At 46.5% G+C, this 223,968-nt stretch overlaps 3 protein-coding genes, 1 long non-coding RNA gene and 1 pseudogene across 14 annotated transcripts; 3 read left to right on the forward strand and 2 right to left on the reverse strand.

The window, feature by feature from the left end:
• Window positions 1–709: 709 nt before the first annotated feature.
• Window positions 710–127,851, forward strand: Eri3 (ERI1 exoribonuclease family member 3). Its single transcript, NM_001427171.1, has 9 exons — window positions 710–1,067; window positions 3,125–3,200; window positions 15,317–15,594; window positions 32,451–32,567; window positions 38,813–38,872; window positions 42,313–42,404; window positions 65,543–65,615; window positions 104,976–105,075; window positions 127,290–127,851. Exons 1-9 carry the CDS (start codon window positions 933–935, stop codon window positions 127,370–127,372), a joined length of 1,014 nt encoding a protein of 337 aa, NP_001414100.1. The 5' UTR covers window positions 710–932; the 3' UTR covers window positions 127,373–127,851.
• A 378-nt stretch (window positions 127,852–128,229) lies between these two features.
• On the reverse strand, window positions 128,230–136,248 carry Dmap1 (DNA methyltransferase 1-associated protein 1). Of its 2 annotated transcripts, none has more exons than XM_039109606.2 (11): window positions 136,175–136,248; window positions 135,827–135,987; window positions 135,267–135,358; window positions 134,835–135,030; window positions 130,127–130,285; window positions 129,866–130,033; window positions 129,484–129,669; window positions 129,300–129,371; window positions 128,973–129,045; window positions 128,567–128,862; window positions 128,230–128,342 (listed from the first exon to the last, which is right to left on the reverse strand). In XM_039109606.2, exons 2-11 carry the CDS (start codon window positions 135,929–135,931, stop codon window positions 128,283–128,285), a joined length of 1,407 nt encoding a protein of 468 aa, XP_038965534.1. In that variant the 5' UTR covers window positions 135,932–135,987; window positions 136,175–136,248; the 3' UTR covers window positions 128,230–128,282. The 2 variants fall into 2 exon arrangements, with proteins under 2 accessions (XP_038965534.1, NP_001015006.1); NM_001015006.1 differs by having other exon boundaries at window positions 128,234–128,342; window positions 135,827–135,976; window positions 136,175–136,238.
• A 44,230-nt stretch (window positions 136,249–180,478) lies between these two features.
• On the forward strand, window positions 180,479–183,624 carry LOC134486977 (iron-sulfur cluster assembly 1 homolog, mitochondrial-like; annotated as a pseudogene).
• Window positions 183,625–183,757: 133 nt separating this feature from the next.
• LOC134486976 (uncharacterized) lies at window positions 183,758–216,401 on the reverse strand. Of its 9 annotated transcripts, XR_010066598.1 has the most exons (5): window positions 216,225–216,391; window positions 214,031–214,418; window positions 210,795–210,908; window positions 206,679–206,909; window positions 204,408–204,981 (listed from the first exon to the last, which is right to left on the reverse strand). XR_010066598.1 is itself a non-coding variant. In XM_063288601.1 (3 exons), exon 3 carries the CDS (start codon window positions 212,544–212,546, stop codon window positions 211,311–211,313), a length of 1,236 nt encoding a protein of 411 aa, XP_063144671.1. In that variant the 5' UTR covers window positions 212,547–214,418; window positions 214,504–214,552; window positions 216,225–216,401; the 3' UTR covers window positions 210,915–211,310. The 9 variants fall into 9 exon arrangements, 4 of the variants coding, with proteins under 4 accessions (XP_063144671.1, XP_063144673.1, XP_063144670.1 ...); XR_010066600.1 differs by lacking the exons at window positions 204,408–204,981; window positions 206,679–206,909 and adding an exon at window positions 183,758–184,428 and having other exon boundaries at window positions 216,225–216,386; XR_010066602.1 differs by lacking the exons at window positions 204,408–204,981; window positions 206,679–206,909 and adding an exon at window positions 186,534–186,789 and having other exon boundaries at window positions 216,225–216,386.
• Window positions 184,612–195,366, forward strand: LOC102553953 (uncharacterized). 2 transcript variants are annotated; one of them, XR_010066603.1, is made up of 5 exons: window positions 185,235–185,257; window positions 185,963–186,334; window positions 186,695–186,798; window positions 188,049–188,217; window positions 195,192–195,366. It is a non-coding gene; the product is annotated as an uncharacterized LOC102553953 (long non-coding RNA). The 2 variants fall into 2 exon arrangements; XR_005504951.2 differs by having other exon boundaries at window positions 184,612–186,334.
• Window positions 216,402–223,968: the final 7,567 nt, after the last annotated feature.

Here is a 223,968-nt window from a genome sequence, read left to right on the forward strand (position 1 = left end):
TTCCATTTCGTAATGAATTCCCAGAGAAGCACAGCTAAGATGGAGACACTCACCCATCGTTTTAGGTGAAGTTCTTCTCAGCTGCCTGGAGAGACTGTGACCAGAAACCTTGTTAACCCTGACAGTTCCTCTGAGGGCCTCAACAAGCCAAAAGCTTCTTCCTTAGAGAGGCCCTTCAGAAATATAAGCATTTTCTTTTTAGTCGAATTCGCCTTCCTTCTTTCCAGATTTCCCTCAGGCCCGCATCAGAAAGTAGATAACGATTACTTGTTGACAATGAATCACAGAAAGTGTCGCCTAAAGAGAATGTCTCCTAAGCCCATACTCACCGAGTGCCTACAGTGAAGGTGGTGAAAACAAGTAGAGCATCTGGGTCATTCTGGGCCATTCTAGTTTTCGGATTATTTTATTATTATCATTTATTTATTTTTAAGAAAAATCCCTTTCACTGTTTAGAAGTGACCCTCCCCTTCTCTTTTGAATACGTGGCTCCTCCAAACTACAAGTCCCACAAGGCCCAGAGCCAACGGTCACCATCTTGACACACCTTAACGCGCATGTCGGCGGGAGAGAGAGCATTTGGAGACGAGTAGCCCCGCCTTATTCCAGCTCATTGGCCAAAGGCGCTAGCGGCGGGCTCAGCGGTTGGCTACTACGCCCGCCCGTCCACCGCGTCGGTCGGGGTCAGAGTGCGCGGAGGTGAGTCGGTGTGTTGTGGACTCGTGGTGCTGGCTGCCGCTGTCGAGGCTGCCTGGAACGGGCTGTGGGGAGCGGGCGGAGCTGGCCCTGCTTCTGCCTGGCCAGCGCCGCAGGCGGCGCGGGCCGTGTCCGCTGCCGTCAACTTCCCGGAGCGCCTGCTGAGGCCGAGGGAGACGCCGGGGCCTGCACCTGGAGAGAGCCTGCCGTGCTGGCCCGGAGGAGGGGGCGTTGCCATGGCGACAGCCTCTCCGGCAGCTGACGGGGGGCGGGGGCGGCCTTGGGAAGGAGGGCTGGTCTCCTGGCCCCCTGCCCCTCCCCTTACGCTCCCCTGGACCTGGATGGGCCCGAGCTGGGGGCAACACCCTGGGGTGGGTGAGATCGAGAGGGCCCCCAGCTTGGGCCTTGGTTGATGCATGCGGGGTGTGGGTCGTGGCGTGCACACTTAAGCAGCCTGGATATTGGCCTGATGCTCACCCTGGATGCACGTTATAACTCTTGGCGAAGGGGTAGCTAGGGAGGGCGGTAGGAGAGCTTGGCTTTGCAAGAGAGATTGGGTGAGTTGATGAAAAGGCCTGGCTTGAGATTACTGGAGAAGAGAGGTTTGACCAGATAAAGTAAAAGCAGATTAAGGAATTGTCTATAGATTACCCCCTCTGCATCTTGGCACAGGCACACATTAGCATTTTACTTTTAAGTCACAAGCTATGGGTAATAATGGTGGACAGAGGGGAGAAAGAGCCTTAACCCAGGTAGCTTTTTGTATGCCTTTATTGCAAATGGCCCAGCAACAGGTGTTTTCTTAAAACAAAGAAAGCATGACTGGGGTTGAGTTCTTGTGAAATGTCAGGTGCTCCATGTTGACCTGGAAGATGCTGGGTATGGGGCCCCTCATCTGGAGATACAGAGTTTGTCCCTCAGGCTGGATTTTACAATGACTGGGCCAACAATTGTCTCTGACCATTTCTGTGGTATGCATTTGCTAGTGCATTTCATCAGTTTCCCAGCATAAGGGCAGCAAAACATGAATTCCATTGGCCAAAGACCTATCTGTTTAACTATAGTAGGTTGAGATTGGCCGAATGGCTTTTGACTGTAGAGTTGGTGCCAGAAAACTGGCTTCATCAAATTCAGCTTTATTCTGACTTTATCATACACAGTATACCTTGTTTTAGTGGGCTCGGTCTTGGACCTTAAGTATATTATACTTGAATCCCCCACCATTTAAAAGCCAATTTATAAACAGTGACTTGGAGTGTGACACCACTAATGTGTGCCTGTGATCTTGGTTAGAAACCCACTTGGCTGCCTGTCGGCGGGTGCTGAGTGGGGGAAGGGAGCTGCCGGGAAGTGATTGATAAGGTTTCCTTTATGGATTCCGTGGTGCTTCACTGGAGCTCAGAGCACTTTGGCAACTTAAGCACTCCAAATTAAAAGCTCATTAACAATTCCTGCCCAAAGATCCTGTAAATAATCAGCTAGTTAGGTCCCAGAGCTTGCTAAGAGCTCCCTTCAACTTGAGATTTCCAAGTAAAAGTGTTTTTATTCCTTCAACTTGAAATTTCCAAGTAAAAGTGTTTTTATTCCATTTCATTTTGAAGTTTACTCCCTGATGGGATAAACTGGGGAGTGCCCTGTTCTCGGGGGATCAGGATAGAATAAAGTTTTAAGTGTGGAATGGTAGACAGGATTATATTGGTTCCAATCGTAGATGTTTGTGCAGAAGGCTTCACTAGCTTACAAGGTCATGTCTGTGAGTTCTCATCCCTTAGAACATCTGAATTAGGTGATACATATGATAGATATTGCTTGATTCCTTTTAAAATGTTTTATTTTTAGATGGCCTTGCTGTGTAACCCTGGCTGGCCTCTCCCACACGTGCTGCCTGTGATTGGCTTCCGTGATGTCTTGATTTGGGGTTTGATTAGCTTGATTTTCCTTTTAGAATTTGAGGTAAACTTGGAAGTGTTTTGAAAGTGTTTCCTGGTGTGCGTTTCCACTCTAGTCACTGCCTATGGGTGTGTGGCAATGAACCCTTCTCTTTAGTCCTGGCTCGGCCCCAGTTCCTGAGTTCTGAATATTGCAAGCCTTGTGTGCTTTTCTGATAGGATTCTGAAATTATCCAGTGACCCTCATGACCATCATTCTTAGTTGAGGCTCACATATTATGAGTATTTGGTATTTCTAGAAGATAAACTTCCTTAAGGAGAACACTGTACTAGAGAACACGAAGTCCATAATTCATATGAAAGCACACACACACGTAATATTAGTTAATAGCATCTGAAAGGTCTGTGGGGCCATTGTCTTTCCACAGAAATAGCTAAATTCCGAAGTTTGAGTTTATGAGTTGAAGAGTGACCTCTGATGAGTATGTAAACCTTTGAATTGAAATATACCTGTTGCAGAGATGTGTATTTGTCCACAGCATTGGGGCTTTCCAGCTCTCACAGACCCATCAGCATCTCCAGCTGCCAGTCTTGGCATCTTCGAAGTAAGGAGAGGTGAGAACCCTGTTGCATGATCAGTGTCTGACAGATTGGGTTTGGTGGGCATGGGATGGGGGCTGGTGCAGAGTGTATTTTCTTGTAGCTTCTGGTATGGTAGGTAGCATATGCTCAAACTTAGTGAAACAAGTTGACCAAAATCTTTAGAGAAAGAGTTGGAGAAGATGAGTGTTCTAGACTCTTTTTTTTTTCCCCTCCTTAGTACTGGGGAATGAACCCAGGACCTTGCAACACATTAGGCAAGCATGCCAGCACTGAACAATATTCTTAAGTCTTTTCTTTTTCTTTTTTCCCCTCACTTATGTTTGATCTTAATTAAATTGACCAGACTGGCCTCAGACTGGCAGCCCTCCTGCGTCAGGCTCTACCTAGTGACTGGGATGATAAGCATGGACTACCATGCTCAGCCATGATTTTTTTAATGGACACCTGATGAGTGAGTACCTTGCCTTTAGGGTTATTGAGTAGGGCTGGGAGAGCCCTATATTCTGAGAAATACTCATCTTAATTCAACAGGAAGACCACCTCTCATGTCACTCTTGTGATATATTTGACCAAAACCTTTCAGATTTGGGTTTGAGTTATGTCATCGTTGAGTGACTGATTGGTCCCCACCTACCTCCACCTAGACTGACTAAAAAGGCGGGCCTTTGATGGTTGATATCCAGGGACTTGGAAGTTGTTTGTTCACTGACTGAGGCCTTGACACTGCTGGTTGCTAGGATTAAGGTGGGAAAGCAGACTGCCTGTGATAGCCACAGCTTTCTGATCCAGGGGTGAAACCCTCAGCCGTGCAGCAGTGATGGTGCACCTACGAGTGCTGCAGCAAGGGACCGAGTCCTCTGAGACTGCACTGTTCTTACTGTGAACTTTCCGACTCTGAGGTGGCTTCTCAGGAATCCACCCCTTACCTAGAAGTAAATACACGGGAGGGATGAAGTGTCAGCTTTGGTAAGTGTGAGGCAGGTCAGTGTGATTAAAAGGCAGGGGGCAATGAAGCAGGAGCAGTGCGCAGAGGTTAGGGCCTTAGAAAGTCCAGTCAGCCGGTGGAGTGAGAATGGGTAGGCGGAGGGGTGAAAGACTACAGGTTAGCAAGCTTTTCTAGGACAGGCTAAACACTTCACTCAAACAAAGGTTTGTGACTTACATCTGTACAGCTTGTAATGAGCATTTCAGCAGCTTTGGATCTGTGAAGGTGAACATGATTGTATTCTAGTAAAAAAATGTATTTATAAAAGAAAGTGGCATCTGAATTTGGTTCATGGACCATGGTTTGTCTATCTGGATCAGAACAGTAGGAAACCGTTAAAAGATTGTAAGCAGCTCAGGGTGGTGGCATCCTTCGGTAAGTGGGAGGCTAAAGCAGGAAAGTGGCTAATTCAAGGCCAGCCGGTGCTACATAACAAAGTGGAGATAAAAGGGGAAAATAAAAGATTATAATTATGAGGTTTGTGTTGTAGAAAGCTTGTTGTGATAGTGTGAAGAGTGGATTGGAAGGCAAAAAGATAAAGGGAGAGAGTGGGCATACAGTGGACTATGCTCTGTTGAAGGAGGGATGGACTGAATGCAGCCCTTGAAGGGATCTTCGTTTTAAGGCTCCTAGCTTATTAGCTAGGAACTGGCTGTGTATACAGCAACTGGCCCATGTTCCTAGGCTGTCAAGGTGTGGTCCTCATTCTATTTGTCCTACTTAGTTTCTTCTTTCCTTGACTGTAGCGTACTGATAACCCATGCCTGATTTTGTAAAAGTCTGCCTGATCAGTGTGATGGTGTGTCTCAAGCAGAGGGCCCAATAAAGTTTTGGTTGAGTGTGAAAAGTTTAAAGCTGAGAATCCCACTCTGTCCTTTCTTTCTTTCTTTCTCTTCTTATAAACCGTAATGTATTTGCAGTGATGGAGGGAAGCCTACAGATTTCTAATGACCTCAAACAAGTGACTTACCTCTCTGGGCTTCAGTTTGCTGTCTAAAATGGAGATAGTGGATTTAAAAGCATTGAAGCCTTTTAAAGCTTCAACAGTGATAAAACTCTTAGCAGTGTATTGATACTGTCTTATTGTTGAGGTGCTGGTGGTGGTTCTTTGTTTTAAGTTTTAGACAGGCTGTCACTGTGGCTGGTCTGAAACACTATGTAGACCAGGTCAGCCTGGAGCTCAGAGATCTGCCTTTGCCTTCCAAGTGTTAGGATTAAAAGCAGGTGCTACCTCTACGTTTCTGAACAAGAGCAGGAAGTAGTTGGGTGATATGTTTTTTGTCTTCATAAACTCTGAGCCCAAGTTTTCATTGTGTCCATATGGTGAAAGCTTAGTTGGCCTACAGGACACAGTTACAACTTAAGCAAGACACATTAAAAAAATTTTTTTTTTAGGATTTTATTTTATACATGAGTGCCCTATTTGCATGTACACCTGCAGGCCAGAAGAGGGCATCAGATCCCATTACAGATGGTTCTGAGCCACCATGTGGTTGCTGGGAATTGAACTCAGGACTCTGGAAGAGCAGACATTGCTCTGAACCACTGAGCCATCTCTCCAGCCCCAAGACACATTTTTTATTGTGGAAAATGTGCACATAGTAGGAATTTCGTAGGCCCCACACCATCAGAAATATGAGCAGAGTAAGCAGCTTCCCAGTACAGATGCACCCTTTCTGCTAGCCTGACTCCTGGGCTCATTTATTAGTGTTGTCACGTTACTGCCCTACATTCATGGAAAGCTCCCTACTCTTCCTCCCACGATGGGAAGTGGGACATGTGCTCCACTCTGTCTTCCTTGCTACCAAGTGAGGAAACTGGGGCCAAAGACGGTTAAGTTGGGTTGCCCAGGGTCACAGTGTCAGTAAGGCACTGTTGAAGCTAGCGCAGACTTACCTCCAGATGGGCTTGTGCAGTTGACTGTTGTGATTCTCTTCCCTTGAGTGAGAGGTGCGTGCCCCATCCATGTCTGCTTGGCTGAATCCTGCTTTGTCTCTTTGGTTCTGTTGGGTTTTATTAGATGATTTTGAGGACCAGACCTTTTGGGAAGCAGATTCCCTTTGGGTTGTTGTTTTTAGCATCTTCCTCCTTTGGGGGACATTCCTTGGGGAAGCTTGGGTTAGGAGGGATTGCTTTGATATGTTTAAAATTGTGCCTTGTGCCCCACAGCTACAGGTAAAATCAAAAGGCGGATAATTTATGGGAGTGTCAAAGCTGGCCGCTGGCACCTCAGGAGGCCATTAGTATGCCTGTTCAGACCCTCTGTGTCCTTGCGATTGATTCCTTTCTGCATGAGCCTGATTTGGGAAGCTGTAGATCTGTGTGCAGTGATTGGGTGTGACAGTCCAAACACTGGCCCCTAAATTAATCCTTTAATAGTATTCCCGCACCAAAGCAATATTCATTCTTCCTCTCCCTCCCCCTCCCCCACCCCCCTTTTTATATATTTCCCTCCCTCCTTCCTCCCCCCTTTTCTCCTCTCCCCCTCCTTCCCCTCCCCCTCCCCTGCCCCCACTTCTGAGAAGGGCAGAAAAGGAAAGAAGGGATGAGGGAAGCTAGCTAGCTGTTTGGTGTGCTTTGGTTTCTCTGTTCTAGCATATTCTACTTGTAGAGTAGTTGGCATCATGGCTTTGTGCATATTAATTTGTTTAGCAAGTCTTTACTTTCTTAATTGTGCCTGGCTCTGTGCTGGGAGTAAAGAAGTGAATAAAATATAGTTGTTGCTTTTAAGAAACCAACTGTGTTTCTCAGATTTCCAAAACTCATGTGCCATTTAGACTAAAACTCTAGGCTCCTCTTTCAAGCTGTGTGAAATTTTAAAATGCAAAAAAAGCACTTGACGAGAAAATAGTTAGAAAGTCTGCTTTTTATGCATGCATGGATGCCTCCTTTTGGTGCACAGGTGTGCCTCTGTGGCTGCTCTCCATCTTTCCCCATAAGTCTGAAAATTGTTAGTAGCAAAAGAGACAGTTAATGTGTCACCAACTAGTGAGAAGATGAGTCATGAAATTGAATAAACTGTGCTACTGGATCACATGGACGCCATTAACTTTATCATGAAGAATCAGAGATCTACGAGAAGGTGGGGTTTAGCTGGGCTTTAAAGAAAGTGCTAATTTGCTGGTGAAAAATTGCAGTTCTTTTCCAATATAGAGGGAGCAGCATTTGCCAAGGCAAGAGCAAGAGCTGTCTGTTTCTCCACCTCTTCAGAGCGTCTCACTCTGTAAGGGGAAGAGTCACGCTTCTGCCAGTGTACATGGGAAGAGGCTTTGAGGTCTGTGCACCACACTGCAGTGATTCTAACCCATGGTGCTTTGTGCTCAAGGTCAAGTAGAAAAAGCTCTCTCTCTCTCTCTCTCTCTCTCTCTCTCTCTCTCTCCCTCTCTCTCTCTCTCTCTCTCTCCATATATATGAATAAAATTATACCTGGATGGTTTAGATTTTATTATTGCTTAAGGTTATTTTTGCTTAAAAATCATACCTCAAAAGAAGAATTGAAGTCAATATGAATTAGTCTTGTAAAATAGTGAAATCAATCCAGTAGAGAAGTAAGACCTATTGGACACAGAAGAGGAAAGTAGAGTCCACAAAAAAATTGAATGCCTCAGTTTCTCATGTGTGAGACGGGAATATGGTTACTGTTTTGCTTGATTGTTAGAGGATTAGACGAGGTAAAAGATGTAACTTATCAGCATAGAGCCTGGTCTGTAATAGGTTTTCGGAAAGGCATTTTCCTTTCCTCTTTGTCATGTGTTGACAATAGTGACTCTCTTTGATTGAGCATATGCTAGTATGCAGAACACTGTATACAGTGGGTGGTTGACTTGAATGAGAAAAGATACAGGTAATATTCATAAGAATGTGTAGTAGAGTTAGGGCTCAAATACAGGTTTGTCCAGCGCCAGCATTTTAGTAACTATGCTGTCCTGATCCTGCTTCAACACTAGCTTACTATCTAGAATGGAAGGATTTGGATACCGCTGTTGCGTATATGCATCTACAAAGGGGGCAGGGGAAGCCTTATTTCCTCATCTCTAGCTTTGTTGATTAGGAAGGAAGGTTTGTCGTGAAGAGCTATCTGGGCTACGGGACTTTGGCTTCCAGAAGGAGTTTGTGAGTGGGAATGGCTGGTAGTTTAGCAAACAGCAGGCAGATCCTCAAGAATTGCTTTTTTGGTCGCCTTGAGCTACTGATGTGGACTGATTGATGTATCAGAATTTGTGTTCCTGACAGCTTTTGGTGACTTTAGCACTGCTGGCGGTTTGAGAGGTCTTTCTGATGTCAGAGAGCTCTGCCCGGAAGCAGTAGGCCAGGGCAGAGATACAGTACAGAGAAGAGAGTATTTTATTGAAACAAGGACCCTATTAGAGTTCCTGCTGCTTCCTTCCCACTCTGGACCAATCAAAAGCTGTTGAAGTTGCCAGGAATTTTTGGCTTCTTTTTTCTTTTTTCTATTTTTTGGAGCTGGGGACCGAACCCAAATTTTTGGCTTCTATATAAACATGTATCCTTTAGCAAGCCAGCCAGAGCACTTGGGTTCTTGTCTCTTGTGGTAGTGGAGAAAAGCTTGGAGATGAGTGTGAAGCCTGCTTCTTGCATTGGAGTGAGCAGTGCTGTTGGAGTTGGAGACTTGGGTTCTGTTATTTCTCTTCCTCTCTCCTCTTCCCTCCCTTTCTCCATTCTTTTTTTTTTTTTTTTTTGTCTGGGACAGGGTCTCACCATGTGGCTAACCTCCAGCTCACAGAGATCTGTCTGCCTCTCCCTCCTGCCGGCTGAGATGAAGGTTATGTACCATCATGCCTGGCTATTTTATCTTTCTTGTCTACTGAGTGTAGGTAGTCTTTCCTCTTCCTGGGCTTCTCCCTGGCTGGCTGGCCTGTGTCTGCCTATTAAGGTTTTCTTCCTTTTTGACTGTGATTTTCATACAAGTACTGCGACAGTAAAGACTATTCATTTGATTGAATAGTATGACTTTTGAAGGCATGCAGTTTATTTACATGTTTCCCAGGCTAATTTTAGCTGCCTAAGTCAAAACCTGGGACCAAATAGGTTCCAGACAGGTGTCTTTGTTGTTTCTCTGACTCAGGTATTTGAGTATAATTGCTAAGATCATTTAGGACAAGGGTCTTTTCCCAGGATGGGGAAGCTAAAGCATGGTGGTCCAGGGTCTTGAGTCAGTTGGAATTTCTTTGGGATGTAGTTCTGTCTCTCAGTGTGGTGCTAGCGATGTGCTGTGGGTCTAGAGATGGCGTTGATCTATGTGCTCCCAGAGATTTCAAGTGTATGTGGCTGGGGAAGTGGGATGGTAGGAGACCACATGTTTTCTGATGGCTTCTCAGCTTGTCCTATCTCTGAAGCTCCCAAGCCAGTATGTGGATATTGAAGGATGACCTCCTTCCTCCCTCCCTCCTTTCGCTTTCCAGTAATGGAGGCTATAAAATGTCTATTTACCCAAGACACCAGAACGACTCCTCTGTGGTTCCACTAATCTGGTGATTTGGTGCTTCTTTGGTCTCTCAGGTAAATACAGATTGAGTCTTTTTATAAAGGCATATTATTTCCCTCATTAAATGTGTGTCTTGGCACATGTGTTATTTACCTGATAGACAGTAATGGCTGCAGAGGAACCATTGGTGTCTGTTGTGTAAATACTCTGCACAGAGACCATCCTCCAGGGGCTGTGCCGCAGGCCTGTTTCTCCAAATCGGGCTGGCCTCAGGGCAGTCCCTGCTTACCCCTCCTGTCCCCATTGGGGAGCTAGCCCTTCATTTTGAGATGAAAGTCATCCATTTTTTCTTTTGCTATAGCCTGCTTACTACTTTTAAATTTACCATACAGAAAAGATGCTTGAGGCTAAATGTGAATAAATCTTGGTCTCTAATTAAAAATACAGAGAATCATAAATTCTTTTGAGTTCTTCCCCTTGACCAGATACCAAAATCCTAGTTGATGTTGGAGCTATAGACTTAAATTCTGCACACTTGTAATTAAAGTATAAAGACATCAATGAAAAGAAATCCTCAAGTTGCTAGCAGACCCAAGAACAGGCTGGATGCAGTTGCAGGAGCTAAGGGGATGTTTCTGAGAGTCTGAGGGGGCAGTGGGGCTGTGTAAGGCCAGAATGAGAGTTAAAGGGCCCTGAGCGATGGCTTTTCCAGTTGGGACTCCAGCATTGTGGCTGAGATGTGATGCTGTGAGAGCAGTCCCTCCCTCCCTCCCTCCCTTCCTTCCTTCCTTCCTTCCTTCCTTCCTTCCTTCCTTCCTTCCTTCCTTCTTTCCTTCCTTCCAGAATATGTCTCATATTCAGTTTTTAAAGCTACATTGCACATGGATTTTATTTAATTTACTGTGCTAGGGATTGAACCCAGGGCCTTCTGCATGGTAGGCAAGTACCCTACCACAGAGCTATACTCTTAGCCTGGCACAGGCTTTTTAAAAGTATTTTAAAAAACAAAAAGTTGGAAACAACCCAAATTTACATAAAAATTGGAAGTGCAATACAATGCTTTCTTTTCTGAACCATTTGAAGATTAAATTCCTGAACTAATGTCTCATTATTAAGGATACTTGATGTATATTTTCTATAAACAGGACTTTTCTTACCTAACTACAATATAACTATCAAAATCAGACAGTTAGCATGGATATATTAACCTCTCTCTAGTTCACAGATCCCATTCAAGTTTTGCTAATTGTCCCAGGAATGTTCTTTGTAGCAAAAGGGGGTTGGTGATAATTGTGGGTTGTATTTAGTTATCAAATCTGTAGTCTCTTTTAGACTTTTCCTGGTAAATTTCCCTTGACATTCATGACTTGGATACTTTTGAAGACTATGGACTGGTTTTTGTGTGGAATGTTCCTCTGTTAGGTTTGTCTAGTACTTCCTTACAGGTGGGCTCATATTATGCCTCTTCAGCAGGAATATAAAAAATGATTCTTTGTTCTCATTGTATCCTGTCAAGTGGCATGAATCTTGATTTTCCCATTATTGATCCTTTTTTGGGATGGGGGACAAGGGTCTTACCGTGTAGCCCTTGTTGACCTGGAGCTCACTGTATAGACCAGGCTGGCCTCGTGTTCCTGTCTCTGCCTCCCGAGTGCTGGTATTACAGGTGTGTGCCGCCACATCTAGCAGGAATGCTTATTTTTGACCAGCTGTGTAAGATGATGTTGGCTCATCTTTTCCATTTTAAAATTACTTCCTGTAGTAACTAATAAGGGATCTATGGAGAAATACATTGAAATCATTTTTATATCCCTCTGTAGATTTTAGTTGTATATTGAATCTTTATGGACTTGTGGTCTCCAAGCTTAGACATTGCACTGTCATTTACCACCATCTTCTTTTGGCCAGCAGGAGTCCCTCAAGGTGGCTTTCGAGTCCCTTTGATTTGTTTCTACTATTCTTTGAGAATTCCTTCCTTTCTTGTAGGATATCTTAGGCTCATCTTGTACTTTTCTTAGCATTTCTCCAAGGAGAATGGTTCTTCTAGTGGACAGTGGTATTTGGAAGGCACTGGTGTGTGAGGTGTGCTCATTGCTGAGCTCATCCTTAGCTCGTTCTCTCTCTCTCTCTGTCTCTCTCTCTCTCTCTTCCCCCTCCCCCTCCCCCTCCCTCCCTACCTCCCCCTCTGTGTAATCATACTTCTATGTACAGCTACATTGTATATCCCTATCCACCATGTCTATACCAGAAATCATGATTCTTACTGTCCAGTCTAAAACAACACCAAAGATTTTCTTTTCTTTTTTGTGGAAACCCTGGTTTCTGTTACCTTTTTGTCTGCTTATCCTTTTTGTATGTAGCTGCAGTTGTTACTGGCCCTTTACCCCTCTCTAAGGAGAGCCCTTGTTGTCTTGCCCATGAATCTTATTCAGTTCCTTTGACATGTGCTGCTCTAGGCTCAGACATAGTCTACACAGTGCACCTGCCACCTCTGCATGGATGCCCTTCTCACCTGCCTGCGTTCTTACCCTTCATCTCAGACCCTTCTGCTTCTCCCAACTCCAAATGGTGCAGATATTTGTTTTTCTTTCCTCTAGCTAAGGTTTTAGACTTGAGGTTTTACAAAAAGATGAGAAAGCATTACCTACCGTCCTTTGACTTAATCTGACTTTGGTTGTTAGAGCAGTATGGAACCCAGTTAGTATTGATATGTGGAGGCCTGAAATCCTAATGTCTGTTCATATATATGTGTGTGTGTGTGTATGTGTGTTTTGCTTGCCTGCATGTATGTCTGTGCACCATGTGCATGCAGTGTCTGCAGAGGCCAGATGACATCCAGTCTCCTGGGATTGGAGCTACAGATGGTTGTGAGCTACTATGTGGATGCTGGGAATCAAACTCAGGTGCTCTGGAAGAGCAGCCTGTACTCGGATGCTGAACCATCTCTCCAGGCCCTAATGTCTATTCTTAAGACTTCTTCCAAGCGGTTCTTCTGATGTGTATGAAGTCAGGTGGGAAAACCAAGCCTGTAAGCAAGGAGGCCCTCTAGCTATCAGTGTGTTGTTCAAGGAAGGACGTAATAGGATATGTCTGTTTTGCCCTTTGGGAGGTCTAGAGAATTATAGGAATGTAGAAGACAACTCTAAGCCTTGTTCACTGAAGGAAGAGCCAGTTTCACAGTTGTGATGATAAGCTAGTGACTCTCTGAGTCATTATGCACTAGACACTCACTGCCCTTGATATTTTTACCTCTGCTCTCATTCCATTCTCACTTTAGAAGTAGATAGTATTATTACTGCCATTATATAGGCAGGTAATTGAAAAATAGAGCATGCCCATGGTGCCATGGTGCCATGGTGCCATGGCCAAGTGCTGAAGTCAGAACACAAACAGGAAGTCCTTGTTAGTCAAGACAGTTGCTTGTTGTATATGGCAGGCAGACTCTAGTTGAGTTATATATACTATAGACACATTAAGAGTTTCAAAAGTCTTTCTACCTGGCTCAACTGGCTAGAGGAGGTCTAAGGTCCAGAAGAACTTTGCTTCTAAACGAGAATGGATAACAGAGCCACTGAAGTTTTCCTGTACTATTGATAAGTGAGTGATAGAATGGGTTTATTTTGGGATTCTGGTTTTCAAAGGGACATTGTTCCTTTTGCTTTTGCAAATGATTACATAGTGAACTCAAGATTGCCTTTTTGTTGTCTTGGACTTTTGAGGTTTGGGGTAGGCTGTAAAGCAATGGTGAAAACAAGTGCTGTGCTTGTGTAGGAGCCATGAAAGAATCCTTTTCAGTCTTCAGGTAATTCTAAGACATTTCATGTTTCAATACAGAATACACAGGAGTCACACTAGTGTGTATCCTAAGGTACTCAGGCAAGTGGTCGTGGTTTTCAGTGAGTCAGGAGAGAGCTGGGAAGAGAAGTCATCCTTGGCATTATACTCTTTTGTTCAGATGACAGTAACCTCATTGTACCGGAGTGTGCGTCACAGGGTGCTGTCCTCCTATCCTACATGGGGAGACAGTGTCTACTAGTATAGCTAGTCAGAGGCAAGCCTTTGGCTGTGTTGGAATGTGGCATTAGGAAGCATAGACTGATGGCAGTTTGTGTATGGAATGATGAGATTTCTTGTTTGAGAACTAAAGTTGAGGAAAACTTCATATTGAGTTTAATGCGGGGAAGGATATGTTTCTTTTTTTTTTTTTTTGCCTTTGTAAAACTTTATTACTGGTTCATTTTTTTTTAATCTATGAAAGAGCCTTGCATTCACATATGAACAAGACAGAAATTGATACAACGGTATTCAACAAACAAAACTACCCAAATTTGAAGAAATAAAAATCACGTTTTTTTTTTTTTTTTTCCCCAGAGCTGGGGACGGAACCCAGGGCCTTGCGCTTCCTAGGCAAGCGCTCTACCACTGAGCTAAATCCCCAACCCCTAAATCACGTATTTTTAAGATCTCTAAAATTATTTCTATTTGTTTTGCTATCTTTTGGCAATGGGAGACAAATATATTGTTACAATGCTGACTAAAACGATTCAAAATCATTAAAAATAAGATGCTGCATGTTACATTAGTCTGGGAATGAATACTCCAAAAGACAATGGTGTCCTACACAGCTGACTCTATGACTTGAAGATATGTTTTAAACATGACGTAAATTTCTAGATGTAAGCCATCTAGAAATGTTCAAACACAGAAGTGTACTGTTGAAGGATATGTTTCTACATCGCTGCCTTGTTACCCTCTCTCACAGATCTGGTTATTTGTCAGTAAAACATAGGCTTTGAGTTTTCTATTTAGTTAGCCTTCAGCGGAGGCCAGATATGTGCGAATTTAAAGAGAGAATGTAAAGGAAAAATAATTCAGGGCTTTTTTTAAAAATTTTTTTTGTACATGTTCCCTCAGAAAACTTTACTAGACTTTTAGGAATACTCCCATTACTGCCACATCTGGGTTTTCTCTTTCCCCTTCCTATTTAAAAGGCCTTATAGTTATCCAGTGCCTCTAGGAGAGAGTGAGGCCCAAGGCTGCAAATGAGGATGCCTGAGGCTGTTGCCAGCTGTGCTCTGTCGTTCCCCTAGGGTGCTACTTACCAGTGTGGATTGGAAATCATCAGAACGCCATCAGCAGAGTCCCCTGGCGTTGATTTTGCTGGCTTTCATACTGTCTTGCTGGGAGAAGTTAGAGGGCATGTGGAGATACCAAGTCACAGGCAGATTAGCCAGGGGCAGATGATGTATCAGAGCTGAGGAGAGTGTTCAGGGACGTGAGTCTGCTTCTAGGACTGATAGTGCAGTTGGTCACCTCAAACTGCTTTGGAATCCTTTGGGTTAAAGTTAACTGTTGCCACCTGAGAAGTGACTGAGGAAGTCCTCCCGGCTCTCTTTTGAACTAGTGCTCCATTTACAAAGGAAGCTAATTTTGTGTGTCGCTTTAGAAAGATCTGGGAAACAGTTGTAGTAATAACACTGCAGGTGCTAGTATCAGGGCCTTAAACTTCGGTAACAAAAACCATGATTTAGAGAAAGGCCTGGAAACGGTGGGGAGTGGCTCAGGTTGCTCGGAGAGTGCTGAGGACTGGATGGAACAGGACAACAGTGGGAGGGAAGTAACCCAGGCTCTCTATTTTTGTTTTTTGTTTTTTGTTTTTGTTTTGTTTTCTTTTTCTTTTAACTTTCCTTCCCTAAGTTTTAGATGCCTCTGGATGTTCAATGCTAGCACCTTTACAGACTGGAGCAGCTCGATTTTCTTCATATTTACTTTCAAGAGCAAGAAAAGTGCTGGGCTCCCACTTATTTTCTCCCTGTGGTGTTCCGGAGTTCTGTTCCATATCCACCAGAAAGCTGGCGGCCCACGGCTTTGGCGCGTCAATGGCGGCAATGGTGCCCTTCCCTCCCCAGAGGTATCACTACTTTTTAGTGCTGGACTTTGAGGCCACATGCGACAAGCCACAGATTCATCCTCAGGTAACTGTTGTATCATTGCTTCAGAAAAGGTTGGGTGGGCAAGAGGGAGGGAGAAGACTCTTGCTTCTTGGGACCCAGAGTTTTCTCATATCTTCTGGCTTTTAGTAGATTGGTTATAGGTGTGCTAGGGCAAGGCAGAACTATGTAGTCTAGTCTCTGTGGAAAACTGGATACGTTGTTTCTCCCTAGCCTCAGCTTTTGGGAATTCGAATGCTGCACTCCAGCCTTCCTCTTTCCTTTGGATTCTGTTTTCTTTTCTCTTGCCATTGCTGTGTGTCTTTCTAAGGAGTATGGTGGTAGTCAGCTCCTGCCTGACCTTACCTCCTGGTGTTAACACTTTTACCTTGACTCATAGATAACCCTATCTCATTGATAGGATGTAGTAGTAGAGACAGTGTGATGAAGGTCACAGGCTAGGTTAGAAGAAACAATAGTTGGCTCGATCCTTGGATCATTTGCTCTGGCAGAGCCAGCTAACACACTACGAGGATACTCAAACAGTACTGCGGAGAGACTCATGTATAGAAACTGAGGCTGTAATACCATCAGCCAACACACTACTTTACCAGTCATGTTAGTGGTTGTGGTATTGAATTTGACAGCCTCAGCCAGGCCTTCTGATGACCATAGCCCTATTGGATATCTGACTTCAATCCCAGGAGAGACCCTCAGCCAGCCAAGCACCCACCACATTCCTGACTCACAGGAACTGTGACAGGACAATTGGTTCTTAATGCTTTAAGCCACACATTGGGGATTTTTTTGTTTTTCCTTTATAAAGTATCTCACAGTATTGATTAGAATGTCCTTAAATTCACTCTGTAGCCCAGGCTGGGTTTGAACTTGCCATCCTACCAAGTGGTAGGATTATAGGTGTGTGCTCCTATACTTGGTTTAGTGGAATATGTTATGTAGCATTAGAGGATCTGCACAGGTGCCATTGCTAGTCTGTTAGAAAGGAAAATGTTACAAAGCCCTTCCTTGTATACGGAGACCTTTTATCTTTTAAGGTACCATCTTTAGGGAGCCTGGATTAGTAGCAGAGAGGTGCCTGTGCTGGGTATGTGAGGGGATGGTTGAATGCCAGTGTGGTAGTTCACTGAAGTGTGGAGACCCGGGCGTGCATGGCTCTAGGATGGCAACAGCAGTGCTTAGGTTCTAGTGTGCACTGTTGGAATATGCAGATCCATTGCTTTGGTGAGAGTAGCTTTCATTAGGAGGCCCGAGGGGGAGACCTCACAATAGGGACTTGGGAGGCAGGGACTGCTGGGGACCACAAAAAGATGAAGTCTTCATTTCTTATGGTTGGTTAGCGTTTTCTCTTGGGGCATGTCTGTAGAATGTTTTGCCTGTCCCGATGCAATACCCTCTTTCCTCCCCCTTCCCTCTTTCCTGTTTGTTGTTAAACTAGAGGTTTGCCTCTGGGGCTTTGAAATCAGGCCTCCTAGACAAGAATGGTGGCTGCTCTAAGGGAAGGAACTTTAGGCGAGTTAGATGGGAGGGAGTGCTGCTTAGGAGCTCTCCAAGCTATGTTTCACTTTCTGTCTCCTGCTCTTGCCCGTGCGAGGAGCTGAGTGTTGGATGGGAATCCTGGTTGTGAGGTCTGTTAAGTTGCCAATCCAGGATCCAGATTCTAATGTTCCACATTATTTCCCTTGTAGATTAAGTCTCAGTCCTGAGTAGGCCCTGTGGGGCATGACTGTAAATCCAACACACCTCTGCTGCGTGTGCTTCATCTTGATCCTCTCTGGATCTCCGTAACTGCCTGCTTGGCACTTCCTCATGGCATTTGCTGCTTCCTGGAACAAGCTTTTGTGTATGTGCTTCTCAGCTTTCCACTTGGATTGTAAGGTGGACAGTTATGGAGCTCTGTTTGCCTGGCCTGTGGAAGGTCTCGCCAGTGTTCTTGAAGGTGGAACCTGATTTATATCTCTGCTTGGTCACTGTCATCTTTTGTCTTTCTTTCAAGGGCATGTCTGTCTGTGTCCATTGTCACACTGAAGATATTATGCAGTAGGGATTTAAATCATCTATGTTACTGACTTGCTTCCCAGACTTAGGCACCAAGGTTTTCATGACCCACACTGGGTAAGGAGCTTGGTGCTCATTTACGAGGGCCTGCATCTAAGTAAAGACTGTTGCGGAATCAGTGAACCCTGATGATGTTGTTCCAAGGGCACTTAAAGTGCATCATTAGCTAAGCACTAGCTTTTGCTTTAGAGAACTTGGAGAGAGGCATTTGCTGTCTTGCTTATCTTGAAGAGGGGAATACAAATGAATGATCTCGGAAATTATAGACCTGTTAGTTTACTGTGATACCAGAGAAGATAGCTGACCTGATCGTCAGATAATCAATCAGCAAACAGCTAGAAGAATGTGGGGTACTGAGTAATAACTTACATGGGTTCCTGAAGAAGAGCAAATCCTGTCAGATCAATCTAACTTGTTGGTGTGACAAAGTGATGGATTCGAGAGGGTCCAGGGAAAGTGATACATGTAACGCAGCCCAACTTCATTAAGCCTTGCAGGGAAGGCAGCCCCACTCCATCTGGGGGACGGAGAATCTTAAAGGTCTCTAGGTCATGATTCTGATAGAATTCAGAGGAAGCTTGGAAGATGGATGGGAGAAGTTTTCAGTCCCAGATATGATAGTACTTGTAGAGAGGTGGCTGTAGGGAGCCACCTGCTGCCTAGGTGAATGGTCAGCAAGGGAAGGGAGGAAACTGGAAAAGCTCCTAGTAGAGACACAGAAATGACTATAGGCAAAAAAACCAAGCCTAACAAGAGAGCAAGTAAGTGGAAGATAGTTTAGGCCACTATTTCTTGTTTATAGTAAATGTGATAATACCTTGCTGTGTATTTTAACAACGGCCACAAAAACTCCACCCAGATTTAAATGGAAGGAGGAAAGATTGAGATTGTGGTAGGAAGAAACTTTCAAAAGAAACAGTAAAATCAATCACTAGACTATAATGCGCCTTCTTTCAGAGTGTGAGATAGCCGTTCTGTTATACACTTTTTTATGGGAAAATCTGCATGTGTTCCAGGGATAGAACTAGAACTCTCCTGATTGCCTTTTTTGCTTTCAATACTCCAAGATCTCTGCATAGCTCACTTCTGGATCTTTTAGACCCTAAAATTTAGAGCATGACATACTTTCCAGGTATGTGATGCAGAAACAAGTTTTGGCCTAGGAGAGACCTGTTGTTAGAGGCTTGGCGTAGAGTCCATTTCTCTTACCTGTTTCTCATTTTCAAACTTCTTTGAGTCAGCTTATTGGGACTATCTTAAAGGAATACCTCCATGAGAAACTGATAGTTGTGTACTCTCTAGTGCTTGGGTGCGTAATAACATTGGCTATAAATACAGTAAAACATCTGGTATTTTCAATTTGTCATCTTTTTTCACTGACTATTTTTGTACTTTGTTCAAGTAAGTGAAACTGGACTTTCTTCATCCACTCCATTGGGGGGATTGGCTTGCTAGTAATAGGTTTTTCATGTTGTGATTTTTGTGCTTATTTTATGTTTATGTGTTTCTATTTAGATTAATGTGATAAGTGTTATTTAATATGAGACTTTTTCATTGGAAAACATTTTTTCTCTCAAATGTTAATTTAGATGATTTAAAGTATTAGAGACTCTAAATTTCAGAAATGTGGTTTTTTCTTGTCTTAGGAATTGCTTTTCGATACAGAAGTGAATTTCTATCCGATTTAGGGAACAGTGGCTCCTTTGTCCTCTCTAGCAGGAGTTTGCTTTGCTCATTTGGTGTGGATGTGCATGATGTGATGGTTGCTGTGACCCTGGGGCCCCCGAGAGCAGCCTGAAAGCTTTGGTGGCTCTTTAATTGTGCATCTTTAACCTCGGGGCAAGTTCTCTCACCACCTCAGTGTTCAGAGGAGACCAAAGCAAATGTAAGTGAGGAAAATGAGGTATAGGCCACAGCTTGTAGGGAAGATGAAGTAACCTCAGCTGTCTGCGTGGCTTGGGAAGGAGGGGTAGCACAGCTCTCTGTTTGTGGGGAGTTAAGTCCTGGCTGCTGCCGGGCCTGCATCAGTCCCTTGGTCTTCTGGGCAGTCTTTCTCTTTGCTTCAAAGTAGCCCTGTCTCCTGTTCCCCTTCTCATCTATATTTAAGCGCCCATAATGTTAGAACCACAACCTTCGGGGTTGAGGTTTCTAGTGTTGTTCTTTGCCTGCTGCCCCCACCCTCACCTCCCTTTAGAAACCTTGGAGAAATATTATCTGCATTTGAGTTAGAATTATGACCAAATGAGTTTTTCTTGTATAGATAATTGTGCAGATCTTGGGTTTATTTTGGAGGGCAGGATAGGGGACAGGGTTGGTGATGGCTGAGGACTAGAACTAATATAGAAGAAAGACACTTAAAGTATTTCAGTAGAACCTCGAACTGGCACCATTACAGGTCTTTCGTGAAGGAGACATTGTAGAAAAGTTTACAGCAAATTGGTTAAGATCACTACAAGTCAAACTGTATTGATTCTCTTTCTCCTCCCTCGAGGCTGAAAGATAGCCCCCTCCCTCCAGGAATTGCTCTTTGCTCCATAATTGCCTTCTTGTTTTCTGTTTTTGGTTCATGCAGTCTCTAAGTGGTCAAAAAGAAAGTACCCGATAGAAAAAAAATACCCTTTCCCCTCCTTTCCTGTGTTTGCAGCCTCTCCATGTGGAAGGGACCAGGCCCACTTTCTAGCAGGGCTCAGTTGTTAGAATTTTGTTCCCTGTCTTCAGCTTCAGTCAGCCTGCATTTTTTTTTTTTTTTTTTTTTTTTTTTTTTTGTACAAACAGGCAAGAGATGCTGATGCTATTCTAAACTGGGAAATGAAATGCAAAACCGACGTTAATGTAACATTATGGCTGAGATTAAATGCACCAAAATCAGGAAATTCAAAGTTATGTTTCCCCCAGCAACTATAACTCAGCCTCATCTGGCGTGTGTAGTATTTTGTGTTAGTGTGGATGGTGTTATATGTTAAGACATTAAAGTTAACACCATAAGCAGAGCACAAAATGCTTGAGGGGGCTGAGTTATGATGACTCTGTGAGCTGTAAGTGTTCTTGCACAGGCTCCTGACTCCTCGAATAATTTTTTTCCCTGCCCATCAGAACAATTATTGCCTTTCTTTTCAGTTATATTTCTGCTTTAGCACATCTTTTCTAGGGTCACTATAAATGAATTCCACTATTACTAGCCAGTAATTGTAGGGAGAATGAGGTGGCCCACTAGACCCTTTTGTCCTTTTGTCACTGCTTCCATAAAAGTGGTGCCTCCTGCCCCCCAATCAGCCTGTTGTTTCCTTGTGGTCCCTATAGGGATGGACCCCATCCTGACTCCCTGTGGCTCCTCACTAGGTCTCCCTGAATAGGAACAAGCTTCACTGTGTCTTGGTTATGTTGTAATTCCTGTGAAAGCCAAGGGATCCCTTTTTATTTAGAACAGACATAGCGATGTAGAAGTAAAATATACATTTCAGGAGTGAAGCACTGATGCATGGTGGTGCTGCCTTGTGTGTTTGGCATTAGCAGAGACAAGATCGACATGGGTTTATTTGCTCTATTCAGATTGCTTCTCTACTTTCCCCAGGGTTTATACCTTTAAGCTGCTATGATGTATAGTTTGGCTGTGGAGTTGCCTTGGGGTGGAGCCAGGAACTTCCCTTGGGGAGCATTGGGTCATTGGTAACGAAATCACCACATAATTTAGTGCAAATCAGGAAGCATCTCCCCTAGCCTCTTATTATCCCGGTGGTCTCTCCAGGGCGCAGGCAGCTGTTGGGCTGCAGATTTGTTAGGAACTGGGCTAAGTTTGTTGGTAGGGAAGAGCTCCAAAGAACAGGAACATTGATATGTGGCAAATGACATCAGGGACTGCTAAGTAACAGTGACACTGAGCTGCCTTTTAGGTTTTTGTTGGCTGTGACTAAACCAATTCAGTCAGCAAAGGAATGGGGAGGAGCTCATTTTAACCACCTTGGAGGTAATGAGAAAGCCTCTTTTGCTCTTTGGATAGCAAAGCTAAGTAGGAACTAGTTCCTGCTCTCCAGGGGCTGAGTCAGGGAGAGTTGGAGCATGTGTAACCAACCACCAACAGACAGTGCACTGCCATTACAGGAAAGCATGGTGTAGCGCCCACAATGGGTGGGAGCCCTCTACAAACTCAGTTTGCAGGCGGGGAGACAGGCTTCATATTGTGAGAAATTTAGGAGATCCCAAGGGCCATGTAGGCCTGAGGCCCCACAACTGTTAGAGCAGGGATTAACACCCCCCCCAAAAAAAAACAAACCCCAAACCACAGGGTTTTAGCAGAAGAAAATATGTTGAATTGGCTTAGTTCTTGGAGCAGGGAAATTTTAGGCTAATTCGTCAAAATGTTGAAAATGAGTAAACAGGTGATAGGTGAGTTTGAGGTCATTGTGAGGTTCACCATTGAGTTGGTTGGATGGTTTGTATTAGTTACATGTTCTTTCTCACATTCAAGTTAGAAGCTCCTATTGGGATGCTTGTAAGTGAGAGGACTAAGTCTGGAAGAGCTTTATTGAATCAATAAAGTCTGGACATAAAGGGTGAGGATCAAAGTGAAAAAAATTAGAGCTTTTGTTGGATGTGACAAAATCAACTAAGTCAGCAAAGGAATGGTGCTGCTGGGGGTGGAGGAGCTCAAGAACTGAGGCTCTGAGGAATTCTTAGGGAAGCCATACTGGATGTCAGCTGTCATTGAAGGTAGCAGTTGGGTAGAATGCTAGATCTCAAGAGAAAGGTAATTTCTGGAGAATGATAGGACATCTTCTACAGAAAGTACTGGGAATTTGCAGTTGGATCTGCTAGGGCACACCTTAAACAGACCTGGGAGGTTTAGACCCCTCAAATAGGGAGTGTAAAAGAAGGGTTAATGAAGAGGAGCTGAGGTAACTGGAAGCCAAGGAGAAGGGTATAGTGGGGAGTGTCAGCCAGGGGTGTTGGACTCCTCCTATTGATTACATTTCTCCTACAGACTTGTCTCAGTTGTTTGACAAGAGAAAACTGATATTAGGAGATGCTTTCTCTGCTGTCTCTTGTTGGGAAAAAAGGATTCTGCATCATTTTGATTAAGATGCTATTGGGATGATTATTTTTTATCCTCTTAATCCTTGGTGTTCCCGATGCTAAAAAGCCCCCACAGCGTTACATTTATGTGATGAGTTCTGAGCTCTAGCTGTAAAAATTGAGCCATAGCCTAAAAACCCATGATGTGAGTGTTCCTAGATTGACAGTAGTGCTTCCCTTCCCCCAAGGCTGGTAGCCTACAGAAAATGGCAAGCAGGCAATGAGAGAATCAGAAGGAGTCTCTGCATGAGACTTCATTTCAGGAATCCTTGGCAGTGCAGTAGAGGTACCTTGGAATCGTCTGCTGCTTGGGTCCTGGTCCCAGATGATACGGTTCGTCAATGGAGGTATGCCGATTTTTGGTTAGTAGAACAGTGCTATTATATGGGTGGCTCTGCTTTTCTTCTGGAGGCTGTGCTCAGTGTTTAGTTCTGGGGAGCCATTCTAGTCAAGAGCTCATCCAAGGGCTAAATTGTGGCAGGAACTCTTATTTGGAAATCCCCATATTGCTACAGGTAAAGAGTTCATAGTAAAAGCTGGGCACAGTGTCACTTACCTCTAATCCTAGCACTCAGAAGACAGAGGCAGGCAGAGCTCTGTGAGTTTGAGGCCAGCCTGGTCTGCTTAGTGATCCAGGACAATTAGAGCCATGTAGAGCTTATCTCAGGAAAAAAAAAATCAAATCAAAACAAAAAAAGTTCATAGTGCAGTGTGCGTGGGGGAGGGTAAAAGCAATGTTCGTAAGCCAGAAATGGAATTTTTGTGTGTTGTTGAGTGAAAGGAGAAAACAGAAGGAGCTACAGTCCCTGGGAACGAAAGATAGATGTTCCAAGGATCTAAAAGTGGACATGGAAAAACCTGTAAAACACAGTACTTAAGAGATGTTAGTAGGCTGGGTTATGGTGGCTATGGGGGAAGTGGAGGAGGTTGTGCTGGGTAAGAAGTTTGGAGAGTGCTCGTCATGGGAGGCGTGGTGCTAAGTGATTTGGTAAGGAAGGGAATATACAACCTATAGGTGTCATAATGGGTACTCTGAGTTAAAGAGCCACATGAAAGGCATACAGGGACAAGAACTACAGGTAAGCGCCTTTAAGGTAAGGTAGGTGGCTGTCCCTTTGAGATATGTTTGAGGTACTGCTTGGCATTGACCTAGAAGAGGTAGCTACTAATGACAACTGGTAGAAAGTTGAGAATCCTGCTCTCCCAGATTGTTATAGAGCTTAAGGCTCTGACCTGATCTCATCCCTCCTTAGTTCAGGACCAAGTCTCGTTTGTTACCATGTTAACTTCCCCCATGCATCTCCGAGCACCAGCAGCATCGAAAAGCCAACTGGTCAGATGAACGGGATTGATAGGGCAGAGCAGGGAAGGGTCTCTCAAGATCACACATGCCATTTGGGCAAGGCATTTTTTTGGGAAAGTCGCCTGACACTCGTGACCTAAGAACTATCAGTGTCTACACCATCTGCCAGCTTGTTAGAAATGGAGTGTCAGGCCACACAGAGCTAAATAGATTTGAAGTTTGATAAGACCTTCAGTTTTGACAAGACCAGTTTGAAGTTCAGTTTGAGGAGTACTTCCAGAGGTTTGCAAACTGCAGTGAACATCAGAATCAGCTAGACGACTGCTTAAAGCCAGGATCACTGGCCCCAGCACCAGGGCTTTGGGCTCACAAAATCTGTGGTAAAAGCTAGAAATTTGCTTTGTTTCTCTAAATCAGCAGTTCTCAACCTGTGGGTCATGATCCCTTTGGGAGTCGAAAGACTGTTTCACAGGGGTCACCTAAGACTGTCGGAGAACACAGGTATTTATATTATGATTCATAACAGTATCAAACTTACCATTATGGAGCAACACAAATAATTTTATCGTTGGAGGTCACCACAACATGTGGAACTATATTAAAGGGTCACAGTATTAGGAAGGTTGAGAACCACTGATCTAAATTGTTTTGTTTCTCTTGAAGAAATAACAGGAACCTAACCCCCCCCCCCCCCCGCCCCTTGGAATTCTAACAAAGCAAGATGGAGAAAAGCATCTGTTGTTGGGAAGAACACCAGCTCTTTACAAGGCACAGTTATGTGCTTTTGGTGATTTTGTTTGTTTTTAGTGCTGGGGTTTGAATGCACAGTCTCAGTTGCATTGCTGGCCCAGGAGTTTACATGTTAAACAGATTCTCATTGGGATGCTGCCTATGGTACTAGCTTTTTCATTCATAAGATAGGGAGTGGTTCTTGCCATTTTAGGGAGCTGTAACACCTTAGCTATCCAGGGAGAAAAGGACTGATGGGTCTAGTTGTCCAAGCTTTCGAGTCTATCCTGCTAGCATAGCTGCCATGCTGTCACGTGTGGACAAAGAGCAGGGAACCCATGAGCTACTCCTTAGGAATGAAGCTTCTAGCCTTACACAGGTGGTATCTGGGGCTGTGATGGGATTTCTCTGAACAGTCTCCTGAGACCTAGCCCAGCCAGCTTCTCTGGCCTCCTACCCAATTACCTGAGTGGGCCAGCATCTGCATCATTTCTTCACTCTGCTATCCTTCATCCCTTTAACCAGGCTAGTGTGTCTTCAGGGCAGTCTATAATTGATTGGAAAAAATGAGTCTTTGTGTAACCAAACTCTGATATATCTTATAATTCTGAGTAAGTTACATGACTTTTCTGCAGTTTATCACAAGAATGACTGGACAGGATTTGCCTGCACGTGTCCAAGCCCCAAAGTGAGGACTCTGGACCTCCACAGTAGAGAGCTGAGGTAGAGGCTATTCTGTGCAGGACAGGATAGCATAGTGGCTGAGAGCATAGGCGTCAGAACTGGGCTGTTTAGAACTGAGTTTTGTCTCTACCAAGTATGAATAGTGTGATGCTGGCTAAAGTGGCTTACATCCCTGTACTTCAGTCACTTTATTGGCAAAGGGCAGTTAGTAATAGTTCTGACTTTATAGGTGGATATAGTGAACTAAAAATACATGTCTGTGCTTCAGGCAGTGCCTAGCATGTAGCTGTACATGTCAGCAGTTAGTAGAATTATTACCGCTGACCCATGGTTGTATAGGAGGCTGTAGAGCAGCTGACTGGGAGGCCAGCCTTATTTCTTTGGCTTTGTGCAGACTCTTAGGTACATGCACGGTGCTACTTAGATTTGTTAGCCCCACCCTGCCCCTGGCTGTGCTGGAATGGTAAGTCAGATTTCTACCCTGCTTTACTACCACGACAAACTTAGAACTGACTTCAAGGAACTCCCCCTTCGCATAACCCGAGACTTGTTTTTATTAATTACGTGATTGTAATACAAACTTATGTATGTATGTATATAACCACAGTGATTGCGTTGTTTGCTGCCCTAAAAGTTAGCTTCGCAGAGCTCTGACAGTTGACGTTACTCAGAACATGTAAAAATATTCAAATTGAGTCATGTGTACTGTAGAGAGAAGGTGTGTATATGCCAGGGTGAGGATACAGGTTTAACACTTGATCTCCTTCACGTACTGATATATAGGCTCATTTTTGGTTTGTTTGGGGTTTTTTTTGTTTGTTTTTTGTTTTGTTTTTATTTCAGATTTTAGTAAAGGTAAATTATAATTCAGACTGTACTCCCACTCCTTAAAGAATAGCACTTTCTACTTTCAGCCTTGTTTTTACATTTTAATGGCTTTGTGGGGGTCTGTGGAGATGGGTGGAGGGGAACATATAGGTGAAAAATCAGCCTTTTGAAGCTCAGGGGTTTCTCCCCCCAATGCTTGTCCCGAAACTTTGAGCATCAGCTCTCATCTGTCAAAGTGTAAATCAGCAATTAAAACCCAAACAGCCAAATGCCAAAGATGACCCGAAGCACAAAGCAACTGACAAACAAGTCCGGACAAATCGACGGGTAATTTATAAGCTTTGCCCTAAAATCTAATTATTTGGCAATTCGAATTTGCAGCCAGCCAGGGCTCGGCAATAAATTTAACCCGCCATAAATTATTTAGGAGCAGGCTGTGGTGTAAATCAAAAGCACGAGTGTTTGTTTAAGAAATAAGCTCCTTGTGCATAAATGCCCCCCACCCCAGGAAACTGTTAGGCAAATCATGCCCAGTGCGTCCTCGCTCCTCCCAGGGAGCAGGAGCCTCCCCCGCTCACCCCCAGAAGGTTATTACCTCCATATCAGACTATGTCCAGATCTAATAGGCACTGGATAAGCCCTGTATGTTTACTGTTTGTGGTTAGGTTGCCTCTGGATTTTTAGCAATTTCTTTAGTACAGGGGTAGAAGGAAGGGATAGATGACTTACTACTATGTCTAAATTGAGGACATGTCTGTTCGCTCTTCTTAGATTCATTTGGGCAAGGTATGAACATGCTCTTCTCAGTCCCGTATTTCAGGTAGGATCACAGAAACATCAGCTCAGGTTGAGAAGAATTTGTACTTTGGGAAAATAGGATAGACTACTATTGTAGTAACCCTTGCTGCCAATCCCAGTGGTCACCTGAGTCCTTTCTGCTGACTTGACTTTTGTTGTCCTACTGTCTTCAAACATAACCTAATCTCTACAGATAATTTAGTTGAAGGAAGTTTTCATACTCTAAAAACAAAGCCAACAGATTTATTTCCTATAATCTTCAAATTGGGCATGAACTTTCTCTTGAAGGGCCATTGCAGTCTTGTCTTGTTTATTAAGGGAACCACGGGGGCTCTTAGTCAATCAGTTTTAAACCAAATGGTCTTAAAACCTGTGTTCTAGCTCACTTATGTGGGAAAAAGCAAATGGATATTTGCTTGGCGCTTCCTTGCTGGCATTTTACTGAGTGAGACAGTGCATAAAGAATGGATGAATCCAGGGTTGGGGATTTAGCTCAGTGATAGAGCGCTTGCCTAGGAAGCGCAAGGCCCCGGGTTCGGTCCCCAGCTCCGAAAAAAAGAACCAAAACACTGCTGTGGAGTGCTCCGGATCTGGCCTTGAACCTGCGCCACCGTTTACCATGTCATCTTAGGCAGATCACCTCCTGGATCCTGTGGAAAATCCCAGAAAGCAAAGTGTTTTCTGGTTTACAGATAACTAGTTCTGTCTCCTATTTGTCAGTTCCTCCGTGTTTGAATACAACAAAAGTTGAGAAAGGGAGGCCGAAGAGGCAGCTGCCAGAGATGCAGACTGAAGGCTCAGGTTTCTCTCTTCTTGAACTCAGCCTGGTGGCACCTGTCTGGCTACAGCATGGAGGAGACTCTTCAGGAACATCCCTGTAGGACTTCTGCCTAGGCCATCGACACACGCTGCCATGGGGTTGTTGAAGAGTGTGCTGAGTTCCCTACAGAACGGCCAGTCCTACCTGTCTCTTCCCCTCCCCTCCCTTTTCGGAGTCCCAGCTCCATCCTTTCCTAGCAGTATAGTTGATAAGGGACCAAAACATCTTTGAGCCTTAATTTATTGTGAAATATCACAGTAATGATTTCCACCTAATAAGTTGTTTGGCGGGGTAAGATAATTTCTGTTAGCACTTAGAATGTCTACCACAGAGGAGACAAGAAGCAGAGGGAACGGAATGATTCTGCTCTCCACCTGGCAGAGCATCTCCTTTTGTTCCTTTTCCCCAGACTCTTGAACGTGCCTCACTCCTGTGCCTGTGCTTAGCCTGTCTGCTAAATAGTAGGTGCTTAAGAGTATTGGTTTATGGGGCTGGGGATTTAGCTCAGTGGTAGAGCGCTTACCTAGGAAGCTCAAGGCCCTGGGTTCGGTCCCCAGCTCCGAAAAAAAAGAACCAAAAAAAAAAAAAAGAGTATTGGTTTATGATCTGATGCTGACACATGACCCGTCTCCCACGGTTAGTGAGCCTAAAATAAGAGAATGGGAAAGAACAAAAGGCTAACACTCAGTATGTCCCTCCACTGTCCCATCGTGTGCTCATATCTACTTACTAATTCAAGCACTTCTCCAAGGCACGCACAAGATACTCATCTCTTAAACTCCACTCTGTCTAGCATAGTAGCCCTTAGTAGTTAATTGAATGTGAATGGCATAGGATGATAAAGGAATTATGGAGCTATTCCTAGAAGCTGGAAAGAGGCCTTATAAGTACAGTCTGGGTCTTCCTTCCTCTGGAGCAGAAGCACACAACTGTCCCTGAGAGGAAAATCAAAAAACCCTCCTCTTTCTGGAGGAATTATAAAATTGGGAAAGGGAAAAGGAAGAGGGGCAAGGATAATGCTGTCATTTCTGAGAGCAACTAGAGCTAAAAGCTAGCACTTAGACACATCTTCATAGAGTTTTGGTTGGAATTGATACCATCTACCTATAGCAGTGTGTGTGTGTGTGTGTGTGTGTGTGTGTGTGTATGTTGTCTTTGACCATTATCAGTAAAAATGTTTGGCGTGGCTCAGGCACGCCTGGTGCATGGGTATGCCAGCTTGATGCAGAGGACTCTTCTCCATGACTGTGCTGTTGAGCCAGTATGTGGGGCTTGCTGGACAGTATGAGAAGGAAAGAAGTTATCGGTAAGGTCTTTCTGCTCTGACCCCTCAGAGGATCTTCTTTTTAAATTTTTATTTGTAATTATGTGTGAGTGTGTGTGAGTATATGCATATAAGTACAAGTGCACTTATAGGCTGGAGGTTTCAGATCCCCTGAGCTTACAGTGGCGGTGAGCCACCTGATGTGAGTACTGAGAACTGAACTCAGGTTTTCAGCAAGAGCAGTACATGTTCTTAACAGCTGAGTCATCTCTCCAGCTCCATTTAAAATTATTGTTTTGTTTTGTTTTGTTTCGTTTTGAAGAATCTTTAAAGAGTCTTCTGTCACAAGTTCCTCTTTGATCTCAGTGGTTCAAAGGAATAGATCCTGTATAGTCATGTTGTTACAGGTCTTAATGCTTCTGAGGAAAGACTCCAGAATAGTGGCCATGTTGGGTATGTGGCTCTTGTGAGTCCCTCTTGATTTTTGAGGGACTAGGCCCTGTTGACAGGCCGATCTCATGTGTTCTGAGCCTTGGGTTTAGGCATTTTGGGGGTTGCTTTCTTTATTTTTCTTCTTTTCCCCCATAGGAGCTGAGACAGGTCTTAGTAAGGTGTCACTGAATCTGGTTACTAGCTCTGTGTCCCTGTGAGTGAAGAAACCATTAGCAGGAGAGTCTGAATGCTGAGTTTCCGTGGGAGACCCAACCTGAGGCTTTAAAGCCTGCTGAGAAAGCTGATACAGTTATGGTCAGAGCAAGAGCTGAAGCACGTTCTGTTTTATAATACTAATGAAATTCCAGATTTGTAATAGCATTTCACATATCTAGAACAAACCGTGTGCTTGTATAAAAGTAAAAAGAGATCAACTTTAAGCCATACATTCTTGGTAATAGAGGTTTCCCCCCCCTATTTATGTTTGATAGATATTTTTGTTTCCAGAGGAATGTCAACTCCTAATTTCATAATGTATCACAGGCTTAAGAAAATTGAATTTAATAAAAGCCAAAGATGAATGGCATCCTTAAAGGTCCCAACACTTGTCTTTATTAGCAGGACAAACTGCAGGTCTCCAAACACTGTTTTTTTCCAAATGAAAGTTTAAATGAAAAGTACAGTTGTGTCACAGGTTAAATCTCATTTCGGGCCTAGCTAACATTGTTAGTGAGAAGCTGCTGTATTTGTTTCCTTGGACACCAGGGCAGCCAAACTCACCAGGCTGTGGAGCACTTTCCTAGGGGTGTGGGGGGAGTGTTTCTCCTATTTAGACAGGGAGGAAGGATTTACTACAGATTCAGGGGTTATAGTTGGCGTCTGACTCAAGCCACAGCCCTTGGGAATTGTGGATATGTGAATTTTTAGGAACAGTGTGTATGGATATGTGCGAATGCTCAAATTAGTTTTACATAGCAAAACTTCCCTCGGCTTGGCCTGCTTTATAGTACCTTATGGGAACAAAGGCTTACCTGTTAGAGAATGAGTCCTTCACTCCATGGGGAGAAGAGGTGTCTTTCAGCTGGCCTAAGGAGCAGTTCGGGCCTTCTTGCCCTTACCTTGCAGCCATTTTGCCCTTCCTGTGTCTGGTAATAAGTTCTCTCCAGCTTCTTCATCTCTGAGGACCAGGTAAGCTCCCATCAGCTAATGAGTCTGGTCGAATGACCCTTTCACAGGAGTCACATATCAGTATCTTCCTTCTCAGATATTTACATTAATATCCATACAGTAGCAAAATTACAGTTACTAAGTAGCAACAAAGATAATTTTATGGTTGGGGTCACCACACCATGAGGAACTGTATTAAAGGGTCACAGCATTAGGAAGGTTGAGAGGCACTGCTCTAGAGGGACCAGGCAGCCAGAGCTTTACATTTCTCTGAGACGAAGTCTAACCGCATTGATTTGTTCTTCGCCCTTACTGTTGTGCTTTGGACTGAGATAAATACTTGAAACAGTAAGTCCATAATGTCAGTGGGTGTATTTCACAAGGATGGCAGTTGTCTTCCTTGGGATGTAAGGCAGTTGACCACTTTCTGTTTTCCTGCACTGATTCCCTGAGTGTGGTTAGGAGTAGTCAGCAGTGCTGGTTTCTATATTGCTCTTCCAGGCTGTCTCTGCTTTGGCTTTGATGATTCTAGGAGACTCTTCTCTAGAATTCTGGGGTTCTGGGGTAGGCACGCTTCTGGAGCTGATGGTTGGGGCCCTGTGTGGGCAGAACTCCCTTTTGTCTCTGCAGTGCAGGCCTTTTTCACATGCTAATTTTACTTGGAAGATTTTGCTTTTATTTATTTTTTTATTATTTCCTATTTGTCTCTTCCAGATGTTTTCAGGGCAGTTTTTTTGTGTGTGGGTGTTGTAAACTAATTCCATTCATGTTTTAAAAATTTATGAAAGCGCTAATAAAAATGTCAAAGTGGTAAAAATGTTAGCTTTTCCTCTGCTTTGATTAAATTTTGCAAACTGTTTTTGAATATTAAAAAGCAATATATTTTTTTATTCTCTCCCCTTGGTTTCCCTCTTCTCTCTGGTGCGTGTGCTCTCTCCTGCCCTCTCCCCCCTCTGGTGCATCCCTCCCTTTCCAGGAACGATGTATGAGGCGTGCTGCACAGCCAGCATTCTGCAAGCCTGTTTGCACACCAGGACCTTGGTGCTGTGCATCTCTATTAAATAACGGAGACAAATTAATCTTAGAGACACCAAACAAATTGTCACTCCTCCTCCTTCTCTTCCATTACCTTCCAGCAGACTGGGAAGGGCTTGCTAAGCGGTTGGGCGGGTAGGGGCAGGCAAAGGGGAGTGTGCAGTGCTTGAAGGGAAAGGTGGGAGGCACTGGCCTCTATTAACTTGTGTTCCATGTTCTTCTCTCTGATATCCCCCTTGGCTTTATTTTGGGAGTTTATTTCTTGGTTACTTTTTTTTCCCTTGAATCCTCCCCTTTCCCCCCAATCCCACTCCACCACTGGCAGTGTTTAAGCATCATACAAGGAAGTCCGCATGCTGAGTGATGTCCGCTTGCTTACCTGGAGAGTCAAACATTTCAGGACAGCAGCCTAGGCAAGAGATGGAAGGCCTTTCTTTGTCTTAGAGGATCACCAAATGGGCCTCTGTGAGGGAAACAGACAGAGTGTACCACTGTCTTCCTTCCCTAAAATAATGGGAAGGCTTTACCAGTGTGAGCAATGGGATTATAAATGTTGACATCACTTCTTCTAGCCTTGGGTTTGAGCTGGCAAAAGGAATGAGCCACAAACACTCATTCTTCCTTGCCTTTGCATAATTATTTGAAATGGTTGATCAAAATAATTTACCTTCTCTTGTGTCTCTTTTGCGTTCTAGGAAATCATTGAGTTCCCCATCCTGAAGTTAAATGGCCGGACCATGGAAATTGAGTCTACCTTTCACATGTATGTCCAGCCTGTAGTCCACCCACAGCTTACCCCCTTCTGTACAGAGGTAAGGGCTGCTGGGAGAGGAGCTCTGGGATTGCTGGTTCATGCAGGCCCTTTAGGGAAAGCTAGGCCCAATCAGTGGTTAGGGCCCAGCATGGCTTTTCACTTGACTTTAGTCTGTGATGCTTGAGTACCTGTCCCCAGGGCCAGCAGTGGCACAGCTGGCCCCAGATTCCCCAGCATCCCCCTTTCTTCTTGTTCTCAGAATGCCTGGCAACCGGGCACTTGGAGTCGATCTGGAGTAGTATGCGGCTTCTGGGACTCGGGCTCTTTGTACTTCCATTTTCAACAGGGCCTGTTTTGCAGCACTGAGGACTTCAGCAGCCTGGAAGGAATTGTCATGGTCAGGTTTTCTTAGCTTCCTGAGATGTTAATGTTGCTCCGTCCTGCAAAGTAAAGCATGCTTTCCCCATCAAGGACAGAGAAGATAGGCTGGCCAAGGCTGAGTGTCCTTATCTGGGCTTGTACTGTACTTGGCTACCTTGTCTGCAGATTAGCACTGACCCCGTTTTACAGAGCTGGGATTTTGATAATTGCTGGAGGTTTAGAAGAGCTATTGTCAGGATGGAGGGAGTGCAGCTCCTGAGAGGGCTAACTCTCAGAATGTTGCAGAGACACCATCTATGGCTGTTCTCCTATAATGTGCCCTGCCAGGCATTCTGTGGTAGAATCACCAGTCAGGCATGCATGGCAGCAGAGGTGACAGGAAACATTAATTTGGAGCTGAGATATATTGAGCCTTTGTGCCTTCATATAAAGACCTCCTTTCTACACATAAGTGAAATAGGGGAAGGAAATACTTGAGGAAGCCTGGGCAGCTTTGTTGTGGAGAGACCGGAGAAGGGCCTGCAGGTTGCATGGGTGTTTGAATGGGTCCTGAGGCTGACTAACCCAGATATGAGGTCTCCAGAGCTGCTCCTGAATTCAGAGCCAGTGTTTGCCATCTGATCCAGGTGGGCCATTTATGGCAAGTACCCATCTGCCCAGATGTCCATTCTCCTCAGCCTTTCACTCCAGCTCATGATGTTGAAGCTTTCCGTCATGTCCTCCTTTCCCCTGGAAAGTGGCTTTCCCACCAGGGTGAGTGACTAATTTGCCCTTTGCACTCTTTTGGAAAGTCACTGGTGGATGGTTACACTAGCCACCACCTAAGATCCCCATCAGCCTGGAAGCCGCACCATGTCCTCGTCCCATCTAGGTACTATCCAGACCACCCTGGTTAGCTTAGCTTTGGGGAACAGATGATCTGGGGACATTTAGACTGGTGTGGCAGGTGCTGCTGGGGCTGGCCTTAGGCAAGAGTAGATGCTCTGGAATGGGACACATCCTCCAGAGTGGGGATGGGAGTGCCCAGAAAGCATCCTTTTCTTCTTGACAGTTGTACCCAAGAACATCCATAACTGGAGGCAGTGGGGGTGGGGTCCTATGGTGGGATCCTGGCTGCACAACTGTTCTGAAGGCAAAGATCTGATTGTGAGGCATTGGGTTGAGATCTCAGTGGTCTCCAAACCCCTGGCTCCTCCTCTGTCCCCACCCACTGCAGTGTGCTCTGTGCTTTCTTGTGCTCCAGGCCTGCTTAGGTTTACAGCCCTTCTTGGTGCACAGCCTAGATCATGTTTACCTCAACTCACATTGATCCAATAGCTTGTATTTTGATTATTTATCTGTTTTGCTATTCTATAATGAGTTCTTGGAATGCTGAAGTAGACCTGATCTGTTTTTGCCTCTATTCCTATGAGGGTCTCATTCCATGTGCACTCCATAAACAGGAACTATTGCCAAGGAGGTAAGCTACTAGACTGCTGACTTGGCCTTTTGTTTTTTAAACAAAACAAAACAAAACAAAACAAAAGACAAACAAAAAAGTCTCTGTGTTTGGGAGGGAATGCACACATGCTTCGATGGGTGTTAGACAGAGGGCAGCTTGTGGGACTCGGTTCTCCTTTTGCTGTACCTTTTATGGTTTGAGCTCAGGTTCTCAGGCTTGATGGTAAGTGCCCTTGTTGGATGAGCCATCTTGGTAGTCTCTGACTTGTTTTGAGTGAGATAAGTCTCTTTGGAAAACCCTATGTTACCCAAGTGTTGCCCTGACTCCATACCAGCTATAAGTAGGTCTTGAAAAGAAGTATGGATACAGGGGGAGGCCTCACCTGCCCTGGTAGTAGCCAGTTTTAGGATAGCAGTGGGGTTAACCTACCCAGAGATTTATTGTTAATCCCTCATCAATAAATGTGTGAGCAGTAGTCTTATACCTCTAGCTTTGACCCAGATGGCTTCTCTAGCAGAGTCTGTTTCTGAAGTGCACAGAGAGTCTTAAGAACCCTAGTATGGTCAGGAGTAGTGCATGTACCTATGACCTCAACACTCTTTAGTCAGAAACAGGAGGACAGGGGGTTCAGTGCCAGCCTGGACTACGTGAGGCTGTCTCAGACAAGCAAATGGCTCAGCATGATGACCCAAGAGGCTGAGACAGGAGGCTGGGAGTTGGAGGCCATCCTAGATTAACCTTGTGAGTTGAAGGCCGTAATACCAAGGCCTAGGGCTATGTAATAACTCTGTTTCAAAAAGATATAAATTTAAAAAAACCAAAAAACTACCCAAACAAAACCTCTAATGTATAGATGTGCACATATATGTGAGCATCTTTGTATAGCGCTGGACCACAGAGAGGCAACTTTGGCCTGAACAGGTCTGTAGTCCCACACAAATGCTCATGCTGCTTTGTGAGAAGGGTCTTAGCCTCCTGAGGCATCACCTCAGTTCACTGACATTCACTCTGAGCAAAGTTCTAGTAGAGCTGTGCATGGGAGTCCCTCTCCTGTGACTTCTGGAGTCTGTCCAATCCTGTGAGCTTGTGCTTCAGCAGCTAGCTGCCGCTGTCCTTGGCCATGTCCAGTCTTTGTTGTTGCTGTAAAAGAAGAAAAAAAACACAGAGAAATACCCATTTTGCTAAATGCCAGTAAAGGGCTTTGTCTTGCACCTGTACTTATAAAGGGTGAGATTTATTGGCCTCTTTGTGTGAGGAGAAAGAGTGGGCCTGATTATCAGATTGCACACCAGAGACAAGTGCTTATGTAATCAACAAACTGTCTTGGTGTCAGAATACGATTGTGTTGGAGATAAACTGTGAAAGGAGATCGCCTGGCCGCTGACATGCTGTTGGCACTGAGTTTCCTGGCTGTTCTCTGGAGTTGCTACTGTTTCCAATGAAGCCAGCTCATCCCTGGACAAAGCCGTCATATAGGTAGGGGGCATTGGGAACTATCAGTCAGGTCAAAAGTCCCTTCCTGTGGTTTCTGATCTGGAGAAGTGGGAGTTAATCTATAATTCCCCAGTGAAAGGAATCAGAGAACACACATTAATTCTTTCTCCCACCTCTCCTATGTTAAGTGGTTAAGGCCTCTGAGCCCTGTTTAGCCTCTGAGCCCTGGTTCTCAGCTTAACTAATACTTGGCTTTGCTCTAGTACCTTTCATTGTCAGGCTATGAAAGCCTTTTGCAAACATATATTAGTCTTAAGTGGGATGGACTTAAAACTATACCATGAAGGATTTAAGTTAGGCCTAAGGTAGAACTTCCCAGTTAGTTTTATATAGTAGTCTCTCTTCCTCACCCTTTATAGCTTGACTATGTATCAAGTATAGGGACTAACTTTCTCAGTTTTAGCCCCCTTCAGCCAGTGCACAGTGGCAGAGCTGACTCATTCTTTGGGTTTTAAGTCTATTCCCTCCAAGAACTCCCTCAGTCCCTTAAGGGCTAGAAGGCTTCCTAGAGAAGGCCATGTCTAGTTGGATTTCTGTTTAAGCCTTTGTCTCTGAGGCTGGCTTCAGTCTTCCAGGAACTTAGTGGTGAGCCATCCTGGTTGGCCACTCTGGCAATGCTTGCCCTCTAGGAAGCCTGGAGAGCACAGCTGACCTCCGTGCCAGGTCTGTGATGCCCGGCTGCTGAGCTGGAGCCCCAGTCTTAGTCCTAGTGTGGGGAGAGGTGGGTCTGACCTGCAGTGGGGAGTACTACAGCCTTCCAGCAGGATATTTGGGGTGGCCCAGGTTTTCTTTTAGGTGATGTGATTTTTAAAAATTAATTATTTTTTGTGCTGAAGTTTGAACCGAGGGCTTTCAGTGTGCTAAGCAAGTGCTGTGCTACTAAACTATAGGTATAATGTGTTTCTTACCTACTTCTGATTTCCTCAGGGCCTAGGGGTGCATGGGTGCTGACTTGAGTCCTGGTAAGAGGAAGGAAAGTTCTTGCTCTGTGCCTTTGTCTACACATGTAAGACTTTCCAAAGATCTTTGGTGTTAGGCTTTATTGAATTACCCCAGAAGGGAGCCAGAGAAGTAGACTTAGGCCTTGCCCTAGGACTCATGTTAGATGCAGACTGATGCTTGGACCTTGGAGTTTCCCAAGAAGTGGGAGTGGCTCTGGGCCTTTCCTGCCACAGTCCTGACCCTTACCATCTCTCTATCCTGGAAGACTTTAGCAGAAGGAATGGGCCTGGAGTGAACAGCTGTAGTCTGGCTGTCAGTCAGACTTATAGAAGGTGGACCTGGAGTTGAGAGCGAGAGTCTACTTCTTGCTGTTGGTCCCTATGCGCCTGACAGAAAATCCAAGGTGCCTGCCTGCCTGCCTGCCTGCTTTGGGTGCGACTCTGGGTGCTGGCCAGGCTGGGCGTAGAGCACTGTGGTGAGGAGGGATTCCCCGAGGAGGCTTTAATGTGCTTATGCAGGCTCCTGCTTCTCTGGCACATGTAGGTACTAGGAGAATGAACAAGAGGAGTGCTCTGTTGTCAAATTAAAACCTCCCTCCCTTCCCTCTACACTGCATGTAGCAGGAGACCAGTCTTTTCTTCTCTTTGACTCAGGCCCTCCCTCTACTGGGCAGTTCTTTGGTCTCCCAAGCAAGGAAAGGGTGTGGAGGTGCCAGCCGGGTGGGCATGCTGTGGGTTAAAACCTTGCGAAAGAACAGTGTAGTTAATCTTTCTAATTTATTTTCCTTTTAGACCATGGGAAGTCTGTAGGCAGCAGCTGTTACCCAATTAAAATACAGATTAATATAAAAACAGTTTCTGGAATATAAAATAGAGTGGCTGTGTCCTTACACTTCTTTAAAATACCACCTAATAATGACTTGATGAACTACAGAAACCCACCTAGAGGAACTCAGCATTCTTAAAATGAAAATATCTTCCCTAAAAGGTGTGTATTACCATTCCATGTAAGTCACTATGAGAAAATAACCTTCCATTTTAGAGCTGGCACTTTCTGTGAGTTAGGTATTTGCTATTCATTAAATGTAATTATAGTTTAATTGGAGTTTTAAACCCCTTCCCCCACTTCAACAAAAGAAGTTGTTTCCAAGCCAGCTGACACACTCTTTGTGAGAATAGTAGGGCGCGACAGCACTGTGTCGTCTACTGGTGTCCGAGGTGTGATGGCATTGTGATACCGAGCTGGTGTTCAGAATAGGGCCTCAGGATTCAGAGAAGGCAGGAGCTCTGTGCCTACTCTGTGCTTGAGGGATACAGTTACTTCAGAAATAACAAAGCAAAACAACAAGCTTGCTTAAAACTAGGCCTGACCTGGGCAGAACCTATGTCTGTGAGCCAGTCTCTAGGCCAAGAGCCTATACATTAGGCCTCTCCTCCCCATTGCTTACAGGTGGCCTCCTAGCTTGGCTGGGCAGTGTAGAGGACTGAGGTGTCCAGATTTCTGAGTCTTGTCCTGTGTTACCCAATTAATATAAAAACAGTTTCTGGAATATAAAATAAGTGGTCCTTACACTTTCTTAAAAGTGTAAATGGGGAAGTCCTGAATGGACAGAGGCTCGGAGAAAGGGAAGGACTCAGAACCAAGTATGCCTAGCTAGAGCATGAACTCACCAGGCTCCACGGGAGTTTCTGTGATGCCGGAGTCTAATGCACTTAAGACTAATTTGTGGGATCTCATTGACCCTGTTGAGTACAAAAGACATGTAAAATTAAAAGAAAAAATCCCCCAAATAAAAGTGTAAACATGCACAGAGCCTGTCTTGTTGTTAGCATGTGTGTGGGCCTATTTCAGACTAGGTTGCTGCTGGAGACCTTTTCACAGCATCCTAGGACACAACTCCCAAGCTCCTGGGCTGCCTCTGAGCTTGAAGTATTGAGGCCCCCAGCCCTCACATTGGAGGAGGAATTGAGGGGACAGAATGGACCTTCCTTCCCTTGCGCCTTGGTTTTCTACCCAAAGGCTGTTTTTTTTTTCTTTCTTTACAGCTCACTGGGATCATTCAAGCCATGGTGGATGGCCAGCCAAGCCTGCAGCAAGTGCTGGAGGTAGGTTGAATGACCTTTAATTCCTGACCTCTGACCTCTTCCTGCTGCCTTTCTTTCCCTCCCCTCCTGAGAATGTTGCCGTATAATTTGACTATGATTATGGCTTGATTAGAATAACATTTGCTGTCACATCAGTGACATGCCGTTGAGAGTATTGAACCATTGATCTGTCATCTCCAGCTGTTCCCATCAGGGTTACTGACAAGATGTCCAAGTGCTGCCAGGAGTCAGGCAGAGCCCCTTCACCCCTCCTCACCTGGCCTGTGGCCTTGTGTTGGCCGCAGCCAAGGCCTGTGCTGGGTGGCTGGGGCAGAGGAGCTGCCTTTGCAGCCTTACGGGATTAGCTCCGGGACTGGAGGTGTTTTTGTTTAGCTTTGGCGTTGGCTTCCTGTGGCATGTGAGCACTTCATTAACTCACCCACAACTCCCCATCGATGGCTTTTGTTTGCTGTCGGCTCCTCCAGGAGCTGCAGTCGCCGCCTGCCCCACTGCTGCTTGCCTCTGGATGTGATGTGCCTGTCGGGTGCAGAGGCTGCACTGGGTAATGATTCCTAATCAGAATAATTACAACAATTGCCTATGTGAGGGAAATCAAATTAAAGACTTTAGAACTCTTGGCAGAGATCACACTTCTTGGATATTCTCCTCAGGGAACTGGGAAAGGTTAAGGCGCTGCTTCCTGTGCTCCAGCTACAGGGAATAAGGAAGAGGCTCTGCTTGGTCTCAGCCAACCCCCCCCCCCAACCCCCCTCCAGCCTCAGGGTTTTCTAAGAAAGGTTCTTTGACAGCACTTCTCTATGGAGGGGGGTAGATAAGAACAAGCCTGTGGATTTCATTAGGTGCTTTATTTATTTTTAAGCCTCATAAATCCAAAACTTGGACCGTATCAGTGTTCATGAGGAATATCAAGAGCACAATTGCATACCAGGTGGACAGTGAAGACGTGGAGGTGTGGCATCAAAAGGGAGACACCACCACTTAGCTAAGAATCCTGTCCCCGGGAGAGAGTCATGGCCTGAACATCCTGGACCCACCTACATGGAGAAGGTCTGAGAGACAGGCTTAGCTACCTTGGTGACAGTGGGTACTCTTGGTCTCTGGAGTGTAGAGGTCTAGGTATGTCAGCTCAGTTTTGGACATGGTGAGGAAACTTGATGGCAGAAGGTAAGGTAAGGTAGCTTCTATTTGCTTCCCTGACCTTCTGCCCTTTTGAGAGGTAGTCCATTGCTAGGACTGAGGGATTCTTTCAATATGGTTGCTCCTTGCCAGCAGCAGCCCCAAGCAGCGTTGCTCTAAAGGAGGACAGAGGACTGCCAGCATTCCCTGGGAGTGTCTGTTACTAGGTCCCGGCAGCTCCAAACCCGGTCATTAAAGTAATGGTCTGAGTTGGGGTAGAAGTGGTGTTCACAAGACACCTTTCTGACAAGCCCAGGCCAGCCCTGGAGTGGGGCGCTTAGAGTGTTCTCAACGTAGTCCACTTCTGGTATATTGTAGATGAGGAGGAAGATTTCTAGCATCAATCTGAGTAGAGTTTATGGAGGACAAGCACACCACACCCATCCTGATAGTTCTGAGTCAGATACAGGACTAAAATCTTGTCCTACCAAGGCAGCTAGCAAGATGCTTGCCTGATTTATGTATTCCGAGTAGAGTGCAGGCTGGTCTCAGTATACTGTTAGTGATGGGCGGGCTGCTGACAGAGCGGAGTTGTCTTGTGGTTCCTCTTGCCTTTTTCATTTAGGTAGCACAGGGGAGGTCAGGCCTGTGTGTCTGAGCAGGCACACAGTGGAAGATGCTCACTAAGTCTCTGCCACATGGCGAAGTGTTAAGTGCCTCTTGGGGCAAGCCAGGGCTATGCTGGCTGAGCCATTCTGACAGTTCTGTTCTGTTCTGCTCTCTTTTCCCACTGTGAGTTGGGGCGTTGGGCTGTTACCATGTGGGACACTTACTTGAATATATAGAGCCAGCGAGGTTTTGTGGACTTAGGAAGCTCTGGGTTGATCTTATCTTTCCTCTTCAATGAAGTCGTGATAGTGTGTGACTGCACATGTGTGCACATGTGCATAAAGGATTAAGCTAGAGAGCTGAGGGAGGCAGATCATTCAGCCGCAGAATACCCAACCTCCTTGCTTAGGAGGGTCCTTGTCTGGGGATGATGGGAGCTAGCTATCCCTGCTAGACGGACATTCTTCCTTAGGGCCCACACATGCTCTCCATTACCACTGATCGCACGCCCCTCCCTCTGCAGTCTGGTCCAACTGGACCTCCATTGCAGTTTTCTGCCATGTAGGCTTTGCTCTCACTCTTCACCACCCCTCTCTCCTCTCAGCTCCTGTCTATTTTCGGGGAGGCATTTGGTATATTATCACATTTAATTCTCATAACAACTCAGTAAGGATTGCCAACCTACTCGGTTGTATAGACGAAAGAAACTAAGGTTCATTGGTGTTCAGTGACTTTTAAATGACTTCCAGTCAACAACGTAGCCAGGATAAGGAAGAGCTAAGGATTGGAACCAGATGTATCTTACTTTTAATTCTGTGTTTCTAACTACTGTATGATAGAGACTTAAAAAATAATCCTCCTGTGCAAGTGGAAGCCATGGTGTGATTGGCTGTACTCCTTCCCTGTGCCTGGGATCTTCTGAAAAATAGGCAGTGCTTCATGAATTCTTTATGATAATTCTCTTGTTATATATCAGTGTCTGTGTTTGTACTCCACTGTAAGTGCAAACAGTAAAACCCAGCTGGAGGCATGAAGAGAAGGACTTAGGTGTGCTTAGGAATGGGTTCTTTGCCTGTGTAGCACTTGGGCTCAGTCCTCAGATTGCTCTGCTGAATTTGAATCCTTGAGCTGGTTTGTTAAGCTTTGAGCACCTAGATCAGGCAGTGTTGCCTCACTGCTAGGAGGGTCTCTAGCCCATCAGTGGGGCCTCCTTTGAAGAGGAAGTGGGTTTCATCTTACTTGATGAAGGACTAGGTTCATAAACAGTTATTAAGCACTTCCTGTAACCGTGAAGTGTGAACAAGGCTGCAGGTGAGCTCCTGCTCTCGGCTTCCTTCTGCCCTGTTCTTAGGGCCCAGGACCACCTGATCTGCAGTGGAGTATGCCTTTGTGTGACAGCCAAGGAAAGAGACAGTTAAGTCACAGAAAGGTGTTTGGACTGCCAGTTGGGATCATGGTCAGGCTGTCACACAGAGACAGGTAGAGGAGCTTCCTCTTCCACACACACAGACTGTGGTATCTCCCCTGAGAGATCATCCCTGAAGAACTCTGTAGTCCCCAGCCAAGGCTGAGCGTACAGAGGGAAGCAGAGCAAGCCTGGGCAAGATTACCATTCCTCATGCTCCGGTTACAAGCTGCTTAGCTGTGTGTCACTGTTGCGCTGTTCTTGGACTCAGGGAAAAGGACGGTCTCATTTGTTCTTGTGTACTTTCCAGAGGGTCGATGAGTGGATGGCGAAGGAAGGCCTCTTAGATCCCAACGTCAAGTCAATCTTTGTCACCTGTGGAGACTGGGACTTGAAAGTCATGTGAGTATGCCCAGGGCTTCTTTGCTTCAGGGCTTGGCATCTAAGGAACCAGGCATTACCTTTTAGGGCTTAAGCATTCAAGATGGTGGGGCAGCAGGGGTCCTTGGGTCTTTGAGGCCACCAGAGGTAGAAGAAAGCTGGGAGCTGTGGCTTCTAGGCATCTCTGGGACAGGGCAGACACAAGTTAGGGGCCCTGCGAGGACTGCTGTTGTTAACCCTGCCTGCCTTTGACAAGTCTTACTACTCACAGCAGTTCTTCCAATTGCTGGCCTGTGTGTTATTGACCCAGGAGGAAGCCATTAAAAGAGAGTCTTGAAGAAAAAACCTTTTAAACAGTACATAGTATATATTCAAAGTTCTCTTAAGAATTTCACTTATCCTGTGAAGTAGGTATTATTCTTATTTCTATTTTATAACTAATGAAATTAAAGCACAGAGAAGTACATTTCCCAAGGCCACACAGCCAGGATGCAGACTCAGCAGTTGGCCTCAGGGTCCTTTCTCTTAGCTGTTACTTTGTTGCCTTGTTATCTGGCCTGTAAGACCCTGGTTATCAGCTGAGAGCCTGGTGTCTGCTGAGAGGCTGCTTCTGGGAAGTTGCCCAAGTCACCCTCCTCTCTTGCCCTTTGTTCCCACTGCTTCTTCTCCTTTGTCTGGTTGTGGAAGGCAGAACAGGTTCCTTTGCTGGGTTGACACTTGTGCTTCTTGTCTGTCCTCATGGATACCTGACTTCAGACAGCCCCTGGGGACTAAAGGAGGTGGGGGCGCTGTTTGCTGAGGAGTGATGGAATCAATACCACTGTGTTCTTTGTAACTAAAGCAGCAGCAAGCTCGCTCTCTCTCTCTCTCTCTCTCTCTCTCTCTCTCTCTCTCTCTCTCTCTCTCTCTCTGTCTCTCTCTGTCTCTGTGTGTGTGTGTGTGTGTGTGTGTGTGTGTGTGTGTGTGCGCGCACGCACACACACAGAAGATGAGTCTTGGTGACTGTTGCTTTCAAATCAGGTTTTATCTTTTCAATTGGGTTCCTTGTCCCTTGTATGTTTTTTAGACTCTGGTCATTGAGGTGAGCTTAGACCTCCATTTGGGTGTCGGGCCTGCTGTTGGACTTCAGCTCTTTGGGGAGTCAGGAAGAATGATGTACAGAGCACATGGGCACACAACACTCGCATGCCCTGTATGCTGTGCACACAGACTAGCTGCAGACCGATAGGCTTGTTCCAGAGGGTCTCCGCTCCCACCTGATAGGGCAGCTCTATGGGTTGGGTCTGGAATCTGGAAGTAGATGAGAATTAGAAACATCAATGGCGAAGACGAGAGGGCAAGAGTATTCCTTTCTTTGAGACAAGACTTTGTATATTACTAACCCAGGTTGGCCTTGAACTCATTGTGTATGATGACTACTGATCCTCCTGCCTCTACTTTTCAGCTGCTGGGATTATAGGTGTGTTCCACCACACCTGGTATATGTGGTGCTGGCGATTGAACCCAGGGCTTTGTGCATGCTAGGCAAGCACCTTACCCACTGAGCTACATCTCTAGTCTAGGAAGGCTGTTCTCATTGTGTTTCTTAAGTAGCTTTGAAGCCTAGAGAGTCTTATGTGGGGTCTGTGTAGCCTAGGAGAAGCTGTTCCCAAATGGAAGATGCTTTGACCTGGTCCAGAGCCCAGCTCCTCCAAGTAGCCTCTCCCAGATTCCTGCCCTTCCAGTGTGTTCCTCACTGGTGTCTTCGTCCTCCTTCTGCTGGTGCTTCGGAGCCTTCTGCTCTCACTTGTGAACTGTGTGTACATGCATGCATTAGAGAACTTGATGTGCATGGGACCAGACACTGTGCTGCTGGGCCTCCTTTACCTAGAGCTGTCCCATGAGATGGAGGGGCAGTTTTAAGGGGCACTGTACTTGTTGGTCAAGCCTCTTCTGGTCTGTGCTGCACTGCCATTCTGTGACTTCATGAGAAACAGTGCCTAGATTGGGTTGCAGAATTCAAGTGTGTACTACCACTGTCTCTGGTAGGAGGCGATGTCTACCTTTTATAAACAGCAAACAAAACAAAGTAGACTACTCTGGGGCTCACAGAGATAAAGATTCCACTAAAGAGAAAGGAATGCTAACACTTCACAGTTTGTGATGATTTGAGTTTGGTGAGGAAGTCGGGGCTCTGGAGAAAGGTCTACCAGAGGCAGCTGCTTCTAGGTAACAGGGTAGGGGAGGAGGGCCTTTGACTGACTGCCTTTAAGAAGCAGGACTGCACATAACTGCTGGGAAAGCTCTTAATTAAATGTGTAACAAAATAAAAGCAGCCAGAGAGAAGGTAAGTAGCGCGGCGTGACCGTGCACTGCTTATTGCTGTTCTGGAACCTTGGTAGCGGCTGTCAGTGGCTCTCAGCTGAGCCACCCTGTACTGTGCGCCTGGCAGAAGCTGTGCTGTGGCTGACAAGGGTGTGTTAAACTGACACTCATAACTTGTTAGTGTATGGCTGGCTTTGTATTCTGACATGCATTTCCAGAGTTAACTAAGTCTAAAGAATTCAGCAAATGCTCTCATTTCGCACGCCCGTTTCGGGAGCCCCGCTCCGTCTCCTTGCTGTTATTCCTCCAGCCCCCAAGCTGTTCACATCACGGTTGTTAGAAAAGGTCTGATTAGTGCAGCACTGAGAAATGGGAACTGAAGTGGCAGGAGAAACCCCACCGCAGCAAAGAAACCTGCTCTTGTCGTGACAAAATCATTTTGTGTCCATCTTTCTTCTGAAGTGGATGAGTTGATACTCCAGGTTTGTAGGGCTTGAGGCTGAAGTCTCGGGTACTATTAATGTTAGTTTTTAGTTTAGTGGACATGGATTTAATTTCTTCCTCCTGCTCCTCCCCCCTCCTTCTCCTTCCCCTTTCCTCCTCCTTTCCCCTCCTCTTCCCTCCCTCTTTCCCTCCTTCCCTCTTTCTTCTCCTTCCCCCTCTCTTCCTCCTTCTCTTCCTCCTCCTCTTCCCCTCCTCCTCTTCCTTCTCCTCTTCCTCTCCTCCTCCTCCCCACTCCTCCTCTTCTCCTCCTCTTCCCCCTCCTCCTCCTGTCATTATTGTTGTTGTTGTTTTGAGACACAGTTTTTTTGTGCACCTCTGACTGTCCTGGAACTCACTCTGTAGACCAGACTGGCCTCAAACTCAGAGATCCGTTTGCCTCTGCTTCTGCCTCCCGAATTCTAGAATTAAAGGTGTGCGCCACTGCCACCACTGCCACCACTGCCACCACTAGGTTTTAGTATTCTTCTACACTTTTTATAGTAAAGATAACTAATAGGGTTTAGTTTATTTAGCTCCCTGTTTCTCCCTGACTGTCCTTTTCTCATCTTACCTGCTTTTCCTTGACACTCCTCAAGGGGATTCTTGTTCCTCTGCTTGGCCAGTTGGGGAGTGTGCATCCTTGGGGTGGAGGGCAGGTAGCCATGTAGATAAGGAGGAGTGAGACCCGTACAGTGGCCATTGGAAGAACTTGAGTTCTAGCCTGCAGTCTGTAGCTCTAGGCTTACCCACTGAACAGTGTGTGTGTGAGAAGTACACAAGATGCTTCTCAGGGGGGCTTTTGCTCTAAGAAGATGGACAGAGGACAGAGCAAGACTTGGGGGCCAAGGCTGACCGGAGGGAGGCACAGGCCCTCTCTGCAATTTGCAAAGAGGCCCTTTTTGTAAAATTGAGTACTATTCTGAGTAAAAGAGAGACTGAGGCCTGCTCAGAGTTGGCTAAGGGGATCCTTATACTACAGGTAAGGGCAAGTTCTTTAGTTGGCTACATGACTTCTGAAGTGTGCGTGCTATACCTTGTGCTTGCATTCTGTAGGGGTGATCCTAGAGCACTGGAGGTTTGAGAAAGTCTGGAGATTGGACTGGGCTTTGCTCACTGTACTCTTGCCCCCTGCTGCTGGTATATGGAGTGTGCACTGGGCTGTAGTCAGACTGAAGAGGAAGACGGCCGGTACCTGACATGAAGTGATACAATGAGAGACCTTGTGAGAGCTCTGAGCTAGAGGGTGTTGGCTGTGGGTCTTGCTGGGTCTTCTAGGCTCATTCAGTAAAGCCAATCAAGTCAGCCTGAAGTAGTCTTTAACCTGTATCTTCTGATTCTTCGACTCCTCCCCATTAGTCACTTTGCAGTTCATTCTTTCCTTAGTTTTTCCTAAGTCTTGGTGATTTTTGTTTTTGAGACAGGGATGTGTATGTGTATGTGTATGTGTATGTGTATATGTATGTGTATGTGTATGTGTATGTGTATGTGTATGTGTATGTGTATATATCTGGGTGTCCTAGAACTTGCTATGTAGACTAGGCTGGTCTTGAACTCACAGAGATCTCTCTGCTTCCGGAGTGCTGGGATTAGAAGAATGCTCCACAGTGCTGGTGTTTCTAAAATACTGGTGTTGCTTCTATCCCTGTCCTATCTTTCATTTTCCTTCAGTCTAGTCTTTTTTTTTCCCAAGAGAAATTTCAACTAACGTGACCCTGCCAGAGACAATAGATCTTCTCCATCACCTGTCGAAAGCCAAGCTTTGTACTCAGGTGCCTCCTATACCTCCACTGCCCTTGCCGTCCTCTCCACACACCCTCCTGTGATGCCTGGTGCCATCACTCAGCTACCTTGCCAGAAACCTGAGAACCACTCTTCGTTTAGCCACAGCCAGTTAATTTCCAAGTCCTTTTGACCACTCTAACCAGAGGTTTCTCCAGGTGATCTGTTCTCTTAGGCTCTGACTCCAGTCAAGTCACACCTCTGCCTCATCTTGTCAAGGTACCCTCATTTTCAAGGTCAAGTCTATACTGTTGGGACCATGGAGACTCTTGCTTACTTCCCTCAGTGCTGTGCACCACCACCCCCCCCACCCCCCACCCCCGCCTTCATGTTCCTGGGGCCTGTTTTCTTATTCCTTCATGGATTTTATTGCAGCTTGTCTGCAGACAGTGCTTGATGTGTAGTAGTTGTGTAGTAAATATTTAGAATTTGGGGATGGTTGCAGTGCTGGGGACCATCCTAAGACCTCACGTTTGCTAAGTACACTGTTGGTCACTGAAGTATGCCAACAAGCCACATAGGCCAGTAGTTTGTTAAGCAAAGGACAGCTGAGTAGCCCTGGAGGACTCCAGCTCTGGAAGAGGGTGGAGTGTCGAGTCTGTCTGGGTCTGGGACATGGAGCTTGTTCCTGTGCCCATGAGAAGTACTGTATCTGAGTGTGTGTGCCTCTGGGGCTGGAGGCTGGGCCTCCTGAAAGGCTTAGAAGCAGAGAACAAGCACAGCCATTGCTTACGGAGCACTTACCAGCAGTCTTCTGTGCTGCTTACACAGTCGAGTCTTACCACAGTCCGATCAGTTAGGTTATTTTTAAAACGAGTGTGTCTGTGCTCTGCCATGGAACCAGAAAGTCAGAGGAGGACATTGGGAACGGAACTCAGTAAGACCTCAGAGCCCGAGCCTTTACTTGCTCAGTCACCTCACTGTCCGGAAATAGTTTTAATAATACTTTTTCAAAAGTTTTCAAAGTAAGTTGAGAAACTAAGGCTCAAAAGAGATAAGGAACCTGTCCAGGACACACAACCTTTTCGTTTGCAGAGCTCTAGAACCATACGTTGGACCATGGCTGGTGACCATCTGTTTCAGTCCTTGTTTTCATGATTCACACTGTGTGATCTGGTAGTCACACCCATCTTCCTTGTCTGTTGTTTGCTCCGAGGGTCAGAGCCTGAGCTGTTATCTCATCTGGTGTCGGAGCTCTAGACTTTCACGTTCATTTTGGAATGAAGGCATGGTTGTCCAAGATGTGGAGGGGATGATTTAGCACTGTCAGAGAGCTTTCTTGCAAGGCCACAAGTAAATGAATCCTCTAATCTGTGCTTTGTTTTGTTGTGTTGCTTTAGTTTAAGATAGAGTCTCAGTGTTGTAGCCCAAGCTGGTCTTGAGCTCACTGTCCTGACAGCCTCTGAAGTGCTGGAATTCCAGGTTGTGTGCCTCCCCACCTGGCTCCTTGGGTCAGTTATAAGGAACTTACAGCCAGTACCATTTTGGACATCTGAGCCTCATGTTTATGTTTGGAAGCACAAAGGGCATCTCATCATGCCCCTGAGCTTATGAGCCTTACCCCTTGCCCAAGAGAGTGCCAGTTAATCTCCGGCTCTGAGCTGCATCACCTTTGATTAGCAGCCTGCTGGGGGAACAGGCTGGAGTAAGAACTCCCTGCCAGTCCTGACTTGTCTCATTCCCTGTTACTTTTATCTGTCACTGCAAGCACTTGGGTTCCCCTCCTGAACTAATTAAGTTTGCATGTATTTAGACACATTGCCAAATAGTGCTTAGCAAAGCGGAACTGTTACATCTCTTTCTGAGTAGGGAAGCAAGGGTATATGAACATTCCCCTCGTGGACCAGAGAGAAGCATGTCTCTCTCTACCTGAGTGTGTATGCAGATGATGGACACCTGCCCTAGCTCTCCTAGGGTTCCAGCAAAACAGCCTTTGGATTAGCTCCCAGGTTCATGTGAAGGCCCTCCTTCCAGCACAGTTGGTGAATTGACATTCTAAGGGCTTATAGTGGAAAGAACATGAGCTTTGAAGTGTGCTCTTTCTCTGTACAAGCAGAACTGAAAGTCGAGTTTACTGGGATCTTTGTGAGCAGTGGACAGTCTCAGTTGTGCAGTCTTGGTCACCTCAATTCTAGGTCCTACCAGGTAAAGGCAAGCAGAGCACAGTCTGGCCTTCTCATTAAGAGTATAACAATTCTGTAAACAGGAACAGCTCAAAGCCAAAGTGTTTCCCCGACTCAGTCTTCCGTGACCCTATAAAATGGTACCTTCCTGGGAAAGGTGGAAGGAAGCAGAGTAAAGTTGCTGGGCCAGTAGCTGACTCAGCAGGCAAAGATAGATGCTAAGAACAGAGTTGTCCGGAATCTTTCCACACTGGAAGTGGAGCTCAGCCCAGTAGATCACCATAGTAAAGTGACAGCTGTCTGCACACTTTTGTGGCAAATTCATGCCTGCCTTTTTCTAGTGCCAGCTAGTCTGATGTCTGCGATGCGCTGTGGTACAATATCCTGGGTCCTCTCTCCACACAGTTAAGAGGCAAGCCATGTTACAGACTCTTTCTGAAGTAAGGGATCTGCGTATTCCTTACTACAAAAGTCAGGAGAGTCAACTGAACGTGGAAGGGTAGAGCCTCCATCCTATACATAGGGTCCTAGTGCTTCCCAGTCATGACAGAGCTCTTGCTGGGAAAGATTGTCCCCGTCAGCACAGGCTCTCAAGCACATGAGATGTGTGGGGGTAGGGGAGAGGATGTCCCAGAGGTTGTAGAGGAATTCTGGACCCTCAAGTTAGAGTCTAAGCTCAGAGAGAGTCAGAGAGAATGGCAGCCAGACCTCCTGCCCTCCCTTCAGTTTCCCTAGAGCACTCTCGTCATCAGAGGTACATTGGGTTAGCCCCAAGAAGGCAGCTTGAGTTGATGGGGTCATGTTTCAGCTGCAGCTAATCCAAGTCACTCGATATAAATCTCCCTGCTGCCTCTTCCTCCCTCCCATCGCCAACCACAGACAGGGAAATGAATCCTGGCCCTCACCCTGAATACATCATGGCAGGCTTGCCTCTAATGAGAGAGGGCCATTCATTGTGGGGTGAAGCTCCCTGCAGAGCCTGGGATGCCATTAATTAAAGAAGAGCCACCTGAAGCCAGTCGTGCGGTGCAGCCTGCCACGCTCAGATGGAGTGGTGGTGGGGTAGCCGCGTTAGCCTGACAGCTTCTTGGGCTTGAGGGTTCTTGGGCTTGGAGGAGTGAGAGGTGCTTCCCCACCCCACTCCTGTGAGCACAGACACCCTGGAGCTGGCCTACTCAGAAACATCTGAAGGCTCCTCCTGTGGGTCTTGGGCCTAGACCCAGCATTAAAGGGATTATCTTATTTCCGAACTGCAGCTGGAGCTCCTGGTTCCCAGCCTTTGCTCCTTTTGCACTCTTCATGAAGTCCTAGATCTGCAGGTTAACAGGCTCTTACCAGGCCACCTTCGCCTGGAACCTTTCACTGGGACAGTAGTCTGCCTTGGCAGGACTTTACGGGTGGAGGGGCCCTGGAAGAGAAACTCTGTTGTCTGTCAGCCTTTCCTGCTCCTTTCTGAGTACTTCTGGCTTGGGTAACAGTGACATTCCATTGACAGCCTCACTGTCTCACCTCTGGGAAGGTGTGGAGGGTGTAACTCACTGTCATGATTTCAGAACCCCTGACTGAAGTTTTAAACGGAGTAAAGAGAAAGATGTTGGAAGTAGTAGTAGCCTCACTGACCTGATGCAGAATTGGTGATTGAATGGTTCTTTACTTTTTAAATGTGGTCTAGAAGCAAGTGTTGCTGTCTAGATTCTAGCCCTAGGACTTAATATATAGAGCTGTCTAGGGCCATCTGTGAGCATCTTTAGCACTTCCTCTTTGGTGGTGGCAGGCCTGGACCCGCTGAGATCTTCCTTTTAGCAGCCCAGAGTTGGGATAACCCAGTCAGTTTCTGTGCCTGGATTGTCAGGAAGGCAAGTCGGATCCCATGTCTGTGGCTCTAGAGCAGATTTATTCTCATGGTGGAGCCTAACAGATAGGGTGCTTTAGAGAGCCTAAGAACCATCTGGAGCATGGTCGGGCTGTTTAGTCTGTCTGTCCTCTTTGAGCTCACCTGACATGGATTGCAAAACCCTCCCACCCTCCACCCCGCCCCCCTAGCTACTGCCCCTAGGCTGAGACCCTAGGGGTCTGCTTTGTGTGCAACATTTTAATCTTCTTGAATCTTAGTCTGTTCTAAGGTCTGTATGTTCTCTGTCAGAGTGAAGGCTGGGGGAGCTGTTGCTTGAGTAAAGGGGACTACCAGTGTTCTTGGAAGACATTAATTCTTCCTTTTGTGTACGGTATTTTAAAGACTTGCTGTCACTTTTGTGACTCTTGAATACCAATTCTTGGGTTTGTTTTTGATCTCAAACAAACAAACAAACAAACAGACAAACTTGATAGGATCCCACAGACCTTGTAGTTCAGGCCTAAAGTCCCAACTCCTTAGGAGATTAAGGTCAGAAATTTGCAAGGTCAAAGCTTACCTGGATGGGCTACAGAGCAGTTTAAAGACCAACCCAGGCAACCTCATGTCAAAACTTCATGTCATGTGAAGCCTCATGTCAAAGAGTAAAAAGAGGACTGGTTATGTAGTTCACTGATAGATTGCTTGCTTGGCATGCCTGAAAACCTAGGTTCATCCCTGGTTATCCCCTCACCCCCAAATCAAAGCATCTAGGTATAATAAAGCATGTAAATATAAACATATGCCATCTTAACATGATATGCTTGTATACATGTATGTCTACACCTGTGTCACCATCATCCCCTCAAGAGTTCCGTGTCTCAGAAGGTCCCTCTGTGCCCCTCCCCAGTTAGTAATACCTACCCTTACAATTAATCATTGTTTTGACTTACATAGGGTATTATTCTTGACCCTCATAGAAATTTAAGTCATACAAAATGTATTCCTCTGGCTTGTTTGTTTGTTTTTTGTTTTTCTGAGACCAGGTTTCTCTGTGTAGCCCTGATTGTCTTGGAACTTGCTCTGTAGACTGGGCCGTCCTTGAACTCTGAGATTCACCTGCCTCTGCTTCTAATTACTAACTAGGGAGGGGCACTACTGCCTGGCCAAGCCAAAATGTACTCTTGTATGTTTGGTTTACTTTGCACAGTACAATAGCAGCTAATCCATGTAGTTGTATAGATGAGTTTGGCTTTTGTGTTGTTTTTAGTATTTCACTGTTTTGCTCTAGTCCACTGTTACTTGCCCTTTGTTGTAGCATCTGCCTCCCTTAGGTATTTAGCATAAATTTGCTGAATGAGTATATGAGTATTTATTTTGTTATATAAATACCCCTATGCCTAATGACTTCTTTCAACTCCTGTCATTCTTCAAAACCCATTTCTAGTAAGTCAGCCTTGCAGCCTTACGTCTCTATTCTGGAATCCACACTGGTCTCCCTTCTTTCTGAGGTACAGGTAGGGAGACAACTGACCCTGAGCCCGTGGAAGTAGCCTTTGAGGCATTCTGGCTCATTTATTTCTTCTTTCAGTAGATGAGTTAAGTACCCACTGTTTTCAGAATTGAGAACATAGTAGTAAACAGAAAACCAAGACCTTCTCAAACAGCCTGCCTTGATCCAGTTTGTATTCTGCAGTATGTAACTGACCTGCTGTCTGCCATTTAAACTCCCATGCCAAAAAAAATCTTGGTCCTGTCCTGTTTCTTCTGTCTGGTGAAGTTCTGCAGGAGCTGGGTGACAGTGGCTTTGACAGGGCTTCTCTTGGTCTTAGAGCTCTGTGCCTTTTCTGTTCATGATGCCACCTCTGCTACTACTATGTGGCATTGAGCTTCTCAGTAGTGGTGTTTCTCTTCCGCCGTCCTGAAGCCTGATTCCCTCTGTGAGAGGAGGGAAGTAATCTTCAACTTTCTGTGCTTGCAAAGGTGAGTGACCTCTGTTTTGTCAATGCTTGCCAGTCTGCTCCTCTAATTCCCCGTGGTAATGGGGACATCATTTTGTACTAAGCAAACCACCAGTTCTCCCTGGAAGATGCTGAGCAGATCCAGGCCCTAGGAAAGAAAGACAGATCAGCTTCCCGTCACTCCTCTCAGGCTCTGGCTTGTGGGGACTAGAAGGGCGTGGCCCCTGAGTGGCTTTGCTCTTGAACCGCAGTCGCTGGATTTGTAAAAGGGAGATCCTCAGTAATCCTGTCCTTCCCTACCCTACCCTACCCAACCCTACCCTACCCTACCCGTGCTGAAAGGGGGCTGTATCCGTTGGTCTAAATGAGGTTTCTTTTGTCAGGCTTCTAACAGCACCTGCAAAGGGCAGACTCCGCTGTGAGGCAGGGAGAGTCAAGGAGCACGGAGTTTGGGGGTTGAAGGCCAGGGAGCTTTGGGTTTCATTTGGCATGGTGGCCTGTGCCTGAATGATTTGTGGACTGTGGGGCTTAGCTTTGTAGAGGTTTGGGAAGAGCGGCTGTGAGTGGGTAGGATAAATTCTCAGTGTCCCTGGCTAAAGGGTGACACAGCTCAGACTTCATAGTTCTGTAAGGCTGATTCTTCCAAAGCCTGCGAGAATGCTGGTTTGGGGAAGAAAGCTAGCCAGCCCCGAGAATCCCAGGAGTCTGACAGGCCTTTTTCTCTGCAAGTCTTTCTTGCAGGCAGCCCGAGGCAGCCTGTCTCTTTGTTAACAGAGTGACAGCAATGTGACACCATGGAAATAATTACTAACAAATCACGGTGCTGACTGCAAACAGCTCTCTGTCTTCAGAGGCATGTCAGGGTGCATTAGAGCAGGACTGTAGGAGCGGCAAAGACGGCCGAGCCGCAGTCTGTACTCAGGCTCCCCTGGCCTCCCCCACCCTGGCCTCTGCTTTCTGTATCTTACTTACTGCCATGTTGTTGGCCTTTGCCTGTCAGGTCAGCTGAGGGCCAGCTGGGTCTGCAGGTGGCTTGTGGCTGGTCTGCATTCCTTTGGGCAGATGGCCAGAGCTCTGTCTTTGCCAGGGGCACCTGGGTAATGTGGAGAGGTGAAAGGGTGCCCCGTTTCTCTGACTCACTCTGCTACTCCAGACCTGCTTCTCCTGCCATGCTTTAGGGCTTACGGGTGGTAGTACCTGCTCCAGCAGGACCCAGAGGGTGAGGGAAGCCTTGTGTCTGTGTTAGCTCAGCTCCCTCCCCCCACCAGCTCTGGTTTCTTCTTCAATTGCCATAGTCAATTTTTGGTAAGTCGACTTTGTCCATTCCCTCTTGGTTAGCAGAGTGATTGCTCTGACTGTCAGGGCTGTAAATAATGTTCCTGTTGTGTGTGGCTGGAGCAGCACATGGGGTGGGAAAGGAGGGGATGGAGGAGCTGAGACGACGACTTGGCTCCGTTGCTCGCCCCCTCCCCTCTCATACAATATTTATCCAGGGATGGGAGTCAGATGCAGCGACCTCAGGGGTCACCCAGTTAAATAGCTTCTGAACCTCCCTGCATTCTAATTGCTGCAGTTGTCCTTTGCTCTGGAGACTTCTCCTCCCCATTGTCTGCTGAGGTACACACTAATGGCTGTCCTTCCTGGCCCTGCTGGGAGGCATGGGAGGGGGCAGTGCTCATTGCTACCTTCCTTTCCCTAGAGATAAAGGAATCCAGGGCCTGTTAACAAGTGGCTTTAGCCAGAAGGACACCGTGCCTGGCTTCCCTCTCTACCCCTTGCAAACCTGGCTGGAGGAGTTTGAGGCAGTGTGCTTGGCACCAAGAACCTTCACCCATTTTCAGTCTCTGTAGTCAGAACTGCTGACTCTGACTGTAACCAGACTCATGATGCTACCTGGACCTGGACTGGGGGTAGACCCTTGATAGGAATATTATTCTGTGTCCTCAACATTGCCACATACAAGAATTGGAAACGTCTAGGGAGTGGCATTTCCTGTAGTAATATGCTACATTTGGCTCAAAGATTGGTCAGAGCAGTTTGTTTGGTTCTTTGGGTGTCAGTGTTAGATGATGGTTCATAGTAGCAGGTGTTCCCCTGCTAAGGGTGGCATGCGTCAGCCATATTCACCAGGACTTCGCAGTAAATGTCAGTTCCACTGTAGTGCTTCTTCCCAAAGTGTTGCTGTTGGACGCTGCCATGGAAGGTGTTAAGTGAAGACAGAGGCAGTCTGCAGTGGCCTGAAACCAGCCACTGGGACCCACTCTGGGCCAAGTAAGAAGTGTACTGGGGACTGTGGGAGCACCAAGTGACCAGAGCTAGTGACAGGGCAAGGTAGACCGAAAATACAGTAAACAAAAGACACCAAACAAAGGGAGAAGCACTGTATGGGGGGCATAATAATTGGCTGTAATCTTTAGTGGCAAACTCTTTTAAAATAACAGAGTATTACACAGAGCTGTACTGGCTACAGCTGGGGCATAGCCCAATTCTTTCCTAGTGCAGGAAATAGCCTGATCTCTTTCCTGAAACCCCTAGGTCTTAGACTTCCTAGAACACACTTTTTGAGACTCCCTAAGCTGCTTCTAGTGCTATTGTGCCAGGAGCAGGACTCTGTATAGCCTGAGTGCTTGCACATCTTGAAATAATCAGGAGAGCTGAATCAGGGCAGAAAGGACCAACCAGAAGTTAAAGGCAACAGCTATGTCCTTGTGCACTTATATGGGAGCAGAGGCAGGCCTACATCCCAGATCTTGAGTACCAAGAGGTGCCTCTCTGCAGAGCCTCCAGGGGGCATTGTAGGCCATACAAACATGGTTCAGGCATAAGGTCAATATGGCCACAGGCCAGGGGGAAACTATGCTCGGATCTGTTAGGCATCTTGGAGACAGCTTAAGCCGCTAGCTTCAGGTTTCCCTATCCAAAAATAAAATAGGCCAATTGCCAAGGCACTGGCCAGAGTACCCTAGAAGCTTCCTCTGTGGTGCTCAGCCTCCTTCCTTTACCCTCCTCCCTGATAGTCTGTGTGTTAAGGAGCTCTGTCCAGGACTTGGTAGCAGCCCCAGTGCTTCCCACACAAGTGAGCACTGTGCCATGGGATGGGCACTGGAGAGGTGCTTATCCTAACAGGTACTGGGAGGTATAAGGGATAGCATTTTCAGGACATTCATAGCACCAGAGAGGTGCATGCTACACTTCCCCACAGGGTGTAGGTAATGTTCATGTGCATCTGTGAGTTCCTATGGGGGAGGAATTGCAGGAGAGATAGTCAGTAGGTAGGCTGTAAAAGCTAGGGCCTGCCTGAAAGAGCTGGAAGGATGGCTTAACAGTTGAGAACACTGCTGCTCTTCCAGTAGATTTGGCTTTGATTCCCGGTACACACACGATGGCTCACAGTCTTCTGTAACTCCAGTCCTAGGGTATCTGACATACATGCAACATACATGCAAGCAAAACACTCATACCCATAATAATATAAGTTATTGGGGCTGGAAAGATGTCTCATTGGTTAAGAACAATGGCTGTTTTTCTAGAGAACCCGGATTCAGTTCCTAGCACCCACATGGAGGCTTACAGCCCTCTGTAACTCCAGTCCCAGGGCATCTGATACTTCCTTCTGGCCTTCTCAGGCACTGCATGCATGTGGTGTGGGGTGTGTGTGTGTGTGTGCACACGCGCGCGTGCGTGTGCACACTCGCGTGCATGTGCAGACCAAACACTCATACATATAAAATAATAAATTCATTTTTTAAAAAAGCGGCAAATGGACCTGGATTCAGGTTGTGGATCTGTTGCTGAGGATCTTGGAAAAGTCTGAAAAGAACTCACAACCTCTTTGGGACTCGGTAAACGTCATCTGTGTCCCCTGACATCTGTGGGAAGTAATTTTTTTTAGAACAGAAATGGGAAATACTCTACATATGGTTTCTTTAGAGTCATTAAGCAATGGTTTCGCCCTAGGGATTTGAGGTTGGTCTTCCTTGGGAAAACTAGTACCATAGGCTAAGGGGCATCCCAGTGTGCCCGCCTGCACTCCGGTTCAGTTTGGGAACTCTCCTAGCAGCATGCTGGGAACAGTTCCAGCTGTGCTGCCAGACCCAGACGCAGGTGACGGCCTTTCGTCTGTACTGTAGGGAAACCAAGAGGAAATTAAATGTCATCTGCCCCCTGCACAGCAGGTCGCTGCCAGATCAGACACTGTTGATCTGATTGTGCAAAGGGCACCCAAGGGAAGTCTTCCGCTGCATCCATGCCCTCTGAGTTGTGGCGACTCCCAGGTGATGGCCTGGCTCAGTCCCACAGCTTTCTCTTCCTGGCTGGGTTCACCCTGGACTAGAGCCCAGCCTAATACTGTATGGCAGCTGTGGACTGTGCCATGCCAGAGAAGCATGTATACCAGTGGGAAGGAGTGAGAAGGGCAGGGTCTGGCAGGAGAGGATACACAGGAAGCGGCAAATCGACCTGGATTCAGGTTGTGGATCTGTTGCTGAGGATCTTGGAAAAGTCTGAAAAGAACTCACAACCTCTTTGGGACTCGGTAAACGTCATCTGTGTTCCCTGACATCTGTGGGAAGTAATTTTTTTAGAACAGATGTAGGGCCCTCCTCACCCCTTCTTCCCCAGTCTGTAACGTGGTCATTAGGGCCTCCCTGTGGAGGTAGCTACAGCTGCTGTGAAGTAGAGCATCAGTAAGTTGTCCAGGAAGACTCAGCAGGCTGCCTTTTGCTGCCTGGGCCCTACCTTTCCTTGTCCTCCCAACTGAGTAGCCCAAGGCCTCTGAGATAAGTCTGGGTGATGGTGGTAAAGCAAGGTGTGAGACCTGCTAGAGGTCACCCATCTAGTGGGAGCTTAGCTGGCTCTCTCCAGCCTCAAACCTGCATGTCCCTTCCTGTTTTAGAGGACATTAGGATTTGCCCCCCCCCACTCCCCTCCCCTTTTTAAGTTCTAGGTGGGCCATAGTTCTTTCAGTTCCTTAATAACATATTTTACCAAGGCTTTGGGAAAAGATGTTTCAGTACTGACATAGTTCTCCCAGGAAAACTCCCCACCCTCACGTCACCCCTACACCCCAGCTGCAGCATGGCTGCTGGTGGTGAAATTCATTAGTGCTCACTGACAGCAGTGGCGACAGAGGCACTCACTGTCTGCTTCCCGCTCCCTCACCCTCTCATGCTGCTGCTTCTCGCACACTGATATTTAAATCTGATGGGCTGCTTATAGACTTCGTGTACCATGACAAGTTTGGGGAGGGGGTTGGAGAGGAGGAGACAGACAAGGAGCCAGCTGTCATGCTGGTATTTCAAACAGTACTCTCTCCTGACCCTTTGCAGGCTCTGGCAAGTGTATCATCTTTCTGAAGCCTGTGGTTGGAATTGTAACCTGCAGATATCCCACAGGATGGGGCAAATGTGGGGGCAAACTGGGCTGATAAGCCAGCAGTTCATTCTTCCAGGGCTGTGGGCAGTCAGAGAGCAGTGGAGGGACAGTGCACGTGCTTGTTGAACAGGGAACTGAAGTTGAGTCTCTGTAAATGCCACAGGATGTTGCCCTCGGTTCCCAGGAAGCTCTTGTTCAGCAGCTGCTTTTACCTCTTAAGTCTCTGCTGTGTTATCTTCCAGGTAAACCTGGGGGCCTCTGGATATAGGAACCGGATTTGAGTAGCTTCTAACTTGAGCATGTTTGGGGTTTCCACAGTGCTCATAAAACTGTGCGGTGGGGGTTGGGGATTTAGCTCAGTGGTAGAGCGCTTGCCTAGCAAGCGCAAGGCCCTGGGTTCGGTCCCCAGCTCCGGAAAAAAAAGAAAGAAAGAAAAAAAAAAAAACCAAAAAACAAAACAAAACAAAACAAAACTGTGCGGTGGTCAACTTTGTGTTCCTACTTTGTGTCTAGAGGGGGCAGGGGGCTCTTGGCTTTTGCACCTGGTGCTTTGTCTTTAAACTTGAAAGAGGAGTCCCTAGATTCCTCCTTTAGCTGTAACTCCTCCCCTCAATCCATTTTTGAAGCAACTGAGTGATTCTAGGATTGATGTCTCCCTTTGCCATTTACCCGTAGCTCACTTTTCTAGTGTTTTTCCTTACCTGGCCTCATCTGGCCTGGTGATGGAGGTGATGTTGCTTGCTCAAGGGCAACGTCCACTCACTAAGTTGTACATTAGTGCAGTAGAGCCACAAAGCAGGACTGGGGTGAGGAATGGGGTGTGGTGCACTGCCTACCCATTGAGGGCCTTTGCAGCACCAGGTCCCACCATGCTGGAGGTCACTGAACAGGCCAGGCTCCTCTCTTGTTTCCTCATCAAGTCTTGTCATTGTCAAAAGTGCAGCTACTGAAGACACGATGGACTGGTCTGTCAGAGGGTGACTCATAAAATTCACTAACCCTTCCAATGGAGGGTAGACCAAGAGAACTTTTTGGTGGTGGTAGGAGGTCTATAGACATAAGTTTATTCTTTTGTTGTTGAGTTTGTTTGTTTTTCAAGACAGGATAGCTCTGTGTAGCCCCCTGGCTATCCTGCAACTCCCTCTGACTTGAACTCAGAGATCCACCTGCCTCTGCCTTGTGAACACTGAGAGTAAAGATGTGCGCCACCATTCTGGGCTCATGTGTGTGTTTGTGAGCTGTCAAGGTCCACTTTTTTTTTTTTTTTGGTTCTTTTTTTCGGAGCTGGGGACCGAACCCAGGGCCTTGCGCTTCCTAGGTAAGCGCTCTACCACTGAGCTAAATCCCCAGCCCCAAGGTCCACTTTTGAGTTATCAGCACTGTAATCCTGCAGATCCCGCTCTTTCCCACATCTAGCACTCTCTGCAGCCTGTCTTTTGTAGGCTTCTAGCCCTCATTTTCTGGCTAGGGTGACTTTTGTTTGTTCCTTGTTGCTGATTCCTAGTCCTGAGTGCTAGGCCTGTTGGGGCAGGCTCGTGTTGTCTCTGACATGGCAAATCACAAGGAAGAAGGAAGATAACTAGCTTTGATAAGTATTTAGAGGTTTGAGCTTTAATTTTTTATCCATCAGCAGTGGCCAAATGAGTGAATTCAATTATGAATCTGCTTTTTCTTCCACCCTCCTTTCTATGATGTGGTGGTTCAGAGTTGAGACAAGGAACCTGTTGAAAGGAGAAACCCCTATTTCCTAGCTTGACCCCCTTACTAATTCGGGTTAAATTGCTGTGCTATTGCAGTGGTGACACATTGTGTCTGCCTCTGTTTGTATAAGAGGATGTAGTGGGGGAGGAAGGACCAATTTGTGCAGAGATAAAAGGTGTCACAGGCAGATAACTAACGCTCCAGCCTCGTGCCTGCTCTCATTGTTGCTCAATTTGCTCCGTGTATAAGCCCAGCCTTCCCCTCTTTCTTCCTTCCCTCCCCTTGGTCATATTTTACCTCTATGCCACAGTGTAATGATGCCCTGCATAGTGGGGGAGGAGATGGGCACCTCTGGCTGACAGCCCTTCCTGATAACCAAATTCCAGCCCATCCATCACTAGCCACTCTCCTCAACTCGAGGAAAAGTGATCGTGAAAGGCGGGCTGGGCTGTTCATCACCCGAGCTCTGTTTGTCTCCTCTGGGTGTGGAATGGAAGCAGGAGAGACAAAGAGCCATGTCCCCAGCTCAGTGATGCCTGGGTTGGTGTGACTGGCATATGCTGGGTGCAGACTTATGCCACATAGACTGTGGCACTCTGACTAGGTGATACGCCAGACCTGGCTCCAGGGGTGTGGTGTCCTTCTTGAGGCTCAGCCTCTTCGATAATAGAATTGTGGCAGTTCTGAACCAGAGGACAGCTGGTGACAACGCTCTGAGATTGTTTGAGACTGTTTGTGTGGGCAAATGAGGAAGCTGCATGGGAACGAGCTGTGTGTACCTCAGAGGTGTTCCTTTGCAGGGTCTGCTCTGGCTTCTCCTAACCCACTCTTTTCGATAGCTGGGCCTTTGTGCCTTCATGGTCCACTGATGACTTGAGGCATTCCTTGCCTATATGTCCCAGGAACACAATGGTTTCTACACATGAGCAATGCTGTGTACACATTTCAGTGCTGTTGGCCACCGGGACTCACTGTCCAAGGCGCTCTGAGATCCAGGTGCCAGGCAGACAGGACGTAGATGATGACTTCAGACTGCTGGTCCCCTCCTCTTTAAGTCACACTCCCTAGGTGGGTTAATTGGTTAAAATTTGAAGAGAGAAAAGCATTTAAGGAATAATGTCCAACCTTTCTCAGCACAGGTGTCTGCTCTCTTGCTGGACCTGCCTTTTGGGCTTTGTCTGTCAAACCTCTACGGTCTCCTTGACTCAAACCTAGCAGTGGTCCTCCATGCTCTGTTCACCTACCTTCAAAGTTGAGTTCCTTCTTACAGTGGTTCCACCTTGGCCATACCCATTAGCAAGGGGTGGGTGTGGGAGCTCCCTTAATGAGGGAGCTGCTTTGACTGGCGCCAAGCTAGCCACACCTGTTTGCTATCAAGGCTGTCTGGGCCAAACCAGAGCATTTCAGTTGCAGGTGGTAGGCCTGAATGAGGGCTGGGGTGGGGAAAGTGGGGCTCTCTTTGCTTTGTTGTCTGTTTGTGGGGAGAGACATTTTCTAACAGCCCTATCCTCCCATATTGTTCTCTTCTTTCCAAGTAGAATTTCTCCTTTTGTTATTTAAAAGACCAGCGGGAGGAAACTTAAGAAGTACCTCACCTTCTCTAACTTCTGCCAATTAGAAGCAAGGATCCTGGGAAGCATCTGATGATAGGTTTGAGATTCCATTCTGGTGACTTGAAGGGTCAGTTTGATAAGAGCAAAACCACGGTAGATGCCAAAGTAGGGCACCTTCTGACTCTAGGCTCATAGCATCTGAAGAGTGATCATGGACTCTGCTTTAGAGTCCATAGGCAGGACTGCCATGCATGTGTGGGGGTGAGGGGTGTCCTTAAAAGGGGCCCCTTGTATTCATGAAATTGAAGGAAGTTTTGATTTGGTGGGGGAAAAAAATCCCATTCCTTTTTATGGCCTGGACATAATTGGGTTTTTTCTATTGGCCATCAGTGATGTCATTCCGACCCCTCATAAAGAAGGGGAAATCACACCTGTGGACTCGGTGCATAAAATTTCATTGGGCAACAGTAATAAGCATGACCAGATGATGTTGGGGCAGTTGGGGAGCTTTGTGCCCAGTGAATCCAGCTGCATGGAGACCTGGGCACCATAAACTTGCCTGCACGTTTATGCCCGCAGGCTAGTTCAGGGCCCACTGCCAGTGGCTCTTTTCCTTGGGATCAGTATCTGGTAGGAACTCAGCATTTTTACCCTTTGTGCCAGGAACCTTTGCCCTTTTCTTTGCCAAGTAGTGGAACCATGTATCTACTGGTACCTGCTGACTTTAGCCCTAGATGCCTAAGAATATTGAGTAAAACAAAACAAAACAAAACAAAACAAAACAAAACAAAAAAACCAGAACCTTGAGCAGTAAACTCCATCCTACCTCCCTCTACCAGCTTCCAAGCTTTGCCTTCTCCGGGATGAGTCAAGGTCTGTGGATGAGTATGTGCAATTGACACTTGCCGTTCAGAAGTCCCAGAGTCCATTTCTGGTTCTGTTCTTGGCTTGTTGCATGATTGAGCAAGTCCTTTTTCTTTACTGAAACTGTTTCCTTGTCTGTATAAGCAGTGGTGAGCATTTAACCACCGTGAGTGCTCTCTTCTGAGGGAGGATTATGTGATGAAGATGTAGAGCTGGCTTCCCGGGAGACACCAGGATGTCAAGTTCCAGCTCTGGTTCTGCCTCTCGTGAGGATGAGTTTGGGCACCGCTGTCTCTGTGCTGCATGTGCGTGGAGACAAAGGGCTGTAACATCCGGGGAGCACTCAGCAACCCTATTTATTCTTCTTGAATCTGCACATGTTCATGCATGGAGCTCCTGAATAAGATTGGTATCTCCCCCTCCGTACTTCAGTCAGATATGAACCCTAGAGAGGCACCCAGGATTCCTGCTGGGCCGTGTTTGGGTATGAATGACTGGTTAGGTGATCTTCCTTTCCGGTTGTTCTCGCTGGAGCTCCTGTGGTATAGATATTTGAGAGAAACAGGCAGGCTCCCACTGAGCTAACCAGAGTGATATCTAGAGCCATCAGGCACCACTGAAATCCAACAGAAAGGGGAATCCCTTTTTCTCCTCAGCTAGCCAGAGCCAACAGGACTCCTGACCTATGTCAAGTAAAGTCATCAGGAGGTCGCTCAGGTTAACTACAGGAAGATAAGACATGGGCTACCTGCCCTTTTCTGACCAGGCCCCCTGTGTTCCTCTTGCTTCTGGTGGCCTCTTTACACCCAGAGCTCAGTGTGATTTTTCTGAAATACTGAGCTTAGCAATTAGTTTCTAAGATATAAAGGATAAGGAATGTCAAAGAAAGAAAAGGAAATAATACAATTCAGAAAGTTCAGTTATAGTTTGTTTCTTAGGTAACTTGATTTAGAAGCTTTGTTTGATCCAAGGTTTCAGATCCTTGGTCTTGGCCCTATGTGGGCCTACCATCTCTGGACGCTTCTTCATACGTTTTGTATCAGCCAGAAATTCTCTTCCAGAATGTTGGCAAGTTATAGGTAATGTTTCTGTGCCACCTATTTGAAAGGAGCCTGCTTTACAAGAAAGACATCATAGTTGGGTGTGGTGGTACATGCCTTTAATTCCAGCACTCAGGAGGCAGAGGCAAGTGGATTTCTGTACGTTCAAGGCCAGCCTGGTCTACAAAGTGAGTTCTAGGATAGCAAAGGCTGTGTAGAGAGACCCAGTCTCAAAAGAAAAGAAAGACATTATGTATCTTGTAAAGTGAATTCTTAGTTTACTTCCTGAAACTTGGAGGTCAGCTTCCTGTTAGTATCTGTCAAGTATTTGAAGGGTGATGAAGGGAGGCTAGATTTCCCTTCAACTTTCTGAGCTGAACTTGTCATTTCAACTGCATTCTCATATCCCAGTTCCTAAGACAAGGAGTCTATACTTGTGTTCTCTATTCTCTTGTCTCTCAGTGACTCCTCCCTCTGTCATTCCTTACCTGGTCTGCTGACATTCACACTCCACTCAACCAAGGTCACATGGGTCCTTTATTGGGTTCTCTCACTTCTCATCTTGTTAGGACACTCAGTGACATTTGACACTCATAACTTGATTTTAAGCTAAAAAAAAAAAAAGTTAGCTCTACATCTTACAAGAAAGGGACACATTTCCAGAATTTAGGCTGATCACAAGAAATAGGTAGAGGGATCAAAAGGGGCATATGCAGTCCCAGGTGCTTGCTATCATGAAAAGGTCCTTGACTCATGAAGCACTGCCTTCTTAGAAGGAACCACACAGAGATTCAAAGGCCTTTGGCCTGGAGATGGGAAGCAGATAGGAAGCTTTCTGAGCTCTTGGATCTTAGCAAGGTTCTACAAGGAAGAAGTGGATGTCTTATTATCTGTAACTTCTGTTCTTTGTTTGTTAGAGGCAGGATCTCTTTATTATGTAGCCCTGGCTGCCCTGGAACTTGCTGTGTAGACCAGGCTGGCTCAAACTCACCTACCTCTCTGCCTCTCAAGTGCTGGGAGTAAATGCATAGGCTACCATGTTTTATTTAATGTGTTCTGTAATTTCTTTTCATTCTCGGGCCCTCGTTAGTCAATTTTCTGTTACTGACACATACCTGAGACTCTTTTCTTGATGCTCTTCTGGAGGACTGGGAATGGTAGAGTTGGTAGAGCACTTAACTAGAACGACTGATACTCTGGGTCTGACCCCCAACACTGCCTAAAACGAAATGTATGGCACAGGTTTCTAATTCCAGTCTTTGGGAGGTGATGTCAAGAGGGCTACATGGGACCCTGTCTCAAAAACAGAAGAAAGCAAACTACCAGGGAGCTGGGTATTGTGGCGTGCACCTTTGATCCCATCACAGAGCAGAGACAGGTAGTTTGAAGCTAGCATGGTCTATATAGTGAGTTCTAGGTCAGCCAGGACTACATAGTGAGATCCCATCTCAAGCAAGCAAGCAAGCAAGCAAGCAAGCAAGCAAGCAAGCAAGCAAGCAAACACAGGGGTGAGAGGGATCACTCAGTGGTTAAGAGTTCAGAGTGGTTGTTGCTCTTGCAGAGGATATAGGTTTGGTTCCCAGCATCCACATGGCAGCTCACAATCATCTGTAACTCCAGTTCCAGGGGATCTGATGCTCTCCACCAGGTACACATGTGGTACACAGACATATATAGAAGCACAACACTCATACATATTGAAAAAAATCTAAAACACTTGTAGGGGCCTCAGGGAGGCCACAATAGATAACAGTCCCTACCTCACAAGGTCAGTTTGAGGATAGATATAAAACAGAATTCGCAAATTAGGAAATAGTAGCAGCTGATATTATTCAATGTAGTATCTCTTCAAACTCATATTTGGTTCTGAGGAATGGCTCTAAGTCCAGTATCCATGGTGCTGGAGGTGGGATATCTTCCTTAGGTGGCCCCCCTGCTGATTTTGTTGATCCTTGTGGTCTCTCTGTTCCATAGACTTTTTTTTTTTTTCTTGGAGCTGGGGACCGAACCCAGGGCCTTTCGCTTGCTAGGCAAGCGCTCTACCACTGAGCTAAATCCCCAACCCCGACTTTTTTGTCTTTGTAGTTTAAGACTCCACATTTAGGACATGCATATTTCTAACTTGTTCTTTCTTCTCTTTCTTGTAGGCTTCCAGGCCAGTGCCATTATTTAGGCTTGCCAGTGGCGGATTACTTCAAGCAGTGGATTAATCTAAAAAAGGTATCATCTGCGCTCTACCCAGAGCCTTCAGTTCTCCTGTCTTTTACATGCCTCCTCTCCTCCAACTCTGTCTTTTTTTTTTTTTTTTAATGATTTTTATGTATACTGTCCCTGTCTTCAGACACACCAGATCCCATCACAGATGGTTGTAAGCCACCATTTGGTTGCTGGGAATTGAACTCATGACCTCTGGAAGACTACTTTTAACTGCTGAGCTGACTCTCTAGCCTCCCTCCTGTGTCTTTTTGTTTCTTTTTTTTTTTTGGTTCTTTTTCGGAGCTGGGGACCGAACCCAGGGCCTTGCGCTTCCTAGGTAAGCTCTCTACCACTGAGCTAAATCCCCAGCCCCGTCTTTTTGTTTCTTTTCTCAGTATCCCTCTTTCTCTTTTCTCAGTAATATGCACTGAGCCATTGATATTTCTGGGGAGTGGGGATCTGCCTGAGGGTTAGGCTGCTGGGTGGAGTACTATTGGTGTCTTCCAAACATACGTAGGGCTTTTTTCTTTTGAATTTCTGGGCTGAGCTGTGTTGTCACTAGAAGAAATATGGTTCTACTTGAGCCTTTCAGAAGGCAGTCTGTTGTGTATAGTTCTTGCTACTCTTCTTTAAGCTCCAGGTAGACCTTGCTACTGGTCCTGCCCAGGTGTCTCTCTCTGTGTGTGTGTGTGTGTGTGTGTGTGTGTGTGTGTGTGTGTGTGTGTGTGCGCGCGCGCGCGCAAACAGAGGCTTATTTTTCAACCTGCCTTATTGACTCAATTGCTGGGCTCTTCTAAGTCTTCCTCAAGTATCTCCTACTCTTCTTTTTCACTCCCAGCTCAGTACCCTAAATCTGCCCTCGGCTTTAGTTGCTCAACCTCCTTCTTCTTGATCAGCAACTTAAAACTGCCCTCCATTTAGTTGAGTTTCTAATCTCCCACCTGGGGAAGCAGCCTTTGGCCACTCCCCTAAGATCTCACATGGCTGGTCACCTTTTCCCCCTCTGAAGCATGGTGAAATCTCCCTTTCTTTTCTTGCTTTCCTGGACCTCCTGCAGGGACCCAGAGGTCCTGACTCTTTCCTTCCACCCAGCAATTGGCTCCTGGCATCTTTATTGATTGATTAAGAACCAGTTGGGGACAGGACCTTAGCATCAGACCCACGTGCTACAGCAGTCTGTATATATACTTGTGAATGTGGTCTCTGCGCCTCTATTTAGGAAAAGGAGTTGCCTACAATGATTTTGGTTTCCCCTGACCCTAGCAGGGCCTTGTTCATGTAAGGGAGGACAGTGGAAGCCTTGGAGCATGAAGGAAGAGGGTCTGGGCACTAACTGTAGTAATTGTAGACCTAGAGAGCTAGCCTGGGATTGTGGGCCTTGAAGGACCTTGATAGCTAGGGTAGTTCCCTGATAGAGAATGAGTCACCCAGAAGACCGTCCTTGCCTGGCACATGCTGTGGGTCCGAGATAAGTAGAAGGGATAACACAGGAATGGCTTCTTGCTTCCTTGCCCTAGAGGAGTTGCTGCTCCAGGAGGCCCAGGTTATTAGAAGAAAGATAGAGAAAAGTAGCCCTGGAGTAACTTCTGGGACTACTTGATGCTACCAGTCAGCTTAGTGATCCTAGGAATCTAGAAGAAGGGAGACCAGAGCTGTAATCTTAGAAAGCGGGAGCTACTGAGGGGTCACAATAGGTACTGTGAAGATGGGGGTTTCATTCCGATTAGGGGGATGCAGGGAGGAGACTGGCTTGGAGGCAGAAAGAGCAGACTGCCTTTGGTGTGTGTGGTGAAGCTGACATGGAAGAAGAGCGGGGCAACTAATTTTGTGAGTATTTACTCCGCACTGAGAAGACCTTGGATTGGTTCCATGTTTTGTCTTGCTTTCTCCTGGTGTGTGTCCTTTGCACTCTGACACTACTTCTCTTCTTTGAAGAAGCTCGGCTCTGTCCTGCCTTTGAGCCTTCATCTGGCTGACTCCCTGTGTGAAAAGCCCCCCTTGTCATCGTCAGGCATATGCCTGCCCCTTGAAGATGCGGTTCAGATATCACTTCTGCTAAGCTTCTGTTGATGTTAGGCTCACTGGACTTGGGACATCAGTTAACTCAGTTGGAAATAGGCCCATGCTTTTTTTCCAGTCAGGCTGGAGTGCAGAGACAGAGCCTGGTTCTTGCCTGTGTTCTCAGTGACTGGACTGGGGTCTGCTAGACTTAGAGTATGTATGTTTGCTGGCCACCTCCTTATTGAGAACTGGCTTCATAGAGACCCTCCTGAGTGGGGCTAGGCATGCTTGTGTAGATAGACATGCTGTCCAGGGAAACAGTGTGCCAGCTGTCAGAGCTTATCTGAGTCTGCTTGCTGGTCTCAACAAATGCAATGTGAATGCCCGACCAGGCGAGGCAGGCACTGACCATGAACAATTACTCTGAAGTTCACTAGACTTTTTGGTATGTGGTATCTCTCTGCCTTTAGGTTTCTAGGCAGAGGAGCAGCTGACCCATATGGTAACACTAGGGTCACTTTGGTGCTTCAGGCCATCGTGAGACTCTTCAGTCAGTTCTCCACTGATAAGATATGGAAGGAATGGGTGTGAAGGGAAACTGAGGACCCCGTGCTTTCTTCTTATGAGGCAGTCACAGAAGCCTGAGAAAACAAGGAGACTTCCTCTCTAGCCCCCAGCTACTTTGTGTCCAGGTTTGTGACTATGTCAGTCACTAGGTATAAACTCAGCATCTCACTTTTCCTAAGGCCTCTAATCTGAGAAGAACTGAAATACTGTCTTTTCAGTTCTCCTCTCCTCTTTAGAAACTGTGGGTTGCCTTGAAAAGAGTAACTTCTCAACAGCTGTGCTTTGACATCGCCTACCTCTACCTACTTCCCCCGTAGCAGAGTAGCAAAGGCCCCTGTTGGCTGACATTTGGGATGTTGTTGAATGAGCTTAGATTTTTATTGAGCTGTCAACTTAAGGAAAACTTGAAGTTCTGCTCCCAGCTCTTTCCAGGAAGTTACAGATATTACCAGGGAATAAGGGGAACACACATGCATATGCTCGTGCACACACACACGCGCACGCACACACACACACACACACACACACACACACACACACACACACACACGTGTACATGTACATTCACATAAATAGTCCATCTGCAGAAACACTGAAAATGCGTGTAGACATCAATGTATTTACATACATATATCATAAAGCATGAAGACATAATATCTATCCATCTATAAGAACACATTCTGAAGTGCCTTCTGTGTACTAGGTATTGTGTTAGGTTCTAGGACTATAACAGAAAAGGGAGGTGTTATAGAGCACATGACGTGTTCATTAACGTGTTCAGGACAATTCAGAGTTGTAGATCATGTAGTTAAGAACTGAATTTATTGAGGTAGAGTCTGAGGAAGGAGATCTAAATTATAGATTGAAGGAAGAGCTGGCCAAGCTTAGGAAGCAGCATATGGTGAGGCCCTGAGGTAAAGAGAAGCCTGCTGTTTTTATAAAAGCCTCTAGTTCATGGTTCTATCCCTGACACATTGGATGGCTCGTAGTACAGAGATCTTAACTGTCATTTACTGAATGAGTGTCACCAGGGCCTAGGGATGTGAGAAGAGGAAAGCTGCGTGAGGTCAAGTAGAAGATGAAGCTGGAGCTTGGAGACCATGTTGGATTTTGGCTCTTTTTTAGGATAAATAGGAGCTACTAAAAGGGTATTGAGAGAAAACTTTATCTCATTTGCTTTTTTGTTTTGTTTTGAGTCAGAGTCTCATTCTGTAGCTTATCTGGATGTGGCCACACCGGCCTGTAATCCCAGCACTTGGAAGGCTGAGACAGGAGAATTGTTTTTATTATGGCCAGCCTGAGCTGAGAGTTAAAGACCAATCTGGGTTATAGAGTAAGACCTTGTCTCAAAATCCAAACCAAACAACACCACCTCTTACACCAGGGAAGTCATGCAGTAGAGTGACCTAGGGAGTGTAGCACACGGAAACTCTGTAGTAATATAGCAAAGGAAGATAGACGTCAACTACGTGGTGGGGCACTCAGGAGGCAGAGGCAGGTGGATCTCTGAGTTCAAGGCCAGCCTGGTTTACAGAGTGAATTCCAGGATGGTCAGGGCTATACAGAGAAAACTTGTCTTGAAAAACAAAAACAAAAACAAAAACAAACAAACAAACCCCCCCCAAAAAACCCAAAACAAAAAAACAACCCAAGATACTAGAGTCTCATAGTTAAATGATTAAAAAATACATAAATATAGCACCTTGCTTTGGGTAAAAAAAAAGTCTAGAATTTGTATGTAGAAATGGATATAAGAAGGGCTATAGTTGGTGAGTTATAGTGAAGTGGTGGGATAAAAAAAATTGAAATCAACTAGGAAATGTATGATGGTTTTTGTGGCTGTTAGATATTGTAGATGTGCATGCATGCATTTTAAATGATTTCACAGAGTTCTCTGTTTGGTTAATAACATCAGTTACATTGGAACAAGTTTGTTCTTTGAAAGTGAGTATTATGGCAATACTGACAGTGTAACATACAGGAAATGGTGATTGGTTGATAGAGTTAGGGGCAAAAAAAAGTAGTCTATATGGCCCTAGAGTTTATGATTGAGCGTGTAGGTAAATTATAATGAACTTTCTTTGTGAGGAGGAGGAGAAGCTTAAGATAAAGACTTGATTTGGGACTGTTAAATTTAGATGTCTGAGCAATTCTTATGCTCTGTTGAAGAGGTGGTTGACCACCTAGGGCTAAAGGATAAGGTCTGGTAAGAGGTATGAGTCAGATAAGACATATGAATAACTAGTGAAAACATGGAGATACATGGTATTGCCAGAGAAGCGCATGTAAAGTGAAATGAGAGCAAAGTGGAGCCCTGAGATAGCTAGCACATTAGCCAGGTGGAGAAGGAGTCAGGAGAAAGCTGTCTATTAGAAACCGACACTGGTTACTGATGGTGCGCTATATTCTATACCATTGTGTGCATCCATTCTCTGCGGCTTTGACAAAGCACTACAATGAAAGTTTATTTGGCTCACAGTTGTGGTGGAGGCTGGGACAATTGAGCTCCAGAGGCATCATCTGGTAAGGTAAGGACCTTCTTGTTGCATCATGGGAAGGCTTCAAATGACAGGAGAGTAGAGAAGACAGAGAGGTCAAGAGCTCCATTCTTAAACCAGTACCCTTTTGGAACAATAGTACCGATCAACTCACATGGACAGTTCCCATGCCCTAATGGTGTTACAGTAGGAGTTAAGTCTTAGCATGGAGTTTCGGGAGGATTGAAATTCGGACATTAGCATCTGCCTAATGCCCAATGCTGCCCATTAGGGTTTTCACTGGCGTGTGGCAGTAGATCACTTGGAATATATCTAGTGTAGTTGAGAGATGAGTCTTTATTTGTATCAAGTTTTAATCAATTTGAATTAAAAATTTGAGAAAATTTGAGTATGTTTAAAGGCACTTGAGTTAGAGATGCTATATTTTAAGCAGTTAATTTTTCAGAATCTAAAACATTTCTGATAAAAGATTTTTGTTTCCTAGCTGAGATGTGAAATTAAATATTAATAGACTTAATCTGAAAATAGACTTAGTCTGAGAAAAGACAAAATATCTCCTTAATGTTTATACTGCTGTCATGTTTAAAATGATATTTGGATATATTAATTGTTAAATAATTTCATGTTATATTTAAAGTAAAAATTTAAGCCTTTAACTTTTTTTTGTATGTATGGGTGTTTTGGCTTCATGTTCGTTTGTGAACCATATGTGTGCTGGTTCCACAGAGGCCAAAAGAGGGCCTCATCCCTTGGAACTGGAGTTACAGATAGCTGTGAGCCCCCTGGGGCTACTGAGAAATCTAGGTCCTCTGGAAGATCAGCCAGTGGCCATAACCACTGAGCCATGTCTCCAGCACCAATGTGTTTTGTCTTTTAATGTTTCATAATGACCATTATAAAACTTCAACTCTCTTGTATACTTGCATTGTGTTTGTATTTGAACAGTCGTGGGTCAGATACTTGGCTTCAGTGCTGCATTGTCTAATCCTCACAGCCTTCCTGAGCATAGAGCAATGATGCTTTCATACCAGTACATGGCAAAACCCAAGACTTCATGGTACAGACACAGGAGCCTTGAGGGTGGCATCCCAGTTGACCAAGATAGGTGTTAGAGGGTGGCGGGGAAGGTAGGTAACATGAAGACAATCATATGGATAATGAGACTTGAGCACTACTGATGCTCACGAGAGCCTGTGAGTACAGAATAAGGATGGGGATAGAGCAAGTGATTGGGGCATAGATAAGGAAACAAGAAGATAAGAGAGCTTTAATGTTTTCAGAGCTGTAACTCTGAAGAAGAAAAACAGGCAAGAGGTATGATGTGCCCTTACATGTCTGAGGTGAAATTTGATGTGCAAGGCTTTATTTGGAGAAGGCCAGCCAGTCTGAAGGTGCAGAGAGGAGAGGGACTCATTAAGGATGCCTCTAAGAAGGGGAGAGGAGATGGAAGACAGCCCCCTACTTCATCCTGACAGGAGAAAAAGCAAAGATGGATGCAGGTCCATGTCAGCAGGCTTGCTGATTTGTGATGGCAAGCTGAGGTGATTTTCACCTGGCTCAGTGTGCTTTCTGTCGCTGTGATGAAGATGATGAGTCTGGTGGTTAGAATAAGAATGACTTCAGAAGCTCCTATGTTTGAATGCTTAGTCATTAGGGAGTGGCACTACTTGAGAAGGTTTAGGAGGTGTGGCCTTACTGGAGGAAGTGAAGTGTGTTTTAAGGTTTCAAAAGCCCAAGCCAGACTGGCTGTCAGTCTCTCCCTCTCAGTCTACCGACCAGGAGGTAGCTCTTAGCTACTTGGCTAAGCACCACGCTTGGCTGCCGCATGCTCCCTGCCATAACGGGATGCACTGAATCCCTGGAACTGTCAACAAGCCCCCAATTAAAAACTTTTGTTTTAGAAGAGTTGCCTTGGTCATGATGTCTCTTTACAGCAATAGAACAGTGACTAAGACAGTAATCAAAAGCAACTTGGGCCAGGCAGTGGTAGCGCACATCTTTAAAACCAGCACTCAGAAGGCACAGGCATGGAGATCAGAGTGAGATCTTAGAGTTTGAGGCCAGCCTGATCTACAGGATAGCCAGGGCTACTCAAAGAAACCCTGTCTTGAAAAATAAAAAATAAAACAAATCAAAATCCAGACAATCCAAAAACCAAAAGCAACTTAGGGAAGGGAATTGTTTGTTTGGCTCACATACACTGAGTCACAGTCCCCTGAGCCGATACAGGAAACAGTAGGCAAGAGCTGAAGCAGTCGCTCTGGAGGAACACTGTTTACTGCCACATTTCCTCAGCTTGCTTACACACTCCAGGGGCCAGGGATGGTATTGTCCTAGTGGGCTTGGCCCTCCCATATTAATTTTTGATCAAGAAAATGTTCCACAGTCTTGCCTATAGGCCAATCTATAGGCATTTTTCCAATTCAGATGTCAAGCTAATCAACGCAATTGTCCCCTTGTCAACTTGATACACAAACACATTACTTATTAAACCATAACCCTTCCTGTCTTGTTTATCCCAAGATCTCATATCAGTATTAAAAAGCACATTCCAACTTTCAAAAGTCCCAGTATTTAAAAATTCCAACATGGTAAAAGTTCATTTTCTTTAAAATATCCACAGCCTCTTTAATAATCCAAAGTATTCATTCATTCGTCCATCCATTCATTCATTCACTTTACATCCTAATTGTGCTCTGCCTAGCCCTTCTCCCAATCCCATCCTCCCATTACTGCTTCCTCTTTTCCTCAGAGAAGGGGAAGACCCACTCCCCCTTGGGTACCACCCCACACTGGGGCATCTAGTCACAGCAGGCCTGAGTACATCCTCTCCTACTGAAGTCCACCTAGCTAGTTCTGTTAGGGGAAGGGGATCTAATGGTATTCAGCAGAACCAGAGATAGCCCCTGCTCCAGGGTGTAGGGGACCCATGTCCAGCTACTGCATGCTCGGTGGTTGGTATTTCACTCTCTGTGAACCCCCTGGCCCAGGTTATTTGACTCTTTAGGTCTTCTTGTTGGTGTCCTGGACTCCTCCAGCTCACTCAGTTCTATCCCCCACTCTTCTGCACTCCCTGAGCTCTGCTTTATGTTCAACTGTGGCCTCTGCTTCTGCCTCCATCCGCTGCTGGGTGAAGCCTCTCAGTTAGAATAGGCTCCTGTCTGCAGGCACAGCAGAGTATCGGTAATAGAGTCAGAGGTTGGCTGTCTCGCATGGGATGGCTCTCAAGCTGGGCCAGTCATTGGTTGGTCATTCCCTCCATCTCTGCTCCCTCTTCATCCCTGAGCATCTTGTAGGCAGGATAAGTTTTGGGTTGAAGATTTTTGTGGGCTAGTTGGTGTACCCCTCTATCCACTGGAAGACCTGACTGGTTACAGGAGGTCTCCATATCCCCTGCTGTGGGAGTCTCAGCTGTGGTCACCCTCATAGACTCCCAGAACCTCCCCTGTCCCAGAGATGTCCATATAGCCATTCTCACTCCCAGTCCTCTCCCAAACCCCCTCTTCCCATACCTGATCTCCATCTGTATTCTCCCTCCTCGTCCTCCCTCCATCCACCTCTGATGACTATTTTCTTTCCCCTTTTGAGTAAGATTCAGGCATCCTCCCTTGAGCCCTCCTATCACTTAGTTTCTTTGCGTCTGTGGATTGTAGCATAGTTTTCCTGAACTTTATGGCTAATATCCACTTAGATGTGAGTACATACCGCATGTGTCTTTCTGGGTTTGGGTTGCCTTGCTCAGCATGATATTTTCTAGTTCTGTCAGTTTGCCTGCAAATTTCTTGATACTCTTGTTTTTTAATAGCTGAATAGTATTCCATTGTGTAGGTAGCAATGTTGAGCAAGTGTCCTTGTGGTGTAGTGGCACACCTTTTGGGTATGTGCCTAGGAATGGTGTCAATGGTTAGGGTTTCCATTGCTGTAAAGAGACACACTGACTTTTCTGCACTGGGCAGAGCTTCAAAGCCCACCCCGACAATGACACACTTCGTCCAACAAGGCCACACCTCCTAACGGTACCAGTCCCTGTAGGCCAAGCATATTCAAACCACCACAAGTGGTGTACTAGGTCTTGGGGTAAAACTATTCCCAGTTTCCTGAGAAGCTGCCAAATTGATTTCCAGAATGGTTGCACCAGTTTGCACTCCCACCAACAATGGAGGAGTGTTCTCCCTGCCCTACGTCCTCGCCAACACCTGCTGCTGCTTGAGCTTCTGAGTGTACCCATTTTGATGAGGGTAAGATGGATATCAGCGTTGCTGTTGGTTTTCATTTTCCTGATGTCTAAGCACGTGCAACATTTTTTTAAGTGCTTCTTGGCATTTAGAGACTCCTCTGTTGAGAATGCTCTGTTAAGCTATGTACCCCATTTTTTAATTGGGTTATTTTGTTTGTTGGTATCTACTTTCTTGAGTTCTTTATGTTTTTTGGATATTAGCCCTCTGGCAGATGTAGGCTTAGTGAAGAACTTTCCCATTCTGCAGGCAGCTGTTTTGTCCTATCGATGATGTCCTTAGCCTTGCAAAAGCTTCTCAGTTTCATGAAGTCGGATTTAAACTTGTTGATTTTGGTTCCTGAGCTGTTGGTGCTTTTTCAGGAATTTGTCTCCTGTGTCAATGAGTTCAAGGCCATTCCCCACTTTCTCCAGTTTTAGGTGGAGGTCTTTGATCCATGTGGACTTGAGTTTTCTGTAGGGTGATAGATACAGGTGTGTATGCGTTCTTCTACATGCAAACATCCAGTTAGACCAGCACCTATAATGTGGGCTCCTATAAAATATAAAGTAAGTTATATCTTTCTTACTTCAAGAAGGAAAAACTAGGGCACAGTCACAATAAGGGCAAACCCAACTCCAGTAGTGTAAATAATTCTGAATCTATTTGTGTCCAGGACTCAGGATCTTCTGGACTCTAGGGGCACTTTGGCAGACCATGTCTCAGTCTCTGCCATCCACAGTACCAATAACTTATCTGGTAGCCTTATGCCGGCTCTGCTGCATGCCTGTATTTCTTGTCCATCCCACAACTCTGGCATTTCAATATGCTGGGCTCTACTCCAGGTGAGGCTGTCCATTCACCAGTGACCTCTTCAGTGACTCCAACCCTGACACACAGTACCAAGCCTTAGCTTTTCTTCATGGCCCTTTTAATTCTTCAGCTTCCATGCTCCCAAACCCAGAAACACATGAGAGACTCTTTAACATTACCGTGTGCCTGCCAGGAAAGTATTGCCCTGAGGAAATACTCTCGGAAAGTTTTGTCTCAATGATGTTCATCTCATCTTAAGCACAGCTGACTCTTTAGCCCCTGATGACCAGAACTACATTTACTCAATTTAAAATACTACATTAACAGGGCTGGTGAGATGGTCTAGTGGTTTAAGGTAACTCTGGCCAAGTCTAATGATCTGAATTTCATCCCCAGGACCTGCATTGTGAAAAGAGAGAACCAGCTGCTGTACATTGTCCTCTAGCTGCACTCCCCATGTGCACAAACACAAATAAATGTAACAAGTAAATTTAACATAATAAAATAATTTTTGTAGTATCACATAAACAGTTGCATTAAAGTTTCTAAAGCTTCCCTGACTTGTCTCTGAAGCAAGCTAATCCTCCTTATCTGCACTGTTCTCAAATCTTCTTCCAGGCTCACAGAACGGGTTAGTGAGCGTCGAGCACTCGGTGGCCTTTTCAACCCAAACTTCCAAAAGTCTCTCTACAGTCCTCCCACAGACAACATAGCTCCATCTATCACAGCAGAACCCCATGATCCTGGTGTCAGTTTCTATCCTAGTTTGAATTCCTTCTTCCCCATGATATGTAGGTTTGTCTCAAACTCACAAAACAAAAAGCAAAAGCAAACAAACAAAACCAAAAAAGCAGAAAACAACCTGATGGCTTGGTGACTTTTGTTTTTCCCTGTGAGACATTTGCTGGCAACTAATTGGGAGGTCTGTGAGGGCTAACAGGAAGTAGGAGAGGATTGCCGTCTCTTTGGGAAGTAACTATGGAAGCTAACTTGAGGGCAGAGGAGTTATAGGCAGTGTTGAGGTGAGGGTCCAGTCATGTCGATGACATTAGTTTGTAGCAGAGCCACTCTGTGCAGAGGTCTGATCTTTCTTAGCAGAGCTTAGCAGATTGGTGGTAGGTGTGGAGAAAGGAGGACTTAGGTTTTTCTGGGGTGGAGATTTTCTGTAAGGAGTTGTGATAAAAAAGAACAGGGAATTAAAAGATAACTGTCAAGACAGCAGTTGACAAGACAGACTGGGGGATCTAAGATGGATATTGAAAAGAGGAAGGCTCATCCGGATGTGGACAAAGCAGGTGGGCCCTGCTGACATGAGGAGCAGGTGCAGTAGGCTCAGCTGAGGGTGCCAGACGGGAGGGTGAGATGGCAGCTTGAACAGTGGAGTGTAGTGGCTGGTGCTTGGAATCCCAACACCCAGGAGGCTGAGGCAGGAGGTTAGCTGCAAGTTCCAGGCTATCCTGGGCTATAGAGTGAGACTGTATCTCAGAAAATCAAAAAAGGACTAGGGAGGTGGCTCAGTTGGTAAAGTGCTTGCCACACCAGCATGAAGATCCCTTGCACTAATGTAAAAAGGCAAGTATGGCACTGCGCAACTGCAGTTTCAGTGCTGGGAAGGGAAAGGCAAAGAGAGGATCAGGTGCTGGAGGTCATCCGAGATCCTTGAATCCATAGCAAGTTTGGGGCTAGCCTGGGTTACATGAGACTCCGACTTAAATAAAAAAAATTAGGATATTTGAATTCATGATTTTTTTAAAAATGGGATATTGGCAATTTCTAAAGTACAGCCACAGAAGTAGAATGTTGTTCTAAAGAAGGAATTATGAAACAAAAAGGTTGGTTGACGTACATCCAGAAAGACGCGTGGGGGGTTGGGGATTTAGCTCAGTGGTAGAGCACTTGCCTAACAAGCGCAAGGCCCTAGGTTCGGTCCCCTGCTCCGAAAAAAAAAAGAAAAAAAAAAAAGATGCGTGGATATACACCTGAATACAGAAAATGGCCTTTACCCAGCCAGTGCTTATGCATGACACATAGGTACAAATGAATGTCTAGATGCATGCCTACACATATGTAAACAGTCCACCTATATGCAGACTAAGCTGTGCAGCTGTGTGTACACATACTCATAACTGTCACAACCTGCCTGGGTGGCCTTTGTGTGGGAAAGTAAGCAGGCTGGTTATCCAGTCCCATCTGGCAATTGGGACATGGGGGCTGTCTAGAATTGAATAGTCAGATAAAAGCAGGGCGTGGACTGTAGCTCTACTTTCCCATTGCTACCTGTACTCCAGTTCCCGCTGTGCTTTCTGTGTGCTCTGAAAGGGTGAGCGTAGGGCCAGACATCGAGGGAGATTGGAGAGGAAGAGGAGAAAGAACTTTTGCAGTCTCTCCAAGAAGCAGTGTGTCTCTGACAGTCTCTGGGAGGGGTAGCAGGAGAAACTGCTGAAGGGAGCAATGGAGTCTACCATTGAGTGTGACTTTTTCTGACCTTGGAGCATTCAGAGTCCCAATCAGTGCAGTAATAAATTAAGGGCTTTTGGAGGAATAAGTTCTCCGCCTTAATGAAGTTCTTTGCTGGGGGCCGTCAGCAGGTCAGCAGGTCTTGGTGCTGTGGATTCGATGCTTCAGTGAGTATCTGAGCCGGCAGGGAAGCCAGCAGTCAGGAGTGATCCAGAGTGCGCTCTTCAGGTTGCCGTTTGGATCCTTTGTAGAAGGGGCCGAGTGGTGCCTAGCAGAGCCCTTCTGCTAGGACTGCTGAAAAGCTCATTTGATAAAACAAGAGCAAGCCTCAAGGGAAGATGAAATAAGCCATGAGTACCTAGAAGCCCTGCAGTGCTCTGAGAGGGAAGCTTGCACTAATGGCAGACTCGCTCTTGAGTTCTATGGGCAGAACCAGGTGGGGATTGTGGTCTAGGTCTTTGGGACCGTCCAAAAGCAGTTTGCTGCCCATGGCCAGTGGACAGTCCCATTGGACACCCAAGACTTCTGGCCATCTTTGAAGAGTAAGCAGGCTAACTAAGCATAGGGTGCAGAATGCACAGCCCCAGGTGGGAATGAGGGCATGGTAGAGCACAGGTATGGGGTCAGAAGCTGGCTTGTAGAAGGTGCCTGGGGTGCTTTGAGCAGCGGTTGCTGACCTGTGAGTGGAACCTAGAACCCAGGCCTCAGGACTCCTGTTTCTGAGTTCTTTCTTCTCAGCCCACTCTCTGTACTGTGTATGCCTGGGGCTAAGCTCTTGAAGTCTAGTCCAGAAGTAGAAGGGAAAACAAGGTGTTTAGTATCTGCCACCAGAGCCACAGGGAATGTCTCCTTTCTTCTTGCCTCCCTGCCCCCATGGTGTAGTGCCCAGCCTGGGCTTTTCCTTTAAATATGTCTTACAGCTGTCTGAACTCTGAAATTCCTTTCACTCCTTCCCTTGCCTTGTTAACATGTGTTGCCTTTGGGGTAATCAGGGAAAAAATATTATGTCCTTTTACAATTACCGGGTTTTGGAATATTAAAATGTCTCGCTGCATCGGCACTGTTATTTTGATTGGTATTCTAACCTTTGACTAGCCCATAAAGCGCGCCGCTCCTGAAGCCAATATTGCAGGACTGAAATTTAATTCCGAAATGATTCCAGATAATAGGGAGACAGATAATATATGCATGAAGGATATTATGTTTGGACTAACTGCAGCAGGGCCAGGGCTGGGGAGCTGAATAATAGCCCAGAGTGAGTTATAATCTGTGGGACAGAAATGCCTTACTGTCAGGGCCAGGAGAGGAACTCTTAAATCAAAGGCACAGGAAACTGTGGTCACAGGGTGCTCATTCTGACAGGAAGAGCACTGGAGCCAAGAGGGTAGCCGTTGAGGCTTTGCCCATTTTTTTTCTCTTCAGCTATAGAGCAAGGTCCTGGATGATATATAGCTCATTGCTGTCTTGATATCTATACTTCACTGCTTCCCAAAACATAGCACACTTCTTACTGCTTTTCAAATATAAATATACATAGTTGTTCACCTCTGTTTCTTATGTTGCTCCCTTATGTTTTATTTTCTCCTTTTTATGGATTTAGAAAACTCCTGTTCATCCTTCAGAACCCTATTATGTGAGCCCTTTTATCACACACACACACACACACACACACACACACACACACACACACACACACACACCTCTCTAGTAGAAAGGAATCTGTCATCTCTTTCCCTATGGCTTAGAACTTTGTACAAGGTGTATCATACAATGCACATTTGTGTTTCTACTAGCCTGTGAGGTCCTTGTGGTCTCTGTTTTCAATACCCAGCCCTGGACCCTAACAGTAGGCATTGGAGGATATTATCTGAATCCACATTAGTCAGGCAGCTGTAGACAGATATCTGTCAGATTTTGCCAAGCAAACGGGCTTATAGAAAGTAAGCATCTTCCTGCAGGCAAACAGCCAGGAAGAGGTAAATCCTGAGTCAAGTGTATGGGTCTTAGGTGGGCGGGGAAGGGCTAGTGGTAAAGTGCACAGACACCCCCATCCTTCTTGATCCCTGTAATGTAGTCCTCTTTGCTTCGGGCTCTCTGGTCCTGAATATTTGTGGGACTTGAGCATGGAGAGAATGAGACCTTCTGTTGTTGCCTTTAACCATTGGACAGTTTCTCCACTCAAAAGACACTTCTTTACTATGAGTTTGTAGCCAAGTATCAGAACAGTGGCTCAGAAAGGACACCTCAGTGTGCTGTGGAAAGCTGTGAGGTGGGCAGAATACCTGGGGTCTCAGGGATGTCTGAAAATATTGCAGACGTTGGTTTCCCTGCAGGCCTTGGGGCACAGCACTTAACAAATGTATTGGTAGAGAAATGTACTGTGCTTACCAAACTGAGAGAGGACTTGGATTGGTTTAAAAGTTGTGCTGTCTATCTGTGAGACGTGCCCTTCCTTTAGTGAGTATACTGGATCTTAGGGATGTAGGGGTGTGGCTCACAAGCCAGAGACCATCATGCTAGAAAGAGCTTTGGAGCTTGGTGGGTCAGACGGGCCCTGTAATGTCCCTGTCAACCACCCTTCTGAGCTGGAGCCAGTCCTTCCCCGGACCAGTTGAAAACTACTGTCTTGGCATCCTCCCTTGATACTTGGTAGTTGTGGGGGTTTAGGAAAATCACTTAACTTCATCATGCCCCAGCATCCTCTCTAAAATAAGAAACGTAGTATCCTTGTCTTAGAGTTGACCTGAGAGTGAGTGAGGCATGAGCATACTTGAGTTGCCTCGGTACTTGTTAAACCCAGCTGAGACGAGCAGGTTCCAAGGAGAAGAGACATCAAGGAGACAGAAGTCCAGGTATGCAGTGGGAGTCTGCCCTCAGGCACCATGGAGAAGAGCTCTGCAGCAGGTTCATCCTGGACAAGATGGGGTCAGCACCCCCTTGCATGGTGTCGCCCTCAGTGCACATGGAGCATCAGTCAGCCTGCCATCTCAGGCCTCGCTATTCAGTGGGAATGGAGTTAGATTCAGCTTAGACGATTGTTAACTGTCACCTTACAAGATCAGGATACTTACTTAACCTTTCCTGAACACTGGTTTCTGTGTGTGTAAAGTGGAGAGAATAATTAACAACACCAGATGTGGCTCTAAATACCGATACCAGCGCCTTAAGCTGCCCTACAGGGGAAGGAGGAATGGAAGCCTGAGTGCTTATACCTCCCACAGCCAGCAGCACTGGGTGGTGGAGCGCAGGCACTGGAATGAAGGCCCGCACTCCAGAGCCCATGCTCTGAGTTATTTTTACTGGGGGTTGGGTAGTGAGACAGTAAGTTAGGAAAGGTTTTAGCAAGGAGCCTCCTGGGGTGAGTTCTGAAGATGAGTAGGTTTTCAGGGGGCAGTGGGAGGAATGTCTACTGCTGGCCAGATCAAGGGAGTACAGCAGTGATTTTCCATGGTTGGCTACCAGTGTGGGCTTGTCATGTGTACTTCTTACCAGGAGAGAGCGGAGAGCACATGAGCCAGGACAGTAGCTCTAAGAAACCACCGTGTCTGTCTGTGCAAGGGGGTGGTGGTGGGAGGAGAACTATAGGCCAGGGAGCTCCGAGATATATCAGCGGTAGCAGCCTGAGCCTGCTGGGGAGAAGGCTGCCTCCCTCTAGCATATGGGGTAGAGTTGGGGGAATCCATGTGAGCATGTCTGTAAAGCTCTTAGAAGGGTGCCACATCCTTCTGCGTGGGATGGGCACCTTGTCAAGCCAGTCGCTGGGTGCCTACCTAGTTCTGCATCTTTGGTGGAAGAATAGGAGAGGGAGTTAGCTTAGGGTGGCAGGAGTCTGTCTTCTGCCAAGGTCCCTGCATTCTCTGAAGTGGACCTCACCCCAGAATTCTTGTAGTGGCATCTGTGGCAGGTTAAACTGGGCCTGCCTCTGGGCCTGTCTGTCCCTCCTGGTTGCAGCTCTGTCTGTATCCTGTCTCCTAGTCTAGGTCCCAACTGAACATTTTCTTTGTGTCCTTCAGACCATTCTGGATTTGTTCTGGAACACAGAGTGGGGAGTTCTGCTTGCTTATTTGAGGGCCTCTCTAACAGACTTTGTTAGACTTCTGGCCAGCTACCAGAGTCCAGCATAGCTCCGAATCCATGTGTCCTCCTCATTTCATGTAACCTAGTCCATCACTGGGGGAGACCCTGAGCCTCCTGAAGAAGGGACCACTTTGAATCTGATCTGCTTTCACAGAACTAGAGGGCAGTAGGGAATCTCAGGAGTCACTCTGGGTGTCCATACTATGGAAGAGTGATGGACTCTTTGGGAGAGGTGGGGCATTTCTGCAGGAGAATGCCAGAAGGGCTCAGTGCTCCTCCACTGGCTCTCAAGGGAGCTCTGTCATTCTGCCTTTTCCTTGGGTTTGGCTTTTGTTTTCCCTTCCTTTACTTTGTTGCTATTCTGGACCCTGAAAACTGGGAGGAGTTGTAGAAAAGTCAAGGCTGGAATTTCAGGAGGCACAATCTTGCCTCCTGTGTGCCTGCCACACTGTCCTCCAGTCTCCCTGCTAAGGTGGACATGAACATGGCCGTCAGGGTCAGTAATAGTGGAGCGATAGTGCTCTGGGCCCCAGCTGGTGCCAGCCCACACAGCACACAGTTCAGCATAGCACACAGGAGCCTCACAGCTACTCAGCAAGGAGTGCTAGGCCCTGTCTTATGGTGCTGAAGTAGAAACTTAAGTTAGGAAGCCTGCCTGAGGCCAGGTGACCAGGAAGATATAAGCCAGGCTCTTTTCTTCTATAGTTTCCCTCGTGTCACTTGCCCAGTAGCAAATACTGCCTGAAGGCAGCTCGCTATCTGTGCTGGTTTAAGCTGGATACAAATGCACGGCAGCCACCACAAAGTTAGACAGTCAGTAAAAGCCAGGGCTGTGGGAAGGATAAGGATTGGCCTCACATTCCAGTCCCTACAGAGTGATACCTGTTTTATGGGGATTTTTGAGTGTAAGAAGGTGTGCCCATGTATATATGTGTCTATACACATGTGTTTAGAAAAGTATGTTTCCCCATGTCCACATATGTGTATATGCTGATATGTGCACATACCCACACAAGGATGGGTGGGGGTTTGTGATCTATCTCCAGGTACCAGCAAGAGGCAGACGAGGCCCTTGACTCTAGAGGGCAGCATGGTGCAGTACAAAAAGGCCTGGGTGAAACCTTAAAGTGGACCCTCTCTGCTGTTGGGTCGCCTGCTCTGGAGGCTTTGGGATTTTTTTTTAGCCAATGAATAAAGAAGTTAGAGCAGTTTCTCTCATAGTGCCCTCTGTCTGCCATTGCCAGTATGAGAATGTTCATGGCATCTGAGGGTCCTCCTTTTGCTACAGCAGAGAGCTAAGGGAGTGACTCAGGATTACTATCAATGGGATGAAATACCATGACAAGAAGCAAAGTGGGGAAGGAAAGGGCTTATTTTACTTTTTTTTAAAAAAAGTTTTTATTTTAAGGATTTATTTATTTATTTTATGTATGTGAGCAAGAGGGCATCAGATCCCATTACAGATGGTTGTGAGCCATCATGTGGCTACTGGAAATTGAACTCAGGTCCTCTGGAAGAGCAGTCTGTGCTCTTAACCACTGAGCTATCTCTCTCCAGTCTAGGGCTTATTTTACTTATACTTCCACATCACTGTTCATCAGCAAAGAAGTCTGGGCAGAAACTCAAATGGGTCGGAAACCTTGAGGCAGTAGCTGAAGCAGAGGCCATGGAGATTGCTGCTTACTGGCTTGCTCCTTAAGGCTTGCTCAGCCTGCTTTCTTCTAGAACCCAGGACTACCAGCCTAGAGGCGTTGCCACCCCCGTGAGCTGGGCCCTCCTCTGTCAGTCACTAATTAGGAAAAGGCTTTGCAGACTTGCCTACGGCCTAACCTTATATGTAAAAAATTTTCATTTGAGGATCCCTCCTCTGCAGTGACTCTAGCTTATGCTGTGTTGTCATAAAACTAGCAAGCACAAGGCAGAAGAGAGAAGGAAGCTTTTCATTTCCTGTCTCTTGCTTTACTCTGTAACATTGGAACTACTTCAGGAGAGGCAGGATATAGCCAGGCATCTGTCAAGAGCTGGGCCAAAGGTGGTGTGGAAGTTTGGCTGATGATGGTACCTGTCAAGAGTCTGAGGTGGCTGTCAGTGGAACAGAGAGCCATTAGTGTGGGCTTTACTAGGAATGTGTAGGCTAGAAGCTTGCTGTCAGCTGGATCCTCTGAGGGGTGGAAGGGGCAGGGAAAGGGCTCTCAGTACTATACGTGCAGAGAGATCAGGCCTTCCTTTGGCCTTTGATCCCTTCTGTTTGTCTCGTTAATTTTAGCTTAGCTGATCCAGATGACTCTTGGAAGTGGAGCTTTGGCTTTTTCCATCTTCAAGTGGGATTTTAGCAGGGATCTGACCCATTAGCTAGCCTTCAGTTCCCTCTCAGTTCTGGGCTGACTAGCTGGGTCCCTACAGCAGGATTAGACAGCATGTGTGTGGACTGGGCACCTCAGAGCTCTTACTCTGTGAGGACTTCTGACTTGGTCGGACCTAAGCCTTGGTAGTAGGTGGCCTATGTGCTGCCTGTTCAAGGACATCTGTATTTGCAGTCATCTGCTAGACACCAAGGACTCCAAAGCCATGTGTGTTAGGGCATTTGGACTCAGAGGTGAATCAGACCTGGTCTTTACCTGTACAGAACTCCTAGTCCAAAAGAAAAGATCAGTGGGGCCATAGGCAGAGGGGGGGACAGGGGTTTCAGGTAACAGAAGTGGTGAGCACAGGGGCAGAAGGTGTGTTTACATGCCTGTGTTCTTAACAGCAAATTCATGTTTAATGAAATTCTTCACTGAGTCAAAGTTTACAAGAGGCAGAGGGGCCATATGAACAGGCAGACAGGCTTACATGGTCCCTGCCTGTTCACACTACCCTAGGTTGTCCTAGTTGAAGGAGTGACACTCTTGGGAATGAGCAGGGATGTGCATGTTCAGAGACATGTGCCCTGGCGTGCATTCAGGGAGCTGTTAGTGGACTGTTTCTAGCACCACAACTACTCTTTTGGTGTTAGCCCTGGCCTTGGCACCTACTTGCTTATAAGCAGGCAGGCAGGCTGCAGGCAGATCCCAGAGCAGGCCCTAAGCCTCCCCAGTGGTGTGTTTGCTGTGCCTAATTACCCGGCAGTTGTTTAACTATGCAAGCTGCATGCCTGCCTTTATTGCACTGTGATTGCCAAGCTGCCTATGGGGAGTGTCATAAAAAGATATAAAATGCCCATTATCTGTCTGACGCCCTCCTCCTGGACTGTGGGTGTTTGTGTTTTATTTTATTTTTATGGCTCCAGGGAAGCTCTGCAGGAAGAGAAGGGAGGGATGAAGAAGGGGAGGGGGAGGCCTTGTAGGAATTGGGGGTTGGGAGACTGAGGAGACCCTACATACTATGCTCTGAAGAACTCTACTGACCAGAACAGAGATAATAGAAGTTGGCAGGTCTTAAATGGGGAGAGAATGCTCAGGAAATAAGACCAGCTCTTCCCCTCCCCACCTACATGCAAGTGTTGTAGTTTAGTTTCTACCTCACCTCCGTGGACTCCTCCCTGAGTGTAGGCCTCTGTCTTTGGTCCAGGGCACTCCAGGGTCTGAGAAGAGGCTGTAATAGTCTCTCCTCCTCCAGCCTTATGACTCAGACTGTGTGCTTGCCTCTGACAGCGCTGTGGCTGGCTTCAATAAAAGGCAAAGATATGGGTATTGCTACCTGCCTCCTTTATTCTACTGAAGCCTTTCCTCCCTACAGCTTCAGGAGCCCTCCTGCTAGCCAAGGTGATGCTTTCTGGTTTGAGACGTAAGGAAACCCTCTAGAGCAGGAAAAGGAAGTAACCAAATAGATCATCAGTCCTGTGCAAAGCAACCTATTTGAGGTCAGAGGTCAGAACTCAGAGACTCAACCTTGAAGACTTCACACTGTATAACTATAGTGCCAAGGTTCAGGAAATGTGTCTAGAATGTCTATCAAATGAGATTGAGTTCAGTGAAGTCATTAATTCATCTGTCTGTCCTCTCATCCATCCATCCATCCATCCATCCATCCATCCATCCATCCATCCCATTGAACTGGTATGCACTGGTATTTCACTCTCCAAGCACTGAGAAAATAATGAGTGGGATAGACAGAATTCTAGCCCTCAATAGTTATGAAAAATATATTTAGGGGACTGGTTCAGTGGTTAAAGCATCTGCTGCACAAGCATGAAGACTGGAGTTTGGGTCCCTGGGATCCATGTAAATGCTATGTGGGCCTAGTGGCTCACCGGTAATACTGGCCCTTGGAAGATAGAGACAGGGAATTCCCAGAGTGAACTGGCCAGAGATACTCTTCATATCAGTTAGCTCTTCATATGGCAAAGAGACCCTGACTCAACAAGATATCCCAAATTCAACCTTGGGTGGCTTCTACATGCATGTAAACATATGGACTGTATTCACATACGTGTTCTCATACACACATATGCATATACACATAAGCATATCATATATACAGAAAAAGGGGATATTGTGACTTCTAAACCATGCCCTTCCAACTATGCCATGTTGTTTCTCATTCACGAGCCATCTAAACCCCTAGAATATTCTATATTACCTATTTTTTCACTTCAAATATCTTCATGTCTACTGAATGAAGTATAAAGTCTCTAGCCTATTATTAAGACTCTCCAGTATACCTCCCACATACACCAAGATTGCCTGTGTGGTGTACGTTCAAGCCTTACATTTACATTGCTGCACTTGCCTGGAAAGGCCTTTGTTGCACACCTGCTCAGTAAATTTCTGTATCCTCCAAAACCCTGCGTCCTCTGGAAGAGCAGCCAATGCTCTTAATCACTGAGCCATCAATTTAGTGCCCCCCCATTATACTTTTTTAAAAGTAGTTTTATTGAAATATAGTGCATGTACTATATAGTTCACTCATCTAAGATATATAATTTGTAGTTTACTGTTGTCTTTGTAAGGCTCTATAGCCAATTTTACCTAAATTGAGAATATTTTGTCCTCCTTAAAAGAAACTCCACTAGTAATCATTTTCTACTTCCTCCTCCTTCCTGCTTGCCCAAACATCCCATCCATGAGCAAAGCCAGTTGACTTTTAATCTTCTGTGGATTTACTTATTCTACAGGGTTCATACATGTGGCCTTCTATGATGAGCTTTTTTTTCACTTAGCACAATTTCCAAGGTTCATCCATGTTTTACAGTAAATCAATCAGTCCTTTATTTGTTGTTACTGCAAGTAATACATTTCGTTGTATATATATGCTGTATTTTACTTCCCTCTCTCCCTTTCTTCTTCATTTCCTTCTTTCTTCTTTTTTGCTTTATGTATATGTGTGTTTGCTTGTCTCTGTGTGTACCATGTGAATGCAGTACCCACAGAAGCCAGAAGAGTGTGTCAGATCTCTGGAACTAGAACTGCCAATGGTTGTAAGATACCTGGTTTGGGTGCTGGGAACCAAACTTGGGTCTTCTACAAGAGTAGCAAGTGCTCCGAGCTGCTGGGCCATCTCTCCAGCCCTTATTTATATATTCTAAAGCATGTTCTTATCTGTAACCCAGGCTAGCCTGGAAAACATTATGTAAACCAAAGTTATAGTTATCCTCCTGACTTACACTCTTCTGAGTGCTTGGATTACAGGCTCATGCCATTATAGTCAGCCTACATTTTCCTCATTAATTATTGGGCATTTGGGTCTTTCCTACCTTTTGACTGCTGTAAATAATTTTTCCATGAATATCATATGCAAGTTGACTCTCTTCATTTCTCTGCATGTTCTCTCTCTCTCTCTCTCTCTCTCTCTCTCTCTCTCTCTGTCTATCTCTCTCTGTCTATCTCTCTCTGTATATGTATGTGTGTGTGTATTGTGAGGTTCCTGAGAGTAGGAAATCACTACTGAATCCTCTTCATTTATCTCATGGGTAGCACTTAGTAAATGTCAGTGAATAAAGACATGCATATCGGAGCACAGTGGCATATTTCTGTAATCACTTGGGGAAAAGGAAAACGCCCTTTTTCATTCTCTTTTCCCTTCAGGGCACAGTAGCAAAGTGTATAATGGCACATGGCCCCAAGCTGGAGTGAGGTTAGACACACATCAGTGTCTTAGACCAAGTAATTGTCATTGTACTCTTGGCTTCTTGCTCAACAATGTGATGAGAGAACATCTCAGAGCTGTGTCCAGTGTAGCAGATATGGCTTTGTTTTTAGCTGGACAGTGGATTCCGCTGTTCCTTCTGCTCCCCTCTTCTGAGGGACTCTGGGTTATTTATACACAGAGGGTTGGATCTGTGGAAGAACCCAAGAAGGACAGACAGTGTTGGGTTGGGTTGCCATCGGCTCAAGGCCGGATGTACTTCATGACCATTCAAAATCCAGCTTTCCAGGGAGGAGGAGAAGCTGCCCTAGCCATTCCAAACAGTAAGTAACCAGTGTGGACCAGATCCATGGAGCATCTGAGAGATTAGTAAAGCCAATATTTCTCTTTTCTCTGTACTTACTCACCCTCATAGTTTGAGCCTTTAATTAGTTTGGGCTTTATTGGGCTAATTAGGAGGTAAGAATGATGGCAGGAGGGCATGTGAAGATGCATCAGGGTAGTGGGCAGTAAATCTAGAGTTTTAATAGGCTTATTTCATAATCAGATGGCTTAGAAAGCTGGGCTGGGCCCCTCCCTTTCCTTCTTCTTCCACCACTCCTTGAAGTGGCCTTCACACTTTGCCGTCCTTGTCCTCGATGCTGGCACCGATGCTGGGATATGGGGGCTCAAGAAGGAGGGAGGAGACCCCACCCGGAGCTTCATTGCCTATGCACGCACCGTCCAGCCTGGCGGCATGATTACCTTGCTGAGAAATCCGTCCAGGCGCGGGGCTGCTGATAGCAATCATTGATTAAGAGGGTAATTGTCCTGAAAATTCAGATTGATCAGAAGGCAGAAATGATAACTTGTGTAACTGTGTTTAAAGCCACGTCCTGTCAATAGAAGAGACTGAGATGTATCGCGCCAAGAGGGGGGCAGAACAGATGGGTGTATGCAGCAGGCGGGTGCTGCCATCCTTCTCTCAGGGCTGAGCAGGATGTTTCTTGTCAGTAACCTGGACTATTGGAGATTCAATCACTTTTATCTCCCCCTCTCTCTCAATCCAAATGCCTTTTCATATTAGGAAATTAGAATTGGCCCTGCTCATGCAAGATTTATTAGCTGTGCTGAGCAGTCGCACCAAAGAGTAAATGATTTTGCTTTGCTCTAGCTTTTCACACATTAGGACCCAACTTCTCCTTCCCTGCTCTGTGTCACTGACTGCCTGGAAGAGTCAGCTCTAGGAGACACTAGGGAGCAAGGAGAAAATAATACTTGGCTTGGTTTCTTATCTCCCAGAGGCCCTTCTGTGTGACACTGACAGCCCTCTGTGATTCCCAGCAGATCCTTTCCTGAGGTCTAGGCCTGTTTCTCTGTGGAAAAGCAAAGCCCCTTAGGAGATAAGGCTCATCCTTCAGACTTAGATGACTTACCTTGGAAGGAGGGCTCAAAGAAGCCTAGAGGACATAGCAGGGTGAGGGCAAGACTAAGTTAGACCAAGATTGGCAGTAAAGGCAGAAGATAAAGGGACGGAAGTGATTTCTCTTTCTGAGCCTTGGTTTGCCAGAAACGGGGCTTCACAGGATGGAGCTCCTTTCTAGGCTCGGAGAAGCCGTTCAGTTACTTAGTGGATGAGAGCTTTAAATACAGGCAGGAGAAGGGTTCAGTCACTCAGGAAAGGGCGGAAGGGCCTGTGGCCATGTTTCTGGAACTGTGCCATGACCTTGGACTTGAAGGAAGTATGGGCGTGGACTGCCAGTTGGATCTACTGCCTGGAAGGCTAAGGCCCCAGTAGGCCCAGTAGGCTGTAGGGAGGACTCATCCTCCTCACCAGGACTATGTAGTCTCTCCTCCTTGCTGCTGCTCCTCAGACCCTTCTTCCCAGCTCCTTGGGCACTTGATCCCATGCTGGAACACCAGTCTCTGTCATCCTGACTCGCTTGCTGTTGCAGATGTCTGTCCAGGGCCTGGCAGAAGGAAGTGTAGGGAGGCCTTTGAGGCTTCGGGGTTTTGTGGATCTACCATCTGTCCATTTCAGCTTTACTCCCTTAGGGTTTCTTTCTGGGCCCTGCAAAACTAGGGGTTTGTTTGTTTGTTTTGTCTTATTGGTTTGTTTCTTCTGAACTGTCAAGTTACTTCAAGTGAAGGTGCAACCAGAAAACTGAAGAATTGGGGCTAGAAGTGATGGGGTTCCCAAGAGTGAGTGTGTGTGTGTGTGGACAATATCCATTGGGGCCCCAAAGGAGAGTTGTGTGTGACAGGATCAGGGAGAAGGAAGAGGGAGCTTGCTGGAGGAAAGCGCTGGAGGAATGCCTGCCCCCGCCCCCAATTCCCTATACAGTACTATGGACCACAGCATTCTCTAAGCATACCAACCAACAGCTTTTTACTAACAGTCTGCCCAGGGTGTTTTTGGCTACCTGTTCTCTGCCCTTGGAGAAGCCTGAGTGTTCTAGACAGCTGCTTCTATAGGTTGGGCTGGGCAGAACAGGTGCTGGACAGTGCATTGCCCCTTGCTCTCCCCCGTACTTGTGAGTGTGTTGAGAACTGCTGTACTGTAAGGAGCTGCAGCCCTCCTTCAGTTCTGATGGATTATGAAGGCAATGGATGCATAGTGCTCCTGGAGCTTCCTGCTGTGGTGTGAGTCTGCTCCGGCCTCTGAGCCAGACCAGCCAGCCAGCAGCCTAGGAATGCTATATAGTCCAGAGCATATGTTAAGTCATCTGAGTATAGGGCTGGTTAGGCTAAGCAAAGGAAGAATGGAGGTTCTTAGAGCAGCTCAGACCTGGAAATAGAAGACTTGTGACAATCTCCCTACCTTACTCTGAGTGAGGGAGACATAGTCACTCCAGGGTGATGAAGTGGTGTTGCCTTCCAGAGCCTGTAAGTAGGAGTGACTGGATTACTCATGAAGAACTTGAGTGGCATCCAGGAGAGGACTGGTCAGGGCAGAGCAAAGGGAGTATGCTATAGAGACGTGTGTGGCTAAGTTTCCAGGTAGAGAAGAAAGGACAGAGATTGTATTATAGGACTTGGGTCTGATGAATTCATTGTCCCTGACACACTTCTCTGCCATCATTTGAAGGTATGGCCATACTTGTACTTTAGCAAGCCTGATGGCCATCATTCACCGTCTGGTTGGTCTGACCACTGGGGGCTAGGTGCCCTGCATTTCAGCCACTTGGAGCCTTAGCACAGGTGACAGATGTGTAGGACTGTGCCTCACGGATTGGACCCCAGGCCTCCCCTGCTCCTGACTCTTTTTCATTATTCCAAGATAACAGGGAAAGGCTCGGATTTGGACTAAGGGAACAGCCTTGGTGAAACTTGGGGCAAGCTTGCTCTCCCCTTGCCAAAGCCATTTCAGGCCCATCGTGCACCCAGACTCAGCTTCTGGAAGGGCCAGGCTGGTTCTCTAGGCTGCATCAGGGAGACCAGGAAGCCAGGAGACTCATTTTCACTAGAATTTGACCTAAAGCGGGATTGGAAGGGAAGGAAAGAATTTGAACAAAAGTGCAGGCAGGAAGGAGCTGTTAACAAGCCTTTCTTTCTCTTTGGGGATAGAGCAGAGCATAGCGGGGTGCAGCCGCCAGCTCTCCTCAGAGCGGCTCTCTGAGGTAGCTGCAGTCTCTAGCTGCTGCCTGCTCACGCTCTCTTTCCTTTTTTCCCTCTCCTCTTTCTCGGCTCTCTCTATTATGGGGACTTGCTCCAGCTCTTTCTCTCTCTTCTGTCTCTCCTTTTGTTCTCTCTTTGTCTATTTATCACACTGTGAAGGTTGAAAGAGATGTTATTAATCTGGGAGAATGAAGGCAGGATTAGTGGTATGAATCGGATTTTGAGAGGTGTAATGATAGAAAGACTCGCTCGGCTGGCGGCCTGCGTGAGCTTGATAAATGGGGAGCACTCCAGACTGACTCGCGCCTTCCTCCGCGCTGTGCGCCCTGCCCGCTGGGGCGTGCCACGCTCTCAGATCTGCCAGCCAGCCCACCCCGCTCCTACCTGAACCGGAGCAAAAAGCCAAGGGTAAAGCAGACACAAATATCTCCCATCGCACTTGGAGACATCATTGCCTTTAGCACCCTTTTCAAGTGGAGGCCTGTGGAGTTCTCAGACTGTGGGCAGAAGGAAGGGGACCTAGACTTCAGGCTGGGAGAGTACCTGCCTACTTCTGGGGCCTGTACACAGAGCTTCTGTCCTGTCTCTGAAATAGCAGTCAGGGATCAAGGAGTGACAAAGCAGTCTAGACTGACCAAGTCAGATACCAAACTGTATATGGTATATGATAAGGAAGTGTGGTTGGGGGATTGGGGTGGGCAGTTTAGAAGGGACTGGGAGGAGTGGACAAAAGAGATTAGGAAGTGAGATGATTAGTAAATTACCTTGTGGGTAATTATTTAGTTCCATAGGAGAACTAAGGTCCCGAGACCGGAATGGCCTTGCCTGAAGTGATTTTTCTATATCCAGTAGGGGGTTTGTTTTTGTTTTTTTGTTTTTTTAAAGCAATGCTGTGGATCACATCCAGGGCTTTGTGCATGCTAGGCAAGTGCTGAGCTCCCTCCGCAGACCACTCTGTGCCCTCTTGCTTGTTCTTTGTTATTTTTGAGCCAGTCTTGCTACCTTCCCTAGACTGGCCTCAGACTCTCAATACTCTCTTCTGTTACTTTCAGTCATTATCTTTAGAAAAAAATGTTGTTTGTTTATTGTAGGTCTTGGCACATAGCATGGCAGACCTGTGGAGACAGAGGACAGCTTTTGGGAGTCTTCTCTCTCTTTCCACCTTATGGGTCTTGGGTGTCACATTTACGTCACTGGGCTTGGCAGCAAGTGCTCTTACCAACTTCTGTGCACACCCTTTACCTTTGCACACGGTCTCATGTAGTGTGAGGCAGAGGATGCTCTTGAACTTCTGACCTCCAGAGCGCGGAGATGCATGCCTTACACCTCTGCGCAGTTTTGGCAGTGTTGGAGTTTGAACCCAGGGCCTTGTACATGCTATGCTAGTTAGTACTCAGCCAACTGAGCTACATGCCCAGCTCGGTCTTTTAGCCTTAATCATAAGAGCCCGACTTAGATTTTCAGCTGCTTGGTCTCTGGACTCTTCCAGGATCTTTGGCTCAGGATTCCCTTACACATTTACTGTTCCATCGGTAGCCTCTGTACGGCATCCTGTTCTTGCCTTCATCCATCGTAACAGCTTACATTTCTTCTTGGAGTTCTTACTATAGCTATGAGTTAAGGATCACTTGTGTCGCTTTATAGTTCGTACCTTGTCCAGTAGACTTGCATTTCTGTGAGGTCAGAACTATCGTTGCTGTATGCAGGCATCTAACTTGACATATCCAGGCTCGCAGTAGATGTTGACAGTGTGCCAGTATGGTTTTGAAGCCTAGATCCTTCCGTTCTATTACACCTGGGTAGAGGCAGACTAATTGACAAAGGGAGAGATGGTGGCTAGGGTGGTAGGTGTTTCAGATAGGAGGTTGTTTGGGTCCCAACTCTGGAGGCCTCACCTGACTCCACAGATTTTCATCTTCCTGAGCAGTCGTCTCCAACCCCAACTTCTTCTGTATTCAGCTGCTTTCTTTGGACTTTGTTGTGTCACGTTGGAGCAAACGAGCTCTTTGCCTATACGGCATCTGCCTAGTACCTCTGTAGGCCATCTGGGCCCTCCTTGTGATGTCTTCTAGGCTTCATTTCTTCACCAAAGTTTTTGGAGGATGTTGGCCATTGCTTGTTTGGCAAGTGTGTTTACGTGTCTTTCCTTTTGGCTCCAGGCTCATTGAGGGCACTCGTGTGGTCCACTAGACTTGGGTATCTTCAGTATAGTGTTTAGCACAGAGTATTGGCTAAAACCAAACACACAAAAAACCACTATATGAGCAACACAGACAAGAGGGAGGAGGGCCTGGGATGGATGTTCTGCAGCCCTCTCTGTTTGCCTAGGTGTGCGCTGTGTGTGAAGGGTGGGCAGATGGTGGTGGCACACACTCAATAAAGGATTATATTTTAATTTGGAAAGCACTTTAGAAACTTAAAGTGCTTTGCCTAAGTGCTGACTGCTATTAGTGTCTCCTTTTTATTAGGAAAAAGGACATGATTTTTCTCTTTTATCTTCAGGCTTGTCCAACTTCTGAGAGTCAAACTTAGCAAAATGCCTGCCCCTTACTGAGGACTAGTTACATGCCAGGTTCAAAGCTTTGGACTTGAAACACAGAATTCTGCTTTGCAGACTGGTTCTGACACCCCTGAGGGGATTGGCCCCAACAGCTCAGTATCGGGAAAGAAGGTGGGAAAGACAGGGTCAGTCATTTGACATAGTTCAGGTTCTGTCCATAGCCCCTCCCCTCTCCATCTAGGCTTGGGTGGGGAAACATAAGAACTTATTACACTGTTTAGGGGATATGAGAGCAATCCAGTGGTTATCAGAAGCCCACGAGTCATGTAATATGAAGAGCATCTCTTCAAAGGAAGAGCTGAGAGGGAATGGCCCCAGGAAGTGCTGGGTTTTGTTCTGCTGTCATCAGGGCTGATGAGACCAAGAGACAAAGACTCACAGTTGCTGGACCCAGTGATATTAGAGCTGTCAGAGGCCAGGTCAGAGGGAAGTATGTGCAACAGTGGCAGGAGGAGTCCTAGTGTGGGAGACAGAGACTTGCCCTGGGCCTTGCTGGTTTGAAGGAAAGATAGCACCCCCTCTACCCCTCCAGCCCTCTCCATAGTGACTATTTGATGCTGCAGGTGCAGGCAGAAGATTCAGCTGAGCTGTGTGGCCTATTTCCTGAGCAGCTACAAGGTCAACATCTTGATCTCAGTGTAGATTATCACTGTCAGCCCTGGATGCTGAAGGTCCTGTCCATGACTGAGGCACCTGCACTAGGAGGTGAGGACTGGCTCAGCGGGTTACTGCCCTGCAGTCTGCATCTCCTAGTCTGGCCCTAATCTGGGTAACTAAGATGGGGGTGGGGGAAACTACATCGAGCCTACTGCCTTAACTGGATTTCCATACCTCCTGTTGTTAATTATAGAGATGTAATAATGTGATTAGTGCACGATTAAAAAAAATCCCTGATATGATTACCATGGATTTAATATCACATGATATATCATTATATCGTTATACAGTGACAGATGTAATTGAAATACACTTATTGGAGCCGGGGGTGGTGTTTCATTCAATCCCCAGCACCCCAGGGAGGAAAAGGGCTGGCTAAAAAGAAGCAGTGAGAAAGGAAATTGTAATGAAAACAAAGGAAACTCACTATGTAGTCTTACTCCAGGCAGGTGGATCCTACAGGCCTATCTGCCATTGACAGTGACAGTGCACAGGCAGCTCTGGACAGGCTATCGTCCTCTGCAGGGGCCCAGGCAGCGTAGCTCAGGAGTATCTTATCCTTTCCTTTCCATAAACCTTGGTGTCCCCAAGTCTCCTCTGACTCAGCATGTTACTCCACCTGAAAGCACTTAGGACCCTAATGACATCAGCTGAGTTGGCAGCCATCTTCTCGTCCTGGGACACCAGTACCAAACGCTGTGCAATGAAGACCTTTGGTACAACCCCTGCCCTTGCTGTAGGGTGTGGCCTAGCACACAAAAGGCAGCTACTGTGGTATAGGCAGTATACAGTTGAGATGGAGAAGCCAAGTAGTCTACTTACGTTTTATTGATTGGCAGAGGTGGAGGCAACTACAAGGCCCCTGAAGTATGTTGTTGTTAGCCAGAGAGCACAGGGCACCATCAGAAGTTCCAGCTGGGCTTGGGGACATTGAGTTCCTGTTGTTTAACACAGGAGTCAATTCATCCTACTGCTGCTGTAGGCATTTTGGCCAAGCTTCTGCTGGGCCTAATGAATGGATGGGGCTCCCCATAACTGAAAAGCTCAGGGAGAGAGAAGGGCAGCAGGAGTTTTCACACAGGCACGTTTCACACAGTTCCAAGAATGGCTGAAGGATTGACACTCTACTGGGTGAGGAGAAATGGTTCTTAAAGGGCACTGGGTAGGAGAGAGTTACAGCCTCCTGCACAGCCAGAGACTGTACCCTTCCCCTTTCCTTCCCCTTTTCTCCCTCTCCTTCCCTTGGTACAGCATCAGGAGATAACAGTATGGCTATTGTTCTTAGGTGTCTCCAGTGAGTTAGCAGTAGATTGGTAAAGAACTCTAATGTCACAGGTGCCGATCAGACTGTAGGTAGATTTAGAGTCAGGAAAGACTAAAGGAAGGCACTTTTGAGTGGAGTGTTGAAATAGAAACAAAATGTAGGCAAAGGAGGAGGGTGTTCTAGGCTGCTGACTGAGCGTGAGTCATGGAGTGAGAACCAGAGAGCCTGATGGGATTCAGGCTGACCCATTCGTTTCTGGCTTAGCCTACTGGTTTGGTGATAGTGGTGGGAACCCAGGAGAAGGTGTGGCTTGGATAGATGGTGAGCTGTGTTCTAAACATACTGAGAATCAAGTGCATGTGTGAAGTCCACATGAAAAGGCTAAGTGAGTAATATGTGTGTTTGGTATTTAGTAGCAATAAAAAATACACATGTGGGGCTGGACAGATGCTCAGTGTGGTTAAGAGCCCTGACTGCTCTTCCAGAGGTCCTGATTTCAAATCCCAGCATCCATCTGTAGTGAGATCTGATGCCCTCTTCTGGTTTGTCTGAAGACAGCTACACTATACTTATATATGTAAATAAATCTTTAAAAAAAGAAAGAAATGCACATGCGGAGGGTAGATAGGTTGAAAGCAAAAGAATTGAGGACTCACCAAAGGAGAGGTAGCAAGTAGGAAAAGCTAGGAAAGGAGAACCAAGTGTGTCACATACCAGATGGCCAGCTGTAGAGGACACTGTGCAGGAGTGTGAGGACCATGGCAGAACTACAGAAACTGAGGGACCCAGATGTCAAGGAGAGCATGGGAAGAAGGTGTTCAAAGATGGAGTGCTGAAGATTCTGAAGAAACTGCAGCTGCCCGTAGATGAGGGCAGCAAGGCAAGTATTGTTGACCTCAGTAGGAGCGAAGTGACAGGACAGCAATGGAAAGCAATTGCGGGGAGTTTGGGCATGGTAGGGAGGTAAGTGCAAGAGAAAGGAACAGTTTTGACAAGTTTCGTTGTTAACATATGGGCTAAGGATGTGAAATAAATCGTAGCTTAAAAAAAAAAAAAAGGATAGGCTCTGGAGAAGTGGCTCAGTGGTTAAAAGCACTGTCTGCTCTTCCAAAGGACCCAGGTTCAAATCCCAACACCCATGTGGCAGTTTACCATGGTGTGTTATTCCAGTTCCAGGGGCTACAACGTCCTCACACAAACATATATGAAGGTTAGAACACCATGTAAATAAAATTTTAAAATATTTTAAAAGTATGTTTTGGGTTTTTTTTTTGTTTGTTTGTTTTTGTTTTTTCGTCTTCCGGAGTCAGGTATGCTTTGTAAACACCTTATATACTAGTTCACTCAATCCTCACAGTGTGGAATCGGAGCCGTTAACTATTCTTCAAAGACAAAATTGGTACCCTGACGTCCTGTGAATATGGTAGACTTAAGCAAATGCTTCAATGCAAATAGAAAGGTGCTAATAGAAGATTGGGTTAAGAATTTAAAATTTTTCTTCTTTTTTTATTAATAAAACTAAGCCATTGACAATTTTGTACATGTACATATGTATGTTGGCTATATTCCCCTATTATATTCTCTCGTCCCCACCCCACTCCTTCTGGACCCTGTCTTTTCAGTAAGTTCCCCTCCTACTCTCCTGTCATTTTGAAGCTACAGATTTAGAGTGGAGCAAGAGCCAGAGGGGGTAGGAAGGGTTCACTTGTAAAGCTCAAGTGTGGGACTGGCTGTGGACAAGAAGTAGTGCACCCTCTTAGAAAGGAGAGGCGAGGGCAGGTGGGCAAGAACAGCCTCTTTGTAAACGCAAATACTTGAAGGAATTTTGCCAGTGACTTTTATTATCTTTGTGTAACTAAGAAAGAGTAGGGTTTGGGGTGCTGTGGAGTGTGTGCTAAGATAGTGATCATAGATCCATAGTGACCACTTCCTGTATAGAAGTCTGACTTTTTGTAAACACTTAGCTCAAGCTCAATGTGGCCAAACACTGTTGTTGGGCATTTTCAGGAAAGGTGTGTAAGACAAGTATTTAGGGAAGTTGAAGACTGGGAGATGGGTAGTTGAAATAATAAAGATCCAGGTCTGCTAGGAAAGTGATTGGTGTCATAAGGAATGGATAGACTACGGTGGGGTGGAGGCCAAAGCAGAGTTAGAGACAGAGAGTACAAAAGTTACATGTATCAGAGGTCAGTGCAGTTTGTCAAGATGAGAGTTCAGAAAGGAAGCAGTCTGTTGGTGATGAGGCCCAGGTTATAGCTGTGGGGAGGTGGAAGGAGCAGTTATGGTTCATTGTAGAATGTCATTAGTGAGAACCTAGAGTCAGTAAGTTGAGGGCAGATTTTCTGTACTGTGTTACTCTGTATGTATTGAAGTTGCCCACAGTGGTGATCATTTGCAATGAAGTCCCACAGGGAGAGAAATAGTCTGGAAGCTACAGGGGAGAGGAATTTGAAGATACCTACAGGATATATGCAGACAAGAAGGAGGTTCTGGACCTGCAAGTATCACCCACTTCTGGTCATTCCCAAATTTAAGGATCCCAACAAATTCTGGAAAGTTCAGTTATATGTAAAAGCCCTGGCTCTCATGCAGTGTCGAGGGCTGGCAGGCTGGCTCTCCCCTTCTTAACCAATATCTTAGGTTTTCTCTGTGACCTCTAAGGGTTGTTTTGAACTTCTTCACTTTTTGACTGTCTTAGGTAGGACGGTCTCACTATTTCATATGGGTGTCCTGGGCTGGTCTTTACTTGATAGCAGTTCAGGGCCTGGACAAGTATTCCAGCAACTGGGGTGGACTCTGACTAAGCATTTTTGCGGTAGCCTTACAGTAACAGTATTTCTGCACTACCATGGAAACAGTCATAAAAACCCATCCTGTTTTCAAGGAAGAGGAGGAGACCCAAACTTTTGGTGAAGAGATAGGAGATACTATGGCCATCTTTGGAAAATACAATTGGTGTTAGGCTAAATCTTTAAAAGGAAAGAGTAGTGTTCCTAAAGGTAGTGCACGCCTTGGGTGATGACATCACAGACAAGTGCCGTCATCATTGTTGTTTCTTCCTCCTCTTCCCCCCTCCTCCTCCTCCTCCTCCCCCTCTTCCTCCTCCCCCTCCTCCTCCCCTCCTCCCCTCCTCCTCCCACTCCTCCTCCCCTCCTCCTCCTCCCCTCCTCCTCCTCCTCGTCTTCTTTTGTAGTACAGATAACTGTGGGAAAATGTAGTAACTCACTCAGGTTTATAGTGCTGACTTACAGACCCGGTGGAGTCAAGTGCAGATTTGTTTTGACACCTGAGCTCCCAAGTGCACTGCCCTTCTGCAAGGCATGGGCTGCTGGATATGCCCTAAGTACACATGGCATACCCAATCTGCGTTTACTTGTGGTTCCGGTACTCAGCTTACTGGCTGAGTGCTGGGAAGGCCAACACTGTGTTATAGTGGTAGAATACCCTATTAGCGTACACAAGGCTCTGGTCCCAATCTCTGATGCTTTAAATGATCACCTGGTGATAATTTAGGTAGTATTTTCATTTGACAAACTCTCATGCTGAAGAACCTCCCTTCACCTTCCTCTCTGGCAGTTGTTAGGACAGTGACAGACTAGATTTGGTTGCTAGTTTTGAGAAATGGCTTACCATTGGGCATGTATGCAGGGTGACAAGTTATCCAGAGGTGTTAAAGGCCTACTCCTCTCCTTGTCAGTGGGGGACTGGATATGTTGGTACATGGTGTTCTGGAAGTTACTAAGTAGTCTACTTTTGTCTGCAGTATGAGCCTTTTACCCAACCTCCTTCCTGCCCTGTCCACTGGCTGTCAGGTAGTGTATGGGTGGGCAGGGACACCAGCGCAGCTGCTGATGCCTCTTCTTTCCTCTCTGAAGGATCTGATGCTGCTGCCGTTGAGGGCTACTTCATCTATTAAACCCAATACACTTGTCGCAGCTGCTAAGCCCCCGTAAGCCGCCGGGCGCCGTGTTTGTGATGGGACTGACAGTGCATGGAGGAGGCTGATTATACACGATTCCATTTCGCGGGCCCAGCAATGTAATTTCACAGGGCGATCAGCGTTTGCATGTAATAGCAGGCTGTGCTGAGGTGTCAGAATATTAAAGGCGCTAATGGCAAAGCTCCCTGTTACACAGGGGGCCACCCGCCGCGCCTACAGCAGGGCTGTGCAGCAGGCCCGTCGCAGATGGCTGGCCACTAAGCTAATGGGGCAGCAGCCAAGGCAGGCAGAGCCACAAGAGGGGAAAGCCAGCCGGGAGCAGCTCGGCACCTGCTTCCCTGCGCATGGAAATTACAGCAGCCCAGGGGAAGAGAAGTGTGCGTGCCTGCCTGACAGGGTAGGGTGGGTTGGTTCAGTAGATAGAACATCTTTCAGTCCAACTCCACCTGTCCTTCTGGCTCAGCATTTGAGTGCCTGTTATGGATAGATCTTAAAAGCTACTGTCCTTAGAAGTCATCTTCCTCTCCTTAGTAGTCATCCTCCACCTGCTCCAACCTCCCCTCTGACTGGGAATCCCGGGGGGTTAGGTGCTAACTGCACAGCTGCACAGACAGACCATAATGGCTGAGAGGTGCAATGGGGAAGCAGCAGCCAGATAATTTGAAATAACTCAGGTACAGGGACTTGGAGAGAGCTCTTGGAGCAGATTCCTGCCCCACACTGATCAAGATTAGGACGCTTCTTGTCCCCTTACTCTTCTTTACAAGTTGAAAGGAAGGGAGCAAGAGGAGGCAGCCTACTCCTTCCGTTCTCCTTTGTCCTGGGTGCATCTTCTGCCTGTACTAAAGTGCTTCCTGTTGGCTATATGCAGGCTTTCTAGTAATACTCCTCCAGGAGGCTTTCCTACCCCTACAGCCCCACACAGACTCAGCCCTCTGCTCTGATTGATTGCCAGCTGTCAACCTTGTATTCCAACCAGAGTCCTTGCAACATAACTTGTATACCTTGCCCTGAGCAGGACTCCTGGAAGACTCTGCTAAAGCTGTTTACTGACGCAGTCCCTTTAGAGGATGGCAGGATGGCAGTCACTGGAGGGAGTGGCTAAGGCATGTGTGGGTGAGCATGTACACAGTGGAGCTACTTCCTCATGCATATTGCTGGAGACGGGAGGCTTCCAAAGGGAATACCAAGGTGTGGGTCCAGGGGCAGAGGAGCAGCAGATGGGAGGTCCAGAGTACACGGTGACAGAAACATAAATTGCATTGCTGTAAGAGCCTCAGTGTCTACATTGTCTGTGACCGTGACTGCTAGCTGTGCTTGATAGGTTTCCAGATGACAGGGTTTTTTTTGGGGGGTGTGGGGCGATATTCGAGGTACTGGACCTAGGCTGCTTCTGTAAGACTGGTGGCCATGTCAGAGGGTAAGCTCTGGGGGAGATATGCCAGTGTTCTCAGCAGGAGCAGCAGGAGGATCCCAGGCTGAAGGAGAGCAGTTTTAATTAACCGTCTTTAATATCATTTTGGACTTTGGCTGGTATGTGAAGGCCCCGCTGGAAGCAGCATTTGTAAAAATTAAATCCCTCTTATTAGGAGCTTGGCAGACCCATGTGCACATGCCACCCCTCCTCCTGGCCCAGACCCCCTGAGGAAGTGCTGGATGAGGCCGTGTCTCAGCAGCAATTGGTTATCATGCCTTATCTAGGAATATGAAACTGTGCAGCATGACACCACAGCCTCAGTGGAGACACCAATTCATCTCACCCTTGCTCTGACAAGCTACACTGACTGCCCTTCCTGAAAGGCATCCGTCAGGTGGGACCAGGCTGCCCCTTGCCAGATACTTCTCTCCCACTTGGGAAACTAGCTTGCCCTGGTCCAGCCTGGCCTCCTGGTCTTTGCTGCCCTTTGCTGCCCTTCATTCCCCTTCTCTACATCCTAGCCTGTGAAGATCTTGGGGAGCCATAACTATAGTAATAACCTAATCATAGTGACGTATGGAGCAAGCATCTATCTAATGTTATCTGAAGTAGTCTTCCCGCTTAAGTACGATAAGGCTCAGGATGACGTGCAGATAACGTTGAGATGCCCTGTCCCCGAGCCACAGGCAGAGCCGAGGGGCCGCCACAGCCCTGCCGCGTGCTCGTCGCTTTAAGCCGGGAAGCGGCAGCACCTGCTAATGCAAGTGTTTAATATTTGATGGGCTGGGATAAAGCAGGATCACCTTCGAATTGAATTGAGTGTCAGCCGAGAATCTATTACTGAAATTCGGGTGTGATTTGACAGCAAAGTAGACGATGTTATTCTTCACTAGTTACTGCAATCTTCTCCCCGACATCACTTAAATATTTTTTTCTTTGCTTGAGTAAACACACATTATCCTTCTTTTTTCCCCCTTCCTTCCCTTTTTCCTTTTTCAAGGGGAAAAACCCATCCAGCTTGCCTTCTCCAGGCTGATAGAGTAGATTGTTATTTCTTTATTTGTCCTATTAAATGGAATTTCTGATCGTTTAATCCGGCCTTTGTAAGTGATTTTAAAGTACTTGAAAGGCAGCCGCCACTGCTCTCTGGCCCACTGAGCTCCAGCGTCAGCTGGCTATGCTTAGCGGTTCCCCCAGCTGTGCCCACCTACTGGCTCCGTCCCGTCTGTCTGCATCCTCTTGCCGCATGTATCCTCTTGTTGCCATATCCATGTTCTGCCAGCATACTCTCTCCCAACCCCAGCCTTGAGTCCACACTCAGCCTCTGATTTGTGGCTATAGCTGGGACCTGGGAGAAGGTAGAGGAAGGTTGGCTGGAGTTGAGCTGTGGCTGGTCCCTCTGTGATCAAGGAAAATGGCTTTGGAAAGTACTGAGTTTTAAATTGCATTGGCTCTTAGTCTCCTAGTGCCCGTCTGTGGGCTTGGTTCCTGAATCTGGAAAGGAAAGAAAACTGGCCCTCTGCCTCTGCACACACACACACACACACACACACACACACACACACACACACACCCCAAACCCCACACGCACCCAACCTGAATCTGGAAAGGAAAGAAAACTGGCCCTCTGCCTCTGCCCACGCACACACACACACGCACGCACGCACGCACGCACGCACGCACGCACGCACGCACACACACACACACACACACACACACACACCCCAAACCCCACACGCACCCAACCTGAATCTGGAAAGGAAAGAAAACTGGCCCTCTGCCTCTGCCCACGCACACACACACACACACCCACGCACGCACGCACGCACGCACGCACGCACACACACACACACACACACACACACACACACCAAACCCCACACGCACCCAACCCCCACATCTTGTTTCTGGCCTTATTCTGGGTCCTTTCCTCTGTGTGGGAGTACTGGGCCCAGAAGTAGGTGGGCACTGCAGTGCTTATCTGAGCATGGCTGGCAGGCATTTTGTTCTATCACCTGACTCAACTCACCTAAGTTTTGTTCCTATTACCACTGTCCTACATGCTGTTTAGAAGAGGGTCAGCTTGGTATTTAACTTCTGAAGTGAAGAAAAGGGTAAATGTTTAATCTGATTTCAGGCCCACTGCCAGAAGCCCTTGACTTTTTTTGGCAAGCTAAGGAGAAATCCACCTCAGCCACATTGTAGAGGTCTAACCCACATAGGTCAAAGTCACTTTCTAATGTGCTTCAGTTTCCTCATCTGTGACATTTGGCCAGTCATGCCAATGAGGGTAGAGGCTGCTGGTCCAGTCCCCAGTGAGGAAGACAGGTCCTGTCCTGCCACATGTTCCCCACAGATGGAGATCACTGGAGGCCAGATGGTGTGATAGAGAATGGGAAGGAGCAGTGGAGCTGCTGGGGGCCTGAGCAGATCGATGCCCCCAGCACTTCCTTCTCCAACCCCAGGAAAACAATTAAGTACAGATCAATGGACGGCCGCTTTGAATATGCATAAGTGAGCACTTGACCTTCAACAGAACACACACACACACACACACACACACACACACACACACACACACACACACACCACTACCACCACCACCACCACCACCACCACCACCACCCTTCCTTACCCCCACCAACACACCCAGTATTTCTTTCACTGGTGCTTGGGTTGACCTGGTGACCTTAAGTCCCTTTTCATTGAGCTCTTGCACAGACTTAAGCCTTTCACAGCCTTGCCTGTGCAGAATCAAAAGCAATGTGACCATAGGCCAGCTCCTGTTTCATTTGTTTCTGTCTATGGAGTGAAATTTGGAGACACTAATCTCCTGGGTCCTACCTGAGACTAGTCTTTGTCTAGTCTAGGAGTCCCGAGGGAAGGAGCCCAGCACAGTTGTGGTGCTCTAGGACAGGAGTCAGTGGAGAGGTGCTTGGTGAAGGGGATGTTCCAATGAGGGGAGGACTCAAGAAGACCTTAGCAAGCCAGAATTCTAGAGAAGAGCCCTGCAAGGGGAACCTCATAAAGGTGCAGCTGCTGAAAGGGAAGGCCTAGGAGAAAGAAGACATCAGAGAAGGCAGGGTCTTGCTGGTGGGGAAGAACCTTGGTGAAAAGGGAATGTGTGAGCGGACCCTAATGAGGTGGTCTTACAGGTCTCTGAGGGGAAGAAGTGGGGCCTTGGGGAAGACTTGGTGGGTGGGGTTTGCTCAGTGGTCAGGGCCTCTGTTAACCAGTCTTACCTCCTGTCTTCCAGGCTTACAGCTTCGCCATGGGCTGCTGGCCCAAGAATGGACTACTAGACATGAACAAGGGCCTCAGCCTGCAACACATAGGCCGGCCCCACAGCGGCATTGGTCAGTCCCTCCACAAATCTCCCTGCAGCTTTGTCAGTCCCCTGCCCGCATGCCTCAGTCCCCTGGCAAACAGAGGGTTTCCCTCTCTCATTCACTAGCCCAACCCTGTGGAGAGTTCTCATTATTGGCTGGAGGGAGGAGGGTAGGGAGGGCAGAGTGTGGACATTATAGACTGGGGCAAATAGAAAGGACCTCTCAAAACATTTCAGAGGAGACTGGAATTGAGGTTTAGGTGACTCACAGGTGGCCTTAGATTCAGAGTGCTATCCCCTATCCCTCCTGCACAGTGTCTTCAGGGATTGGGCACATGTCAGCTTACCACCCCCCACCCCCCAGCCCATGGAGCTAGAGGAGGCTGTTTAATATTGTTTCAAGTCTGTGGCCACTAAACTGGACGATCAATGGGAGTTAAGGAGATGAATTATTTAAACCTCACCAGCTTTTAATTAGTCTAGGTCCTTCTGACCGATGACTTCGTCCACAGGGTATTGACTCCCCCTCAGGATCAGCAGCCTCCATTGAGCAGTGCCTGGGGTGGGAGGGGCCACTTGGGGGTAACAGGTGGGGGAGCATTTGGGATTTCTGCTTGGGAGAAACTGGAGTGGCTGCAGTTCACAGAGTTGGCAGCTCTGTAAGCTCCTGATACATCAGTGTGAATATATGTCTGTGTGAGTATCATGCCTGTCTGTGTGTGACAGCTTACCTCTATGTCTGTGTGTCTTTGTGCATGCCTGTTAGAAGAGTGTATGCCTAACAGTACATCCATGTTGATTTGAAGGCCTGTGTCTGATTATGGAAACGACCACCAGCCTGTGGCGAACTGTCAGAAGAAAGTCTCTGTGTCTCTTGTGTGTGTATGTGTGCAGATGCTTCCAAGGAACAAAAACCAGCTGTAGAGCCAGGGTGATTGTGGGTGGTATTGTGACCTTATTGGAACTTGCTTAACTTTTGACAAGGTGTCATCATCAGTAGAGCTAGAGAGAGACATCAGAATGGCAGAGGGTCCCAGCACTTGGTACACATTTGCCCCTTTACCCATTACACACCCTCAGTGCCCAGTAGGTGCTGAACTTGCTAAGGAGGGACAGAGCCTGAAGTGGGTGCTGCCAGCCAGGTGCTCAGCTGCTATGGCAGACGTGTCTGGATTACCGCTGGGAAGTTCCCCTGTCCTCAGTTGCCAGGGTAGCCACTATTTTACCTGTATCACAGTGATTCCTGGGATGCCCTCTATCATTCTTAGGGACCAGGGGACCAGGAAGCCTGGGGCTCTGGAGGTTCCCTGCTATAACTGTTGTTCTATCCTGCACAAGTTTTTCCATGCAGCCTAAGGAGACACCAGACCTAACTAGTGATTAATCTTGAGGATTTAGCAGGAAGTTTACTACCAAAAAACCCCAAAAACCAAAAAGAACAAAACAAAAAAACAAACAAAACAAAAACCAAACCCACTTGAATTGAGATCTTTGAATGATAAATAAGTTTTCTAGGTAAAAAAACAAAACAGAGAAAATGTGTGTACAAAGAAAGCCTGAAGACCTGGGAGAGTCCAGAATATTGAGAAGACAAGTTTAGACATCAGTAAGTCGTTTCCTAAGACTAGATTAGAAAGTTTAGTTTAGTAAACAGCTAGAGGCAGGACCTTGAATGCTAGCTAGTTAAAAGGCAGTGCTTCTTCCTAGAGTCTTCACTGGGGTGAGGAGATGAAGGAGTGACATGGGCGGAGCTCCGACTCAGAGCAGTACAGTAGTTTGTACCGCACAGAGCTAGCTCTTACTAGTCGTTCATTAACGTCTCGTAGATAGATGGGTGAAAAGCAGGTGAGTAAATGACTCTGGATGAGTGGCAGAAAAGGGAGAGGCTAAGGAGAATAGAACCACTGAGAAGACTTGTGTCAATTCAAGGAAGGAGAGCAGCAGCAATGGAATCTCATGGTAGCCTATGATAAGACAGCCTCCACAGCCTTGAGGGAAGTCCTGCTTCAGTATGTCTGCACTAGAGTGTGTCTGTAGGGAGGACAGCTTTCACCACTCTTTCTTTGTTGCCTCTTGAGTGACCCCCCACCCCTTTGTCTGTTCTCCTGAAGTGACCTTTCCTTTAATGAAGAGCATTTTCCCTCTGGCTCATGGCTCTGAATAACAGTGAAGCCAGAAATAGTTCTAGCTCTACTGTGCAGAACCCTGAGCCCTCAGCTGAGGGGCAGTGCTGCCAGCCTCCTGGGACAGTGGGAGGGGCCAGCAAGTAGCCCAGGGAAAGGCTTGTATGAGGCCCATCCCAAGTAGGTGCTCAGGGAGTGCCCTCTCTATGGCTTTGCCAATGGCAGGGGCTGCCAGAGTACTGGCCCTTCTTGGCATTTGGTCTCTGCAGTCTGAATGAAGAGGGCAGCCCTGCCAGCTCCTGGCTAGCTCTGAGGTGCGGGTGAGGGTGCTTGGAAAGGAGGGAGCATGGAGGGCATTAATTGGGCTGGGAGAGGCAGGGAGGGGAGGCGTGGGTTTTGAGCAGTGAGGTTAATGGCCCTCGCACCAAAGAGACAGCTTTAATGAGCTTCAGCTGGCGGTGCCCTGAGTTACTGTGCGTGCTAAAAGGGTCGCGCTGTAAGAGTTTGATGTGGACTGCTTCCCGGCCCTGGGGTCAGGGGTCAGCTCCTGTCACTGGCCACTCAGGCTGGTCCTCAGTGACATGGTGCTAATTAACTGTGTGAGGAGCTGCCAGGCTGGAGTAGGGAAATGTATGTGTATTGTTGGGTGGGGGGTGAGGCGGCATTGGGTGATGCTGGACAAGAATTGTGCAGATCCCACCACTTAGCCATCTCCAGGTTCTGATTGGCTCTTCCACAATGCCATGAGGATCTGACATTGATGCTGTATAGGTGCTCACAGTGCAAGGAGGCAGGCTTGCTGGCAGAGTAGGGTGACAGGAAGAAGACGGAGAGAGGCTGTGGGGTGGCATAGGTGGCTGGAAGGTCAGTCAAGTTATGTATCTTGAGGTCTTTGTGGGGCAGGTCTGATTTGAGCTTTGAGAATGGTCTGCTGGTTTGTTTGGGGAGGACTGAGTCTGCAGGGCAGGGAAACCAAAAGAAAGGCACAGAAAGGTAATTGAGAGCCACGGCAGCACTGAGGGCTAGAGGCAGTTAGGGTAGAGGGTGCTGTGGCAAGGAACCAGGTTAAACTTCCTTCCAGCCATCAACTGCTTACTTGCATCTCCTGTGTGTCGAGAATTATGACAGGGCTACAAGTGAACTGGTGTAGATGACATGGTGCCTGGCACCCACAGAAATGTCAGGTAGAATTTTGAGCTTGGCACTGGAGACTGAAGGAGACAACAGTTCAGGAATGGCTAAGGAGGGACCCGAGATGCTGGAACACTGGGCAGGAAGGCTTTGGAGGCTTGTGAACAAGACATTTTAGCAGGGATAGGATGGGTTTGGCCTTGGAAGCCTGATTTACAAGGTGGGGCCACAGTGGCAGAGCTGCTGAACTTCCAAAGCCATGTGGCTCTGAGGGCCTCAGTTAGCTCGTCCCCAAGGCAGGCTGGCCTCCCAGCAACTGCTCAGTAGTCTGCCTTTCTTTCAGTTCATCGGAGCCGGTAAAAGTGTTCCTCTTGTTTTATATAAACTCATTTTCCTAACAGTCATGCGAAGGTAGGCATTGTCTTTCCCTTCCTACGAAACTGGCATGACTTACTTGGTTAAGGTCCCACAGCCAATTGACTAAGGAGCCAGGATTAAGTAAATACCCAAGTGCACAGCCCAATGTCTCAACCCCCAGGCCCTGCCACAGCTGCAGCTTTTCAGTATTGAACTTTGTGATTATTTTAACATAAAAATAAAACAAAATACAACAACAACAACAAAACTAAGCCAGGTGTGGTGATGCATGACAGGGGCATGGATCTCTGAGTTCAAGGCCAGCCTGGTCTACAAAAATTCAGGAGGACAGCCAGGATTGTGTTATACAAAGAAACCCTGACAAAACAAAACAAAACAAAACAAAAATCTGGGTTCTGGGATTCAAATTGAGATCCTCATGCCTGAGAGAAGCACCTTACCTACTGAGCTGTCTCCTTAGCCTGCCCTTCATGCTGCTCTCCCTATTTTCCTTAAGATCATGTGAACCTTCTAGGCCGGCACAAAGCATGGACAACAGCGGAAGAAAGAAAGCCAGGCTCTGTTGAAAACACTTTGCCCTACATCTGCTGACCTCTATCCTTTTCTGGTCCTGAAAGTTTTTACTATGATTACAATTTGCTCTCTCCCTCTTGGCCCAAGGAATCCTGCCCATCTCCAGGCCCTTACATTGGGAGTAAACAGAAGAGTATCTTGGTATCATTTGTGGTGGGCAGTAAAACTGGGTCCTTTAGACTGGGATGTAACACAGTGGTAGAGCACTTGCCAGCAAAAGCAAGGCCTAGGTTCAGTCTCTAGTACCATAAAGGACAAACCAAGCTAGACTCTTCCAAGCTTGGGCTCTGCTGCAGAGCCTGGGTCCCTTCCCTTCTTTCCTTTCTGAAGTCTGCACAGCAGAGACCAGTCAAATCTGCTATTGTGACAGACCCCACAGACTGTAGGTTTCAGCCAGCTAGGAGAATGACCGAATAGTCCCCATACCCAGCTGGGTGGGCTGGCCCTGCAGTCTTCGCCCCTCTGTTCTGAGACTGAGGAGGGTCCTGCAGAGGCTCATGGCACAGGTGGCATGGCCAGAGACCAAATGGACTCTCAGGAGCTTGCTGCCCAGCACACTTTGGCAAGAGCTAAGCTGGCAGGTGGTGGCAGGGGGAGGGTGCCCCCTCTGTGGGGGGGAAGTACGAGCCTGTGGTCTCCCCCGCATGAGTAGGGTGTCTATCAGAGTCCAGTCAGAATGCATTAGCTCTGTGGCATGGATCTCATTAGTGCCCGTGAGAGGTGTCACTGCAGGAGAATCGTAGGCTCAGGGAGACGCTTGTACCAAGAGGAAGAAAGGACAGTGACAGCCTTTTCTCTGCCGCCAGCTCACTGGGCCTCCCACCCTCCTCCTCGTGGGGAGGGGGTGCTGGCTAATGAGCTCAGCTGCAGTACAGCTTTGGCTCCCCTCCTTGAAGTTTCCCAGGTCTCTCTGAAGACCTCAGCCCGGATTAGCACACATGGACACCAGCCCCTCCTTTTGCCCAGCAGGGAGTTCCTTCTGATCACCCAGCTCCTCCACAGTAGGGAGGGGCTACCATGGGGGAGGGGTGTTGCACCCCTCAAATCCCGCTGCATCTCAGTGACCATGATCCCTTCTCTGCAGAGGACTCTTGCTTTCAAGAGCTCCAGTCTTTGCTTCCCTTTCAGCCATCTGGCCTGACAGTGTTGTTTCCCTGCCCTAAACCCCTTACAAGACAGAGAAAATGTGGACTCTGGCTCAGGAGTCTGCAGGTAATACGTTAATACGTGGACATTCGAAAGCCCAGTCTCTAGGCTCCAGATGACCCTGTACGTGTTGACATCCCTCTTCTCCTCTGTCCTCAACTGTGTCTCACAACTACCACCATTACTATTTCAGGCTTGGCCCCTGTCACTGCTCAGAGGGCCAGCTTCCTATTCAGTCTTTCCCCATACTTACCTTTCTGATGTAGCCTTGAGAAAGTGAAGATGGAGAAAGTGGGTGGCCATAAGGGATAATTACCCAGGTGCCAACAGAGTCTCCACTTCCTATCTGGATGGTCCCTGGGAGTGAGGGACAATTTCCTCCTTGAACAAGACCTTCTTGGGACCCCGAAGGATGTGTGTGTGTTAGAACTGTTTTGGGTGAATTGATGGATAGAAGGTTCTGGTCTGTTCACATGTGTGTTTGTGCGCACGAGCGCACACACACCATGTGGGTGATGCAGTGAAAGTGCGATCTTTGTTCCCTTCCTTCTTAGCCCCAGGCTGGCTTGGCCTCCCCTTGTCTCTCTCTGTATCTCCTGTCAGACCATCGCAGACGTAAATGACAAAGAAATCAGAAAGACAGATCAATGCTGGCCAAATTAGCACTTGCAGATAGACTGTGCGAGGATGTCAGCGCCCTGACCCCTGGTGATCTTGCAGCCTTCACTGCTGATATTATGCAAATTGCATCCATCTGGCAGGACCTGTGCGTGCTTGCTGCTCCTACTCAGAAGAGTAATGGGCTGGGGGTGGGCGGGAATGTTGGAGCAAGAGTCAGTGGAGTGCCTGTGTGTGTGAGAGCATGTGTGTGAGTGTGGTGCCCACCAAGCACTGGGCGGTGATTGAGTGATTGACAGGGCAGATAAGGGGCTGCATTGGATTCCTTTGGGCTAGGGGATTAGGAACAGCTACAGATGGGAGATAACTGGACTTCATTGCAGTTTATTTTCCTCCTTATCCCCTCTCCCCACCTTCACTCCCTGAAAAACACAATCGCTGTAGTTTGTGCCTTTCATCAATATTTGCAAGTCATTACACTGGTTAAGGTGAGACAATGTCAGGGCCCAGAGTCCACCAACCCCTCTCTGAGTCCTGAATGGGTCCTGTACCCTGAGAATTAATCACAAGAGCATCTTATACAGCCTACCTTCAGGGGCATTTGCAGCTATGTCCTCCAGCCCTTCGTACGCAGGTGACAACCTCATTCCTTAAGACTTGTTTCAACTGACCCAGGACCGTAAGGCCTTCCGTAAGCTGAGGCTCTGCTCCTTGATTTGGAGCAGCTGTGTGGCATCCCTGCCTTTAGTCTAGGCTGCAACCTAGGTGCTTCTGGCCTTGGCATTAGCTAGGTACCCTGAGACAGCTTTCACCCTTCTGCAGGGATATTTGTGAGGAAACCGAATCTCAGAAAGGTTGCTGTTCACCTCAGGCTGCCTAACAAAAACCAAGAGAGCTAGAATTTAAACCCAGATCTCCCCTAGAGAAGTTGAGCACCATCCCTGTCCCACATTGGGTATGTCGGACAGCTGGATCCACTGAGTGAACCATCATGGGCAGTAGGCAGTGAGTTTCTTCAGATCCCAGTCTGTGCACATAGACCCAGACCTAGTCTCTGATCCCCTGCCAAGCTGATCTCACCATTCCAGGCTACAGGGCTAAAAGCAGTACAGTCCTTGTCCATGGGGACTATGTGTCTGAGATAGTGGGACTACTGCAGGGACACACAGAGGATAGAATGTACCAACAACCAGGACAGCCTAGGAACCTGCCATAGCCTGTGGCACTAGACCCTACATCCCAAGGACAGGCTGATGCAGCTTGAACCAGCTAGGGTACAGTTGTCACAGAGGCCCCTCCAAAATGGGTCCCTGCTGTACCCTCCCACCAGGCAGAGTTGGGAGCTGGGAGTGCTGGGGACATGTCCGAGGACATATGTGCAAGGGGAACTTGTCCTAATGAGGAGAACATGGCTGCTAGTTAGGCAAGGGGCGGGCAGGAGCTGCAGAGCTGATTGAAGGCAGGGGCAGGGGTCAGACAATTAGGCCCAGATCCGACTGTTTGATGTGAGTTCTGAGGCCTCAAAGCCTCCCTTCAGCCGGCTCCCTCTACTCCCTCCTCTCCCTCCTCTTTCCTTTCTTCTTCTGCCCAAAGGCAGGAAGGATGGAAACGCTTATACTCGATGTTACTATATTAAACCCTGTGTCAGGTCAGCAGGACCCCAGGACTCCTGCCCACAGGGGGCACTCTAAGCCCCTAGGAGGCTCCTTGGACCTCAGAGGGAGCATGTGGCTAGAGGCCAAGCCTAGGCCTGTGGAGCTCTAGAGTAGAGAAGCCCCACCTCTCTCCTCTCCTCCCTCTTCAGAGTTAGGAGACTGCATGGTGTTGCCCAGTAGGAAACGGGCTCTAGGCTGTTGGGGTATGTCCTGGGCCAGCCTTTGCCCATTGCCACCTACAGTCACTTAGTTATTTCTGTCCTGTCCTGGGGCTGGGAGTGAAAACATGGTTCACCTAGGCACATATGTGGTCACACACATCTAAGCAATCACTCCAAAATCCTCATGTGTAAGATACAGATTCATAGAGTCCAATAGTACGATCATCCTGGCAGTCTAAAGCGGAGCCTCCTCCACCCCAGGGGTCATAGCCACACATGCCATCACAAGGCTCCTAGCATGCTTCAGTCACAGTCACAGGGTCTGTCTTGCATAGAGCCCTAGGAGCCAAGCCCCATCCCCAGGATAATTGGGAACAACAGTTGGATTTGAGGAGAAGTAAGTAGGATTTTCCAATTCCTCACTCCTAGGAAATAAACAGAGCTGGTACTGACCACAGAGATGAAGCCAGATTGTGGGGGCCAGTGGAGAGAGGGAGGGTGGGAGCAGAGATAAATGTTAGCTCATTTCTTCCGTAATTAGTTACTCCCTCATCCCCGCGTTGTAATTGTGAACAAGCTGTAATGTTTAATTAGTCTGTAAATGAAACCCCAATTTCATAATGGCCTTGCTGACAGGGCTAAGTGAGCAGGGGAGTAAGTGGAGGGGAGCCAACAGAGGGCCTAGAGTTGGGGGTGGGCGCAATGGGATCACCTCTTTTCAGCCATAGTCTTTCCTGTATGAATGAGGCCCGCAGTCTCCCTATACTTCTTACCAAGGAATGGGACAGAGGGAGGCTCCCTCATAACCTCTGCCTCCCTTCAGTTCTCTAGTGGTTCTCAACCTGTGGGTCACAACTCTTTGTGGGGGAGGGTGCGGTCAAATGATCCTTTTATAGGGGTTGAATATCAGATATTTATATCAGGAGTCATACGGCAGCAAAGTTACAGTTAGAAAGTAGCAATGAAAAAGGTGTTACGGTTGAGGTCACCATAGTATGAGGCACTGTATTAAGGAGTTGCAGCATTAGGGAGGCTGAGAACCACAGCTCCAGTGAGTTGCACAGTCCCAGTTGAGGAAGTTGACTCAGGTTGACCCCAGCAAGGATCATGCTCACCACTAGATTTGACCTCCGTGACTTCCCTGATCCTAAGGAACCAGTGCTTAGCACCTCGAACCTCAGGATCTGTTCCTGCACGAGTGCCTGACGAGAAAACCCACTGTTGGCTTAGGCCCCTCCCCTTCTGGTACACTGCCCAGCAGAATCCAGCATCCATACTATGCTGACACCTCTGGCCAGACCTGCCTTGAAGGTTTCATCACTGCAGCCTGCGGTGAGCTGAAGCTGCCGCAGGGGGGAGCCCCAGACCCCACTGCTGCCTCATTGGTCTCTTCCCATTTCCACAACATCCTTACCACAGCATATACCCCCTCCACCCCCGCCTGCCACAGTCATAAATCTCAATTTACGAGGGCAGCTCTGGTGGGGGAGGGAGGCAGCTCTGCTAATGATGGTTCCTCAGCCGGATTTTTCATGTTGCACAGTCATAAATTTTTAAGAACAGCATGGGCAGCATGTTAGCAAGTTATCGAAGCTGCCTCCAAGCTGGCTGCCTAGCTCTGAGAGAGCAGAGACAGGTAAAGCAAAGCAAAAGAGGCATCAGAAGTTGGGTTGAGGGTAGCCACAGGCTGAGTCTGAGGGTGGCAAAGGAGGCTGGCCAAGCCCTTATCAGGTTAGGCTAAGACAGAGCAGTGAGATCCAAGGAGGGATCAGGAATGTGGTACACAGACCATGCATGGCGTTTGGGAGCTGCTGATGGATGCCTCTGCATCAGGACTTGACACCATGATGTACGGGGAGCCTGGAGACATATAGATTTTCCAAGTGGCCACTTTGAATAGAATTACAAACCCTGAGCATGTGCACAGTGAGGCCCATGCTCTCACAGAACAGTGCTTGCTTCATAAGCCAGGGCTTTTAGCTTTGTTCTCAGGAGCTAGGGCCCTTAGTCATCAAGAGAGATCCCTAGGGAAGTGCCCACATAGACAGTAGGTCTCTTGTGTTGACAAGTCTAAACCCAGTCTGGTTGAGGCTTGGTTCCAGGTCGAGTGGTTCTGGGCAAGTCATTCTTGCATCAGAACTCGTTTCTTTCTCTTTGGGGTCCACAGGGACTTGTCAGGTTTACATGAAGGCTTACTGAGAGCTCCTAAAGTGTGCCAGCCCCTTAGAGTTCTGTGAAGGTCTCTGAGGGGAATGTTTAGGGAAGACCCTTATAGGTGATGGCTGGGCTTCCACTTCGTTCAATTCATTTAGAAAACATTTGCCAGAACTTTCTGGGTCCACACCAAACAGCCTCAGCCAAGAGCAGCTCTTTCTAGGAGGTGAGGGTAGCACTTTTGACTGAATCTGCAATGTTCTGATCTTTGCCTGGGACTTCCCTTGGGCTAATGGATCACATTGAGCCCTTGAAGGAGCTGACAGGTACAATAAGCTTCCTCCTAAGGATCAGGCCGAGTGCTCACCTGTACTCCCTGATTTGTGTACAGCTGAACTGTAGTGATCCTGACGACTGCTGCTTCCAGGGCACACAAGCAGCAGCCAGCAGAACACCAGAACCTTTGGAGGAGTGGGCCTCATGGCACAGACAAGAGGCTTAAGTACAAAGTCTGGAATCAAGCTTCTGAAATCAGCCCAGGTATTGGGAATGGATGTTAAAATCAGGTGGTCATAGTGAAAACCAACAGGATACAGGCTGATCGAGTGCGTGGAAGGGCTCCACACTGAGCTCTCTTGGCTGAAGAGGCTATCTTATCCCCTGTATACCTGCTGACTTTTTTAAAGATTGATTTTATGTCTAGTAGTACACTGTAGCTGTCTTCAGACACACCAGAAGAGGGCATCAGATCTCATTACAGATGGTTGTGAGCCACCATGTGGTTCCTGGGAATTGAACTCAGGACCTCTGGAAGAGCAGTCAGTGCTCTTAACTGCTGAGCCATCTCTCCAGCCTCCTGCTGACCTTTCTTACTTCCACATTCCATATCCTCCTGTACACTTGTCCACTTCACTTCAGTGATTTTTTTTCTAACCTACATTTTCCTTTACCCCCTTGGCCTAAGTGACTCTGGACTATCTTTCAGAGCTCAGTGTGAGTTTCCTTCCTCAAGAGAAGCCTCCTTGGGCTGGAGAGATGGCTCAGTGGTTAAGAGCACTGACTGTTCTTCCAGAGGTCCTGAGTTCAATTCCCAGCAACCACATGGTGGCTCATGACCATCTGTAATGGGATCCAATGTCACCTTCTGGTGTGTCTGAAGACAGCTACAGTGTGCACATATAATAAATAAATTAAAAAAAAAAAAGACTCAGTGGTAGAGCGCTTGCCTAGCATGTGCAAGGTCCTGGGTTCGGTCCCCAGCTCCGAAAAAAAGAAAAAATAAAAATAAAAATAAATAAATAAAAAAAGAGAAGCCTCCTTAACTACTTGGTGGGATTCTCTTCTCCCACATGCACATTTCCACAACACCCTGCATTCCCTCTTTACAACATTTAATCACCATTCTAATTAAGAGTCACTGGCTTAGAAGTTGTTTGACACCTCTCTCCCCACTAGACCTTAAGTTCCCTGAGGGCAGGAACTTGTGGGGGTTTTTCATCTTGTATCCCCAAAGCCTAGCACAGTGCCTGACAAGGGTAGGGGGATAATAAATAAAGTGTACTGTTTTGAATTGAGTTGCAATGGCCCTGGCCCACCCCTGGGTGCTAGCACAAGCTGAGGTAACTAGGGAAGTGCCTGTAGCTGAGGTGATTCCCATTAGTCCTCATGATTAATTCACAGCCACACTGTGATGGAGTGGGCTTGTCCCCAGTCAGTGCCTCCACTGGGGCCCACCTGTTAGCGACAAACAAACAAAGGGGATAAATAATGCATTGGGAGCCAAGCCAGGCAGGCAGCGTATTGAAATTAATAAGGATTAGCTGAGCAGCTGAGGATAAAATATTTACCAGGTGGGACTGGGCTTAGAAAGGCCAGCACCCCTTTCCCATCCCCAGAGTCCCTAAGCACAGCTAAGCTGTTCTCTGGAGCATCTCTGCCTAGTACTGGGGACCACCAACACCACTACTCCCACTCTGATGATGGGTCCTTCCATAGTAGTCTGCTGGCATAGCCTTGGAAAACCAAGGTGCTAGGAAGGACTGGAGGCAAGGAAGAACAGACATCTATCTGTTTAGAAGCTGGACACAGGACCATGACTGATACTCAGAGCCTTGGCAGGTAAAGGGTTTGGAATGGCAAATGTCAGGCTGAAGAAGGTGCATCTATAACCTTGGGCCCATGCTTTCCCCCTTCCTTATACTTGATACATGTATTCTCTGCACTCCCTCTCTCTCGGAGGGGCCTCTGTGTAAATAATCCCTCAAGTAGTATATTGTCTAGCAGCATGTGTCAGAACAGTCATGGCAAGTGGGCCCATCCTTACACAGACATGGGGCTACGGTCTGATCATCCATAGGGAATTAAGCAGGCCTGAGTCCCAGGGGCTAAGAAGAGGACCAGATGAGAAGTGGTTTCTAGACAAAGAAGAGCATGGGAAGGGGCTGTGCCACCTAAGAGACAAGGCCAGGGGGATAAACATGGCCAGCCTCCCACAGTTTTGTAAGGAAGTTTAGATGTTCTCCTAGGAATAGTAAAGTAGGTGATAACCACCTGAGAAAGTGGTAGCTGCTTTCAATGTTTCGTGTAGCCCATCCCTAGAATTTATGACTTCCTTCTTCCCAAATGCTGGACTACATACCTGACCTTCATTCATTCTTGTTTTTTGTTTTGTTGTTGTTGGGGTCGAGATGAGGGTTGGGGGTGAGACAGGGTCTCTCTAGAGAACCCTGGCTATCCTAGAATTTTCTCTTTAGACTGGTCTGCTGGCTTGCATATAGCAGAGATCCACCTGCCTATGCCTCCCCTGTGTTGGGATAAAAGGCATGCACCACCACATCCATCTCTGACTTTAATTCTTTTCTGTTTTCTCCTCCTCCTCCTCTCCCTCCTCCTCTTCTTCTTCCTCCTCCTCCTCTTCCTCCTCCCCCTCCTCCTCCCCCTCCTCCCTTTTTTTTTTGTTTTTAAGATGGGATCTCGAATCTCATCACTTAGCCCTGGCTGATTATGGAACTCCCTATGCAGCCAGATTAGCCTTGAACTGTGACCCCCCCCCCCCCGTCTCTGAGCTCACGTGGATTGGGAATTTAGATGTGTGCCACCACACCTGGTATTCCATGCTGTGGATTGAACCTAGGTCCTCATGTGTGATAAGCAAACACCAGCTACATCCCCAGGCTCCTTGTGGGCAAGTTTCCATTCTTCCCTTACCTCGATTAACTCCTGTTGACATCGTTAACCACAGTTTAGTTGTCAGCATTAGCAAACAGGGTTGGCCATGTGCTAGTATCTGAAGGCCCTGCTTCAGTTTGACCACGGCATCCATTGTTTCTCTTTTCTACTCCAGGGTCACTGAAGGGGTTTAAGATGGAGTGAAATGACTAGAATCATGGTAGAGACCATTGTAGAAAGGATGGCAGTAGTGTTGCTTTGGCCTAGAGGAGTAGTGGCAAGGGCACTCAAGTCCAGGCCTCGGGAAATTGGGCCTGCAGGCTTAGACTCCAGCATGAGGAGAAGTGGACAAATCAGCTTCAGAAGGGGTAGCAGGATTGGTCTCCTTTTGCAAATAGATCAAGTACCTGTCCATTTGTGAGTCAGAGGTAGAGTACTTGACTGGTAGATTGAGATCTGTGGGGAGGGCAGGAGCTTGTTGACCTGAGGCCTAAAGGTAAGCACTCACTTGGCAGGAGGCTTGGGATTGCTGGGCAGTTTATATACCACAGGGAATGGTGAGGATCTCATGGTAGTGACACTAGTCTGTAAGGTTGTGATTCTCTCCACACAAAACCAAGATGTAGCCTAGAGAAGCAACTTGGGTTATTTCAGACCAGAATACCTACCCAAAGAAAAGGTGGACAGAGTTGAGAATGTTGACAAGAAAAAGTCTGAGAAGATGCACCCTGAAATCCACATTCTAAAGGTAGGTGTCCATTATGTTCTAAAAAGTACCTGGGACACATATGGTATCAATCAATCCCCCCTTCATCCTCAGACCGATTAGAACCTTCTGAAATTAGGGCATCAGTGTGTACTTGGTTTGGCTGTCTTTCAGACTCTGGGTCTGTCTGAGATGGGAATCTCACTTTGTAGAGTCAGTCTCCCAAGAGCTGTGCCACCAAGCCTGGCTGATGTCTGCTTGTTTTAGTTTCTTGTTTAGTTAGGCATGGTTCTGTCTCTGATCTCTGCCAGTGAAATAAAAGCAAATCTGGTCTGTGGGAACTCTAGGAATGATACCTACAGGGAAACCAGTCAGGGAAGGAAGTTCTTGTCTTTTCTGTATTCCTCCTCCTGTCTGGAACCTTGTGGTAGAGCTCTAGCGTGACGATAGTAGAGCGGAAAGGAGGGGAAGCTGAGTCTCAGTGGACTCTGTTAGATCTGCTCAGCTGCTCTGGACAGCCAGCTCTTTCCTTCAGACTTCAGGCGTGGCCATGGGTTACCTAGAGCTCCCCGGCCGCTTCCAGCTGTGGCAGTCCCTGGCGGCCCAGCCCTTCCAGCAGGGCTAGGTAGGAATGGGCCGGGGGAGGCGGGCATCTGTGGTAATGGCCAGAACATCGCCCTGTTACTACAGCGTATTTCACTTTTAATTCTGACATATAATGTAATGATCTTTTTTAAGGCCCGATGATATTATCTGCCTGACTAGATTATTGAGTCTTCATCATCTCCAGATAAATTTACGGCCAGGACGAGGCTCAGGATTTATCATCAGTCAATAGAGCTCAATACTCTAACAAGGCGTGTAATAAGATATACATATTTAATGATCCAAGGGGAGGAGCACTAATGGGAGCCCAGACTGAGTGGTCCAGGGGGCTGGGCTGGGGCTCTGCCGTAGGACTGCCATGGCAAGGGGACACTGATGCAGTTTGGGCCCTGTGGTTCCAAACTTCAGTCTTTTCTTAGGACTGCACATCTCCTTCCCGAGACCCAAGGGCAGGCAGAGGCAGGGTCAGCACCCAGACACATGGTATTCCCTAACCTCCACCCACCCCTGGGAATTCTCTCCTGTCTCCACACCCTAGAAGGGCTAGGTAGTTCTCAGACCCGCCTGCTCAGGTCCCTGAACATCAGAAAGGGCCCACAGGGAGGGAGTGTTGGGGCTCCATGCCCAGGCCACGCTGATGGTGACGGATGGTTTTTCATTATAGCCTCTCAGGTCCTGCCCGCGCCCTGTGTGGAAATTCTATTTATTCCCTAATTTGTAAAAATTCCCTCTTTATCTGATCCCAATCAGGGCGGGGTAATTGGCTCTCTGGGGCAGCGGCTGGGGTCCTTGATGAAGAGCTATGTGGATGTACCCAGCCTGGCCCCCTCCCGTCCTGCCACCAGGGCCCACAATTAATAATGATTTGCAAATGGCAGACAAGCAATAACACAGAAAGATGTGGCATCCGTGCTGCCTCTTCATTTCCTCCCCTCACAGATATAAATGGCCACAGAACAAAAACCCAGCACTATAAATTCTGAAATTAGTTATTCACTGGGACAAATGGGGTCTGAAGCCTACAGTCCCACTCCCTACCATCCACCCCCTGCCCTTGCTTTCCCTGACCCAGGGTCTGTTTTCAGGTCTTCCTCTTTAAATATAAACTCAGTTCCTCGCCTTCCTCCCACTGCTCCACTGACCCCCTTCTTGGAAGTGAGCACTGGGTCTAGCTTGCCCCTTCCTCAGTGGCGACTGCAGCCAGCAAGTGGGGTCTAGCTCCACCTCCTCTCAAGGGCCTCCCTGGCTGCTTGACCTGGCTCCTGTCCCCATTCTGCATTGGTTGTGAATGAAGTAGTTGATGTGGCCTGCCAGGCCTGGGAGTCTGGATCAGAGTTGGTCAGATCAGAGTTGTCTTCTTTGGCATTTGGGATCAATCCAGTCATTGGCTTGGCCAAGTCTGCGTTGGGCTCATAACAGCCAAATGCAGAGTAAGTGACTGAGGGGCTGAGGCTGTGCTTACTGGTCAGGCATCTCTGGGAGGTTGGCAAAGGCATTTCCGGGCACCATGCCCTCTCGGCCAGGCATATCCTTCCCCCACCCCCCAAGTGGCTGTGAGCTGGCGGGTAATGGGCGTGTAATGGCCTCATTTCCATGCCCGGCCTCCAGGAGCGGCGGTAAGTGTTTGATTGCCTTAATTTCCAAACACATCATTATCCTAGCTTTACCAGCGCTTAATAAACACTTTATGAGGATTTTTTTAAAAACATCTTCGGTCCGCATACTTCTCTGAAGTGATAAACTCTAATTAAGTCTAATATTTAAAAATATGGTAATGGTGAGTTGTTTGAATAAGTGGACTGCATTTCTGTAATTTCATTATTACGTAAAACACGCTAATTATTTGGAGCACGCTTATTACAGAGAGAGAAATCGCCTGCTAATCAAGATGAAATTGCCTTTTCCCCTTATTGTAGAACCACCGTCATCCTTCACCATCAGCCCTGTGGCACCTCAGGCACCTCTGTGGGGTGGAGGGTGATACAGGGAGGGGCGGGAAGACAGGGTCACTTTAGAGTGGAGGCCATAAGACCTTGCTTGGGAGGTTTAGAAGACAGAAGAGTGCTGAGTGGGGGAGGAGGGGAGTGATTTCTGGAAAGAGTGTCATGAAGGCCAAAGTGGCCATGAATGGGCGAGGGACATAGGAGGCTGTGTGGGCCCAAGGAACACAGCCTGAGTGTCAGGATATTAATTTTAGAATAACAATATTATATTAGAGTAACTGGTAAGTAACATAGACACTATTTTAAATACTTCACAGACAATTCATTTCATCTTTTAAATTATCCTTTAAGAGAAGTAGTTGCTGTAATTTTTCTTTTCATTTCAGAGAAAAAAAAAACCAAAAACACAGAAAAGTTAAAAGTTCAGAACTTGGTTAGGTTCAGTTATTAAGTAGCTGAGTGTGAACTAAACTCAGAATCTGAGGTTCTCTGCTGTTTAAATTCTAAATTCACTGACTTGGGCTCCTTTGATCTTCCTTACGATGCTGAACACGGTGTTGGCCCCAGGCCCACTACAGAGTGGCCAAACTTGACGAATGAAAATGTAGAGCAGCCGGGCAGTGCGACACAGGCCTTTATAATTCCAGCACTCGGGAGGCAGAGGCAGAGAGGCGGAGGCAGGTGGATCTCTGTGAGCTTGAGGCCAGCCTGGTCTACAGAGTGAGTTCTAGAACAGCTAGGACTAGATAGACCTTGTCTCAAAATACAGAGGAATAGTGAGATTTGAACTTGAAATAACAAGTAGTTTTCAGTGTATGTCCCATTTGATCTGGGACAGCATTTAGTCTGGCAGTCCTTTCAGATTGGCCTAAGAAACCCACAGCACTTTTGCTCAGTACATTCTTGCTGCTGGATAGCCAGACAGATGTGGGCATAAGGTCAGTGAGGTTCTAGACTGGTCAGCTCAGAGTTCTTATAGTCTCCTCATTCTCACGTGCAGGTCCTGCTCCTTGCAGCTTCTTTCCCCTGCCCATTCCTGCACCCCAGCTTTGCTGGCCTCTGCTCCATGGGCTCAGGCTCCATCCCTTACCAGTCCCTGGACAGATTACCAGACAGGCTGAAGGCTACAGGGGTGGGCCTTGACATCTATCTGCATGCTCCTTTAACCACATTACCTCATAGCCTCCTTAATAGTTTTCCACCCTTGATTATCCAAATTGATTTACCCCTTTAGTCATTTTTGTTTTCTTTCATCTTTTCTTATTCCTCCTCTTCCTCTGCTTCTTCCTCCTCTTCCTCCTCCTCCTCTTCCTCTTCTTCCTCTTCAACATGGGGTCTCACTATGTCTTCATAGTGCTGCCAGAATCTTGGGGTTTGGGTTCCTTGGATCTCCTCTAGTCGGTCATTGCTGACTTGACCACCCATTCATATCTTGTCACGGCATATCTCAGTTAAATTAATGTTGGCAGTCTACAGATGGCTTCCAGTGGTGCCTGTATTGCCTCTTCACCTTAGCCCTAACTTTCTGGGCCAGCTCCCTCCGGGCTTTGCATGGCTTTGTCCTTCTGGGAATCCATTCCGGAGCTTCCAAAAGAAAGCAATTCCGTGCCTCCTCTCTTTTATAGCACTGCACCTCTTACGGGGCTGTCTTTGAGCTCTGCAAGTACAGGGAGCTAGTCTTGGGTATCCAGACCCAGTCTGGCCCAAACACATCCAGCATACAAAACAGGTTTGCACTTGCTGGATGAAGTGAGGACACAGATGAAAGCCCCTGCGTACTATCCAAGGGCTTCCTGGACCCCTTTCTCATGAAGGTCTTCCCTGGCCAGTGTCCTAGGGCTTCCTTCCTGTGCTCTACTCTTCAGTTTTCAAACTAGTGTAACTAACAAGCATTCAGTGCCACCTCAGGTGGGTTCCTTTATGAGGGATCGCAGCCACCATTCCAGTAGCAGCTTCTTTGCCAAGCAGCGCTGACCACTCTGGATGGAGGCACCTACTACACTCAGCCTTCCTTACTGGGTGCTTACCTGACTCATCCCCTCTGTGGGTTTGCACAGCTGTTACCCTTCCATTCTGGGCCTGTTGATATAAAAATACTTCTTTTTTTAAAAAGACTTATTTATTTTATTTGTGAGTACACTGTAGCTGTCTTCAGACACACCAGAAGAGGGCCTCAGATCCCATTACAGATGGTTGTGAGCTGCCATGTGGTTGCTGGGAATTGAACTTAGGACCTCTGGAGGAGCAGTCAGTGCTCTTAACCACTGAGCCATCTCTCCAGCCTCCCCTCCCCCCCAAATATTTTTAACACTAAAAATACCAATGCCTTTCGAAAGAAAAAGCTTTTGTGGCTAGCTAGCCTTCTAGAACTTGAAGGTAAAGACCTATTTTAGAGGCCTCCATTGTGGACTCAACACAGCAACCTCTCAACTTGTGTCACAGCACCCTTAAGCTGGCCTAACTAGCTCTACAAGAGATGGTATAAAGGCAAAGATGCCAACTAACCCACATGATCTCAGAGCTTCGGTCTGTCTTACTCTTCCCCACTCCCACGAACCCACAGGATGGAAGGAGAGAAATGACCACCATAGGTTGTCCTCTGAATACACACCTATAACTATAGTTCTCAAAAGGTGAAAGCAGGACCAGGAGTTCAAGGTCAAGGTTATCCTTATCTAACCTCAGACCCTGCTTGGGGATAAAAGGAAGAATGCTTATCTCGATTGTTCAGACCACTATGTTTAAAACCCAGGACCATGCAGAGGAAAGGAGGAAAGTACAGGATATGCAAGATGGCTCAGTGGGTAATGCGCCTGCCATCATGCCTTCTGACCTGAGTTTGGTCTCTAGGAACCACTCAGGAGAGAACCAATTCCCACAAGTTGTCCTATGACATACACATACACAGTTAAAATACATGTATATGTGTGTAGACTTTAATAAAGCATTCTCATGTACACTTTTAATCCCAAGTGCTGAGACACAGAAACAGATCTGAGTTCCAGGCTACCAAGGGCTACTTAGTGAGACCCTACCTTTAAAAAAAAAATAAATAAATAAATGCAGACTTTAAACAAGGCAGGAAGAACCACTAAAGGAATTTAAAAAGGGAAGGACATGAAAAGATTGTTGTGTAAAGACCTTATTGGCTACAAGAGTGTGGACCTGAGGGACAAGCCAGACTGTTTCGATCTAAGAATTACAGGGTGTGGACATACAGGTGACTGGCTACTGGAAAAAGGAAGCATTTGATTAGCAGTGGTTCTCAGCCTTCCAAATGCTACAACCCTTTCTTACAGTTCATAGTGTGGTGACCCCCCAACCACAAAACTATTTTTGTTGCTACTTTGTAACTGTAATTTTGCTAAGCAGTCTCAACTCCTAAGCCCATCAGAAATACATGTTTTCCGATGGTCAAGACCCACAGGTTAAGGGCCACTGGATTGAAGAATAAGAAAACCAGTCCTGCAGAGGGTTCAGACCGATTAGATCTGGACCGAGTGCATAAGGTGTTGGCCTCTTGGGAGTTTCGGGTGATTTACTGTACAGTGCCATGTGCTGATGTTGAGAATGCAGAAGGAAGAGAAAACCTGGGGAGAATTCAGTATTGGGATGTTTTGATTCTGCTTATCTGGAAAGAACTGTGAAGATTTAAGTTTGTGGTGGGACTGAAGAGAAAGATCCTGGATGGGGGAGGATGGCCATCAGGAGCAGCCAGAGCTCATGATTTAGGTGAAGTTGGCCACATATGGCATGGGGAAAGGGCGAGATTGACTGAGGTGAGCAGGCACCACTTGGCACAGGTAAATTGACACTTGCTCATTGGTGGCCTAGGGGTCTAGAATAGGACATTTACTTGGTCCAAGGGGAGGCAGATTGAGTGATTTGTCCAGCATTGAGGGAGGAGCCAGATGAAGTCAATAGAAAACTAATTTTCTTTTCTGCCAAAAGAAATGAGGTGTGTGGCCGCTGGGTAATTGCTGATAACGAGGGGACTTATTCTTAATATGCACAGCAGCCATGGTCTCCAGAGTACTAGACAGGAAGGATTTGAGGTGCCCTGACAGGCCTAGGTTTATTTGGGGAAAAATACCCTGTCCCAGGTTGCCTCTTGTCTCAACAATGCCGTCACAGCATCTGGCCCCACACCTCCTGTCCTATTCCTGTCAACTGCTTAGCTCCTCCTGTCATACCCCTCCCTCTACCCCCACAGCACTGGCGCACTCACTAAGGGAGACAAATGACAGGGCCTCAGCTGAGCGGGGCGCGTGTCCGGCCCATAAACCACGGGGATGGGTCATGTCTGGAGTTGCCATGGCCGCCACTACCCACCCATCTGTCTTCTCCCCATTCTGCCTCAAAGCAGACCAGCCCTGACTTGTTTCCTGAGTCCCTGGAGAAACACGATATCAACTCCCCACATCTCTGTCCACCATAGGTACATACATATTGAACCCTTATAAGACAGGATCTCATATGGTTGGCCTACCCCAGATCCTTGGCTAAATGAATTTCATTACTGGGGGTGGGGGGAAAGGGGGCAGAGTCACCCTTTCTTAGGCTACAGTCTTAGTGAGGGCATGCATAGATGCTCCATGGAAGGAAAAGTTTTCAAGGCCTCCTGACCTCCCCACCGCCCCTCGCTTGATTACACCATCGATGTATGGTACTTCTGCATCACAGCAGCTATGAAATGAGGCTGTGGCCCAGGGACAAGGAAGGGAGATGGGAAAGGCGTTAGGGACTGTTTTGGGAAGCTGAACCTAGATAGATGGGCAGTTTCTGTGTAGGCTTCCTCTAGCACAGTGGTTCTCAACCTTCCTAACACCGCAACCCTTCAATACGGTTCATGTTGTGTTGACACCACCACCACCCCCACAAAGTTATTTTCATTGCTACTTCCTAACTGTAATTTTGCTACCATTATGAATTGTAAATATCTGATATGCAGGGTATGATTCGTGACCCCTGTGAAAGGTCATTCGACCCTAAACGGGTCTTGACCTACAGACTGGGAGCCACTGCCCTAGTAGGACAAACTCCCAGTTGCTCCCCTTCTTACATCTAGCAGTGGAGCAAGTCCTGTCCTGGCAAAGGCCCCAGAGTCCCTGCAGCCTCCAGGTTACTACAGTAGCTCACAGCATGGAGTTTCTCAGTGGCCAAACCAGAGAAACTGAGGGTCTGACACATACATACTATTTAACCTGGTGTTTGAGCTGACTGAGTCAAGGTCTTAAAGGTGACCATTGCCAAGCCTACTCAGACAGAGGCAGGTTGTAGGATGACCACTGCATGTCTGGCAGGCTGACAGCATAGAAACCATGGCCTTCCCTAGCCTGTCTGGAGCTATAAGGGCACAGGTATCCAGGACAGGTGTTCCCAGGGCTATGGCACAGCCATGCCAAGGGTTGTGCCTTGTCACCAGTTGAGTGTGGTCTGGGCCACAGTTCTCCCCCACACACAAGTGCCGACAAAGTCACCCTGGCTGTGGGTGTGATGAATGGCCGCACAGTAATGAAATGGAGACATCAAGGCGGGTGGCGGGAAGACAGAGTGTGGCGGACAGGCCGTCCCCATGTGGCGGCAACAAGAAGGATCGCCCAGCGGCCAGGGGCCGTCAAGGGAGAAATTACACATTTACTCTGCCTTTTTCTTACTGCGACGGCGCCCATACATCACCGCTGGGGCCAGGATGGGACACAGCGGCCAATTTCCAGTATGAATTATGGGACTGAGAAGCACCGAGTCCAGGCTTCCTGCAGGCCCAGTATCACCCAGCCCAATCCAAGGCCAGAAATGTTGCCATCAGAGCCAGAGATGCCCTCCTCAGGCCTATGGCTCCTGAATCTGGCCCATCTGAATGTCTTCTTTTCTTTCTAGATGATTGCAAGAACATTGCCAACATCATGAAGACATTGGCATACCGAGGCTTCATCTTCAAGCAGACATCAAAGCCCTTCTGATTGGCAGAGGACAGGATGGGGCAGGACAGGGTAGCTGCTTGGCCCAAACCAGAATCATCCTCTCCCTCACCAGAGGGAAAAGGGAGAGTGGCACAGCTCTGCGCCCAGAGTGTCCCCCAGCTGCCCTACAGGCTTGTGCCCTGTGTGAGGGCTTGGCCACTTGGCCCCTCTGGAGCAGACACTTTGTGCCCCACCCCACTCCCATTCCTCAGTCTCAGCCCAGTATTAGCCCCTGCCATTATGGGCCTGGGCTAGGGGGAACCCAGGTACTCACTGCCTTCTCCCTGGTACACAGGCTTCTGCTGGGGCCACCAAGCCCTCCCTGTGCCCCTCCCATCCATAGTGCATGGTGTGTGGTGCCCCCAGGGCTCCAGGACAGATCAGGCCCCACCTTGTGTCCACCCCCCACCCCCAAAATCCCTGCTGTGAACGTGCCACTTGAATAAAGTCGGGGAAACAAGGTCCTAGTGTGCAATGAAGATGTCCTTGTGTGTGTGCTGATTCTCCAGGCTTCAACTCCATACAAAGCCATCAGCATGTAAGCAGCTGGCACTATATAGTTAGTACCTTTGATGGCTTCACTAAAGTTATACACCTGGGGGCAGGGGTGGGGTGGGGGTTGGGAAATACCTGGACCACAAGGACCTGCCAAAACTGTTGAGATCCTGACCGTGTGCAAGACCACCTTAAATATAAAACCACGGGTGTGCAAGGTGCAGGGTCTAGGCAACAAAAGTGGCTAAGGGCCTGACGGTGGGCACTGCAAGCAAGCGTTTAGGGACTTGCTGTAGTGATCACTGATAGATCAAACTATCAGTCCAGCCAAAGATATGAGGAGGTAAGGAAATAGAATCAGCTCAGTCCAACTTAACAGCTCTATTTACACCATACCACCAACTCTGATGGCCCCTTATGGTTTCTTGGCTTTCTTCACAGAAGATGAGCTGGAGGCTGATTCCCGTCGTTTCCGCTATAGAGAAAGTGTTGAGGTTAGTGGCCCCCCCAGAGGTCGTACTCAAGGCTTAGTGTCATTTTTCAGAGAAGAGGCCCAACAGTCAACCCACTCCTGTCCTCAGCTTCACCCCTCACAATGGCAACCATTCCCTTGAAGGCACTGGAAGGATGGGGTCTGTAAACAGTGTGTTCCCTTGTAGAGCCAGGGTATGCTTCCCACAAGCCTATTGAGGCTCTTACCGAATTGGGTGTGAGCGGTGCACCCACGACATCAATGATGGTGTCCTTGCTAGGGTCAAGACCAAGTCCAGATTCAGACACTGTTGGCTCAGCAGACGCTGGGGTTGGTCCCACTGCTGGTGTGGCAGGGCCCCCCAGCACTCCTGCCCGAGCCAGAGCCTCATGCCGGTGCCGTAGCATCTGCAGCTCATATTCACAGTTGGCACAGGCCTGCTTGAGCTCGTAGAGTAACACCAGGTCACTCCGCAACTCATTGAACATATGCACCAGCTCCTCTGTGGGCGTAGGGCTCAGCTCTGCAAGCAAGACAAAGCCGGACTGTGGTTGAACGCCTGAAACACGACCTATATACTCCCTTGCATAGCCCCAGAGAGGGGGACGTCCCATGGGGCTCAGCATCACTCACCCACACCAAGTTCCAGCAGCATCTGTTCCAGCGCCTTGATCTTCTTCTGACCCACAGAGCTGGGCAGCTTCATCTGCAATGATCAAGTTAGCTAAGCCTTCCACCTCTTGGGGTGAGGCATGCAGGGAACCCACCCGTGGGTGTAGCTGTGGCTAAGAGGGAACTAGCTGAGAAGTGGACAATGGTAAAGGCAGACCAGGCTTGGCCACGTCATGAGATCCTGACAAGGCCACCTCTTTTCATAGCCCCTCCCACATTGCTGTAAACTTAGCAACAATGGCAAGGGCGCAAACACTGCGTGAGCAAACACTGCGTGAGGTAGCTCACCCGCTGGCTCCGTAATGTCACACCCGCTGACTTAAAGTCTGGGAACTTGATGCCCGCAGTCTCAGGAACAGCCTGCAGGAAGAGTTAAAGAGCCTTAGGTGTCAGAGAGAGCCCAGGGTACTCTCAGAATGCCACTGAAGCTGGGGTCCCTTCCACCCTGAGCTTGCTGGGTCAGCCTCCACACCGGCTTCTCGGCCTCCTTCTTCTGGGGTAGCTTCTTCTTGGGAGCCTTGCGTTCTGTGCGCCGCTGCTCTGCGGTGGTGTCTGCTGCGGTAATCAGCTTCTGCAGGTCTTGGCTGCGCTTCTCCCGCTCTTTTTTCCGGGCCTCAATCTTACGAAGCTCCTGGAGCAGGTACTCCTCCTCTGCCACCTGCAAAAGCAAGAAATGCCTCAGTACACATGAGGGCTGTGTGGGAGCAGGGTGGCCAAGGAGCTGAAGGGACACTGGGCTATCTATGAGGGCAGCAGAGAAAGGAAGAACAGGGGACCACAGAAAAGGGCTGGAGGTGGAAGGGCCGTGGAGGGTGGAGAGCAAAAGATTTCAGTTACGGAGAAGAGGTTGTGACCTGCTCTGGGGTTCGGTTGTAAAGTCTCTCCAGCTGTTCCTTCCGCCGTCTCTCATGTCCAGCATCAAATACTGGTATTTTGAGATCTGTACCTGGCACAGCCCTCACGTTGGCAAGCTTAGCACAAATGTGGTAGTACCTCTCTTTCAGGTCCTCCACAGAACGCTTCTGAGGATCAAGACACATGGAGAGGAGCACTGAGAAGCGCATGGAAGAAATGGCAGAAGGACTGGATGCTCACACAAATGCATATCAGCTCACCTTGTACTGCTGGTGGTCATACCGATCGTGAATAACTACGAAGCGCAAATCAAATCGGCGGCTGAGGTCAAAGAGATGGTCAGTCTCTGCCTTAGTCCATGCATCATCGTGAAGGTAGAGCTGGTACTCCTGCTCTGAGTACACCGGCACCTGTACTGTCTACTGGCACAAAGACACGGGGACTGCATTCCTTTGCATATGTCCAAGAGACTGGTCATTTACCACAAACCTTTCTGTTTATTACCAACCCCTGTACCCCTCTCTGCAGGGGCAGCCTGTAGGAAGGAAAGACCCAGTCTGATTAGCCAGAGGCCCCTCCCTATAATGCTCTGGGTCACTTCAGGACAACTTACCATCTTTTGGAACAGGCCACACGCTCCTATCTGATTTGTAAGCACTTCTAGGCACCCAAGGGTCAATTCTCAAGTCACAAACCCATCAGCCAGAGAAAGGCCCAGAGCCTTGTATGAAGCACTACTGCCACCCGGTGGTGACAGTGGGACTTGTCCATCTCAGAGTACTTCAAAGTTGGGCACCTCCAGGGAATCTTACTACCTATACCCCCTTCCTCTCCTGGCCCACATTCCCACCCCAGGTGCCCTTTCAGAGTCACCAGCCTCGCCACAATTGGGTCACAGGTGAGAGACATGAGGAGGGGTCAGTGCTGGGCTAGAACAGGAACTTTCTCATGGATTCAAAAGCACAACAGCCTCTTTCCAACTGCTGCTTGGACACTTCCTACCATGTCCCACATCCCCAACCTTAACATGCTCAATCCTGTGTTCATCCCTCTTCTTCAAACATCCCCAATGCATATCTCAACCACTGTCACCAAAGTCACCATCAGAAGCCTGTTTCTTTTTTCTTTTTTTTTTTTCGGAGCTGGGGACCAAACCTAGGGCCTTGCGCTTGATAGGCAAGCGCTCTACCACTGAGCTAAATCCCCAACCCCCAGAACTGTTTCTAATGATGACCTATGTTTCTGTTTTGTTGTTGTCACAGCCTTGGTAAGTGGCCTTGGCTGGTCAGCACTCTGTGAAGATCAGACTAGCTCTAACAGCAGTCCTCCTGCCTCAGTCTCCCACACACTGGGATTACAAGCACAAGTATTCACCTGGCACTGGGAAGCATCTTTTCATTCCAACTTTATACTTAATCTGGGCTTTACCTCCAGAATCCCCATCCATCTCAATGGCCACAACCCATTCAGAGCAGCACAACCCTATTATTGAGGGACCACTCAGACCACCTTTCTGTCCTCTTCCAATCAAGTCTATCTGCAAACAAGATGACACCATGCTATTTACAGTGCAGTCTGTCAGAACTGGCCTACAATAAGAATGGAAACAAAGAAGCACTTTTGTTTGTCACAACTGTGTGCCCATTCATGTAATATAAACATGACCTTGTATTCTCTTAAAATCCTAGTATCTTTCTCAGTCTCTGCTGAACTACAAACAGGGAAAGACCATTCGCCTGTCTCTAGGAAAGGCTGTTCCAGACCAACCTCTACAATAAAGTGCCTTCTAGATGGTTCCTAAGTTCAAGAGCAAGACTTGGCCAGTTCTCTTTACTCTTAATCCCACATTCCTTCTACCAACAGAACATTCTCATCCTTTCGACCTCTCAAGCATCATCTCTGGAGAAGCTCTCTAGTTTCCCAGACTTGGCTGTGTATACCTCCTAGTAATTTAATTTTGTGTGTGTTTGTGTTTGTGTGTGTGTGTGTGTGTGCGTGTGTGTGTAGAGGGATAGAGGGATGTGACTATGGAAACCAGAAGAAGGCATTGGATGTCTAGAAGAAGCTGGAGTTTCCGGCAGCTGTGAGCTACCCAATCTGGTTCCTGGGAACCAGTTCGGAAGAGCAATAAGCCCTCTTAATTACTGAGTCATCTCTCTAGCCCTGTGCTGTGTTTTTGGTTTTGGTTTTTTTGTACCCTAGGCTGGCCCTGACAGTATGTATCTGAACTCCTGATCCTCCTGCCTCCACCTCCCAAATACTGGGATCACAAGTGGGCCCCACTACACCAGGCTAACTGAGCCTTAAGGCTAAACAGAAGTGAACTAGTGAGGGAGAATGGGAGGTTCGGGGGGAGAAACGCAAGGACATGAGATGAAGATACCCTAGTGTGCTCCTGGCTTCTGGAGCAGGTAGGGAAACTGAGTGAGCTGAGAAGAGTCTGCTGTGGCAGTAGAACCAGCTGCTACAGGGAGTGCACCCCTCCTGGGAGCTTAGAATTCACGTAGGTGTGATAAGATCCAACGAGGCTAGTTCTAAAGAGATTAAAGGTCTTTTCTAGATCGAGGTTCCACCCTCAGCACCTACATGGCAGCTCACAACCATTTACAATTCCAGTTCCAGTGGATCCAACTTCCTCTTCTTACCCATGTGGTACACAGACACATACAGGCAAACATACATGTGTACATAAAATCACTTTTCAAGTCCTGTTTCTTGTACCTAAGACCACCTGGCAGCAGAGAAGGTAATGGGCGAAAGGAGAGCAGGACACTGAGCAGGCACCTGCAGCAGTGGTGGAGGTGAGAAGCCATAAGCCAAGCAGCCACCTTCAGCAGCCCATAAGCCCAGATAAAGCAACAGAGAAGGCACAGGCCTATAGGCTGCAGTAACAGGAAATCCCAAAATGGGGCGTGAAGGGCCAGGGAGGATGCCATCAATGTCTCGTGGACTCCTGGTCTGAGCAAGAGCAGAGGGAGAGTCAGGGAGAGTAAGACACCCCCCTCAGAGGAGCAACTGGAGAGGAAGAACATGAACTCATTGAATCTGACCTTGCCAGAACTCATCTAGTCCTGACATGACTCTACTTTAAAATCTATGGGTGGCTCCAAGTTTTTAAGCTTGGTTGCCAAGGGCCACCTGACATGATCACTGTTGATCAACAGAGAGAGCCACACCAGCCTCCACATCAGCCTACATGGATGGAGCTTTAGGCTTTATCAGTATGGGAATGCCCAGTGTACCAAACACACATGAACCTTTACACTTTAAGTTGCAGCTATGTTTCAGGTGTGTAGGGATGGGTATATCTGGAGGTCAGAATCTGTTCTCACTTTCCACCATGTGGCCCAGGGATCAACCTTGGCCATAGGCCTGCCTGCAGGAGCCTCTGGGCCTTACACTCTTCTATTTTTCTTCACCATGTTCCACGTTCATGAAGGGGGAAAAAAATCACTGTACCTAGTACCATCGTTGGGGAAACTCCTATAACTCTCCAGCCTTCTGAGTGGTTGTCTCCTACCAGACTGCAACTGTCCCCACAGTCCTCTGTCTCTCAATTAACATGACGTCTTTAAAGACAGATACTTCGTCTGATTGATTTTTGTTCTCAATGTTTAGGCTTCAACATGCTAGAGCAGTAAGTACTAAATACAAATTGAGTGTTCTTTAAAGATAAAAGAACATGTTTGTCTCTCCACCCCCTCTCCCTCCCTCAAATACTTCACCTTTACACTGAGCTCTATCAGTCTTGTAGCAATTGGCCCTGAGCACCCTAAGAATGATGGTATGATGGAGGAAACTGCTTTGGGATGGGTGTGATAGAGCCACGCTGGGCTATGCTCAGTCTGAAAAAGTCTATAAGCCATCCAAGAGGGCATCCAGGCAAAAGATACATCAGCCTGAGAAAAATCTGAGTTTGACCCTTCTGCTGTTTAAGCTCCAGTTCTAGACTGTTCTGAGCCACATTGTATAGTACCTTAGCCACAGGCTATCCAATCCTAGCCTACTCTAGCTCTTCCTCTCAATGGCTGGATGAGACTGGAAAAGGCCCTGCTTTAGACAAGGCTAAAAGTCCAAAAAGAATAACGGATCTTGGTTTAGGGTGCTTAGACGCAAAGGATGAAGCACACAGGCAGGGATTTGATTGGCAATAGAATCAGCTGAACAGATCACAAGGTCTAGTTCCCAGAGAGGCCCTCCCTGACCACTCTTAGGGTTGACAGGGTGTCTCAGAAGGCCAGACAACCTAAGGAGTCTGTCTTGCAGTTGTCCTCTGGTCTACTGGCATGTGCCACAGTACAAATGCTGCCGCAAACAAAATAAATGAGTAAGGTGCAGGCCACTCCTGCACTGCCAGTAAGTGCACTGTTTTCTCATTCCCGCCATTCAAATTCTAGTTCCAGTGTATTGGCAGTACTCTCTGCCAGGACTCAATTTGTTTTTTTACATGCATGCCATCCTCTTCCCCTTCTTTGTCCTGTTGTTCACTACTAAGAGGAAACCGCCAAGTCAAAGACGAGTCCCAAGTGTGTGATGCACGCAGTGGTGTAGAAATGCTATCTCTCACTGAGCAGGAGTTGAGGAAGGGTTATGAGTCCTGATGTGAGCCGCCCATGGGACGCTCAGAAAGGGATCCTAGTAAATCATCTTCTGGGGTGAGGTCATCACTGCTGAAGAGTAACTGAAGCTACAGCGCTAAAGGAGAACAGTAAAGAAGCATGCAGAAGCAGGAAACACTTAGGATGCAGCTCTGAGGAGCAGCAGCTCCTGACGGGCCAAGGGAGGCCACTAAAGCCCACCATAGACCCAGAGAAGGACAGAATGCAACAGGCAGAAGAAATCCACAAACAACAGCTTGACCTACAACTGAGTGGGTAAGCATGGCTGGGACCGAGCACATTTGGAGCCAACCCTCGGAGACTGGAAAATTCATGCAAGTGGCTTGGATTTTGCCTGTTAGCAGCTCACCTTATTGAACCTGGCGAAAGGGTAGTCCTTGCCCTCCTCCGCTGCTCGGCGCCAGTGGAAAAACATAGCACCATCCTTTCGAGCTGGGTTGGTAAATGGCATCCACTTCCAAGGTCGGACCTTCTTGGACCCCAACTTAGCCTTCACTGTCCGGTACCCCTGACCGGTGTCACTGGGAAGCAGTGGGGGTGCGTCCCTGGTTGTGGAGGTGAAAGGTTAGAAGCAGGTGTGTGAAGAACCACTAAAGCCCAGAAGCTCAGTCTACCCCTGAATAAGGAAGTCATGGCCTGGAGCAAGACACCGAGCAGTCCTGCAGGAGGAGCCCTGGTTGGGGATACAGGCTAGGGAAAGCAGGAGAAGAGAAAACAGGGAAGTAGGGATATGCCAGGTGAGCTAGGGTAAACCCGGGGAACTTGGGATTCCAATACTTGCTTTTTGTCAGAGTAAAGCAAAGCATAGACCTCCCGATGCATGCCCTCCGGCCTCTTGAAGGTCAGTGTCTCTGAGGACTTCTTGGACTTTTTCTGGAAAGAAAACCACAGGGGGAAAATGATGACTTAGACCACCCTTACCTTTAGTTTTTGCCCAGCACAATCTGAAAAATGAATGCTGAACCAAAGTCACAGGAACCCACTCATGGGAGTGTGTCTACCCGGTTTGCACAGGTGTTTTCTCTCCCCACTCTCATCTGAGTTATCAGGGAAGAAAGTCCTTCCCTCACCTCAAGATTGTCACAATGACTTTCTCTCTCTTCCCAACAACTTAAAAGTGTCACGTTCCCCCGATCCTTTTGTCCTTTGGTGGCTTCCCACTCTCTTAGTTCCCATCACCTCCCAGTGTCCTCTCCATCACATAAAGGGTGGCATACTTTTTGTTCCACTGTAGTTCTCCTTTTATTATCACTTCCACCATCTCTCTTCTGGTAACACCCCTTCCCATTTCTTCGCCAACACCTTCAGCTCTACTTCAACACCTTCAAATACCCCTGCTACCTTGTCCGGGTTGATAATATCCTTTTTGCTGATGGTCCCAGAAGCGGCATCTCCCTCTGGACCCCCGAGTTCTAGAATGTCTCGTACATCTGCGCCCGTAGCCATCACGCCTGAGGGATGAGGTAGCACCCCGAGGTCAAGGGTCAGTACCTACAAAAAGACTGTGTTACTGTCAAGGGGGCGGTGCCCCTGCCACTCCAGCTCCAAGTGGGGGCAGGGTGAAGAGGCCAGCGGCCAGGAGAATGGTCCACACTAGGTCTGGGTTCTGCCTCGTTCTCCGTCTCCCCGCGCCGGTGCCCCTTACGGTCACACCGTCTTCCCTGCCGCTCCATCCCCCGGGATCCACACCTGAGTACTCCAGCTGTAGCCCACTCCTCAGGTTATCTCTTTCTGAAGACCCACGGATAGAAACTTCCGGCTGTGCGTCGTAGAAATGCAACCCTCAGAAACACTTCCGGTCGGTGCTTAGCCAAAAAGGAGCCGGCTAGCAACCCAGTGTGCAAGCTACTGGGCAGGCTGAGTGACTCACTTGCTGTGCTTCCCGGTATCAGCACGAGGCGGTGCAGGGCTTGATTTTGATATTTACCTACTATTTTGTTCCGTTGTGTCCTGGGCAATGAAACGAAAGCCCAAAGAGAGTTCTATGACATTGGAAAGTCACTTAATTTCTCAAACCTATTTCAAAATGAAAATTGTAACAGCGCGCTAAACTTTACTAGATTCGCCAGCTGCTAAGAGAGTAAGATAGAATGACTCTGTCTCTCTCTCTCTGTTTCTCCATCTATCTATCTCTGCCTCCCCCTTCCTATCCCTCTTTTTCCCCACAACCCAGGGTGGCCTCTTTTTTTTTTTTTTTTTTTAACTTTTTTTTCGGAGCTGGGGACCGAACCCAGGGCCTTGCGCTTGCTAGGCAAGCGCTCTACCACTGAGCTAAATCCCCAACCCCAGGGTGGCCTCTTAACTCATACCAATCCCCCTGCCTAAAATACATTGTGAATCTTTACTCCTTTTCTGGCCAGTGTAATGGACCCCCAACACCACCAACACACACAGACACACACACACCATGCCACATGTCTATGTACTTAGGTTGTCAATGTTTAGGAGTGACCTGAGGCCCTTATTTTGTTTTCACAAGGGAGCAAGAGTCATTTCAACTGCCTTAACAACCATCAGCCTATTAGTCTATTTACTCTTGACTCTAGCATTTGTAATTGCGATCTCCTGCCCCCTCCGAGTATGGCCTAAAAGTAAAATGACAGACAGCATTAAATGTTGGTGAGGATGTGGAGTAACAGAAATCCAACACATTGCTGGTGGGAGTTAAATAATTAAACCACCTAGAAACACTGTTTGATTCTGTCTACTAAAATTAAACATACATAAACTTCCTGTCACAGAAACTCTACTCCTGAGTAGATTCTGTATAATAGTGAATATATTCTGATGAAGATTATTGCTGATGTTCATCAACCATATAAAAACAAGGGCTTTGAGAGAAGACTTAGTGGTTAAGAGCATTTGCCGCTCTTCCAGAGGACCTGAGTTCTGTTCCCAGCACCTGTATGGTGGCTTTCAACTATCTGTAACTTGTGCTGGGCATGGTGGCACACACATCTTTAATCCCAGCACTTCAGAGGCAGAGGCGGATGAATCTCTGTGACTCCAAGGCAAAACCTGATGCACTGGCTCACAGCTGTAATCCCAGCACTCAGGTGGCTGATATCCAGGCACACTTGAGCAACGTTGTAACACACACACACACACACACACACACACACACACACACACACAGAGAGAGAGAGAGAGAGAGAGAGAGAGAGAGAGAGATCAAATAAACAAATTTTAAATGAGAAGATATGTATCAGCCCCAGCATGTATATCTCCATGTAGTTTTCTAGGATATGCATTACCTTGGATTCAATACACACTTGAATGAAGCAGGTATCAACTTCATTTATTGCATAAATTCAACGTAAAATATGACTGTCTTGATAAATTCAGCTCTGAGTGATGACATAATAGAAAAGAAATCTCCCAACCAACCAGAAAAGAAATAACTGTCGTGAGAAGTAAGACAGTGGGACGCTAACAAGCGCTGGTGAAGCAGCATGGGCACTCCAGCTGGAGTTAGAGCCCAGGAGGAACTGGAGTCAACCACCCTACGGTTCAAAATGGTGTCAGGTGTTCTGGCAATTCCGCCAAAGGGGACAGGCAAGGGGTGCACATCACAGAAGAGGGAAGCTGCCGTCTCTCAGCTGATGCTTTTCCCGGTATAGAAAAGCCTAAGAAAAATCAATCGACAAACTATTACCACTAATAAGAGAATTCAACAAGGTGACTACATACAAGATCAATGTGCAAAAATCAATAGCTCTCCTATATACCAGCAATAGCCAATTAGAAAGTGTAATGGGAAATAAGATTCTATTCACAATAGCAACAAAAACTATTAAGTGCCTAAGAACAAACCTAAAAAGAGAATTTATGTCAGTTCCTTAAGGATAGTTCACTATTAGGAAACCCATCAATCTAATTAATCACACTGATAAAATAAAATTGAGAGCTACATAATCGCATTATGTAGCAGCAGAGAAAACACAAAAACCCATTTCTGGTAGGAAAAAAAAAACCCCGAGTGAAATGGGCTGGGGAGAGTTTTTTTCTTTCAGAAGTTAAAAGAAGGCGTCAAGTTAAATGACTAAACGTTAAAGCCACGGCTATTAAATGTCTTTAAACAAGGCAGGGACTGTTACTATCTTTGAAGATTATTTATGTAAAACTGCGATCAAGAATTTGACAGTGGAAGATCCTCTGGAAGGCTCTATTCTGGGACCTGGCCAGAGCTAGAGTCCATCTCCCTCCCAAACAAGACTGCTCAGTTTCATAGACTGCTCCATTTCATACCACAAAACGGGATAGAAATTAAAATCTCATCAAAGACCAAGATGGCTCACAAGGGTCCTGTCTAGCCTAAGCTGGCCTCCCGCTCACTCTGTGCTGGAGGGATGACCTTGAAGCACACTTGTTATGTAGTGTTACGCACGGCTCGTGTTAGGATCTGGGGCTTCAGGCACTGCACCAACTGAGCTACACCACCCCAACCCCCTTTCTATTTCTAATTTGCTTCCTTGTTAAAACCATCATCAAGAACTGTCCAGACACTGTTTCCTCTGCATCTGCCCTCAGACTAAAGGAAAGCTTGTCTGTCTGTCTGTCTGTTTGTTTAGGTATTTTGTTTGGTTTGGTTGTTTTTGTTTTGTTTGGTTTTTTTAGATAGGTTTTCTCTGTGTATTCCTGGCTGTCCTAGAACTCACTCTGTAGACCAGGCTGGCTTTGAACTCAGAGATCCACCTACCTTTGCCTCCCTAAGTGCTGGGATTAAAGGCATGCGCCACCACTGGCTGACTTAAGAAAAATGATTGGGTGGGTGGGTGGGGGTAAATGTTTTCAACTATTAAGAAATGATCGGCAGCTTTTCTTGAAAGGCCACCAGTGTTCAGTTCTGAGGAATCTCAGGCTGCACTGGGATGGGGAAGCCCTCCCAGCAACCATGTCTCCTGATTGCCTGCACCTACTCACCCCCTCATCCTAGGCAGTGATTGGGTGACCTTCACAGAGGGTAAGGCAAGTGCCCTCATTAAAGCAGCTGGTGCCTTCTGGGCCTGCCTTTCTGCAAAGCCCCACCCAGCCAGTGTCAATTTGGAAGCCTCATGGCAAACCAGGCACTCACCAGTGCACCAGCGGCTGGAGTCACAAAAGCAGATGGCCATGCCCTGTCCCCACTGCTGTCCAGCTGAGAAGCAGAAGCAAAGAGAAGAATCTGAGCAATCCCATGATACAACGGGCTTTGGTCTTCCAGACTAAATTTATGTGGTTAACATGTTCAATAGAAAGATGAGCTCACTGGTCTGAAAAAGAAACATGTGAGGAGGTAGGTATCTAAGATCACGTAATCTTATCCAAAATACACAAAGTACAAAACGTCACATGCTCCATAAATAGGTTTCCCAGTGTGGTGGCACACACCTTTGATTTCAGGGTAGAGGCAGGTAGATCTCTATGAATTCAAGACCAACCTGGTCTACATAGCAAGTTCCAGGATAGCCAGGGCTATAGTGTGAGATCCTGTCTCAAAAACAAAACAAAAACCTCCAGCAAAAAAAAAAAAATGTCAACAGTGGTGATGGGGAGATAGTATATAACTTAGAGCAAGGAGCCCTGATTGCTGTGGAAGCCGTGGTAGGGTCATGAGACTTATGATACCATTCCCTCCAGGTCCGACATGTTTGCAATTCTCCATAATAAAATTGTATGACTTCCCTTATATATCTTCCCATTTGAAGCCATTGAACTTTAAAGATCAAGTGTCAGATCAAATAAAATTTTATATAAATTACTTTCCTGGAGTTGCTTTCTTTGGTCTTGGAAGCCTTTTAACAGATAAAAGTTAAAATATTGTGGAAAAATAAAAGCCCACTGTCACAGTCTGTTAATTCCATATGCTTCCTGTGAGAAGGGTAAATTGTCACATGGCAGTTTTATAGGATCAGAGGCCCAACACAGGACCGTTCCCGACAGGGTCTCTGAACTGCTTTTGCTCATAACACCTCAGACACTTGTGTGGAGACTTTTTACTCAAACAGCCAATTCTTCAGCTCTCCAAACGCCACTGGGTCCCCTGAACTCAATTCTCATATAAACTACCTGGGGTTAGCACAGACTCAAGTGACATGCTCAGTCCCACCAGACTGTACCCACTTCAGGCCACACTCTGCACTTGCGCTCAACCAAGTCTAATCAAGGTCCCCACAGTCCCCCCCTTAGGTTTAATAACTTGTTTAAATGGCTCATAAAACTCAGGGAAACGCTTGACATTTGCTTATTGGCTGGTTAGAAATAAGGCAAAGGGCAGGGGTAGCAAGTCTGTTGTCCCAGCACTCAGGAGGGAGAGGCAGGAGGACTGGGAGTTTAAGGGCAGCTTCAGTAACATCATGAGTTCAAGACCAGCCTGAACTGTATGAGATCCTGGAAGAAAGAAGGAGAGAAGGGAGGAAGGGTTGAAGGGAGGGAGAAGAGAGAGATGGAGTGAGGAGGAAGGAAAGAGAGAAGCAGCTTAGTGAAGAATTTTTTGTCGTTGGTTTGGTTTGGTTTGGTTTGCTTTGGTTTTTGGATTTTTTGATGCAGGGTTTCTCTGTGTAGCCCTGGCTATGCTGGAACTCACTCTGTAAACCACGCTGGCCTCAAACTCAGAGATCCACCTGCCTCTGCTCCCAAGTGCTGGGATTAAAGACATAGAGCCACCCCTGTCTGGCTTAAAGGGTGTTTTTTTAATGACATATGTCCCCAACACTCCTATCATTCATGAATTCTGTGGGTTGTAGAAGTTCTGAGTCTAGGGACAAAAAAACTTAAGACAAAACGCAGCTCCACATTTCTTACTGCAGGCCCAGGCCCTCAAGAAACCGTCCTTTGTGTTCGGTTTAGTGTAGGGGTGTGTGGTCTGTCTGTCTGTCTGCATTATTTAAGTGCCTGGTGCACCAGGAGGCTAAAAAAGGGTGTCAGATCCCCTGAAACTGGAGTTACACACAGGTATCAGCTGCCATGTGGGTCTGAACATCAAACATCTACAGAAGCACTGAAACTGCTGGCCCACCTCCCCAGCCCCTCTGTTAATTCTTTTTTAAAACAACAACAACAGGGGCTGGGGATTTAGCTCAGTGGTAGAGCGCTTACCTAGGAAGCGCAAGGCCCTGGGTTCGGTCCCCAGCTCCGAAAAAAAAGAACCAAAAAAACAACAACAACGACAACAACAATAATAATAACAATAATAATAACTGTATGTGCATGTGCATGTGTATGTGCATGTGCCTGCGTGAATTTATGTGCTCCATGTGTGCTCAGGATTCCCCAGAAGCTGCAGATGGCATGCAATCATTGGGAGTGGCTTTCAGGTGGTTGTGAGCGACCTCATGGGTCTTTTGCACGGGCTGTAAGCACTCACTCCAGTCTCCAGTTACTCTTTTTTTGTTTTTTTGTTAAAACAACGAGGGCAGATGGAAGAAAAAACAGAGGCATGAAGCAATGCCCTTTTCCCTTTTTTGCATCGCTAGAGACTGAGCCCAGGACTTTATTTACTCCAGGCAATTACTCTGTGGAGTTACACCCAGTGATTTTCTTTCATTCTTTCTAGAATTGTTGTTGCTTTGTTTTTGAGACAAGGTCTCACTATGAAGCCCTTGGCGTCCTTGAACTCACTCTGTAGACCAGGCTGGCCTCAAATTCACATAGATCTACCTGCCTCTGCCTCCCACTTGCTGAGATTAAAAGTCTGCGTCACTAAACCTGGCTGATACCCAATAATCTCTCCCTCTCCCCCTTCCTCTTCCCCTCTCCCTCCCCCTCCCTCCTCCCCTCCCTCTCCCCCTCCCCCTCCATCTCCCCCTCCCTCTCCCTCTCTCTCTCTATCTCTCTCTCCCCCTCCCCTCCATCTCCCCCTCCCTCTCCCTCTCTCTCTCTCTTTCTCTCTCTCCCCCTCCCCTCCATCTCCCCCTCCCCTTCCTCTCCCCCTCCCCCTCCCTCTCTCTCTCTATCTCTTTCTCTCTCTCTCTCTCTCTCTCTCTCCCCTTCCTCTCCCCCTCCCCTCCATCTCCCCCTCCCTCTCCCTCTCTCTCTCTCTCTCTTTCTCTCTCTCCCCCTCCCCCTCCATCTCCCCCTCCCTCTCCCTCTCTCTCTTTCTCTCTCTCTCTCTCCCCTTCCTCTCCCCCTCCCCTCCATCTCCCCCTCCCTCTCCCCCTCCCTCTCTCTCTTTCTCCCTCTCCCTCCCCCTCCCCTTCCTCTCCCTCTCCCCTTCTCCTCCCCCTCCCCTTCCTCTCCCCCTCCCCCTCCCTCTCCCCTGCATCTCCCTCTCCCCCTCCCCCTCCCTCTCCCTCTCTTTCTCTCTCTTCCTCCCCCTCCCCATCCTCTCCCCCTCCCCCTCCCCTGCCTCTCCCTCTCTCCCTCCCTCTCCCCCTCCCTCTCCCTCTCTTTCTCTATCTCTTTCTCTCTCTCTCCCCTTCCTCTCCCCCTCCCCTCCATCTCCCCCTCCCTCTCACCCTACCTCTCTCTTTCTCCCTCTCCCTCCCCCTCCCCCTCCCCTTCCTCTCCCTCTCCCCTTCTCCTTCCTCTCCCCCTCCCCCTCCCTCTCCCCTGCATCTCCCTCTCTTTCTCTCTCTTTCTCTCTTTCTCTCTCTCCCTCCCTCCCTCCCTCCCTCTCCCCTCCTTTTTTTAGGCAGGGTATCTTTATGTAGTCTTGACTATCCTGGAACTAGCTCTATAGACCAGGCTGACCCGGGACTCAAGAGATCACTCTGCCTTTGCCTCTGAAGTGCTGAGATTAAAGGCATGTTTACCAAGGCCAGACGACACCAAGTAATTTATTTGACTAGTTAAGGCAAATTGCTTATGGAAGCTTTAGGGCATTTGTTCCAGGATGTTCTGGTTTGATATTAACATTAACTTAAGCACATTACAGCTGTAATGTCATTTGAAATTTCCAGGCAGTGCTCCCTCTACCCTATCAAGAGCGTGTCCTTTGGAGCTCCGTATTCTCCCTGTGCTCTAGGAAGCAGCACCTGGACTTAATGGGAGCACAAAGAACACATGTCCAGGGCTGGAGAGAGGCTCAGAGGTTAAGATCACTTCCTGCTCTTCCACACACAAGGAAGTGCACAACTACCCGGAACTCCAGCTGCGAAGGATACCTCGGGATCCCCTGTTCTGGTTTCTGAGGGCACTGCACTCAAACATATCTATGAAATAAATATGAAATAAATAGCCAGTAATGTGCAACCCGAGTGGGCTAGACTGTAAGACAGAGAACATTCTACAGATTTTCAGAAAGCCAAAATAGGACAATTGCTTGGGGCTAAAAGAACAAAGCTAGCCTGAAAAACACAACAAAATCTCATTAAAAGCGGGGGTGGTGGTGCTGGAGAGATGGCTCAGCAGTTAAGAGCACTGACTGCTCTTCCAGAGGTCCTGAGTTCAATTCCCAGCAACCACATGGTGGCTCATGACCATCTGTAATGGGATCTGATGCTCTCTTCTGGTGTGTCTGAAGACAGCTACAGTGTACTCATATACATTAAATAAATAAATGAATTTAAAAAAAGCTATGCCAGGAAGTGGTCTGTATGACTTTAATTCCAGCATTCAGGAGGAAGTGGAGGTGGATGCTATGAGTTCTAGACCAGCCTGGACTACACAATGAGTTCCAGAATAGCTAGAGCTGTTACACAGAGAAACTCTGTCTGGAAAACCCAAATAGTGTTTCTTTCTTTTGTTTGCTAAAGTGCAATGCTTTGTGTGTGTGTGTCTGTGTGTAATATATATATATATATTACACACAGACACACACACACATATATATGGGTAGGTATATGTGTATGTACATGTATGTATATATATGTGTGTCTGTATAGGGGACTACTACACTCATATACACTCGTAAATACACGTGTGTGTGTGTGTGTGTGTGTGTGTGTGTGAGAGAGAGAGAGAGAGAGAGAGAGAGAGTACTACTGTCACATGCATAAACACAGGTAAGTTACCTGAGCTGTCTGTCCACATTCTCATCATAATGTCGATCAGTCTGTGCCATCCAACCTCAGCCCATACCTATCAACCCATGAAGAACTTCCGGGGACATTTTTAGCCATGTGTATTGACTGAGGAAGCCAGCAGAGGGCATCAGATCCCACTGGAACTGGAGTTACACACACACACACACACACACACACACACACACACACACACACACACACACACCACACCCAAGCTTGGAGGGTAGAAATAGGAGGATTAGAGTCTTTCAAGACCATGCTTTATTACAAACTGAGTTCCAGGCCAGCCTGGGCTATGTGAAATGCAGACGGGAAGAAAGTCAACCACCTTGAACAACATAACTTTAGTACATTAAAAAAAATAAATTTAATTAAAAAAAGAAAGAAAATCTAAGTTAGGAATCATCCTGGAAACAGACAGCTGAGTCCTAGCCAACCATAGCAGCAAGCTTCAGCCAATCACAGCCAGGCAAGTAACTGTGCAAAGTGTGTTCAAATAAGGCAAGTGGCACTCCAGAACAAACCCAGCTTTCTCTGTGCTTCACGGGCCTTTGATAGCCACCACTTCCCTCTTTCCATCTGCAGCAAATGTTTTTCAGACATCATTACAAGCAAGAGTAGTTCTGTGTCTGCCTCGACTCCTCTGCCCAATCACGCATTCTTCCTGTATTCAATTCAAGCGTTCGATGTGACTTGTCTACATTTGTTCTCTGCAGATTGGTGCCAGACTCGGGATCCCACAGTAGAACAGCGGCCTTTGGTCTTCCTACCCCACAGCCGAGCAAGGCACTCACTAGCATCTGTTCCTCCTGCTGAAGTAACCAGAGCCATAGATGTGTTTGGCACCTAGAGTCCAAGCCTGCCACTTTGCATCCTGAGCTCTTGGGGTTCATGTGAACTGTGTTTGTAGACTGGGCTGGGTTCCAGAGTGGACCGAATCCAATAATGGACGGAATTGTATAGATGTTGCTACTGTGAATTGGGACAGACCTACCAAGTGTGCTTGGTGTTTTAGCTCACTTTTCCATTGCTCTGATAAAAACATGGACCAAAAGCAACCTGGGGAGGAAAGGGTTTGTTTGGCTTCTATGTTCCAGCCAAAGTTGATCCCTGCGGCAAATGGGGGCAAGAACTCAAGCAGGGACCTAGAGGCAGGTGCTGAAGCAGAGTCATAAGGAATGCTGCGGGTTCTCCACAGCAGGCTCAGTCCACTTCCTTATAAAACCCAGAGCCGCCTGCCTAGGTGTGGCACTGTCCACAATGGCCTAGGCCCTCCCACTTTAATCAAGAAAACACTCCACAGAGCAACCTACAGGTCCATCCCACGAAAGCAATTCCCCAGTTGACATTTCCTCTTTCCAGATGACCCCCGTTTGTGTCAAATTAACAAATAAATAATCAATCAAGCAAAAACCCATAATACTTGGAAAAAGAAAGTTAGTACGTAAAAGATGTCTACTTACAGCTAGTCCAGATGGGCACCGGGTCCTTCCACTGTCAAAAGCTCCATATCCCACCACTTAATGTGGAACCTACCAAACGAGGACATTTTGAAAGATATTAGCAGTTACTGCTCTAAACTTGTTAAAATTGCTAATCCCTGAAATCCTGGAAAGACAATAAGATCTTCCAGCAGGGACTTAGGGGGGATTAAAAGCATTTGCTGCCAAGCTCAAAGGCCAAGGAAGAGTTTATTTGGGCTTATGGTCAGGGGGTTAAAGTTCATCATGTTGGGGTGATCCGGCAGCAGGCAGGCACAGTCAGTGACCGGAGCAGGAAGCAACGAGACCACATCTTCAACCCGAAGCACAGAATGCAGGGTGTTATCTACAAGGATAAACTCTGTAAAAGCCCCAAATGACACACTTCCCCCAGCAAGGCTGCACCTCCCCAAACAGCACCACTAACTGGGGACCACGGGTCCAAATACCTGAGCCGATGGGGTTTGAATGAATTTTGGTTTGAAACCACCATAATCCCTCATAGTAGAATATTCTCGGCTCCCTTGAAACCTAGCGACTTGAAACAACAAAATTTGATGCATGTTGCTAAAATTTGTTTTCTTCACGTTAAGACAGCTTTTTTCTCTTCTGACACATAGCCTAAACTGTCTCTGAACTACATTTCAGAGGGTGACCTTGAACTTATAATCCTCCACCCTCCACCTCCCACGAGCTGGAATTGAAATGACTGCCTGTGGCCAGTTTATGTAGTGCTGGGACTAGAACTCGGGGTCTCTTGCTTAATAGTTAAGAACTCTCCTAACTGGGCTACACTCTCAGGCAAAGAACACCTTTTGTGGCCTGCTAATGGAGTGCAATCAAACGTTTCATGGCCCACAGCTCAAAGACTGAAAACACCATCTTTCCCCACTATCAAAAGATTCTGAGTCCAGCGCACGCACACTGCAGCAAAACTTCAAGGTCTGGAGCCAGGGACCGACATCTCACATTTCACAACTCGAACTACCCCTCTAAGTTCCTGGTACTGTTGGAGACGTTCAGATAAATTTGATCAGAAAATAGTTTTCTGTACCCCAGACATCCTAGTGGAGGATGGTTTCCCAAAGACTTCTGCTATTAAGTAAATAATATTATGTAAATAATTATGTGAATAGTATGTAAATAATATTATGCAAATAATTATGTAAATATTATGTAAATAGCAGCAGAAGACACGGGCCAAGAATTCTGCTATTGTGAGGGTCATCACCTTTCTACAAACCATCGCCTGCTCTCTTAATCTTCCCCTTTTCATCCTGGAGAATCCATGGGTCCAGAGCCAGTGGGGTGGTTTTAGATAAAGCTCGTGCCTTAGCACGAAACTAGGGCAACTGTTGGTTTTCCAACTAATACCAAACAATCAGAAAGCAATTCTGGTTGCGCCAGTGCTTCGATGAGAGAGGGAAGAAGAAAAGTGGCCTTTGGCAGTCTGGACATCAGCGTAACTTATTTCTCTGTATCAACTTTCAAAAGCTAACCAAGACCCCCAGTTGACCATGTAACCACTCTCAAATAGAGAAAAATCTAGTGATACCTGAAACCAAGAGACTGCATTCAACAACTGGTGCCTTGATGGCTGAAAGAAATTGCTAACATAATGGCATCATACAAAACCCAGCCAGCTCTTTTATATCAGCCAGCCCCCTGATATACGCCAGAAGGGCCCACAAAAAGATTTTCCACTACTTTTGGTTGAAGTTACGCTAAGATTTTCAGACCGAGATATTGCTCGTATTCCCGCTATAACCAGGAGGTGGCAGTCGTTCCTAACCCGCGCTCGCGGGGCCTATATTGTGTCTGTGTGTTATTGGTCCATTCCCTTTTGCTTGAATCCTGCCTTTTGAAAAGCTTCAGCAGGAGTTCAGACAGCAAGGATCTACCTTCAGAATGGAGGTAGTGGTGTGGTGATGGTGGTAGTGACTTTCACGCTCAACAGAAACACCCAATGGGACAGCAAGTCACCTCGGATCTTCCCGCTCAAGTTGAGCATTGGATTTGGTAGTGAACTCATTTCTCCCCAGTACTCCCCAGAAAGCGGAAGTAAAAGGGACTCACGTTGCCGTTTCTAGAGACACTGCCACCAAACACATTAAGTAAACGTCTCAAGAGAAGGCTACTGGGTTTGCAAGTGTGATGATGGTTCCCAAAGGCATACACTGCAGCCATCCCGGTGTTGGCAAGGCTGAATTCACTTATTTGCTTGTTCATCTGTTTGATTGTTGATTTTCCTGACACAGGGTCTCTGTAGCCCTGGCTGTCCTGGAACATGCTATGAAGACCAGGCTGGCCTTGAACTCACAGAGATCCACCTGCCTTTGACTCCCTTGTACTGAGATAAAGGTGATGTGGAAAAGTAGCTGGACTTTTCCTCTTTCTTTCTTTCTTTCTTTCTTTCTTTCTTTCTTTCTTTCTTCCTTTTTCCTCTTCCTGTCTTCCTCATTTCTTCCTTCCTTCCTCCCTTCCTTCCTTCTTCCTTCCTTCCTTTTTTCCCTTTCTTTCTTCCTTTCTTCCTTTCTTTCCTTCTTTCTATGAGACGAGGCTTCGTGTAGCCCAGCCTAACCTCTCCTTTTGTAGCTAAGGAAGACTGTGTGGTCGTTCTCTCCTTACCTGCTTGGCTGGTATTGTTAGCACCACACACACCCAGCCCTGTGCTGAGGATCAAACCCATGGCTCTGTGAGTGGTAGGCGAGCAGTCTGCCCTCTGAACTACATCTCTGTTTGTGTTTTAGTCCTTTGATATTTATCATCATGATCCCCTGTGGAGCATGGCTCCTAGGTCATGAACAAGTCACCCATCAAGCACTAAAAGGGCTCCCTTTGACTAGATTAACAGTTATTCAACTGAACTGGCACCATGAAAATCTGTAAATCTCACACTGAGAAAAAATATTTGTGAATCTTAGACGGAAACAAATGATCAAGGGAGGAGAGAGAGATCAGTGGTTAAGAGCACTGATTGTTCTTCCAGTCCTGAGTTCAAATCCCAGCAACCACATGGTGGCTCACAACCATCTGTAATGTGATATGATGCCCTCTTCTGGTTTTTCTGGGCACAGCTACAGTGCAGTTACATATAATAAATAAATAAATCTTTAAAAAAACAAAAAAGAAACAAACAAACAAACAAAAATTCCATTCTAGTGGATCACAAGAATATTGATACCCACAGGTGTGGTCAATCTCTCAACAGAAAAAGGCAGGGCCGAAGTTAAAAAAGGTTGACTAAAACTAAATTTGGCCTAACAAGGCTTCCATACTTTTATAAAATGGAGTGTGTATACCTGAGTCCTCACAAAAGAGACCACAGCCAAGCATTCTAGCCCTGAAGAGAAGCCCCAGAAAACCAATGTAGCAACTGGAGAGTCGTATGAGCTCTAGCAAACAACGCCATCCCGTGCTCATGATCACCAAACTTAAACTCAATGGGTTAAACAATGTGGGAGGGGCTTCTAAGACAAAGCGGTGTTTTCCATGGGACACTGAGGGAGGGAGGACATGGGGTTGGGGTTGGTGTGGACATGCTCAGATTTTGTTTGGAAGCCCCTGTAAATTCAACTAGGAATTTGCGCTTGTAACATAGAGCTGTGTGTCAGACAGCTACAGGCTGCCCGTTCCTCAAGTCACCTTCAGCAAGGCAAATGCCAGACAGAGCTGAGCTGTCTGCTCTCTAGACCAGCAGTTCTCAACATGGTGGGTTGTGAACCTGGGAAGCAGATGATCTGGAATGACAGGTTCATAGAGATCGGATATCAGAAACCCTGGATGTCAGGATTTATATTACAATTCATAATATTAGCAAAATTACAGACATGAAGCTGCAACAAAAATGAATCTATGGTTGGGAGTGGGGTTGCAACAACAGGAGGAACTTTGCAAAGTCTTGCTGCCTTGGGAAGGTTGACAACCCAGTGCCCTGGGCATGTGCAGCTTCTCTGTCTGTCATGTCCCTTCTACTCTGTGTAAATGCTTTTTTATGTCACATTTCAGGAGGCTCTTACCCTGCTCCACCTCTGCACCCTGCCCTCTGGCTGAGATCCCTGCTCAAACATTCCCCAGCGTCTCTAGCCTGCTCATGGCAGCTCTCCCAGGCAGGCAGACCCCTCCACACCCAGCTTCCTGCTTGAGCTTCCAGCTGTCTGCAGTGCTTATCTGAACTCGAGATGAGCTCATCTGCGCATGTCAGGCTTCTTCTGATTCCCCACAGCGTCTGCTCAGTGGGTTCCCGAGCTGGGCACCAAGACCTGGATTCTCCATGCTGCCAGTGCTCTGGCCTAGTTCTTAGTGAGGCTGCAGATGAGTCCAGCTGTGAGCAAATGCCTGCAGGCAAGGACTGACTTCAAGTGCAGATGTGCTGACAAGGCCGCTATGCTGACAGAGATGTGTCCCCACCCTCCCCTTCCTGCCATCCCAGCTACTCCAGCAAGGTTAAGGCACTCTGCCCTAGGCATTCCCAGCCACTCCAGATTCTTAGGCAGGAGGATCAAAAATCCAAGGCTTCTATGAACTACTGACTCACTATGTAGACCAGGCTGGCCTCATACTCACAGAGATCTGCCTGCCTCTGCCTCCAGTGCGACTCCCTGCCCAGAGCCAGGCATTTTCTAAGTAGTAACTTCATTTAAATTCATGGAAGAACTTGACTCCAAACACAGTTATAGTTATGTACTTAAATGCTGGGAACTAGGCTCTTGGGGTGGGTTTGGAGACTGGGTACAATGTAGCACATAAAGATATTTTTCATAAGAGATTTAGTGGCAATGGAGAGATCAAATCACACACCTTCAGTTCCTTGTGGTTTGTTGTTGCTGCTGCTGCTGTTAGTTTTATTTTGTTTGTTTTGCTAGCATAGAACATTTCTTTTTTAAATTATTTACTTTATATCCCAATCACAGTTTCCTCTCTCTTTCCTCCCAGTCCCTTCCTTTCTCCTTCCACCCCTACCACCCACACACACACACACACACACACACACACTCACACACTCACACACACCTCTCCTTCCTACCTCTTTTTTTTTTTTCTTTTTTTCGGAGCTGGGGACCGAACCCAGGGCCTTGCCCTTGCTAGGCAAGCGCTCTACCACTGAGCTAAATCCCCAAACCCCTCCTTCCTACCTCTTAAAAGGGGATATCAACCTGCCTTGGCCAATCAAGGTGCAGTGGAGCCTAGGCACATCTTCTCTCTTTGAGCCTAGACAGGGCAGCCCAGTTTGGGGAAAGAGATCCAAAGGCAGGCAACAGAGTCAGAGACGGCTCCTGTTCCTTTCTGTGGGGAGTGTGCTTAGCCCTCAGCTTCTGCTCATACCTGCAGCCCGTCTTCTAACCTCAAGACCCTTAGCAGGACCTCTGAGAATCCAGAACTTCTAAACTCACACCCAAGCTGGACTTTGGCTTCTCTTCCCTCACTGCTTCTCCTGGGAGCCCTTCCTTCACCAAATGCAGCCTTAGGGACACTTGCTTGGGTCACCGTGTATCAGAGCTCGTGTTAGGGCTAGAGCAATGCTCAGTGCTCAAGTCCCCTTGCTGTGCCAAGTTCCATGCACCCACAATGAAGAGCTTATGACCTCTGACTTCAGCTCCAGAGGAACCCACGCCCTCTTCACACCTCCAAGGGCACCTACATGGACATAGCATATGCACATACATACACATATAAACAAATGAAGAATCTTAAGAACTCAGTAAAGCTGGAGGCCGAGCTGTTGTTAAGTTCAAGGCCAGTCTGGGCTGCATAGTGAGACACCGTCTCACAAAACAAAACACCAGAGTGAGCCTTGGGTATGGTGAACACTCATATAATTCAGGAGGATGGGGTAAGAGAGTGGTGAATTCAGAGGAACCTGGGCCGAGGGTTAAGACAACCTCAAAACCAGACACAAGTATGCAGGTCCTGAGGGATGGGGAGTTAGACATAGTCTGATTCAGGATCCAGTGATGAGAGAAGCCAAGCTACTGAGGCCTTCCCCGCCCCTCTTCCAAACACCTCTTTGCCTGCACATAAGCAGTTTTCCACTGAGGGTCTGTGTTGGAAGCATTAGTTTCTCCCGTTAGATTCCTCTGTTCTCACTATCAGTAGCCCACGACCCGGACTTTTGTTTAACTTAGAAATAGTGATATTGTCAGAGCATGAGGACTGAGATATGAAAGAGAAATTACAGGAACCCCTGCGTTGTTTACAGAATTTCCATGCCTCCCTCTTAAAATAAACAAATGATTTGTTTGTTTCTTCATTTGACTTTAAGTTTCTGGGGTAGGATTGCTCTGTGTCACCCTGGCTGACCTGGATTATCTTTATAGACAAGGCTGTCTTCAACCTCACAGAGTTCTGCCTGCCTCTGCCTCCCGAGTGCTGGGTTAAAGGTGTGTGCCACTCGGTCTGGATAAATACATGATATTTTAAATGGAAATACAACTGATGGGAATATATTAATACCAATGCATAACACAATTAAATAAGAAATTACGAAGCAGGAAGTGAATCTTCAGAGGTGTGCAATGACTGGATAAAGCCGTCCACCCTGGGCCCTGTGTACACAGGATAGCATGGGGCAGACAGCTAAGCCCTTCAGGCTTCCCCAGGAGCAGCTTTCCTGTTCTTGGATGCAACTGATCCACCCAGTGAGCTCTTCCAATCTGCCCTCTGCTCTTTAGAGCCCAAGGCCATAAAGATCTCTAATGAGCCAGACACTGGGAATGGGACCCAGGGTGAGTAAGCAGCCTGAGGCAATGGCTTATCAGAAGCACATCAAAGCCCTTTAAGGGAAAGAAGAGGCCTACCGGGAGGAGAAAAGATGCTAAGCCTAGGAAACAAGTGCTCTAGCTCCTGGCTGTCTGCTCTAGAAAGGCAGGACATGGATCTACATCTCGGGGACATTTCTACTTGCCAGTTCCATTGATCTGGTGGCATTGGAGATGGCACAGATCTCCTCTGCTGGCCATGATGACTCAGTGGGGGACAAGGACAGAAAGTACCCAATGGTCATTTGGATCAGTGCTAAGGATTGCAGCCTTGGAAAGGTTGACAACCCAGTGCCCTGGGCATGTGCAGCTTCTCTGTCTCTCACGTCCCTTCTGCTCTGTGTAATGCTTTTATATGTCACATTTCAGGAGGCTCTTAGCCTGCTCCACCTCTGCACCCTGCCTCTGGCTGAGATCCCTGCTCAAACGTTCCCTAGCCTCTCTAGACTGCTCAGGGCAGCTCTTCCAGGCAGGCAGACCCCTCCACACCCAGCTTCCTGCTTGAGCTTCCAGCTGTCTGCAGTGTTTATCTGAACTCGAGATGAGCTCATCTGCGCATGTCAGGCTTCTTCTGACTCCCCACAGCCTCTGCTCAGTGGGTTCCCGAGCTGGGCACCAAGACCTGGATTCTCCATGCTGCCAGTGCTCTGGCCTAGTTCTTAGGGAGGCTGCAGATGAGTCCAGCTGTGAGCAAATGCCTGCAGGCAAGGACTGACTTCAAGTGCAGATGTGCTGACATGGCCGCTATGCTGACAGAGGTGTGTCTCCGCCCTCCCTCTCATGGCTTTACAGGACCTTCTGCATGGTTTACTCGCCTTCCATGCCTCCCTTTTTTCATAAAACAATGATTTTTTTGGTTTGTTCATTTGTTTTTCAGCTTTTGGTTTTGGGATTTTTGCGACAGGATTTCTCTGTGTAACCCTGGCTGTCCTGGGTAACACGTAGACCATCATACATCACAATCGAATAAGAAAGGACAAAGACGAAAGTGGATGTGCAGAATTGAGCAAAGATTGGATAAAGCAGTCCCCCCCGGGCAAAGAGGATCCGAGATCCAATGTTGCCACTGGGGCAGATTCAATGAGGGCAATCACAAAGGAACACGCGGTAACTTGGTCCTCTCCAAAGGAGTAAAGTCGGTCAAGCAACCCCATTCTCAGGTCTGCAATGCAGGGTACGGAGTTCCGTGGAATGGAAGGCTGTGTTTGATCCTCAGCGCCCAGGAAGAGAGGGAGAAGGCTGAGCAGCACCCAGAGGCCACACAATTAGTCCAGTCGTCCATTAAAAATGAGAAACCATGATTGTGAACACACTACCCATAAACGTGTAATTTTGTAGCATATAAAAGTAAAACCTGATGGGGACGGGGCACTAGGAAAGCTGATTCTCTGTTAGTGAAGTTAGGATGCCTTAAATTCAGTGTAGGATTACAACTCTAGGATGTCAAGTGTAACTCCCCAAGGAACACGTTTATCAAGTACGCAGAGAGAGAGAGAGAGAGAGAGAGAGAGAGAGAGAGAGAGAGAGAGAGAGAGAGTATTCATACGCCAGATATCAATATATAGGATTAAAATCTTTGACCACAAAAAGACGGCAAAGCACAAAAGGAAATAGTGTGGGAAGAGAAGCCATAGGCCCACAGAAGATGTAGCCAATGATAGAATTATGTTCCTTCTTGACAATAAATACTTTAAGATGTAAATGAATTATATTTGCAAGTACAAAATCAGAAAGAAGCTGAAAGGTTTTTTTTAATTAGGTTTTTAGTTTATGTTTATGGGTGTTTTGCCAGTTTGTCTGTCCATGTCAGAGTACAGACAGAGTGTGTTGGATAATCTGGAATTACAGTTACAAAGGCATGACCCACCTCGTGGGGGCTGGGAATCCAATCTGGGTTCCTGTGACAAACAGACAGCACTTTTAACCACATGAGCCACCACCCCCTGAATCCCAAAGATTATATGAAGGGCTCTCGACAGAAACGAAAACAGTTCTAAACAGCCATGCATCTAATGAACAACAAAATATATGAAAAATATTGGAGGAAATCCTGGCAGAAGTGAAGGAAAAACAGACAAGTCTGTTACAGCCGTGGGAGACTACTATTTACCCACTCAATTATGGCTAGAACAAACCAGATAGACGTGGAAAGAGAAGGTTTGAACCACACAAGAAAACAGTAGAACAGAAGGGTTTCATTGGAAGCTGGTGCTGGCCCGGGAAGAGCAGAGGCAGGGGGATCTCTTGAGTTCAACACCAGCCGCTACTACAGAGGGAACTCCAGGCCAGCCAGGGGCTACAGAAAGAAATCCTGTGTAGAAAAACCAGCCAATCAACCACCCAAAGAAACAAAGAAAAGCAAAAACGAATAAATTAACAAACAACCGAGAACCTGCGTTATTATTGAAGGGACCTGGCCAGATTCTCAGTGTTTCTCACTAGAAACTGTTTGATTACCAGACCAACGATCCTCGAGACAGACTCTTCTTTTTTTTTTTTTTTTTCCGGAGCTGGGGACCGAACCCAGGGCCTTGCGCTTGCTAGGCAAGCGCTCTACCACTGAGCTAAATCCCCAACCCGGTGAGACGGACTCTTCTTTAAGCGGTAGAAGGAACACTAGAAATTCGGGTCATAGGTTCACCTAAACACTCAACCCATGAGAAGTAAGTTACAGGGTTCAAATCTACAACCAATAGGTTAATTTTGCTTGGGTTTGGTTTTTGATTTTCGAGCCGGGTTTTTCTGTGTATCCCTGGCTGCTCTGGACTCGTCTTGGAGATCAGGCTGGACTTGAACTTACAGAGATCCCCCTGCCTCTCTGCCTCTGGAGAGCTCTAATTAAAGGCCTGCACCATCGTGCTTGACTCATAGGCAGTTCTTTAGGACCTTCGTTCTCAACTTTCCCGTCACAGGATGACTGCTTTAAAACCCACAAGGAGGGATGGGAAAGGCAATGTGCCGAACTGTTTGCAGTGCAATCCGGGAAAGAGTCGCCATGGCTGTTAGCCTTCGTCAGGCTGCAAAACTTTAATACGGTTCTTCGGCGGTGACCAGAAGCCATAAGATTATTTTGGTTCATAACTATAATTTTTCCTACTGATATGAATCGTAATGTAGCTAATATGTAGGATATCAAATATGCGACCCTTGTGAAAGGGCGGATCAACCCTGCGAAACGGTATGCATAAACCTGTTGAAAACCACTTCCCCAAGGCTTCGTTTTTTTTTAACTTTTTTTTTTTTTCCCAGAGCTGGGGACCGAACCCAGGGCCTTGCACTTGCTAGGCACCACTGAGCTAAATCCCCGACCCCGCCCCAAGCCTTCTTGCCAGCAAATTCAAAAATCCCAAGGCCCCAACTGGATGGTGGGTACACACTGACATCACTAGGCTCCTCCCACAAAGGGGGGGTGGTCCACGCAAGACCCCATAAAAGTCAAAGCCTTCTGAAGGGGTTTCTCCCATCCACCTAGATCACTTGAGCTCGTGGTTACCATCGGAGACCACTCTCTGGATCGGCTTCGGTAAGTCTCCATTCTCATTGGCAAAGTGACCAACCTGGGCTGGAACTTCTAAAGAAGGGGAGGTCAGAATTGCCAGTAGTGAGGCAGAGAGAAGTCTCTGCAGAGGTCAGGGGCAGGTATGCTGAGAGCCAGGGGGGTGTTATGCACGAGAAAAACGCAGCCTGTGTTGGAGCCTGTGCTGTGGAATTGTAATCAAAACAATTGTAATCATCACAACTGTCTTTGCAAGATGCAGTGCCAGCTCAGCCCTTCAGCAGGCCTCAAATGTGCCCACAATGCCAGGACTCATGATCCAGAAAGAAACCAGGCTGCGAGTGTGGTGACCACAACTCAAGTCCCAGCACTTGAGACAGAAGCAGGAAGATATGATTTTCATGCTGGCCTGGTCTGCACACGGAGTTTTGAAATAATAATTTTTAAAATAATAAAATGAAGCCAGGCACGGTGGCCAATGTCGTTAATTTCTGAAGTACGGAGAGGAGTCAGAGGCAGATGGATCAAGGCCAGCCTGATCCACCGCGTAAATTTCATGTCAACCGGGGCTCTGTAGACACACAGTCTCAAAAATAAATACAAATTCAAATAGTCATTTTGGGGATAGAATTCTCCTCTATAGCAATTCGCTATGTAAACCAGGATAGCCTCAGACACAGAGACACATCTTCCACTGTCTCCCACGGACTGAGATTAAAGCTGTGGGCCACCAGGTCTGGGCTAGGAAAGTACTTGTGTTAATGGTCCCTCAGGTACAGGAGGTCAGAACCATGTGCATCCTGAGGGCCTGAAGGTTACAGACCAGAGCCTGTGCTGTTGTGTGCACCAGAATTCCTTCCCTGCTTCCATTTTCTCAGATACTCATCCAGATCTGGCAGGTCCACTTTGTACAAATTAGTGTTGTCACCCTAGGGTGGCTCCAGCCTGACTGTCTGGGAATGTGAGTTAGGGTCATGAGAGAGGAAGTTTAAGATGCTCTTCTGGGTCTCTATTTTAAAATATTTATCTTTTGTTTTTAATATATATTCATTTTTAAAATATAGTATGTATAATAGAATACATAGTATATATAATATTATATATGAATATTAAGTATATATTTTTCTATATTGTATAATTAAAATACCATGTTTCCTAGTTGATGAAAATGAGTGTATGTGTCTCTGAGGGACAAAAGAGAGAGTTGGGTCAGCTTGAACTGGAGTCTTTCATTAGCCACAGAAGATGGCTCTTGAGATCTATTGGTTTGGAATAGTTATGCTCTGGTGTTTGGTTGGTTAAGCTGTGTGTGTGTTTGTTTCATTTTTGTGTTTGTTGTTTTTCTCGAGGCAGGCATCGAGATGACTCCCAGGCCATCTGGAATTTAGTCTTTAGGCCAGGGTGGCTCAAATCCACAGACCACCAGCATCTGCCTCGTGTGGGTGGGGTTAGAAGTCGGAGCCACCACCACTAGGTTTAAGTTAATCCCATCATGCAACCTGCCCCCACCCACAGGACCTGCTGCCCCACCCACAGGGCTTCTCACAAAACTTTATCTTATTCACACAATTTCAGTTGGCAGTGGTGACGAAACCTTTAATCCCAGCACGAGGGAGGCAGAGGCAAACAAAGCCGATCCCTGAATTGGAGCGTGGAGTGGTCAACAGAGGGACTTCCAGGATAGCCAGGGCTACAGAGACACCCTGGCCTCAAAAACAAAACAGACAAATATTAATAATAAATTAATTGAAAATAGTAGACAAAAACTGAAAAGATTCTTTGTGAAATAAAGAGCCAGGGGTTGGTGGTCCATTCTTTCACTCACTGAGTATGCAGGAGGCAGAGGCACACAGATCTATGAGTTCGAGGCCGTCCTGAACTACAGAGGGAGTTTCAGGACAGCCTGGGCTACACAGAGGAACCCTGTGTCAAATAAACTGATAATATGGGATGGAACCTTTGTTGTAAGTTGGGTTTTGTTTGTTTGGTTGGTTGATTGGTTGGTGATAGGATTTCTCTATTTCATTAATTTTCTCTGTTTTGTCCACGGCATGCCCCTCCACTCTCAGCCTGCTGTGGATTTTTGAGTCAAGATCTCCCTGTGGGGCTGGAGAGATGTCTCAGGGGTTAAGAGCACTGACTTCTCTTCCAGAGATCATGAGTTCAATTCCCAGCAACCACATGGTGACTCCCAACCATCTGTAATGGGATCCGATGCCCTCTTCTGGTATGAAGACAGCTACAGTGTACTTAAATAATAATAAAAAAAAGAATCTTTTTTTGAAAAGATCTCCCTATCAAACTCTGCTAGGCCTATCCTAGGTAATAACTCTTCAGTCTTCCCCTTCCCCACAACCCCTCAAGCAACCCCGAGTCCCCTGTCTGACTGTCTCTTCCACTCCTGTCTATCAGTGATCATGTCTGTAGCATGGCTGAGTGTGTCTTCCACAGTAAATCCTGAATTTTAATCACCCATTTGTCTGATGATGATCAGACTCCTAGACACTACATGGTGTGGGTACCATAATATGTATAAATATGTACATAAATATGTAGAAACATCAAATATCTTTCCAATTTTCTTGAGGTACAGGCCCAGAAATGGATTGCTGGGGTTGTACAGCAAAACCAGCCCCTGTGTGTCAACCCCATTCTCTACAGCATTTGTGAGGTTCACCTTTCTGCTTTTCTTTTGGATTTTCAAGATGCTTTCTCTATAGACAGGCTTTCCTGGAACTCCAGGCTGACCTAGAATTCAGATCTCCTGCCTCTGCCTCCAGAGTGCTGGGATCAAAGGCAAGCATCACCATCACCATGTCCCAGCCTTCATTTTTCAGTGCCAGCAGTAGGCAAGAATTCCTATTCTTCATAGCTCAACATCTCTAGTTATTAGTGTGTGGGGCTTCTCTTTAAATATTATCCATGCCAATAATTGTCTGCTCAGTCTCCTTTCATTTCCTAAGCTGACATTGGGCATCGTCCCTGGCTTGGTACTCATTCGTGTATCTTCAGTGATATGTTTTGGGGTCCTTGGTCTCTCTGTGTTTGTGCTGTTTGAGGTGGAATCTCGGGCTTCTGCTCACAATCTGTGTTTCTTTCCCTCGCCTCCCACTCTTTTGAAGTGGTGGGGTTGAAAACAGGGCTTTGGGAGTGATGTAGGAAATGTTGGTCTACGACTATCTACAATCTCCCACCTTTATATCTACTTATGATGGTTGTTATTGTTTTGTTTTTTTTCAGGGGGTTCTCTGTGTAGCCCTGGCTGTCCTGGAACACACTTTGCAGACCAGGCTGGCCTCAAACTCACCCACATCTACAGCCCCGAGTGTTGGGACCCCGTGGCATGTGGAGACAACGCCCAGCTATTTATCTTTTAGGCACAATCTTTTGAATTTTCTTACTATTTACTTGGTTGGTTGATTGGTTGGTTGGTTGGTTGGTTGGTTGGAGACCGGGTTTCTCGGTGGTCCTCTGTGTTCTGGAACTCATTGTGCTGACCAGACTGGACTCATGTTCAGGGTTTCCCATCCCTTGAATCTGAGCTCTGAAGTTAACCGTAGGTGCCAGCCCTGCCTGTCTCTTTATCTTCTGGGAAATGAAAGTTTTATTTTTATATCTGGTCCGAGGACATTATAAACATGACCAAAAATGTCACGCAGAAGCCACTTTGTACCCTGAACATACACGCTAATGACAAGAACACTTTTAAAAAATCGTTGCTACTTTTTGAGTGAGTATATAAGGAAAACCTTGGAATGATGCTTGAAGGATCTAGAAATTTGTAAGTGGTTGAACTCTTTACAGACTTTACCTGGGAAAGTTATTTTTGAAGATACTAAAAACTTAGTGTAAAAATGTCGAATTGCTCTCTCGTTTTCCATCGTTTAGGTTACCTTACGCTTTTCCTGGACTTTTTAGAGAATCTAAAATGTTAATGACCAAGCTGACAAGTCGATGACCTGGTCTTTGTGGTGAAGCATTTGCAAATCTTTTTAAAACAATGCTGTTTCCTAACCACCATAAATCACACAGGTGCAGTAGAGACATATGTATTTCCCCAGCTTTTTAGGACTAACATGGACACTTGTCCTGTTTGTGACCTGTGGTGCTTACTCAGGACCATCCTGTCAGTCACATCAATGCAGGTATACAGGTGACAGGCTATGCAGGTATCCATCACCTGGGGTTCCCTGACTCAGCATCCTTACATGTTGGCCCTTCTCAATCTGTCAGAAGGGCCTGAGGATTGAGGGGGGCATCGGGGATTTCACTGACAAAGCCCCAAGTCTGAGTTTACTCTCCTGAGCCAGGCTGAAACAGCAGATAATATTTTAAGTTTTAGTTTTAGGACAACATTGGGGATTTCAGTTGTGCTTTCCTACCCCAGTAAAATAGGAACACTTCATTTCAAATATGAAAAGTGTCACTCGGGTCTTCCACAAAATCCTGCATAGTTTTTGCTTATTTGTTTGTTTCTCTGTTGTTTTTGAAATCAGGTTTTGCAAAGTATAGGGACTGAGCAAACCTCAACATCAAGATGCAGCTTCCTCAGCTCTCTGAGTGCTGGAGACTCAGGACTGGAGCAGAGCTGGTTGAAGCCATTGCGTCATCATTTCAGTTGAGGCAGGAGGCCCAGGACCATTCCTTGAGTCCTTTTCTGAGACAGAGTCAGGCTGGCCTTCCCATGACCACCTGCTTTCTCTGAATTCTAGGATTTCAGGGCCCTAAATGTGTGGTTCTGGATTCTCCTTCTGAGTTACTCTCTGTGCATCTCAGGATGGGTAAACAAAGTCCCTCCACGTCCCTTATAAACCGGGGAAATACTAGTGGGTTTGGTAGCTGTTCGGGAAGACGAGCTCCAGGGGAAGGAAGGAATTTAGTGAGAGTGAAATGGATTTGTAATGGAATTTGAGTTCCATTACAGCTTAGGTGGGTGCTTCCTGTGCAATGCTGTGTGGTAATGAATTCTATTATAACTCTCTGCCTTAAAGATCAGCAACCTTGGTGAACCTATTTGTGAGTGGAAAGGGAGGGTCTAGGCTGGCAAGATGGCTCAGTGGGTAAAGGCACTCTCACCCAAACCTGAAACCCACAAAGTCAAAGTAGAGGACCCGTTCTTATAAGTTGTCCTGTGCCCTACACAGGTGCACTGTGGCACAGGCCAGCACAGGTGCCTGCACACATGAAACATATCACGTGGTAAGACAGTCCTACAGTGACAGACATGGAAGGTTGAGGCAGAAGGATTGTAGGATCAGAGTCTGCTTGGGCAATTTTTTTTCTTTTTTTTTTTTCTTTTTTTCGGAGCTGAGGACCGAACCCAGGGCCTTGCGCTTGCTAGGCAAGCACTCTACCACTGAGCTAAATCCCCAACCCCTTGGGCAATTTTTAAAAAGGTTGTTTGGAGAGGCTGGAGAGATGTGTCATCAGTTAAGTGCATTGTCTGCTCTGCAGGGGACCCAGGTTGAATTCCCACCATCACAAGCTGTTCACAAGTGTCTGTGTAACTTCAGCTGCAGAGGATCTGATGCAGGGCCCTAGTCCTGCTTCCTGACTCTTCTGGTAATTTCAGCATGGACTTCACCACACTCATCAGTTCATGGGACTCTGCTTGCTGAAAGTGATGATGTTCAGGGAATTTGTATCATTTTCCAGCCAGCCTCTCTGCCCCTTACTGTTCTTCCAGGGAAGGAAGGCGTCAGCAGTGGAGCCAAAGTGTACACCGTGAAGGCAGTCGGCCTTGACCTTCTCCCACTGTCACGCTGGCTCAGTTACCCCCTTGCACGCTTGTTTTCCAAGTCTGATGCGTGTGTAGACTCCAGTGCAAGAGCACACACCTGCTGCTGCATCTCTGCATACCTCCCGGCCCTGATGGCCCCGAACTGATGCCCTTCTTACCCCAGGGCAGCTCTGCCTCTGTCCAGATGTTCTCTGCAGCTGTAACTGTGGGGCACTGGAAACCAAGAATCTGCTCTGGCCACTTTCCCACCCAGCCAGAGCAGCAATGCACATCCCGCCTTCCTCACAGGAAGAGTCACTGGTTACTAAGGAATGTCACATACGTATGCACCAGACACAGCCAGCAGGACCCTGGTTCTTTCTTTTTAAACACTTTCTTCCTCTCTCTCTCTCTCTCTCTCTCTCTCTCTCTCTCTCTCTCTCTTCTTCGTTCCTTCTCTCTTCCCTTCTTGTTTAGACTTAGTATTTGGACTCTCTATAGACCAGGATGGCCTGCATCGTTCATTGTAGACCAGAATTTCCTGGAACTCAAGGGTAGGCTGGCCTCTGCCTCCCTAGTGTAGGGATAAAGATGTGCACTGCCCTGGTGTATGTCATGCCCTAACCTACCTGCTTTCCCAGTTGCCACCTCTGCCCAGCTATTTATTTTTCTTAAACACAATCAGTTATTGATATGATTTTATCCTTTGGTTTTTCAGGAACGGTTTAGTGGTTATCTTGCCTGACTTGGTACTCACTCTGCAAACTCGACCTGGGTGGGAACACAATCTCTTTATTTTGGGTGTGAACCTCCCCTTCAATGGCTGAGCCAACTCCACACCCCCATCTCCTTTAAAGGATATGTTTGGTTTCTACTTCCTTAGTGTATTTTCCCCACCATTATGTCCGTGCACCACACGCATGCAATCCCAGGTGATCCTGGACTAGGGCATTGCATCAGATCGTCTGGAGCTGGAGTTACACAGACAGTTGTGAACAGCCACGTGGGTGCAGGGAATTGAATTGGGTCCCCTGAAGAGCAGACAATGCTCTTACCTTAATGACTCATGTCTCCAGTTTCTACTATGACTTTTCCCCTAAATGTCCAAGCACACTTTGATTTTACAATCCTTCTGCCTCAACCTTCCACGTAGCTGGACTTAGAAGACTGTCACAGGAGGTGGTATGTTTCCTGTGTGCAGGCAGGAGTGCTGTCGTGTGCCACAGTGCATCCGTGTAGGGCACAGGAGACCTTACAAGAACAGGTTCTCTCCTTTCACTCTGTGGGTTTCAGGTCTGCGTGACAGCGCCTTTACCCACTGAGCAATCTTACCAGCCTCTTCCTCCCTTTCTGATTACAAATAGGTTCATCAAGTTTGTTGATCTTTAAAAAATTTGATCAATTTTTATTTCAGCTGACTTTTCTGTATTAGCTCTGCTCTAATGTTCTTCTTTGTCGTGTTTGAGTTTATTTTATTCTTAGAACACGAAATTGTAAATAATGTTAGCTCATTGTTTTGTATTTCCAGTCTTTCCATGCATTTGTATCTTTGCAGTAGAGTGCCCTCCCTATGGAGCTGTTTTCTCCTTAAAACAGGGACAGCCATGCCTCCTGTGTCCTGGTGTCATTGGTGCAAATCTTATGTAATTCTATGAGACCTGACTAACTCTTCTAACTGGCTGTCTATGGCAATGTCTGCGGAGGCCCTTTTGACTAAGCAAAGATGGTGGATGGTTTAGCTTGGCATTGGTGAGAAGGCAGGATGAGGACCAGGTCTTAAGGTTCTGTTGAGTGACCTTCTGATTTTACTTCCTAGGTTCTTACAACTGAAAATCCAGTTCTACAAACAGCTTACCTCCATCCTCCAAACATCTGGGGCTATTGAGTTTCTCCAAGTCTTCGTGCCACAGAAGGACCAGGGCAGAGCTCCAGCTTAGCTTCAGGTCTTCATCCCAGTCTCTCAGAGCCCCTGTACAGGACGGCCAGCACAAGTCAGCCCAGAGTCATGACTTCCTGCAGTTCCACTGTGATGACCTCTGAATCTTCTTCTGTCCCTCACACAGTCACAACAATGCACCCTGCAACAGCCCTTGGTAAACCCCCTGCACAGCCACATAAGGCTGTTCCTATGAGCCAAGAAATGGTGCCTGTTGACATCATGCTCTCCACAGCAAGCACCCAGCTGACCCGTGGCCAGGACAGCTCCAAGTCCTTCCTCACTACATACCAGAAGACAGCAGCCACTGGAACCAAGGTGACAAGCCCTATTGAAGACAGCCAGATAAACACCATTTATGATAATCAGCTAGCAACTCTTACAGAGGGCCCTGCGGTGAGCTTCAGTGGTTACCAATCCTCATTTGAAGACTGTTCAGTCATTTCTGAGGAAGACCAAGCCTCCGATTGGGGTCAGGTGGTAACTTCCAATGCCGATCAGACTTACCATGGGCACCAGATGATGACCTTCAATAGTGAGCAGAAAGTCAATAGAAATCAGGTGACAACTGCTATTGGTGACCAGACAGTCTATAGAAATCAGGTGAAAACGTACAATGACCAGAATGTATACAGAGATAAGGTGAAAATCCTCAGTGCTAATCAGGCCTACTATAATAATCAAATGACTGTTCCCAATGGAAACCAGACTCTCTATGGGGGTCAGCCATTGCCGTTTGATACTAACCAGACCCTCTATAGGGGTCAACCAATGCCCCAGGATCCTAACCATAGTGTCTCTGGGGGTCAGACAATGCCTTTTGACAATAATCAGAGTCTCTATAGGGGTCAAACAATGGCCCACAATTCTAAACAAACTCACTCTGGGTATCAGATAATGTCTTTTGATACTAACCAGACTCTCTGTGAAGGTCAAGCAATGGCCCATGATTATAACCAGATTCTTTATGGGAGTCAAACAATTCCCCATGATTCTAACCAAACTCTCTATGGGGGTCACCAGATGCCTTCTGATACTAACCAGAATCTCTATGGGGGTCAGACAGTCCCTTTTGATACTAACCAGACACTCTTTGGGGGTCAGCCATTGCCCTTTGATACTAACCAGACTCTCTATAGGGGTCAACCCATGCTCTGTGATCCTAACCATACTGTCTCTGGGGGTCAGACAATGCCTTCTGACAATAACCAGACTCTCTATAGGGGTCAAACAATGGCCCACAAATCTAAACAAACTCACTCTGGGGATCAGACAATGTCTTTTGATTCTAACCAGGTTCTCCATAGAAATCAGAAAAACACTGCCAGCGATGAGACCACCTTCTATAGAAAACAGGCAGTACCCTCTGATGGTAACCCAATTCTCTATGGAGAACAAACAACAAGCCACTTCGGCGATCAAACTCTCTTTAAGGGTCAGCCAATGAATCCCAGCAGTCATTACGACGGGGCTCAGATAACTGGTTTCCAGACTCTCTCTGGAAATCAGAAAACGACCCCCAGTGATGATCATCAGAACTTCTACAGATATTATATGACAGCCACGGAGGGTAACCCAACCTTCGATGGGGATCAGACAACCACCACCAATGGTGACCAGACCTGTAATACAGGATGGATGATGTCCCTTGTTAGTAGTCAGATGCCCCATGGAGACACAGTGTTAGATTTTTCAATCTCCCACATGGTCCAGGGTCAAACATCCGCATGCTCTTCAGACTTCCCTGTGGTGCCAGGAAATCTCCCACACAGGAAGAATGGCCTCAGGACCCCAACCCAAAACACAGGGAAGGCCTACATCTGCCATTACTGTGGACATTCTTTTTCAAAGTCTTCCCACCTCACAGGCCATATTCGCAAACACACTGGTGAGTGAGGATCTGTCTGGATATGGGGTTTGGGGGATAAGTGGCCACACATCTGCCTGCATACGGTTGGCTATTATTTTAGACTATTGCCTTGTCCTGGAGCTCTGTCCCAGAGGATAACGTGGGGAAGGCTGGCAAGTTTGAAATTGGGTATGGAGTTTTCTTGATCCTCCAGGCGGTAGGGTAGTGTGTGCTGTGCTACAGTCTTCTGTGATGTCTTTGCACTGCATGGTGGGATAAGTGGGGTATTAGTTTGTTGCCTTGTGGAGGTTCCTGGTCTCCCCTTCACATAGGTGAGTTCTCACCATGTTGTCCACACTGTTCTTGAACACTCAGGTACAAGAAATGCTGCCACCTGAGCCATCAAGGTGCTAGGACTATTGACTTATGTCCATTTCAGACTCTAGACTCTCCCTCTGTGGGATTTTCTCCTTGTACCCTCTTCCTTCTCACTCACTCCTCCATTGCCTTCCTTATTTATCCCTTCCTTATCCTCTTATTGTGGCTCCTTCTTTCTCCCTGTCTCTCCATGTTCTCCTCAGCTGTCCCACTCCTCTTCCTGTCCAGCTACTCCTTTGCATACCTCAGTGTCCTCTCCCTCCACCTTGTTGAACCTTGTGCTCCATCACTGTCAGGATGCCGTCCCATCTTCCCCTGAGTGTAACAAGCATCTCTTTCTCTCTTATCCAGGGGAGAAGCCCTACAAATGCTCCAGATGCACATGGACGTTCTCTCGCTCAGATGAGCTCGCACGCCACATGAGAAAGCACAATGGGGATCGGCCCCACCAGTGTCAGATCTGCTACACAACCTATCCACGATCAGATCACCTAAACGTGCATGTAAAGAAACACCACCCCTGGGTTTTAGAGATGGCTCAGTGGTTAATAGAACAGAGTAGTCGTCCAGACTTCCTGAGTTCAATTTCCCAAAACTTGTTTATCTAGGTCACAACAGTCTGTAACGGAATCTGATGCCCTCTTCTGGTGTATCTGAAGACAGCTACAGTGTACTTATATAAATAAAATCAATGAGCCTTAAAAAAAAAAGAAATCTGGCTTTAAAAAAAAAGAAGTTCCTCATACTTCCGGCCAGCGCTGAAACCCTTCAGTCTGTAAGGACGTGTGCACAGTTGTAAAACACTCCCACTAACTGGGAAGATTACACAGAGTCTCTGGACATCCTTACATTCACATGTCTGCGACATCCTGTTACACCCACTGTGCCAGGTTTAAGATTCTATAAATTCTTACTGTGGATACACTGTGACCTTCTGTAAAGACCAGGCGTGTTAGCCTTTCTCAGCACCTAGGAGACACAGGATCTCTGAGTTTGAGGCCAGGAGGTCAGTCCTATATTTCCACCCTATTCATCAAGGGGTAGGACTTGGGGGCTATATACACTGAGCCACACTTCCAGCCCATCTTTGAACTTTTTCTTTTCCTTTCTCTGTAAATTTTTTTTTTGTTGGGAGGAGAAGCGGGTAGCAGGTTTTCTTTGTGTAGCCCTGAGAGCCCTGAGAGCTTCACATTCATTTGCCCCTGAAGTATTTCCTGAAGAAAAGGTCTGGGTCATGCTGGGCTCTGTGGTCCCTGCTGATACTGAAGGCCATGGAGACATCCGTGGTCCATGTTGCAGCTGACTGTAAAAGGTAAGGATTGAATAAAACAATCACAGAGCAGACATGGACGGAACCTTCTCCACCTCCCAGCCCAGACGTGGCATACCTGTAGCTTGGTTTTCATGGGGTCCCCAACTAGTGGAGTGAGGCTTCTCCTTAAAAAGTGTGACAGGAATGTTGGGTTGGGGAAAGTCTCACTTTCTTTTCATGGCTTGGTCTCTCACATTTTGGTTGTGCTCCAATTAATATAGGAGCAGCACAAATGCTTTTTCTTTCTTTAATATCTGGGTTCATTCCACTGTCTGGTGCCTATTACTCATTTGTGTGGGATACTTTGAATGTATTTTCCACTCAGAACCCTAAAGAGAGAGGCAGACTACAGACACCTAGCACTATAGTTGCCCTGAGCAGCAATTGAGAATCCTGACAAACTCACTCTTAATACAGAGGCACCAGAATTAGAGTCTTGGCTGTCCTGGAACTCGGTCTGTAGACCAGGTTGTCCCTAAACTCAGAAACCTGCCTTTTACTGCTTCCCAATACACAACCACAGTGGCATTACCATTCTCCTCACAGCATGGAATTATACACTAGGTTGTGAGTATTTTTGAACAAATATATAATCCCATTGCCCAGGATCATGCAATCAGGCGTAGAAATGGCCACTCAGAACAACAGCCTTTGATTCTCTCCACAGAGTTAGGAGAGGGCAAAAGAGTAGAATCTCAAGGCTTCTTACCCACAGAAGCCAAATGAGGCATAGAGGAGAACTGATCCCATTACCCTTGGAAGAAAGCAGATAGAGAGTCACAGACAGGAATGGAGACAGTCTGAGGCAGATAGGCGATGTGGGAAAGAGATCTTGAGCATGCAAGGTGAGGAGACAGGTAGGAAGAAACAGAGTGGCAATAACATGTGTGAAAGGGCCTTATACTCACAGACAACGTCCTAAAATATAGTTGAGACTCTTCTCCTAGACAACCAGAACACTGACTGTTTAATGCCTGTGTGACCCAGTAATATGCCCCACACCTGGCCCACCCAAGAATCTAGTTTCAAAAACTGTCCTCAATTCTGCTCCCCTCTTGCCTGATGACAACACTCAGATGTTCATCTATAACTGTCACGAGATAAAAGATAAAATCCAGGATGTGGAAGCTATGATTTGACTTCATGCTTGGTACTTCAGCAGGGAGGACAGTATTGATCACTCTGACCCCGGTTCTCAGATGAGGGAAGGAAAGCCCACCACCCATTCAGGGACATTTGTCGTGCATTTACTTACACCCAGGTCCTCAGTATGATCTATAGAAAAAGAGGGCTTCTCAACTACATTGGGAAAGGACGTTTAAAAGAAAAAAGTAAAGAGAAAACTCTTATCCCTCGAAGGGACTATTTATCTGCCCCTACAAATTGCTGTCCTTCATTCCTGGGCCAGTGACCTGGCTGACCAACAGTTGACCCTAAGACCATGGATGGCCATTGATAACTGATGAGGCACCCCTACCTGGTTCTGCATGAGACTCCATTTTGAAGAAGAAACACAGCTCAGACCTACAGGTTGAGGGAGGTCACTAGGGACACAAATCTCTCCCATAACCAACTGGAAGGACCTTGTTAACTGACCTTTACCAGGATACTCCTCTGGGGTTCATCAAACCTTCTGAGTTGCTAAAACTAAGGTGTCTATAACAAGTCTGGATGTCTAATGTGGGATGTTTCAGCTGGACACCAGGATTGTGCTCAAGCTAATCCTAAACAGAGAGCCCTTACCCAGGAAGGAGTCCAAATGAGAGACCAACTCACTGAGAAACCTGGGGAAACAGACCTCCTCCAGACCAGCCTGGCCAGGAAGGCTACGTGGACTCGCTAGTTTTTATAGATGTTTTCTCCAGGTGGGTGGAAGCATTCTGCACCGACACTGAAGTTGCTCACATAGTAGCTTTACAGCTCCTCCTGATTCGAAGCTTCCCCGTAGCAATCAGGTCTCACAATGACCTAAGTTTCATAGCTACAAGCTCTCAAATAATAGTTAAACATTTACACAGAGATTGCAAACTTCGTTACACATACAGGGTTCTGGGCAGCTAGAAAAAAATGTACTAAACTTAAAAAGAAACCAAAGCTGACACAAGAGGCCAGCAAAGAGTGGATTGACCGCCTTCCTTTGCTTTCCTTGGGGTGTGCTGAAACCCACTTTGGGAGGGATTTGCCCACTGTGGGGTTAGGTTAGGAAGACCTTGCTCATTGCTTCCCAGGATTGGAGACCAGCAGGTGGCAGAACGCTAACCATTCCTCCCTCCAGTCTTGCTAGTCCCCATCAAGGCTGTTCATCAGACTATCCTAGAGACCCAGCGGACCTACAATTCTGCCATATTTCACCTTACTGGAGCCCGATGATATCTGTGTCAGAAATTCAGAGGCGCACTGGGACCTGCATAGAAAGGACCCTACGGTGGTTCCCTACTCTGATGGTTGTTAAGGTCACTGCCTTTACACCCAGACCTGAAAGTGGAATCCACAGAATCTGCTGCCCAATGTCCTATCTCCCAGATCGGCCCATTGTGATTTTACATTTAACAGTCCCCCAGGCCCTTTCATATCTTAGCTCTCAACCTCCTCCTGAACACTGCTTTATCTTTTGGGTTTCATTATAGGGCTATGGTCACATGTCGGAATTAAACTCCTCTTGCTTTGACATCGATCACTGCCTCCGTGTGTCTCATTCATGAGGTCCTGGAAGAGGTTCAACTCGGGCCTCACAGAACTACATTGTAAACATTGAGTGAAAAGGTCATACTGAAGCCATTTTGTACACTGAATATATGCTAACGAAAAGTAAATTTAAAAAACATTTCTGCTTTTTTAGTGAGGGTATAAGGAAAACATTGAAAGGAAACCTGAATGATGTAGAAAATTTTAAGACGTTGAACTCTTTACAGACTTTCACTGCCATTGTGAGACAGTTCTTTTTGAAGATACTTAAAGCTTAGTAACAAAATGAGGAATTACTTCCTTGTTTCCATCCTTTAGGCTACCTTAGGCTTTTCCTGGACCCTTTATAGAATCTAAAGTGTTCATGACCAAGCTCACCACCTTTAACCTGGTCTTTTGGTGTAGCATTTGCAAATCTTTTAAAAACAATGCTGTTTCCAACCACCTTAAATCACATAGGGACAGTAGATACATACGTATTTCCCCTCTTTTAAGGACAAACACAGACACATGTCCTGTTTGTAACTGCAGGGCTCACTCATGACAATCCTGTCAGTCACATTATTGCAGGTATACAGGTGACAGGCTATGCAGGTATCTGTCCCTGGGGTTCCCTGACTCAGTATCCTTACATGTGGGCCCCTCTCAATCTGTCAGAAGGGCCTGAGGATTGAGGGGTGCATCTGGGATTTCAGTGACAAAGACCCAAGCTTGAGTTTACTCTCCTGAGCCAGGCTGAAACAGCAGCTAAAATATTAAGTTTCTGTTGTAAGAATACAGTGTGGATTTCAGTTGTGTTTTCTTCCCCCCGGTAAAATAGGAAAAGTGTCACTCATAACTTACATGATATCCTACATAGTGTTTCCTTGCTTCTTTTTGAGATGAGGTTTTGCTAAGTGTTTGGCCTAAGCAAGCCTCGAAGTCAAGATCCAGCTTCCTCAGCTAGCCTTCCCATGGTCACCTACTTTCTCCGAAGTGCTAGGATTACAGGGACTCACATGTGTGGTTCTGGATTCTCCTTCTTCCTCTTTGTATCAAAAGGATGGGTAAACAGTCAACCTGGAGAAATGCTAGTGGTGTTGGTAGCTGTCCAGGAAGACTTGAGCTCCATGGGAATGAAGAGTACTAGGTATTTAGTGAGAGTTGGAATGTATTTGTATGCTGGTGCTGATGCTTGTGTCAATGTTTTCTATGGTATCTTTTGCCCCTGAGATTCTCTCTTCTATCTGTTATATTCTATTGGTGATGCTTTCATCTATGTCCCCTGATCTCTTTCATAGGTTTCCTATCTCCAGGGTTTCCTGTCTTTGTGATTTCTTTATTGTTTCTATTTCCATTTTTAACTCCTGGATGATTTTGTTCAATTCTTTCACCTATTTGCTTGTGTTTTCCTGCATTTTCTTAAGGCATTTTTGAGTTCTTCTTTAAGGCCTTCTACTTGTTTACAGGTTTTGTCCTGTATTTCTTTAAGGGAGTTATTTATGTCTTCTATCATCATCAAGACATGTGATTTTAATCCCAGACCTTGCTTTTCCGGTGTGCTGGGATATCTAGTATTTTATTTGGTGAAAGAACTGGGCTCTGAAGATGCCAAGTAGTCTTGGTTTCTGTTGCTTAGGTTCCTGGCCGTGATTCTCGCCATAGGATGTCTCTGGTGTTACCTGGTCTTGCTCTCTCTGACAGTTGTTTGACACTCTTGTGAGCCTGTATGTCAGCACAACTGTGGACTTGTTTCTCTCAGTCGGTTCTGGGTGTAGAGAGCTGTCAGATCGGGTGAAGTCCAAGAACAGGCAGGAGGCAGAAGGGTGTTGTCCTAGAGCGCTCTTGGGTTCCTTTGCCTGAGGGCTCCAGGTGAGTCCCTTGGAGCAGAATTGGTGTTCTTACCTCTGGTTTCAGGTGTGTCAGCTCTATGGTGACTGGCTGTCAGCTCTGGGTGCAGGCAGAATGCAGAAAGATCCTGCCACAGACTGAACCTAGATTCCTGTATTCAGAAGCACTAGGGAGGGTCCTCTTGGACCAGGAATGTGAGCAGAAGTGGAGGTCTCCCCTGAACTAACAGGATTTTTTGCACTTCTGAGTTCAGGTCTCTACCCCAGGAGAATTGGGTATAGAGAGCGATGGGTCCTATGATTTCCAGGCGCAGGCAGAGACCAGTGTGTCCTGTTCCAGATTGCTCCTGGGTTGTGTGTCTTGAACACACACAGCGGTTCACTTGGTACAGAATGGCCAAAAAGCACCTAAAGATGTGTTCAACATCCTTAGTCATCAGGGAAGTACAAATCAAAACAACCCTGAGATTCTACCTCACAACAGTCAGAATGGCTAAGATAAAAAACTCAGGTGACAACAGATGCTGGTGAGGATGTCGACAAAGAGGAAAAGTCCTCCATTCTTGGTGGGATTGCAAAGTGGTACAATCACTCTGGAAATCAGTCTGGAGGTTACTCAGAAAATTGAACATTGCGCAACCTGAGGACCCAGCTATACCTCTCTTGGGCATATACCCAAAAGATGCTCCAACTTATAACAAAGAAACATGCTCCACTATGTACCTAGCAGCCTTATTTATAATAGCCAGAAGCTGGAAAGAACCCAGATGCCCTTCAACAGAGGAAAGGATTCAAAAAATGTGGTACATCTACACAATAGTGTACTATTCAGCTAGCAAAAACAACGACTTCATGAAATTCATCGGCCAATGGAATGAACTAGAAATATCATCCTGAGTGTGGTTACTCAATCACAGAAAAACACACATGGTATGCAATCATTGATAAATGGATATTAGCCTAAAAGCTAGAATTATCCAAAATGTAATCCTCAGACCACAGGAAGCTCAAGAAGAAGGACGAGAAAATGCAGATGGTCCCACTGTTCTTAAAAGGGAGGAAAATAGCCATAGGATGGCCCACTGTTCCCTACTCCCAAACCCTGTGGGAGAGAGAATTCATTGCCTAGAAGTGGGGGCACTCCTAAGACTGCAGGGCAGGAGAGACCGTTAGGACTGCCCACCTTTGCCCACATCCCAGGCCCAAGAGGAAACTATATGGGGCCTCTGGGAACAGGAAGATAGGAGCACTCAAGCTGCAGGAACCCTGTGATCTAGACTGTGCCTGGATCTGAAGGGACCCGGTCAAACAGCTCCCTGCACACAAATTCCGTGGGAGGGAGAGCTAGAACTTCTGAGGGACAGACACACCTGGGAAACCAGAAGAGACTACACTCTGGCCATATTTCTTACTCTAGAGGAAAACACCTAGTGCCATCTGGGACCCTGTGCATAGTGACCCCAGAGAAGGAGGGGCAGGCCATTCTGGTTACTGCACTCATGGAGAGCTGGAACCCATCCCTGAGGAGTGATTTCAGGCCCAAGACCAGAGGTGGGAGGAACTTTTCTTCTCGAAGTGACCTGCCTGGTGGACTCAGGAGAGAGGCTGAAAACCAGTAGACAGGAACGAGAACATGCGTGAAAGGAGAACACTCTGTTCCCATAAGTGGCTGAAAGAAAACGGGAAAATAGATCTACAGCACTCCTGACAGACAGGCCTATAAGACGGTCTAGCCACTGTCAGAAATAGTAGAACATGGTAACACCAGAGACAACCTGATGGCAAGAGGCAAGCCCAGGAACCCAAGCAACAGAAACCAAGACTACATGTCATCATCAGAGCCCAATTCTCCCACCAAAGCAAACACTGAATATCCAAACACACCAGAAAAGCAAGATCTAGATTTAAAATCACATTTGACCATGATGATGGAGACTTCAAGAAAGACATAAAGAACTCCCTTAGAGAAATGCAGGAAAACACAAGTAAACAAGTAGAAGCCTATAGAGAGGAAACACAAAAACCCCTGAAAGAATTACAGGAAAACACAATCAAACCAATGAAGGAATTAAAAATGTAAATAGAAGCAATAAAGAAAGCACAAAGGGAGACAGCCCTGGATATAGAAAACCAAAGGAAGAGACAAGGTAGATACAAGCATCAACAACAGAATGCAAGAGATAGAAGAAAGAATCCCAGGAGCAGAAGATTCCATAGAAATCATTAACACAACTGTCAAAGACAATGTAAAACGGAAAAAGCTACTGGCCCAAAACATACAGAAAATCCAGGACACAAGGAGGAGATCAACCCTAAGGATAATTGGTATAGAAGAGAGTGAAGACTCCCAACTCAAAGGACCAGTAAATATCTTCAACAAAATCATAGAAGAAAACTTCCCTAACCTAAAGGAAGAGATGCCCATAAACATACAAGAAGTCTACAGAACTCCAAATAGATTGGACCAGAAAAGAAACACCTCCCGTCGCATAATAGTCAAAGCACCAAATGCACAAGACAAAGAAAAAAATATTAAAAGCAGTAAGGGAAAAAAGTAAAGTAACAAATAAAGGCAAACCTATCAGAATTACACCGGACTTCGCACCAGAGATTATGAAAGCCAAAAGAACCTGGACAGATGTCATACAGACCCTAAGAGAATACAAATGCCAGCCCAGGTAACTGTTTCCAGCAAAACTCTCAACATAGATGGAGAAACCAAGATAATCCATGACAAAATCAAATTTACACAATATCTTTCTACAACTCCAGCCCTACAAAGGATAATAAATGGTAAAGCCCAACACAAGGAGGCAAGCCACACCATAGAAAAAGCAAGAAACTAATCGTCTTGGCAACAAAACCAAGAGAAGAAAAGCACACAAACATAATCTCACATCCAAATATGAATATAACAGAAGCAATAATCATTATTCCTTAATATCTCTCAACATCAGTGGACTCAATTCCCCAATAAAAAGACACAGATTGGGGTTGGGGATTTAGCTCAGTGGTAGAGCGCTTGCCTTGGAAGCGCAAGGCTCTGGGTTCAGTCCCCAGCTCCGAAAAAAAGAACCAAAAAAAAAAAAAAAAGAAAAAAAGACAGATTATCAAACTGGATAGGCAATGAGGACCCTGCATTATGCTGCCAATAGGGAAACACACCTCAGAGACAAAGACAGACACTACCTCAGAGTGAAAGGCTGGAAAACAACTTTCCAAGCAAATGGTCTGAAGAAGCAAGCTGGAGTAGCCATTCTAATATACAATGAAATCGATTTTCAACCAAAAGTCATCAAAAAAGATAAGGAAGGACACTTGATATTCATCAAAGGAAAAATCCACCAAACTGAACTCACAATCCTAAATATCTATGCCCCAAATACAAGGACACCTACATACGTAAAAGAAACCTCACTAAAGCTCAAAGCACACATTGCACCTCACACAATAATAATAGGAGATTTCAACACCCCACTCTCATCAATGGGCAGATCATGGAATAAGAAATTAAACAGAGACATAGACAGACTTAGAGAAGTCATGAACCAAATGGACTTAACAGATATTTATAGAACATTCTATCCTAAAACAAAAGGATATACCTTCTTCTCACCACCTCATGGTACTTTCTCCAAAATTAACCATATAATTGGTAATAAAACAGGCCTCAATAGATACAGAAAGATAGAAATAATCCCATGCGTCCTATCACACCACCACAGGCTAAAGCTGGTCTTCAATAACAAGAAGGGAACGCCCACATATACATGGAAGTTGAACAATGCTCTACTCAATGATAACCTGGTCAAGGAAGAAATAAAGAAAGAAATTAAAGACTTCTTAGAATTTATTGAAAATAAAGGTACAGCATACCCAAACTTATGGGACACAATGAAAGCTGTGCTAAGAGGAAAACTCATAGTTCTGAGTGCCTGCAGAAAGAAACAGGAGAGAGCATACATCAGCAGCTTGACGGCACACCTAAAAGCTCTAGAACAAAAAGAAGCAAACACACCCAGGAGGAGTAGAAGGCAGGAAATAATCAAACTCAGAGCTGAAATCAACCAAGTACAAACAAAAAGGACTATACAAAGAATCAACAGAAACAAAAGCTGGTTCTTTGAGAAAATCAACACAATACATAAACCCTTAGCCAGACTAACCAGAGGATACGGAGAGTGTGTACAAATTAACAAAATCAGAAATGAAAAGGGAGACATAACAACAGAGTCAGAGGAAATTCAAAATATCATCAAGTCCTACTACAAAACCTATATTCAAGAAAACTTGAAAATCTGGAGAAATGGACAATTTCCTAGACAGATACCAGGTACAAAAGTTGAATCAGGAACAGATAAACCATTTAAACAACCCCATAACTCCTAAGGAAATAGAAGCAGTCATTAAAGGTCTCCCAACCACAAAGAGCCCAGGTCCAGACGGGTTCAGTGCAGAATTCTATCAGACCTTCATAGAAGACCTCATACCAATATTATCCAAACTATTCCACAAAATTGAAACAGATGGATCACTACCGAATTCCTCCTATGAAGCCACAATTACTCTTCTACCTAAACCACACAAAGACCCAACTAAGAAAGAGAACTTCAGACTAATTTCCCTTATGAATATCGTCACAAAAATACTCAATAAAATCCTTGCAAACCGAATCTGAGAGCACATCAAAACAAACATCCATCGTGATCAAGTAGGCTTCATCCCAGGGATGCAGGGATGGTTTAATATACGAAAATCCATCAACCTAATCCACTATATTAACAAACTCAAAGATAAGAAGACACGATCATTTCATTAGATGCTGAGAAAGCATTTGACAAAATTCAACACCCCTTCATGATAAAAGTCCTGGAAAGATTAGGAATTGAAGGCCCATACCTAAACATAGTAAAAGACATATACAGCAAACCAGTAGCTCACATTAAATTAAATGGAGAGAACCTCGAAGCAATCCCACTAAAATCAGGGACTAGACAAGGCTGCCCACTCTCTCCCTACTTATTCAATATAGTTCTCGAAGTCCTAGCCAGAGCAATCAGACAACAAAAGCAGATCAAAGGGATACAGATGGGAAAAGAAGAAGTCAAAATATCACTATTTGCAGATGATATGATAGTATATTTAAGTGATCCCAAAAGTTCCACCAGAGAACTACTAAACCTGATAAACAACTTCAGCAAAGTGGCTGGGTATAAAATTAACTCAGATAAATCAGTAGCCTTCCTCTACACAAAAGAGAAACAAGCGGAGAAAGAAATTAGGGAAACGACACCCTTCATAATAGTCCCAAATAATATAACGTACCTCGGTGTGACTTTAACCAAGCAAGTGGAAGATCTGTATGATAAGAACTTCAAGCCTCTGAAGAAAGAAATTGAAGATCTCAGAAGATGGAAAGATCTCCCATGCTTATGGATTGGCAGGGTTAATATACTAAGAATGGCCACTTTACCAAAAGCGATCAGCAGATTGAATGCAATCCCCATCAAAATTCCAATCCAATTCTTCAGAGAGTTAGACAGAACAATTTGCAGATTCATCTGGAATAACAAAAAACCCAGGATAGCTAAAACTATCCTCAATAAAAAGGACTTCTGGGGGAATCGCTATCCTAGAACTCAAGCAGTATTACAGAGCAATAGTGGTAAAAACTGCATGGTATTGGCACAGAGACCGGCAGATAGACCAGTGGAATAGAATTGAACACCCAGAAATGAACCCACACACCTATGTGCACTTGATTTTTGACAAAAGCTCCAAAACCATCCAATTGAAAAAAGATAGCATTTTCAGCAAATGGTGCTGGTTCAACTGGAGGTCAGCATGTAGAAGAATGCAGATCTATCCATGCTTATCACCCTGTACAAAGCTTAAGTCCAAGTGGATCAAGGACCTCCAGATACAATTTAGGAATTAAGTTTTATATAACATTTGAGAGTGGTTCCTTGGGTAAGGAAGTATAGAATATGTAAAATTATATACTAGTAAATGAAGTCAAAATGCTGGGACTCTTACAAGAGTCATTGTGTGTAAGGAACAGAAAGCTAGCGGAACCACTGAGCTAAGGGTTAACTCGATTCTTTCTGCCCACTGCCTGGCAGCTTTTCCCATGTCATTTATCATTAGAGCTTCACAGGAAAATGCAAGTAGCTGACCTCGGAGCTCTGAGCTCTGAGCTCTGAAGTATAATAAGTTAAAGTTAAAGTTTAAATAATGATAAGTTTACAATTATTATTATTTTGGCAACAGGCCTGGGAATAGGGGAAGCTTGAAACTTTGGGGAACCATTGTAATTCTTAGTTCTTTGTGGGATGTAGGTATTCTTTTGAACTTGATTTGGTAATGATTATACAATGTATTTTTGTACCTGCTTTTGGATTATCAATAAAAGGCTGGGGCAAGAGAAAGGCTACAGAACATGTGAACAGTAAATGAGAGCATGTGAAGACTGAATGAGAGAGGGCATGAGGGAGTGAATGAGAGAGTAAATGAGAGAGCACATGAGGGAGAAAATGTGAGAGCGAGTGAGAGAGCATGGGAAGAGCATGTGAAGACTGAGTGAAGAGTGAATGAGAGAGGGCATGAGGGAGCGATGAGAGAGAGAGTCTGAGAACAAATGTGAGAGTGAGAGAGAGAGCATGAGGAGAAGATGTGAAGAGTGAGTGAGGAGAGACTGTGAGGTGTGGATGAAGAGTGTGTGTGAGAATGAAAGGGTAATGAACAGAGGTGTGCATGAGTGTGGGAGTCCAGAAAAGAAAACCATAATTAAAAAAAAGCAGAGTGCGCAAGAGAATGCAGTTCGAGTACCCTCAAGTTGCAAGAGAAAGAGAAAGACACAGAGAGAGAGAAAGACAGAGAAAGAGAGAGAGAGAGAGAGAGAGACTGACTTTAGCCTTGAAATTGGCTGACAGTTTGTACCCCAAAACCAGTCTGTGTATTATTTATCAGGCGGCTTCCAGAGATCCCTGCTTCCAGTGAGAACCCCGATCCTGTGACGAGGATGGACCCGAGCACCTTACCATCTTTCAGTTATTTTATTCCTAGAACCCGCCCACCCATTGTAAATAATGTTAGCTCTTTGTTTTGTGTTTCCAGTCTTTCCATGTGTTTGTAGCTTTATAGTAGAGTGTACTTCCTATGGATCTGTTTTCTCCTTAAATTAGGGACAGCCATGACTCCTGTGTCCTGGTGTCATGGGGTGAAATGGTATAAAATTCCACAAAAACTTGAATTACTCTTATAACAATTTCTCTACTAAAATATCTAAAAGGTGCTTTTGAGTAATGGAAGATGGTGAGTGGTTTATAAAGTTTGGCATTTGGGAGAAGGCAGAGGGAGGTCTAGGAATTAAGGTTCCCTTGATTGGCCTTCTGATTTTTCTTCCTAGGTTCTTACAACTGAAAATCCAGTTCCACAACAGCTTACCTCCATCCTCCAAACATCTGAGGCTCTTGAGTTTCTCCAAGTCTTCCTGCCGTGGCAGGACAGGGCAGAGCTCCAGCTTAGCTTCAGGTCTTCCTTCCAGCCTCTCTGAGCCCCTGTACAGGACGGCCATGCAAGGCAGCCCGGAGTCATGACTTCCTGCCGTTCCTCTGTGATGACCTGTGTCTACTCTCCTCTTCCCCAGGCAGTCCCAGTAACTCTCCCTAGAAAAGGCCTAGCACACCTACCCCGCAGAGCCAGCTAAGGCTCTTCCTGTAAACCAACAAGCTGTGCCTGTTGACCTCATGCTATCCACAGCAAGCGCCCAGCTGACCTATGTCAGGGATAACACCAAGTCCTTATCCACTGCATACCAGAACACAGCAGCCACTGGAACCAAGGTGACAGTCCCTATTGAAGACAGCCAGATAAACACCCTTTGTGATAATCACCTAGCAAATCTTAAAGAGGGCCCTGTGGTGAGCCTCAGTGGTGACCATTCCTCATTGGAAAAATGTTCAGTCATTACTGGGGGTCAGATGGTGACTTCGAATGCTGATCAGACTTAATATGGGCATCAGAAGATGACCTTCAATAGTGAGCAGAATGTCAATAGAATTCAGGTGACTACTGCCATTGGTGACCAGACAATCTATAGAAATCAGGGGAAAACCTAGAGTGACCAGAATGTCTACAAAGATAACATGAAAATTGTCAGTGCTAATCAGACCTACTCTAGTAGTCAAATGACTGTTCCCAATGGAAACCAGACTCTCTATGAGGGTCAGACAATGCCATTTGATACTAACCAGATTCTCTATGGGGGTCAAACAATGCCTGTGGCAATGAACAGATACTCTATAGGGGTCAAACAATGCCCCATGATTCTAACAAGGCTCTCTATGGGGATCAAACAATGACCCATGATTCTAACCAAATTCAAACTGGGATCCAGGCAATTCCTTTTGATAATAACCAGAACTTCTGGGGGTCAAGCAATGATCCATGTTTTTAACCAGACTCTCTATGGTGGTCAGACAATGCCCCATGATTCAAACAAACTCTTTATGGGGGTCACACAATGCCTTCTGATACTAACCAGATTCTCTCTGGGGTCAGACAATACCTTTTGATTCTAAGCAGGTTCTCAGAACTTGTACAGTGATTCTAAGAAGACTCTCTGTGTGGGTCCAACAATGCCCTTTGATACTATTCAGGCTCTCCATAGAAGTGAGAAGACCACGGCCAGTGAAGAGCCAACATTCTATGGAAAGCAGGCAACACCCTCTGATGGTAACCCAATTCTCCACAGGGATCAAACAACCCACTTCAGTGACCATACCTTCTATGAGGGTCAGCCAATGAATCCCAGCACTCAGGTATCTTACACCTGGTCTCAGATAATTGGTTTTCAGACTCTCTGTGGAATTCAGAAACAATCCCCAATGATGAACAGACCTTCTAGGGATACCATATGACATCCTCGGATGGTAATCCAAACTTCTATGGGGGCCACACAACAACCCCCAATGATGACCACACTGGTAATTCAGGATGGATGATGTCCCTTGTTAGTAGTCAGATGCCCTATGAAGATACAGCCTTAGACTTTTCAATCTCCCATATGGTACATGGTCAAAGTTTCCATGTGGTACCAGAAAACCTCCCACGTAGGAAGAATGACCTCAGGACCCCAACCCAATTCATAGGGAAGTCCCACATCTACCATTACTGTGGACATTCTTTTTCAAAGTCTTCTCACCTCACAGGCCATATTCACAAACACACTGGTGAGTGAGGATCTGTCTGGATTTGGCGTTTGGGGGATAAGTCACCACAGACCAGCCCTGTATAAGGTTGGCCATTATTTTAAATTATTGCCACATCCTGGAGCTCTGCCCCTGAGGATGCCCTGGGGAAGGCTGTCAAGTTTGGAATTGGGTAGTGAGGTTTTCTTGATCCTCCAGGCTGTAGGGTAGTGTGTGCTGTGCTACAGTCTTCTGTGATGTCTTTGCACTGCATGATGGGATAAGTGGGAAAGTAGCTCGTTTCCTTGTAGAGGTCCCTGGTCTCCCCTTCCCAGAGATGAGTTCTCACCGTGTTGTTCACACTGTTCTTGAACACCCAGGTTCAAGAAATGCTGCCACCTGAGTCACCAGGGACCTAGAACTATTGACTGATGTCCATTTCAGGCTCTCAGCTCTCTCTGTGTTGGGACTCTGTCCTTGGACCCTCTTCCTTCTCACTCACGCCTTCATTGCCTTTCTTAGTCAGCCCTTCCTTACCCCCTCTTTTCCAGTTCCTTCTTTCTCCCTGTCTCTCCATGTTCTCCTCAGCTGTCCCACTCCTCTTCCTGTCCAGCTACTCCTTTGCATACCTCAGTGTCCTCTCCATCCACCTTGTTGAACCTTGTGCTCCATCACTGTCAGGATGCCGTCCCATCTTCCCCTGAGTGTAACAAGCATCTCTTTCTCTCTTATCCAGGGGAGAAGCCCTACAAATGCTCCAGATGCACATGGACGTTCTCTCGCTCAGATGAGCTTGACGGACATGTGAGAAAGCACATTGGGGATCAGCACTTCAAGTGTCAAATTTTCCACGTGACCAATGGACAATCACATCAACTAAAGGGGCAGTAAAAAAAAAACAAAAAACAAAAAAGCCTCAATGGCTGTAGTGATGGCTCAGTGGTTGAGAGCCTGAACTGTTCCTCCAGAGTTCCTGAGTTCACTTCCAAACAACATCATTACATGGCTCACAACAATCTGTAATAGAATTTGATGCCCTCTTCAGGTGTGTGTGAAGACAGCTACAGTGTGCTTATATAAATACAATAAATCAATGTTTGTTTAAAATAAGCAAACAAACGGGCAACCTCGGGAGGAAGGAGGTTTGGAAGACTATCTAGAATGTACTAGTGACCTGGGAATTTGGAGACTCTCAGGACTCAAAGGAAGGGGACCCTAGATGAAAGGGCCTACAGTCCAGAGAGGGAACTTATTGAATCCACCTCCAGCAGAGAGAAAGGCCATCAAGTGAAGGATGGGGTTGCTATCCCACAGCCCATGCTCTGACCCATAATTCTTTGTGTCTGAAAGAAATGTAGGGATGGAAATGGAGAAGAGCCTGAGGAAAAGAAGATCGAGTAACAGGCCCAAAGTGGGATCCAGTTCAATGAGAGGCCCCAAGACCTGACCCCATTTCTGAAACATTATGCCATTAGGTTGTGGTCACAAAAAGGGACCTACCAGGACTGATCTCCAAAAGACCTAAAGAGAATCTGAAAGGATCAGATGCAGATATGTGCCCCCAACCAAGGGACAGAAGCTGCTGACACCTCTGATTGAATTAGAGAAAAACTGGAAGAAGCTAAGGAGGAGGGCAACCCCGTAGGAGGACCAGCAGTCTCAATAAATCTGGACCCTTGAGATCTCTTAGACACTGGATCACCAATTAGTCAGCATACACCATCTGAGCTGAGGCCTCCAACCCATAGACAGCAGAGGACACCCAGTCTGGGATCAGTCAGAGAAGATGCACCTAACCCTCAAAGACTGGAGGCCCCAGGAAGTTTAGAGGCCTTGTTGGGTGGGTGGGATGGCGACATCCTTTTCAAGACTGCTCGTGGGTAGTTCCAGAGTTGGGGGGAAGTGTGAGATGTGGAATAATCTGGGGGTGAACCGGGAGGGGAATAAAATCTGGAATGTAAAAATGAATAAAGCCGTGTCCATGGAGAGAAGCTGAGGCCCCATGCTCCAGCCCGAGGCTGCCAGCGCTGCGACGTGGACATGTCGGCGTTGTTGGTCTGCGCCGACGCGCGGGCCGTGAGCAAGAGAAAACTGCAACCCACGCGGGCGGCGCTCGCACTGACCCCTTCTGCTGTGAACAAGATAAAACAACTTCTTAAAGAGAAGCCTGAGCATGTGGGTCTGAAAGTGGGCATTCGGACCAGGAGCTGTAACGGCCTCTCTTACAGCCTGGAGTATACAAAGACAAAAGGAGGTGCTGATGAAGTTATTCAAGACAGAGTCTGAGTGTTCATCGAGAAGAAAGCCCAGCTAACCCTGTTAGGCACAGAGATAGACTATGTGGAAGACAAACTGTCCAGTGAGTTTGTGTTCAACAACCCCAACATCAAGGGAACCTGTGGCTGCGGTGAAAGCTTTAACGTCTGAAAGCTGAGGACTGCAAACTCCAGGAGAGCTGGGTCTGCCTTGGAGCATGCCGGAGAAATCATGTGATGTCCCGTGTCGGAAGTTAGTGTGTGGCTGCCTCGTGGTTGAGAATAAAGTGAAGCATTGAAAATCAAGCCAGAGTGTTAGAGTTCCGAAAACATGGTGTCTTTTCTCTGTAAGACACAAACTGGGAGAACATGGTGTCTGCTCTCTGGAGGACACAAACTGAGAAACTGTTGAGTCCTCTGTCCTGTACAGAAAACTCCTACCCTGCTCTTATGCTGTAGCCTGCTCTGTGCTAGAACCAGCCTCTTGACCTTTGCTTTGCAGGGAATTGAGGAATGGGATATCCGGTGTGCACCTGGATCACAGAACGGCTTGAGACTGTCTCCTGGCCCTTTCTCACCTCAGGCAGGACAGCTGTGGGGAGCAGTGCAGTGGGACCTCGTTTCCCTCACCTGTGGCGTGGCCCATTGCATGTTTACCACGTGTGTGTTGTCAGATACCTCATTAGCCAGTCCCCCAGCCATCTCAGCTCTGAATGCCAGTATCAGGAGGTGGGGATCACGGGACTGGTGTCAGTCTGTCCTCTGGGGCGTGCTTCATGCTGGTTTGCTTAGACCTTTCAGTTGGAAGCGCTTGTGATGAGCAGCAAGGTAGGTCACTTAGACCTGCTTAGAGAGAGCAGTTCTCAGAGCTTCTGCCCAGCTCTCCCCCTCAGAGGTCACAGCAGACAGTGCTGTCTGAGACACTTGGTGAGGAGACATCCTGCCTGGCCAGTGCTCTCACCACTTTAATTTAGAGACTGCATTAGTTTTCTTTTGAAGGGAAGTCCTGTGTAACCCTTCTGTCTGAATGGCTATCGTGTTTACAGAATTGAAACAGTAGTGTCTTCTTTCACAAGATCTGCAGCAGAGGGGTCCCTCTCAGCACAGCACCTGTGGGGCAGAACATGCAAACGCTTACAGTTGCCAGGGTGCAGCTTCTCCCTGCTTCCCGGAGGAAGCTTCTAAGTTTCTTTTTAAAGTGGTCATCACCAGTTTGTTAAGCCACGGTTTTGCTATATAGTACAGGCCAGCCTTGAACCCACAATCCTCCTGCTTTCACGTCGAGAGGCATGTGCTACCACACCTGGATCCCAAGTTTCTCTTTAAGTGGTCTTGATGGACGTGGGTCGGACATCTTAGAACCTGTGAATTCTTCTGTGGAGGCTGAGTCTCACGAAGCTGAGTTTAATATCTGTGCTCCTTACTAAAGTACCGACCACCAAATTGTACAAACTCATAGTTTTATATGAATGTTGATGAGTTTGTATCAAAATGGAATTGTTGATACGTCCTTAATTTGTGCAAAATTGTATGAAGAGATTGAGTTATCAATTAAAACCACGCCTCTTTATGATCCTAAAAATGAATAAATAACTATGTAAATAAATAACAAAACAGGCTTTTAAAAAAGAGGTTACTCATACTTCCAACCAGGGCTGAAACCCTTCCTTTGGTAACGATGTGGGCACAGTTGTAAAACAGCTGCCACTGACTGTGAAGATTACACGGAGGCTCTGGACATCCTTATATTCATGTGTCTGTGACTTCCTGTGACAGGCACTGTGCCAGGGCTTAGCTTCCTACAAATTCCTACTGTGAGTACACAGTGACCTTCTGTGAAGACCAGGTGTGTCAGCCTTTGTCAGCTCCTAGGAGACACAGGATCTCTGAGTTTAAGGCCAGGAGGTCAGTCCTGTATTTCCACCATGTCCATCAAGGGGTAGGACTTGGAGGGCTGTGTACACACTGAGCCATCTTTCCAGCCCATCTCCTGATCTTTTTCTTTTCTTTGTGCTCTCTCTCTCTCTCTCTCTCTCTCTCTCTCTCTCTCTCTCTCTCTCTCTCTTTCTCTCTGTGGGGCATGGGGGTGGGGTTGCAGGCTGTCTTTGTTTACCCAGGACAGTCATGAATCATATTCTGTAGAGCAGGCTGACCTTGAACTCATAGAGATCCACCTGCATCTGCTTTCCTAATGCTGGAGATTGAAACCCTGTGCCCACACCACCCAGACTCATGACCATTCTTCTAAGACAGCTTGTATGAATTACTTTTTGCATTCAAAAGAATGACCTTCCATGCTGGGAAATGATAAGCGATGGCTCAGTGGTTAAAACTGATTGCCCTGCAAGCAGAACATGAGTTCAGAACCTAGCAACCATGGAAAGAGGTGGCCATGGTCTTCTCACTTCTCATTACCCCAGCCCTGTTAGGGTACCTCATAAACTAGAGGCCTGCTGGCTGACAGCCTGGCTAGAGACAAAGAGTTAGGGTCAGGTAAGATGCTCTATACCTTAGAAGTATGGTTAGCTATTCATTGAGCATTATTAGGTTTACTATTTATTTATGCTTCAACTAAGTGTCTGGGAATGGACACTGCTATTTTGGGCCTTTCTTAATTATCATTAGCATGTCTCCATGTCTGCAGGTACAAGTGTGGTTATCGGAGAGCAACTCTTGGTATTGTTTCTTTCGCCAACTGCATTTACTGACTAATGTCTACCCATAATGACATCTTTCTCACGGCTTTGACGCTCATCTGTCCTTGGATGGGCCTGGCTTGCTTATTATACCCCAGGGAGAACATCTCCATCTACATGGATTTCTTAAAAAAATTGGGCATGTGGGGCTGTTCTTTTTTTAAGGTCCTATTCCCCATTTGATTCTTGATCTGTAAATAAAAAAAGCCATGGGCCAATTGCTGGTCTGAAGATACTCATGGAACTTCTGGTTCCTGGGAGGAAAAGGGGACACCAGGAAGCAAAGATGGAGTTCCCCATGCTCTACAGCGTGTACCCAGGTAGCTGTGTGAGGGCTCAGGAGAAGCAGTGGGCTAGGTTCTCCTCTAGGTGGGAGGTCAGAAATGTCTGGCAGGAACTAGATTCAATTGACCGACTCAGTTAGGGAAGGAGGAGAGCTCAAAGCACTGATAAGAGTGAGTTTTCCAGATGGGAGTTAGTGGTGCCCAGAAATTCTGCAAGAAGACAAGGTGCAAATGATCCGCTCTGTGTGTTTGTCTTCTATTGTGGGATTCAAGGGAAGCTGGGTGGAGGCTGGTATCATGGCCCATTCCCAGAGCAAAGGTGGGTAGAGCAAAATTGCACAAAACATATGGTCATTCTCCGTGAGAGGTGTCTTTCACATTCATTCACCCCTGAAGTAGTTCCTAAAGAAAACGTCTGGGCCATGCTGAGGTCTGTGGTCCCCGCTGATGCTGAAGGCCATGTGGATGTCCGGGATCCATGTTGCAACTGACTGTAAAAGGTAAGGATTGAATGAAACAACCAGAGAGCAGACATTGGCTGGACCTGCTCCACATCCAAGTCAAGATGTGGCATACCTGTAGCTTGGTTTTCATGGGGTTCCCAACAAGTGGAGGGAGACTCCTGCTTAAAGGTGTTACAGGGATGTTGGGTTGGGGAAGGTCTCAGTTTCCTTTAATGGTTTGGCTACTGAGAGTTTGGTTTTACTTCAGTTAGTATATGAGCAGCACAAATGGTTTTTCTCTCTTAAAGATATGGTTGAGTCCAGTGTGTAGTTTCACTTACTCATTTATTTGGGGTACTTTGAATGTATTTTCCACTCAAGGTCCTTAAGAGAGTAGCAGACCACTGATGCCTAATTCTACAGTTTCGCAGAGCAGCATTTGGGGATCCTGACTGACTCACACTCAATGCAGAAACACTGGAATTGGTCCTTGAGGACCCTAGTTCTTACTGAATTATAAGAGCTAATAAGAGGCATGGCCTGGTAGAAAGTTGGTAGATTATAGGGCTCAAGTGAAGTACCCTATGGGTGTGAAAGCCTCACTCCCACTGCCTCAGGTCAAGATTAGGTCAAGTAGCAGCTTCCTGCCCCAGGTCAAGGCTAGGACAAGTTCCTTTCTCCACCCAGAGTTCTCAAGAGGAGCAGGGAATGTCTTTAAAAAAAAACCACAGAATGTACTGATAGTCACCTGACTCTCTGGTGCCAGATAAGAGTTCAAAGGAATGTCATATGCTTGCTAGCCAATAGATTCAAACGTCAATATGCTTAGCCAATAAGGTTAAACTGTAACCTTGCTGATTTATCCAATACCCCTAAAAATTATAAAAACTGCTTGTTGTAGAGATTCAGGGTGTCCCACTAGTCACTCACCATGAGGGATTCAGAGAAAGTTGTCCCCTAACGTGCTGGCAAATAAAACTCTTGCATTTGCAGCAAACTCCACTCTCCTTTCTCATTTGGAGGTTATCCAGGTAAGTAAGACTCATTTTGAGCCTTACAGAGATCTGCCTGCTACTGCTTCCCAATACATAACCACGACAGCATTATTTAACTACTCTCCTCAAAGCATGGAATAATATACTAGATTGTGGGTATTTTTTTTCAAGGTTAACATCTATACACCTCCATTACCCAAGGTCATGCAATCAGAATTAAACAAGACTATCCAGGACAACAGCCTTGGATTCTCTGCACAGATTTAAGGGAGGGGCAAAACAGTACAATCTCAATGATATTTTTCCTCACAGAAGCCAAATGAAGCAGCAAGGAGGACTTCTCTCAGTACTCCTGAAAAGAACGAGATACAGAGCCACAAACCGGAATGGAGACAGTCTGAGGCAGACAGGCAATGGGGGGAAGAGATCTTGAGCATGCATGGTGAGAAGACAGTCAACCTGGGAACACCATCTATGAAAGGTATTAGCTTGTGGGTAGTTCAGGACAGTTCTCTGATGGACTCGGACAGATCCTGATTGCCCCCCCCCCTTTCTCAGAATCATAATTAGAGTGTCCTCAATGCAGCCTCTGGATAACAGGGTTTGGGGCAAAACAATCCAGGCTTGTTTCTGTAACAGGGCCACAGACCTTAGCACAACTGACTCCATGATGCTTGTTATTCAGGCCATGAAACTGAGCATAGAGACAGCACCACCTGCTGCCATGAAAACAAAGGCCTAATCCATAACATCCATAATTTCGAGGACACCTCTAAATGTTCTAACCCTCTTGTTGGCTTCTACAGTTCTGTTCCTAGACAGATGTTTTTGAATCTCAAGTGTGTCAACCCAGAATATGGTTTGTACTTTAAATCTCATCTGGAGAAAGGATTTGTGGTACCCTACTGAGTACCCAATGTAGTTGCAGGCTGGCTGACAAAACTTTCCATTGACTTATATCCATGTCCCAGGAGTCCAGTTTGGAAAACAACCTGGCCTCTAAACCAGCAGAAAGGGTCACACTGAGCTGCTAATCTGGACTGAGACTTTAAAAAATGGCACTTGAACATTGAAAAACAACTCTGACTTGGGCTCTAGGCCTAGCTCTTTCAGATGTCTCTCAATCTTTTCATCTGATTATTCATGAAGAATAACAGGAAAGAGTTTTTTCCCAATCACGGGGGACATGGACAAGCCCAGTGATCAAACACCCATCCAATTGATTAGCCATGGAGCCAGGGACAGACCCACCTGTCTAAGAGCTGTGACTGATACTGTTGGTGTAATGGACCACAAAAACAAAAAACGAAGTTAGCTCTAGGTCAGGAACTTATAATCACAAACAACACCCTAAGACACAGTTGAGGCTCTCCTCCTAGACAACCAGAACACTGGCTGTTTAATGCCTGTGTGACCCAGTATCAGGCACCAATCCTGGGTCACCCATGAATCTTGTTTGAAAAACTCACTGTCATCAATTCTAGTGCTCCCCTGCCTGATGACAGCCCTCAGGTGTTCATCCACAACTGTCACAAGATAAAAGATGAAACCCAGGATGTGGAAACTATGATAAGACTCAAGCCAGGTGCTTCAGCAAGGAGGACAGTATTGATCAATTTGACCCAGGTTCTCCGATGATGAAAGAAAAGCTCACCACCCTATGCAGGGACAGTTGTCATGCATTTACTACACCCATGTCCTCAGTATGATCTATAGAAAGACGGGGCTTCTCAACTACTGTGGGAAAGGACATGGAAAAGGAAAAAGAAAGAAAAATCTCATCCCTCCAAGGGACTATTTAGCTTCAAATACAAATTACTGTCCTCCATTCCTGTATTCCTGACATGGCTGACCAAAGTGGTCACCCTGAGACCACTGGGACCCATTGGTAACTGACGAGACACCCATACCTCGTGCTGAATGAGACTCCATTTTAAAGAGGAAACACATAGCTCAGACCTACAGGTTGATGGAGGACACTAGAGACACAAATCTCTCCGAGAAACAAATGGCAGGACCTTAGTAATTGACCTTCACCAGACTACTCTTCTGGGGTCCATCAAACTTTCTGAGTTGCTCAAACTAACGTGCTATAACAAGTCTGGATGTCTAATGTGGGATGTCTCAGCCAGACATCAGGTTTCTGCTCAAGCAAATTTTTAACAGAGAGCCTTAGCCAGGAAGGGGTGTGAATGAGAGACCAACACACTGGCAATCCCTGGAAAAACACACCTCATGGAGATCAGCATGTGCGGAAAGGCTAAGTGGACTTGGTAGCTGTTATAGATGCGTTCTCCAGGAGGGTGGAAGCATTCTGCACCGAGACTGAAATTACTCATACAGTAGCTTCGAAGCTCCTCCTTCTTTATCCTCTCCCTAGCAGTGGAGTCCTACGATGGCCAAGGTTCCATAGCAAAACTGCTCAATTAATTTAGACATAGACTGAAAACTTCACTGTGCATAAAGAGTTCAGGGCAGGTAATAAAAATCAACTAAACATAAAAAGAAACTCTAACAAAGCTGACACAAGAGACCATCAAAGAGTGGATAGACCGCCTTCCTTTGTTTTCCTTGGGGTGTGCTGAAACCCACCTTGGGAGGGATTTGCCCACTCTGAGGTTAGGTTAGGAAGACCTTGCTCATTGCTTCCCAGGATTAGAGACCAACAGGTGGCAGAACTCTAACGATTTCTTCCTCAAGTCCCTCCAGTCCCCATCAAGGCTGTTCATCAGACTATCCAAGAGACCCAGCATATGTCCAATTCTGCCACATTTCACCTTACTGGAGCCCAATGATATCTGTGCCAAAAAGTCACTCAAAGGGGCACTGGGACAGGCACAGAAAGGACCCCACAGTGGTTCTCTACTCCGATGGCCATGAAGGTTGCTGGCCTTACACCCAGGCCTGAAAGTGGAATGCCACAGAATCTGCTGTCAATGTCACAGATTACGGACCATTGAAATTAAGGGTTAATTGCACCCGAGCCCCTTTTACTCCTTGCATCTCAACCTCCTCCTGAATCTTGTGCTTTGTCGTTTGGGTTTGAGTACAGGTCTGTGGTCTAACCTACCCTCAGGCCCAGAGTTGGGAACAAGAAGGTATTAGCTAATTTGAGTACAGACCCGACCCCCATGTTCATGTTGAGTTTTACTCACCTGAGCCCACTGTCTGCTTATAGTGTAGAATTAGAGAAATTCTTCTTGTGAGATATAAATACATGATTTACAAATCATGTAATGCCCAGTGGCTGAGTCTCCTTGTTGCCAGGAACAAGGGAGTTCTCATTGCAAAAATTAAGGTTGTGAGACTGAGGCTTTCTGAAAAATTCCATAAGAAATATCCAGAACAACAGGAAAACATGGGGCACCAGACTCCATGACACATGAAGACTGCCTAGGGATGGAGTCAGTCATTCTGTACAGAAATCACTCAGAATCGCAGATTATCCTTGTACACCCAGACCTGTTATTACAAAGACATAGGAATTAACCCGCTGGTCAGCCATTTGGCTGACAAAATCTTATGTCTCTATGTTATTGGCTCACTCTCTTTTCTGTCTGAATCTTGCCTTTTGAAAAGCTTCAGCAGGAATTCAGACATGACGAATCGACCCTCACAATCGAGGTAGGGTTGTGGTAATGGTGGTGAGAGATAGAGTTTTAAATTAGCCCAGAACACAGCATCAGGACCTGACTTAGGAAGACAGATTGTTAAAATTACAAAAGAACTGATTCTGACACACTGACACTTCAGGTGTGAGTAGCTGTTCTGCCCCTGTGATGTTTGTTTAAGCCCCCTTTGTGCCCTCCAACCATTGCGTCTTGCAGAGAGCATTCCAAGAAACTGGCCTGCCCAAAGCCTAACCAGATGTGTTTCAAATGCAGATGCTTCGGGGGCTGGGGATTTAGCTCAGTGGTAGAGCGCTTACCTAGGAAGCGCAAGGCCCTGGGTTCGGTCCCCAGCTCCGGAAAAAAAAAAAAAAAGAACCAAATGCAGATGCTTCATCAACTCTGAGAAACATTTACACTGACAGGAGAAGAGATGAGATCTACTCTCGAAATAATGAGGACCTGACCACCTGACCCTTCTCCTGATTTAGTAGCTCTGTTCCAGGAACCAGGGGGCCATAAAACCTGTTATCCCCTTATCTCCTGGAGCCATAAAACAATTGGACAATCCTATAACTTGTGATATCTTTGGCATTCCCCTTTGACATCCCCTCATCCCCTGGGTCTCACAACTTCTTCCTTTAAAGGCCCTTCTCCCAGCCATTCGGGGTCGACACCTCTGTCTCCTGCGAGAGATACGTGTCGGTCCAGAGTTCTCCTTAATAAACCTCACCTTTTGCATATTACATTCAAAATCGGTCTCTCGTGTGTCTGGGGTCTGCGACTTCTCGATACTTGAGGGAGGGTCTCCCTACAGAGATCTTTCAGTGGTAGTGACTTTCTGGTTCAACAGAAACACTCAATGGGACAGCAAGTCACCTCCTATCTTCCGGCTCAAGTTGAGTATTGGATTTGGTACTGAACTCATTCCTCCCCAATACTCCACAGAAAGCCAAAGTAAAAGGGACTCACACTGTCATTTCTAGAGACACCCCCACTGACCACATTAAGTAAATGTCTCAGGAGAATGCTACTGGTTTGCAAGTGTGATGATGGTTCCCAAAGGTGCCCCAGGGAGCCATCCTGGTGTTGGCAAGGCTGGATTCACTTATTTGCTTGTTCATCTCTTTGATTGTTGGTTTGTTTTCCTGACACAGGGTCTCTGTAGCCCTGGCTGTCCTGGAACTTGCTATGTAGACCAGGCTGGCCTTGAACTCACAGAGATCTACCTGCCTGTGCCTCCCTTGTACTGAGATCAGGGTGATGTGGAAAAGTTGCTGGACTTTTCCACTTTCTATCTTCCTTCCTTCCTTCTTTCTTTCTTTCTTTCTTCCTTCCTTCCTTCCTTCCTTCCTTCCTTCCTTCCTTCCTTCCTTCCTTCCTTTCTTATGAGACAAGACTTCATGTAGCCCAGGCTAACCTCTCTCTTCTTTTGTATCGATGGATGACTGTGTGGTCGTTCTCTCATTACCTGCTCTGTGCTGGTATTCTATGTACTACACACACCCAGCCCTGTGCTGAGGATCAAACCCATGGCTCTGTGAGTGGTGGGCGAGCAGTCTGCCCTCTGAACTACATCTCCGTTCGTGTTTTAGTCCTTTGATATTTATCATCATGATCCCCTGTGGAGCATGGCTCTTAGGTCATAAACAAGTCACCCATCAAGCACTGAAAGGGCTCTTTTGACTAGATTAACAGTCATTCAAATGACTTGGCTACATGATCTGTGGATCCCACACTGAGAACAATATTTGTGAATCTTAGATGGAAACAAATGAACCAGGGAGGAGAGAGATCCGTGGTTAAGAGCACTGATTGTTCTTCCAGTCCTGAGTTCAAATCCCAGCAACCACATGGTGGCTCACAACCATCTGTAATGCAATATGATGCCCTCTTTTGGTTTTTCTGGGGACAGCTATAATGTAGTCATGTATAATACATAATTACATCTTTAAAAAACAAAAGGAAACAAACAAAAATTCCATTCAGGTGGATCAGAAGAGGAATTTTGATACCCAAAGTGTGGTCAGTCTCTCAACATAAAAAGACAGAGCAGAAGTTTAAAAATGTCGACTAAAACTAAATTTGGGCTTACAAGGCCTCTGCACTTGTATAAACTGGAGTGTGTATACCGGAGTCCTCACAAAGGAGTCCACAGCCAATCGTTGTAGCCCTGTATTTAGAGAAGCCCCCAGAACATCAATGTAGCATCTGGCAAGTAACACGAGTTCTAGTAAACAACGCCTTCCTGTGCTCATTATCACCAAACTTAAACTCAATGGGTTCGAAAATGTGGGAGGGGCTCCTTCAGACAAAGCAGTGTTTCCATGGGACACTGAGGGAGGGAGAACATGTCATTGGGGTTGGTGTGGACATGCTCACAGCCCAGCGTGTAGAGATGTGTGAAATTGTCACAGTTATTTTTTGAAGCTCCTATAAATTCAACTTGAAATTTGTGCTTGCAACATAGAGCTTTCAACTACAGGCTGCCAGTTCCTCAAGTCACCTTTTGCAAGGCAAATGCCAGGCAGAGCCAAGCTGTAGGCTCTCTAGACCAGCAGTTCTCAACATGGTGGGCTGTGACCCTGGGAAGCAGATGATCTTAAATGACAGGATCACAGGGGTCAAATATCAGAAACCCTACACATCAGAATTACATTACAATCTATAATATTAGCGAAATTACAGACATGAAGGAGCACACAAAATGCACTGGGGGTGGGGGGTGGTCACCACAACCTGAGGAACTGCGCTAAAGGTTTGCACCCTTGGGAAGGTGGACAACCCAGTGCCATAGGCATGATCAACTTCTCTCCTGTCATGCCACTTCTACTATGTGTCTATAACTTTTTAATGTCACATTTCAGGAGGCTCTTAGCCAGCTGGAGTTCTGCACCCTGCCCTCTGGCTGAGCTGTCCTGCTCAAACATTCCCTAGCATACCTCTGCCTGCTCAGGGCAGCTCTCCCAGGCAGGCAGACCCCTCCACACCCAGCCTCCCTCTTTTTTTTTTTTTTCTTTTTTTCTTTTTTTCGGAGCTGGGGACTGAACCCAGGGCCTTGCACTTGCTAGGCAAGCGCTCTACCACTGAGCTAAATCCCCAACCCCACCCAGCCTCTTTCTTGAGCTTCCAGCTGTCTGCAGTGCTTATCTGAACACAGATAAGCTCATCTGGGCATGTCAGGCTTTTTCTGACTCCCCACAGAGTCTGCTCAGTGGGTTCCCGAGCTGGGCTGGGCACCAAGACCTGGATTCTCCATGCTGCCAGTGCCTAGTTCTTAGGGAGGCTGCAGATGAGTCCAGCTGTGACCAAATGCCTGCAGGCAAGGACTCACTTCCAGTGCAGATGTGCTGACATGGCCGCTATGCTGACAGAAGTGTGTCCCCACCCTTCCTGCAAACCCAGCTATTGCAGCAAGGTTAAAGAACTCTGCCCCAGGCTTCCCAGGCACTCCAGACTCTTCGGCAGGAGGCACAATAATCCAAGGTTGCCATGGAATACTGAGTGGGTTGAAGACTAGGCCAGGCAGGAAAGTTGCTTGTTTTGTTTTGTTGCAGATCATTGGCAAGGGCTTTGAGTCTAAAGAATCTGGCTCCCTTCTGGACCTTGCAGTAATACAAAGCAGCAGAAAACAGAGAACAGGGAGGGGTGGGCAGTTTAAGCTCTGTCCCACACATTAGGGAAGCTGACAGGCCTCGCCCAGGGAGGGTCCACCTTGGGTATCTGTAAAATATTCAACTTAGGCAGTGTGTCAGACAGCGTGGGGGCTGGGTTAGGGGCCCTGCTGCTTTATTCACATTGGGGATCACATTTAGTGTAAACTTAAAGATATTTCTTGTTGTTTCAGGAGGGGGAACTCGGAAATCCCAGCAAATGGGAGGCAGAGGCAACAGGGTTCACAAGTTTAAAGTCAGTCTGCAGACAGAGCTTCAGGTCAAGACACCAACACAATGACAGCTTGTCTCCAAAAAGCAAAACAAACAAACAACCGAAAAATGAAAAAATAAAAATAAAAAAACCACGGAAAAAAATAGAGTGAGAAGTCATTTTAGAGGTGAGACACTTATACATCACAGACCGTCAGGAAAATCCAAAGAACTCGAGTGTCCTCCCAAGCATTGTAACAAAATAAGATGGCTGGGTGACTTGAATATCTGAATTTTGATTTCTCAGAGTTCTGCAGGCAGGACTCAGAGACAAGGTGCTGAAGTGAGCCTTGGCCTTTCTTGGGCGCTCTGTGCAGACGCCTACATCCTCCCTGTGGGTTCTTAGCCTCCCTACCCTACACTACACACACACTCACACACACACACACACACACACACACACACACACACACACACACACACACACACACACACTTCATCTTCCTACAACACCAGACATATTGTCATATTCTCTTTCTTTCTTTCTTTCTTTCTTTCTTTCTTTCTTTCTTTCCTTCTTCCTTTCTTTCTTTCTTTTTTTAGGTGTGGTGTCTCATGACAGGGTCTCACTAAGTACCCCTGGCTGTCCAGGAACTCACTATATAGCCCAGGCTGGCCTCATACCCACAGAGGTATGCCTGCCTCTGCCTCCAGGGTGACTCCCCGGCCTAGCCCCAGGCATTTTCTAAGTAGTAACTTCATTTAAATTCATGGAAGAACTCCACTGTGAACACAGTTATATACTTAAATGTTGGGGACTAGGCTCTTGGGGTGGAACTTGGAACATGGATCCAAGGTAAACCAGAGGAAATAGAGATGCTCTGTAAAACAGAGATATTTCTCAGAAAAGATTTAGTTGCAATGGAGTGGACAAATCACAGAGTTTCAGTTCCTAGGACTTTGGTTTTGTTTAGTTTTATTTTGGTGGCTTTTTGTTTGGTTGTGAAAATTAGAAGTTTTAAAGTTGCCCCCATAGACACAAACTTTAGAACAAAAGAAACAGGTTAGGCCTCAGAATTGTATGTCCCAGGAAGCCTCTCCAAGGAACTAGCAGACCATGAAGTTAAACAATCGGAGAAGCAGGGGACAGCTTCTCCTAGGAAACAATCTTGAAAAACAGAGTTTTTCCTTGTGATTTTTCACTGTTATTCTACACACTTTCCAATGACGCCATCCCTGCCCCTCAGGTTGTGGTTTCTCCCCTTAAATACCCTTTCTCCAAGCCTCTCGGGGTCGAACTTTTTTGCTGCACACTAGTCCATTTGGGCATAGGAGCACAGAGTGTTAGGCCCCCTGTATCCACAAAACTTGGCGGGCTTCCCTTCTATCTTTGCGCATAGCCAGCACTCTAGGACCGAGAGGCTTGCCTTCGGAGCCACTGGAGAGGCCCCTCTTGTTCTTCCTGGGGCAGTCCCTGACCCAGTGTCCTTTTTCTTTGCATTAGGCACACCGATCTTTAGCCAGGAATTCTCTTCTGTTGCCAGGTACTGTCTTCCTAGGTTCCCTAACTACTGTGGCCAGTATATGTTCCTCTCTTGTCTTTTATCTCTCTTTAGCTCTCTAGCTTCCTCTTCTTTTTGTCTCTTTTCTTCTCTAGCTTCCGGCTCTTTTTACCTTCTTTTCTCTTTCTCTTCCTCAGTCTCTCTGTTCAACCTTACTTTCTCTGTAACTTACACTAACTCTCTCAGCAACTTAGCTTAACCCCTCAAGTCTCTTCATATCTTTTCCTTACCTTAGCCAAATTGGTGAGACATTTTTTCAGCCCCTCAGAGACCCACCAAGGGAGTCTGGCGATAGACCTGGCGCTCCCTACCTTCAGGCTTATTGAAGTCAACAGTCAGGAGTGAGGGCCTTCCATCCATGTCTGGAACACTTTTTCTGGACTAAAGCCGGATTCTGTATTTCCTGTAACAGCTACTAACAAGCATCTCAAGTGGGATGGTGAGAAAACAAGAAGAGAGTCCAGAAGATAGAGATCCTCGGAAAAGGACAAAAACATTTAGTCGCACAGAAAGACAATCAAAAGATTAACAGACAAAAAAAAAAAAAAAAAAAAAAACAGAAGTTCGCACAAAAACAAAACAAACGGCCGCTGTGAGATCACCACCAAACTGAACTGATTTAGACAAGGGCTTCCCTGAGCTCACCAACAACAGATGAAGGAGAGCAGATTCCATATCACTCTTACTTCTCAACCACAGACAGGTGAAGGGGAGCGGATTCACTTCACTCCTCCTTACCAAGGGGACACCAAAGACAGATGAGGGAGAGCAGATTCCACATCACTCTTCCTTCTGTCTAAAAAGTATGACAAACGCCCAACACAGAAGACTAACAAAATGACAAGAGAGACAAGGATGTCTAAAACTAGTCGTCCTCTGCGACTGTTCCACAAGAAACCAAAACCAGATCACCCGGCAAGGTCTCTAATCTCCTCACTTCACAGTGAGGAGATAGGAGGCAACCAGTTCATTCTGGGCCCCTCCACTACTCGAGGCATCCCCCAGGGTTGCAGCCTGCAGTTCCAGACAAGTCTGTTCCCTGCAGTCTTGGGGTCCTCACAGACCTCTGAGACAGCTGCCCCAAATCATTCCCACCCGGAGACAACTGGAAACAGATAGACAGTGGACAAGCAGACACAGACTGACAAGTGCGGCACCACTCACAAAGAAACACTCAGACAAACATCCAACTCACCTCCAAGGGGTCTTCAGGGTCTGGGGTGGGCGCGAATATCCCAGACGAGCCCCCAAATGAAAGATCCCCAAAGGGAGACCCTTACTCAAGTCTCGGGAAATCTCGGACCCCAGACACAGAGAGACCATTTTGGAGGTAATATGCAAAGGCGAGGTTTATTACTGAGACCTATTATGGAGATCTCCGGGCCAACACTTATCCCACGCAGGAGATAGAAGTGTCGACCCCGAGAGGCTAGGAGAAAGGGTATTTAAAGGGAGAAACCACAACCCAAGGGGGCAGGGGTGGTATCATTGGAAAATCACAAGAAGCTTCCCGTCTCTCAAGATTGCTTAACTTTATGGTCCGCTAGTTCTTAGGAGAAGCTTTCTTTACTAGGTCGGGATCAACTATCTAAGGACCTTATCTTAAACCCTTTTATCTGGATCCTGGGGGAGCAGGTCAAGAAATGTGACCTTTTACTTACAGGTAGAGGGCAGGGTCTGGAATTTGGGGTATTTAGGGCTTTTTGAAACTTCTGACTTCTTAGCTGCATGTTTTATTTTCTCACAGCCCGTCTTCTAACCTCAAGACCCTTAGCAGGACCTCTGAGAATCCAGAACTTCTAAACTCACACCCAAGCTGGACTTTGGCTTCTCATCCCTCACTGCTTCTCCTGGGAGCCCTTCCTTCACCAAATGCAGCCTTAGGGACACTTGCTTGGGTCACTGTGTATCAGAGCTTGTGTTAGGGCTAGAGCAATGCTCAGTGCTCAAGTCCCCTTGCTGTGCCAAGGTCCATGCACCCACAATGAAGAGCTTATGACCTCTGACTTCAGCTCCAGAGGATCCCACGCACTCTTCACACCTCCAAGGGCACCTACATGGACATAGCATATGCACACACATACACATATAAACAAATGAAGAATCTTAAGAACTCAGTAAAGCTGGAGGCCGAGCTGTTGTTAAGTTCAAGGCCAGCCTGGGCTGCATAGTGAGACACCGTCTCACAAAACAAAACACCAGAGTGAGCCTTGGGTATGGTGAACACTCATATAATTCAGGAGGATGGGGTAAGAGAGTGGTGAATTCAGAGGAACCTGGGCCGAGGGTTAAGACAACCTCAAAACCAGACACAAGTATGCAGGTCCTGAGGGATGGGGAGTTAGACATAGTCTGATTCAGGATCCAGTGATGAGAGAAGCCAAGCTACTGAGGCCTTCCCCGCCCCTCTTCCAAACACCTCTTTGCCTGCACATAAGCAGTTTTCCACTGAGGGTCTGTGTTGGAAGCATTAGTTTCTCCCGTTAGATTCCTCTGTTCTCACTATCAGTAGCCCACGACCCGGACTTTTGTTTAACTTAGAAATAGTGATATTGTCAGAGCATGAGGACTGAGATGTGAAAGAGAAATTACAGGAACCCCTGTGTTGTTTACAGAACTTCCATGCCTCCCTCTTAAAATAAACAAATGATTTGTTTGTTTCTTCATTTGACTTTAAGTTTTTGGGGTAGGATTGCTCTGTGTCACCCTGGCTGACCTGGATTATCTTTATAGACAAGGCTGTCTTCAACCTCACAGAGTTCTGCCTGCCTCTGCCTCCCGAGTGCTGGGTTAAAGGTGTGTGCCACTCGGTCTGGATAAATACATGATATTTTAAATGGAAATACAACTGATGGGAATATATTAATACCAATGCATAACACAATTAAATAAGAAATTACGAAGCAGGAAGTGAATCTTCAGAGGTGTGCAATGACTGGATAAAGCCGTCCACCCTGGGCCCTGTGTACACAGGATAGCATGGGGCAGACAGCTAAGCCCTTCAGGCTTCCCCAGGAGCAGCTTTCCTGTTCTTGGATGCAACTGATCCACCCAGTGAGCTCTTCCATTCTGCCCTCTGCTCTTTAGAGCCCAAGGCCATAAAGATCTCTAATGAGCCAGACACTGGGAATGGGACCCAGGGTGAGTAAGCAGCCTGAGGCAATGGCTTATCAGAAGCACATCAAAGCCCTTTAAGGGAAAGAAGAGGCCTACCTGGAGGAGAAAATATGCTAAGCCTAGGAAACAAGTGCTCTAGCTCCTGGCTGTCTGCTCTAGAAAGGCAGGACATGGATCTACATCTCGGGGACATTTCTACTTGCCAGTTCCATTGATCTGGTGGCATTGGAGATGGCACAGATCTCCTCTGCTGGCCATGATGACTCAGTGGGGGACAAGGACAGAAAGTACCCAATGGTCATTTGGATCAGTGCTAAGGATTGCAGCCTTGGAAAGGTTGACAACCCAGTGCCCTGGGCATGTGCAGCTTCTCTGTCTCTCACGTCCCTTCTGCTCTGTGTAATGCTTTTATATGTCACATTTCAGGAGGCTCTTAGCCTGCTCCACCTCTGCACCCTGCCTCTGGCTGAGATCCCTGCTCAAACGTTCCCTAGCCTCTCTAGACTGCTCAGGGCAGCTCTTCCAGGCAGGCAGACCCCTCCACACCCAGCTTCCTGCTTGAGCTTCCAGCTGTCTGCAGTGTTTATCTGAACTCGAGATGAGCTCATCTGCGCATGTCAGGCTTCTTCTGATTCCCCACAGCGTCTGCTCAGTGGGTTCCCGAGCTGGGCACCAAGACCTGGATTCTCCATGCTGCCAGTGCTCTGGCCTAGTTCTGAGCCAGGCTACACATGGCTCCAGCTTTGAGCAAATGCCTGCAGGCAAGGACTGACTTCAAGTGCAGATGTGCTGACATGGCCGCTATGCTGACAGAGGTGTCTCTCCGCCCTCCCTCTCATGGCTTTACAGGACCTTCTGCATGGTTTACATGCCTTCCATGCCTCCCTTTTTTCGTAAACGATGATTTTTTTTGGTTTGTTTATTTGTTTTTCAGCTTTTGGTTTTGGGATTTTTGCGACAGGATTTCTCTGTGTAACCCTGGCTGTCCTGGGTAACACGTAGACCATCATACATCACAATCGAATAAGAAAGGACAAAGACGAAAGTGGATGTGCAGAATTGAGCAAAGATTGGATAAAGCAGTCCCCCCCGGGCAAAGAGGATCCGAGATCCAATGTTGCCACTGGGGCAGATTCAATGAGGGCAATCACAAAGGAACAGGCGGTAACTTGGTCCTCTCCAAAGGAGTAAAGTCGGTCAAGTAACCCCATTCTCAGGTCTGCAATGCAGGGTATGGAGTTCCGTGGAATGGAAGGCTGTGTTTGATCCTCAGCGCCCAGGAAGAGAGGGAGAAGGCTGAGCAGCACCCAGAGGCCATACAATTAGTCCAGTCGTCCATTAAAAATGAGAAACCATGATTGTGAACACACTACCCATAAACGTGTAATTTTGTAGCATATAAAAGTAAAACCTGATGGGGACGGGGCACTAGGAAAGCTGATTCTCTGTTAGTGAAGTTAGGATGCCTTAAATTCAAAGTAGATGTTACAAATCTAGGATGTCAAGTGTAACTCCCCAGGAACACGTTTATCAAGTACGCAAAGAGAGTATAGTGTGTGTGTGTGTGTGTGTGTGTGTGTGTGTGTGTGTGTGTGTATGCGTGGTTTGTCCTGTGGTGTGTGGTGTAGGGGTGTGTGTGTCTGTAGGCCACATGTTCATATATGGGATTAAAATCTTTGACCACAAAAAGACAGCAAAGCACAAAAGGAAATAGGAGCATGGGAAGAGAAGCCATAGGCCCACAGAAGATGTAACCAATGATAGACCAATGATAGAATTATGTTCCTTCTTGACAGTTAAACAGTTTAAGATGTAAATAAACTATGTTCGCAAATATAAAATCAGAAATCAGCTGTACGGTTTTTATTTTTTATTAGGTTTTTAGTTTATGTTTATGGGTGTTTGCCAGTTTGTCTGTACATGCCAGAGTACAGACAGAGTGTGTTGGATAATCTGGAATTGCAGTTACAAAGGCATGAACCACCTTAAGGGGGCTGAGAATCCAATCTGGGTTCCTGTGACAAACAGACAGCACTTTTAACCACATGAGCCACCACCCCATGATTCCCAAAGATTATATGAAGGGCTCTCGATAGAAACGAAAACAGTTCTAAACAGTCATGCATCTAATGAACTACAAAATATATGAAAAATATTGGAGGAAATTCTGGCAGAATTGAAGGGAAAACAGAAAAGTCTGTTACAGGAGTGGGAGACTACTATGTACCCACTCAATTCTGGCTAGAACAAACCAGATAGATGTGGAAAGAGAGGGTTTGAACCACACAAGAACCCAGTAGAACAGAAGGGTTCCATTGGATGCTGGTGCTGGCATGGGAATAGCAGAGGCAGGGGGATCTCTTGAGTTCAACACCAGCCACTTCTACAGAGCGAACTCCAGGCCAGCCAGGGGCTACAGAAAGAAATCCTGTGTAGAAAAACCAGCCAACCAACCAACCTAAGAAACAAAGAAAAGCAAAAACGAATCAATTAACAAACAACCGAGAACCTGCGTTATTATTGAGGGGAAATGGCCGGATTCTCAGTGTTTCTGACGAGAAACTGTTTTGATTACCCCAACAATTCACGAGATGAAATCTTCTTTAAGCGCACTAAAAATTCGGGTCATAGGTTCACCTAAACCCTCAACCCATGAGAAGTAAGTTACAGGGTTCAAATCTACAACCAATAGGTTATTTTTGCTTGGGTTTGGTTTTTGTTTTTCGAGCCGAGTTTTTCTGTGTATCCCTGGCTGCTCTGGACTCGTCTTGCAGATCAGGCTGGACTTGAACTTACAGAGATCCCCCTGCCTCTCTGCCTCTGGAGAGCTCTAATTAAAGGCCTGCACCACCGTGCTTGACTCATAGGCAGTTCTTTAGGACCTACGTTCTCAACTTTCCCGTCACAGGATGACTGCTTTAAAACCCACAAGGAGGGATGGAACGGGCAATACGCTGAGCTGTATGCAGTGCAATCCGGGAAGAGACACCATGGCTGTTAGCCTTCGTCAGGCTGCAACACTTTAATACGGTTCTTCGGTGGTGACCAGCAGCCATAAGATTATTTCGGCTCATGAGTATAATTTCTCCTACTGATATGAATTGTAATGCAGCTAATATGTAGGATATCAAATATGCGATCCTTGTGAAAGGGCGGTTCAGCCCTGCAAAAGCGTTAGCATAAACCTGTTGAAAACCACTGCCCCAAGGCTTCTTGCTAGCAAATTCAAAAATCCCAAGGCCCCGACCGGTTGATAGGTAGACACGGACTTCACTAGGCTCCTCCCACAAAGGGGGTGGTCCACGCAAGACCCCATAAAAGTCAAAGCCTTCTGAAGGGGTTTCTCCCATCCACCTAGATCACTTGAGCTCGTGGTTACCATCGGAGACCACTCTCTGGATCGGCTTCGGTAAGTCTCCATTCTCATTGGCAAAGTGATCAACCTGGGCTGGAACTTCTAAAGAAGGGGAGGTCAGAATTGCCAGTAGTGAGGCAGAGAGAAGTCTCTGCAGAGGTCAGGGGCAGGTATGCTGAGAGCCAGGGGGGTGTTATGCACGAGAAAAACGCAGCCTGTGTTGGAGCCTGTGCTGTGGAATTGTAATCAAAACAATTGTAATCATCACAACTGTCTTTGCAAGATGCAGTGCCAGCTCAGCCCTTCAGCAGGCCTCAAATGTGCCCACAATGCCAGGACTCATGATCCAGAAAGAGACCAGGCTGCGAGTGTGGTGACCACAACTCAAGTCCCAGCACTTGAGACAGAAGCAGGAAGATTCTGATTTTCATGCTGGCCTGGTCTGCACACGGAGTTTTGAAATAATAATTTTTAAAATAATAAAATGAAGCCAGGCACGGTGGCCAATGTCGTTAATTTCTGAAGTACGGAGAGGAGTCAGAGGCAGATGGATCAAGGCCAGCCTGATCCACCGCGTAAATTTCATGTCAACCGGGGCTCTGTAGACACACAGTCTCAAAAATAAATACAAATTCAAATAGTCATTTTGGGGATAGAATTCTCCTCTATAGCAATTCGCTATGTAAACCAGGATAGCCTCAGACACAGAGACACATCTTCCACTGTCTCCCACGGACTGAGATTAAAGCTGTGGGCCACCAGGTCTGGCCTAGGAAAGTACTTGTGTTAATGGTCCCTCAGGTACAGGAGGTCAGAACCATGTGCATCCTGAGGGCCTGAAGGTTACAGACCAGAGCCTGTGCTGTTGTGTGCACCAGAATTCCTTCCCTGCTTCCATTTTCTCAGATACTCATCCAAATCTGGCAGGTCCACTTTGTACAAATTAGAGTTGTCACCCTAGGGTGGGTCCAGCCTGACTGTCTGGGAATGTGAGTTGGAGTCATGAGAGAGGAAGTTTAAGATGCTCTTCTGGGTCTCTATTTTAAAATATTTATTTTTTGTTTTTAATATATATTCATTTTAAAATATATTATGTATAATAGAATACAGAGTATATATAATATTGTATATGAATATTAAGTATTATATTTGTTATATATTGTATAATTAAAATATCATGTTTCCTAGTTGATGAAAATGAGTGTATGTGTCTCTGAGGGACAAAAGAGAGAGTTGGGTCCGCTTGAACTGGAGTCTTTCATTAGCCACAGAAGATGGCTCTTGAGGTCTATTGGTTTGGAATAGTTATGCTCTGGTGTTTGGTTGGTTAAGCTGTGTGTGTGTTTGTTTCATTTTTGTGTTTGTTGTTTTTCTCGAGGCAGGCATCGAGATGACTCCCAGGCCATCTGGAATTTAGTCTTTAGGCCAGGGTGGCTCAAATCCACAGACCACCAGCATCTGCCTCATGTGGGTGGGGTTAGAAGTCGGAGCCACCACCACTAGGTTTAAGTTAATCCCATCATGCAACCTGCCCCCACCCACAGGACCTGCTGCCCCACCCACAGGGCTTCTCACAAAACTTTATCTTATTCACACAATTTCAGTTGGCAGTGGTGACGAAACCTTTAATCCCAGCACGAGGGAGGCAGAGGCAAACAAAGCCGATCCCTGAATTGGAGCGTGGAGTGGTCAACAGAGGGACTTCCAGGATAGCCAGGGCTACAGAGACACCCTGGCCTCAAAAACAAAACAGACAAATATTAATAATAAATTAATTGAAAATAGTAAACAAAAACTGAAAAGATTCTTTGTGAAATAAAGAGCCAGGGGTTGGTGGTCCATTCTTTCACTCACTGAGTACGCAGGAGGCAGAGGCACACAGATCTATGAGTTCGAGGCCGTCCTGAACTACAGAGGGAGTTTCAGGACAGCCTGGGCTACACAGAGAGACCCTGTCTCAAAAAAACTGATAATATGGGATGGAACCTTTGTTGTACGTTGGGTTTTGTTTGTTTGTTTGGTTGATTGGTTGGTGATAGGATTTCTCTATTTCATTAATTTTCTCTGTTTTGTCCACGGCATGCCCCTCCACTCTCAGCCTGCTGTGGATTTTTGAGTCAAGATCTCCCTGTGGGGCTAGAGAGATGTCTCAGTGGTTAAGAGCACTGACTTCTCTTCCAGAGATCATGAGTTCAATTCCCAGCAATCATATAGTGGCTCACACAACCATCTGTAATGGGATCTGATGCCCTCTTCTGATATGAAGACAGCTACAGTGCACTTAAATAATAATAATAATAATGAATCTTTTTTTGAAAAGATCTCCGTATCAAACTCTGCTAGGCCTATCCTAGGTAATAACTCTTCAGTCTTCCCCTTCCCCACAACCCCTCAAGCAACCCCGAGTCCCCTGTCTGACTGTCTCTTCCACTCCTGTCTATCAGTGATCATGTCTGTAGCATGGCTGAGTGAGTCTTCCACAGTAAATCCTGAATTTTAATCACCCATTTGTATCTGATGATGATCAGACTCCTAGACACTACATGGTGTGGGTACCATAATATGTATAAATATGTACATAAATATGTAGAAACATCAAATATCTTTTCAATTTTCTTGAGGTACAGGCCCAGAAATGGATTGCTGGGGTTGTACAGCAAAACCAGCCCCTGTGTGTCAACCCCATTCTCTACAGCAGTTGTGAGGTTCACCTTTCTGCTTTTCTTTTGGATTTTCAAGATGCTTTCTCTATAGCCAGGCTTTCCTGGAACTCCAGGCTGACCTAGAATTCAGATCTCCTGCCTCTGCCTCCAGAGTGCTGGAATCAAAGGCAAGCATCACCATCACCATGTCCCGGCCTTCATTTTTCAGTGCCAGCAGTAGGCAAGAATTCCTATTCTTCATAGCTCAACATCTCTAGTTATTAGTGTGTGGGGCTTCTCTTTAAATATTATCCATGCCAATAATTGTCTGCTCTGTCTCCTTTCATTTCCTACGCTGACATTGGGCATCGTCCCTGGCTTGGTACTCATTCGTGTATCTTCAGTGATATGTTTTGGGGTCCTTGGTCTCTCTGTGTTTGTGCTGTTAGAGGTGGAATCTCGGGCTTCTGCTCACAAGCTGTGTTTCTTTCCCTCGCCTCCCACTCTTTTGATGTGGTGGGGTTGAATACAGGGCTTTGGGAGTGATGTAGGAAATGTTGGTCTACGACTATCTACAATCTCCCATCTTTATATCTACTTATGATGGTTGTTATTGTTTTCTTTTTTTTCAGGGGGTTCTCTGTGTAGCCCTGGCTGTCCTAGAACACACTTTGCAGACCAGGCTAGCCTCAAACTCACCCACATCTACAGCCCGAGTGTTGGGACCCTGTGGCATGTGGAGACACCGCCCAGCTATTTATCTTTTAGGCACAATCTTTTGAATTTTCTTACTATTTACTTGGTTGGTTGATTAGTTGGTTGGTTGGTTGGTTGATTGGTTGGTTGGTTGGTTGGTTGATTGGTTGGTTGGTTGGTTGGTTGGAGACCGGGTTTCTCTGTGGTCCTCTGTGTTCTGGATCTCACTGTGCTGACCAGACTGGACTCATGTTCAGGGTTCCCCATCTCTTGTATCTGAGCTCTGAAGTTAACCGTAGGTGCCAGCCCTGCCTGTCTCTTTATCTTCTGGGAAATGAAAGTTTTATTTTTACATCTGGTCTGAGGACATTATAAACATGACCAAAAATGTCACGCAGAAGCCACTTTGTACCCTGAACATACACGCTAATGACAAGAACACTTTTAAAAAATCATTGCTACTTTTTGAGTGAGTATATAAGGAAAACCTTGGAATGATGCTTGAAGGATCTAGAAATTTGTAAGTGGTTGAACTCTTTACAGACTTTACCTGGGAAAGTTCTTTTTGAAGATACTAAAAACTTAGTGTCAAAATGTCGAATTGCTCTCTCGTTTTCCATCGTTTAGGTTACCTGACGCTTTTCCTGGACTTTTTAGAGAATCTAAAATGTTAATGACCAAGCTGACAAGTCGATGACCTAGTCTTTGTGGTGTAGCATTTGCAAATCTTTTTAAAACAATGCTGTTTCCAACCACCGTAAATCACACAGGTGCAGTAGAGACATATGTATTTCCCCAGCTTTTTAGGACTAACATGGACACTTGTCCTGTTTGTGACCTGTGCTGCTTACTCAGGATCATCCTGTCAGTCACATCAATGCAGGTATACAGGTGACAGGCTATGCAGGTATCCATCACCTGGGGTTCCCTGACTCAGCATCCTTACATGTTGGCCCTTCTCAATCTGTCAGAAGGGCCTGAGGATTGAGGGGGGCGTCGGGGATTTCACTGACAAAGCCCCAAGTCTGAGTTTACTCTCCTGAGCCAGGCTGAAACAGCAGATAATATTTTAAGTTTTAGTTTTAGGACAACATTGGGGATTTCAGTTGTGCTTTCTTACCCCAGTAAACTAGGAACACTTTATTTCAAATATGAAAAGTATCACTCGTGTCTTCCACAAAATCCTGCATAGTTTTTGCTTATTTGTTTGTTTCTCTGTTGTTTTTGAAATCAGGTTTTGCAAAGTATAGGGACTGAGCAAACCTCAATGTCAAGATGCAGCTTCCTCAGCTCTCTGAGTGCTGGAGACTCAGGACTGGAGCAGAGCTGGTTGAAGCCAGTGCGTCATCATTTCAGTTGAGGCAGGAGGCCCAGGACCATTCCTTGAGTCCTTTTCTGAGACAGAGTCAGGCTGGCCTTCCCATGACCACCTGCTTTCTCTGAATTCTAGGATTTCAGGGCCCTAAATGTGTGGTTCTGGATTCTCCTTCTGAGTTACTCTCTGTGCATCTCAGGATGGGTAAACAAAGTCCCTCCACGTCCCTTATAAACCGGGGAAATACTAGTGGGTTTGGTAGCTGTTCGGGAAGACTTGAGCTCCAGGGGAAGGAAGGAATTTAGTGAGAGTGAAATGGATTTGTAATGGAATTTGAGTTCCATTACAGCTTAGGTGGGTGCTTCCTGTGCAATGCTGTGTGGTAATGAATTCTATTATAATTCTCTGCCTTAAAGATCAGCAACCTTGGTGAACCTATTTGTGAGTAGAAAGGGAGGGTCTAGGCTAGCAAGATGGCTCAGTGGGTAAAGGCACTGTCACCCAAACCTGAAACCCACAAAGTCAAAGGAGAGGACCCGTTCTTATAAGTTGTCCTGTGCCCTACACAGGTGCACTGTGGCACAGGCCAGCACAGGTGCCTGCACACATGAAACATATCCCGTGGTGTGACAGTCCTACAGTGACAGACATGGAAGGTTGAGGCAGAAGGATTGTAGGATCAGAGTGTGCTTGGGCAATTTTTAAAAAGGTTGTTTGGAGAGGCTGGAGAGATGTGTCATTAGTTAAGTGCATTGTCTGCTCTGCAGGGGACCCAGGTTGAATTCCCACCATCACAAACTGTTCACAAGTGTCTGTGTAACTCCAGCTGCAGAGGATCTGATGCAGGGCCCTAGTCCTGCTTCCTGACTCTTCTGGTAATTTCAGCATGGACTTCACCACACTCCTCAGTTCATGGGACTCTGCTTGCTGAAAGTGATGATGTTCAGTGAATTTGTATCATTTTCCAGCCAGCCTCTCTGCCCTTTACTGTTCTTCCAGGGAAAGAAGGCGTCAGCAGTGGAGCCAAAGTGTACACCGTGAAGGCAGTCGGCCTTGACCTTCTCCCACTGTAACGCTGGCTCAGTTACCCCCTTGCACGCTTGTTTTCCAAGTCTGATGCGTGTGTAGACTCCAGTGCAAGAGCACACACCTGCTGCTGCGTCTCTGCATACCTCCCGGCCCTGATGGCCCCGAACTGATGCCCTTCTTACCCCAGGGCAGCTCTGCCTCTGTCCAGATGTTCTCTGCAGCTGTAACTGTGGGGCACTGGAAACCAAGAATCTGCTCTGGCCACTTTCCCACCCAGCCAGAGCAGCAATGCACATCCCGCCTTCCTCACAGGAAGAGTCACTGGTTACTAAGGAATGTCATATACGTATGCACCAGAGACACAGGCAGTGGGACCCTGGTTATTTCTTTTTAAACACTTTCTTCCTCTCTCTCTCTCTCTCTCTCTCTCTCTCTCTCTCTCTCTCTCTTCTTCCTTCCTTCCTTCTCTCTTCCCTTCTTGTTTAGATTTAGTATTTGGACTCTCTGTAGACCAGGGTGGCCTGCATCGTTCTCTGTTCACCAGAATTTCCTGGAACTCAAGGGTCTCTGGCCTCTGCCTCCCTAGTGCAGGGATAAAGATGTGCACTGCCCTGGTGTATGTCATGCCCTAACCCACCTGCTTTCCCAGTTGCCACCTCTGCCCAGCTATTTATTTGTTTTAAACACAATCAGTTATTGATATGATCTGACTTTATCCTTTGGTTTTTCAAGAAGGGTTTAGTGGTTACGTTGCCTGACTTGGTACTCACTCTGCAAACTGGACCTGGCTGGGAACACAATCTCTTTATTTTGGGTGTGACCCTCCCGTTCAATGGCCGAGCCAACTCCACACCCCCATCTCCTTTAAAGGATATGTTTGGTTTCTACTTCCTTAGTGTATTTTCCCCACCATTATGTCCGTGCACCACACGCATGCATTCCCAGTTGATCCTGGACTAGGGCATTGCATCAGATCGTCTGGAGCTGGAGTTACACAGACAGTTGTGAACAGCCACGTGGGTTCGGGGAATTGAATTGGGTCCCCTGAAGAGCAGACAATGCTCTTACCTAATGTCTCATGTCTCCAGTTTCTACAAATGACTTTCCCCTTAAATGTCCAAGCACACTTTGATTTTACAATCCTTCTGCCTCAACCTTCCACGTAGCTGGACTTAGAAGACTGTCACACGAGGTGGTATGTTTTCTGTGTGCAGGCACGAGTGCTGGCGTGTGACACAGTGCATCCGTGTAGGGCACAGGAGACCTTACAAGAACAGGTTCTCTCCTTTCACTCTGCGGGTTTCAGGTCTGGGTGACAGCGCCTTTACCCACTGAGCAATCTTGCCAGCCTCTTCCTCCCTTTCTGATTACAAATAGGTTCATCAAGTTTGTTGATCTTTAAAAAATTTGATCAATTTTTATTTCAGCTGACTTTTCTGTATTAGCTCTGCTCTAATGTTCTTCTTTGTCATGTTTGAGTTTATTTTAAGCTTAGAACACGAAATTGTAAATAATGTTAGCTCATTGTTTTGTATTTCCAGTCTTTCCATGCATTTGTATCTGTACAGTAGAGTGTGCTCCCTATGGAGCTGTTTTCTCCTTAAAACAGGGACAGCCATGACTCCTGTGTCCTGGTGTCATTGGTGCAAATGTTATGTAATTCTATGAAACCTGACTCTCTCTTCTAACTGGTTGTCTATGGCAATGTCTGCAGAGGCCCTTTTGAGTAAGAAAAGATGGTGGATGGTTTAGCTTGGCATTGGTGGGAAGGCAGGATGAGGACCAGGTCTTAAGGTTCTGTTGAGTGACCTTCTGATTTTACTTCCTAGGTTCTTACAACTGAAAATCCAGTTCTACAAACAGCTTACCTCCATCCTCCAAACATCTGGGGCTCTTGAGTTTCTCCAAGTCTTCCTGCCACAGAAGGACCAGAACAGAGCTCCAGCTTAGCTTCAGGTCTTCATCCCAGTCTCTCAGAACCCCTGTACAGGACGGCCAGCGCAAGTCAGCCCAGAGTCATGACTTCCTGCAGTTCCACTGTGATGACCTCTGAATCTTCTTCTGTCCCTCACACAGTCACAACAATGCACCCTGCAACAGCCCTTGGTAAACCCCCTGCACAGCCACATAAGGCTGTTCCTATGAGCCAAGAAATGGTGCCTGTTGACATCATGCTCTCCACAGCAAGCACCCAGCTGACCCATGGCCAGGACAGCTCCAAGTCCTTACTCACTGCATACCAGAAGACAGCAGCCACTGGAACCAAGGTGACAAGCCCTATTGAAGACAACCAGATAAATACCATTTATGATAATCTGCTAGCAACTCTTACAGAGGGCCCTGTGGTGAGCTTCAGTGGTTACCAATCCTCATTTGAAGACTGTTCAGTCATTTCTGAGGGTAACCAAGCCTCTGATTGGGGTCAGGTGGTGACTTCCAATGCCAATCAGACTTACCATGGGCACCAGACGATGACCTTCAATAGTGAGCAGAAAGTCAATAGAAATCAGGTGACAACTGCTATTGGTGACCAGACAGTCTATAGAAATCAGGTGAAAACGTACAATGACCAGAATGTATACAGAGATAAGGTGAAAATCCTCAGTGCTAATCAGGCCTACTATAATAATCAAATGACGGTTCCCAATGGAAACCAGACTCTCTATGGGGGTCAGCCATTGCCGTTTGATACTAACCAGACTCTCTATACGGGTCAACCAATGCCCCAGGATCCTAACCATACTGTCTCTGGGGGTCAGACAATGCCTTTTGACAATATTCAGAGTCTCTATAGGGGTCAAACAATGGCCCACAAATCTAAACAATCTCACTCTGGGTATCAGATAATGTCTTTTGATACTAACCAGACTCTCTGTGAAGGTCAAGCAATGGCCCATGATTATAACCAGATTCGTTATGGGGGTCAAACAATTCCCCATGATTCTAACCAAACTCTCTATGGGGGTCACAAGATGCCTTCTGATACTAACCAGAATCTCTATGGGGGTCAGACAGTCCCTTTTGATACTAACCAGACACTCTTTGGGGGTCAGCCATTGCCGTTTGATACTAACCAGACTCTCTATAGGGGTCAACCCATGCTCCGTGATCTGAACCATACTGTCTCTGGGGTTCAGACAATGCCTTTTGACAATAACCAGAGTCTCTATAGAGGTCAAACAATGGCCCACAAATCTAAACAAACTCACTCTGGGGATCAGACAGTGTCTTTTGATTCTAACCAGGTTCTCCATAGAAATCAGAAAAACACTGCCAGCGATGAGACCACCTTCTATAGAAAGCAGGCAGTACCCTCTGATGGTAACCCAATTCTCTATGGAGATCAAACAACAAGTCACTTCGGCGATCAAACACTCTTTAAGGGTCAGCCAATGAATCCCAGCAGTCATTATGACGGGGCTCAGATAACTGGTTTCCAGACTCTCTCTGGAAATCAGAAAATGACCCCCAGTGATGATCATCAGAACTTCTACAGATATTATATGACAGCCACGGAGGGTAACCCAACCTTCGATGGGGATCAGACAACTACCACCAATGGTGACCAGACCTGTAATACAGGATGGATGATGTCCCTTGTTAGTAGTCAGATGCCCCATGGAGACACAGTGTTAGATTTTTCAATCTCCCACATGGTCCAGGGTCAAACATCCGCATGCTCTTCAGACTTCCCTGTGGTGCCAGGAAATCTCCCACACAGGAAGAATGGCCTCAGGACCCCAACCCAAAACACAGGGAAGGCCTACATCTGCCATTACTGTGGACATTCTTTTTCAAAGTCTTCCCACCTCACAGGCCATATTCGCAAACACACTGGTGAGTGAGGATCTGTCTGGATATGGGGTTTGGGGGATAAGTGGCCACAGATCTGCCTGCATACGGTTGGCTATTTAAACTATTGCCTTGTCCTGGAGCTCTGTCCCAGAGGATAACGTGGGGAAGGATGGCAAGTTTGAAATTGGGTATGGAGTTTTCTTGATCCTCCAGGCGGTAGGGTAGTGTGTGCTGTGCTACAGTCTTCTGTGATGTCTTTGCACTGCATGATGGGATAAGTGGGGTATTAGTTTGTTGCCTTGTGGAGGTTCCTGGTCTCCCCTTCACATAGGTGAGTTCTCACCATGTTGTCCACACTGTTCTTGAACACTCAGGTACAAGAAATGCTGCCACCTGAGCCATGAAGGTACTAGGACTATTGACTTATGTCCATTTCAGACTCTAGACTCTCCCTCTGTGGGATTTTCTCCTTGTACCCTCTTCCTTCTCACTCACTCCTCCATTGCCTTCCTTATTTATCCCTTCCTTATCCTCTTATTGTGGCTCCTTCTTTCTCCCTGTCTCTCCATGTTCTCCTCAGCTGTCCCACTCCTCTTCCTGTCCAGCTACTCCTTTGCATACCTCAGTGTCCTCTCCATCCACCTTGTTGAACCTTGTGCTCCATCACTGTCAGGATGCTGTCCCTTCTTCCCCTGAGTGTAACAAGCATCTCTTTCTCTCTTATCCAGGGGAGAAGCCCTACAAATGCTCCAGATGCACATGGACGTTCTCTCGCTCAGATGAGCTCACACGCCACATGAGAAAGCACACTGGGGATCGGCCCCACCAATGTCAGATCTGCTACACAACCTATCCACGATCAGATAACCTAAACGAGCATGTAAAGAAACACCACCCCTGGGTTTTAGAGATGGCTCAGTGGTTAGTAGAACAGAGTAGTCGTCCAGACTTCCTGAGTTCAATTTCCCAAAACTTGTTTATCTAGGTCACAACAGTCTGTAACGGAATCTGATGCCCTCTTCTGGTGTATCTGAAGACAGCTACAGTGTACTTATATAAATAAAATCAATGAATCTTTTTATAAAAAATAAAGAAAGAAAGAAAGAAAGAAAACTGCCTCTTAAAAAAAGAGAGGTTACTCATGCTTCCAGCCAGAACCCTTCAGTCTGTAAGGACGTGTGCACAGTTGTAAAACAGCTCCCACTAACTGGGAAGATTACACAGAGTCTCTGGACATCCTTACATTCACATGTCTGCGACATCCTGTTACACCCACTGTGCCGGGTTTAAGATTCATATAAATTCTTACTGTGGATACACTGTGACCTTCTGTGAAGACCAGGTGTGTTAGCCTTTCTCAGCATCTAGGAGACAGAGGATCTCTGAGTTTGAGGCCAGGAGGTCAGTCCTATATTTCCACCCTATTCATCAAGGGGTAGGACTTGGGGGCTGTGTACACTGAGCCACACTTCCAGCCCATCTTTGAACTTTTTCTTTTCCTTTCTCTGTAAATTTTTTTTTGTTGGGAGGAGAAGCGGGTAGCAGGTTTTCTTTGTGTAGCCCTGGGAGCCCTGAGAGCTTCACATTCATTTGCCCCTGAAGTATTTCCTGAAGAAAAGGTCTGGGTCATGCTGGGCTCTGTGGTCCCTGCTGATACTGAAGGCCATGGAGACATCCGTGGTCCATGTTGCAGCTGACTGTAAAAGGTAAGGATTGAATAAAACAATCACAGAGCAGACACGGAAGGAACCTGCTCCACCTCCCAGCCCAGACGTGGCATACCTGTAGCTTGATTTTCATGGGGTCCCCAACTAGTGGAGTGAGGCTTCTCCTTAAAAAGTGTGACAGAAATGTTGGGTTGGGGAAAGTCTCACTTTCTTTTCATGGCTTGGTCTCTCACATTTTGGTTGTGCTCCAATTAGTATAGGAGCAGCACAAATGCTTTTTCTTTCTTTAATATCTGGGTTCATTCCACAGTCTGGTGCCTATTACTCATTTATTTGGGATACTTTGAATGTATTTTCCACTCAGAACCCTAAAGAGAGAGGCAGACTACAGACACCTAGCACTACAGTTGCCCTGAGCAGCAATCGAGGATCCTGACCAACTCACTCTCAATACAGAGGCACCAGAATTAGAGCCATGAGACTCTTCAAGTCTTGGCTGTCCTGGAACTCGGTCTGTAGACCAGGTTGTCCCTAAACTCAGAAACCTGCCTTTTACTGCTTCCCAATACACAACCACAGTGGCATTACCATTCTCCTCAAAGCATGGAATTATACACTAGGTTGTGAGTATTTTTGAACAAATATATAATCCCATTGCCCAGGATCATGCAATCAGGCGTAGAAATGGCCACTCAGAACAACAGCCTTTGATTCTCTCCACAGAGTTAGGAGAGGGCAAAAGAGTAGAATCTCAAGGCTTCTTACCCACAGAAGCCAAATGAGGCATAGAGGAGAACTGATCCCATTACCCTTGGAAGAAAGCAGATAGAGAGTCACAGACAGGAATGGAGACAGTCTGAGGCAGATAGGCGATGTGGGAAAGAGATCTTGAGCATGCAAGGTGAGGAGACAGGTAGGAAGAAACAGAGTGGCAATAACATGTGTGAAAGGGCCTTATACTCACAGACAACGTCCTAAAATATAGTTGAGACTCTTCTCCTAGACAACCAGAACACTGACTGTTTAATGCCTGTGCGACCCAGTAATATGCCCCACACCTGGCCCACCCAAGAATCTAGTTTCAAAAACTGTCCTCAATTCTGCTCCCCTCTTGCCTGATGACAACACTCAGATGTTCATCTATAACTGTCACGAGATAAAAGATAAAATCCAGGATGTGGAAGCTATGATTTGACTTCATGCTTGGTACTTCAGCAGGGAGGACAGTATTGGTCAATCTGACCGGTTCTCAGATGAGGGAAGGAAAGCCCACCACCCATTCAGGGACATTTGTCATGCATTTACTTCCACCCAGGTCCTCAGTATGATCTATAGAAAAAGAGGGCTTCTCAACTACATTGGGAAAGGACGTTTAAAAGAAAAAAGTAAAGAGAAAACTCTTATCCCTCGAAGGGACTATTTATCTGCCCCTACAAATTGCTGTCCTTCATTCCTGGGCCAGTGACCTGGCTGACCAACAGTTGACCCTAAGACCATGGATGGCCATTGATAACTGATGAGGCACCCCTACCTGGTTCTGCATGAGACTCCATTTTGAAGAACACACAGCTCAGACCTACAGGTTGAGGGAGGTCACTAGGGACACAAATCTCTCCCATAACCAACTGGAAGGACCTTGTTAACTGACCTTTACCAGGATACTCCCCTGGGGTTCATCAAACCTTCTGAGTTGCTAAAACTAAGGTGTCTATAACAAGTCTGGATGTCTAATGTGGGATGTTTCAGCTGGACACCAGGATTGTGCTCAAGCTAATCCTAAACAGAGAGCCCTTACACAGGAAGGAGTCCGAATGAGAGAACAACTCACTGACAAACCTGGGGAAACAGACCTCCTCCAGACCAGCCTGGCCGGGAAGGCTACGTGGACTCTAGTTTTTATAGATGTTTTCTCCAGGTGGGTGGAAGCATTCTGCACCGACACTGAAGTTGCTCACATAGTAGCTTCACAGCTCCTCCTGATTCGAAGCTTCCCCATAGCAATCAGGTCTCACAATGGCCTAAGTGTCATAGCAACAAGCTCTCAAATAATAGTTACACATTAACACAGAGATTGCAAACTTCGTTACACATACAGGGCTCTGGGCAGCTAGAAAAAATGTACTAAACTTAAAAAGAAACCAAAGCTGACACAAGAGGCCAGCAAAGAGTGGATTGACCGCCTTCCTTTGCTTTCCTTGGGGTGTGCTGAAACCCACGTTGGGAGGGATTTGCCAACCCTGAGGTTAGGTTAGGTAGACCTTGCTCATTGCTTCCCAGGATTGGAGACCAGCAGGTGGCAGAACACTAACCATTCCTCCCTCCAGTCTTGCTAGTCCCCATCAAGGCTGTTCATCAGACTATCCTAGAGACCCAGCGGACCTACAATTCTGCCATATTTCACCTTACTGGAGCCCGATGATATCTGTGTCAGAAATTCGGAGGCGCACTGGGACCTGCATAGAAAGGACCCCACAGTGGTTCCCTACTCTGATGGTTGTTAAGGTCACTGCCTTTACACCCAGACCTGAAAGTGGAATCCACAGAATCTGCTGCCCAATGTCCTATCTCCCAGATCGGCCCGTTGTGATTTTACATTTAACAGTCCCTCAGGCCCTTTCATATCTTAGCTCTCAACCTCCTCCTGAACACTGCTTTATCTTTTGGGTTTCATTATAGGGCTATGGTCACATGTCGGAATTAAACTCCTCTTGCTTTGACATCGATCACTGCCTCCGTGTGTCTCATTCATGAGGTCCTGGAAGAGGTTCACTCAGGCCTCACAGAACTACATTGTAAACATTGAGTGAAAAGGTCATACTGAAGCCATTTTGTACACTGAATATATGCTAACGAAAAGTAAATTTAAAAAACATTTCTGCTTTTTTAGTGAGGGTATAAGGAAAACATTGAAAGGAAACCTGAATGATGTAGAAAATATTAAGACGTTGAACTCTTTACAGACTTTCACTGCCATTGTGAGACGTTCTTTTTGAAGACACTTAAAGCTTAGTAACAAAATGTCGAATTGCTTCCTTGTTTCCATCCTTTAGGTTACCTTAGGCTTTTCCTGGACCCTTTATAGAATCTAAAGTGTTCATGACCAAGCTCACCATCTTTAACCTGGTCTTTTGGTGTAGCATTTGCAAATCTTTTAAAAACAATGCTGTTTCCAACCACCTTAAATCACATAGGGACAGTAGATACAAATGTATTTCCCCAGCTTTTTAGGACAAACACAGACACATGTCCTGTTTCTAACTGCAGGGCTCACTCATGACAATCCTGTCAGTCACATTATTGCAGGTATACAGGTGACAGGCTATGCAGGTATCTGTCCCTGGGGTTCCCTGACTCAGTATCCTTACATGTGGGCCTCTCAATCTGTCAGAAGGGCCTGAGGATTGAGGGGTGCATCTGGGATTTCAGTGACAAAGACCCAAGCTTGAGTTTACCCTCCAGAGCCAGGCTGAAACAGCAGCTAAAATATTAAGTTTCAGTTGTAAGAATACAGTGTGTATTTCAGTTGTGTTTTCTTCCCCCCTGGTAAAATAGGAAAAGTGTCACTCATAACTTACATGATATCCTACATAGTGTTTCCTTGCTTCTTTTTGAGATGAGGTTTTGCTAAGTGTTTGGCCTAAGCAAGCCTCGAAGTCAAGATCCAGCTTCCTCGGCTAGTCTTCCCATGGTCACCTACTTTCTCCGAAGTGCTAGGATTACAGGGACTCACATGTGTGGTTCTGGATTCTCCTTCTTCCTCTTTGTATCAAAAGGATGGGTAAACAGTCAACCTGGAGAAATACTAGTGGTGTTGGAAGCTGTTCAGGAAGACTTGAGCTCCATGGGAATGAAGAGTACTAGGTATTTAGTGAGAGTTGGAATGGATTTGTATGCTGGTGCTGATGCTTGTGTCAATGTTTTCTATGGTATCTTCTGCCCCTGAGATTCTCTCTTCTATCTGTTATATTCTATTGGTGATGCTTTCGTCTGTCCCCTGATCTCTTTCATAGGTTTCCTATCTCCAGGGTTTCCTGTCTTTGTGATTTCTTTATTGTTTCTATTTCCATTTTTAACTCCTGGATGATTTTGTTCAATTCTTTCACCTATTTGCTTGTGTTTTCCTGCATTTTCTGAAAGCATTTTTGAGTTCTTCTTTAAGGCCTTCTACTTGTTTACCGGTTTTGTCCTGTATTTCTTTAAGGGAGTTATTTATGTCTTCTATCATCATCAAGACATGTGATCTTAACCCAAACCTTGCTTTTCCGGTGTGCCGGGATATCTAGTATTTTATTTGGTGAAAGAACTGGGCTCTGAAGATGCCAAGTAGTCTCGGTTTCGGGTGCTTAGGTTCCTGGCCGTGATTCTCACCATAGGATGTCTCTGGTGTTACCTGGTCTTGCTCTCTCTGGCAGTTGTTTGACACTCTTGTGAGCCTGTATGTCAGCACAACTGTGGACTTGTTTTTCTCAGTCGGTTCTGGGTGTAGAGAGCTGTCGGATCAGGTGAACTCCAAGAACAGGCAGGAAGCAGAAGGGTGTTGTCCTAGAGTGCTCTTGGGTTCCTTTGTCCTGAGGGCTCCAGGTGAGTCCCTTGGAGCAGAATTGGTGTTCTTACCTCTGGTTTCAGGTGTGTCTGCACTATGGTGACTGACGGTCAGTTCTGGGGGCAGGCAGAATGCAGAAAGATCCTGCCACAGACTGAAGCTAGATTCCTGTATTCAGAAGCACTAGGGAGGGTCCTCTTGGACCAGGAATGTGAGCAGAAGTGGAGGTCTCCCCTGAACTAACAGGATTTTTTGCACTTCTGAGTCCAGGTCTCTACCCCAGGAGAATTGGGTATAGAGAGCGATGGGTCCTATGATTTCCAGGCGCAGGCAGAGACCAGTGTGTCCTGTTCCAGATTGCTCCTGGGTTTGTGTGTCTTGAACACACACAGCAGTTCACTTGGTACAGAATGGCCAAAAAGCACCTAAAGATGTGTTCAACATCCTTAGTCATCAGGGAAGTACAAATCAAAACAACCCTGAGATTCCACCTCACAACAGTCAGAATGGCTAAGATAAAAAACTCAGGTGACAACAGATGCTGGTGAGGATGTGGACAAAGAGGAAAGGTCCTCCATTCTTGGTGGGATTGCAAACTGGTACAACCACTCTGGAAATCAGTCTGGAGGTTACTCAGAAAATTGAACATTGCGCTACCTGAGGACCCAGCTATACCTCTCTTGGGCATATACCCAAAAGATGCTCCAACTTATAACAAACTATGTTCATAGCACCCTTATTTATAATAGCCAGAAGATGTAAAAGAACCCAGATGCCCTTCAACAGAGGAAAGGATTCAAAAAAATGTGGTACATCTACACAATAGTGTACTATTCAGCTAGCAAAAACAACGACTTCATGAAATTCATCGGCAAATGGAATGAACTAGAAATATCATCCTGAGTGAGGTTACTCAATAACAGAAAGACACACATGGTATGCAATCATTGATAAATGGATGTTAGCCTAAAAGCTAGAATTATCCAAAATGTAATCCTCAGACCACAGGAAGCTCAAGAAGAAGGACGACCAAAATGCAGATGGTCCCACTGTTCTTAAAAGGGAGGAAAATAGCCATAGGATGGCCCACCGTTCCCTGCTCCCAAACCCTGTGTGAGAGAGAGTTCATTGCCTAGACGTGGGGGCACTCCTAAGACTGCAGGGCAGGAGAGACCGTTAGGACTGCCCACCTTTGCCCACATCCCTGGCCCAAGAGGAAACTATATGGGGCCTCTGGGAACAGGAAGATAGGAGCACTCAAGCTGCAGGAACCCTGTGATCTAGACTGTGCCTGGATCTGAAAGGACCCGGTCAGACAGCTCCCTGCACACAAATTCCGTGGGAGGGAGAGCTAGAACTTCTGAGGGACAGACACACCTGGGAAACCAGAAGAGACTACCCTCTGGCCATATTTCTTACTCTAGAGGAAAACACCTAGTGCCATCTGGGACCCTGTGCACAGTGACCCCAGAGAAGGAGGGGCAGGCCATTCTGGTTACTGCACTCACGGAGAGCTGGAACCCATCCCTGAGGAGTGATTTCAGGCCCAAGACCAGAGGTGGGAGGAACTTTTCTTCTCGAAGTGACGTGCCTGTTGGACTCAGGAGAGAGGCCCACAGGAACAGCTGAAAACCAGTAGACAGGAACGAGAACAAGCGTGAAAGGAGAACACTCTGTTCCCATAAGTGGCTGGAAGAAAACGGGAAAACAGATCTACAGCACTCCTGACAGACAGGCATATAAGACGGTCTAGCCACTGTCAGAAATAGTAGAACATGGTAACACCAGAGACAACCTGATGGCAAGAGGCAAGCCCAGGAACCCAAGCAACAGAAACCAAGACTACATGTCATCATCAGAGCCCAATTCTCCCACCAAAGCAAACACTGAATATCCAAACACACCAGAAAAGCAAGATCTAGATTTAAAATCACATTTGACCATGATGATGGAGACTTCAAGAAAGACATAAAGAACTCCCTTAGAGAAATGCAGGAAAACACAAGTAAACAAGTAGAAGCCTATAGAGAGGAAACACAAAAACCCCTGAAAGAATTACAGGAAAACACAATCAAACCGATGAAGGAATTAAAAATGTAAATAGAAGCAATAAAGAAAGCACAAAGGGAGACAGCCCTGGATATAGAAAACCAAAGGAAGAGACAAGGTAGATACAAGCATCAACAACAGAATGCAAGAGATAGAAGAAAGAATCCCAGGAGCAGAAGATTCCATAGAAATCATTAACACAACTGTCAAAGACAATGTAAAACGGAAAAAGCTACTGGCCCAAAACATACAGAAAATCCAGGACACAAGGAGGAGATCAACCCTAAGGATAATTGGTATAGAAGAGAGTGAAGACTCCCAACTCAAAGGACCAGTAAATATCTTCAACAAAATCATAGAAGAAAACTTCCCTAACCTAAAGGAAGAGATGCCCATAAACATACAAGAAGCCTACAGAACTCCAAATAGATTGGACCAGAAAAGAAACTCCTCCCGTCGCATAATAGTCAAAGCACCAAATGCACAAAACAAAGAAAAAATATTAAAAGCAGTAAGGGAAAAAAGTAAAGTAACAAATAAAGGCAAACCTATCAGAATTACACCAGACTTCGCAAGAGATTATGAAAGCCAAAAGAACCTGGACAGATGTCATACAGACCCTAAGAGAATACAAATGCCAGGGGTTGGGGATTTAGCTCAGTGGTAGAGCGCTTGCCTAGCAGGAGCAAGGCCCTAGCAAGGCCCTGGGTTCGGTCCCCAGCTCCGGAAAAAAAAAAAAAAAAAAAAAAAAGAGAATACAAATGCCAGCGCAGGTAACTGTATCCAGCAAAACTCTCAACATAGATGGAGAAACCAAGATAATCCATGACAAAATCAAATTTACACAATATCTTTCTACAACTCCAGCCCTACAAAGGATAATAAATGGTAAAGCCCAACACAAGGAGGCAAGCCACACCATAGAAAAAGCAAGAAACTAATTGTCTTGGCAACAAAACCAAGAGAAGAAAAGCACACAAACATAATCTCACATCCAAATATGAATATAACAGAAAGCAATAATCATTATTCCTTAATATCTCTCAACATCAGTGGACTCAATTCCCCAATAAAAAGACACAGATTGGGGTTGGGGATTTAGCTCAGTGGTAGAGCACTTGCCTAGGAAGCGCAAGGCCCTGGGTTCAGTCCCCAGCTCCGAAAAAAAGAACCAAAAAAAAAAAAAAAAGACAGATTATCAAACTGGATAGGCAATGAGGACCCTGCATTATGCTGCCAATAGGGAAACACACCTCAGAGACAAAGACAGACACTACCTCAGAGTGAAAGGCTGGAAAACAACTTTCCAAGCAAATGGTCTGAAGAAGCAAGCTGGAGTAGCCATTCTAATATACAATAAAATCGATTTTCAACCAAATTCATCAAAAAAGATAAGGAAAGACACTTCATATTCATCAAAGGAAAAATCCACCAAGATGAACTCACAATCCTAAATATCTATGCCCCAAATACAAGGACACCTACATACGTAAAAGAAACCTCACTAAAGCTCAAAGCACACATTGCACCTCACACAATAATAATAGGAGATTTCAACACCCCACTCTCATCAATGGACAGATCATGGAATAAGAAATTAAACAGAGACATAGACAGACTAAGAGAAGTCATGAACCAAATGGACTTAACAGATATTTATAGAACATTCTATCCTAAAACAAAAGGATATACCTTCTTACCACCACCTCATGGTACTTTCTCCAAAATTGGCCATATAATTGGTAATAAAACAGGCCTCAATAGATACAGAAAGATAGAAATAATCCCATGCGTCCTATCACACCACCACAGGCTAAAGCTGGTCTTCAATAACAAGAAGGGAACGCCCACATGTGCATGGAAATTGAACAACGCTCTACTCAATGATAACCTGGTCAAGGAAGAAATAAAGAAAGAAATTAAAGACTTCTTAGAATTTATTGAAAATGAAGGTACAGCATACCCAAACTTATGGGACACAATGAAAGCTGTACTAAGAGGAAAACTCATAGCTCTGAGTGCCTGCAGAAAGAAACAGGAGAGAGCATACATCAGCAGCTTGACGGCACACCTAAAAGCTCTAGAACAAAAAGAAGCAAACACACCCAGGAGGAGTAGAAGGCAGGAAATAATCAAACTCAGAGCTGAAATCAACCAAGTACAAACAAAAAGGACTATACAAAGAATCAACAGAAACAAAAGCTGGTTCTTTGAGAAAATCAACACAATACATAAACCCTTAGCCAGACTAACCAGAGGATATGGAGAGTGTGTACAAATTAACAAAATCAGAAATGAAAAGGGAGACATAACAACAGAGTCAGAGGAAATTCAAAATATCATCAAGTCCTACTACAAAACCTATATTCAAGAAAACTTGAAAATCTGGAGAAATGGACAATTTCCTAGACAGATACCAGGTACCAAAGTTAAATCAGGAACAGATAAACCATTTAAACAACCCCATAACTCCTAAGGAAATAGAAGCAGTCATCAAAAGTCTCCCAACCAGAAAGAGCCCAGGTCCAGACGGGTTTAGTGCAGAATTCTATCAGACCTTCATAGAAGACCTCATACCAATACTATCCAAACTATTCCACAAAATGGAAACAGATGGATCACTACCGAATTCCTTCTATGAAGCCACAATTACTCTTATACCTCAACCACACAAAGACCCAACTAAGAAAGAGAACTTCAGACTAATTTCCCTTATGAATATCGTCACAAAAATACTCAATAAAATCCTTGCAAACCGAATCTGAGAGCACATCAAAACAAACATCCATCGTGATCAAGTAGGCTTCATCCCAGGGATGCAGGAATGGTTTAATATACGAAAATCCATCAACCTAATCCACTATATTAACAAACTCAAAGATAAGAAGACACGATCATTTCATTAGATGCTGAGAAAGCATTTGACAAAATTCAACACCCCTTCATGATAAAAGTCCTGGAAAGAATAGGAATTGAAGGCCCATACCT

Source organism: Rattus norvegicus, chromosome 5 (genome assembly GCF_036323735.1).
Source record: "Rattus norvegicus strain BN/NHsdMcwi chromosome 5, GRCr8, whole genome shotgun sequence".
Lineage (NCBI taxonomy): Eukaryota > Metazoa > Chordata > Mammalia > Rodentia > Muridae > Rattus > Rattus norvegicus.

Excerpts from the sequence above, each read along its gene's own strand:
- Eri3 (NM_001427171.1), top strand. The coding sequence starts at position 933 with ATGGCGACAGCCTCTCCGGCAGCTGACGGGGGGCGGGGGCGGCCTTGG. Across the intron at positions 38,873-42,312 it reads GCCTGCAGCAAGTGCTGGAG|AGGGTCGATGAGTGGATGGC; the intron begins GTAGGTTGAATG and ends TGTACTTTCCAG. Across the intron at positions 65,616-104,975 it reads AGTGGATTAATCTAAAAAAG|GCTTACAGCTTCGCCATGGG; the intron begins GTATCATCTGCG and ends CCTGTCTTCCAG.
- Dmap1 (XM_039109606.2), bottom strand. The coding sequence starts at position 135,931 with ATGGCTACGGGCGCAGATGTACGAGACATTCTAGAACTCGGGGGTCCA. Across the intron at positions 135,031-135,266 it reads TTGCTTTACTCTGACAAAAA|GGACGCACCCCCACTGCTTC; the intron begins GCAAGTATTGGA and ends CTCCACAACCAG. Across the intron at positions 128,863-128,972 it reads GCTGCTGGAACTTGGTGTGG|AGCTGAGCCCTACGCCCACA; the intron begins GTGAGTGATGCT and ends TCTTGCTTGCAG.
- LOC134486976 (XM_063288603.1), bottom strand. The coding sequence starts at position 212,546 with ATGGGGCATCTGACTACTAACAAGGGACATCATCCATCCTGTATTACA.